This window comes from Cherax quadricarinatus, chromosome 29 (assembly GCF_038502225.1).
Source record: "Cherax quadricarinatus isolate ZL_2023a chromosome 29, ASM3850222v1, whole genome shotgun sequence".
In the NCBI taxonomy this organism is placed as follows: domain Eukaryota; kingdom Metazoa; phylum Arthropoda; class Malacostraca; order Decapoda; family Parastacidae; genus Cherax; species Cherax quadricarinatus.
Window position 1 is genome coordinate 17,518,976 of NC_091320.1, and position 288,358 is coordinate 17,807,333.

Below are 288,358 nucleotides of genomic sequence, written 5' to 3' on the forward strand. Positions count from 1 at the left end.
GTGATTTTCGTGTGCAAGTTCGGTACTAGTCCCTCTAGGATTTTCCAGGTGTATATAATCATGTATCTCTCCCTCCTGCGTTCCAGGGAATACAGGTTTAGAAACCTCAAGCGCTCCCAGTAATTGAGGTGTTTTTTCTCCGTTATGCGCGCCGTGAAAGTTCTCTGTACATTTTCTAGGTCGGCAATTTCACCTGCCTTGAAAGGTGCTGTTAGAGTGCAGCAATATTCCAGCCTAGATAGAACAAGTGACCTGAAGAGTGTCATCATGGGCTTGGCCTCCCTAGTTTTGAAGGTTCTCATTATCCATCCTGTCATTTTTCTAGCAGATGCGATTGATACAATGTTATGGTCCATGAAGGTGAGATCCTCCGACATAATCACTCCCAGGTCTTTGACGTTGGTGTTTCGCTCTATTTTGTGGCCAGAATTTGTTTTGTACTCTGATGAAGATTTAATTTCCTCATGTTTACCATATCTGAGTAATTGAAATTTCTCATCGTTGAACTTCATATTGTTTTCTGCAGCCCACTGAAAGATTTGGTTGATGTCCGCCTGGAGCCTTGCAGTGTCTGCAATGGAAGACACTGTCATGCAGATTCGGGTGTCATCTGCAAAGGAAGACACGGTGCTGTGGCTGACATCCTTGTCTATGTCGGATATGAGGATGAGGAACAAGATGGGAGCTAGTACTGTGCCTTGTGGAACAGAGCTTTTCACCGTAGCTGCCTCGGACTTTACTCTGTTGACGACTACTCTCTGTGTTCTGTTAGTGAGGAAATTATAGATCCATCGACCGACTTTTCCTGTTATTCCTTTAGCGCGCATTTTGTGCGCTATTACGCCATGGTCACACTTGTCGAAGGCTTTTGCAAAGTCTGTATATATTACATCTGCATTCTTTTTGTCTTCTAGTGCATTTAGGACCTTGTCGTAGTGATCCAGTAGTTGAGACAGACAGGAGCGACCTGTTCTAAACCCATGTTGCCCTGGGTTGTGTAACTGATGGGTTTCTAGATGGGTAGTGATCTTGCTTCTTAGGACCCTTTCAAAGATTTTTATGATATGGGATGTTAGTGCTATTGGTCTGTAGTTCTTTGCTGTTGCTTTACTGCCCCCTTTGTGGAGTGGGGCTATGTCTGTTGTTTTTAGTAACTGAGGGACGACCCCCGTGTCCATGCTCCCTCTCCATAGGATGGAAAAGGCTCGTGATAGGGGCTTCTTGCAGTTCTTGATGAACACAGAGTTCCATGAGTCTGGCCCTGGGGCAGAGTGCATGGGCATGTCATTTATCGCCTGTTCGAAGTCATTTGGCGTCAGGATAACATCGGATAGGCTTGTGTTAATCAAATTTTGTGGCTCTCTCATAAAAAATTCATTTTGATCTTCGACTCTCAGTCTGGTTAGCGGCTTGCTAAAAACTGAGTCATATTGGGACTTGAGTAGCTCACTCATTTCCTTGTTGTCATCTGTGTAGGACCCATCTTGTTTAAGTAGGGGCCCAATACTGGACGTTGTTCTCGATTTTAATTTGGCATAGGAGAAGAAATACTTTGGGTTTCTTTCGATTTCATTTATGGCTTTTAGTTCTTCCAGCGATTCCTGACTCCTAAAGGATTCTTTTAGCTTAAGTTCGATGCTTGCTATTTCTCTGACCAGTGTCTCCCTGCGCATTTCAGATATATTGACCTCTTTTAGCCGCTCTGTTATTCTTTTCCGTCGCCTGTAAAGGGAGCGCCTGTCTCTTTCTATTTTACATCTACTCCTTCTTTTTCTTAGAGGAATAAGCCTTGTGCATACATCGAGTGCCACCGAGTTAATCTGTTCTAGGCATAAGTTTGGGTCTGTGTTGCTTAGTATATCTTCCCAGCTTATATCGGTTAGGACTTGGTTTACTTGGTCCCACTTTATGTTTTTGTTATTGAAGTTGAATTTGGTGAATGCTCCCTCGTGACTAGTCTCATTTTGTCGGTCTGGGGCTCCACGCATACATGTCTGAACCTCAATTATGTTGTGATCTGAGTATATTGTTTTTGATATGGTGACATTTCTTATCAGATCATCATTGTTAGTGAAGATGAGGTCTAGTGTATTCTCCAGTCTAGTAGGCTCTATTATTTGCTGGTTTAAATTGAATTTTGTGCAGAGATTTAAAAGCTCGTGTGAGTGTGAGTTTTCATCAGAGCTGCCTCCTGGTGTTATTACTGCAACAATATTATTTGCTATATTCCTCCATTTTAGGTGCCTTAAGTTGAAATCCCCCAGGAGCAAGATGTTGGGTGCAGGAGCTGGAAGATTTTCCAGACAGTGGTCAATTTTTAACAGCTGTTCCTGGAATTGCTGGGATGTTGCATCCGGAGGCTTGTAGACTACCACAATGACTAGGTTTTGGTTCTCGACCTTTACTGCTAAAACTTCCACTACATCATTTGAGGCATTAAGCAGTTCTGTGCAAACAAGTGACTCTGCAATGTACAGGCCAACCCCCCCCTTTTGCCTGTTCACTCTGTCACATCTGTATAGGTTGTAACCTGGGATCCATATTTCGTTGTCCAAGTGATCCTTTATGTGGGTCTCAGTGAAAGCCGCGAACATTGCCTTTGCCTCTGCAAGCAGTCCACGGATGAAAGGTATTTTGTTGTTTGTTGCTGGCTTTAGACCCTGTATATTTGCAAAGAAGAATGTTATCGGACTGGTGGTATTGTTGGTACTGGGGGGGGGGATTTTTTTTCCGGCATTAGTATCTGTATCTGTTGGTTTGGAGTGGAGGCCATCGACTGTGGTTCCACTCCAGGAATGACTGGATTTGGTGTACGATTTCTGCCATTTCCTGCCAGTTTTTTTTTCTTCCTGGCACTAAAAAACCTCTCCCTCTTGAGTGGCTGTGGCTACCCAGGTTTTCCCATGGCCTGGATGTTTTGTATCTTTTTGTCCCCTTTAGATGGTATGCCTGGCAATTTAAGTTATAGCACAGTCTTTCCTGTACTGAAGAGGTACACATTTCAGGGTGAAAAAGCTTACAGGAAGGGAGTTTGCATTTTCCTGTTGTCATATGGGCATGACATTTTCTAGGGTGGTCATAGTTGCATGTCCCATCTGTTTTTCCAGATTTCCCATGCCAGCAGATACCAAGTGCATAGTATGTGCACAGGCTTGGTTTCCGTTTGCCTTGGGTTTCTGTGACTGTATTCCCTGTTGGTGCATGTTTCCCTGTCTTACTCCTATCCTCCCTAGCACCAACAATGGAGCTCCCACCAGTTGTTTTTGGTAATTTATCCTCACTATTGCTATTGGAGTCCTCTTGTTTGCTATTTCCTGCGGTATTTCTAGTTTGCAATATTGGTTTTATCTTATCTTTGACTACACTTGTTTCCCTACTATGGCTCCTGTCCTGTATGAGGTCATTTATATGTAGTCCTTCCTGCGTATAATTCCCGACTACCTGGACAAAATCTCCAGCTTCACCATTACTGTCTCCCAGGACAGTATCTCCAGCTTCACCATTTCTGTCTCCCAGGACAGCACCTCCAGCTTCACCATTACTGTCTCCCAGGACAGCACTATCAGCCCCACATTTACTGACTACCAGGACATCACCTCCAGCCTTACAGTTTGTGACTACATGGCCAGTATCAAGGGCAGTACCATTCAGCCCAGACTTTTTATGTTCCCATCTGTTGTAGAAAGCTTCCAGGTTTTCTATGAAAGCAGCTTTGATGTTATCCTCTTTTATTACCCTTGTGATTTTAGTCCACAGATTTTCCTCATTTGGGCATACCCAAAAACACTTCTCTGTTTTAATACTGCTTGTAGCTAGTTCTGGGATATCTGCACAAGGAGCGTGACACCAATTTCCACAAAAATGACAATTTATCCATGTGGAAGCCCGTTTGTTTGACTGACCACAGACTACACACAGCTTCATAATGATTTGAATGGTTGATATAGTACAATAGTTTCATTGCTGGCTACTTGTTAAGGTAGGGTAAGTCAAGCTCCCGCTATTCCCGCCTTTTTTCCCCCTCCCCGAAAGTGATAGTTTGCTTGCCAGCTACTTGTTAAGGTAAGGCAAGTCTAGCTCCTGCTATTCCCTCCTTTTTTTCCCCCACCCCAAAAGTGATAGTTTGATTACTGGCTGCTTGTTAAGGTAGGGTCAGTCTAGCTCCCGCTATCCCTTCCCCTCCTTCTTCCCCCCCGGAAGGTGACGTGTGGGGCTCCAGTCCAAACAGTAATCACTAGACTCACAGCTCCCAGCACTACTGTAAGTACATGCCTGCCTTGTATTCTAGTGGATTGGTTGAAAGCTTCACTTTTGACCAATAATAAACTTAGTCCTTTCAGTCTTGCTCTAAGTTGACTGTTGTAATAATCACCACATCTTTAAGGTATTGTACTTATCTTTCCAGCTTGGATGACAGAGAGGGTCACCTGCCAATCAATGAGTAGAATTGATGGAGATGGACTAACGTCCTGAGACTTCCCCTTTTTGGATTTAATTCCCTGTGCACCTGTATGAAATTGCAGGACGTAACCCCTCATCATTGCAGCGGTAAAGAACCTGCTTTCCTGTCATCAGGATAGAATACTCACGGCTATACTGTGAAGAACGAACCGGTGGGTTGTAACCAACACCTGCAACCCCCCCCCTCATCATCAGCAACTGCTACGATTTCAACAACACTCAGTGTCACCAACACCAGACACCCCTATGTCATGTGGGTTTTCGATATGTGGATGGGTAAAAATACTCACGTAGGCTGGTAGTACGTATAATATATAACGGGAAGTATGGAAAGCGCCAACAGCCGATCTGTCCCTCTCTGCTGCCTAACTACGACCAACTCAAAGTGCCTACGGGTGACGGGAGTTTGAAATCCTGCTATGGTCAGCAGCAATATGAATACAGTCAATGATTCACTCAGACAGTTGGTAGTGAGTCATCTACTGGTACACTGGTTACTGGTAACTGGTTACTAGGAACTGGTACTACTACTGAGAGCTCAGCGACACTAACGTATGTCGTCCCAACATACAGCTACTACAAACTAGACACGGCCAGTGTACGGCTTGGGCTGATTCTGTACAATGTCAAAGTACACAACAATTGAACATTATAACATACATAAGTAGAATATTGGAATGGAAGCTAATGTAACTGAAACTGTAATGAAACTGTAATGCAATACAAGGTATAATATAGCACAACTCATCGAATGAAACTCAATGTTGGGATTACACAATAGAAGTGATAAAAAAAAATTTGATCGATCGATCTGTATTCATATGATCTACGGATTCTGAGGAAGGAATATATACAAAGAAAGAAGTGTTTAACAGAAAGGCAGATTCGGTGCACTCGAATCTAGACTGTTAACTCTCAGAATTTGGAGAGAACGTGAACACACAAAAAAAAATTCTTGAATACTGATAAGTTGATACTGTAATTATTCATCTATACAGGTTATTTACATTTAACCCCAACTCTGCTAGGATGAGATTGATATATGCAGAATGGGTGTCATCTCTGGGAGGGGAGGATCAAACTCTGTTGCACTGGCTAACTCATGCTGTATTTGAGGCAAATCTGAATTGGAAGTAACAAATGATACTTGAGGATTTCTCAATACCTGTCGTATACATAGGGAATAACGACATTCAGGTTGATCGTCTGACTGAGTATCAGAGGTAGAGAGTACAGGATCAGGAGGATTGTCAGAGTCTGTCACATTAGTCTGGGTTGGAGCATCATTATCATCACATACTAACTTCGTATGATCTAAATGCGATTCTTTATACTGACCAGTACTAATTTCTCTAACCTTATACTTATTACCAGTGATATGTTCAACTACTCGATAAGGACCAACAAACTTTTGATCAAGCTTATTCATTGCAGACGTTTTGTTAAAGTTAGTCAGCATAACTCTCGAACCTACTTTGATTTTGGATGGCTTTGTTTGAGTGTTTGCGACTCTTGTAAATTCTGCTGTTGATTTATGAAGTGTTTCACGGATTCTTCTAAAAACACTTTGAGCTAAGCTGGTACGAGTTGCTATGAAATCAACAGGGTTGTAATTTGGTTTCGGATTAGAATATAGCAACTCATAAGGCAAACGTTTATCTACACCATACAATGCATAATGTGGAGTGTCACCTATAGAAACATTGTAAGCAGAATTTATAGCACACTGCAAACAGGTATAACTTCATCCCAAGTTTCACTGTTGGGATTGATAGTGGCTCTCAAGACATCAAGTACTTTCTTATTGGTACGTTCCACTAACCCATTGCTGGCAGGATGATGAGGAACAATGGTGGATTTAGAGATCTTGTACAAGGTACACAAATTTTCAAGAATCTCATTACAGAATTCACCTCCATTATCTGTTACTAGGGACTTAGGGGTGGTATGCCTGCAGATAATGCGTTCTTTAAATGCTTTAGCTACTGTCTCGGCAGTCTTATCTGCAATAGGAACTAACTCACAATATCTGGTGAACTGGTCTACCATAACACATAGATGTTTGTTGCCCTGGAGAGAACATTGGAAATTAGTTAACAGATCTAGCGCAACTCTTTCCCACGGTTTGCTAGTGGTTGGATACACTTGGATTGGATTAGAACCATTAGGATTACCTTTATGTTGCATGCAGACACTACATTTCTTAACATACTCAGAAATATCAGCTGCCATACGAGGCCAAAAGTATTTCAATCTGGCTTGTTTTACTGAACGATCCATACCAGGGTGCGCAACACCTGGTACATCGTGAACTAGCTGTAAGGCTACATTCACTAGTGACTGTGGAATTACTAACTGGTAAACTCTTCTGCTAGGAGTACCCAACTTGGCTGTTCGATACAGTAATTCTTGGTTCATGACAAAGTCACTGATGGGTGCTGGTGGCTTCACAGTCAGAATAAGATCTTCCTGGAGAAGGAATCGAATCACACCAGACCACATGGGATCTGTTCGTTGAGCATTCTTTACATCTCAGCACTAAATGGAGGGTCTGCAGTTACTATACTAACATGTCACGATAAGGCATCTGCGACTACATTTGACTTGCCAGGTAAGTGTTCAAAGGTGGGATTGAACTCTTGGTTAGTCAAGGTCCATCTGGCTAACCTTCCAGTAGGTTGTTTGTTCTGGAATAAAGGTATCAGTGGAGCATGGTCTGTCAAGACATGAACAGAGTACTGATAAATAATGTCTCGGAAGTGCTTTAAATACCATACTATTGCTAAAGCTTCTTGCTCAGTTACTGTATAATTATGTTCAGCCTTCGTAAGGACTCGGCTAGCAAATGCAACTGCGTTGTACTTGCCATCAGTCTTCTGAGCTAGTATGGCACCTATGCCAATAGAACTAGCATCAGTAGTCAGGCAGAAGGGCTTAGAAAAATCTGGAAATTTCAAAATTGGAGCAGATGTTAGTTTTTCTTTTAGAGTTTGGAATGTTCTTTCTTGATGGAAGGTCCAAACAAAAGGAACATCTTTCTTAAGCAACTCAGAGGAGCAGCTATGGAAGAAAAATTGGCAATGAAAGATCTATAAAAACCTGCTAAGCCCAGAAAGGATCTTACGGCATTAGCAGTTTTGGGTGTTGGAAAATTTAGTACTGCAGTTACTTTACTTTGGTCAGTCGTAACCCCTCTAGGAGTGACTACGTGATCAAGAAACTTAATTTCTGATCTGAAAACTTGACATTTAGACAGTTTGATCTTTAAATTGGCTTCTTCAAGCTTACCAAGTACTACATCAAGTCTTTTCAAGTGTGTATCCACGTCTTTAGACATGACGATTACGTCATCTTAGTACACCATAAGTGCATTACCTATGAGACCTCTAAAGATATTAGTCATGAGCCTTGAGAACGTGATAGGGGAGGATTGTAATCCAAACGCCATACGGAGGAAGTGATAATGACCTGTAGGAGTGGAGAATGCAGTTAGCTCTTGGCTGTCCTCGTGAAGAGGGACTTGCCAAAACCCTTGTAACAAGTCCAGGGTTGAAAAGACTTTGTTATCTCCGATGTTACGTAAAAGATCACCCAGTACAGAAAGTCGGAAGCGATCTGGGATAGTTTTCGCATTTAACTTCCTAAAGTCAATCACTGGGCCCCAAGTACCATCCTTCTTAGGTAATAGGATCAAGGGTGCATTCCAAGGTGAATTGCTAGGTGCAATAACTCCATCATCAAGCATTTGATTGATCAATTCTTCTGCGACAGCAACTTGTGAATGAGGCATTCTGTACGCAGGTATATAGATAGGTCTAGTACCAGGTTCAAGTGGAATACGATGGGACAATAAGTTCGTTATACCCATCTTCTCACCTGGTAAGGCAATGGCTTTACGACGTTTGTTCAACAGAGTCAACAAACGCTTGACTTCATCTGGGAAGTCAGTGGGAGCTATGTCTTTCTCCTCAACTGGTGGAACAGATTGATCCAGTGAAGTGGATGAGGTCTCCCCGGTAGAAATAGCACCGACCCACTGGTCAGGTGACAACTCATCCTCTACCTGAACAGGGTAAGGATAGTGAACAAGGTCAACAAGATTGGTATTTGCTCTGAGACGAACACTGTGACCAGAAGTGTTAGCTAGGAAGAAATAGATCTTACTGTCTCTTACAACATGTAAGGATGGTTCAACAAATAGACCTTTTACTTTGCAGGAATCACTGTCAACTAGGACGTTATCACCATCTGGAACACTAGGAACAACAACAGACACTCTAGTGAGGGTTTTGAATTAGGAATCCCACAGGGAGGTGTGCTCAGTCCCACTCTATTCAATATTCTACTTAATGTCTTACTTAATGCTATGCCTAGCCAGCACCATCATTATATGATTAGTTTTGCTGATGATATAATGATCATGTACTAGCCTCGTGTCAGGACCTGGGGTTGATTATCTTTAATGATAAAACAAAGATACTCAACAGGCGTCCTCCTCGACAGAGAGGCACAGTTCATCAGATCCAGTTGCATGATGGGTCTCTTCTAGAATATGTAACCAGATACAGGTATCTAGGCTTTGAGGTCTCACTACTTGGGCCTGTTGTAACGAGACTTTGTCGCCAATACAAAGAAAGGCTGAGAGCACTTAGAGTTGTGGCAGGTTTTCATCCCAGGTATGGTGCTAATGTTAAAATTGTGAAAATGATGTATCTTGCTTATATTAGATCATTGGTTGATTATGCGGCGCCACTACTTGCACTCGTGTCTGACTGGAATCTTGATGGAGGGCTGGAAAAACTGCAGAACGAAGCAATGAGGATCATCCTAGGATGCCCCCGTACTGCCAAAATTTTAAATATGAGGAAAGAACTTGATATTCCAAGCATCAGATATCGTGTTACTGAAATAAATATCCTCACTGGGGTCAATATGCTTACGTGCTCTCTACTTATTAAGTATAAATTGTGTGCTTGTGTCAGAAGCCAGACACAGGTATGGTAAGATTGTGTACAGTGGAGTCAGAGTGCACATGCTGTGGATTCCATCTCACATTGGTCTTCAGATGCATGATAGAACTGATAAATTGGCTAAGCTGTTTGTTTTCAAAGAGGGTAGATTGCAATCTTGGGTTGTCAGTTAGCAGTTTGAGAATAATATGAAAAGAACTTCAACTGATCTTTATTAACTTAAGACTCAGGGAAATTGACACCAGTGAGTCCATCTATCATCATTCCATCATGCAGGAGGAGCCACATGTCTATGGTGCATCCAACAAAATAAGCCAACTCTTGGATGTCACTACTGCTTAGTTTAATATGTTTATTATGCACCCCATACCCATCCTGTGGGCGGTAGTCAAAAGATTACAGAGGTACATAATTGGTCCAGGGACTGGGCCTCAATGTCACTAGTGCCCGGCTCCGGCTGGGTTACAAGTATCTTTGGCAGGTTAAATCACCACCACCAGATGTAGACCAAACGAAATGTAAACTTTGCCAGATGGACTATTGTCACACCTTGCGTCATTATGCACTGGAGTGCGATCAGATTAATGAATTTAGAGACAACTCACTCAGAAATGTTCAAGGAATGGCAAAGTATTTTATCGACGGTGATATATTGCAGACCATTCTGGAGAAATACCCTGACTTTGCTCATTATAAATAAGCATTACCACGTTTGTTAGTTTGTGTGTGTGTGTGCGTGTCTGTGTCTGTACGTGCGTCCTCCTGTGTGTGTGCGCGAGGGCTCGTGTGTGTGTGTATATGTTTGTAGGATCGTGTGCGTATGTGTCCGCGGGCGCGCGCTCGTGTGGGTGTATGATCAATTTAATATTTGTATTTATAACTCATTACAATTGTGACCAGGTGTGGATGTGTCAGTGGCTCATTACTTTGTAATTTGTTCATGTCTGTAATCATTGTAACTTGGAAGGTCCTGGAGGGATTGGTACCAAACCTGCACACGAAATCACTCCCTACGCAAGAAAAAGACTCAGCAGGAGATGCAACATTCCCCCGATGAAAAGCAGGGGCGCCACAAGTACACTGAGAGAACACAATAAGTGCCGAGGCCCAAGACTGTTCCATTGCCTCCTAGAATACATAAGGGGGATTACCAATATACCCCTGGCTGTCTTCAAGAAGGCACTGGACAGGCACATAAAGTCAGTACCTGACCAACCGGGCTGTGGTCATAGGTCAGCTTGCGTGCGGCCAGCAGTAACAGCCTGGTTGATCAGACCCTGGTCTACCAAGAGGCCTGGTCTCAGACCGAACTGCGGGGGCGTTGACCTCCGAAACCCTCTCCAGGTAAACTCCATTATTATTATAATAAAAAAGAAACGCTAAACCAAAAGGGCTATACAGCAGGTAAACTCCAGGTATGTATAGAAGTGTAAATGATTCATTACCTTTGTAACTTGCCATGATTGTTACCAGATCTACCTGGAGTTCATTACCTTTGTAACTAGTTCAGCTAACATAACTTTGGGGTCCAGTCCCTGGACCCATTATATATCTCTCTAATCTTTTGACTACCGCCCACAGGATGGGTATGGGGTGAATAATAAGCATATTAAACTTAAACTGCATGACGCCCCTCCTTTAACGTGTCCAGTGGGCAGAGGCGTCGTAAGGGGGAAGGGCGGGCCGCCCCGGGTGACACCATTTAAGGGGTGACACCATAGAGTCTCTAAAGGTGACACTAATGCACAAAACAGTGCTGCACCAACATAAGAGAAGAATCCTTCGTTTCTATATAGCCTATTATATATTAACAAAGAACAAATAAGCCTATATAGGGAAAATCATTGATTTTGATGATGTGATAGATGAATTTGCATAACTGAAGGCAAGGAAATGTAAGATCAGATTCACTGAGATGTTACCTGTACTCAAGGTCAAATCGGAACTAGTGTTTCTCTGATATTGCAATGTTTTTCTTTATTTTTCCAGTTTTTTTTGTTATTGCATTGTTGACGATGAATAAATGTAGGATCTATTGCTGTACTCAAAGTGGTATTTGAGTTTGTTTCCTCAATATTACTACGATTATATATTTTATCATTAATAAAGTTGAGAAGTATTCTCCTGTTCAGTTTATGGCTCTTAAACGTTCTCATTGTTAAACATTAGTCACTGGTCATGCAGTAGTGACATAACTAGAGTTTACCAACCCATCCCCCCACCCTTGAATTTCATGGGGGTGACACCAAAGATGCTGCCCCGGGTGACACCAGAGATTCCGCCCTGGGTGACACCAATTCTAGCGACGCCTCTGCCAGTGGGCAAAGTAAGATGACAAGCGTCCCGGAGAGAACGGGAGAAATTTGTCACTAATACTCAGGCAAGTGAACTAGCCAAAATGAATATTGGTGGTAGCTTACTCTGCTGGATAATAGGATACCTGTCAAATAGAGTATCCTCTGTCCTTTACCAAGGCTTCAGAAGTGATTCTAAAGAAATGTCTTTAGGTACACCGCAGGGAGGAGTTCTTAGTCCCATGCTATTTAATATTCTGATTAATGCTCTCCTAAATGCTTTACCTGCCTCACCTAAACATATAGCTATAAGCTATGCTGATGATATCATGATCCATACAACAGGGCATAAGAAGATGAATACCATTCTTAATGAGGTTCAAGCAATTTGTAGTCGACTAGGTCTCATAATATCTTCCTCTAAAACAAAGATATTAACAAGCAAACGACATCCCACACCCATCTATTTGCAGGGTGAAATCATAAGCTACGTTAAAACTTACAGATATCTTGGTGCAGATGTACCCTTTAACAAATCCACTATACCACAACTAAACAAGAAATGCAAAGCTAGGCTAAATGCTCTCAAAGCTGTTGCTGGCTACAACCCCAACTATGGTGCTAATGTGAGAATCGTAAGAATGATGTACATAGCCTATGTTAGGTCCTTAATTGATTATGCTGCTCCCATGTTGATATTAGCTAGAGAAAGTTCTCTCCGACCCTTGGAGTTAATGCAAAATGAAGCTCTCAGGATTATTCTTGGCTGTCCCAGATCTACAAAAGTTCTTAACATGAGGAAGGAGCTTGGTATTTCTAGTATCAGTGATAGGATTATTGAGATTAGCACTGTACTCGGTATTAGAATGTTGAGAAACGAACCAGACACTGTCACAACGAACCTTACCAAGTGTCTAGAGGTAAATACACACAGATCTAAATGGATTGTGAAAACGTGCAATTACATCAAGTTTTATAACCTGCATGAACTGTATCACTGTAGGCAACATGAGCATTTCACCCCTCCGTGGAAGATGTGTTCATTTAATATCACATACCTACAAGTCCCTCCCAAGAAGCTCATTGCTAGTAATCCCTTCCTTAAATCTCTTGTTAGAGCAACTGCTCAAGAAGAAATTTCTCACCTAGCTGGTAGTAATAAGTTATCACAAGCTATATACACTGATGGATCTAAACAGGAATCTTCTGGCAGGGCTGCATCTGCTCTTGTTGCCACCTCCCTTGTTAAAAACGATAATAAATTTGTTGAGTTAGGCATAAGAATTAACAACTGGGCGTCTACACTGCAAACTGAATTGTTTGCAATCCTAATGGCGCTAAAGCTAACCTATGACACTGAGCTTGACTCTATCATCATTACTGATTCTATGTCATCATTGAAAGCTCTTGACTCATATAATGACTCCAACAACATGCTCATTGGAGAAGCCAGGTATAGATACTCAAAAATTAGGGACAAAGGAATTAATGTACAATTGCTATGGATCCCATCATACATTGGATTACTCCTTCATGATAAAGTTGATATGTTAGCCAAGAAGAGTACCCAGAAGGAGAATGTAGAATATAACTTTGGTATAACTGTGTCTAGCATTAGGAATAATATTAGGAGAGAAGTAAATAATGAAAATGATTGTTATAGGAATGCAGTTAGAAGCCTGAGTAGATCTATAACCCACTATGATAACATGAACGTAGATAAGTATGTTTATGGAGCAATTTGCAATGTGAACAGACTGACTGATGTTGTAGTGGCCAGGCTTAGGCTTGGTTACAAGTACTTCTGGCAGTTTGGGAGACACACAGATGATGATCAAACTAAATGTAAATTATGTGATCAGGCATATGGTCACTGTCTTGAACACTATGTGCTTAATTGTCCACTTATTGAGGAATACAGAGACAGACAGTATAATAACCTATGTGACATGTCAAGATGTCTTATTAATGAAAATAAGATACCAGATATACTAAGCAAATTTCCTAAATTTGCTTGTAACAGATAAGTGAACTATAGATATGTAGATATAAATCCATATGTATTCCTGTTAACCCTTTGGGGCCTAGTTCCTGGGCCTTTTGTGTATCCATATGCTCTTGCGCTACCGTCCACAGGATGGATATGGGGTGCACAATAAACTAGCCACTTCGGTGGCAAAATCTAATCAAATCTAAAGAGAGAGAGAGAGAGAGGAGGGGGGGGGGTCGTCCACACTCGATGAAGGCTTGTGTAGAAGTCCGTAAGTTCAGTTCCTCCTCCACTTCTTGTTGGGTTTGTAAGGGCGACTGACAGTATCGAGCCAAGCTTCTCCATGTTCGGAGAAATGTATTGTCAAAAATTGGGCCGTGAAAGACAAGGGAACAGGAATCCTTCTGTAAATGGTAACATGTGAATGTGATAATGTCATACCGTATGAGTATAATAATGACATACAATCGTAATGAGTTATTTGTGCAGACATAAATTAGATTACACACACACTCGCTAAAAAGCTTTAATGCTTTATTTACAGTGAACAAAATCAGGATATTTTTCCAGAGTGGTCTATAATATACCATTGTGGATAAAATATTTTAACATATCTTGAACATTTCTGAGTGAGTTGTCTCTAAATTAATTAATTTTATCGCACTCCAGTGGATAATGACGCAAGGTGTGACAATAGTCCATCTGGCAAAGTTTACATTTCGTTTGGTCTACATCTGATAGTGGTGATTTAACCTGCCAAAGATACTTGTAACCCAGCCGGAGCCGGGTGGTAGTGACATCTAAGAGTCTGTTTATTTTGTTGGATGCAGCTTAAACATGTGGCTCCTCCTGCATGATGAAATTATGATAGATGGGCTGACTGGTGTCAGTCTCCCTGAGTCTTAAGCCAATAAAGTTCAATTAAAGTTCTTTTCATATTATTGTTCTTAAACTGCTAACTGACAAGCCAAGATTGTAATCTACTCTCTTTGAACTTAGCCAAATCATTCTTAAAGGAATATGCCTTGAGCAGACCTCGAGTACCACAGAATCAATTTTTTCTAGACATAGGTTTGGATCCATGTTGCTTGGATATCTTCTCAGTTTATTTCATTGAAGACATGGTTGACTTGGTCCCACCGAATGTTTTTGTTACTGAAGTTGAATTTGGTGAAGGCTCCCTCGTGACTGATCACATTTTGTTGGTCTGGGGCCCCGCGCATACATGTCTGTATCTCTGTTATATTGTGATGTGAGTATATTGTTTTTGATATGGTAATATTTCGTATCAAATCATCATTGTTAGTGAAAATGAAGTCCAGTGTTTTCTCCAGTCTTGTTGATTCTATTATTTGCTGGTTTAAGGTGAATTTGGTGCAGAGATTTAATAGCTGGTGTGTGTGCGAATTTTCATCTGAGCTACCTCCTGGTGTCATCTCTGCTACAACATTATTTGCTACATGCCTCCATTTTAGGTGTCATTGGTCGATTTACAAAAGCTGTTCCTGGAATTGTTGGGAAGTTGCATTCGGAGGCTTGTATACAACTAAGATGACAAGGTTTTAGTTCTCGATCTTTACTGCCAAAACATCAACAACATTATTTGAGGTGTTTAGTATTTCCGAGCATATCAGTAACTCTGTGACGTACAGGTTAACCTCCCCCCCCACCATTTTTCCTGTTCACTCTGTCGCATCTGAATACCTGAAAAGGGTTCCGGGGGTCAACGCCCCCGCGGCCAGGTCTGTGACCAGGCCTCATGGTGGACCAGGGCCTGATCAACCAGGCTGTTACTGCTGGTCGCATGCAACCCGACATACGAACCACAGCCCGGCTGCTCAGGTACAGACTTTAGGTGCCTGTCCAGTGCCTTCTTGAAGACAGCCAGGGGTCTATTGGTAATCCCCTTTATATATGCTGGGCCCCTGACACTTATTGCGTTGTCTCTTATCGTGCTAGTGACACCCCTGCTTTTCTTTGGGGGGATGTTGAATCGTCTGCTGAGTCTTTTCCTTTCATAGGGAGTGATTTTCGTGTGAAAGTTTGGTACTAATCCCTCTAGGATTTTCCAAGTGTATATAATGTATCTCTCCCACCTGCGTTCCACGGAGTACTGGTTGAGGAACTTCAAGCATTCCCAGTAATTGTGGTGTTTTATCGCAGTTATGTGTGTCGTGAAGGTTCTCTGTACATTTTCTAGGTCAGTAATTTCACCTGCCTTGAAAGGTGCTGTTAGTGTGCAGCAATATTCCAGCCTAGATAGAACAAGTGACCTGAAAAGTGTTATCATGGGCTTGGCATCCCTAGTTTTGAAGGTTCTCATTATCCATCCTGTCATTTTTCTAGCAGATGCGATTGATACAATGTTATGGTCCTTGAAGGTGAGATCCTCTGACATGATCAATCCCAGGTCTTTTACGTTAGTTTTTCGCTTCATTGTGTGGTTGGAATTTGTTTTGTAGGTTATAACTCGGGACACATATTTAGTTGTCAAAGTGATCCTTTATGTGATTCTCTGTGAAAGCCACGAACAGTGCATTTGATTCTGTAAACAGTCCGCGGATGTAAGGTAATTTGTTGTTCATTGCTGGCTTTAGACCCTGTTTATTTGCAAAGATGAATGTCGTCATATTGATGGTATGTGGGGGATACTTTTTTTCCGGGCACTAATATCTGCCTGACTGTGACTCTGCTCCAGAAGTGATATGAGTTGGTGTACGATTTCTGTCATTTCCTACCAGCTTTTTTCCTTCCTGGCACTAAAAAACCTCTCTCTCTGGAGTGGTTGTGGCTACCCAGGTTTTCCCTTGGTCTGGATGTTCTGTATCTTCATGTCTCCTTTAGGTGGTGTGCCTGACAATGTATGTTATAACATTGTCTTTCCTTAACTGAAGAGTGACACATTTCAGGGTGGAAAAACTTACAGCAAGAAGAGTTACATTCTCCTGTTGTCATGTGGGCATGGCATTTTCTGGGGTGGTCAAAGTTGCACGCCCCACCTGTTTTTTTTTTTCAGACATTCCGTGCCAACAGATACCTATGTCATAGAATTTGCATAAGTTTGATTTTTGTTTGCCGAGGTTTTTCTTGGCTGCATTCCCTACATGTGCAGGCAGTCTATTCCACTCTTTTTATTGTTGTATAGAAAAATGTCTTTGAAGCCTGACCACTAACTCTAGGTACTGCAAAGTTGTTCTCCCTTCCCCTAGTTCTATAATTGCTTTGGTTCCCGGCTTTAACAAAATTGGCAGTAAGATATTGGGGACACTGGTTATGAGCAATTTTATAAATGCGTAATAGCGCACAAAATGCGCGCTAAAGGAATAACAGGAAAAGTTGGTCGATGGATCTATAATTTCCTCACTAACAGAACACAGAGAGTAGTCGTCAACAGAGTAAAGTCCGAGGCAGCTACGGTGAAAAGCTCTGTTCCACAAGGCACAGTACTAGCTCCCATCTTGTTCCTCATCCTCATATCCGACATAGACAAGGATGTCAGCCACAGCACCGTGTCTTCCTTTGCAGATGACACCCGAATCTGCATGACAGTGTCTTCCATTGCAGACACTGCAAGGCTCCAGGCGGACATCAACCAAATCTTTCAGTGGGCTGCAGAAAACAATATGAAGTTCAACGATGAGAAATTTCAATTACTCAGATATGGTAAACATGAGGAAATTAAATCTTCATCAGAGTACAAAACAAATTCTGGCCACAAAATAGAGCGAAACACCAACGTCAAAGACCTGGGAGTGATTATGTCGGAGGATCTCACCTTCAAGGACCATAACATTGTATCAATCGCATCTGCTAGAAAAATGACAGGATGGATAATGAGAACCTTCAAAACTAGGGAGGCCAAGCCCATGATGACACTCTTCAGGTCACTTGTTCTATCTAGGCTGGAATATTGCTGCACTCTAACAGCACCTTTCAAGGCAGGTGAAATTGCCGACCTAGAAAATGTACAGAGAACTTTCACGGCGCGCATAACGGAGATAAAACACCTCAATTACTGGGAGCGCTTGAGGTTTCTAAACCTGTATTCCCTGGAACGCAGGAGGGAGAGATACATGATTATATACACCTGGAAAATCCTAGAGGGACTAGTACCGAACTTGCACACGAAAATCACTCACTACGAAAGCAAAAGACTTGGCAGACGATGCACCATCCCCCCAATGAAAAGCAGGGGTGTCACTAGCACGTTAAGAGACCATACAATAAGTGTCAGGGGACCGAGACTGTTCAACTGCCTCCCAGCACACATAAGGGGGATTACCAACAGACCCCTGGCAGTCTTCAAGCTGGCACTGGACAAGCACCTAAAGTCAGTTCCTGATCAGCCGGGCTATCCTTAGTTGTTTACTCTGTCTTCAACACTCAGCATATCCAGGTGTAAATTATTCTGGTCTACATGCTGTCTTGGACTCTGGGTGATTTGTAATGGTAACAGTCTAATAGAAATGGCTGCAGATTAAGACAAAAATATTATCGTTTGTTACTGCAATGAAGCAAAGGATATAAAACCCACTGTCAAGAATTCAAGGAGTTTACAAGAAGCTGATAGAAAAATCAGTCTCCATGCACTTCACACAACTTAAAGAGGAGCTCAGTCCCTGATACTCTTTACATTCACAAATGACAAAAGATACTTCTTTTGTTTTAAAAGAGGCTCAGGAAAAAAATGGAACCTCAGGAAAAAAAATTGAGCTGAAATGTATTCTCTTTCTGGAGATGATATTACAGTTTCATTTTCTGGTAAATCTAAGACCTGGAACATGTTCGTAGGAGCTGATGACCAAGTCTTGGAAGATCTTGCATCACAGGACAAACAGAAACAACTGAAGAACAACGTACCAAGTCCTTGAAGAATATATCCTCCCCTTCCTTGGATCAAGTCTGATTGTCTCCCTTTCCTCAGGTGGTGTGTGACCCCCTACAGTTTTTGTGCTCCCACCAGTATAATTAATAATAATAATAATAATAATAATAATAATAATTAGCAATAACTACTACTATTGTTGCTACTAATAATGTGTTGTTTTGATCACCGTTTAATTACATATGAAGTATTCATTAAAACGCTAATGCAAGATGTCTTTGATTCACTCTTATATACAAATCATATTTAACACACTGTATAAAGTTTATTAAATAGTAAACCTAAATACGAGTGTGGGAAAATTTTAAATTTTCCTCAATGCAGCAGGAGTAAATATGAATAACATAATAATTGTGTATTAAAATGTGACGTTGATTTGATCCTTCAAGAAATTTTGTGTGAAGAAGTGTGTGCAGCGGCCGCAGAATTATACAGGGCAGGAGGACGCCATGGTGAAATATTCTGGAGCACTGGTTAAGATAAGATAAGATAAGATTTCGTTCGGATTTTTAACCCCGGAGGGTTAGCCACCCAGGATAACCCAAGAAAGTCAGTGCGTCATCGAGGACTGTCTAACTTATTTCCATTGGGGTCCTTAATCTTGTCCCCAGGATGCGACCCACACCAGTCGACTAACACCCAGGTACCTATTTGCTGCTAGGTGAACAAGACAACAGGTGTAAGGAAACGTGTCAAATGTTTCCACCCGCCGGGAATCGAACCCGGGCCCTCCGTGTGTGAAGCAGGAGCTTTAGCCACCAGACCACCGGGCCACTGTGATTTTTGTGTAATGTAATCAGGCGTTATCGAGGTCAAATTGGTGTATATTGGCCTCAGTCCGTAATTTAGAAATTGGTGACACATTCCCCTTTGAAGAATTAGGATAAATAGTGTGAAAAACCCTTAAGTCGGCAAGAAGGATGGAAAAATAGAGGACTCCGATTCTTCCCAGCAGCACAACTTAGCTAAGTGACGCTTACCATAATGTACAGTAGTTCTGCATTGGCCATCGTAAATTCTAGCTGTTAGGGTAACGTTAGGGTGTGTACCACAAATAATAATTGTGATCCAGTAATTAAATGGTAAGTACTCAGGTTAAATTCTCCTTTCTCTCTGTTTATATAATATACATATATTTTCAGTAAAATGCTGTATAATCAACAGATCCTCCTCTCTCCTTTCAAGTCACAAACCATCATACAGTCCACTCACTATCTTTTAATTTACCAATATTATTGGAATTAATTTTCATGTTGTAATATTTGATAGACCCGACTTTGTTTATGGGTGGGAAAGAGTGTGTGTGTGGATCTCGGAGGAGAGGCATGGTGCAGTCTAGTGTTTCTAGAATCCCACCTAGCTCTGAGGTACAACTAACATTGGTAAGTACGACAAATTGTTGCTTAGTTGTCCCCCCTCCTCAAATTATATGGATGAAATATTTCAGGAATGTACCTGGGAACCTCATCCCCATAATTTCCCACAACGAGGACAAGGGGAGGTTGGTCCTAGGTCAGAGGCAGCAGTGACAGAAGAGTACTCACTTTACATGTATAAAAGGCTTGTAAAATTTTCTTAATGTGGTATAGAAACTCCCTGTTTTCATTACTTTTGACTTAAGGATGAATTGTGTGTAGCAAAAGATGCACACGATTAATAAATAGAATTCTTTTACCATAAAAATTATAAACAGCTTTTTTTCTTTTTTGTCTCATTAAATGTTTGCCGGATGTGAGAGGAACATAAAAAGTCATCATTTGCTGTTACGTTTATTTATTTATATTGGGATGGCGTATATAAAAAATGTGAGTAAATCAAAATTGAGCTTGTCTGACCTCCTGCTTAGACTACATGCTTTTCTTGTGTCGTTATGCTTTCCTGTAATTAGTTCTTTAACACTTATAGAATCTCATCTTCAGCTGCTCTTTAGCACAAACAAGAAACCAGCAACTTTACGTCATATGCAACACATGGTCGCTTCAGCGAGAATAATAATAATAAATTATAATTTGAGATTTGTTATTCTCGAGATCCTGTTCTTTAGAGAAATTCATGAGCGCTCACACACCAAGTCATAATACAACAACAACAGTGAAGAAATAATAAATATATTCTAGACAAACAGTATGACCATCTGGCTCATAAGCTCTAGGAAAGAGATATTTTAGCAACTGAGACTTGACAGCATGAACAGATTCTTGACCCTTAACTTGTTGAACAATTTCTGCCCAGCAGCAAGAGGCTCAGTCAGTCTAAAAGTCTGTGGAAATTCGTTGAAACATACTGAATCTGATGTGAAGGTTAACAAACACAGCAGCAAGATACCTGGGTTAAGCTTAACTTTATATGTTCAAAATAAATTCTTGCCAGGCTAGGGAGCCGCTGCAACTCCTACAAGTAGGTACTAGTGGGTTCCCAAGTTAAGAGCAAAATACCAGTCTTTCTGCGCGATTCAGTACTGACAGAATTTTTATAGCAAGTAGTTAGGCAAACCCACAAACAGACAATTGAAAAAATTAATTCGAGGGAAATTAAAGGCGTGGATAAGGACCAAGATACTCTGTTTATCAAAATATTTTCTGACTGCATAGATTTTTCGAATATGAAAATCGTAAAATTTAATAATTTGGTTAACGTGTTCAACAAATCACAATGAAGAATCCTTTTAGACACCCGGATCCTTCATTGATCCCACAGACTGCAAACTAACAATACTACTGTCAAAGGCACCAGAATGTCTAAGCTGTACGTCCCTGAGATTTTCCTCTCTGTCTTACTTTCATTCGCTTTCAATTTTCTGTGGGTCATTCTAGTCTGAATATTCAACAAAAGAGAACTAAAGCAGAGTTTTGCATCTTCCTCATGTAGAACTCAGGTGTAGACTTGTTTATCGCCAACATAAAAATGATAATCAACCCCATGGGCATTCAACTTGAACAGAGCCCTGAGGAACACCATGGGGAAAAGAAGACCACTCAGATGTAGAATCATGGCCCACTGCTTGATATAACCGGCCAGAAATATACGATCTGAGAAGCGACAGTAGAGTATCCCGAAGGCCATAACCGGAAAGATCACTTACCAATAATCCAGATCAGTGGTATCAAATGTAGTGGAGAGGTTCAACAAACATAACAACGATGCGATTCCTAAACAAGTGTTCAGTATTAAATCATTATAAACTTTACCCAAAGCCATCTCAGTTGAATGTGATTAACAATATTATTTTTTAAAGAGATGGACCGGGAAGCCAGTGGAAGGTTTCGGTCAGATGACCAAAAGCTCCAGCGGCGGGTCATCATATGACTAAGACCTGAGTCAAGAAACACTTGTCCTGTTTCCTGACGAATCTTACCTAACCCAACCGTCTCAGTTAAACACTCTATTCGCAGACTGAACATACAGGAAAACACTACTCCGCTCCAGAAAAGGAAACAATTGATAAAAAATATTGCATTCAATCAATTTGGAAAGGAAAATAAGATTACAAACAAGGCGATAGTCTGACATGTTTTCTGAATCAATGGAAGATTCTTGAGGAGCGGGTGAAACACAGCCTCTGGCTGTGGAAAACATGCACTTTGAAAAAAACAATTGATGAATACAGTTATACAAGGAAGAGAACTTTCTTACGATCTTTGAAACTTTTACTGGATTTATTGCACAATCTGTGTTATTACAACCGGTGTTGTACGCCCCCCCCCATTCTCACCAACAGCAGGCATGCTAGTGGCTTTCTTTGTGCTTACCAATATGACATGTAAATCACACATTGTATACTAAACAAAGAAACAAAAATTTGTATTAGTATTTGTAAAGTGATGAAAGGTGAAGTGTGGTACATGACGACCAGGAACACTGACAGAGAACTGTAGCCGCTGGAGGTGAATCAAAGTCCAGACGAATATTAGTTAACCATCACCATGGAGAAGTGTTACCTGATCTGATGTTGATTAGAAGAAATGGAATAAATTACCGATACCATAAATAAAGACATGAATGCAGTATAATGCCATCTTTTATTGAGAAAATTTCGCCCACGCAGTGAGCTTTCTCAAGTTACGATTTGAAAAAGTCCAGAGTAGACGAAACTCTGTCAGTAAAGGATTGTCTTACACTGCATATGTGTCATTATAGATGTTATCTTGACTGGCTAACATGACCTTGACTGATTTGACTCTCTCAATACTCTTGCCAAAATGCAGTAAACAGTGATAGCAATGAAACTCAAACTCTCTAGGGTCAGGTCAACGAGGTCAGGTTTTAGCTGTTCAGGTTAACGGTGGACAGGTAACACATTTTACTGACAGCTAACTCATATCTTTGCCATTTCAGCTGTGTTGACTTAGTGACATCCTCAGTGTCTCATCAGGTTGGGTTCCGCACGATGGCTGTTTTCCAACTGGTTCTCGCAATATTTAATATAGATTTTCCATATACTTATACACAAGTTAGCCACAGGTGGTTCTTACAACAGAAGATGCAACACCCTCCAGGTTCAACACCATTACGATTTCGTGAGTCACCCTCAAGGTTGGTTGTTGCAACATCTGCAACACCTTCCCTAGTGGTCCCTACAACAGATGCAATAATTCTAGCAAGAAATACAGGTGTGATACCACACTTATTAATGAATGTACAATATTCAAAACTTTCTATACTAATAATTTTTGTTATTACTCTCACTGACAGCTGACACACAAGATATGGCGTAATGGTACTTGGCTAAATAAGAGTTTTTATCTTATATTTTCAAGTCAGTGTGAAATTATCAAGATAATTTATAATGTGGTGCATTATAACAAGAATACAATGTACATCATTTACATTAACAGTTTCAAGTTACACCATTTAATACTCTCCACACAGTGAACATCTTTTAATACTGATGACTTACTCACAGTTTATTAGTCTGTCAGACCTGGCTAGCAGACATTATTACCTTCAACCCAGTGTATGATCAACCATCCTGAGTGAGAGACTGTAACTATAAACATATTGCAGTAACCTCGTGAAATGTTAAGTACAGTATTTGTTAATATGAGCTGGGGTGATGGCCCCCGGGTCCCGGTCCCCGGCCCCAGGCACCAGGCCTCTAGGTCCAGGCCTTCGGGCACTGACCCCCGGGCCCCGGGCCCGCGGCCCCCGGCCTCCAGCCCTCGGGCACCGGCCTCACACACTCACCATAATACCTGCACAATGTTCACTTAAATCATTTCTTAGTAAACTAAAAACATACACATGTTTTGATATCTTTCACTAGGTGACACTAGCATAGTTGGCTTTGAATATGAGTATATTTATAAACTAAATTTGTGAATAAATTATGGATTATCATGATGATGAAGTTGTATTGTTGTTACATGTCATCATGTTAGCTTGAGTGTGAGGAAGGTGATTCATATAAACAGCTTTCCTCCCCTTCCTCGGATCAAACCCAGTTATCTTGCTTTTCCCCTGGAGCTGTCTTGCCCAAGGGGGCTTAGAGCTTCCCATGATTATAATAGTAATCATCTTAAATGAGCAAGGTAGTGAGTGTACTATTAACATTTGTAGTAAATCATCCACAAATTTTGTCATTCCTCGCTTTGCATTATACAAGTCGACCATCACTAATCTGGCATCAGTGGGACATCATTTACCTGTACCGTTGGCATGGTGAACCACAGGAAGCTGTAACACCTCTGAAAGCCCTGGGACATAAACTTTCACCGATGATACTAGCTGAAATTAGTGCCGGATTATTGATGGAACCAGATTAGTGATTGCCTGATCAGTGATGACTGACCTGTACTATAATAATAATAATAATAATAATAATAATAATAATAAAGAACTTGAAATGTAAAAAAAAAAATAATTAAAAATGCAGATATATGAATGTCATAGCAAACGTAATATAATAAAGAAGCCTACTGACATACGTACGTCATTAATAAACATGGAACGTCAGACTGTTGATAATCAGCATGTACATAAATGCTAAGAAAATATTGAAATTATTGAAAAGTTTTAGTGTAAAGCAAAGCCTACATATGATTTAAAAAAAAAGCTATTGACAATATACATAAAGATTATATATACTGTATTATATTTTTTATTACAAGCTTACATGGTACTTAGTAATTAGCAGCTTCAACCAAATAATTGGTTATTTTTTGCAGACTGATGATACATAAATCAATATAATTTTCACTACGATAAGGAAGAAAGCCTAGAATATACATAATTTTTTTTATAAATGTTTAACCGTATAAGACATTTTTTACTGTAGCGGTAACAGTAGTCAGTCCAAGACTACTGTAACAGTATTAACAGTAGTCAGTCCAAGACTACTGTAACAGTATTAACAGTAGTCAGTCCAAGACTACTGTAACAGTATTAACAGTAGTCAGTCCAAGACTACTGTAACAGTATTAACAGTAGTCAGTCCAAGACTACTGTAACAGTATTAACAGTAGTCAGTCCAAGACTACTGTAACAGTATTAACAGTAGTCAGTCCAAGACTACTGTAACAGTATTAACAGTAGTCAGTCCAAGACAACTGTAACAGTATTAACAGTAGTCAGTCCAAGACTACTGTAACAGTATTAACAGTAGTCAGTCCAAGACTACTGTAACAGTATTAACAGTAGTCAGTCCAAGACTACTGTAACAGTATTAACAGTAGTCAGTCCAAGACTAATGTAACAGTATTAACAGTAGTCAGTCCAAGACTACTGTAACAGTATTAACAGTAGTCAGTCCAAGACTACTGTAACAGTATTAACAGTAGTCAGTCCAAGACAACTGTAACAGTATTAACAGTAGTCAGTCCAAGACTACTGTAACAGTATTAACAGTAGTCAGTCCAAGACTACTGTAACAGTATTAACAGTAGTCAGTCCAAGACTACTGTAACAGTATTAACAGTAGTCAGTCCAAGACTACTGTAACAGTATTAACAGTAGTCAGTCCAAGACTACTGTAACAGTATTAACAGTAGTCAGTCCAAGACTACTATAACAGTATTAACAGTAGTCAGTCCAAGACTACTATAACAGTATTAACAGTAGTCAGTCCAAGACTACTATAACAGTATTAACAGTAGTCAGTCCAAGACTACTATAACAGTATTAACAGTAGTCAGTCCAAGACTACTGTAACAGTATTAACAGTAGTCAGTCCAAGACTACTGTAACAGTATTAACAGTAGTCAGTCCAAGACTACTGTAACAGTATTAACAGTAGTCAGTCCAAGACAACTATAACAGTATTAACAGTAGTCAGTCCAAGACTACTGTAACGGTATTAACAGTAGTCAGTCCAAGACTACTATAACAGTATTAACAGTAGTCAGTCCAAGACTACTATAACAGTATTAACAGTAGTCAGTCCAAGACTACTGTAACAGTATTAACAGTAGTCAGTCCAAGACTACTGTAACAGTATTAACAGTAGTCAGTCCAAGACTACTGTAACAGTATTAACAGTAGTCAGTCCAAGACTACTATAACAGTATTAACAGTAGTCAGTCCAAGACTACTGTAACGGTATTAACAGTAGTCAGTCCAAGACTACTATAACAGTATTAACAGTAGTCAGTCCAAGACTACTATAACAATATTAACAGTAGTCAGTCCAAGACTACTATAACAGTATTAACAGTAGTCAGTCCAAGACTACTATAACAGTATTAACAGTAGTCAGTCCAAGACTACTGTAACAGTATTAACAGTAGTCAGTCCAAGACTACTGTAACAGTATTAACAGTAGTCAGTCCAAGACTACTATAACAGTATTAACAGTAGTCAGTCCAAGACTACTATAACAGTATTAACAGTAGTCAGTCCAAGACTTCTATAACAGTATTAACAGTAGTCAGTCCAAGACTACTATAACAGTATTAACAGTAGTCAGTCCAAGACTACTGTAACAGTATTAACAGTAGTCAGTCCAAGACTTCTGTAACAGTATTAACAGTAGTCAGTCCAAGACTACTGTAACAGTATTAACAGTAGTCAGTCCAAGACTACTGTAACAGTATTAACAGTAGTCAGTCCAAGACTACTGTAACAGTATTAACAGTAGTCAGTCCAAGACTACTATAACAGTATTAACAGTGTATTAACAGTAGTCAGTCCAAGACTACTGTAACAGTATTAACAGTAGTCAGTCCAAGACTACTGTAACAGTATTAACAGTAGTCAGTCCAAGACTACTGTAACAGTATTAACAGTAGTCAGTCCAAGACTACTGTAACAGTATTAACAGTCCAAGACTACTATAACAGTAACAGTATTAACAGTAGTCAGTAGTCAGTCAAGACTACTATAACAGTATTAACAGTAGTCAGTCCAAGACTACTATAACAGTATTAACAGTAGTCAGTCCAAGACTACTGTAACAGTATTAACAGTAGTCAGTCCAAGACTACTATAACAGTATTAACAGTAGTCAGTCCAAGAATACTGTAACAGTATTAACAGTAGTCAGTCCAAGACTACTGTAACAGTATTAACAGTAGTCACTCCAAGACTACTGTAACAGTATTAACAGTAGTCAGTCCAAGACTACTATAACAGTATTAACAGTAGTCAGTCCAAGACTACCATAACAGTATTAACAGTAGTCAGTCCAAGACTACCGTAACAGTATTAACAGTAGTCAGTCCAAGACTACCGTAACAGTATTAACAGTAGTCAGTCCAAGACTACCGTAACAGTATTAACAGTAGTCAGTCCAAGACTACTGTAACAGTATTAACAGTAGTCAGTCCAAGACTACTGTAACAGTATTAACAGTAGTCAGTCCAAGACTACCGTAACAGTATTAACAGTAGTCAGTCCAAGACTACAGTAACAGTATTAACAGTAGTCAGTCCAAGACTACTGTAACAGTATTAACAGTAGTCAGTCCAAGACAACTGTAACAGTATTAACTAGTCAGTTCAAGACTACTATAACAGTATTAACAGTAGTCAGTCCAAGACTACTGTAACAGTATTAAGAGTAGTCAGTCCAAGACTATTGTAACAGTATTAACAGTAGTCAGTCCATGACTACTGTAACAGTATTAACAGTAGTCAGTCCAAGACTACTGTAACAGTATTAACAGTAGTCAGTCCAAGACTACTGTAACAGTATTAACAGTAGTCAGTCCAAGACTACTGTAACAGTATTAACTAGTCAGTTCAAGACTACTATTACAGTATTAACAGTAGTCAGTCCAAGACTACTGTAACAGTATTAACAGTAGTCAGTCCAAGACTACTGTAACAGTATTAACAGTAGTCAGTCCAAGACTACTGTAACAGTATTAACAGTAGTCAGTCCAAAACTACTGTAACAGTACTAACTGTAGTCAGTCCAAGACTACTATAACAGTATTAACAGTAGTCAGTCCAAGACTACTGTAACAGTATTAACAGTAGTCAGTCCAAGACTACTGTAACAGTATTAACAGTATTCAGTCCAAGACTACTGTAACAGTATTAACAGTAGTCAGTCCAAGACTACTGTAACAGTATTAACAGTAGTCAGTCCAAGACTACTGTAACAGTATTAACTGTAGTCAGTCCAAGACTACTATAACAGTATTAACAGTAGTCAGTCCAAGACTACTGTAACAGTATTAACTGTAGTCAGTCCAAGACTACTGTAACAGTATTAACAGTAGTCAGTCCAAGACTACTATAACAGTATTAACAGTAGTCAGTCCAAGACTACTATAACAGTATTAACAGTAGTCAGTCCAAGACTACTATAACAGTATTAACAGTAGTCAGTCCAAGACTACTATAACAGTATTAACAGTAGCCACTCCAAGACTGCTAATACAGTATTAACAGTAGTCATTCCAAGACTAATACCACATTATTAACAGTGGTCAGTCCAAGACTACTACCACAGTATTAACAGTGGTCAGTCTAAGGCTACTACCACAGTATTAACAGTAGTCAGTCTAAGGCTAATACCACAGTATTAACAGTGGTCAGTCTAAGGCTAATACCACAGTATTAACAGTGGTCAGTCTAAGGCTACTACCACAGTATTAACAGTGGTCAGTCTAAGGCTACTGCCACAGTATTAACAGTGGTCAGTCTAAGGCTAATACCACAGTATTAACAGTGGTCAGTCTAAGGCTAATACCACAGTATTAACAGTGGTCAGTCTAAGGCTACTACCACAGTATTAACAGTGGTCAGTCTAAGGCTACTACCACAGTATTAACAGTGGTCAGTCTAAGGCTACTACCACAGTATTAACAGTGGTCAGTCTAAGGCTAATACCACAGTATTAACAGTGGTCAGTCTAAGGCTACTACCACAGTATTAACAGTGGTCAGTCTAAGGCTACTACCACAGTATTAACAGTAGTCAGTCTAAGGCTAATACCACAGTATTAACAGTAGTCAGTCTAAGGCTAATACCACAGTATTAACAGTAGTCAGTCTAAGGCTACTACCACAGTATTAACAGTGGTCAGTCTAAGGCTACTACCACAGTATTAACAGTAGTCAGTCTAAGGCTAATACCACAGTATTAACAGTGGTCAGTCTAAGGCTAATACCACAGTATTAACAGTGATCAGTCTAAGGCTAATACCACAGTATTAACAGTGGTCAGTCTAAGGCTAATACCACAGTATTAACAGTGGTCAGTCTAAGGCTAATACCACAGTATTAACAGTAGTCAGTCTAAGGCTAATACCACAGTATTAACAGTGGTCAGTCTAAGGCTAATACCACAGTATTAACAGTGGTCAGTCTAAGGCTACTACCACAGTATTAACAGTAGTCAGTCTAAGGCTAATACCACAGTATTAACAGTAGTCAGTCTAAGGCTAATACCACAGTATTAACAGTAGTCAGTCTAAGGCTACTACCACAGTATTAACAGTGGTCAGTCTAAGGCTACTACCACAGTATTAACAGTAGTCAGTCTAAGGCTAATACCACAGTATTAACAGTGGTCAGTCTAAGGCTAATACCACAGTATTAACAGTGATCAGTCTAAGGCTAATACCACAGTATTAACAGTGGTCAGTCTAAGGCTAATACCACAGTATTAACAGTGGTCAGTCTAAGGCTAATACCACAGTATTAACAGTAGTCAGTCTAAGGCTAATACCACAGTATTAACAGTGGTCAGTCTAAGGCTAATACCACAGTATTAACAGTGGTCAGTCTAAGGCTAATACCACAGTATTAACAGTGGTCAGTCTAAGGCTAATACCACAGTATTAACAGTAGTCAGTCTAAGGCTACTACCACAGTATTAACAGTGGTCAGTCTAAGGCTACTACCACAGTATTAACAGTAGTCAGTCTAAGGCTACTACCACAGTATTAACAGTAGTCAGTCTAAGGCTACTACCACAGTATTAACAGTGGTCAGTCTAAGGCTACTACCACAGTATTAACAGTAGTCAGTCTAAGGCTAATACCACAGTATTAACAGTGGTCAGTCTAAGGCTAATACCACAGTATTAACAGTGATCAGTCTAAGGCTAATACCACAGTATTAACAGTGGTCAGTCTAAGGCTAATACCACAGTATTAACAGTGGTCAGTCTAAGGCTAATACCACAGTATTAACAGTAGTCAGTCTAAGGCTAATACCACAGTATTAACAGTGGTCAGTCTAAGGCTAATACCACAGTATTAACAGTGGTCAGTCTAAGGCTAATACCACAGTATTAACAGTGGTCAGTCTAAGGCTAATACCACAGTATTAACAGTAGTCAGTCTAAGGCTACTACCACAGTATTAACAGTGGTCAGTCTAAGGCTACTACCACAGTATTAACAGTAGTCAGTCTAAGGCTACTACCACAGTATTAACAGTGGTCAGTCTAAGGCTAATACCACAGTATTAACAGTGGTCAGTCTAAGGCTACTACCACAGTATTAACAGTGGTCAGTCTAAGGCTACTACCACAGTATTAACAGTGGTCAGTCTAAGGCTAATACCACAGTATTAACAGTGGTCAGTCTAAGGCTAATACCACAGTATTAACAGTGGTCAGTCTAAGGCTACTACCACAGTATTAACAGTGGTCAGTCTAAGGCTACTACCACAGTATTAACAGTGGTCAGTCTAAGGCTACTACCACAGTATTAACAGTGGTCAGTCTAAGGCTAATACCACAGTATTAACAGTGGTCAGCCCAAGGCTACTACCACAGTATTAACAGTGGTCAGTCTAAGGCTACTACCACAGTATTAACAGTAGTCAGTCTAAGGCTAATACCACAGTATTAACAGTAGTCAGTCTAAGGCTAATACCACAGTATTAACAGTAGTCAGTCTAAGGCTACTACCACAGTATTAACAGTGGTCAGTCTAAGGCTACTACCACAGTATTAACAGTGGTCAGTCTAAGGCTACTACCACAGTATTAACAGTGGTCAGTCTAAGGCTACTACCACAGTATTAACAGTGGTCAGTCTAAGGCTACTACCACAGTATTAACAGTGGTCAGTCTAAGGCTACTACCACAGTATTAACAGTGGTCAGTCTAAGGCTACTACCACAGTATTAACAGTGGTCAGTCTAAGGCTACTACCACAGTATTAACAGTGGTCAGTCTAAGGCTACTACCACAGTATTAACAGTGGTCAGTCTAAGGCTACTACCACAGCCAATACATTCATTTTTTCCGCCATAATTAACATAATTTATGTATATTCTACTTGTTAATTAAGCTGTAATATGATTTGCTTATATAAGTCATCAGTTGCAAGGAAAATAATGTTACTTGTATGAGTTACAGCAATCATTCTCTTATTAAGACAATGCTTGTGGAACTTATTGTCATGGTAACACTAGCTTGAGCCAAACGACTTTTGTTATATTGTTTTTACTATTGTATCATGGATATAAATGTAATATACATTAAGACTAACGAAGGTTGAGTCTATTAATATATAACTTGATTAACTTTTAAAGGAGTGGACTGGTAAGCCAGTGGAAAGCCTCCATCGGATGACCAAAAGCTGCAGTGAAGGATCATCACATGACTAAGGCGTGTGTTTGGAAGCTCCAGTAACAAGTTATCACATTAAGACCTGTGTTTGGAAGCTCCAGTAACAAGTTATCACATTAAGACCTGTGTCTGGAAGTTCCAGTAACAAGTCATCACATTAAGACCTGTGTCTGGAAGTTCCAGTAACAAGTCATCACATTAAGACCTGTGTCTGGAAGTTCCAGTAACAAGTCATCACATTAAGACCTGTGTCTGGAAGTTCCAGTAACAAGTCATCACATTAAGACCTGTGTCTGGAAGTTCCAGTAACAAGTCATCACATTAAGACCTGTGTCTGGAAGTTCCAGTAACAAGTCATCACATTAAGACCTGTGTCTGGAAGTTCCAGTAACAAGTCATCACATTAAGACCTGTGTCTGGAAGTTCCAGTAACAAGTCATCACATTAAGACCTGTGTCTGGAAGTTCCAGTAACAAGTCATCACATTAAGAACTGTGTCTGGAAGCTCCAGTAACAAGCCATCACATTAAGACCTGTGTCTGGAAGTTCCAGTAACAAGTCATCACATTAAGACCTGTGTCTGGAAGTTCCAGTAACAAGTCATCACATTAAGACCTGTGTCTGGAAGTTCCAGTAACAAGTCATCACATGAAGACCTGTGTCTGGAAGTTCCAGTAACAAGTCATCACATGACCAAGACTTGAGTCAAGAAACCTGTCTTTTTTCCTAACAAATTTATCTAACTTAACCTCAAATAAGACTCTCCTGCCCGGAGTGTATTGCAATACTTTCGTATTTTCCGTGTATGACTACACCTGTATTATTCACTCTATATACTGTATCATCCTGGACAATAAATTTTTTAGTTTGTATGATTTTACACTTGAGAGTATAGTAAACATATATATTTAAATATTAAACAGTAAAGTACAGTATTACAAAGATTAAAACTTACTTTATTCACAAATAACTTTACGTAACATTATGAGGTGAATCACATGTTGCTACAGATCATCAAAGTCCATAATATTTGTTCAGATTCATATTGTTTAACCTTTAAATATTTATATCAGAAACAGTTATTAACAACCATTACGAGGACGCTTGTACTCACCTAGTTGTGGTTGCAGGGGTCGATTCATAGCTCCTGGCCCCCCTCTTCACTGGCCGCTCTCCCTGCACTCTTAGCTTTATCATACCTCTGCTAAAAGCTATGAATGATGATGTTTCCACTGGACGTCAGATATTAATTGCAATAAATGAGAGTGTAGTCCTGGTCACTCGAGGTGAAATTGATTTTCTAAACAGAATTGGATAGTCTTACTGAACAAACACCTGTAATATAAATTCAAAATAATGCGATCCTAGATAGGTGACAGACATTTATAGCACCACATGTGCATGGTTGAAAATGTAACGTCATGCAGGCCTCTACGTCCATGGTATCAAGGTGCAACTTTAGATCTTACTATAACCAACTATATCATAGAATACAAAATACAAAGAAGTAATAAATTAAGAAATAAAATACGAAAGGGTAAATGAGGGTGTAATATGAGGAGACTGGACAGTAACATTGATGGTATACAAGAGTTATACATAATTGGTACTTTGTAAAATGTCTGTAAGTCCTAAGTGGAAGTCATAATTAAACATACATATGTATTATTTTCTCGTATTAATGTTATTTTATTAAACTGGTTTGGTTGTTGTTTTTCTTCAGCCTGTACCTGATAGGCACTTTAGGTCATGTAATTGATATTCTGGTCAGAAACCGCAGTTTTAATTTTTCACTGAGAATCTTTACTGAAATCTTATAAACTGTATATATATATATATATATATATATATATATATATATATATATATATATATATATATATATATATATATATATATATATATATATATATATATATATATATATATATATATATATATATATATAATATATATATATATATATATATATATATATATATATATATATATATATATATATATATATATATATATATATATATATATACCTATATATATATACATCGGTGAAGGGATCAGTGTTGCTGTTCATTGAGGTGATGGTTGAGTGGTTCATCCAGGAGGGTGAGGATGTCACCTACAGACTGTAGGTAAAACAGAGGTACTTGTTTCTGTTTGATGGGGTCCTGTGTGGTGGTGAGTTGCCTGGCCTCCTGCAGGGTAGTGGCTCCACTCAGCACCAGCAGCGTCCACATCCCACATTCGTTACCCAGGAGGATATCAGTGTGTAACCTGGTCAGAGGAAACTGAGTCAGATACTTGAATCTGCCACAAATAGGTGAAAAGGGATCAACAACTTAGCCTAGACAGTTCAATATCTTTATTATGCACACCATACTAATGGTGTGGGTGGTAGTCACCCCCATGGTGTGGGTTATAGTCACCCCATACCCATGGTGTGGGTGGTAGTCACCCCCATGGTGTGGGTGGTAATCATATCATACCCATTGTGTGGGTTGTAGTCACCCCATACCCATACAAAAAGAATGCAGATGTAATATACACAGACTTTGCAAAAGCCTTCGACAAGTGTGACCATGGCGTAATAGCGCACAAAATGCGTGCTGAAGGAATAACGGGAAAAGTTGGTAGATGGATCTATAATTTCCTCACAAACAACACAAAGAGTAGTAGTCAACAGAGTCAAGTCTGAGGCGGCTACGGTGAAAAGCTCTGTTCCACAAGGCACAGTACTCGCTCCCATCTTGTTTCTCATCCTCATATCTGACATAGACAAGGATGTCAGCCACAGCACCGTGTCTTCCCTTGCAGATGACACCCGAATCTGCATGACAGTGTCTTCCATTGCAGACACTGCAAGGCTCCAGGCGGACATCAACCAAATCTTTCGATGGACTGCAGAAAACAGTATGAAGTTCAACGATGAGAAATTTCAATTACTCCGATATGGTAAACATGAGGAAATTAAAACTTCATCAGAGTACAAAACAAATTCCAGCAACAAAATAGAGCGAAAAACTAACGTCAAAGACCTGGGAGTGATCATGTCGGAGGATCTCACCTTCAAGAACCATAGCATTGTATCAATCGCATCTGCTAGAAAAATGACAGGATGGGTAATGAGAACCTTCAAAACTAGGGATGCCAAGTCCATGATGACACTCTTCAGGTCACTTGTTCTATCTAGGCTGGAATATTGCTGTACACTAAAAGCACCTTTCAAGGCAGGTGAAATTGCTGACCTAGAAAATGCACAGAGAACCTTCACGGCGCGCATAACGGAGATAAAACACCTCAATTACTGCGAGCGCTTGAAGTTCCTGAAACTGTACTCCCTGGAACGCAGTTAGTGTAATATCTTTATTATGCACCCCATACCCATCCTGTGGGCGGTAGTCACCACATACCCATCCTGTGGGCGGTAGTCACCACATACCCATCCTGTGGGCGGTAATCAAAAGATTACAAAGGTACATAATGGGTCCAGGGACTGGACCCCAAAGTTATGATAGCTGAACTAGTTACAAAGGTAATGAACTCCAGGTAGATCTGGTCACAATCATGGCAAGTTACAGAGGTAATGAATCAGCCTCACTCCTATACATGGTTACAGTCATGAACAAATTACAAAGTAATGAACCACTGATACGTCCACACCTGGTCACAGTTGTAACGAGTTATAAATACAAATATTAAGAGGGTCATACACCCACATTAGCGCGAGCGTACACTCATACACGAGGGCGCAGGCACAGACACATGCACACAAGCGTACAAATATATGCATACACACAAGCCCGCACGCACACGGGGGCGTTGACCCCCGAAACTCTCTCCAGGTAAACTCCAGGTGTGGGTGGTAGTCACACCGTACCCATGGTGTGGTTGGTAGTCACCCCATACCCATGGTGTGAGTGGTAGTCACACCATACCTATGGTGTGGGTGGTAGTCACCCCATACCTATGGTGTGAGTGGTAGTCACACCATACCTATGGTGTGGGTGGTAGTCAAAAGATTGCAGAGGTACTTAATGGGTCCAGGGACTGGGTCACAAAATTCTGATAGCAGAACAACTTACAGTGGTAATGAACAAGTTACAGTGGTAATGAACAAGTTACAGTGGTAATGAACAAGTTACAGTAGTAATGAACAAGTTACAGTAGTAATAAACAGGTTACAGTGGTAATGAACAAATTACAGCCGTAATGAACAAGTTACATTAGTAATCAACAAGGTACAGTGGTAATGAACAAGTTACAGGGGTAATGAACAACTTACATTGGTAATGAACAAGTTACAGCGGTAATAAACAAGTTACAGTGGTAATGAACAAGTTACACTGGTAATGAACAAGTTACAGTGGTAATGAATAAGTTACAGTGGTAATGATCAAGTTACAGTGGTAATGAATAAGTTACAGTGGTAATGATCAAGTTACAGTGGTAATCAACAAGTTACAGTGGTAATGAATAAGTTACAGTGGTAATGATCAAGTTACAGTGGTAATGAACAATTTACAGTAGAAATGAACAAGTTACAGTGGTAATGAACAAGTTTCAGTAGTAATGAACAAGTTACAGCAGTAATGAACAAGTTACAGTGGTAATGAACAAGTTACAGTAGTAATGAACAAGTTACAGTAGTAATGAACAAGTTACAGTGGTAATGAACAAGTTACAGTAGTAATGAACAAGTTACAGCAGTAATGAACAAGTTACAGTAGTAATGAGCAAGTTACAGTGGTAATGAACAAGTTACAGTGGTAATGAACAAGTTACAGTAGTAATGAACAAGTTACAGCAGTAATGAACAAGTTACAGTAGTAATGAGCAAGTTACAGTAGTAATGAACAAGTTACAGTGGTAATGAACAAGTTACAGTAGTAATGAACAAGTTACAGCAGTAATGAACAAGTTACAGTAGTAATGAGCAAGTTACAGTGGTAATGAACAAGTTACAGTAGTAATGAACAAGTTACAGTAGTAATGAACAAATTACAGTGGTAATGAACAAGTTACATTAGTAATGAACAAGTTACAGCAGTAATGAACAAGTTACAGTGGTAATGAACAAGTTACAGTAGTAATGAACAACTTACAGTAGTAATGAACAAGTTACAGCAGTAATGAACATGTTACAGTGGTATTGAACAAGTTACAGCAGTGATGAACAAGTTACAGTAGTAATGAACAAGTTACAGCAGTAATGAACAAGTTACAGTGGTAATGAACAAGTTACAGTGGTAATGAACAAGTTACAGCAGTAATGAACAAGTTACAGTGGTAATGAACAAGTTACAGCAGTAATGAACAAGTTACAGTAGCAATGAACAAGTTACAGCAGTAATGAACAAGTTACAGTAGTAATGAGCAAGTTACAGTGGTAATGAACAAGTTACAGCAGTAATGAACAAGTTACAGTAGTAATGAACATATTACAGTGGTAATGAACAAGTTACAGTGGTAATGAACAAGCTACAGTAGTAATGAACAAGTTACAGCAGTAATGAACAAGTTACAGTAGTAATGAGCAAGTTACAGTGGTAATGAACAAGTTACAGTGGTATTGAACAAGTTACAGTAGTAATGAGCAAGTTACAGTGGTAATGAACAAGTTACAGCAGTAATGAACAAGTTACAGCAGTAATGAGCAAGTTACAGTGGTAATGAACAAGTTACAGCAGTAATGAACAAGTTACAGCAGTAATGAGCAAGTTACAGTGGTAATGAACAAGTTACAGTAGTAATGAACAAGTTACAGTAGTAATAAACAAGTTACAGTAGTAATGAGCAAGTTACAGTGGTAATGAACAAGTTACAGCAGTAATGAACAAGTTACAGCAGTAATGAGCAAGTTACAGTGGTAATGAACAAGTTACAGTGGTAATGAACAAGTTACAGCAGTAATGAACAAGTTACAGTAGTAATGAGCAAGTTACAGTGGTAATGAACAAGATACAGCAGTAATGAACAAGTTACAGTAGTAATGAACAAGTTACAGTGGTAATGAACAAGTTACATTAGTAATGAACAAGTTACAGCAGTATTGAACAAGTTACAGTGGTAATGAACAAGTTACAGTAGTAATGAGCAAGTTACAGTGGTAATGAACAAGTTACAGCAGTAATGAACAAGTTACAGCAGTAATGAGCAAGTTACAGTGGTAATGAACACGTTACAGCAGTAATGAACAAGTTACAGCAGTAATGAGCAAGTTACAGTGGTAATGAACAAGTTACAGTAGTAATGAACAAGTTACAGTAGTAATGAACAAGTTACAGTAGTAATGAGCAAGTTACAGTGGTAATGAACAAGTTACAGCAGTAATGAACAAGTTACAGCAGTAATGAGCAAGTTACAGTGGTAATGAACAAGTTACAGTGGTAATGAACAAGTTACAGTAGTAATGAACATGTTACAGTGGTAATGAACTAGTTACAGTGGTAATGAACAAGCTACAGTAGTAATGAACAAGTTACAGCAGTAATGAACAAGTTACAGTAGTAATGAGCTAGTTACAGTGGTAATGAACAAGTTACAGTGGTAATGAACAAGTTACAGTAGTAATGAGCAAGTTACAGTGGTAATGAACAAGTTACAGTGGTAATGAACAAGTTACATTAGTAATGAGCAAGTTACAGTGGTAATGAACAAGTTACAGCAGTAATGAACAAGTTACAGCAGTAATGAGCAAGTTACAGTGGTAATGAACAAGTTACAGCAGTAATGAACAAGTTTCAGCAGTAATGAGCAAGTTACAGTGGTAATGAACAAGTTACAGTAGTAATGAACAAGTTACAGTAGTAATGAACAAGTTATAGTAGTAATAAGCAAGTTACAGTGGTAATGAACAAGTTACAGTGGTAATGAACAAGTTACATTAGTAATGAACAAGTTACAGCAGTATTGAACAAGTTACAGTGGTAATGAACAAGTTACAGTAGTAATGAGCAAGTTACAGTGGTAATGAACAAGTTACAGCAGTAATGAGCAAGTTACAGCAGTAATGAGCAAGTTACAGTGGTAATGAACAAGTTACAGCAGTAATGAACAAGTTACAGCAGTAATGAGCAAGTTACAGTGGTAATGAACAAGTAACAGTAGTAATGAACAAGTTACAGTAGTAATGAACAAGTTACAGCAGTAATGAACAAGTTACAGCAGTAATGAACAAGTTACAGTAGTAATGAACAACTTACAGTAGTAATGAACAAGTTACAGCAGTAATGAACATGTTACAGTGGTAATGAACAAGTTACAGCAGTAATGAACAAGTTACAGCAGTAATGAGCAAGTTACAGTGGTAATGAACAAGTTACAGCAGTAATGAACAAGTTTCAGCAGTAATGAGCAAGTTACAGTGGTAATGAACAAGTTACAGTAGTAATGAACAAGTTACAGTAGTAATGAACAAGTTATAGTAGTAATAAGCAAGTTACAGTGGTAATGAACAAGTTACAGTGGTAATGAACAAGTTACATTAGTAATGAACAAGTTACAGCAGTATTGAACAAGTTACAGTGGTAATGAACAAGTTACAGTAGTAATGAGCAAGTTACAGTGGTAATGAACAAGTTACAGCAGTAATGAGCAAGTTACAGCAGTAATGAGCAAGTTACAGTGGTAATGAACAAGTTACAGCAGTAATGAACAAGTTACAGCAGTAATGAGCAAGTTACAGTGGTAATGAACAAGTAACAGTAGTAATGAACAAGTTACAGTAGTAATGAACAAGTTACAGCAGTAATGAACAAGTTACAGCAGTAATGAACAAGTTACAGTAGTAATGAACAACTTACAGTAGTAATGAACAAGTTACAGCAGTAATGAACATGTTACAGTGGTAATGAACAAGTTACAGCAGTGATGAACAAGTTACAGTAGTAATGAACAAGTTGCAGCAGTAATGAACAAGTTACAGTGGTAATGAACAAGTTACAGTGGTAATGAACAAGTTACAGCAGTAATGAACAAGTTACAGCAGTATTGAACAAGTTACAGTGGTAATGAACAAGTTACAGCAATAATGAACAAGTTACAGTAGTAATGAACAAGTTACAGTGGTAATGAACAAGTTACAGCAGTAATGAACAAGTTACAGTAGTAATGAGCAAGTTACAGTGGTAATGAACAAGTTACAGCAGTAATGAACAAGTTACAGTAGTAATGAACAAGTTACAGTGGTAATGAACAAGTTACATTAGTAATGAACAAGTTGCAGCAGTATTGAACAAGTTACAGTGGTAATGAACAAGTTACAGTAGTAATGAGCAAGTTACAGTGGTAATGAACAAGTTACAGCAGTAATGAACAAGTTACAGCAGTAATGAGCAAGTTACAGTGGTAATGAACAAGTTACAGTAGTAATGAACAAGTTACAGTAGTAATGAACAAGTTACAGTAGTAATGAGCAAGTTACAGTGGTAATGAACAAGTTACAGCAGTAATGAACAAGTTACAGCAGTAATGAGCAAGTTACAGTGGTAATGAACAAGTTACAGTGGTAATGAACAAGTTACAGCAGTAATGAACAAGATACAGCAGTAATGAGCAAGTTACAGTGGTAATGAACAAGTTACAGTGGTAATGAACAAGTTACAGCAGTAATGAACAACTTACAGCAGTAATGAGCAAGTTACAGTGGTAATGAATAAGTTACAGTGATAATGAACAAGTTACAGCAGTAATGAACAAGTTACAGTGGTAATGAACAATTTACAGTGGTAATGAACAAGTTACAGCAGTAATGAACAAGTTACAGCAGTAATGAGCAAGTTACAGTGGTAATGAACAAGTTACAGTAGTAATGAACAAGTTACAGTAGTAATGAACAAGTTACAGTAGTAATGAGCAAGTTACAGTGGTAATGAACAAGTTACAGTAGTAATGAACAAGTTACAGTAGTAATGAACAAGTTACAGCAGTAATGAGCAAGTTACAGTGGTAATGAACAAGTTACAGTGGTAGTGAACAAGTTACAGCAGTAATGAACAAGTTACAGCAGTAATGAACAAGTTACAGCAGTAATGAACAAGTTACAGCAGTAATGAACAAGTTACAGCAGTAATGAACAAGTTACAGCAGTAATGAGCAAGTTACAGTGGTAATGAACAAGTTACAGTAGTAATGAACAAGTTACAGTAGTAATGAACAAGTTACAGTAGTAATGAACAAGTTACAGCAGTAATGAACAAGTTACAGTAGTAATGAACAAGTTACAGCAGTAATGAGCAAGTTACAGTGGTAATGAACAAGTTACAGTGGTAATGAACAAGTTACAGCAGTAATGAACAAGTTACAGCAGTAATGAACAAGTTACAGCAGTAATGAACAAGTTACAGTAGTAATCAACAAGTTACAGTAGTAATGAACAAGTTACAGTAGTAATGAACAAGTTACAGTAGTAATGAACAAGTTACAGCAGTAATGAGCAAGTTACAGTGGTAATGAACAAGTTACAGTGGTAATGAACAAGTTACAGCAGTAATGAACAAGTTACAGCAGTAATGAACAAGTTACAGTGGTAATGAACAAGTTACAGCAGTAATGAACAAGTTACAGTGGTAATGAACAAGTTACAGCAGTAATGAACAAGTTACAGTGGTAATGAACAAGTTACAGCAGTAATGAACAAGTTACAGCAGTAATGAACAAGTTACAGTAGTAATGAACAAGTTACAGTAGTAATGAACAAGTTACAGCAGTAATGAACAAGTTACAGCAGTAATGAACAAGTTACAGTGGTACTGAACTATTTACATGTATATATCAGGTTACAGTCGTAATCAGTTATTTATGCAAAACATGAATTAAGCCAAAAAAATATTATATGTGGTTTTGAATTACATATATTGCCTTATATTTTAGCAATATATGGTTGAATTTAATCAAGTTTAAGAGTTTATACTTTATTTACAGTGAACAAAGTTAAGGTATTTTTGGAGAATGGTTGATAATTTACCACTGTGGGTAAAATACTTTGACATTTCTTGTACATTTCTGAGTAAGTTGTTTTTGAAATTATTAGTCGTATTACTGTAATTGTAATACTGTAATTTTTATAAAATAATCTCAAACTGCAATTATTCATGATAAAACTTCTCTACTAGACCTATTAATGTCATATAGCATTAGTTTAATATGTTTATTATGCACCTCATACCCATCCTGTGGGCTGTAGTCACCACATACCCATCCTGTGGGCTGTAGTCACCACATACCCATCCTGTGGGCTGTAGTCACCACATGCCCATCCTGTGGGCGGTAGTCACCACATACCCATCCTGTGGGCGGTAGTCAAAAGATTACAAAGGTACATAATGGGTCCAGTGACTGGGCCCCAAAGTTATGATAGCTGAACTAGTTACAAAGGTAATGAACTCCAGGTAGATCTGGTCACAATCATGGCAAGTTACAGAGGTAATGAATCAGCTTCACTCCTATACATGGTTACAGTCATGAACAAATTACAAAGTAATGAACCACTGATACGTCCACACCTGGTCACAATTATAATGAGTTATAAATACAAATATTAAGTGGGTCATACACCCACACTAGCGCGCGCGCGCACACATACACATGCACGAGGGCGCACGCACAGACACATGCACACGAGTGTTCAAATATATGTATACACACAAGCACGCACACACTAACACACACACACACACACACACACACACACACACACACACACACACACACACACACACACACACAAAGACAAAGACAGGATGTTCCAGGGAGGGGACACAGAAACAAGAGGCCACAATTGGAAGTTGAAGACACAAATGAGTCAGAGAGATAGTAGGAAGTATTTCTTCAGTCATAGAGTTGTAAGGCAGTGGAATAGCCTAGAAAATGACGTAGTGGAGGCAGGAACCATACACAGTTTTAAGACGAGGTTTGATAAAGCTCATGGAGCGGGGAGAGAGAAGGCCTAGTAGCAACCGGTGAAGAGGCGGGGCCAGGAGCTAGGACTCGACCCCTGCAACCACAAATAGGTGAGTACAACTAGGTGAGTACACACACACACACACACACACACGCACGCACACACGCACACACACACGTGGTAATGCAATAATTACAGCTAGCAAAGTCAGGGTATTTCTCCAGAATGGTCTGCAATATACCACTGTGGATAAAATACTTTGCCATTTCTTGAACACTTCTGAGTGAGTTGTTTCTAAATTCATTAATTTTATCACACTCCAGTACACAATGACGCAGAGTGAGACAATAGCCCATCTGGCAAAGTTTACATTTCGCTTGGTCTACATCTGGTGGTGGTGATTTAACCTGCCAAAGATACTTGTAACCCAGCCGGAGCCGGGCAGTAGTGACATCCAAGAGTCTGCTTATTTTGTTGGATGCACCATAGACATGTGGCTCCTCCTGCATGATAGAATGATGATAGATGGACTCACTGGTGTCAATCTCCCTGAGTCTTAAGTTAATAAAATTCAGTTGAAGTTCTTTTCGTATTATTGTTCTCAAACTACTACCTGACAAGCCAAGATTGTAATCTACTCCCTCTTTGAAAGCATACAGCTTAGCCAATTTATCAGTTCTATCATGCATCTGAAGACCAATGTGAGATGGAATCCACAGCATGTGCACACTGTTCCTGATCAGCCGGGCTGTGGCTCGTACGTTGGTTTGCGTGCAGCCAGCAGCAACAGCCTGGTTGATCAGGCTCTGATCCACCAGGAGGCCTGGTCACAGACCGGGCCGCGGGGGCGTTGACCCCCGGAACTCTCTCCAGGTAAACGCCAGGTAAACTGACTTCACTGTCCACAATCTTACCATACCTGTACATTGCAGAGTCACTTGTTTGCACAGAACTGCTTAATGCCTCAAATGATGTAGTGGAAGTTTTAGCAGTAAAGGTCGAGAACCAAAACCTAGTCATTGTGGTAGTCTACAAGCCTCCGGATGCAACATCCCAGCAATTCCAGGAACAGCTGTTAAAAACTGACCACTGTCTGGAAAATCTTCCAGCTCCTGCACCCAACATCTTGCTCCTGGGGGATTTCAACTTAAGGCACCTAAAATGGAGGAATATAGGAAATAATATTGTTGCAGTAATAACACCAGGAGGCAGCTCTGATGAAAACTCACACTCACACGAGCTTTTAAATCTCTGCACAAAATTCAATTTAAACCAGCAAATAATAGAGCCTACTAGACTGGAGAATACACTAGACCTCATCTTCACTAACAATGATGATCTGATAAGAAATGTCACCATATCAAAAACAATATACTCAGATCACAACATAATTGAGGTTCAGACATGTATGCGTGGAGCCCCGACCGACATAATGAGACTAGTCACGAGGGAGCATTCACCAAATTCAACCTCAATAACAAAAACATAAAGTGGGACCAAGTAAACCAAGTCCCAACCGATATAAGCTGGGAAGATATACTAAGTAACACAGACCCCCAACTTATGCCTAGAACAGATTAACTCGGTGGCACTCGATGTATGCACAAGGCTTATTCCTCTAAGAAAAAGGAGGAGTAGATGTAAAATAGAAAGAGACAGGCGCTCCCTTTACAGGCGACGGAAAAGAATAACAGAGCGGCTAAAAGAGGTCAATATATCTGAAATGCGTAGGGAGACACTGGTCAGAGAAATAGCAAGCATCGAACTTAAGCTAAAAGAATCCTTTAGGAGTCAGGAGTCGCGGGAAGAACTAAAAGCCATAAATGAAATCGAAAGAAACCCAAAGTATTTCTTCTCCTATGCCAAATCAAAATCGAGAACAACGTCCAGTATTGGGCCCCTTCTTAAACAAGATGGGTCCTTCACAGATGACAGCAAGGAAATGAGTGAGCTACTCAAGTCCCAATATGACTCAGTTTTTAGCAAGCCGCTAACCAGACTGAGAGTCGAAGATCAAAATGAATTTTTTATGAGAGAGCCACAAAATTTGATTAACACAAGCCTATCCGATGTTATCCTGACGCCAAATGACTTCGAACAGGCGATAAATGACATGCCCATGCACTCTGCCCCAGGGCCAGACTCATGGAACTCTGTGTTCATCAAGAACTGCAAGAAGCCCCTATCACGAGCCTTTTCCATCCTATGGAGAGGGAGCATGGACACGGGGGTCGTCCCACAGTTACTAAAAACAACAGACATAGCCCCACTCCACAAAGGGGGCAGTAAAGCAACAGCAAAGAACTACAGACAAATAGCACTAACATCCCATATCATAAAAATCTTTGAAAGGGTCCTAAGAAGCAAGATCACCACCCATCTAGAAACCCATCAGTTACACAACCCAGGGCAACATGGGTTTAGAACTGGTCGCTCCTGTCTGTCTCAACTATTGGATCACTACGACAAGATCCTAAATGCACTAGAAGACAAAAAGAATGCAGATGTAATATATACAGACTTTGCAAAAGCCTTCGACAAGTGTGACCATGGCGTAATAGCGCACAAAATGCGTGCTAAAGGAATAACAGGAAAAGTCGGTCGATGGATCTATAATTTCCTCACTAACAGAACACAGAGAGTAGTCGTCAACAGAGTAAAGTCCGAGGCAGCTACGGTGAAAAGCTCTGTTCCACAAGGCACAGTACTCGCTCCCATCTTGTTCCTCATCCTCATATCCGACATAGACAAGGATGTCAGCCACAGCACCGTGTCTTCCTTTGCAGATGACACCCGAATCTGCATGACAGTGTCTTCCATTGCAGACACTGCAAGACTCCAGGCGGACATCAACCAAATCTTTCAGTGGGCTGCAGAAAACAATATGAAGTTCAACGATGAGAAATTTCAATTACTCAGATATGGTAAACATGAGGAAATTAAATCTTCATCAGGGTACAAAACAAATTCTGGCCACAAAATAGAGCGAAACACCAACGTCAAAGACCTGGGAGTGATCATGTCGGAGGATCTCACCTTCAAGGACCATAACATTGTATCAATCGCATCTGCTAGAAAAATGACAGGATGGATAATGAGAACCTTCAAAACTAGGGAGGCCAAGCCCATGATGACACTCTTCAGGTCACTTGTTCTATCTAGGCTGGAATATTGCTGCACACTAACAGCATCTTTCAAGGCAGGTGAAATTGCCGACCTAGAAAATGTACAGAGAACTTTCACGGCGCGCATAACGGAGATAAAACACCTCAATTACTGGGAGCGCTTGAGGTTCCTAAACCTGTATTCCCTGGAACGCAGGAGGGAGAGATACATGATTATGTACACCTGGAAAATCCTAGAGAGACTAGTACCGAACTTGCACACGAAAATCACTCACTACGAAAGCAAAAGACTTGGCAGACGATGCACCATCCCCCCAATGAAAAGCAGGGGTGTCACTAGCACGTTAAGAGACCATACAATAAGTGTCAGGGGCCCGAGACTGTTCAACTGCCTCCCAGCACACATAAGGGGGATTACCAACAGACCCCTGGCAGTCTTCAAGCTGGCACTGGACAAGCACCTAAAGTCAGTTCCTGATCAGCCGGGCTGTGGCTCGTACGTTGGTTTGCGTGCAGCCAGCAGCAACAGCCTGGTTGATCAGGCTCTGATCCACCAGGAGGCCTGGTCACAGACCGGGCCTCGGGGGCGTTGACCCCCGGAACTCTCTCCATGTAAACTCCAGGTAAACCTGTGTCTGGCTTCTGACAAAAGCATGCCACAATTTATGCTTAATGAGTTGAGAGCATTTATGGATGACAGAGAATCAGTTACAATTAAACTGTCAATCTTTGATACATAGATGCATTTCAGTGCAAGGAGTATGGCAAACAGTTCTGTCTGAAGGGTAGAGGCCCAATTATTGATGCGTGCTCCAATTTCTTTAAGAGAGCCATCACTCTGTACGACAACAGCAGCACTACCAGCTGCACCAGTGGATTGGTGAACAGAACCATCAGTGTAAATAATTTGCGAGAGTGTGTGCTGTGTGACTAAGTTATCAATACAGCTTAAGGCATTATGTTTGGCTTCAAGGCGAAGTTTTGGTTGTGATTTAAGAAGTAGTTTGAGGGGAAATGGATGAATGGTAGTTTGGAATAGGATTATATTCCATGGAGCGAAGTGCCGCTGTTGCCTTACTTGACATAGATCATGTATCTGATTCATGCGGAGGTCGGTTCCAGTTTTTTCGATCCATCTGGAGGAGTGTTCACCAGTGCTGAGGAATGTTTTGAGGGCTTCTGTGCAGGGGTTTGAATGGGCTTGCCTGAACATATTAACCCCAATTAGGATATTTCTTTCAGTAACACGATCTCTGATGCTTGGAATATCAAGTTCTTTTTGCATATTTAAAATTTTGGCAGTACGAGGGCATCCTAAAATGATCCTTATTGCTTCGTTCTGCAGTTTTTCCAGCCCTCCAAGCTTCCAGTCAGACACAAGAGCAAGTAGTGGCGTAGCATAATCAACCAATGATCTAATATAAGCAAGATACATCATTTTCACAATTTTAACATTAGCACCATACCTGGGGTGAAACCCAGCCACAACTCTAAGTGCACTTAGTCTTTCTTTGTATTGGCGACAAAGTCTTGTTACAACAGGTACAAGTAGTGAGACCTCAAAGTCTAGGTACCTGTATCTGCTTACATATTCTAGAAGAGACCCATCATGCAATTGGATCTGACGAACTGTGCCTCTCTGTCGAGGAGGACGCCTATTGAGTATCTTTGTTTTATCATTAGAGATTATCAACCCCAGGTCCTGACACGAGGCTAGTACATGATTAAGAATGTTTTGGGTGTTGGAGAATCCGGTGGTGTGAATCATTATATCATCAGCAAAGCTAATCACATAATGATGGGGCTGACTAGGCATAGCATTAAGTAATGCATTAATTAGAATATTGAACAGTGTGGGACTGAGCACACCTCCCTGTGGGGTTCCTAATTCAAAGTCTTTAGTTACATTTCTATGTCCCTGGAACAACACAGACGATTTTCTGTTGGACAGGTAACCTTTAATCCAGCGGAGAAGCCATCCTCCAACATCCATTCTGGCAAGTTCACTAATGATTACATGTCGGTTGGCTACATCGAAAGCGGATTTAAGGTCAAGGAACGTAGTGTATGAGCTGTCAGTGTGCAGAGTGAGAAAGGTGGCTATGCAATGATGCACACTTCTTCCATGCATGAAACCATGTAACCGGGGAGACAAAAATTGTTTGATTCTGTACATGAGACGATTAAGAATCATTCTCTCAAATGTTTTACACAAGCAGCTAGTAAGAGATATAGGGCGAAATGCATTTTGTTGATAGGGCTTAGGAATTGGAATGATGAGGCTGTTGGTCCAAGATTGAGGGAGCTCCCCAGTTACATAGCTCATGTTATATAATTCAAGTAATGGATTACCTGGTACTCGACACAGCAATCTGAGTATGTTGTAAGTAATACCATCCTCACCAGGCGACGTGGAGTTGCCCTTAGTTAGTGCTGCATCAAGTTCATAATTAGTGAAAGGAATGTTGCAGTCATCTTCCTTGCTGAGCATAAAGCAAACAAGTCTCTCCCTTGCATCATATTTGTCATTTAATTTTGCCTGTGTGGTACTGGGAAGATTGTCATAGCTAGATGTAGCAGCCCAAGCACTGACTAACTCATTCGCCCTATGCAAGGGATGAGGGTGCGCGATCTGCCCAGTTCTGTTACCCTTAATTCTATTTATGTCCCTCCATGCCCGGCTAAGTGGGGTGTGAGCATTAAGACCGTTGACAAATTTTTCCCAGTCTGTTTGCCGCAGCTCTGTCGTACGCTCTCTGGCAGCAGCAAGGGCAGTTTGGAAGAGCCTCAGCATTCCAGGGGTACGATGTTTTCTATAGGCTAGGCCTAGTCTGCGAGCAGTACGTTTCAGTGTACGAAGTTTAGAATCATTGTAATAAGTATGGTTTTTGAAGGAGGAATGATTATTATGGAAGTTTGTTGGGTTTAGAGTACCAAGAGGTTTCAGTGGCGGCTCTAAGTAGTTCTGAATAATGCTCACAAGGTCATTGTTAAAGGTCTCTACAGAGGAACACTCATAGGAATTATACCAGTCAGTCAAATGTGCAACAAAGTCATCATGCTGATCAGTGGGAACATTAAAACGTTTCCGTTTGAATATCCCACCAGGAAGGGTAGTATTACCAATATCTAGTGAGGTTAGCCTTGGGAAATGATCAGACGCTATATCTGTTACAATGGAAGACTCACAGCTGGCAGAAGTAATGTTGAAGCCCAGGCACAGATCAAGGACGCCTCCATAGATATGTGTGGGTTCAAGGTCACCTACAATTTGCACATTATCATGACTGTTTAAGAGTGACAACAGTTGATTGCCATTACGATTACCAAACTGTGATTTTCCAATGCTTTTGTGTCTCGCATTGTAATCGCCAATAATAAGAGAAGGTTCAGAATGAGCACAAGTTGGGAGCTCCAAGTAATTAAACTTATCAGCAGGAGCGTACAAGTTAAATATGTTGAGAGCAGAGTTCCCTATATAAATCCTAACACCGTGATATTGTAGCCCCCTCTGTTTTCTTATGTGCAAGAAGTTGATGGGGAAGTGATTTTTTTAATATATAGAACACAAGAGTTAGTAGATTTGAGGTTATATGCAGCAAATGATGGTAATTTAGGGGGTTGGGATTTTTCAGGGACTCTGCACTCTTGTAGACACACAACATCAATGGGTTCAGTGGCTACTTTATGATGAAGGTCAGGAAGTCTTTTTCTAAGTGATGCAATATTCCAGCTTAATATAGAAAGTTTATACGAGTTTTGATCCATTATAGTAGTCCTGGGATCTTGTTGAGTTTCTCAGCATAATGAAAAAATTGTTCATATAAATGGCAGACCTTATCAATGTCAACAGTGTTACCCTTGTCCATGAGTTTGTTAAGTGCACTTCCAGTTGTAAGGCCTCGTGGAAGTCTTTGTCTACTCAGAGCACGGCTCTGTTCATGTGTGAATGTATGATAGGTGACACCACCACTCACATTACACGCAATACTATAACTGTCATCACCAACACCACTACCAACATTGTGTTCATTACATTTATCAACAGTATTGTATTCAACATTAATGTCAAAGTGGTTAACCTCATCACACTCTGCACCACCGCTTATATTACGCTCATCACTGTTACTAACATTATAGACACAACCGCCCTCATCACACTCTTCACCACCACTTACATTACGGTCATCACTATTATTAATGTCATTGACACCATAGCCTTCATTATGATGCTCACTATAGCTATCAACACAAGTATTATATTCGTCATTACTGTAATTAAGAACACCACCACCACCTTGTTCAGCAGCCTTACACTTGCTGTCACAAATTTTGACAATCTTGTTATTGGTACACTCTACACATATTTCCTTGTGTTGTTCAAGTTGTTTCAGGAGAAATTGTTGTATTTCCAGTACCCTTATGCGCGACATCTGGTTGTATACCACAGGAGCAAGACTTGGAACATCTGGAGACGTGAAGTCCCGGTCAGCTGAGCTCCTTGACTGACTGTCAGCTGACTCAGCTAGGCTGGTATTGACAGCCGACGTGATGGAGGTCTGTTGACGTGCTCTCCAGGTGAGGTGCTCAACCCCATTGTCTGAGGGCAGGCATGAGCCGGTATTCAGACCCGAGGTACCTGGTAGTCCTGGGGGGCCATAATGAGGGGTACAGGGTGAAGTGCGGTTGGCTTCGATGCGGGAAGCCCTCACACTGTAGTCAGCATGAGCTGCTGTGACTCCTGAGGTATTACAATTGATACATTGTTTAGCAACAGTCTGTTGCTGTTTGATCTTATCATAACACCGTTCAGAAGGATGAGTATTGGCACACACTGCACACCAGTGTGACTTAGATGGGCATTTCCTGGCAATGTGGCCCCAGCGTTGACACTTATAACATCGACGTTGAGGAGGTCTGTACAATGCAATGTAATAGCGTCTGCTGAGGGCTGCACGGGAGTGAATATACCGTGGCAGAGTTCCCTGGCCAGTCCACTCAGCTAATATCAGACCGTTGGAAAGTCGACGAGGGCTTGCAACTTGCTCTGACGCCAGATATTGAGGATTCAAGTGCTTGTTGACGTTGTATATGACAATAAGCACTTTAGGTGCCCTTGGTGGGGCAGCTTGGAGTTTGATGTTGGCATATTCGTGAGTGAGAAGTTTGTCTATAAATGCTGAATCATTAGGCACAAAGACGTAGTTATCCTCATCGTGGACAAACTTGATCGTTTTCTCATGATTGTCTACACTAGCTTCGAAAAACCAGTTACACTTGGTCTCTTGATTAGTGTTGTTAGGGAAATCTAACCTGACAGCTTTGGGAGGGTGTGCGCCCACTGTATTGCTTGCAGCAAGCTTCCTCTGGAAGCCTCGTTCTTTTTTCCGAGCCTGTTTACTAAAATATGTTTCAAATCTGCCTTCACCATCATCTACGTCAACACCATCAGCTATACTCATAGCTGACAGGAGTTTCACACTGGCGATGGGTTAAAGGATACCAGTGAATAGAAGGAACAAGGAAGGGATATTCACCTCGCTAGACAGGCAACATAGGTGTAGTGGCCTGCGGGTCGCAGTGCGATTTTCAAGGTCATTCACGGGGCCACAGTCGTCTCGAGAGTTACCAATACTGCACTACTCGTTAATTACTCCAAACCCGCAGCACTTAACACAGTTAGCACACATGTCTAGGAATGACATACAAATTTTCACTCTGTGGACAAACAAATCAGCACAAACTTACTATGTTTATAGATGAACCTGTGGCATGTTACAGTTAAAAAGCCGTCTCCAAAGGAGTTACCAGGTACTGCAATGCTCGTTAAATTGTTCTTAACCACTCTTGTTGTGTTCCAACTATGCAGCATTCCTCCCAGAAACACTCAGTGCATAGAAGAATAACAGGTCATCTTCCTCAGTTAGAGATATAACACATTTTGTATAAGAGGCACAGTCTGATTCATCTGGCAGGCCTAAGGTCTGGATCACCAACTCACGCAGGATGGGAGATTCGTCCGTATTTCTCAGGTAGGCAGAGATGACTAGCTGTGCGGAACTCATATATTTGAGTACCAGCAGAGCAGCAAAATACACCTCTACACTGCACGTTGATAAAGGCGAACGGCTGAGTTTAAAGGCGGAGAGTTGGGGGATACAGGGGAACAGCAGGTGTAACTGAGCACGCACATTCGCCTCTCTTCATATAGTCAATATGGGCGAAAGTCTCAGGCAGGAGAAGCAGTGCCTCACTCAAGGTCACTGGCTGAGGCAGACTTCTCAAGAGTTACCAAACACTGCAATACTAATACAAATAGTTACTCACTCCAAACCTGCAGAACTTCTAGCACATGTGTCTTGGAATGAAAGACGAATTTTCAGTGTGTGCACACCTGGGTTACCAACTCACGTAGGACTGCACACTCGTCGTTATTCCTCAGGTTGGTAAAGGGATGAGTTGTGCACATTTTCAGAGGCACGAGTAGCAGTGGACTAGCAAAATTCACCTCTACACTGTATGTTGTTAGAGGCGAAAGGCTGAGGTAAAATGAAAGACAGAGGGGAAGCAGAGGCCTGTGAGGGCCTTTTCAAAAACGGAAAACTATTTCCAGTGTTTCACTAGGTATATCCCTAGTCACAACTCGCACATAAGAGTTCTCACAACACTGAAGCTGTCTTCCAACAGTATGAGTTTTAATGATGACTTATCAGTCAGGAGAAATGGGTAGGCCTGCAAATTAGTAGGTCCAGATCCCCCCAGCACACGTCTACTCCCCTCAACCACTCAGCCGAGACTGTCTACATCTGGTGGTGGTAATTTAACCTACCGTAGATACTTGTAACCCAGCCGGAGCCGGGCGGTAGTGACATCCAAGAGTCTGCTTATCTTGTTGGATGCACCATAGACATGTGGCTTCTCCTGCATGATGGAATGATGATAGATTGACTGACTTGTGTCAATCTCCCTAAGTCTTAAGTCAATAAAGTTCAATTGAAGTTCTTTTCGTATTATTGTTCTCAAACTGCTAACTGACAACCCAAGATTGTAATCTACCCCCTCTTTGAAAGTATACAGCTTAGCCAATTTATCAGTTCTATCATGCATCTGAAGACCAATGTGAGATGGAATCCACAGCATGTGCACTCTGACTCCACTGTCCACAGTCTTACCATACCTATGTCTGGCTTCTGACAAGCATGCCACAATTTATACTTAATGAGTTGAGAGCATTTATGGATGACAGAGAATCAGTTACAATTAAAGTGTCAACCTTAGATACATGGAAGGAGTATGGCAAACAGTTCTGTTTGAAGGGTAGAGGCCCAGTTATTGATGCGTGCTCCAATTTCTTTATGAGAGCCATCACTCTGTATGACAACAGCAGCACTACCAGCTGCACCAGTGGACTGGTGAACAAAACCATCAACGTAAATAATTTGTGAGAGTGTTCTGTGTGACTAAGTTATCAATACATCTTAAGGCATCATGTTTAGCTTCATGACGAAGCTTTGGTTGTCATTTAAGAAGAGGTTTGGGGGGAAATGGAGGAATGGTAGTTTGGAATGGGGTAATATCCCATGGAGCGGAGAAGTGTCTCTGTTGCCTAACTTGACATAGATCATGTAGCTGGTTCATGCGGAGGTCGGTTCCAGTTTTTTTGATCCATCTGGAAGGATGTTCGCCAGTGCTGAGGAAAGTTTGGAGGGCTTCTGTGCAGGGGTTTGAATGGGCTAACCTAAGCATATTGACCCCAATAAGGATATTTCTTTCAGTAACACGATCTCTAATGCTTGGAATATTAAGTTCTTTCCGCATATTTAAAATTTTGGCAGTACGGGGGTATCCTAGGATGATCCTCATTGCTTCGTTTTGCAGTTTTTCCAGGCTCGGTGGCCTGGTGGCTAAAGCTCCCGCTTCACACACGGAGGGCCCGGGTTCGATTCCCGGCGGGTGGAAACATTTCGACACGTTTCCTTACACCTGTTGTCCTGTTCACCTAGCAGCAAATAGGTACCTGGGTGTTAATCGACTGGTGTGGGTCGCATCCTGGGGGACAAGATTAAGGACCCCAATGGAAATAAGTTAGACAGTCCTCGATGACGCACTGACTTTCTTGGGTTATCCTGGGTGGCTAACCTTCCGGGGTTAAAAATCCGAACGAAATCTTATCTTATCTTATCTTATCCAGTCAGACACAAGAGCAAGTAGTGGCGCCGCATAATCAACCAATGATCTAATATAAGCAAGATACATCATTTTCACAATTTTAACATTAGCACCATACCTGGGGTGAAAACCTGCCACAACTCTAAGTGCTCTCAGTCTTTCTTTGTATTGGCGACAAAGTCTCGTTACAACAGGTCCAAGTAGTGGAACTTCAAAGCCTAGATACCTGTATCTGGTTTCATATTCTAGAAGAGACCCATCATGCAACTGGATCTGACGAACTGTGCCTCTCTGTCGAGGAGGACGCCTGTTGAGTATCTTTGTTTTATCCCCTGAGATTATTAACCCCAGGTCCTGACACGAGGCTAGTACATGATTAAGAATGTTTTGGGTGTTGGAGAATCCGGTGGTGTGAATCATTATATCATTAGCAAAACTAATCATATAATGATGGGGCTGGCTAGGCATAGCATTAAGTAATGCATTATTCAGAATATTGAAAAGGGTGGTACTAAGCACACCTCCCTGTGGGGTTCCTAATTCAAAATCATTAGTTACACTTCTATGTCCCTGGAACAACACAGACGGCTTTCTGTTGGACAGGTAACCTATTAATACTCTACTAGACCTATTAATGTCATATATCATTACCTATTAGTACTCTACTAGACCTATAAATGCCATATAGCACTACCTATTAGCACTCTACTAGACCTATAAATGCCATATAGCACTACCTATTAGCACTCTACTAGACCTATTAATGCTATATAGCATTACCTATTAGTACTCAAGTCTCTGTACTCACTGTAACTCACCTAATGACCATTTAAACTGTTATAGCCTAATTAATCTTAAGTTAATTTTAAGTTTGCCCAAAATGCTCTGCATACAAGACGATTTTGGCATGTACACTCAATCTATTATGTTCCTTTGTACAACTATGTATCATGCCAAAATAAAATTATTATTATTATTACTATTATTATTATTATTATTATAATGAGGCAAGGTATGACACACTTATGCAACATATGGGAATCTTTATTGAAGAAACGTTTCGCCACACAGTGGCTTCATCAGTCCTTTACAGTGCAGGAAGGTATAAGGAGAGGAGGAGTTTGAGGTAATCAGTCCCTCAGCCTGGAGTCGATGTGTTCAGTCCATCAATCTTATAGAAAGTACAGCATAGGGCCGAAGACGTGGCTTATATATATACTGTAGTCATGTGAGGCGATGCAGGAGGAGGCTGGGTCATAGTGGTACCATCCACTAGTCTAAGTAGGTCTTCGTCCAAAGGTTGGACAGGTTTGAAGAATTCTTTGTATCAAGATCCCATGATGACGCAGTGTCTGACAGATGTGACAGATCACATCATGGGATCTTGATACAAAAAAATTCTTCAAAGCTTGTCCAATCTTTGGACGAAGACCTACTTAGACTAGTGGATGGTACCACTATGACCCAGCCTCCTTCTGCTTCGCCTCACCTGACTACAGTATATAATCCACGTCTACGGCCCTATGCTGTACTTTCTACAAGCTTGATGGACTGACACATAGACTTCAAACTCCTCCCCTCTTTATACCTTCATGCTTTGTATAAGACTGATGAAGTTGTCAGCATAGTTGCTGATCTTCCTTTACATGTGTTTTATATAGAAGATCCTTAGGCCCAGTGACTGTATGGCGTCATGGGATGCGCATGAGTTAGTGGGACCCGCTACCTCGCTCTCACTCCAGGCTTAGACATACAAGCAGGCAGTAACACGGCAGGCTGGGCCCTTCTCTTACCACAGTCTGACAATACATATCGTTACCATCCAACAACTGTGTTTACCTTCAACCATCATATCTCCTCCCGAAGCCCCACGACAAAGTCACTGTTTACCTGGAGTTTACCTGGAGAGAGTTCCGGGGGTCAACGCCCCCGCGGCCCGGTCTGTGACCAGGCCTCCTGGTGGATCAGAGCCTGATCAACCAGGCTGTTGCTGCTGGCTGCACGCAAACCAACGTACGAGCCACAGCCCGGCTGATCAGGAACTGACTTTAGGTGCTTGTCCAGTGCCAGCTTGAAGACTGCCATGTGGCGAAACGTTTCTTTAATAAAGATTCCCATATATTGCATAAATGTCTCAATTCTTCAACTTGTCGGTTTTCAAAACCATTCATCACAAGGTATGACAGTTGTTCATCTGGCTGACTCAGCCATAACAACGCTCTTATTAAGTCTTCAGGAAATAACCTATCTGTTTATTGCTAACAAAGTATAGAAAATTTTGAGTGTGTATGGAGACCTTGCATCAGTTAGGTGGCTGAAACATTATTATCAACATTTTAAGCTAGACGCTGACCACTGTTGAGTTTCTGACATTGTATCCATATATTGTTATATACTCAAACAGTGATATATGTAATAACTGTAACATTTTAACTGTGTATTGTGCCTAATTGAGTCTAACAAAGACCCATTATGACCTCTGTAATTTTACCCCGGTGGCCTGGTGGCTAAAGCTCTCGCTTCACACACGGAGAGGCCGGGTTCGATTCCCAACGGGGTGGAAACATTTCGACGTGTTTCCTTACACCTGTTGTCCTGTTCACCTAGCAGCAAATAGGTACCTGGGTGTTAGTCGACTGGTGTGGGTCGCATCCTGGGGGACAAGATTAAGGACCACAATGGAAATAAGTTAGACAGTCCTCGATGACGCACTGACTTTCTTGGGTTATCCTGGGTGGCTAACCCTCCGGGGTTAAAAATCCGAACGAAATCTTATCTCTTAGCTTACCATTATGACCTCTGTAATATTACCATTATGACCAGCCTGGAGTATACCTGGAGAGGGTTTCGGGGGTCAACGCCCCCGCGGCTCGGTCTGAGACCAAGCCTCGTGGTGGATCAGGGTCTGATCAACCAGGCTGTTGCTGCTGGTCGCACGCAAACTGACGTACGAGCCACAGCCTGGCTGGTCAGGTACTGACTTTAGGTGCTTGTCCAGTATCTTCTTGAAGACAGCCAGGGGACCTCTGTAACATTATCATTATAACCTCTGTAATATTGCCATCATTACCTCTGTAATATTACCATCATTACCTCTGTAATATTACCATCATTACCTCTGTAATATTACCATCATTACCTCTGTAATATTACCATCATTACCTCTGTAATATTACCATCATTACCTCTGTAATATTACCATCATTACCTCTGTAATATTACCATCATTACCTCTGTAATATAACCATCATTACCTCTGTAATATAACCATCATTACCTCTGTAATATAACCATCATTACCTCTGTAATATAACCATCATTACCTCTGTAATATAACCATCATTACCTCTGTAATATAACCATCATTACCTCTGTAATATAACCATCATTACCTCTGTAATATAACCATCATTACCTCTGTAATATAACCATCATTACCTCTGTAATATAACCATCATTACCTCTGTAATATTACCATTATTACCTCTGTAATATAACCATCATTACCTCTGTAATATTACCATCATTACCTCTGTAATATTACCATCATTACCTCTGTAATATAACCATCATTACCTCTGTAATATAACCATCATTACCTCTGTAATATTACCATCATTACCTCTGTAATATAACCATCATTACCTCTGTAATATTACCATCATTACCTCTGTAATATAACCATCATTACCTCTGTAATATTACCATCATTACCTCTGTAATATTACCATCATTACCTCTGTAATATTACCATCATTACCTCTGTAATATTACCATCATTACCTCTGTAATATTACCATCATTACCTCTGTAATATTACCATCATTACCTCTGTAATATTACCACCATTACCTCTGTAATATTATCATCATTACCTCTGTAATATTACCATCATTACCTCTGTAATATTACCATCATTACCTCTGTAATATAACCATCATTACCTCTGCAATATAACCATCATTACCACTGTAATATAACCATCATTACCTCTGCAATATAACCATCATTACCACTGTAATATAACCATCATTACCTCTGCAATATAACCATCATTATCACTGTAATATAACCATCATTACCTCTGCAATATAACCATCATTACCACTGTAATATAACCATCATTACTTCTGCAATATAACCATCATTACCACTGTAATATAACCATCATTACCTCTGTAATTCCGTCTTGCTACACTGTCATGCACAGGTCGGGCTGAGGAAGCGCAGTAAATTAACTAGTCAGACGACGCAATTTAATTGAAAAGTTTGTGGAAGTCGCCTGACACCTGCTGCTCTATTTCACCTAGTAGTAAGTAGGTACTTGAGAGTTTAACAATTGTTGTTGGTGGCATCCTGGTGGAGAACATAAACAAGGAAACCCAGTGGAAATAAGCCACACTAATTAGCTACTTTGGGTGATCCTGGGTTACTAACCCTTGGAGGTTAATAATGTTAATGATGCTGATGGACAGTGTACTGGTAATGTTGATGGAAAGTGTACTGGTAATGTTGATGTAAAGTGTACTGGTAATGTTGATGGACAGTGTACTGGTAATGTTGATGTAAAGTGTACTGGTAATGTTGATGTAAAGTGTACTGGTAATGTTGATGGACAGTGTACTGGTAATGTTGATGTAAAGTGTACTGGTAATGTTGATGGACAGTGTACTGGTAATGTTGATGTAAAGTGTACTGGTAATGTTGATGGACAGTGTACTGGTAATGTTGATGTAAAGTGTACTGGTAATGTTGATGGACAGTGTACTGGTAATGTTGATGGACAGTGTACTGGTAATGTTGATGTAAAGTGTACTGGTAATGTTGATGTAAAGTGTACTGGTAATGTTGATGGACAGTGTACTGGTAATGTTGATGGACAGTGTACTGGTAATGTTGATGTAAAATGTACTGGTAATGTTGATGGACAGTGTACTGGTAATGTTGATGTAAAGTGTACTGGTAATGTTGATGTAAAGTGTACTGGTAATGTTGATGGAAAGTGTACTGGCAATGTTGATGTAAAGTGTACTGGTAATGTTGATGGAAAGTGTACTGGTAATGTTGATGTAAAGTGTACTGGTAATGTTGATGTAAAGTGTACTGGTAATGTTGATGTAAAGTGTACTGGTAATGTTGATGGAAAGTGTACTGGCAATGTTGATGTAAAGTGTACTGGTAATGTTGATGGAAAGTGTACTGGTAATGTTGATGGAAAGTGTACTGGCAATGTTTATGTAAAGTGTACTGGTATTGTTGATGGAAAGTGTACTGGTAATGTTGATGTAAAGTGTACTGGTAATGTTGATGGAAAGTGTACTGGTAATGTTGATGGAAAGTGTACTGGTAATGTTGATGGAAAGTGTACTGGTAATGTTGATGGAAAGTGTACTGGCAATGTTTATGTAAAGTGTACTGGTATTGTTGATGGAAAGTGTACTGGTAATGTTGATGTAAAGTGTACTGGTAATGTTGATGGAAAGTGTACTGGTAATGTTGATGTAAAGTGTACTGGTAATGTTGATGGAAAGTGTACTGGCAATGTTGATGTAAAGTGTACTGGTAATGTTGATGGAAAGTGTACTGGTAATGTTGATGGAAAGTGTACTGGTAATGTTGATGGAAAGTGTACTGGTAATGTTGATGGAAAGTGTACTGGCAATGTTTATGTAAAGTGTACTGGTATTGTTGATGGAAAGTGTACTGGTAATGTTGATGTAAAGTGTACTGGTAATGTTGATGGAAAGTGTACTGGTAATGTTGATGGAAAGTGTACTGGTAATGTTGATGGAAAGTGTACTGGTAATGTTGATGGAAAGTGTACTGGTAATGTTGATGGAAAGTGTACTGGTAATGTTGATGGAAAGTGTACTGGTAATGTTGATGGAAAGTGTACTTGTAATGTTGATGGAAAGTGTACTGGTAATGTTGATGGAAAGTGTACTGGTAATGTTGATGGAAAGTGTACTGGTAATGTTGATGGAAAGTGTACTGGTAATGTTGATGGAAAGTGTACTGGTAATGTTGATGGAAACTGTACTGGTAATGTTGATGGAAAGTGTACTAGTAATGTTGATGTAAAGTGTACTGGTAATGTTGATGGAAAGTGTACTGGTAATGTTGATGGAAAGTGTACTGGTAATGTTGATGGAAACTGTACTGGTAATGTTGATGGAAAGTGTACTGGTAATGTTGATGGAAAGTGTACTGGTAATGTTGATGGAAACTGTACTGGTAATGTTGATGGAAAGTGTACTGGTAATGTTTATGGAAACTGTACTAGTAATGTTGATGTAAAGTGTACTGGTAATGTTGATGGAAAGTGTACTGGTAATGTTGATGGAAAGTGTACTGGTAATGTTGATGTAAATAAGGGTAAAGATTACATCTACGGTAGAAGACATCAGCGAGGACAAGTTTATAAATGATTCAGAGAACCCACAAGTTGATAAATCAGACACATGTGCAACACTTGGCTATCTTTACTGTGGAAATGTTTCTCAACACAGTGGCTTCTTCAGTCCAATACAAAGAAGAATGGTTGAAGATCGGAAGGAATTTGAAGTAATCAGTTCCTCAGCCTGGAGTCGATGTAATCTACGACTGCTTCACCTCACCTATCTGCAGTATATAAGCCGCCTCTTCACGCATATGCTGTATTCATTTCAAGATTGTTGGACTGATTACATCGACTCCAGGCTCAGAGACATTACCTCGAACTCCTGATCTTCAACCATTCTTCTTTGTACTGGACTGATGAAGCCACTGCGTGCCGAGGACAACAAGGAGAGAGGCGTGTGGGGTGTCTCAGGTACTCACGTATCACCTATGATGAGTGTTTTCTCTGGCTGGACACCGTAGCGAGCCTGCAACATGTAAAACATGTTGAGGGAAGGTTTGCCCATTACACGGGGAGGCCGCTGTGTCGCGTTCTCTATAGTCTTGACCAGAATGCCAGCAGCTGGAACCATGATCTCTAGATTATTAAAAGTATCAGGTACATGAGTATTTTATAGACTTGAAGATATCAACACGATCATGGAGAAGATTATCAGGAGGAGAGTGGTGGAACACCTGGAATGGAACAAGATTATAAATGAAAACCAGCATGGGTTCATGGAAGGCAAATTCTGTGTCACAACCCTTCTGGAGTTTTATGACAAGGTAACAGAAGTAAGACACGAGAGAGAGGGGTGGGTTGATTGCATTTTCCTAGACTGCAGGAAGGCCTTTGACACAGTTCCCCACAAGAGATTAGTACAGAAGCTCGAGGATCAGGCGCATATAACAGGGAGGGCACTGCAATGGATCAGGGAATACCTGACAGGGAGGCAACAACGAGTCATGGTACGTGAAGAGGTATCACAGTGGACGCCTGTGACAAGCGGGGTCCCACAGAGGTCAGTTCTAGGACCAGTGCTATTTTTGATATATGCGAACGACATGATGGAAGGAATAAACTCTGAAGTGTCCCTATTCGCAGATGATGTGAAGCTGACGAGAAGAATTAAATCGGATGAGGATGAGGCAGGACTGCAAAGAGACCTGGACAGGCTGGACATGTGGTCCAGAAACTGGCTTCTCGAATTCAACCCTGCCAAATGCAAAGTCATGAAGATTGGGGAGGGGCAAAGAAGACCGCAGACAGAGTATAGGCTAGGTGGACAAAGACTGCAGACCTCACTCAGGGAGAAAGACCTTGGGGTGACTATAACACCGAGCACGTCACCGGGGGCACACATCAACCAAATAACTGCTGCAGCATATGGGCGCCTGGCAAACCTGAGAATAGCGTTCTGATACCTTAATAAGAATCGTTCAAGACACTGTACACTGTGTATGTTAGTCCCATACTGGAGTATGCAGCACCAGTCTGGAACCCACACCTGGTCAAGCACGTCAAGAAGTTAGAGAAAGTACAAAGGTTTGCAACAAGACTAGTCCCAGAGCTCAGGGGAATGTCGTACGAGGAAAGGTTGAGGGAAATCGGACTGACGACACTGGAGGACAGAAGGGTCAGGGGAGACATGATAACGACATACAAGGTACTGCGGGGAATAGACAAGGTGGACAGAGATATTATGTTCCAGAGAGGGGACACAGAAACAAGGGGTCACAACTGGAAGCTGAAGACTCAGACGAGTCACAGAGACGTTAGGAAGTATTTCTTCAGTCATAGAGTCGTCAGGAAGTGGAATAGCCTAGCAAGAGAAGTAGTGGAGGCAGGAACCATACGTAGTTTTAAGAAGAGGTATGACAAAGCTTAGGAAGCAGAGAGGGAGAGGACCTAGTAGCGATCAGTGAAGAGGCGGGGCCAGGAGCTGAGTCTCGACCCCTGCAACCACAATTAGGTGAGTAGGTGAGTACACACACACACACACACACACACACACACACACACACACACACACACACTCACACACACACACACACACACACGTAACTGCTGCAGCATATGGGCGCCTAGCAAACCTCAGAACAGCATTCCGACATCTTAATAAGGAATCGTTCAGGACCCTGTACACCGTATACGTTAGGCCCATATTGGAGTATGCGGCACCAGTTTGGAACCCACACCTAGCCAAGCACGTAAAGAAACTAGAGAAAGTGCAAAGGTTTGCAACAAGACTAGTCCCAGAGCTAAGAGGTATGTCCTACGAGGAGAGGTTAAGGGAAATCAACCTGACGACACTGGAGGACAGGAGAGATAGGGGGGACATGATAACGACATACAAAATACTGAGAGGAATTGACAAGGTGGACAAAAACAGGATGTTCCAGAGATTGGACACAGTAACAAGGGGACACAGTTGGAAGCTAAAGACACAGATGAATCACAGGGATGTTAGGAAGTATTTCTTCAGCCACAGAGTAGTCAGTAAGTGGAATAGTTTGGGAAGCGATGTAGTGGAGGCAGGATCCATACATAGCTTTAAGCAGAGGTACGATAAAGCTCACGGCTCAGGGAGAGTGACCTAGTAGCGATCAGTGAAGAGGCGGGGCCAGGAGCTCGGACTCGACCCCCGCAACCTCAACTAGGTGAGTACAACTAGGTGAGTACGTGGTAATGCTTTATTTACAGTGAACAGTCAGGGTATTTCTCCAGAATGGTCTGTAATATACCACTGTGGATAAAATACTTTGACATATCTTGAACATTTCTGAGTGAGTTGTCTCTAAATTCATTAATTTTATCGCACTCCAGTACATAATGACGCAGGGTGTGACAATAGTCTACATCTGGTGGTGGTGATTTAACCTGCCAAAGATAGTTGTAACCCAGCCGGAGCCGGGAGGCATTGACATCCAAGAGTCGGCTTATTTTGTTGGGGTCGTCCCTCAGTTACTAAAAACAACAGACATAGCCCCACTCCACAAAGGGGGCAGTAAAGCAACAGCAAAGAACTACAGACCAATAGCACTAACATCCCATATCATAAAAATCTTTGAAAGGGTCCTAAGAAGCAAGATCACCACCCATCTAGAAACCCATCAGTTACACAACCCAGGGCAACATGGGTTTAGAACAGGTCGCTCCTGTCTGTCTCAACTACTGGATCACTACGACAAGGTCCTAAATGCACTAGAAGACAAAAAGAATGCAGATGTAATATATACAGACTTTGCAAAAGCCTTCGACAAGTGTGACCATGGCGTAATAGCGCACAAAATGCGCGCTAAAGGAATAACAGGAAAAGTCGGTCGATGGATCTATAATTTCCTCACTAACAGAACACAGAGAGTAGTCGTCAACAGAGTAAAGTCCGAGGCAGCTACGGTGAAAAGCTCTGTTCCACAAGGCACAGTACTAGCTCCCATCTTGTTCCTCATCCTCATATCCGACATAGACAAGGATGTCAGCCACAGCACCGTGTCTTCCTTTGCAGATGACACCCGAATCTGCATGACAGTGTCTTCCATTGCAGACACTGCAAGGCTCCAGGCGGACATCAACCAAATCTTTCAGTGGGCTGCAGAAAACAATATGAAGTTCAACGATGAGAAATTTCAATTACTCAGATATGGTAAACATGAGGAAATTAAATCTTCATCAGAGTACAAAACAAATTCTGGCCACAAAATAGAGCGAAACACCAACGTCAAAGACCTGGGAGTGATTATGTCGGAGGATCTCACTTTCAAGGACCATAACATTGTATCAATCGCATCTGCTAGAAAAATGACAGGATGGATAATGAGAACCTTCAAAACTAGGGAGGCAAAGCCCATGATGACACTCTTCAGGTCACTTGTTCTATCTAGGCTGGAATATTGCTGCACTCTAACAGCACCTTTCAAGGCAGGTGAAATTGCCGACCTAGAAAATGTACAGAGAACTTTCACGGCGCGCATAACGGAGATAAAACACCTCAATTACTGGGAGCGCTTGAGGTTTCTAAACCTGTATTCCCTGGAACGCAGGAGGGAGAGATACATGATTATATACACCTGGAAAATCCTAGAGGAACTAGTACCGAACTTGCACACGAAAATCACTCACTACGAAAGCAAAAGACTTGGCAGACGATGCACCATCCCCCCAATGAAATGCAGGGGTGTCACTAGCACGTTAAGAGACCATACAATAAGTGTCAGGGGCCCGAGACTGTTCAACTGCCTCCCAGCACACATAAGGGGGATTACCAACAGACCCCTGGCAGTCTTCAAGCTGGCACTGGACAAGCACCTAAAGTCAGTTCCTGATCAGCCGGGCTGTGGCTCGTACGTTGGTTTGCGTGCAGCCAGCAGCAACAGCCTGGTTGATCAGGCGCTGATCCACCAGGAGGCCTGGTCACAGACCGGGCCGCGGGGGCATTGACCCCCGAAACTCTCTCCAGGTAAACTCCAGGTAATAGATATGTGGCTCCTCCTGTAGGATAGAATGATGATAGATGGGCTGACTGGTGTCAATCTCCCTAAGTCTTAAGTCAATAAAATTCAGTTGAAATTCTTTTCGTATTATTGTTCTCAAACTGCTAACTGACAACCCAAGATTGTAATCTACTCTTAGCCAGTTTATCAGTTCTATCATGCATCTGAAGACCAATGTGAGATGGAATCCACAGCATGTGCACTCTGACTCCACTGTCCACAATGTGTGGTATGATAAGGTTGTTTGACAAAATATTAAATAAAAATATTTATAACGCGGGGGCGTTGACCCCCGAAACCCTCTCCAGGTATACATTAAATGATGATAGTCTACTTGGAGAGCATATCTCAAAGTCAACATACTTGGGACTGGATATTCAACACGATAAATTTAAATTAATTTTTGGACCTGTATCATGCGTGGACACAAGTATCTTCGCTCTTCTACGTCTACTGGACAATACTTTTCTGCCGGTTAACTGCTCAGTACTGCGCTAACTTCTTAACTAATTCACCTCACCGTCAACACAAGGCTTTTCTTTACTTTAGTTGACAGATATTTTGTGTCAATACAGCACACGTTCCTACACCTGAGTTAAGACAATGAAACTGCTATGGAAAAATCAGTTGAAGTTCTTTTCGTATTATTCTTCTCAAACTGCTAACTGACAACCCAAGATTGTAATCTACTCTTAGCCAGTTTATCAGTTCTGTCATGCATCTGAAGAATCAGAACCCCTGCCGATAGCATGTGGAGTTCCCCAAGGTAGTATTCTGGGTCCCTTATTTTTTTCATGCTATGTCAATGACATGCCTATCAGTGTCAAGTGCAAACTCTTACTGTATGCAGATGACAGTGCTCTGTTAGTGTCAGGTAAAGACCCACAAGATATAGCTAATGTTTTAACACTGGAATTGGAGTCCTGCAGCAAATGGTTAGTAGAAAACAAACTATCATTACACCTCGGGAAAACTGAAGCCATTCTCTTTGGCACGAAACATGAACTGAGAAGGGTAAATAATTTTAATGTCCAGTGTAATGGGGAGCCCATCACTTTGATTTCATCAGTAAAATATCTGGGAATCCCCTTTGACCCATGCATGTCAGGAGAATTGATAGGGAACAGTGTAGTACAGAAAGCGAATGCCAGACTGAAGTTCCTGTATAGACTAGCACAGTGTCTACCTACTGAGGCTCGCAGGACCCTATGTCTAGCCCTTATACAATGCCATATGGATTACGCTTACTCTTCATGGTACTCTGCCTTGACAAAAAAACTGAAAGATAGACTGCAAATCACCCATAACAAAATCGTAAGATTCATCCTGGGGCTGGGACCAAGAGAACATGTAGGCCAGAATGAATTACAGCAGTTGGATATGCTGAATGTTGAAGACAGAGTAAAACAACTGAAGCTAAATCATGTTTATAAAATTGCTCACAGTGTCCAGAATATCTTGCTGTCAATTTTGTCAAGGTTGGGAACCAAAGCAATCATAGTACTAGGGGGAGAGAGCACAACTTTGCAGTACCCACAGTCATTGGCCAGGCTTCAAACACCTTTTATTGTACAGCAATAAAGGAATGGAACAGACTGCCCGCACATGTCAAAGCCAGTCATAGCATGAACCAGTTCAAGAAGAGTGCCAAAAGGTGTCTGATGAATGTAGCTACAGAAAGGGAGGGGAATGATTTTCTATGTTGTAGCTAACATACGTGTAAATTTTATCTTATTCCTAGTAATGACCCTCGTACTGTAGATAGTCTTAATGACCCTCGTGTAGTAGATAGTCTTTTTAGTATGATAATAAGATGTTATCTTCATTATAGAATAATAAGAAAATATTATAACCTTTATATTATAATAATAAGGTAAAAGGACCCCAATGGAAATAAGTCACTCTGTCTGACTTTTTTGGATTATCCCAGGTTCTCTACACATATGCTGCTATGTATGATAATTCTATGTAACTGTATTTGTGTATACCTGAATAAACTTACTTACTTACTTAATGTGAGATGGAATCCAGAGCATATGAACTCTGACTCCGCTGTCCACAATCTTACCATACCTGTGCCTGGCTTCTGACACAAGCATGTCACAATTTATACTTAATGAGTTGAGAGCATTTATAGATGACAGAGAATCACTTACAATTTAAGTGTCAACCTTAGATATATGAACGCATTTGAGTGCAAGGAGTATGGCAAACAGTTCTGTTTGAAGGGTAGAGGCCCAGTTATTGATGCATGCTCCAATTTCTTTATGAGAGCCATCACTCTGTACGACAACAGCAGCACTACCAGCTGCATCAGTGGATTGGTGAATAGAACCATCAACGTAAATAATTTGTGAAAGAGTGTTCTGTGTGACTAAGTTATCAGTACAGCTTAAGGCATCATGTTTGGCTTCAAGACGAAGCTTTGGTTGTGATTTAAGAAGAATTTGGTTGGAAACGTGGTGACGTGTACTTAGCTCAATGGTGACGTGTACTTAGCTCAGTGGTGACGTATACTAAGCTCAGTGGTGACGTGTACTTAGCAGTGGTGACGTGTACTTAGCTCAGTGGTGACGTGTACTTAGCTCAGTGAGGACGTTTGTGTGCTCTCCTTGGGCTGAACCAAGATGCCCTCCACCGAGTAACTTTACCAGCAGCTTAAGGAAGAATTGAGGGTAGCGAAGTTGGAGATACGACGATTGACTGAGGAAAACAAGAGAATTCGTAGTAGTCCTCCAGTTTTGAGTCCTCAGGTCAAGAAGGGAACCTGGACAGTGGATGGACAGCATGGAACGAAGTTGACGATCAAAAAGAATGGAAAGGCAGAAACGATGAAGAAGAGACTGCTGTGGAAACTGTTGTGGAAACATCTAATGCATACTCCGTGCTTCCTGACGAACGTGAGTCGACTACAGGGAACGTCACGACGAACAACACCAAGGAAGGTATGAATATTGTTGTTGTTGAGGATAGCCAGGTTAGATACATGGATAGGGCCTTCTGCTTGAAGGACAGGAGTAGGAGACAGAGGGTTTGCTTTCCTGGGGCTGGGATGGAGGACATTGTTAGCCGGCTTGACAACATCATGAACGGTATCAATCCTATTATTTGCCTCAGTGGTGGAGCCAATGATGTAGACAAGCGTAGAAGTGAGGATTTAGTTAGAAAGTTCAGGACAGCTATAGACATAATTAGGAAGAAGGGGGGCATCCTGTTATATGTGGCATTTTGCCAAGAATGGGTGTTGGAAATGAATGGTTGTCCAGAGCAATTGGTATTAATTGTTGGCTGGATAAACACTGTAAGGATAATGCAGTACCATTCATTGACAACTGGGACAACTTCTATGGCCAAAATGACATGTATGCCAGGGATGGGGTTCACTTATCCAAGGAAGGTGTGGGGTTTCTTGCTAGCTCAGTTGAGGAGGGTTGTTAGGACTTTAAACTAGGATTAGTTAGAGGTATGAGTTTAGAAATGATAAATAATGAGTATGGATATATTGACTTATGCTCTGATATTAAGAATCTTAATAGTAACTGTCATGGAGTAACTCTGGGTAATGATAATTCCAGAAATTGTGTAAAAACAAAGATGAATAGGAAAAATGTGCAGAAGAAAAAATATATGATAGTATTTTATTCTAACAGTCGAAGTGCAAGAAATAAGATTAATGAACTACGTTTGGTAGCATGTGCTGGGAACTTTGATGTCATTGCATTAACTGAGACGTGGTATGATTTAAAGAGTCGGGATGTGATTGCTGAGTGCAATATTCAAGGGTTTAAGTTGTTCCATGTGGATAGATGTAATGGGAAGGGGGAGGAGTTGCATTATATGTTCGAGAAAATATTAACTGTTGCATAAAAACAGGTATAAAAATAGATGGAACAGTAACAGAATCTGTTTGGGTAGAGTTTGTAGAAGGTCAAGAAAAACTGATTCTAGGTGTAATATACCGACCTCCTGGCTTGGATCACGATAGAGGGAGACTTCTTTGGGACGAAATTGTTAGGGCTTCTAGACACAATAACATAGTGATAGTAGGGGATTTTAACTTTAGTCAAATTTAGACAACTTTTTCAAGTGAGAATTGTTAGATCTGAGAGGGACGTGACCTCTCAGTGGCTACATTCTCACTACTACTACTCTGCACCTCTCCTTCTGACAGTATTTAAGTCTCAACACTGTCGCTTGATCTTCCTCTTTCACTAGTGGAACACAGTCGAAGTCTGTTCATTGATCATCGACGATCTTGCCTCTCTCAGATTACCCCGTGTTGGGAGAGACTTCGCTTAGAGTGGTGCATCATCAGGATTGGTGTGTCGGTGGTTGCCTACCCAAGTACAGGAAGCCTGTTGCTGCCTGAAGTCTCTACGCCAGTCTTGCCGCCGCTCAGGATATACAGTGCTCCATCAAGCTACAGTTCACCTCCTCAGTGTCCTGCGCCAGGCAAGTACGTGTGTCTACTTACACGTACTTGCCTAGCTGAGTACTCTCAATGATTTCTTTGACGTTGGTGTTTCCGATTGTTTTGTACATGAAGATTTAATTTCCGCCATATCTGAGTAATTGAAATTTCTGTTAACTTTATTGTTTTCATGAAAGATTTGGTTGATGTCTGCCTTACGTAATTAGATTCGGGTGTCAGATGCGGATATAAGGATGAGGAACTTGTGGAACAGAGCTTTTCACCGAAGCTGCCTCGGACTTTACTCTGTTGACGACTACTCTCTGTGTTCTGTTAGTGAGGAAATTATAGATCCATCGACCGACTTTTCCTGTTATTCCTTTAGCACGCATTTTGTGCGCTATTACGCCATGGTCACACTTGTCGAAGGCTTTTGCAAAGTCTGTATATATTACAGACTTTGCAAAAGCCTTCGACAAGTGTGACCATGGCGTAATAGCGCACAAAATGCGTGCTAAAGGAATAACAGGAAAAGTCGGTCGATGGATCTATAATTTCCTCACTAACAGAACACAGAGAGTAGTCGTCAACAGAGTAAAGTCCGAGGCAGCTACGGTGAAAAGCTCTGTTCCACAAGGCACAGTACTCGCTCCCATCTTGTTCCTCATCCTTATATCCGACATAGACAAGGATGTCAGCCACAGCACCGTGTCTTCCTTTGCAGATGACACCCGAATCTGCATGACAGTGTCTTCCATTGCACGTACTTGCCTAGCTGAGTACTCTCAATTTTTAGCCGATTGTCACCGCCACAACTGTTATTTCATCTTTACGTAATTAGAAGATGCCTTCATTGCCTTCCACCTCCCACCCCTCTTCCACTCTCCCTCTACCACCCACACCTGCCTCTGCCTCTTCTAAATCCAATTCTTTCTCGCTAAACCTCAAATTCTCTAATCCTGATGCGACTATCTGTCCTGAAAATTTATTACATCAGATCACTGGTGCACCTCAACAAAAAGTCTTTAAAACCAACTCAGGCTTCAAACTCCTTCTTGACAAACATTCCTATGAAACGTACACCTCAACCGAAACCAGACAAAAACTTCTCAACGCCGGCTTCACCATTATTTGGACCCCTGAGCACTGTGCCAAAAGCACAGTCATTGCTAAACACGTAGACTACTCTCTCCTGACAGCCTATGATACAGACAAAGACTTAATAAAAGACATCAGTACTAAGAACAAAGTCGCCGTTGACGATATTTACAGACCCGAAAACTCTATCATTCTCAAAATACGCTGTTCTACTCCTGCTGACGCCTCTACACTCTTCAGTCAAGGAATCCTTGCCAAGACCATCCGCATTCCTCCAAACACTCTCTTCACTCCGAACTTCCACCCAAATGCTACAGATTCGGCCACTGCAAAAACACATGTACATCTACACAAGTCTGCTCCAGATGTTCAGCAACTGGCCATTTCTGGAATACTTGCAACCTCCCCCTTAAATGTTCTAACTGCGGTGGGTCACACACTGCAGTTGCAAATTCCTGCCCCTCTAGAAAAGACATTCTCTTCTCTCTCAGAGCAAGCCAATCTCCCTCCCTTCCCAACCCCATCCCTGTACCTCCCTCCCTTAACATACCGCCCTCCTCCACCCCAATGCCTGGGCCTCCCAAAGCACTTGGTCTACCTCTTCTACCCTACACACAAACACCAACACACAGACTACAAACACCTCTCCATCTATGCCTACACCCACACTAGACTACAAAACTAACTGTCAACTCGCCACTGCTGCGATGGTAATCTCTCAAGCTTACCAATCAGACTACTCACATGTTCTTAACCTAATCTTGTCTGCTAACAATCTTCCCTCCCTAATCATCCCTCCTTCTTGCTTCTCTTCTAAACCCCCTACAACCTCTAACTCCTCCCTCTCTCCCACCCCTCCACTTCCTACACCCACCAGCTCTCCTCCTCCCCTACCCCTTTTCACTACTTCTACCCCTCCCACCAACACCCCTGCTGCTGCTGCTACGACCACCCGCCCCCCCACCTCCTTACCCACCTTCTCATCTCCAACCAAAGCTTCCACTTCCTCATCCCTTACCATAGCTTCCACTTCCTCATCCCTTACCAAAGCTTCCACTTCCACATCCCTTACCAAAGCTTCCACTTCCTCTGCATCTACCTTCGCCAACTCCTCCACTACATCCAAAACTTCATCCAGGTCCAACTCCACCTCCTCCAGACAAAATCCACTCAAACCTAAACCTGCCCCAACTTCTGACAGACAGACAAAAGAACATAAAAACAGATCCATCTCTTCCTCCCCCTCCAGGAAACAGATCCGTAACACCTACAAACACACATCCACTGATGGCACCACTATCATGGGCTTTAATCCTGAGTTTTCTTTGGTATTGCGGTGTTGGCTGCTTGTGTAATGGTGTCCTGGATGAGATCAAGTTGAGTATCGATGTCAGAGGTGGGTTTGTTGTTGTAGTCATAGGTGAGGTTAAATCATGTTTAAAGTGATTCAGTTCAACGTACATTCTTACTTGAAGCATAGAGGCCAGATATTGTTTTGCTAAACAGTACCTGCCTCAAAGCCCCTCAACGTATCCGCCATTATGGTTATACTGCACTACAGTCTCCCTATGATCCCCACGATGGGGTTGCCATCCTTGTCAAATCCAACATAAAACACGAATTTCTCCCAATCCCTTTTATTTACCAACACTGTCTTGCAGTCAGAATACACACCCACCTTGGCCCCTTTATCTTTTTCACCACCTATTCTCGCCCAAGCACTATTCTCAACATACTCGACCTTTCCTTACTCTTCATCTACACTAACATACCTACTAGTTGACATGAATGCCAAACACACCGCCTTTCATCACACCAGTAACAACCAACTTGGTCACCAATTACTCAACTTCACAAACCATAAACACCTAATTCATCTCGGCCCAGACTTCAACACCTTCTATAACCACACAGGCCAAGGCAAACCAGACATCATTCTGGCAAACCGAGCCAGCTCTCTATTTCAACACTACATCTCACCTGGCCCTATTACAGGCTCTGATCACATCCCAGTCATCTCACACATCTCCTCCAACCCTATCCTCATCCCAGCCACACCTTCCTTCTACAAGAACGCTGACTGGGATGCTTTCAAACAACACATAGACAATACTAACCTCACCTATGACTAAAACAACAAACTCAACTCTGACATCGATACTCAACTTGATCTCATCCAGGACACCATTACACAAGCAGCCAACATCGCAATACCAAAGAAAACTCACACCACTCGTTATTCCTTCAAACCCTCATTCAGAAAAAGAAGACTAATTATCTGCTACCACAACCGATTCCTCTACAACACACATAGATTTAATCAAGTCCGATTAGATCTCATTTACCTTAGAAACAACAATCTACACAGCCTAGACCAAGACCACAACAATCACTGGTCACAACTCAAACAACAAGCGGACAAACAGCGTATTAAAAACACTAAAGCCTTCTGGAACTTTATCAAAAAAATCAGAGGCACAACTCCCACCAACAAATTCAAACACATCACCCACAACAACACACACATCTCAGACCCGCAGGCTGCTACTAACATCTTCAAACACATCTGGGAGAACATCTTCCATCCTCACCCACCTCACCCTAACGTTATTCAACACATTCAGAACATAGAACACTGGAACACTGCACACACACACAAGAAACAACACCAGATAGCCACAGCCATCTGGACTCTCTTACCTCCTCCCAAGAACTTGACACTCCTTTCACGATGAGATTAAGACACATGTGCAACATCTGGGTATCTTTATTGTAGACGTTTCGCCATCCAGTGGCTTTATCAATACAAATTCTAGGACATAACTTGAAGACAGTAGAACTATGTACAGAAGATGAGGTAATCAGTCCCTCAACCTAGGAGTAGGTGCAAAGAGCACCATAGTCGTGGAGATTCTGAAGCAGAAGAAAGGAGCCTGGCGCTTATATAGTAACGTCAGGTGTAGCAGACGAGGGCATATTCACTGGTAGGTGGGATTCCCCAGAGGAAGTAGGTCCTTCCCAAAGAGATGGGTTAGTAGTAGTAGTAGTTGTCGTAGTCGTGAAGGTTATGTACATGTCCTCAGAATTAAGATTCCATGATGTTGCAGTGTCTCAACCTAGGAGTAGGTGCAAAGAGCACCTTTGCACCTACTCCTAGGTTGAGGGACTGATTACCTCATCTTCTGTACATAGTTCTACTGTCTTCAAGTTATGTCCTAGAATTTGTATTGATAAAGCCACTGGATGGCGAAACGTCTACAATAAAGATACCCAGATGTTGCACATGTGTCTTAATCTCATCTTGTCGGTATTATGTACCATTCGTACACAACTCCTTTCACCAACACAGACATTAAAACTCTCCTCAAACATCTTCCTCCCAAGGCTCCTGGTGCCTCTGGCCTAAACCATATTATCCTAAAACACCTTTCTGACTCTATCATTACTGCCTACACAAACCTCCTCAATGCCTCCCTTGCCTCTGGATACTTCCCTTCCCTCTTCAAAGCTGCTACTGGTATTCTCCTTCCTAAACCCCAAAAAGACTCACTCTGATCCTAGAAACTATCGCCCTATCAGCCTCCTCGAAACTTTAGGAAAACTCTTTGAAAAACTCATCAACCATCGCCTTCGCAGATACCTGGAACACAATTCTCTACTTCATGATGGCCAGTTTGGCTTCAGAACACACAGATCCACACAGGATGCCATTAACATCATTCTCAACTACATCCACATAAACACAAAACAAAGAAACAGGACAGCCCTGGTTGCAAAAGACGTTGAAAAAGCTTTTGACACTGTCTGGCATGAAGGGCTCAAGTACAAACTCTGCATTAACTTTAACCTGTCTCTCACTACTCGTAAACTCCTCTGCAACTTCCATACGGCCGTACCATGAGAATCAAATTCCAAGGCTGTTACTCTGACTACTTCACACTAAATGCCGGAGTACCCCAGGGATCTGTCCTCTCCCCTACCCTCTACATTTTATACACTAACGACATTCCAACACCTGTATACCACGGAAATATAAACACATATGCAGTATAATGTGATCCTTTGTTGACAACGTTTCGCCCACACAGTGGGCTTTTTCAAGTCACAAACAGATCTACCTAGGGTGGAAGGTACGCGAGTATTTATAGTCAGGTTCAGAATGCTGAGGTCAGGTGGAGAATGCTGCATCTGATGATGTACCGAGTGGGGTTATAGAGTCTAAAATCTTGGTTAGCTTGGAAGGGAGATTGGATAAGTTTGTGAGCAGTCCTTCTGCAGTGTTCTTCCATTCCTATGCTCTTATGTGGGATAGCGATGAAGAAGTTTCTTGGCAAGTGGTTCAGGTATGTTATAGAAGCCACTATTCTGGTTGAAGTTGTCGGATATAGACATAAGTGATGATTCCAGGATTCTTCGGTATTGAGTGTTGTCTTCTGTGGCGATAAGTCTTGAGTTTCTGTAGTTTATCAAGTGATTGTGTGAATTACGGTGTTGTACACAGGCATTCCTTGTATCGTCAGACCTGCTTGCATATTGGTGTTCTCAAATACGTGTTTGGAGGTCCCTTGATGTTTCGCCCACGTATAATTTGTTGCAGTCATTACAAGAGATTAAGTATACCCCTGCAGAGGGTGGAAGCTTGTCCTGTCTATTACTGGTAATGTCCTTGATGGTCGTGGTTGTGGAGGTAGATACTTGGAATGAGGTATTGGAAAAGATGTTGGAAACGTGTTTGGCAATGGAGTTGGTGGGGAGGACTATGTATCTCTTCTCGGCAGTGTCTTCTCTGGGTGTGTTGAAGATGTTCAATGCCCGTCGTCTGCAGTCTCTGATGAAGTGACGAGGATAGTGGAATTCAGAAAATACTTGTTCAATTATAGTGCATTCTTCCTCAAGAAACTCATTGCTGCAGATTCTGAGTGCACGCGGGGTGAGAAGCTCCTTGATGCTTGTGTTTACCTGGAGAGAGTTCCGGGGGTCAACGTCCCCGCGGCCCGGTCTGTGACCAGGCCTCCTGGTGGATCAGAGCCTGATCAACCAGGCTGTTACTGCTGGCTGCACGCAATCCAACGTACGAGCCACAGCCCGGCTGGTCAGGTACCGACTTTAGGTGCTTGTCCAGTGCCAGCTTGAAGACTGCCATGGGTCTATTGGTAATCCCCCTTATGTATGTTGGGAGGCAGTTGAACAGTCTCGGGCCCCTGACACTTATTGTATTGTCTTGCTAGTGACACCCCTGCTTTTCACTGGGGGGATGTTGCATCGTCTGTCAAGTCTTTTGCTTTCGTTGTGAGTGATTTTCATGTGCAAGTTCAGTACTAACCCCTCTAGGATTTTCCAGGTGTATATAATTATGTATCTCTCCTGCCTGCATTCCAGGGAATACAGGTACAGGAACTTTAAGCGCTCCCAGTAACTGAGGTGTTTTATCTCCGTTATGTACGCCAGGAAGGTTCTCTGTACATTTTCTAGGTCAGCAATTTCACCTGCCTTGAAAGGTGCTGTTAGTGTACAGCAATACTCCAGCCTAGATAGAACAAGCGACCTGAAGAGTGTCATCATGGGCTTGGCATACCTAGTTTTGAAGGTTCTCATTATCCATCCTGTCATTTTTCTAGAAGCTGCGATTGATAATGTTATGGTCCTTGAAGATGAGATCCTCCGACATGATCACTCCCAGGTCTTTGACGTTGGTTTCTCGCTCTATTTTGTGGCCGGAATTTGTTTTGTACTCTGATGAAGTTTTAATTTCCTCGTGTTTACCATATCGGACTAATTGAAATTTCTCATCGTTGAACTTCATATTATTTTATGCAGCCCATTGAAAGATTTGGTTGATATCCGCCTGGAGCCTTGCAGTGTCTGCAATGGAAGACACTGTCATGCAGATTCGGGTGTCATCTGCAAAGGAAGACACGGTGCTGTGGCTGACATCCTTGTCTATGTCAGATATGAGGATGAGAAACAAGATGGGAGCGAGTACTGTGCCTTGTGGAACAGAGCTTTTCACCCTAACCGCCTCAGACTTTACTCTGTTGACTACTACTCTTTGTGTTCTGTTTGTGAGGAAATTATAGATCCATCTCCCAACTTTTCCTGTTATTCCTTTAGCACGCATTTTGTGCGCTATTACGCCATGGTCACATTTGCCGAAGGCTTTTGCAAAGTCTGTATATATTACATCTGCATTCTTTTTGTCTTCTAGTGCATCTAGGACCTTGTCGTAGTGATCCAATAGCTGAGACAGACAGGAGCGACCTGCTCGAAACCCATGTTGCCCTGGGTTGTGTAATTGATGGGTTTCTAGATGGGTGGCGATCTTGCTTCTTAGGACCCTTTCAAAGGTTATAAATCTTAACGTAATTGCACGTTTTCACAATCCATTGAGATCTGTGTGTATTTACTTCTAGACACTTAGTAAGATTCATTCTTACAGTGTTTGGTTCATTTCATAACATTCTAATACCGAGTACAGTGCTAATCTCAATTATCCTATCACTGATACTAGAAATACCAAGCTCCTTCCTCATATTAAGAACCTTTGTAGATTTGGAACAGCCAAGAATAATTCTGAGAGCTTCATTTTGCATTAACTCCAAGGGTCGGAGAGAACTTTCTCCAGCTAATATCAACATGGGAGCAGCATAATCAGTTAAGGGCCTAACATAGGCTATGTACATCATTCTCACGATTCTCACATTAGCACCATAGTTGGGATTGTAGCCAGCACAGCTTAGAGAGCATTTAGCCTATCTTTGCATTTCTTACTTAGTTTTGGTGTAGTGGAATTGTTAAAGGGTACATCTACACCAAGATATCTGTAAGTTTTAACGTAGCTAATGATTTCACCCTGCAAATAGATGGGTGGGGGATGTCGTTTGCTTGTTAATATCTTTGTTTTAGAAAAAGATATTATGAGGCCTAGTCGATTACAAATTGCTTGAACTTTATTAAGAATGGTACTCATCTTCTCATGCCCTATTGTATGGATCATAATGTCATCAGCACAGCTTATAGCTATATGTTTAGGTGAGGCAGGTAGAGCATTTAGGAGAGCATTAATCAGAATATTAAATAGCATGGGACTGAGAACTCCTCCCTGCGGTGTACCTAGGGACATTTCTTTAGACTGACTTCTAAAGCCTTGGTAAAGAGCAAAGAATTCAAGAGCAAGTAGTAGCGCAGCATAATCAATTAATGATCTAATATAAGCAAGATATACCATTTTCACAATTTTAACATTAGCTCCATACCTGGGATGAAAACCTGCCACAACTCTAAGTGCTCTCAGCCTTTCTTTGTATTAGCGACAAAGTCTCGTTACAACAGGTCCAAGTAGTGGGACCTCAAAGCCTATATACCTGTATCTGGTTACATATTCTAGAAGAGACCCATCATGCAACTGGATCTGGCGAACTGTGCCTCTCTGTCGAGGAGGACGCCTATTGAGTATCTTTGTTTTATCAGTAGAAATTATCAACCCCAGGCCCTGGTACGAGGCTAGTACATGGTTAAGGATGTTTTGGGTGATGGAGAATCCGGTGGTGTGAATCATTATATCATCAGCAAAATTAAAATTAATCATATAATGATGGGGCTGGTTAGGCACAGAATTAAATCAAGCATTAATTAGAATATTGAATAGAGTGGGACCGAGCACGCCTCCCTGTGGGGTTCCTAATTCAAAATCTTCAGTTACACTTCTATGTCCCTGGAACAACACAGAATACTTTCTGTTGGACAGGTAACCTTTAATCCAGCGGAGAAGCCATCCTCCAACATCCATTCTGACAAGTTCACAAATGATTACATATCGGTTGGCTACATCAAAAGCAGATTTAAGGTCAAGGAAGGTAGTGTATGAGCTGTCAGTGTGCAGGGTGAGAAAGGTGGTTATGCAAAGATACACACTCCTTCCATGCATGTAACCATGCAACATGGGAGACAAAAAGTGCTTAATTCTGTGCATGAGACGATTAAGAATCATCCTTTCGAATGTTTTATACAAGCAACTAATAAGAGATGTTGGGCGAAATGAGTTTTGTTGATTGGGCTTTGGAATGGGAATAACGAGGCTTCCTTGTGGGACTCCTACTGTGATTGGTTGGGTGGAGGAGTTTGCATCATTTGCATACACATATTGAGTTCTGTTACTAAGGTATGACTTTAGGTAGTTGAGGCAGTGGCTTCTGATACCATAGTACGTTAATTTGAAGTACAGCAGTTCATGGTCGACTGTATCGAAAGCTTTACGTAAATCAATGAAAATGCCCAGTGGGACTTCTTTCTTTTCAAGTGTGGTATATATTAGTTCTAGCATGTGTATGATAGCGTCATTTGTATTTTTATTATTTCTGAATCCAAATTTACAAGGGTTTAATATGTTGTGTGAAACGAGGTAGGAATAGATCCGTCTATGAATTAATTTTTCAAAGATTTTAGAGAGCAGTGGTAAGTTAGATATTGGTCTATAGTTATTCAAGTCAGCTTATGGATCGGAGTGACCCTCGCTATTTTGAGGATTGTTGGGAAGGTAGATGATTCAACGGATTTGTTAAAGGGCCCAGTCCCTGGACCCATTACGTACCTCTGTAATCTGTAAATACCTTTGTAACTTGTCATGATTGTGACCAGACTTACCTGGAGTTCATTACCTTTGTAAATTGTGAGTTCATTACCTTTGTAAATTGTGAGTTCATTACCTTTGTAAATTGTGAGTTCATTACCTCTGTAACTTGCTCAGCTGTCAAAACTTTGGAGTCCAGTCCCTGGACCAATTATGTACCTCTGTAATCTTTTGACTACCGCCCACAGGATGGGTATGGGGTGCATAATAAACATATTAAACTAAAAATAATTGGTGACAATACTTGAGAAGCTTTTTTGTACATAAAAGCAGGAAAGTTGTTTATGTCTCCTGCCTTGTTTTTAAGGGTGTTTATGATGAGCATAACTTCAGTGGGATTGGTTGGCGCTAGGAATAGCGTATTTGGGTAGGTACCTATGAGGTAGTCTGATGGACGGGCGTTTGTGCTTGGTATTTTGTTTGCTAGATTTTTTCCTATGGTGGAGAAGAAAACATTAAGTCTGTTTGCTGTTTCGGTTGGAGTGAGTTGGGGTTCATCTGATTTTGTTAGTTTGATTGCTTTGTTTTTGGATAACTTTTTAGTTCCAAGAATTTCAGATAGAGTTTTCCAGGTTTTTTCATGTCAATTTTGATGTTATGTAATCTATTTTCATAATACAATTTTTTTGACCTTCTTATCAGGCTGGTAAGTGCTGACGAGTAATTTCTCGACTGTTCTCTAGTTATTTGACCCATTCTATACTGTTTTTCATATTTGTGTTTTGTGTTAATGGATTTGAGGATGCTTGGTGTTAGCCAGGGATTATTCAGTCTCTTTGCTGTGATCTGTTTAGTTTTTCTGGGGCAATGTCTGTTGTAGAGGCACTGGGCTTTTTTTTTAGAAAATTATTTATACATTCATTCATATCTGTATATGTTTTAGGCTCATTTTGCCAATCGATGTTATTCATAGCTGCTATAAAGTTGTTAACTGCTGTCTCGTTATGTAGTTTGAAGGTTACTTTAGTAATGTCTTGTGGTAGTTTGCCCAGATTAGTTATAAGAAAGGTTGGGTCGTGGTCTGCAGAGGGCACGGTGCTCTTTGTCTGTGAATGTATGGCAGGTGATACTATCCCAGTTGATAATAGGAGACACACTGTCATTCTCTTCATCCTCACTGTCATCCTCACCATCAGTGTAGATTAACAAGTCCTCATCAACAACATCAGCAGAATCTTCTCCAATCTCATCAGAGCTCTCAGTACTTTCCTCTATCTACTGATTCTCTTCTCTAATTTTTCTAATCATTGAGACAGCTTTGTCTCTCATGATCATGTCTTCATCAGCGCACATACCAAGAAGCAGCTGATCTGTGTGAGCAAAGATGGAATTTCTTTGGATAGTCTTCTTTATTATCTTCTTTTCTTCACTGTTCAAATGTCTCATAAACTGCAATGACTAGAAGACGTTCTTTTGACCGTGTGTGACATAAGGTGCAGCTTGATGTGGAACCATATTGGAGCTCTGAACTTTAAAATCACAATGCCACCTTGTCATTCAGAACAGGGAAATCAGTGAAAATGACTGACTGGAAAGCAACAACTGGCAGCTCAGACAGAGGATCCTTGATTTATTTGCCAATGGGACCTCTCCAATGCTCAGGACCACTTGGCTTACCGTCACACTCCTTTATTTTGCAGCCTACATCTTGACAGGAGGCAGCAGGACAGAAACAACTACATATATGAAACAACTCGTTCATTTCTTCCTGAAATGTAGCTTTTTTTGGAGACATTTTTGTTCTTAAGTTCTATTTCTCTAATGTACAATTTCCCCAATCTTTCCTCAATAGTTTTCTGGCTGAGAATAGGAAAGTTTTTCTGTCTCCAATTGATTTCTGCCATAGTTCAGAACAATCCTTAGCTGTTATCTTGATAATCACTGTAACATCAGTAAACTTTCCTTCATCACATTTATATCACCAGCAGTTCCTTAACATATCGCCTTTGGACGGAAATTTGTTCACTGGAAGAACACTGGCATTACCAAACAATGTATGTTCTGTGGATTTCCTTGTTGACACAGTAGCCATCTCAATAGTAAAGTATGTAAGTAATCAGAGTATTTGTGCTGCAGAGTACATAAATACAGTACATAAAACAGTGTGCTGCACTTCTCAGTAATAGAGACATATTCCAAAATTTCAATCGCAAATGCTGTAAGCTGAACCTCAACCAATCAACTTCATATCTGACATTGAATCTGAGATGTATATAAGGAACAATGCCTGAAGAGTGCAGCTTTGACCAAAATTTCAATGCTCCCTGCTCTACATCCACAGTTTCCGTCCTCCCAGCACTAATACTGCCACACCAGCAGGTTGCCATAATATTCAGGCCTGCCTACCACACCCACAGCCGTCACCAACCCCTCCCACCTCCCAGAACACAGTCCTAGAAAGGAAGCTGAAGGTATGGTACACCAACGCAGGTGGAATTAACAAATAAGAGTGAGGAGTTGCAGGAAAGAATCACTGAGGCATCCCCGGACATCAACAGCAGTCAAAGAGACAAAGCTCACGGAGGTAATAACAGACGCGATCTTCACGTCTGGTTATCAGAGCCTGAGGAAAGACAGGAGGGGGGAGCATAAGGGGATGACTAGCCAGCGGGATAGAGGATGACTACATAGTAGGAGCATTGCATACTGGGGGCCCAAAAATGATAGTAGCAATGATATACAACCCACCACTAAACAGCAGGAGGACAAGACAGGAATCTGACAAGAGCAACAAGTGATGGTGGACACATTAGCTGACACTGCCAGACAGGACAACATGAGCAGGGCAAAGTAACTCATCATAGGGGATGTCAACCATAAGGAGACTGGGAGAACCTGAAGCCACATGGGGGACCAGAGACATACACACAGACACAGACACATACACACACAGACACACACACACAGACACACACACACACACACACAGACACACACACACACACACACACACACACACACACACACACACACACACACACACACACACACACACACACACACACACACACGTTCAAATCCCGCCCGTGGTATGGTTTGTTTGCAATCGTGTCATTACGATTTCGTGAGTCATATTTCATTTTGTTTATTATTAAATTATTGTAAACTTAACTAAAATATATTTAGTTGGTGTAGGCTAAATTAAATTGCGCTTGTTATAATAAGGTTAGGTAAGTTTTCTGAGGTTCTTTTGGTACAAAATTATTAATTTTTACATTAACATAAATGAAAAAATATATCTTTAAACGTATAAGTGAAAATTTTAGAATGGTCGTAATTTTAAATGAGTTCTTGCTAATTGACCAGTTTTACCTATTCGGCAGGAGAGAGACACGCGCACACGCGCACACACACACACACACACACACACACACACACACACACACACACACACACACACACACACACACACACACACACACACACATACACTTGTATATGCGTATGCACGTACGCATATACAACAGGCCTAGTGTCTAATCGACATGTGCCTTTTACAAAATGGTAATTAACACACACACACACACACACACACACACACACACACACACACACACACACACTCACACACACACACACTTCACTCGATCGAAGACCAGGCAGAACTACAATGGGATCTGGACAGGCTGCAGACCTGGTCCAGCAATTGGCTCCTGGAGTTCAATCCCACCAAGTGCAAATTCATGAAGATTGGGGAAGGGCAAAGAAGACCGCAGACGGAGTACAGTCTAGGGGGGCCAGAGACTACAAACCTCACTCAAGGAAAAAGATCTTGGGGTGAGTATAACACCAGGCACATCTCCTGAGGCGCACATCAACCAAATAACGGCTGCAGCATATGGGTGCCTAGCAAACCTCAGAACAGCATTCCGACATCTTAATAAGGAATCGTTCAGGACCCTGTACACCGTGTACGTTAGGCCCATATTGGAGTATGAGGCACCAGTTTGGAACCCACACCTAGCCAAGCATGTAAAGAAACTAGAGAAAGTGCAAAGGTTTGCAACAAGACTAGTCCCAGAGCTAAGAGGTATGTCCTTGGAGGAAAGGTTAAGGGAAATCAACCTGACGACACTGGAGGACAGGAGAGATAGGGGGGACATGATAGCGACATACAAAATACTGAGAGGAATTGACAAGGTGGACAAAGACAGGATGTTCCAGAGATTGGACACAGTAACAAGGGGACACAGTTGGAAGTTGAAGACACAGATGAATCACAGGGATGTTAGGAAGTATTTCTTCACCCACAGAGTAGTCAGGAAGTGGAATAGTTTGGGAAGCGATGTAGTGGAGGCAGGATCCATACATAGCTTTAAGCAGAGGTATGATAAAGCTCACGGTTCACGGAGAGTGACCTAGTAGCGATCAGTGAAGAGGCGGGGCCAGGAGCTCGGACTCGACCCCTGCAACCTCAACTAGGTGAGTACAACTAGGTGAGTACAGACACACACACACAAACACACACACAGACACACAGACAGACACACACACACACACACACACACACACACACACACATGCACGTATATACAACAGGCCTAGTGTCTAATCGACATGTGCCTAGGACAAAATGGTAACTAACACACACACACACACACACACACACACACACACACACACACACACACACACACACACACACACACACACACACACACACACACTATGTAACAGCAAAATGCAAGGAGGCAGAGGAGAGGTTTGTTCCCAAGGGAAACAGAAATAATGGGAAGACCAGAACGAATCATTGGCTCACCCATAAGTGTAGGAAGGCAAAAACTAAGTGTACTAGAGAATGTAAAGAGTACAGAAGACAAAGGACCCAGGAAAATAAAAAGCTTAACCGAAGAGCCAGAAACGAATATGCACAGATAAGAAGGGAGACTCAGCGACAATATGAAAATGACATAGCATCGAAAGTCAAGTCTGACCCGAAGCTGTTGTATAGCCACATCAGGAGGAAAACAACAGCCAAGGACCAGATAATCAGGCTGAGGAAGAAAGGTGTGGAGTTCACCAGAAACGAACAAGAGGTATGTGAGAAGCTCGACATGAGATTTAAAGAAATATTTACAATGGAGACAGGAAGGACTTCAGGAAATCAGAATAGGGACTATAAAATACACACAATTGAGGAGAAGGTGAAGAAACTGCTATGTGAACTTGTTACCTCAAAGGCGGTGGGACCAGACAATATCTCTCCATGGGTCCTTAGAGAGGAAGCAGACATGCTGTGTGTGCCACTAACAAAAATCTTCAACACATCCATTGAAACTGGGCACCTGAGATATGGAAGATGGCAAATGTAGTCCCAATTTTTAAGAAAGAAGACAGACAAGAGGCATTAAACTACAGACCTGTGTCACTGATGTGTGTAGTGTGCAAAGTCATGGAGATCATCAGGAGAGTGGTGGAGCACCTACAAAGACACAAGCTTATAAACGCCAACCAGCACGGTTTCAGGGAAGGAAAATCCTGTGTCATAAACCTTCTGGAGTTTTATGACAAGGTAACAGAAGTAAAACACGAGAGAGACGGGTGGATAAACTGCATTTTCTTGGACTGCAAGTAGGCCTTCGACACAGTTCCTTACAAGAGGTTACTGCAAAAACAAAGGATCAGGCATGCGTAACAGGAAAGACACGGCAATGGACCAGAGAATATCTGACAGGAAGGCAACAATGAGTCATTGTACGTGATGAGGTGTCAGAGTGGGCACCTATGACGAGCGGTGTTCCACAGGGGTCAGTCCTAGGACCTGTGCTGTTTTTGGTATATGTGAATGACATAACGGAGGGGATAGACACAGAAAGGTCCCTGTTTGCAGATGATGTGAAGTTAATGAGGAGAATTAAATCGGTTGAGGATCAGGCAGGACTAGAAAGAGACCTGGACAGGCTACAAGCCTGGTCCAGCAAGTGGATCCTTGAATTTAACCCCACCAAATGCAAAGTAATGAAGGTCGGGGAAGAGAAAAGAAGACCGCGGGCAGAGTATAGTCTAGGTGGCCAAAGACTGCAAACCTCATTCAAGGAAAAAAATCTTGTGGTGAGTATAATACCGAGTACATCTCCTGAAGCGCACATCAATCAGATAACTGCTGCAACGTACGGGCGTCTGGCAGACCTAAGAATAGCGTTCCTATACCTCAGTAAGGAATCGTTCAAGACTCTGTACACCATATACGTCAGGCCCATATGCAGCACCAGTTTGGAGTCCACACCTGGTCAAGCACATCAAGAAATTAAAGAAAGTGCAAAGGTTTGCAACAAGACTAGTCCTAGAACTAAGGGGATTGTCCTACGAAGAAAAGTTAAGGGAAATCGGCCTGACGACATTGGAGGACAGGAGGGTCAGGTAAGACACGATAATGATATATAAAATACTGCGAGGAATTGACAAGGTGGAAAATGACAGGATGTTCCAGAGATGGGACACAAAAACAAGGGGTCACAACTGGAAGTTGAAGACTCTGATGAGTCAAAGGGATGTTAGGAAGTATTTCTTCAGTCACAGAGTTGTCAGGGAGTGGAATAGCCTAGAAAGTGACATAGTGGGGGCGGGAACCATACATACTTTTAAGACGAGGTTTGATAAAGCTCATGGAGCAGGGAGAGAGAGGACCTAGTAACAATCAGTGAAGAGACGGGGCCAGGAGCTATGACTCGACCCCTGCAACCACAAATAGGTGAGTACAAATAGATGAGTACATACACACCAAAAGTGATGGTAGCAGTAATGTACAACCCACCACTAAACCAGAGGAGGCCAAGACAGGAATGTGATGAGAGTAACAGAATGATGATGGACACACTAGCTGACATTGTCAGAAGGGCCAACATGAGCAGGGCAAAATTACTTATCATGGGAGATTTCAACCATAAGGAAACTGATTGGGAGAATCTGGAGCCACATGGGGGACCAGAGACATGGAGAGCCAAGATGCTGGAGGTAGTACTAGAAAACTTCATCTATCAAGTTAAGGACACAACCAGAGAGAGAGAGATGATGAACTAGCAAGGCTGGACATCGTATTCACCTCGAGCAGTTCAGATATAGAAGATATCACACACGATAGGCCCCTAGGCGCTAGTGACCACGTGGTCTTGAGGTTTGAATACACAGAGTTAACACTGGAGAGTTAAGCAGCACGAGGAGGAGGAGGAGAGAAGCCAAACTTCCAAAAACGGGGACCACACAAGTATGAGGCAATTCCTTCATGAAGTGCAGTAAGTAAGCGAGCTAGAGGGAAAGACAGTAAATGAAATGTTGGAACAAGTGGCCACAAAATGCAGGGAGGCAGTAGAGAAGTTCGTACCAAAGGGCAACAGAAGCAACAGGAAGACCAGAGTGAGCCCATGGTTTACCAAAAGGTGAGGAGAGGCCAAAGCCAAGTGTGCTAGTGTATGGAAAAAATATAGAAGGCAAAGGACCCAGGAAAACAGGAAGTTGAGTCAAAGAGCCAGAAATGAATATGCATGGATAAGGAGAGAAGCTCAGCATCAGTTCAAGAATGACATAGCATCAAAAGCCAAATCTGACCCAAAGTTATTATACAGCCAAATAAGGAGGAAAACAACAGTCAAGATTCAGGTAACCAGGTTGAGGAAGGAAAGAAGGAGGCTCGCAGTGAACGATCAGGAAGAATGTGAAGAGCTCAGCTCAAGATTGAGGGAGGTATTCACAGTGGAGACAGAGAGGATTCCAGAAAACCGAGATGGTAGGCACCAGAAAGTGCTGGACACACTGCACACAACCGAGGATGAGGTGAAGAAACTGCTAGGGGAACTAAATACCTCCTTGGGTCCTGAGAGAGGGAGCAGACACATTGTGTGTGCCACTAACAACAATTTTCAACAAATCTATCAAAACAGGGCAGTTGCCTGAGGTGTGGAAGACAGCAAATGTAGTCCCGATTGTTATGAAAGAAGACAGGCTACATTAAATTACAGACCAGTTTTGCTGACATGTATTGCATGTAAAGTTATGGAGAAGATTATCAGGAAAAGAGTGGAAGTTGAAAGCTCAGATGAGTCACAGGGATGTTAGAATGTATTTCTTCAACCATAGAGTTGTCAGGAAGTGGAACAATCTGGAGAGTGATGCAGTGGAGGCAGGTTCCATACATAGCTTGAAGAACAGATATGATAAAGCTCATGGAGCAAGAAGAGAGTGGACCTAGTAGCGACCAGTGAAGAGGCGGGGCCAGGAGTTATGAATCGACCCTTGCAACCACAATTAGGTGATTACACAAACACACACACACACACACACACACACACACACACACACACACACACACACACACACACACACACACACACACACACACACAGAGAAAGTGCAAAGGTTTGCAACAAGACTAGTCCCAGAGCTAAGAGGTATGTCCTACGAGGAGAGGTTAAGGGAAATCAACCTGACGACACTGGAGGACAGGAGAGATAGGGGGGACATGATAACGACATACAAAATACTGAGGGGAATTGACAAGGTGGACAAAGACAGGATGTTCCAGAGTTTGGACACAGTAACAAGGGGACACAGTTGGAAGCTAAAGAGACAGATGAATCACAGGGATGTTAGGAAGTATTTCTTCAGCCACAGAGTAGTCAGTAAGTGGAATAGTTTGGGAAGCGATGTAGTGGAGGCAGGATCCATACATAGCTTTAAGCAGAGGTATGATAAAGCTCACGGCTCGGGGAGAGTGACCTAGTAGCGATCAGTGAAGAGGCGGGGCCAGGAGCTCGGACTCGACCCCCGCAACCTCAACTAGGTGAGTACAACTAGGTGAGTACACACACACACACACACACTCACTCACACACACACACACACACACACACACACACACACACACACACACACACACACACACTCACTCACTCACTCACACACACACACACACACAAGAAACGACCGAGAGGTATGTCAGGAGCTCAACACAAGATTTAAAGAGGTATTTACAGTGGAAACCAGTAGGACTCCAAGAAATCAGAACAGGGGGGCACACCAGCAAGTGCTGGATGAGGTACATATAACCAAGGAGGAGGTGAAGAAGCTGCTATGCGAACTTGACACCTCAAAGGCGGTGGGACCAGACAACATCTCTCCATGGGTCCTTAAAGAGGGAGCAGAGATATTGTGTGAGCCATTAACAAAGATCTTCAACACATCATTTGAAACTGGGCAACTCCCTGAGGTATGGAAAATGGCAAATGTAGTCCCAATTTTTAAAAAGGGAGACAGACATGAGGCACTAAACTACAGACCTGTATCACTAACGTGTATAGTATGCAAGGTCATGGAGAAGATCATGAGGAGGAGAGTGGTGGGGCACCTGGAAAGAAACAAGTGTATAATTGACAACCAGCACGGTTTCAGGGAAGGAAAATCCTGTGTCACAAACCTACTAGAGTTTTATGACAAGGTGACAGAAGTAAGACAAGAGAGAGAGGGGTGGATCAACTGCGTATTTTTGGACTGCAAGAAGGCTTTCGACACAGTTCCTCACAAGAGGTTACTGCAAAAGCTAGAGGATCAGGCACACATAACAGGAAAGGATCAGAGAATATCTGACAGGGAGGCAACAACGAGTCATGGTACGCGACGAGGTGTCAGAGTGGGCGCCTGTGACAAGCGGGGTTCCACAGGGGTCAGTCCTAGGACCTGTGCTATTCTTGGTATACGTGAACGACATAACGGAAGGGATAGACTCAGAAGTGTCCTTGTTTGCAGACGATGTGAAGTTAATGAGAAGAATCGAATCGGACGAGGATCAGGCAGGACTACAAAGAGATCTGGACAGGCTACAAGCCTGGTCCAGCAACTGGCTCCTTGAATTTAACCCTGCCAAATGCAAAGTCATGAAGATTGGGGAAGGGCAAAGAAGACCGCAGACACAATATAGTTTAGATGGCCAAAGACTGCAAACCTCACTCAAGGAAAAAGATCTGGGGGTGAGTATAACACCGAGCATATCTCCTGAGGCGCACATCAGTCAGATAACTGCTGCAGCATACGGGCGCCTGGCAAACCTACGGATAGCGTTCCGATACCTCAGTAAGGATTCGTTTAAGACTCTGTACACCATCTACGTCAGGCCCATACTGGAGTATGCAGCACCAGTTTGGAATCCACACCTAGTCAAGCACGTCAAGAAATTAGAGAAAGTGCAAAGGTTTGCAACAAGACTAGTCCCAGAGCTACGGGGATTGTCCTATGAAGAAAGGTTGAGGGAAATCGGCCTGACGACACTGGAGGCCAGGAGGGTCAGGGGAGACATGATAACGACATATAAAATACTGCGCGGAATAGACGAGGTGGACAAAGACGGGATGTTCCAGAGATGGGACACAGACACAAGAGGTCACAATTGGAAGTTGAAGACTCAGATGAATCAAAGGGATGTTAGGAAGTATTTCTTCAGTCATAGAGTAGTCAGGCCATGGAATAGCCTAGAAAGTGATGTGGTGGAGGCAGGAACCATACATAGTTTTAAGGCGAGGTATGATAGAGCTCATGGGGCAGGGAGAGAGAGGACCTAGTAGCAATCAGCGAAGAGGCGGGGCCAGGAGCTATGACTCGACCCCTGCAACCACAAATAGGTGAGTACAAATAGGTGAGTACACACACACACACACACACACTCACTCACTCACACACACACACAAACACACACACCCTTGCAGTAGCAAGGGACAGCTGGTCAGGAAAGACAGTTCACTGAGAATAGAAGTTTCAGATATGACAGGGACTGAAGGCAAGAACATGTCAATGGAAAGAAATAAAATGCCTCAGAGGAAGCAGATGGAGACTCAGTGGGAGGAGGAAAGGGCGAGGTCAGTTTTTGTGTACGGGCTCCAAGAAGCCAAGGGGGCCAACTTTGAAGAAATAAAACTGGAGGAGAAAAAAATGATTGAAGGCATCATGAAAGCAACAGAGAATGGAAAAGGTACAGGAGGCATAGGACCCAGGAAAACAAGGAGATTAGTAGAAGAGCCAGAAACGAGTATGCACAGATAAGGAGGGAGGCCCAGCGACAGTATGAAAACGACATAGCATCGAAAGTCAAATCTGACCCGAAACTGCTGTATAGCCACATTAGGAGGAAGACAACAGTCAAGGACCAGGTGATAAGGCTGAGGAAAGAAGGTGGAGAACTCACAAGAAACGATCAAGAGGTATGCGAGGAGCTCAACACGAGATTTAAGGAAGTATTTACAGTAGAGACAGGAAGGACTCTGGGGGAACAGACCAGATGGGGACACCAGCAAGGAATACACCAACAAGTGTTGGACGACATACATACAGATGAGGAGGAGGTGAAGAAACTGCTAAGGGACATCGATACCTCAAAGGCAATGGGACCGGACAACATCTCCCCGTGGGTCCTTAGAGAGGGAGCAGATATGTTGTGCGTGCCACTTACCACAATCTTCAACACATCCCTGGAAACTGGGCAACTACCTGAGGTATGGAAGACGGCAAATGTAGTTCCCATTTTTAAAAAAGGAGACAGAAAAGAGGCACTAAACTAAAGACCTGTGTCATTGACGTGTATAGTACGCAAAATTATGGAGAAGATTATCAGGAGGAGAGTGGTGGAGCACCTGGAACGGAACAGGAGTATAAATGCCAACCAGCACGGATTCACGGAAGGCAAATCCTGTGTCACAAACCTTTTGGAGTTTTATGATAAAATAACAGAAGTAAGACAAGAGAGAGAGGGGTGGGTTGATTGCATCTTCTTGGACTGCAAGAAGGCCTTTGACACAGTTCCTCACAAGAGATTAGTGCAGAAGCTAGAGCATCAGGCGCATATAACAGGAAGGGCACTGCAATGGATCAGAGAATACCTGACAGGGAGGCAACAACGAGTCATGGTACGTAATGATGTATCACAGTGGGCACCTGTGACGAGCGGGGTCCCACAGGGGTCGGTCCTAGGACCAGTGCTATTTTTGGTATATGTGAACGACATGACGGAAGGGTTAGACTCAGAAGTGTCCCTGTTTGCAGATGATGTGAAGTTAATGAGGAGAATTAAATCTGATGAGGACCAGGCAGGACTTCAAAGAGACCTGGACAGACTGGACACCTGGTCCAGCAAATGGCTTCTCGAATTTAATCCTGCCAAATGCAAAGTCATGAAGATAGGGGAAGGGCACAGAAGACCACAGACAGAGTATAGGCTAGGTGGCCAAAGACTGCAAACCTCACTCAAGGAGAAAGATCTTGGGGTGAGTATAACACCGAGCATGTCTCCGGAAGCACACATCAATCAGATAACTGCTGCAGCATATGGGCGCCTGGCAAACCTGAGAACAGCATTCCGATACCTTAGTAAGGAATCATTCAAGACACTGTACACCGTGTATGTCAGGCCCATACTGGAGTATGCAGCACCTGTTTGGAACCCGCACTTGATAAAGCACGTCAAGAAACTAGAGAAAGTACAAAGGTTTGCGACAAGGTTAGTTCCAGAGCTAAGGGGAATGTCCTATGAAGAAAGATTAAGGGAAATCGGCCTGACGACACTGGAGGACAGGAGGGTCAGGGGAGACATGATAACGACATATAAAATACTGCGTGGAATAGACAAGGTGGACAAAGACAGGATGTTCCAGGGAGGGGACACAGAAACAAGAGGCCACAATTGGAAGTTGAAGACACAAATGAGTCAGAGAGATATTAGGAAGTATTTCTTCAGTCATAGAGTTGTAAGGCAGTGGAAAAGCCTAGAAAATGACGTAGTGGAGGCAGGAACCATACACAGTTTTAAGACGAGGTTTGATAAAGCTCATGGAGCGGGGAGAGAGAGGGCCCAGTAGCAACCGGTGAAGAGGCGGGGCCAGGAGCTAAGACTCGACCCCTGCAACCACAAATAGGTGAGTACAAATAGGTGAGTACACACACACACACACACACACACACACACACACACACACACTCACACATACACACACACACACACACACACACACACACACACACTTGTGGAACGCAAGGTGATACAGTACGACCTCTGGAATGAAAGATAATACGACTTTGGAATGCAAGATCATCTTGAACCTCTGGAAGATATATCGTAGATCATCTCAACTTATCACTTGGGAAACATACCACGTGGGTCCGTGGGTGCAGACGTGGGCACACAAGGCTCCGAGAATCCTAGTGTTTTTAAGGGTGCAGTGACTGCTAACAGTAATCAGTGGAAGTGACATCGTCAGTGAGCAATAATACGAGTGATAACTAAAGTTATTAGTTAGAAAAAGTCGTGAGAAAGCCTGAAATTATCCATTATCCAAAATTATCCAAACGTTTTGGTCTACTAGGCAGCGGTAGGCCTGAAGCAGTGACGTCACGACAAGTTGTGTGCCATTATACTTATAAAGTGAAGTGTATATAATGTGAACGAGGGATGTATGAGCACATGTGGTTATAATCATCACGGATGAAGGATCTCCAAAATAGGGATTTAGGCTAGTACGACGACTACGTCATCAACATCTGGCAACTTGGCACGACCGTTGCCAGTGCAAGTATCACCTATATTGTGGTTTGCATGTCGCAGGCTTGGCTTGGCTTGGCCTTGCATCGCTGTTAGATACTGGTCACTCACTCCTGCAAGCTATTATAGTAGTTATTAGTAGTAAGAACACTTAGGAAGCTAGGAAGTCCTCTCTAAACGTGAACAAGGAATAGGATAATAACAGCAATAATTGATACTTAAATCCAGAAAGGACAATAAGCGAAGAGTGTAGCGTTTCTAGGAAAGACAAAACAGAGAGGTATAACAGATCTACCCCCCCCTAACCATCCCTCCCTAACACACACACACACAAGGGCAGACACTTATTGAAGCTTTAGACCCTAGTAGCAATTATCGTTTTTTTTAACCCAGAATTATTGGTATGTATTAACAGTATCTCCCCGCATACCTCCCCCATACACACACATACACACACACATACACACACACACATACACACACATACACACACACACAGTACACACAGGGACGTTAGGAAGTATTTCTTCAGTCATAGAGTTGTCAGCAAGTGGAATAGCCTAGCAAATGAAGTAGTGGAGGCAGGAACCATACATAGTTTTAAGAAGAGGTATGACAAAGCTCAGGAAGCAGAGAGAGAGAGGATCCAGTAGCGATCAGTGAAGAGGCGGGGCCAGGAGCTGAGTCTCGACCCCTGCAACCACAATTAGGTGAGTACAATTAGGTGAGTACACACACACATATATACACATACACACACACACACACATACACATACACATACACACATACACACACATACACACACATACACACACACACTCTCTCACACACACACACACACACACACACACACACACACACACACACACACACACACACACACACACACACACACACACACACACTGTAAGTATGTGCCGGTCAAGCCCCAGGAGGTTGGGGGTCAGGTCACAAGAAGTTGTGGGCAGCAAAGGACCACTGAGACTACATTACAACGCACAAGCCACCTACCTTTCAGTACATAATAAACCCACACATAATTCCACACAAAATTACACACACACATATCCAGACTCACACATACACTCCCCCCCCATCACCACCGACATCTCACTTCTTCCCCTGATCCCTCCCCTCCCCCGTTCACCCTCCCCCTCTCCACCCCTCCCCACCCTTCTCCCACATAGCCACAGTTCCTCCACTACTTCCCCCCACACTCTGACATACACACTACTAACCTAACATACAGAACTAATAGATTTCCCACTCTGAGGCAATCAGGATAAAACAAAAATGGGTTGTCAGAGAGCAACAAGAAAAACCAAGGGACAGGAGGAGGAAGCTGCAAAGGAAGATTGGGCAGCAGAGCTCATAAAAAGAGATCATGAATGGGAAAAGAAACTAGAAGAACTTAGCATGAGAATGGAAGAGAAGATAGATATGGAAAGCAGGAAGTGGGAGGTGCATGTCAAAGCAGCAGAAGCTAGGATACAGAGTTTAGAAGAGGAACTGAAAAATCTGAAACAGCCTAAAGAACTAAAGAACATTTTGGGATTGACAACAGAGATAGCTACCTCAGCCACAAATAAGGGGACTGTAGGGAAAGAAGGGGCACAACTGCATGGGGAAGCTCTATCAGAGGAGACTGTAGTAAATGAAAGAGCTAAGCTTTATGTGGAGGCCCTAACAGACAACAACAGAGCCCAAGGAAAGCCGAGAAGGGAAAATGACAGGCCACTGAGCCCAAGTACATTAGCCAGTGAAACTGAAGAAAGGAAAGCTGCAGTGCAGGAAACCAAATTAAATGAGGGGATACACAGGGATACGCAGTGGGAGAATGAAAGGGTGAGGTCAGTCTTTGTGTATGGGCTCCAGGAAGTTGAAGGGGAAACATATGAAGCAAGAAAACAAGGGAAAAAAAAAGCAATTGAAAGCATCATGAAAGCTATAGGAGAAGACGACATGACCCAGCTGGAAAATTTTCGGAGAATAGGGGGGTTTGTAAAAAAAAGAACCCAGCCAGTGAAAGTGACCTTCAAGGCAGAAGCGACTCGGACCAGGATCCTGCAGGAGAAAGCACGATTAAGGGACATGCCGGCATACAGGAAGGTGTATCTTGACCGCGACAGAACACAAGAAGAAAGGCAGAAACTGAGAGAGATGGTACAAAGGCGAAAGGAGGAAAGAGAGGGGATGGAGAAGACAGACAGGAGATCCCAGACCCAGGAAGAACATCAAATACAACCTCCCTCACAACTTCCTATAGAAGCCTCCCAACCAGGTCAACCCCAGTGCAACCAAACACTCTAAATCAAAACACCCATGCCACATCCAATGCCCCCACCCACTACATTACAAACTCCACCCCCACAGCAACAACCCATAGATCCTTACCAGGTCTCCCACTTCCCCAACCCCAATATACCTCCCAGACCACAGTCTTAGAAAAGAAGTTGAAGGTGTGGTATACAAATGCAGATGGAATAACAAACAAGTATGAGGAGTGGCACGAAAGAATCAAAGAGACATCCCCAGACATAATAGCACTCACAGAAACAAAACTCACCAGAATAATAACAGATTCAATCTTTCCATCCAGATACCAAATCCTCAGGAAAGACAGAGGGAGGAGAGGGGGAGGAGGAGTTGCACTGCTCATTAAAAACCAGTGGGATTTTGAGAAAATGGAAGGAATGGATGGCATGGGCGAAAGGGACTACTTAGTTTAGGAACAATCCAGTCTGAGGGACATAAGGTGTTAATTGCACTAATGTACAACCCACCACAGAACTGCAGGAGGCCAAGAGAAGAATATGAGGAGAGCAACAGAGCAATGATCGACACACTAGCCGAGGTGGCCAGGAGAGCACACATGGGGGGAGCAAAGTTACTAGTTATGGGTGATTTCAATCACAAGGAGATTGACTGGGAAAACCTGGAGCCCCATGGGGGTCCCGAAACATGGAGAGCCAAGATGATGGATGTGGTACTGGAAAGCCTCATGCATCAACATGTTAGAGACACTACCAGAGAGAGAGGAGAGGATGAACCAGCAAGGCTGGACCTTGTATTCACCATGAGTAGTTCGGACATCGAGGGTATCATGTATGAAAGGCCCCTGGGAGCTAGTGATCATGTGGTTCTGTGCTTCGACTACATAGTTGAGCTCCAAGTGGAGAGAGTAGCAGGAATAGGCTGGGAAAAACCAAACTACAAAAGGGGGAACTACTCAGGCATGAGGAACTTCCTTCAAGACATTCAGTGGGAGAGGGAACTGACAGGAAAACCAGTACAAGAAATGATGGACTATGTAGCAACAAAATTCAAGGAGGCAGAGGAGAGGTTTGTTCCCAAGGGAAACAGAAATAATGGGAAGAACAGAACGAGTCCTTGGTTCACCCAAAGGTGTAGGGAGGCAAAAACTAGGTGTACTAGAGAATGGAAAAGGTACAGAAGACAGAGAACTCAGGAAAATAAAGAAATCAGCCGAAGAGCCAGAAACGAATATGCACAGATAAGAAGGGAGGCTCAGAGACAATATGAAAATGACATAGCATCAAAAGTAAAGACTGACCCGAAGCTGTTGTACAGCCACATCAGGAGGAAAACAACAGTCAAGGACCAGGTAATCAGACTGAGGAAGGGTGATGGGGAATTCACAAGAAACGACCAAGAGGTATGTCAGGAGCTCAACACAAGATTTAAAGAGTTATTTACAGTGGAAAGCAGTAGGACTCCAGGAAATCAAAACAGGGGGGCACACCAGCACGTGCTGGATGAGGTACATATAACCAAGGAGGAGGTGAAGAAGCTGCTATGCGAACTTGACACCTCAAAGGCGGTGGGACCAGACAACATCTCTCCATGGGTCCTTAAAGAGGGAGCAGAGTTATTGTGTGAGCCATTAACACAGATCTTCAACACATCATTTGAAACTGGGCAACTCCCTGAGGTATGGAAAATGGCAAATGTAGTCCCAATTTTTAAAAAGGGAGACAGACATGAGGCACTAAACTACAGACCTGTATCACTAACGTGTATAGTATGCAAGGTAATGGAGAAGATCATCAGGAGGAGAGTGGTGGGGCACCTGGAAAGAAACAAGTGTATAATTGACAACCAGCACGGTTTCAGGGAAGGTAAATCCTGTGTCACAAACCTACTAGAGTTTTATGACAAGGTGAGAGAAGTAAGACAAGAGAGAGAGGGGTGGATCGACTGCATATTTTTGGACTGCAAGAAGGCCTTCGACATAGTTCCTCACAAGAGGTTACTGCAAAAGCTAGAGGATCAGGCACACATAACAGGAAAGGCACTGCAATGGATCAGAGAATACCTGACAGGGAGGCAACAACGAGTCATGGTACGCGACGAGGTGTCAGAGTGGGCGCCTGTGACAAGCGGGGTACCACAGGGGTCAGTCCTAGGACCTGTGCTGTTCTTGGTATATGTGAACGACATAACGGAAGAGATAGACTCAGAAGTGTCCTTGTTTGCAGATGATGCGAAGTTAATGAGAAGAATCAAATCGGATGAGGATCAGGCAGGACTACAAAGAGACCTGGACAGGCTACAAGCCTGGTCCAGCAACTGGCTCCTTGAATTTAACCCTGCCAAATGCAAAGTCATGAAGATCGGGGAAGGGCAAAGAAGACCGCGGACACAATATAGTTTAGATGGCCAAAGACTGCAAACCTCACTCAAGGAAAACGATCTGGGGGTGAGCATAACACCGAGCATATCTCCTGAGGCGCACATCAATCAGATAACTGCTGCAGCATACGGGCGCCTGGCAAACCTACGGATAGCGTTCCGATACCTCAGTAAGGATTCGTTTAAGACTGTATACCATTTACTTCAGGCCCATACTGGAGTATGCAGCACCAGTTTAGAATCCACACCTAGTCAAGCACGTCAAGAAATTAGAGAAAGTGCAAAGGTTTACAACAAGACTAGTCCCAGAGCTACGGGGATTGTCCTACGAAGAAAGGCTGAGGGAAATCGGCCTGACGACACTGGAGGACAGGAGGGTCAGGGGAGACATGATAACGACATATAAAATACTGCACGGAATAGACAAGGTGGACAAAGATGGGATGTTCCAGAGAAGGAACACAGACACAAGAGGTCACAATTGGAAGTTGAAGACTCAGATGAATCAAAGGGATGTTAGTTTAGTTTAATATGTTTATTATGCACCCCATACCCATCCTGTGGGCGGTAGTCAAAAGATTACAGAGGTACATAATTGGTCCAGGGACTGGACTCCAAAGTTTTGATAGCTGAGCAAGTTACAGAGGTAATGAACTCACAATTTACAAAGGTAATGAACTCACAATTTACAAAGGTAATGAACTCACAATTTACAAAGGTAATGAACTCCAGGTAAGTCTGGTCACAATCATGACAAGTTACAAAGGTATTTACAGATTACAGAGGTACGTAATGGGTCCAGGGACTGGGCCCCCAAAGTTTTGATAGCTGAACTAGGTACAAAGGTAATGAGCTCACAAGTTACAAAGGTAATGAATTCTGTAGAATGGTTACTTACGTTTATACTTTGGCTACAATCATGAACAAATTATAGAGTAATGAGCAGTTCACACGAAGTTGAAGACTCAGATGAATCAAAGGGATGTTAGGAAGTATTTCTTCAGTCATAGAGTAGTCAGGCCGTGGAATAGCCTAGAAAGTGACGTAGTGGAAGCGGGAACCACACATAGTTTTAAGGCGAGGTATGATAAAGCTCATGGAGCAGGGAGAGGACCTAGTAACGTTCAGTGAAGAGGCGGGGCCAGGAGCTGTGACTCGACCCCTGCAACCACAAATAGGTGAGTACACACACACACTCACTCACTCACACACACACACACACACTCACACACACACACTCACTCACTCACTCACACACACACACACACACACACACACACACACACACACACACACACACACACACAGACACACACACACACACACACACACACACACACACACACACACACACACACACACACCTGGAAAGAAACAAATGTATAATTGACAACCAGCACGGTTTCAGGGAAGGAAAATCCTGTGTCACAAACCTACTAGAGTTTTATGACAAGGTGACAAAAGTAAGACAAGAGAGAGAGGGGTGGATCGACTGCGTATTTTTGGACTGCAAGAAGGCCTTCGACACAGTTCCTCACAAGAGGTTACTGCAAAAGCTAGAGGACCAGGCACACATAACAGGAAAGGCACTGCAATGGATCAGAGAATATCTGACAGGGAGGCAACAACGAGTCATGGTACGCGACGAGGTGTCAGAGTGGGCGCCTGTGACAAGCGGGGTTCCACAGGGGTCAGTCCTAGGACCTGTGCTATTCTTGGTATACGTGAACGACATAACGGAAGGGATAGACTCAGAAGTGTCCTTGTTTGCAGATGATGTGAAGTTAATGAGAAGAATCAAATCGGACGAGGATCAGGCAGGACTACAAAGAGACCTGGACAGGCTACAAGCCTGGTCCAACAACTGGCTCCTTGAATTTAACCCTGCCAAATGCAAAGTCATGAAGATTGGGGAAGGGCAAAGAAGACCGCAGACACAATATAGTTTAGATGGCCAAAGACTGCAAACCTCACTCAAGGAAAAAGATCTGGGGGTGAGTATAACACCGAGCATATCTCCTGAGGCGCACATCAATCAGATAACTGCTGCAGCATACGGGCGCCTGGCAAACCTACGGATAGCGTTCCGATACCTCAGTAAGGATTCGTTTAAGACTCTGTATACCATCTACGTCAGGCCCATACTGGAGTATGCAGCACCAGTTTAGAATCCACACCTAGTCAAGCACGTCAAGAAATTAGAGAAAGTGCAAAGGTTTGCAACAAGACTAGTCCCAGAGCTACGGGGATTGTCCTATGAAGAAAGGTTGAGGGAAATCGGCCTGACGACACTTTAGGCCAGGAGGGTCAGGGGAGACATGATAACGACATATAAAATACTGCGCGGAATAGACGAGGTGGACAAAGACGGGATGTTCCAGACATGGGACACAGACACAAGAGGTCACAATTGGAAGTTGAAGACTCAGATGAATCAAAGGGATGCTAGGAAGTATTTCTTCAGTCATAAAGTAGTCAGGCCATGGAATAGCCTAGAAAGTGATGTGGTGGAGGCAGGAACCATACATAGTTTTAAGGCGAGGTATGATAGAGCTCATGGGGCAGGGAGAGAGAGGACCTAGTAGCAATCAGCGAAGAGGCGGGGCCAGGAGCTGTGACTCGACCCCTGCAACCACAAATAGGTGAGTACACTCACACACACACACTCACTCACTCACACACACACACACACACACACACACACACACACACACACACACACACACACACACACACTCACACACACACACACACACACGCACGTGCTCATATACAACAGGCCTAGTGTCTAATCGACATGTGCCTAGGACAAAATGGTAACTAACACACACACACACGCACACACACACACACACACACACACACACACACACACACACACACACACACACACACACACACACACACACACACACACACAAACACACACACACACACACACACAGGAGGGGACAGGCCAAACTATAAAAGGGGAGACTACACAGGTATGAGAAACTTCCTGCAGGAGGTTCAGTGGGACAGAGAAATGGTAGGAAAATCAGTAAACGAGATGATGGAATATGTGGCAACAAAGTGCAAGGAGGCAGAGGAAAGTTTTGTTCCCAAGGGAAACGGAAATAATAGGAAGACCAAAACGAGTCCTTGGTTTACCCGAAGGTGTAGGGAGGCAAAAACTAAGTGCAACAGAGAATGGAAAAGGTACAGGAGGCATAGGACCCAGGAAAACAAGGAGATTAGTAGAAGAGCCAGAAACGAGTGTGCACAGATAAGGAGGGAGGCCCAGCGACAGTATGAAAACGACATAGCATGGAAAGTCAAATCTGACCCGAAACTGCTGTATAGCCACATTAGGAGGAAGACAACAGTCAAGGACCAGGTGATAAGGCTGAGGAAAGAAGGTGGAGAACTCACAAGAAACGATCAAGAGGTATGTGAGGAGCTCAACACGAGATTTAAGGAAGTATTTACAGTAGAGACAGGAAGGACTCTGGGGGGACAGACCAGATGGGGACACCAGCAAGGAATACACCAACAAGTGTTGGACGACATACATACAGATGAGGAGGAGGTGAAGAAACTGCTAAGGGACATCGATACCTCAAAGGCAATGGGACCAGACAACATCTCCCCGTGGGTCCTTAGAGAGGGAGCAGATATGTTGTGCGTGCCACTTACCACAATCTTCAACACATCCCTGGAAACTGGGCAACTACCTGAGGTATGGAAGACGGCACATGTAGTTCCCATTATTAAAAAAGGAGACAGAAAAGAGGCACTAAACTATAGACCTGTGTCATTGACGTGTATAGTATGCAAAATTATGGAGAAGATTATCAGGAGGAGAGTGGTGGAGCACCTGGAACGGAACAGGAGTATAAATGCCAACCAGCACGGATTCACGGAAGGCAAATCCTGTGTCACAAACCTTCTGGAGTTTTATGATAAAATAACAGAAGTAAGACAAGAGAGAGAGGGGTGGGTTGATTGCATCTTCTTGGACTGCAAGAAGGCCTTTGACACAGTTCCTCACAAGAGATTAGTGCAGAAGCTAGAGCATCAGGCGCATATAACAGGAAGGGCACTGCAATGGATCAGAGAATACCTGACAGGGAGGCAACAACGAGTCATGGTACATAATGATGTATCACAGTGGGCACCTGTGACGAGCGGGGTCCCACAGGGGTCGGTCCTAGGACCAGTGCTATTTTTGGTATATGTGAACGACATGACGGAAGGGTTAGACTCAGAAGTGTCCCTGTTTGCAGATGATGTGAAGTTAATGAGGAGAATTAAATCTGACGAGGACCAGGCAGGACTTCAAAGAGACCTGGACAGACTGGACACCTGGTCCAGCAAATGGCTTCTCGAATTTAATCCTGCCAAATGCAAAGTCATGAAGATAGGGGAAGGGCACAGAAGACCACAGACAGAGTATAGGCTAGGTGGCCAAAGACTGCAAACCTCACTCAAGGAGAAAGATCTTGGGGTGAGTATAACACCGAGCATGTCTCCGGAAGCACACATCAATCAGATAACTGCTGCAGCATATGGGCGCCTGGCAAACCTGAGAACAGCATTCCGATACCTTAGTAAGGAATCATTCAAGACACTGTACACCGTGTATGTCAGGCCCATACTGGAGTATGCAGCACCTGTTTGGAACCCGCACTTGATAAAGCACGTCAAGAAACTAGAGAAAGTACAAAGGTTTGCCACAAGGTTAGTTCCAGAGCTAAGAGGAATGTCCTATGAAGAAAGATTAAGGGAAATCGGCCTGACCACACTGGAGGACGGGAGGGTCAGGGGAGACATGATAACGACATATAAAATACTGCCTGGAATAGACAAGGTGGACAAAGACAGGATGTTCCAGGGAGGGGACAAAGAAACAAGAGGCCACAATTGGAAGTTGAAGACACAAATGAGTCAGAGAGATAGTAGGAAGTATTTCTTCAGTCATAGAGTTGTAAGGCAGTGGAATAGCCTAGAAAATGACGTAGTGGAGGCAGGAACCATACACAGTTTTAAGACGAGGTTTGATAAAGCTCATGGAGCGGGGAGAGAGAGGGCCTAGTAGCAACCGGTGAAGAGGCGGGGCCAGGAGCTGGGACTCGACCCCTGCAACCACAAATAGGTGAGTACAAATAGGTGAGTACACACACTCACACACACACACTCACTCACACACTCACACACACACACACTCACTCACACACACACACACACACACACACACACACACACACACACACACACACACACACACACACACACACACTCACTCACTCACTCACACACTCACTCACACACACACACACACACACACACACACACACACACACACACACACACACACACACACACACACACACACACACACACACACACACACACACACACTCACGTACTCATATACAACAGGCCTTGTGTCTAATAGACATGTGCCTAGGACAAAATGGTAACTAACACACAAACATACACACACACACACACACACACACACACACACACACACACACACACACACACACACACACACACGCCAATAGGTGAGTACATACACACACACACACATTCTAAGATGCGTGACTAGATAGTGAGTCAGCAGCCTCACCTGGTAGGTGGTACCTAGTGCCAGTCACCTTGTACTTCTCGTCCAAGTTGGTGGCCAGGAACAAACAGTCAGGGTCAGCCAGGTAGCTGGTTGCACGTACCAGCTTGTCGTAGTTAAATTCACGGTCGAAGCCCACCACTACAGCACCCACATTGGGGTCCAGACCCAGGGTGCTGCTGTGAGCCATGGCGTTGTAGATGGAGCCTTCGATTCTCTCAGGCTAAGATAATGAAAGACTGACAGTAAGAAAGATCATTACACTGCTGAAAGTTGGGAGATGAAAAATCATTATATTGGTGAAAGTTGAGTGAAAAGATCATTATACAGGTGAAAGATGAGTGATCATCTCTGCAAAGGTGTGAAAAGTTTTTCCACTTCTTGTCTTTCCACTTCCCTCCCTTGTTGTGTCTCCACTTCCCTCCCTTGTTGTGTCTCCACGTCCCTCCTGTTGTGTCTCCACTTCCCTCCCTTGTTGTGTCTCCACGTCCCTCCTGTTGTGTCTCCACTTCCCTCCCTTGTTGTGTCTCCACTTCCCTCCCTTGTTGTGTCTCCACGTCCCTCCTGTTGTGTCTCCACTTCCCTCCCTTGTTGTGTCTCCACTTCCCTCCCTTGTTGTGTCTCCACTTCCCTCCCTTGTTGTGTCTCCACTCCCCTCCCTTGTTGTGTCTCCACTTCCCTCCCTTGTTGTGTCTCCACTTCCCTCCCTTGTTGTGTCTCCACTTCCCTCCCTTGTTGTGTCTCCACTTCCCTCCCTTGTTGTGTCTCCACTTCCCTCCCTTGTTGTGTCTCCACTTCCCTCCCTTGTTGTGTCTCCACTTCCCTCCCTTGTTGTGTCTCCACTTCCCTCCCTTGTTGTCTCCACTTCCCTCCCTTGTTGTGTCTCCACTTCCCTCCCTTGTTGTGTCTCCACTTCCCTCCCTTGTTGTGTCTCCACTTCCCTCCCTTGTTGTGTCTCCACTTCCCTCCCTTGTTGTGTCTCCACTTCCCTCCCTTGTTGTGTCTCCACTTCCCTCCCTTGTTGTGTCTCCACTTCCCTCCCTTGTTGTGTCTCCACTTCCCTCCCTTGTTGTGTCTCCACTTCCCTCCCTTGTTGTGTCTCCACTTCCCTCCCTTGTTGTGTCTCCACTTCCCTCCCTTGTTGTGTCTCCACTTCCCTCCCTTGTTTTGTCTCCACTTCCCTCCTGTTGTGTCTCCACTTCCCTCCCTTGTTGTGTCTCCACTTCCCTCCCTTGTTGTGTCTCCACTTCCTTCCCTTGTTGTGTCTCCACTTCCCTCCCTTGTTGTGTCTCCACGTCCCTCCTGTTGTGTCTCCACTTCCCTCCCTTGTTGTGTCTCCACTTCCCTCCCTTGTTGTGTCTCCACTTCCCTCCCTTGTTGTGTCTCCACGTCCCTCCTGTTGTGTCTCCACTTCCCTCCCTTGTTGTGTCTCCACGTCCCTCCTGTTGTGTCCACTTCCCACCTGTTGTGTCTCCACTTCCCTCCCTTGTTGTGTCTCCACGTCCCTCCTGTTGTGTCTCCACGTCCCTCCTGTTGTGTCTCCACGTCCCTCCTGTTGTGTCTCCACGTCCCACCTGTTGTGTCTCCACTTCCCTCCCTTGTTGTGTCTCCACGTCCCTCCTGTTGTGTCTCCACTTCCCTCCTGTTGTGTCTCCACGTCCCTCCTGTTGTGTCTCCACTTCCCTCCTGTTGTGTCTCCCCGTCCCTCCTGTTGTGTCTCCACTTCCCTCCCTTGTTGTGTCTCCACTTCCCTCCCTTGTTGTGTCTCCACTTCCCTCCCTTGTTGTGTCTTTACTTCCCTCCCTTGTTGTGTCTCCACGTTCCTCCCTTGTTGTGTCTCCACGTTCCTCCCTTGTTGTGTTTCCACTTCCCTCCCTTGTTGTCCCCACGTTCCTCCCTTGTTGTGTCTCCACGTTCCTCCCTTGTTGTGTCTCCACGTTCCTCCCTTGTTGTGTCTCCACGTTCCTCCCTTGTTGTGTCTCCACGTTCCTCCCTTGTTGTGTCTCCATGTTCCTCCCTTGTTGTGTCTCCAAAGTTCCTCCCTTGTTGTGTCTCCACGTTCCTCCCTTGTTGTGTCTCCACTTCCCTCCCTTGTTGTGTCTCCACGTTCCTCCCTTGTTGTGTCTCCACGTTCCTCCCTTGTTGTGTCTCCACGTTCCTCCCTTGTTGTGTCTCCACGTTCCTCCCTTGTTGTGTCTCCACGTTCCTCCCTTGTTGTGTCTCCACGTTCCTCCCTTGTTGTGTCTCCACTTCCCTCCCTTGTTGTGTCTCCACTTCCCTCCCTTGTTGTGTCTCCGCGTTCCTCCCTTGTTGTGTACCTGGAAATTTATTACTCCTAGAGCCCCTTGGCAGGGGGGGCTGGATGAAAGACTGATAGGCACAGTGAAGAGGTGTCTCCGTAAAGTACTACACCGGAAGAGAATTAATTTGGAAAAAATTCCGTGCAGTGTTAGTGGAGGCGGAGAATTGGATAAATAATCGGCCTCTCTCGTACATGAGTGATACACCTCATGCAGATGTATTAACACCTTCTCACCTAATATGTGGAAGGAAATTGGAAGCTGCCCCTGTCTATAGGAATAATCCTGAAGAAAGTGATGAAGATTACAATGATGCGGCAGTGTTGTGTGATAAATTTAAAATGTTAAATAAAGTAATTGATCATTGGTCTAATGTGTGGCGTAAAGAATATCTTCTTACACTACGTGAACACTTTTACGGTGCGACAGAGGCAGTAAATCGACAGAACATTCAACCAGGTGACATTGTGTTAATTGACACTGAACAACATCGAACATTGTGGCCTCTGGGCAAAGTATTGACATTGTACCCAGATGCACAAGGTGTTGTCCAGAATGTCAAAGTGTTGTGTCGTGGCCAGGAAAGTTCACGCACAATTAATAAATTGATTCCCTTGGAATTAAATGGTATTCAATCAAACGTAAATGAAAATCTAAGGTAAAGTGACACGAGTGATATTGAAGATAACGCTGACCAAGTGATGCAGGAAGAGGAAATTGTAGTAAGACCTACTAGGAGAACAGCCACTCAAGCCAGAACCGGCTGGAATCGTCTCCTAGAGGAAGGAGTAATTTGAGTCATTTAGCAACGAACTCCGCCCGGGCGCATTGTGTGGAAAATGCTGTATATATTTATGGAAATACAGTATTTTATATGTAAATTGATGGTTTATATTGTATTTAATAAAAATTATATTATAAAAAATGGGAAGCTCGGTGCCTGCACAGACGAGCAGGGTAGAGTGGCCATGTTTTTTGAATGAACCTAGAAAACGTTAGTGAAAATAAGGTGTATAATTTTCGTCGCTCTAGAGGTTATATTGGGCTTACACCTCTCAAATAGGAGCCGAAATTGTTGGATGTGCATTTCTGCATAATTTGAGCATTAAATCGATGTACAGGACAGCTCCAGGAACCTCAGATAAGCTATCTAAATTATGTTTGTAATTCTGGCCAGTATTATCATCATAAATTTAGTTAGAGGGAGGTTTTTGAGTATTATACACAGTAATCTCCAGACTAATTGGTGAGTGTTATGATTATAAAATTCTCCTTCTGTTATATAAATGTGTATATATAATCATTTATTAATTTTAATATACAGTCCACAAAAATTATAATAATTTTACCAGAATTCCTGGTGTGTATGTACATTTCATTTGCAATTAATACAGGTCTAGAGCAACTTTTGGAGAGATGGTAGGCATCGAAGGGGGACGTTTTTGCGACCATGTGTCCTAAAAATTCCTACTTGTCTCTGTAACTTTGATAAATAATAATTATCTTTTTTACCATTTACTTGTATGTATGTAATGAGATTCATCCAGGTAAATGTAATTTTCCATACTTACCATCATGTAAAACAATTACAGGCTTTTGTTTTACACTCACTTGGCAGGACGGTAGTACCTCCCTGGGTGGTTGCTGTCTACCATCCTACTACCTTTAATATATATATATATATATATATATATATATATATATATATATATATATATATATATATATATATATATATATATATATATATATATATAATTGTTGGGTCTATGTTCATTACTGTCAAGGTTGAAGACCAGCTGTGACTTACCCCAACACCGATGCACTGGATTCCCACTTTCTGTATCTCCTGGGCTAGTCCCGGGCTGCCCACCAAGTACACCTTCTTGGTGAAGTTGATCTCTTTCAGGTACTGAGCCACGATGTATGGAGCACTGAGGATGTGGTCCTGCACACACACACACACACACACACACACACACACACACACACACACACACACATTAATTAAAGAAATTTTCAGAGTATTTGATTAATTTCATTTTATTACATTATATTATTACCTACATGACGGTTATGGGAATTATAATAATAATAATAATAATAATAATAATAATAATAATAATAATAATAATAATAATAATAATAATAATAATTATTATTATTATTATTATTATTATTATTATAATAATAATAATAATAATAATAATAATAATAATAATAATAATAATAATAATAATCTTTATTTCTACAAGGACATGATACAACTTACACAGACTATACCTGACATTATTAACGACATACTATATACAAAGCCTTTTGTTTTGCAGAGCATTTACGGCAAATTAGGTTAGTTTTGTCCCCAGGATGCAACCAGATGACTAACACTAAGGTAACTGTTTACTGCTAAGTGAACATGGACAACAAGTGTCTTAAACACGCCCAAATGTTTCCACCAGTACCGGGGATCGAACTGAGTGCTCTACTAGCCGAGCTACGGGATGGTTAATGGGACTCAAAGCCTATTGATTACACCGAAAATAGATATTAAGGTAAACTTTGAGTTTAAGTAAATAAATAGGTACTCTGAAAGACATACATCACAGGGAGTATATCTATGAGAAATAAAAGAGAGGTTCATAATACAGCAGTGGTTAGTGGCATGGTACACAAACCAACAGTAATAATATTGCCAGAACCGTGAGAGCCATGTCATGCAGAAACACAGGATAAGTCATAAGGAACGACTGTCAGTCAGTACACACGAGAATGTAGAGTGACTGGTAGGATGAGACAGTTAAGTCACTGAAACACTTATATATATATATATATATATATATATATATATATATATATATATATATATATATATATATATATATATATATATATATATATATGGATGTAAATGAAATCACGAAACAAGTGATTTTTAATCATTTACCAAACTGCAGCAGGCCAGGGCTCGACCTTACGAGATCTTGTCCCGCCTCAAGAGACAACACAACATGTGCATCACCTTACCACTGAGCCAGCGATCCTTCAAAGATCATGCATCTAGCCAAGCTAGATGTTTCTCGTGATCCGAGGACACTCGTGGCAGTGGTAAGGTGATGCACATGTGTTGTTTCTTAGGATGGGACAAGATGTAGTAGGGTCGAGCCCTGGCCTGCCACAGTTTGGTAAATGATTAAAAGGCACTTGTTTCATGATGTCACACACACACACACACACTCACACACACACACACACAGTCATAAGTATTACTCATCTATTGTGGTTGCATGTTGGCTCTGGATTCTGGTCTTGGATCACTGTTAGATACTGGTCACTCACTCCTACAAGCTATTACCAGAATTAGAGTAGAAATAGCATAGATAAAGTGAAGACAGTGTTGAGGAGAGTGTGAGGAGGACAGCAGACTAGCGAGGGGTAACGTAGTATTACTACCAGTAGTTATTAGCAGTATGAATACTTAGGAAGCTAGGAAGTCCTCTCTCAATGTGAGCAAAAAATAGGATAATAACCAGCAGTAATTGATACTTAAATCCAGAAAGGGCAATAAGTGGAGAGAGTAGCATTACTAGGAAAGACAACTGGGACTAAATTTGAGCCTACACGACAGAGAGGCATAACAGATCTTTCAACCACAACAACCCCTCCCCTACCCCCCTAACCATCTCTCCCTCACACACACACACACACACAAGGGTAGACACTCATAGAAGCTTTAGACCCTAGTAGCAATTTCTGCTTTTTATAACTCAGAATTACTGGTATGTATTAGCAGTATCTCCCCCTCAGACCTCCCCCATACACACATATACACACATACACACACACACACACCTGCACTAGGCAAACACACACACACACACACACCTGCACTAGGCAAATACACACACACACACACACACCCGTAAGGACCCCATTATCAAGCTGTCACTCTACCCTCAGCCTTCTTTCCCCTCCCTCCCCTTCTAATCCCATCACACACACACACCTCCCCCGCTTCTAAGGGTCGCTCATCCTTCTCTCCCCCTCCCCCCCTTGATCCCATCCCTCTCTCTCCCACACATGCACACATACACAAGCACACATACACAAGCACATATACACTTGACACAAACACATACTCCCCCTTCCCCTAACCACCTCTCCCCCTCCCCCTAGCCACCTACCCCTCCCCCAAACTATCTAACCCCTCCCCCAAACCATCTAACCCCCTTCCCCCAACCACCTCTCCCCTCCAATAACCATCCTCCCCCTCCCCCATAACCATCCATCCCCACTCCCCCTAACCATCTATTCCCCTCCCCCTAACCATCTCTCCCTCTTCCTTCTGTGGAGCAATGGGGCAACCTAGAACTAGGGTGAGAACAAAGGGCCTGAAGGACGAATCTGGGAGGGAGGACTGGGAGGCAGAGCTCAAAAAAAGGGAGGAAGACTGGGGAAGGAGGCTAGATGAGCTTACAAGGAAGATGGAGGAGAGGTTAGCAGCAGAATCCAGAAGATGGGAGCAACATGCCACAGTAGCAGAAGCCAAGATACAGAGATTAGAAGAGGAGCTGAGACATCTGAAACAGCCTAGAGACAAAGATATTACAGAAGTAGCATCAGCAATGTCTACATCAGACACAGACAACGGGTCTGAAGGGAGCATGGAAGCTAAACTGTATGCAGAGGTCCTGTCAAACCCACCTGGGGCCAAAACAAAGACAAGGAGCACACTAGGACAGAATGAGAAGTTGGAAGACATTGAAGGAACTAGGACATGTGCATGGACCTTACCAGACACTTGTGGGGGCCAGGAACAGGTGAGCAGGAAGGACAAACCAATGAGCATAGGGGCCACAGCTAGGGAAGAGACTGAAGGAAAGAACACTCCACGGGAAGGAACTAAAACACCTCAGAGGATGCAATGGGAGTCACAGTGGGAGGTAGAAAGGGAGAGATCAGTTTTTGTCTATGGGCTAGATGAAGCTAAAGGGGAAGCTTATGAGGAAAGAATGCAGGAGGAGAAAAAAGTGATTGAAGGTATCATGAAGGTGATAGGCGAGGGAGACATGACCCAGGTGGCAAATTTTCTGAGAATCGGGTGGTTCACAAAGAAAAGAAATCGGCCTCTCAAAGTAATTTTCAAGGCAGAATCAACCCAAATCATGATCCTGCATGGCTGAGAGGCAAACAGGAGTTCATGAGTGTGTACCTCGATCGAGACAGAATACAGGAGGAAAGGATGATACTGAAAGAGAGAGTTCAAAAACGAAAGGAGGAATGGGAGGAAATGAAAAAGGAGAGCAGAATAACCCAGGAACAGGTGGAAGGACAAGGACACCCCCCAGAAACACCTGCAGAAGGACTCCAACCACTACACCCCAAGGCAACTGAACAATCCAAACCAACCATCACCCACCGATCCCTCTGTTCCCACCCCCCGCACCACAAACCCTTCCCCTACAGCAACCCCCTATGGGAGCTCTTCCTCCACCTCCACTGCAACCTCCCACAGGCCCTCACCAGGGCTCCTGCTCTCCCAACCCCAGTATTCCCCCAGGACCACAGTTACAGTATTAGAACAGAAGTTGAAGGTTTGGTACACAAATGCTGATGGATTAACGAATAAATATGAGGAATGGCAAGAAAGAATCAATGAGAAGTCCCCAGACATCACAGCAGTTACAGAAACAAAACTCACAGAGACAATAACAGATGCCATCTTCCCACCAGGATACCAGATCATGAGGAAAGATAGAAGGGGCAGAGGGGAAGGAGGGGTTGCTCTGCTCGTAAAAAAACGATGGAAATTCGAGAAAATGGGAGGCATAGACGAGACAGGAGAAAGGGACTACAGAGTAGGTATACTTCAGTCTGGGGAGCACAAGGTGGTCATTGCAGTGATGTATAATCCACCACAGAACTGCAGGAGGCCAAGAGAGGAATATGAAGAGAGCAACAGAGCAATGGTGGACACACTTGCTGAAGTGGCAAGAAGAGCTCACTCCAGCAGAGCAAAGTTGCTGGTTATGGGGGATTTCAACCACAGGGAGATTGACTGGGAAAACCTGAAGCCACATGGGGGTCCTGAAACATGGAGAGCCAAGATGTTAGATGTGGTGCTGGAAAACCTCATGCACCAACATGTTAAGGACACTACCAGAGTGAGAGGGGAGGATGAACCAGCAAGATTGGACCTTGTGTTCACCCTGGGCAGTTCAGACATTGAGGACATCACATATGAGAGTCCCCAAGGAGCTAGTGACCACGTGGTTCTGTGCTTTGAATACATAGTAGAGTTGCAAGTGGAGAGAGTAACAGGAGTTGAATGGGAAAAGCCTTACTATAAAAGAGGGGACTACATAGGGTTGAGGAACTTCCTGCAGGAGGTTCCGTGGGACAGAGAACTGGCAGGAAAGCCAGTAAATGAAATGATGGAATATGTAACAACAAAATGCAAGGAGGCAGTGGAAAGGTTTATTCCCAAGGGCAACAGAAACAATGGGAAGACCAGAACGAGCCCCTGGTTTACCCGACGGTGTAAGGAGGCAAAAACAAAGTGCAATAGAGAATGGAAAAAGTACAGAAGGCAGGGAAAACATGAAAATAGGGAGATCAGTCACAGAGCCAGGAACGAGTATGCACTGGTAAGGAGGGAGGCCCAGCAACAGTATGAAAATAACATAGCATCAAAAATCAAGACTGACCCGAAACTGTTGTATAGCCACATCAGGAGGAAGACAACAGTCAAAGACCAGGTGATCAGACTGAGGACAGAAGGTGGAGAACTAAACAAGAAATGATCAGGAGGTATGTGAGGAGCTAAACAGGAGATTTAAGGAAGTTTTTACAGTAGAGACAGGAAGGGCTTTGGGAAGACAGCACAGAAGGGAACATCAAGAGGGAATATACCAACAAGTGTTGGATGACATACGAACAACCGAGGAGGAGGTGCAGAAGCTGCTAAGTGACCTTGATACCTCAAAGGCGATGGGACCAGACAACATCTCCCCATGGGTCCTTAGAGAAGGAGCAGAGATGCTGTGTGTGCCCCTAACCACAATCTTCAACACATCCCTTGAAACTGGGCAACTACCTGAGAAATGGAAGACAGCAAATGTAGTCCCCATATTTAAGAAAGGAAACAGAAATGAGGCACTAAACTACAGACCTGTGTCTCTGACATGTATTGTGTGCAAAGTCATGGAGAAGATTATCAGGAGGAGAGTGGTGGAACACCTGGAACGGAGCAAGATTATAAATGAAAACCAGCATGGGTTCATGGAAGGCAAATCCTGTGTCACAAACCTTCTGGAGTTTTATGACAAGGTAACAGAAGTAAGACACGAGAGAGAGGGGTGGGTTGATTGCGTTTTCCTAGACTGCAGGAAGGCCTTTGACACAGTTCCCCACAAGAGATTAATGCAGAAGCTGGAGGATCAGGCGAATGTAACAGGGAGGGCACTGCAATGGATCAGGGAATACCTGACAGGGAGGCAACAACGAGTCATGGTACGTGAAGAGGTATCACAGTGGACGCCTGTGACGAGCGGGGTCCCACAGGGGTCAGTTCTAGGACCAGTGCTATTTATGATATATGCAAACGACATGATGGAAGGAATAAACTCTGAAGTGTCCCTATTTGCAGATGATGTGAAGCTGATGAGAAGAATTAAATCGGATGAGGATGAGGCAGGACTGCAAAGAGACCTGGACAGGCTGGACATGTGGTCCAGAAACTGGCTTCTCGAATTCAACCCTGCCAAATGCAAAGTCATGAGGATTGGGGAGGAGCAAAGAAGACCGCAGACAGAGTATAGGCTAGGTGGACAAAGACTACAGACCTCACTCAGGGAGAAAGATCTTGGGGTGACCATAACACCGAGCACGTCACCGGGGGCACACATCAACCAAATAACTGCTGCAGCATATGGGCGCCTGGCAAACCTGAGAATAGTGTTCCGATACCTTAATAAGGAATCGTTCAAGACACTGTACACTGTGTATGTTAGGCCCATACTGGAGCATGCAGCACCAGTCTGAAACCCACCTGGTCAAGCACGTCAAGAAGTTAGAGAAAGTACAAAGGTTTGCAACAAGGCTAGTCCCAGAGCTCAGGGGAATGTCGTACGAGGAATGGTTGAGGGAAATTGGACTGACGACACTGGAGGACAGAAGGGTCAGGGGAGACATGATAGCGACATACAAGATACTGCGGGGAATAGACAAGGTGGACAGAGATAGGATGTTCCAGAGAGGGGACACAGAAACAAGGAGTCACAACTGGAAGCTGAAGACTCAGACGAGTCACAGGGACGTTAGGAAGTATTTCTTCAGTCATAGAGTCGTCAGGAAGTGGAATAGCCTAGCAGGTGAAGTAGTGGAGGCAGGAGCCATACATAGTTTTAAGAAGAGGTATGAGAAAGCTCAGGAAGCGGAGAGGGAGAGGACCTAGTAGCGATCAGTGAAGAGGCGGGGCCAAGAGCTGAGTCTCGACCCCTGCAACCACAATTAGGTGAGTAGGTGAGTACACACACACACACACACACACACACACACACACACACACACACACACACACACATCTATATATATATATATATATATATATATAGATATATATATATATATATATATATATATATATATGCAAAACAACCACTCTGAAAGAATAGAGAAATTCCAAGCGCTTTCGTGACTACTCACATTATCAAGGAACTGATAATGTGAGTAGTCACGAAAGCGCTTGGAATTTCTCTATTCTTTCAGAGTGGTTGTTTTGCATATTCTGAAATCACCTGTTTACTGTGATCTTATTGCATATATATATATATATATATATATATATATATATATATATATATATATATATATATATATATATATATATATATATATATATAAACTAAAAGAGGAGGCAGTTAGGGAAAGATATAAACAGCTATTGGAGGATAGATGGGCTAATGAGAGCATAGGCAATGGGGTCGAAGAGGTATGGGGTAGGTTTAAAAATGTAGTGTTAGAGTGTTCAGCAGAAGTTTGTGGTTACAGGAAAGTGGGTGCGGGAGGGAAGAGGAGCGATTGGTGGAATGATGATGTAAAGAGAGTAGTAAGGGAGAAAAAGCTAGCATATGAGAAGTTTTTACAAAGTAGAAGTGATGAAAGGAGGGAAGAGTATATGGAGAAAAAGAGAGAGGTTAAGAGAGTGGTGAAGCAATGTAAAAAGAGAGCAAATGAGAGAGTGGGTGAGATGTTATCAACAAATTTTGTTGAAAATAAGAAAAGCTTTTGGAGTGAGATTAACAAGTTAAGGAAGCCTAGAGAACAAATGGATTTGTCAGTTAAAAATAGGAGAGGAGAGTTATTACATGGAGAGTTAGAGATATTGGGAAGATGGAGGGAATATTTTGAGGAATTGTTAAATGTTGATGAAGATAGGGAAGCTGTGATTTCGTGTATAGGGCAAGGAGGAATAACATCTTGTAGGAGTGAGGAAGAGCCAGTTGTGAGTGTGGGGGAAGTTCGTGAGGCAGTAGGTAAAATGAAAGGGGGTAAGGCAGCCGGGATTGATGGGATAAAGATAGAAATGTTAAAAGCAGGTGGGGATATAGTTTTGGAGTGGTTGGTGCAATTATTTAATAAATGTATGGAAGTGGGTAAGGTACCTAGGGATTGGCAGAGAGCATGCATAGTTCCTTTGTATAAAGGCAAAGGGGACAAAAGAGAGTGCAAAAATTATAGGGGGATAAGTCTGTTGAGTGTACCTGGTAAAGTGAATGGTAGAGTTATTATTGAAAGAATTAAAAGTAAGACGGAGAATAGGATAGCAGATGAACAAGGAGGCTTTAGGAAAGGTAGGGGGGTGTGTGGACCAGGTGTTTACAGTGAACAGTATTTAGATAAGGCTAAAGAGGTCTTTGTGGCATTTATGGATTTGGAAAAGGCGTATGACAGGGTGGATAGGGGGGCAATGTGGCAGATGTTGCAGGTGTATGGTGTAGGAGGTAGGTTACTGAAAGCAGTGAAGAGTTTTTACGAGGATAGTAAGGCTCAAGTTAGAGTATGTAGGAAAGAGGGAAATTATTTCCCAGTAAAATAGGCCTTACACAAGGATGTGTGATGTCACCATGGTTGTTTAATATATTTATAGATGGGGTTGTATGAGAAGTAAATGCGAGGGTCTTGACAAGAGGCGTGGAGTTAAAAGATAAACAATCACACATAAAGTGGGAGTTGTCACAGTTGCACTTTGCTGATGACACTGTGCTCTTGGGAGATTCTGAAGAGAAGTTGCAGAGATTGGTGGATGAATTTGGTAGGGTGTGCAAAAGAAGAAAATTAAAAGTGAATACAAGAAAGAGTAAGGTTATGAGGATAACAAAAGATTAGGTGATGAAAGATTGGATATCAGATTGGAGGGAGAGAGTATGGAGGAGGTGAATGTATTCAGATATTTGGGAGTGGACGTGTCAGCGGATGGGTCTATGAAGGATGAGGTGAATCATAGAATTGATGAGGGGAAAAGGGTGAGTGGTGCACTTAGGAGTCTGTGGAGACAAAGAACTTTGTCCTTGGAGGCAAAGAGGGGAATGTATGAGAGTATAGTTTTACCAACGCTCTTATATGGGTGTGAAGCATGGGTGATGAATATTGCAGCGAGGAGAAGGCTGGAGGCAGTGGAGATGTCATGTCTGAGGGCAATGTGTGGTGTGAATATAATGCAGAGAATTCGTAGTTTGGAAGTTAGGAGGAGGTGCGGGATTACCAAAACTGTTGTCCAGAGGGCTGAGGAAGGGTTGTTGAGGTGGTTCGGACATGTAGAGAGAATGGAGCGAAACAGAATGACTTCAAGAGTGTATCAGTCTGTAGTGGAAGGAAGGCGGGGTAGGGGTCGGCCTAGGAAAGGTTGGAGGGAGGGGGTAAAGGAGGTTTTGTGTGCGAGGGGCTTGGACTTCCAGCAGGCGTGCGTGAGCGTGTTTGATAGGAGTGAATGGAGACGAATGGTTTTTAATACTTGACGTGCTGTTGGAGTGTGAGCAAAGTAACATTTATGAAGGGGTTCAGGGAAACCGGCAGGCCGGACTTGAGTCCTGGAGATGGGAAGTACAGTGCCTGCACTCTGAAGGAGGGGTGTTAATGTTGCAGTTTAAAAACTGTAGTGTAACGCACCCTTCTGGCAAGACAGTGATGGAGTGAATGATGGTGAAAGTTTTTCTTTTTCGGGCCAACCTGCCTTGGTGGGAATCGGCCAGTGTTTACCTGGAGTTTACCTGGAGAGAGTTCCGGGGGTCAACGCCCCCGCGGCCCGGTCTGTGACCAGGCCTCCTGGTGGATCAGAGCCTGATCAACCAGGCTGTTGCTGCTAGCTGCACGCCAACTAACGTACGAGCCACAGCCCGGCTGATCAGGAACTGACTTTAGGTGCTTGTCCAGTGCCAGCTTGAAGACTGCCAGGGGTCTGTTGGTAATCCCCCTTATGTGTGCTGGGAGGCAGTTGAACAGTCTCGGGCCCCTGACACTTATTGTATGGTCTCTTAACGTGCTAGTGACACCCCTGCTTTTCATTGGGGGGATGGTGCATCGTCTGCCAAGTCTTTTGCTTTCGTAGTGAGTGATTTTCGTGTGCAAGTTCGGTACTAGTCCCTCTAGGATTTTCCAGGTGTATATAATCATGTATCTCTCCCTCCTGCGTTCCAGGGAATACAGGTTTAGGAACCTCAAGCGCTCCCAATAATTGAGGTGTTTTATCTCCGTTATGCGCGCCGTGAAAGTTCTCTGTACATTTTCTAGGTCGGCAATTTCACCTGCCTTGAAAGGTGCTGTTAGTGTGCAGCAATATTCCAGCCTAGATAGAGCAAGTGACCTGAAGAGTGTCATCATGAGCTTGGCCTCCCTAGTTTTGAAGGTTCTCATTATCCATCCTGTCATTTTTCTAGCAGATGCGATTGATACAATGTTATGGTCCTTGAAGGTGAGATCCTCCGACATAATCACTCCCAGGTCTTTGACGTTGGTGTTTCGCTCTATTTTGTGGCCAGAATTTGTTTTGTACCCTGATGAAGATTTAATTTCCTCATGTTTACCATATCTGAGTAAAAAATAAAATAAAATACACACACACACACACACACACATATATATATATATATATATATATATATATATATATATATATATATATATATATATATATATATATATATATATATATATATATATATATATATATATATATATGTATATATATATATATATATATATATATATATATATATATATATATATATATATATATATATATATATATATATATATATATATATTACACCGGCCGTTTCCCATCGAGGTACGGTGATCCTAAAAAGAAGAAACACTTTCATCATTATTCACTCCATCACTGTGTTGCTAGGGGGATGCCAACACTATGGTTAAGAACTGCAACATATCTCCACCCCTCCTTCAGAGTGGACACTGTACTTCTCACCTCCAGGAGTCATGTCCGGCTAACAGGTTTCCCTGAATCGCTTTATAAATGTTATTTTGCTCACACTCCAACAGCACATCATGTTACAAAAAACATTTGTCTCCAGTCACTCCTCTCTAACACGCTCACGCATGCCTGCTGGAAGTATAAGTCCCTCACACACAAAACCACCTTTATCCTCACCTCCTAATCTCCAAGCTACGGATGTTCTGCACATTGCCCTTAGACATGACATCTCCATTTCCTCCTTCAACTTGTTGCAACATTCACCACCTATGCTGCACACCCATAAAAGAGTGTTGGTACCACTATACTTTCACACATTTCCCTCTTTGCTTCCATGAAAGCAGGGTGGCTCATGGCCTGGTTGGCAAAGCTCTCACTTCACACGCTGAGGATCAGGGCTCGATTCCCGGCAAGGGTAGAAACATTGGGCGTGTTTTCTAACACCGGTTGTCCATGTTCTCCCATCAATAAAATGGGTACCTGGGTATTAGTCGACTGGTGTGGGTCGCATCCTGGGACAAACTTGGCCTAATTTGCCCGAAATGCTCTGCATAACAAAGGGCTTTCTGTATAGAAGTATGTCACTGATGTCAGTTATGCCTGTACACCTTGTACATGCACTTGTAGAAAATAAAGATATTTTTATTATGGATAACATCTCCATAGACTCATCAGTGCACCACTCACCTTCTTCCCCTTCTCGTCAATTCTATGATTCACCTCGTCTTTCATAGACCCATCTACTGACAAGTCCACTCTCAAATATCTGAATACGTTCACTTTCTCCATACTCCCTCAAATCTGATATCCAATAATTCATTACCTAAATACATTGTTATCCTCATAACCTTGCTCTTTCCTATGTTCACTTTCAAATTCCTTCTTTCATATATGCTTCCAAACTCATCCACCAGCCTCTGCAACTTCTCTTCAGGATCTCCCAAAAACACAGTGTCATCAGCAAAGAGCAACTGTGACAACTCCTGCTTTATGTTAGATTCTTTATCTCTTATTTCCACACCTCTTGCCAACACCCGAGCATTCACTTCTCTTACAACCCCATTTATAAATATATTGAACAACCATGGTGACATCACGCATCCCTGTCTAAGGCCTACTTTTACTGGAAAATTATATCCCTCTCTCCTACCTGAGCCTCACTATTCTTGCAAAAACTCTTACTGTTTTCAGTAACGTACCACCTATTCCATACACTTGCAACATCTGTGCACATATTTCTCCCCTGTCCACCCTATCATATATATATGTCTTTTCCAAATCCATAAATGCCACAAAACTCTCTTCACCCTTATCTAAATACTGTTCATCTATATGTTTCACTGTAAACACTTTGTCTACACACCCCCTACCCGTCGTAAAGCCTCCTTGTTCATCTGCTATCCTGCTCTCCGTCGTACTCTTAATTCTTTCAATAATAACTCTGTCATACACTTTACAAGGTATACTTTTTACACTCTCTTTTGTCCCCTTTGTCTTTATACAAAGGAACTATATATTATCTCTGCCAGTTCCCACGTATCTTTCTCTCTTTCATATTATTTATTAAATATAAGCACCAACCACTCCAAACTATATCTCCACCTGCTTTTAACATTTCTGTTTTGATCCCATCAATCTCAGCTGCTTTATCCCATTGCATTCTACCCACAGCCTCATCCAGAAAGAGGTGCACTGATACTGGTGAAGGGATCTTGATCCAAGAAATTGGTACTACCATCCCCCTTCCTTAGATCAAGTCTAATTACCTCCCATTCCACAGGTGTTGTATAAGCCTTACAGGTTTAGCTCTTTCCCATCAATAATTCCATAAAATTCATCTCACCCGATCAACGTTGAAGCGGAGGGAGCGACACTTGTCGTAGTAGCTGTCTTGTGTCTTGGTGGAGTTGTTGGTTATGAGGAAAACATTCTTACCCATGGCCTGCAGTCTGCCTACCAACTCGGGGGCCCGGGGCATCACATCCATACCCTCAGCACCCTGCCACAGAACACCTGAAAGATATGTAAACATGAAGATAACAGACACACGACAGTAGTAACTGAAAGCTTCGGGCAGATCTAGGGTCAGATGCTCAGCAGGACTTTTCATACTGCTATTCTTCAAAAGGTTTGCTGTTTACAAGAGATGCTCTGAAGGAATGTTTTCAGTTACTGCTTTAATGTCTTTATTACCTACAACTCGTTGGTATTCTAGTGCCATATGTACATCAACACTTTCTTCAACTAGCACATGTGTCATGTGGGTTTTCGATAACGTGGATGGGTAAAAATACTCACATAGGCTGGTAGTACGTATAATATATAACGGGAAGTATGGGAAGCGCCAACAGCCGACCTGCCTCTCTCTGCTCCCTATCTTCGACTGACCCACAAGTGCCTACAGGGTGAGGGGTGTTTGAAATCCTGCTATGGTCAGCAGCAATATGAATAATCAGTCAGTGATTCATGCAGACGGTTGGTAGTGAGTCATCTACTGGTACACTGGTTACTGGTAACTGGTTACTAGGAACTGGTACTACTACTGAGAGCTCGGCGACGCTAACGTATGTCGTCCCGACATACAACTAATACAAACTAGAGATGACAGGTGTACGGCTTGGGCTGATTCTATACAATGTCAAAGTACACAACAATTGAACATTATAACATACATAAGTAGAATATTGGAATGGAAGCTTATGTAATTGAAACTGTAATAAAACTGTAATGCAATACAAGGTATAATATAGCACAACTCATCGAATGAAACTCAATGTTGGGATTACACAATAGAAGTGCTAGGGTGAGATTGACATATGCAGAATGGGTGTCATCTCTGGGAGGATCAAACTCTGTTGCACTGGCTAACTCATGCTGTATTTGAGGCAAATCTGAATTGGTAGTTACAAATGATACTTGAGGATTTCTCAATACCTGTCGTGTATGTAGGGAATAACGACATTCAGGTTGATCGTCTGACTGAGTATCAGAGGTAGAGAGTACAGGATCAGGACGATTGTCAGAGTCTGTCACATTAGTCTGGGTTGGAACATCATTATCATCACATACTAACTTCATATGATCTAAATGCAATTCTTTATACTGACCAGTACTAATTTCTCTAACCTTATACTTATTACCAGTGATATGTTCAACTACTCGATAAGGACCAACAAACTTTTGATCAAGCTTTGGCATTGCAGACGTTTTGTTAAAGTTAGTCAGCATAACTCTCAAACCTACTTTGATTTCGGACGGCTTTGCTCGAGTGTTAGCGACTCTTGTAAATTCTGCTGTTGATTTATGAAGTGTTTCACGGATTCTTCTAAAAACAGTTTGAGCTAAGCTGGTACGAGTTGCTATGAAATCATCAGGGTTGTAATTTGGTTTCGGATTAGAATATAACAACTCATAAGGCAAACGTTTATCTACACCGTACAATGCATAAAGTGGAGTGTCACCTATGGAAACATTGTAAGCAGAATTTATAGCACACTGCACATCAGGTATAACTTCATCCCAAGTTTCACTGTTGTGACTGATAGTGGCTCTCAAGACATCAAGTACTTTTTTATTGGTTCGTTCCGCTTACCCATTGCTGGCAGGATGATGAGGAACAATGGTGGATTTAGAGATCTTGTACAAGGTACACAAATTTTCAAGAATCTCATTACAGAATTCACCTCCATTATCTGTTACTAGGGACTTAGGGGTGGTATGCCTGCAGATAATGCATTCTTTAAACGCTTTAGCTACTGTCTCGGCAGTCTTATCTGCAATACGAACTAACTCACAATATCTGGTGAAATGGTCTACCATAACACATAGATGTTTGTTGCCCTGGAGGGAACATTGGAAATTAGTTAACAAATCTAGCGCAACTCTTTCCCATGGTTCGCTAGTAGTTGGATACACTTGGATTGGATTAGGGCCATTAGCATTACCTTTATGATGCATGCAGACACTACATTTCTTAACATACTCAGAAATATCAGTTGCCATACGAGGCCAAAAGTATTTCAATCTGGCTTGTTTTACTGAACGATCCATACCAGGGTGTGCAACACCTGGTACATCGTGAACTAGCTGTAAGGCTACATTCACTAGTGACTGTGGAATTACTAACTGGTATACTCTTCTGCTAGGAGTACCCAACTCAGCTGTTCGATACAGTAATTCTTGGTTCATGACAAAGTCACTGATGGGTGCTGGTGGCTTCACAGTCAGAATAAGATCTTCCTGGAGCAGGAATCGAATCACACCAGACCACATGGAATCTGCTCGTTGAGCATTCTTTACATCTTCAGCACTAAATGGAGGGTCTGCAGTTACTATACTAACATGTCGTGATAAAGCATCTGTGACTACATTTGACTTGCCAGGTAAGTGTTCAAAGGTGGGATTGAACTCTTGGATAGTCAAGGTCCATCTGGCTAACCTTCCAGTAGGTTGTTTGTTCTGAAATAAAGGTATCAGTGGAGCGTGGTCTGTCAAGACATGAACAGAGTACTGATAAATAATGTCTCAGAAGTGCTTTAAAGACCATACTATTGCTAAAGCTTCTTGCTCAGTTACTGTATAATTACGTTCAGCCTTCGTAAGGACTCGGCTAGCAAATGCAACTGTGTTGTACTTGCCATCGGTCTTCTGAGCTAGTACAGCACCTATGCCAATAGAACTAGCATCAGTTGTCAGACAGAAGGGCTTAGAAAAATCTGGAAATTTTAAAATTGGAGCAGATGTTAGCTTTTCTTTTAGAGTTTGGAATGCTCTTTCTTGACGGAAGATTCAAACGAAAGGAGCATCTTTCTTAAGCAACTCAGTTAGAGGAGCAGCTATGGAAGAAAAATTGGCAATGAAAGATCTATAAAAACCTGCTAAGCCCCCAAAGGATCTTATGGCATCAGCAGTTTTGGGAGTTGGAAAATTTAGTACTGCAGTTACTTTACTTTGGTCAGTCGTAACCCCTCTAGGAGTGACTACGTGACCAGGAAACTTAATTTCTGATCTGAAAAATTGACATTTAGATAGTTTGATCTTTAAATTGGCTTCTTCAAGCTTACCAAGTACTGCATCAAGTCTTTTCAAGTGTGTATCCACGTCTTTAGACATGACGATTACGTCATCTAAGTACACCATAAGTGCATTACCTATGAGACCTCTAAAGATATTAGTCATGAGCCTTGAGAAAATGATACGGGAGGATCATAATCCAAACGCCATATGGAGGAAGTGATAATGACCTGTAGGAGTGGAGAATGCAGTTAGCTCTTGGCTGTCCTCGTGAAGAGGGACTTGCCAAAACCCTTGTAACAAATCCAGGGTTGAAAAGACTTCGTTATCTCCAATGTTACGTAAAAGATCACCCAATACAGGGAGTGGGAAGCGATCTGGAATAGTTTTCGCATTTAACTTCCTAAAGTCAATCACTGGGCGCCAAGTACCATCCTTTTTAGGTACTAGGATCAATGGCGCATTCCAAGGTGAATTGCTAGGTGCAATAACTCCATCATCAAGCATTTGATTGATCAATTCTTCTGTGACAGCAACTTGTGAATGAGGCATTCTGTACGCAGGTATATAGATAGGTCTAATACCAGGTTCATGTGGAATACGATGGGACAATAAGTTCGTTATACCCATCTTCTCACCTGGTAAGGCAATGGCTTTACGACGTTTGTTCAACAGAGTCAACAAATGCTTGACTTCATCTGGGAAGTCAGTGGGAGCTATGTCTTTCTCCTCAACTGGTGGAACTGATTGATCCAGTGAAGTGGATGAGGTCTCCCCGGTAGAAATAGCACCGACCCACTGGTCAGGTGACTACTCATCCTCTACCTGAACAGGGTAAGGATAGTGAACAAGGTCAACAAGATTGGTATTTGCTCTGAGACGAACACTGTGACCAGAAGTGTTAGCTAGGAAGAAATGGATCTTACTATCTCTTACAACATGTAAGGATGGCTCAACAAATAGACCTTTTACTTTGCAAGAATCACTGTCAACTAGAACATTATCACCATCTGGAACACTAGAAACAACAACAGACACTCTAGTGAGGGCACTAGTAGCAACAGAAACGTCTTTCTGCAGACGGCATGTGACATCAACAAGAGATGGCATTACTAGTTGCAGGTAATCGTTTTCCGACAAGGCGTCCCCTGTGGAGAAACTACTACTTGAACTAGCAGACATTGCAGGGATAGGCTCAGCACTCAAGGTAGTCAGAGCGTCCTCGGACACTTGAGGTAACTGGACACTATCTTGCAAGTCTGAAGTTGCAGGAACACAGACAGGAGTAACAGGATCATCAGTGCCTGACCGCTTGGGTACGCTACTGGAAAATGCACTGGCCTGTAAGGACTTAATCCGAACGTCGTACTCTGCGGCAGTATGGCAGATCTCGGATCCAAGCTGGTAACCCCAAAATGGTACGATCAAGTCATCAATTTGGGCATGCCATCGATAAGGGTCGAGCACAGTGCGTAAGTCTCGCATGGAAGCAAATCCCAGTAGAAGGTCACCAGGGAAAGTAATCTGGTCGACAACAAGGAAGGAAGCAGTGAAGTCTCTACCTTGGATAGAAAAAGTGAGGGAAGTCCGACCTCGGACACGCAGGTGAGAACCAGCTACTCCACTAAGGGAGGACACATGAGTCGGTTCTACGAGAAGGACATGTCGTAACTGCTTATCCCTAAACAAACTAGACCTGATAATATTGACTTCCGCACCAGAGTCCATGAACAAATGAACGGGCTCATTATGAACAGATGCTTGCACTATAGGGCCTATGGTTGCATTGGAAGTTATGTGCAAACAAAATGGTGGATTGTCATCAGAAAAGATTTGTTCCACTTCATCCCCAAAATCATCTACGTCAGAGACGTGTGAAGCAACACCAACAGCAGGATTGTCATTCTCGAGACTGCTTAAGGCTTCAAAGGAATTGTGAACGGGGATGGTGTACTCATTATCACCTACTGTCACCATGGGACGGTTTGACTGGGGCGCTCGAATACCCCCGAATTGGAAGAATGAGCCTGGTTCTGGTTAGTTTGAGAACCACGACGTCTGTTTCCTCTACGGGTTCTGCGGTTAAGATCTGAATGGTACTCATCATCAGTTGGATCACCTTTGTAACTTGTCATGATTGTGACCAGACTTACCTGGAGTTCATTACCTTTGTAAATTGTGAGTTCATTACCTTTGTAAATTGTGAGTTCATTACCTTTGTAAATTGTGAGCTCATTACCTTTGTAAATTGTGAGTTCATTGCCTCTGTAACTTGCTCAGCTATCAAAACTTTGGAGTCCAGTCCCTGGACCAATTATGTACCTCTGTAATCTTTTGACTACCGCCCACAGGATGGGTATGGGGTGCATAATAAACATATTAAACTAACTAACTTAGGGTGACTATCAGGACAATTAATTGCAATATGGCCACGGAAACCACAGTTGTAACAAGTCCGCTGACTATGGTTACTGAATGTACTATGAATACTACGAGGTTTATAATGACTCTGTACACTGGTCCTTGGTGATAGCTGAGATGGTTGACGACCACGATTTGTCGCTGTGGCGCAAACAAGAGGTGGTGCAGACTGAGGCATAGGTGTGAAATTACTTTTGATACATGGGAAAGTACCCTGGGGGCACAAGGAACGTACATGATTTAGGGCTGTAAGTGGTTCCATCGTCACAGTTGGAGGATTAGCCTCATAAGCACACACGGAAGCAGGCGGCATTAGTTCTTTAATTGCTCCAAAAGCTGCTATTTTAGCCATCGACGTTGTGGATGGTTTCTCCTCGTCAGGGACAAAAGCTGAGGACTGGACAGCATTGATAAATGATGATAAAAGTTTGTCTAATCTAACAGCAAATGCACTCAACGATTCAATAGTCATGGGTGTAGCATTCACAAGTTCCCGACGAACGACATATGGATCAGCTGTTTTTACTGGTACAATGAAAAAACGAATCAGTTCCTCATATTGTGACCATTGTCTCGCATTTCAAGGAGATTGTAGTGATACTGGTCCTGTGGGGAGCAGCAGCAGGATAATACTGCACCACCTCTAGGGGCCCTTAACAACAACAACAGTTTGGCGTGCGTCATGGGCACCAACATATGGTGTGTGATTCTCTCCTACTTTATCCATTTATCACCGATGCAGATTACATGGTGAGTTTAAATATGTGGCCTGTAGTTATAACTTTTCTCTTGACATATGCAAGACATCACCATCCCTGTAGAAGCCATTATTAGATGTACTAGTCATTATATTTTGTTGTTGCAGAAGTACTATGAAGATTCTATGTTCAATAAAGCCTAGAGATAAGGCCTGTGTTTCTATCACAACAGAGATCAACAACGTGAACAGCAGCAGGGGACCGATGAAGAGCTTCTTTCGCAAGTCTGATAAGACTTTCCTCTGAAGGAGGACTGTCAACTAGAGCATTAACACGAGAACGAATGGCAGTAAACCATGCTTCAAGACTATGTACATGGCCATTGAATAAAGGTAATGCATCAAGGGAATCACGAGTAAAACTATAGTGTCTCAGTGTCTGGGTCGGTCTGTCAGTCCATAAGGAACTGTGAGGACTGATGACAGGAGCAGCAGTAGCCTGAGAGGTCTGAGTGTCGACATTCACTAAAGTATCACTTGACGGTATGTGAGACATAATGGCAAAGAAGTTGCACGAGAACAAATAAGGCAAAAATAATGAATAATAAAAATGACACAAAATGCTAAAATTAAAATAACAGAGATGCAACTAATTCTGCAGAAGTAATAAAAAAAAATGTCTAAGATACACTGCAAGAGGAAGGACAATTCAACTGGGCAAGATAAAAAAAATGTATTGAAATTTACAAGTAAAAATATTACTGGAGATTGAATTAAATGCAAAATGAGCTGTCTGTACTCTTGCCAAAATGAAATTAACTAATAAAACTGTAAATCAATGTAAAAAGTATAAAATAAAATCACTAAATTGTATACAACGAGAGATAACTGGGAAATTTAAATATTTTCTAAGAGTGCATAAACAAAATTAAAATATAATGCAAAGACAACATGAGGAAAAAATAAATTAATAAAATGAAAAACAAGACTCAAACAATAATGAACTGAGAATAATAATACATAAAAATATCACTGAAAGAAAATAATTCACTGCAGAACAAGTGCAACAAAATAATTCACTGCAGAACAAGTGCAACAAAATAATTCACTGCAGAACAAGTGCAACAAAATAATTCACTGCAGAACAAGTGCAACAAAATAATTCACTGCAGAACAAGTGCAACAAAATAATTCACTGCAGAACAAGTGCAACAAAATAATTCACTGCAGAACAAGTGCAACAAAATAATTCACTGCAGAACAAGTGTGACAAAATAATTCACTGCAGAACAAGTGCGACAAAATAATTCACTGCAGAACAAGTGCAACAAAATAATTCACTGCAGAACAAGTGCAACAAAATAATTCACTGCAGAACAAGTGCAACAAAATAATTCACTGCAGAACAAGTGCAACAAAATAATTCACTGCAGAACAAGTGCAACAAAATAATTCACTGCAGAACAAGTGCAACAAAATAATTCACTGCAGAACAAGTGTGACAAAATAATTCACTGCAGAACAAGTGCGACAAAATAATTCACTGCAGAACAAGTGCAACAAAATAATTCACTGCAGAACAAGTGCGACAAAATAATTCACTGCAGAACAAGTGCGACAAAATAATTCACTGCAGAACAAGTGCAACAAAATAATTCACTGCAGAACAAGTGCAACAAAATAATTCACTGCAGAACAAGTGTGACAAAATAATTCACTGCAGAACAAGTGCAACAAAATAATTCACTGCAGAACAAGTGCAACAAAATAATTCACTGCAGAACAAGTGCAACAAAATAATTCACTGCAGAACAAGTGTGACAAAATAATTCACTGCAGAACAAGTGCAACAAAATAATTCACTGCAGAACAAGTGCAACAAAATAATTCACTGCAGAACAAGTGCAACAAAATAATTCACTGCAGAACAAGTGCAACAAAATAATTCACTGCAGAACAAGTGCAACAAAATAATTCACTGCAGAACAAGTGCAACAAAATAATTCACTGCAGAACAAGTGCAACAAGTGGCAGGGCACACAACACTTACAAGTGGCGGGGCACACAACACTTACAAGTGGCGGGGCACACAACACTTACAAGTGGCGGGGCACACAACACTTACAAGTGGCGGGGCACACAACACTTACAAGTGGCGGGGCACACAACACTTACAAGTGGCGGGGCACACAACACTTACCAGTGGCGGGGCACACAACACTTACAAGTGGCGGGGCACACAACACTTACAAGTGGCGGGGCACACAACACTTACAAGTGGCGGGGCACACAACACTTACAAGTGGCGGGGCACACAACACTTACAAGTGGCGGGGCACACAACACTTACAAGTGGCGGGGCACACAACACTTACAAGTGGCGGGGCACACAACACTTACAAGTGGCGGGGCACACAACACTTACAAGTGGCGGGGCACACAACACTTACAAGTGGCGGGGCACACAACACTTACAAGTGGCGGGGCACACAACACTTACAAGTGGCGGGGCACACAACACTTACAAGTGGCGGGGCACACAACACTTACAAGTGGCGGGGCACACAACACTTACAAGTGGCGGGGCACACAACACTTACAAGTGGCGGGGCACACAACACTTACAAGTGGCGGGGCACACAACACTTACAAGTGGCGGGGCACACAACACTTACAAGTGGCGGGGCACACAACACTTACAAGTGGCGGGGCACACAACACTTACAAGTGGCGGGGCACACAACACTTACAAGTGGCGGGGCACACAACACTTACAAGTGGCGGGGCACACAACACTTACAAGTGGCGGGGCACACAACACTTACAAGTGGCGGGGCACACAACACTTACAAGTGGCGGGGCACACAACACTTACAAGTGGCGGGGCACACAACACTTACAAGTGGCGGGGCACACAACACTTACAAGTGGCGGGGCACACAACACTTACAAGTGGCGGGGCACACAACACTTACAAGTGGCGGGGCACACAACACTTACAAGTGGCGGGGCACACAACACTTACAAGTGGCGGGGCACACAACACTTACAAGTGGCGGGGCACACAACACTTACAAGTGGCGGGGCACACAACACTTACAAGTGGCGGGGCACACAACACTTACAAGTGGCGGGGCACACAACACTTACAAGTGGCGGGGCACACAACACTTACAAGTGGCGGGGCACACAACACTTACAAGTGGCGGGGCACACAACACTTACAAGTGGCGGGGCACACAACACTTACAAGTGGCGGGGCACACAACACTTACAAGTGGCGGGGCACACAACACTTACAAGTGGCGGGGCACACAACACTTACAAGTGGCGGGGCACACAACACTTACAAGTGGCGGGGCACACAACACTTACAAGTGGCGGGGCACACAACACTTACAAGTGGCGGGGCACACAACACTTACAAGTGGCGGGGCACACAACACTTACAAGTGGCGGGGCACACAACACTTACAAGTGGCGGGGCACACAACACTTACAAGTGGCGGGGCACACAACACTTACAAGTGGCGGGGCACACAACACTTACAAGTGGTGGGGCACACAACACTTACAAGTGGCGGGGCACACAACACTTACAAGTGGTTACAAGGGGCACACAACACTTACAAGTGGCGGGGCACACAACACTTACAAGGGGTGGCGGGGCACACAACACTTACAAGTGGTGGGGCACACAACACTTACAAGTGGCGGGGCACACAACACTTACAAGTGGTGGGGCACACAACACTTACAAGTGGCGGGGCACACAACACTTACAAGTGGTGGGGCACACAACACTTACAAGTGGTGGGGCACACAACACTTACAAGTGGCGGGGCACACAACACTTACAAGTGGCGGGGCACACAACACTTACAAGTGGCGGGGCACACAACACTTACAAGTGGTGGGGCACACAACACTTACAAGTGGCGGGGCACACAACACTTATTTCCACACAACACTTACAAGTGGCGGGGCACACAACACTTACAAGTGGTGGGGCACACAACACTTACAAGGGATCGGAGCACACAACACTTACAAGTGGCGGGGCACACAACACTTACAAGTGGTGGGGCACACAACACTTACAAGTGGCGGGGCACACAACACTTACAAGTGGCGGGGCACACAACACTTACAAGTGGCGGGGCACACAACACTTACAAGTGGTGGGGCACACAACACTTACAAGTGGCGGGGCACACAACACTTACAAGTGGCGGGGCACACAACACTTACAAGTGGCGGGGCACACAACACTTACAAGTGGCGGGGCACACAACACTTACAAGTGGCGGGGCACACAACACTTACAAGTGGCGGGGCACACAACACTTACAAGTGGTGGGGCACACAACACTTACAAGTGGCGGGGCACACAACACTTACAAGTGGCGGGGCACACAACACTTACAAGTGGCGGGGCACACAACACTTACAAGTGGCGGGGCACACAACACTTACAAGTGGCGGGGCACACAACACTTACAAGTGGCGGGGCACACAACACTTACAAGTGGCGGGGCACACAACACTTACAAGTGGCGGGGCACACAACACTTACAAGTGGCGGGGCACACAACACTTACAAGTGGCGGGGCACACAACACTTACAAGTGGCGGGGCACACAACACTTACAAGTGGCGGGGCACACAACACTTACAAGTGGCGGGGCACACAACACTTACAAGTGGCGGGGCACACAACACTTACAAGTGGCGGGGCACACAACACTTACAAGTGGCGGGGCACACAACACTTACAAGTGGCGGGGCACACAACACTTACAAGTGGCGGGGCACACAACACTTACAAGTGGCGGGGCACACAACACTTACAAGTGGCGGGGCACACAACACTTACAAGTGGCGGGGCACACAACACTTACAAGTGGTGGGGCACACAACACTTACAAGTGGCGGGGCACACAACACTTACAAGTGGCAGGGCACACAACACTTACAAGTGGTGGGGCACACAACACTTACAAGTGGCGGGGCACACAACACTTACAAGTGGTGGGGCACACAACACTTACAAGTGGCGGGGCACACAACACTTACAAGTGGCGGGGCACACAACACTTACAAGTGGCGGGGCACACAACACTTACAAGTGGCGGGGCACACAACACTTACAAGTGGCGGGGCACACAACACTTACAAGTGGCGGGGCACACAACACTTACAAGTGGCGGGGCACACAACACTTACAAGTGGCGGGGCACACAACACTTACAAGTGGCGGGGCACACAACACTTACAAGTGGCGGGGCACACAACACTTACAAGTGGCGGGGCACACAACACTTACAAGTGGCGGGGCACACAACACTTACAAGTGGCGGGGCACACAACACTTACAAGTGGCGGGGCACACAACACTTACAAGTGGCGGGGCACACAACACTTACAAGTGGCGGGGCACACAACACTTACAAGTGGCGGGGCACACAACACTTACAAGTGGCGGGGCACACACCACTTACAAGTGGCGGGGCACACAACACTTACAAGTGGCGGGGCACACAACACTTACAAGTGGCGGGGCACACAACACTTACAAGTGGCGGGGCACACAACACTTACAAGTGGCGGGGCACACAACACTTACAAGTGGCGGGGCACACAACACTTACAAGTGGCGGGGCACACAACACTTACAAGTGGCGGGGCACACAACACTTACAAGTGGCGGGGCACACAACACTTACAAGTGGCGGGGCACACAACACTTACAAGTGGCGGGGCACACAACACTTACAAGTGGCAGGGCACACAACACTTACAAGTGGCGGGGCACACAACACTTACAAGTGGCGGGGCACACAACACTTACAAGTGGCGGGGCACACAACACTTACAAGTGGCGGGGCACACAACACTTACAAGTGGCGGGGCACACAACACTTACAAGTGGCGGGGCACACAACACTTACAAGTGGCGGGGCACACAACACTTACAAGTGGCGGGGCACACAACACTTACAAGTGGCGGGGCACACAACACTTACAAGTGGCGGGGCACACAACACTTACAAGTGGCGGGGCACACAACACTTACAAGTGGCGGGGCACACAACACTTACAAGTGGCGGGGCACACAACACTTACAAGTGGCGGGGCACACAACACTTACAAGTGGCGGGGCACACAACACTTACAAGTGGCGGGGCACACAACACTTACAAGTGGCGGGGCACACAACACTTACAAGTGGCGGGGCACACAACACTTACAAGTGGCGGGGCACACAACACTTACAAGTGGCGGGGCACACAACACTTACAAGTGGTGGGGCACACAACACTTACAAGTGGCGGGGCACACAACACTTACAAGTGGCGGGGCACACAACACTTACAAGTGGCGGGGCACACAACACTTACAAGTGGCGGGGCACACAACACTTACAAGTGGCGGGGCACACAACACTTACAAGTGGCGGGGCACACAACACTTACAAGTGGCGGGGCACACAACACTTACAAGTGGCGGGGCACACAACACTTACAAGTGGCGGGGCACACAACACTTACAAGTGGCGGGGCACACAACACTTACAAGTGGCGGGGCACACAACACTTACAAGTGGCGGGGCACACAACACTTACAAGTGGCGGGGCACACAACACTTACAAGTGGCGGGGCACACAACACTTACAAGTGGCGGGGCACACAACACTTACAAGTGGCGGGGCACACAACACTTACAAGTGGCGGGGCACACAACACTTACAAGTGGCGGGGCACACAACACTTACAAGTGGCGGGGCACACAACACTTACAAGTGGCGGGGCACACAACACTTACAAGTGGCGGGGCACACAACACTTACAAGTGGCGGGGCACACAACACTTACAAGTGGCGGGGCACACAACACTTACAAGTGGCGGGGCACACAACACTTACAAGTGGCGGGGCACACAACACTTACAAGTGGCGGGGCACACAACACTTACAAGTGGCGGGGCACACAACACTTACAAGTGGCGGGGCACACAACACTTACAAGTGGCGGGGCACACAACACTTACAAGTGGCAGGGGCACAAAACACTTACAAGTGGCGGGGCACACAACACTTACAAGTGGCGGGGCACACAACACTTACAAGTGGCAGGGCACACAACACTTACAAGTGGCGGGGCACACAACACTTACAAGTGGCGGGGCACACAACACTTACAAGTGGCGGGGCACACAACACTTACAAGTGGCGGGGCACACAACACTTACAAGTGGCGGGGCACACAACACTTACAAGTGGCGGGGCACACAACACTTACAAGTGGCGGGGCACACAACACTTACAAGTGGCGGGGCACACAACACTTACAAGTGGCGGGGCACACAACACTTACAAGTGGCGGGGCACACAACACTTACAAGTGGCGGGGCACACAACATATTCACTTATTCATTTTTTTTTTTAGTATATTCTTACAACAAAATCTTGCTGTGATTGATACGACAAAAATTGCTGGCAAAAATAATGGTACACAAGTCTGCGAAAAAATTAAAGGAATGAGACACTGCTGGCATACGAAAAAATAAAGTACACATAGAAATAAACGGATAATTTGGTATACTACAAATACTGGAGAATACAATGCTGAAAGAATACAAGATGAAAATGAATTACTTACTTCACACGGAGTGACTGACTGGTACACTACACAATAATACTTACTACAGACAGAGAGTAGCATAAAAAAAAACACAGATAAAAAGTATGAGATGAGCGATAACACTGAAAAATATTGCAAAAATAATGAGTCAAAGAAACACTGAGTCTACACTGAAAACACAAGGCTTAGAGTACACAAGAAATTCACTATAAATGTCTCACACACGCAAATGTCTTTAAATGCAAGAAAAATGTCTCTAAACAGAAAATTATCACTGAAGTCTGGAGTAGTAGACGGGATGACGAGTAATGAGGAGAAGGTTGTCCTGTGCGGGTGATGACGCCTCCTACACTCACACTGTTCTCGTAGAAATGCGCTTTCTAGGTGAACTCACATAACTGGCTTTATCGTTGGCGCCAGCTACAATCTCTTGACCAATTATGTGAGCCAAAACAGTACTAGGACCCGGTACAAGGGTGGAAAAAAGCCACAGGTAGATGAGTGAAGAGTGGGTGAGTGAGTGAAGGGAGCGTGACTCACTCACTTGCTCACTGGCGTGCACTGCCACTCACTACTCACGAAGGTGGCTTGATAAGCCACTCTATACCACAGGGATGGTGAAGACCACTCTTAGCATCCAACTGGCATCCAACTGGGAGCACAAAGCGATATATGAAACAATACTTCAGAGGAACTTGCGTGGCTTACTTCTCTCTCTCAGCTGGGTTAGAAGCTGGGTTGGCTGACTGGCTTAACCCACGAGAATGGCTGACTGGAAGATGTGTAACGATGCACACAGCATGAAGGAGCAGGTGGATGACAGGAGACAGGCTGGATGGTAGGCTGAGGCAGGCTGACTAGTGTTCACTTCCACAGTCTGGCTTATACTGGCTTAATTGCAAAATCCGGGTCAACCCCTCGGAGATCGAAGCAATTAGCACACGAACTAAGCCAGGAAGCTTGAAAAGCGGCTGCCACAGACCTCCAGGCTGGAGTACACAGGGTGGAGAGTGAGTGAGGGTAAGCGGCTAGCTGGAGGTGGCACGGTTCACCTCTGACCTGCCGTCAACCCACAAACATTCTTCTAACGTCTGAAATACCCTTAAATCCACGCCCACACCGCTGTCACCAATTGTCATGTGGGTTTTCGATAACGTGGATGTGTAAAAATACTCACGTAGGCTGGTAGTATGTATAATATATAACGGGAAGTATGGGAAGCGCCAACAGCTGACCTGCCTCTCTCTGCTCCCTATCTTCGACTGACCCACAAGTGCCTACAGGGTGAGGGGTGTTTGAAATCCTGCTATGGTCAGCAGCAGTATGAATAATCAGTCAGTGATTCATGCAGACGGTTGGTAGTGAGTCATCTACTGGTACACTGGTTACTGGTAACTGGTTACTAGGAACTGGTACTACTACTGAGACAAACAGCCCGGCTGGTCAGGTATTGACTTTAGGTGCCTGTCCAGCGCCTTCTTGAAGACAGTCAGGGATCTAATGGCAATCATCCTCATGTATGCTGGGAGGCAGTTGAACAGTCTTGGTCCCCTGACATGTACTGTATTGTCTCTTAGCATACTCGGGGTGCCCCTACTTTTCATTTGGGGGATGTTGCATCTCCTGCCGAGTCTTTTGCTTTCGTAGGGAGTGATTTTCGTGTGCAAATTTGGGACTAGCCCCTCTAGGATTTTTCAAGTGTATATTAAAATGTATCTTTCTCGCCTGCATTCAAGGGAATGCAAATCAAGGGACTTCAACCAATCCCAGTAATTTAGGTGCTTCATCATACTTATGTGTGCAGTGAAAGTTCTCGGTACATTCTGCAGGTCTTCAATTTTGCCTGCCTTGAAAGGGGCCGTTAATGGGCAGCAATATTCCAGCCTAGAGATATAAGACATGTCCATGTATTACCTTATACATGCCCATGTCTTATCTAATACATGCCCATGTCTTACCTTATACATGCCCATGTCTTACCTTATATATGTCCATGCCTTACCTAACACATGTGTATGTCTTACCTAACACATGTGCATGTCTTGCCTAACACATGTGTATGTCTTACCTAACACATAATACATGTGGGAAGCAGGTCAAAATTCACGAAGCTCTAACCACTGAGGCTAGCAAACTAAGCTTGCTTCATGATACAAGGACTTACATGGCCGTGGTGAGCTCAGAGCTAATTTTCATTCTACTCCTGTGCAAACCGGGTATCAATAATAAGGTTTCGGAGGCAATGTTACTTTATTTGTTTAAGTTGCCCAGGCCCGGAGGGCCATGCAAGGGAGAGATTAGATTAGATTTTGCCACCGAAGTGGCTAGTTTATTGTGCGCTCCATATCCATCCTGTGGACGGTAGCGCAAGAGCATATGGATACACAAAAGGTCTGGGAACTAGGCCCCAAAAGGGCTAACAGGTGTACATATAGATTTATATCTACATATCTACAGTTTATGTATCTGTTACAAGCAGATTCAGGAAATTTGCTTGTAACAGATTTGCTTGTTACCTTATTTTCATTAATAAGATATCTTGATATATCACATAGGTTATTATACTGTCTGTCTCTGTATTCCTCAATAAGTGGACAATTAAGCACATAGTGTTCAAGACAGTGACCATATGCCTGATCACATAATTTGCATTTAGTTTCATCATCATCTGTGTGTCTCCCAAACTGCCAGATTGCAAGTTGCTCCATAAATATACTTATCTATGTTCATGTTATCATAGTGGGTTACAGAATTACTCAGGCTTCTAACTGCATTCCTATAACAGTCATATTCATTATTTACTTCTCTCCTAATATTATTCCTAATGCTAGACACAGTTATACCAAAGTTATATTCTACATTCTCCTTCTGGGTACTCTTCTTGGCTAACATATCAACTTTATCATGAAGGAGTAATCCAATGTGTGATGGGATCCATAGCAATTGTACATTAATTCCTTTGTCCTGGATTTTTGAGTATCTGTACCTGGCTTCTCCAATGAGGATGTTGTTGGAGTCATTATATGAGTTAAGAGCCTTCAATGATGACATAGAATCAGTAATGATGATAGTCAAGCTCAGTGTCATAAGTTAACTTTAGTGCCACTAAGTTTGCAAACAATTCAATTTGCAATGTAGACGCCCAGTTGTTAATTCTTATGCCTAGTTCAACAAATTTATTATCGTTCTTAACTAGGGAGGTGGCAACAAGAGCAGATGCAGCCCTGCCAGAAGACTCCTGTTTAGATCCATCAGTGTATATAACTTGTGATAACTTACTATCACGTAGGCGAGAAATTTCTTGAGCAGTTGCTTAACAAGTGATTTAAGGAAGGGATTACTAGCAATGAGCTTCTTGGGAGGGACTTGCAGGTATGTGATATTAAATGAACACATCTTCCATGGAGGGGTGAAATGCTTTTGTTGTCTACAGTGATACAGTTCATGCAAGTTATAAAACTTAATGTAATGTAATTTCACAATCCATTTAGATCTGTGTGTATTTATTTCTAAACATTGAGTAAGATTCATTGTGACAGTGTCTAGTTCATTTCTTAACATTCTAATACCGAGTACAGTGTTAATCTCAACAATCCTATCACTGATACTAGAAATACCAAGCTCCTTCCTCATATTAAGAACCTTTGTAGATTTGGGACAGCCAAGGATGATTCTGAGAGCTTCATTTTGCATTAACTCCAAGGGTCGGAGAGAACTTTCTCTAGCTAGTATCAACATGGGAGCAGCATAATCAATTAAGGACTTAACATAGGCTATGTACATCATTCTCACGATTCTCACAATAAGCACCATAGCTGGGATTGTAGCCAGTAACAGCTCTGAGAGCATTTAGCCTATCTTTGTATTTCTTATTTAGTTGTGGTATAGTGGATTTGTCAAAGGGTACATTTACATCTACATCTCTAAGTTTTAACGTAGCTAATGTTTTCACCCTGCAAATAGATGGGTGGGGGATGTCGTTTTCTTGTTAATATCTTTGTTTTAGAGGAAGATATTATGAGGCCTAGTCGATTGCAAATTCATTGAACTTCATTAAGAATGGTACTCATTTTCTCATGCCCTGTTGTATGGATCATGATGTCATCAGCATAGCTTATAACTATATGTTAAGGTGAGGCAGGTAGAGCATTTAGGAGAGCATTAATCAGAATATTAAAGAAAGTAAGTTAATTCAGGTATACACAAATACAGTTACATAGAATTATCTTACATAGCAGCATATGTGTAGAGAACCTGGGATAACCCAAAAAAGTCAGACAGAGTGACTTATTTCCATTGGGGTCCTTTAATGCGGACATTTCTCTAGATTCGCTTCTAAAGCTTTGGTAGCGGACAGAGGATACTATATTCGACAGGTATCCTATTATCCAGGAGAGAAGGCTACCACCAATATTCATTTTGGCTAGTTCGTGTACTTTGATACCATGATACTGCATGTTTACTCAACTCTGCAGGACAAGAAGTGAATGTGGCAAGTTCTTTCTGACATATATCACACAACACTTGGTTGACCTTAAGTTATAAGCTGCATATCCAGGCAGCTCTGGTAGAGGTGCTCCATCTTTCAGTTTACATTCCTGAAAACAGATGACATCAATATTCTAAGTTGCACTTATATGATGTAAGTCAGGTAACCGCTTCCTGATGGAAGCAATGTCCCATGAAAAGATTTGTAATCTATCCATTGTAGTGAGTTATTACAATCTCTTGCTCATAAGGTAGTAAGACTATTATGCTTTGGCTACAGTATGCAGACACTTATGAGCAAATAGCATAGTTTGTACGTGTTTATTTTCAGAACCTTTTACTTTAAGGATTTTTTCGGCATCTTGGCAGCCAGTTCCCAGGCAAGTCTTGAAGCCAAGAGTCATGGGCTTCTTTCTTACAAACTTCTTGAAAATGAACAGAGATTGCTGCACTTTTGACATCAACGTACTCAAGAGCACCATCCTGACTACATATATTTATTAAACTTGTCAGCATCTGTTCAAGATGCACAATTTTTTTCTGGAAGTTTGTTAAAATTTGAGGAAGGTCAGGCGAATCCAATGCCTCTCCAGAGAAAGGCACTTCTGAGTTAGTTCTTTCTTTAACACCTATCACCTTAACAGGTACAATGATTAAATTAGTGTTCTCTGATGGTGCCTGTGGCATGACTGCCTCATCTCCAGCTTCGAGGGGGGTTACATGTGTGGTGTCCATCTGACTGTTGTAGATGTGTGTATTAGAAGAGTGACATGCTCATCCCCATATTCAGGTGTAGGCGTAGGTTTGGATAGTGGCAGATCAGTAGTTCCACATGTGCTAGCAGGGATGGCTAGGTCCTCCACAACTGGTGTGTGTGATGGCATTCTGGTATCACCAGAATCCTTTTCAGGGAGGTTGGGCTCTTCCACACTTTGCAGAGGTTCAGTCTCAGATCTGGCTGTGGTAGACTGGATGGCCTCATCCTCAGTTGCCATTAAAGGACTGTTACCAGGTTTACGTCGAAGGTTGTTTGGGTTCCGACTGCATTCCTTGTGGGAAACTGTAACCCCAGCTTCTTTACGGTTAATACACTTAAATTTTTGGCTGTCAAGGTATACTGTGCGTTCTCTAGCGGAATGTTTCCCAGCACACTTATCACACCAAGACTGTAGTATTCCACAGTCTACTGCAACATGGCCACAGTGCTGGCATTTATAACACCTACGTTGAGGGGGTAGGTACACTTCAATGGGTAGGAAACGTAGGCCAGGCACCCAGATATTTCGGGGGAGGGGCAAAGGGCCTACCCAACTGGCAATAATTTGGGATCTTCCTTTAAGTCTTTTAGGCTGGGAGAGAGTGACGGAGTAAACCTTGAACTGAGTCACGTCGGCTGCCAGAGTGAGACATGGTGCGGGCTGAGATTGGCAGGCCTAAGGTACTCTGACTTTTTTGGGTTATCTTAGGTTCTCTACACATATACTGCTATGTATGATAATCTATGTAACTGTATTTGTGTATACCTGAATAAACTTACTTACTTACTTACTTACTTACTTAGCTGCCTCTGGCAGCTGGCATGACTCAGTTAACAAGGTTTACTCCATCACTCTCTCCCGGGCATGGCACGGAGGGCCTGGGCAACTTATTAAACACACTGCCTGCGTACAAGACCCCAAATAAAGTAACGTTGCCTCCAAAGTTAGATAAATACATGAGTAGGTGTGAGTTGGACCTAACTAGCTTGTGCTGCTGGATCTGGTGCCGTGCTTCATCCTTGAGTGGAGGTGACCAGACTGGGTGGTTCATTGGTCTAATTCGGGGGAGGGGGGTCATTGGGCTAATCCGTTGGGACACATGGACCTGCTCCGCATGGGTCAGTAGGCCTGTTGCAGTGTTCCTTCTTTCTTATGTTCTTAAATAAAGTAACGTTGCCTCCAAAGCCTTATTATTGATCCGTGGCTTACACAGGACACAAATCAATTGCGATAAATGGTGGCAAGAGGTGGTCACAGCGTGTGCTTGCCCGGAGAGTGGAAAGAAGCATAAAGATGTTGACTACATCATTACCTTGTACAAGAAGCATCCATCTCTCTACCAGTTGTCCTGAAGTCGTGTCTGCAAGTTTCATCATTCAGACACAGGATCAGCAGGATCCAGGCCAAAATTTGCTGAATTTTCCTCGAGAAATCTTCGTGGCGTCACCTGGGTCTTCATAGTGTCCCACGCTGTTCTTTAGTCACGTGAATATCAAATGGTATACAATACCGACAGGTTGGTAGGTAAGACACATATGCAACAGTTAGGCAACTTTATTCCGAAACGTTTCGCCTACACAGTAGGCTTCTTCAGTCGATTACAGAAAGTAGGCAGGAAAAGTAGAGATGTGAAGACGATGAAGTCGTAGATTTGAGGTTGTCAGTCCCTCAGCCTGGAGAAGTTCAGTTCCATAGTCAGGAACTATCTGAAGATCAAGCGATAGTGCGGAGACTTAAATACTGTCGGAAGGAGAGGTGCAGAGTAGTAGTAGTGGTGGTGGTGAGGATGCTGCCACTGAGAGGTCACGTCCCTCTCAGATCAAACAATTCTCATCTTGTACCAAGATGCCATTGTGTTGCAGTGTCTGACAGGGTGAATATCAAATGGTCACGTGTTCATCGTCACCTGTATGGTTCTGCTGTTGTTGTTCAGCTTGGCAGGGCTATTTCAGCAAGTCAGAGGTGAGTTGTGTGGTGTTGTGCATCCTGTGTTGTTGTTTCTCCACGTGTTTGTGAGTGGGGGTTCCCCCTTCAAGGGAGGTTCCTTGACGTTAGTGAGGGGCTCTTGATCTAGGGAATCGGATCTGTGCTTCAGTTCTCAGAATTAAGCCTGAATACCTTCCATCTCCCATCCCTACAGGCACTGTACAATCCTACGAGTTTAGTGCTTCCCCGTGATTATAAAAAAAATAATAGTGAGTGTGGGAGCGAGGAACGATGGAGTCCCCGACTCACCCACTGTGCTCTCACTACCACCGTACTATACTGTGCTCTCACTACCACCATACTCCACTGTGCTCTCACTACCACCATACTCCACTGTGCTCTCACTACCACCGTACTATACTGTGCTCTCACTACCACCATACTCCACTGTGCTCTCACTACCACCATACTCCACTGTGCTCTCACTACCACCGTACTATACTGTGCTCTCACTAAAACCATACTCCACTGTGCTCTCACTACCACCATACTCCACTGTGCTCTCACTACCACCATACTATACTGTGCTCTCACTACCACCATACTATACTGTGCTCTCACTACCACCATACTATACTGTGCTCTCACTACCACCATACTATACTGTGCTCTCACTAAAACCATACTCCACTGTGCTCTCACTACCACCATACTCCACTGTGCTCTCACTACCACCATACTATACTGTGCTCTCACTACCACCATACTATACTGTGCTCTCACTACCACCATACTATACTGTGCTCTCACTACCACCATACTATACTGTGCTCTCACTAAAACCATACTCCACTGTGCTCTCACTACCACCATACTCCACTGTGCTCTCACTACCACCATACTATACTGTGCTCTCACTACCACCATACTATACTGTGCTCTCACTACCACCATACTATACTGTGCTCTCACTACCACCATACTATACTGTGCTCTCACTACCACCATACTATACTGTGCTCTCACTACCACCATACTATACTGTGCTCTCACTACCACCATACTATACTGTGCTCTCACTACCACCATACTATACTGTGCTCTCACTACCACCATACTATACTGTGCTCTCACTACCACCATACTATACTGTGCACTCACTACCACCATACTCCACTGTGCTCTCACTACCACCATACTATACTGTGCTCTCACTACCACCATACTATACTGTGCTCTCACTACCACCATACTATACTGTGCTCTCACTACCACCATACTATACTGTGCTCTCACTACCACCATACTATACTGTGCTCTCACTACCACCACACTCCACTGTGCTCTCACTACAACCATACTCCACTGTGCTCTCACTACCACCATACTCCACTGTGCTCTCACTACCACCATACACCACTGTGCTCTCACTACCACCATACTCCACTGTGCTCTCACTACCACCACACTCCACTGTGCTCTCACTACCACCATACTCCACTGTGCTCTCACTACCACCATACTCCACTGTGCTCTCACTACCACCATACTCCACTGTGCTCTCACTACCACCATACTCCACTGTGCTCTCACTACCACCATACTCCACTGTGCTCTCACTACCACCATACTCCACTGTGCTCTCACTACCACCACACTCCACTGTGCTCTCACTACCACCACACTCCACTGTGCTCTCACTACCACCACACTCCACTGTGCTCTCACTACCACCACACTCCACTGTGCTCTCACTACCACCATACTCCACTGTGCTCTCACTACCACCACACTCCACTGTGCTCTCACTACCACCACACTCCACTGTGCTCTCACTACCACCATACTCCACTGTGCTCTCACTACCACCACACTCCACTGTGCTCTCACTACCACCATACTCCACTGTGCTCTCACTACCACCACACTCCACTGTGCTCTCACTACCACCATACTATACTGTGCTCTCACTACCACCATACTATACTGTGCTCTCACTACCACCATACTATACTGTGCTCTCACTACCACCACACTCCACTGTGCTCTCACTACCACCATACTATACTGTGCTCTCACTACCACCACACTCCACTGTGCTCTCACTACCACCATACTATACTGTGCTCTCACTACCACCATACTATACTGTGCTCTCAACACCACCATACTATACTGTGCTCTCACTACCACCACACTCCACTGTGCTCTCACTACCACCATACTATACTGTGCTCTCACTACCACCATACTATACTGTGCTCTCACTACCACTATACTCCACTGTGCTCTCACTACCACCACACTCCACTGTGCTCTCACTACCACCATACTATACTGTGCTCTCACTACCACCGTACTATACTGTGCTCTCACTACCACCATACTATACTGTGCTCTCACTACCACCATACTATACTGTGCTCTCACTACCACCATACTATACTGTGCTCTCACTACCACCATACTATACTGTGCTCTCACTACCACCATACTATACTGTGCTCTCACTACCACCGTACTATACTGTGCTCTCACTACCACCATACTATACTGTGCTCTCACTACCACCATACTATACTGTGCTCTCACTACCACCATACTATACTGTGCTCTCACTACCACCATACTCCACTGTGCTCTCACTACCACCACACTCCACTGTGCTCTCACTACCACCACACTCCACTGTGCTCTCACTACCACCATACTCCACTGTGCTCTCACTACCACCACACTCCACTGTGCTCTCACTACCACCACACTCCACTGTGCTCTCACTACCACCATACTATACTGTGCTCTCACTACCACCATACTATACTGTGCTCTCACTACCACTATACTCCACTGTGCTCTCACTACCACCATACTATACTGTGCTCTCACTACCACCATACTATACTGTGCTTTCACTACCACCACACTCCACTGTGCTCTCACTACCACCACACTCCACTGTGCTCTCACTACCACCATACTATACTGTGCTCTCACTACCACCATACTCCACTGTGCTCTCACTACCACCACACTCCACTGTGCTCTCACTACCACCATACTACACTGTGCTCTCACTACCACCATACTATACTGTGCTCTCACTACCACCATACTATACTGTGCTCTCACTATCACCACACTCCACTGTGCTCTCACTACCACCACATTCCACTGTGCTCTCACTACCACCATACTCCACTGTGCTCTCACTACCACCATACTAATACTATACTGTGCTTTCACTACCACCATACTATACTGTGCTCTCACTACCACCATACTATACTGTGCTCTCACTACCACCATACTATACTGTGCTCTCACTACCACCATACTATACTGTGCTCTCACTACCACCATACTATACTGTGCTCTCACTACCACCATACTATACTGTGCTCTCACTACCACCATACTATACTGTGCTCTCACTACCACCACACTCCACTGTGCTCTCACTACCACCATACTATACTGCGCTCTCACTACCACCATACTATACTGTGCTCTCACTACCACTATACTATACTGTGCTCTCACTACCACCATACTATACTGTGCTCTCACTACCACCATACTATACTGTGCTCTCACTACCACCATACTATACTGTGCTCTCACTACCACTATACTATACTGTGCTCTCACTACCACCGTACTATACTGTGCTCTCACTACCACCACACTCCACTGTGCTCTCACTACCACCATACTATACTGTGCTCTCACTACCACTATACTATACTGTGCTCTCACTACCACCATACTATACTGTGCTCTCACTACCACCACACTCCACTGTGCTCTCACTACCACCATACTATACTGTGCTCTCACTACCACTATACTATACTGTGCTCTCACTACCACCATACTATACTGTGCTCTCACTACCACCATACTATACTGTGCTCTCACTACCACCATACTATACTGTGCTCTCACTACCACTATACTATACTGTGCTCTCACTACCACCGTACTATACTGTGCTCTCACTACCACCATACTATACTGTGCTCTCACTACCACCATACTATACTGTGCTCTCACTACCACCATACTATACTGTGCTCTCACTACCACTATACTATACTGTGCTCTCACTACCACCACACTCCACTGTGCTCTCACTACCACCATACTATACTGTGCTCTCACTACCACCACACTCCACTGTGCTCTCACTACCACCATACTATACTGTGCTCTCACTACCACCATACTATACTGTGCTCTCACTACCACCATACTATACTGTGCTCTCACTACCACCACACTCCACTGTGCTCTCACTACCACCATACTATACTGTGCTCTCACTACCACCACACTCCACTGTGCTCTCACTACCACCATACTATACTGTGCTCTCACTACCACCATACTATACTGTGCTCTCACTACCACCACACTCCACTGTGCTATCACTACCACCATACTATACTGTGCTCTCACTACCACCATACTATACTGTGCTCTCACTACCACCATACTATACTGTGCTCTCACTACCACCATACTATACTGTGCTCTCACTACCACCATACTATACTGTGCTCTCACTACCACCATACTATACTGTGCTCTCACTACCACCATACTATACTGTGCTCTCACTACCACCACACTCCACTGTGCTCTCACTACCACCATACTCCACTGTGCTCTCACTACCACCATACTCCACTGTGCTCTCACTACCACCACACTCCACTGTGCTCTCACTACCACCATACTCCACTGTGCTCTCACTACCACCACACTCCACTGTGCTCTCACTACCACCACACTCCACTGTGCTCTCACTACCACCATACTCCACTGTGCTCTCACTACCACCATACTCCACTGTGCTCTCACTACCACCACACTCCACTGTGCTCTCACTACCACCATACTCCACTGTGCTCTCACTACCACCATACTCCACTGTGCTCTCACTACCACCACACTCCACTGTGCTCTCACTACCACCACACTCCACTGTGCTCTCACTACCACCATACTCCACTGTGCTCTCACTACCACCATACTATACTGTGCTCTCAACACCACCATACTATACTGTGCTCTCACTACCACCACACTCCACTGTGCTCTCACTACCACCATACTATACTGTGCTCTCACTACCACCATACTATACTGTGCTCTCACTACCACCATACTATACTGTGCTCTCACTACCACCATACTATACTGTGCTCTCACTACCACCGTACTATACTGTGCTCTCACTACCACCATACTATACTGTGCTCTCACTACCACCATACTATACTGTGCTCTCACTACCACCATACTATACTGTGCTCTCACTACCACCATACTATACTGTGCTCTCACTACCACTATACTCCACTGTGCTCTCACTACCACCACACTCCACTGTGCTCTCACTACCACCACACTCCACTGTGCTCTCACTACCACCATACTATACTGTGCTCTCACTACCACCATACTATACTGTGCTCTCACTACCACCATACTATACTGTGCTCTCACTACCACCATACTATACTGTGCTCTCACTACCACCACACTCCACTGTGCTCTCACTACCACCATACTATACTGTGCTCTCACTACCACCACACTCCACTGTGCTCTCACTACCACCATACTCCACTGTGCTCTCACTACCACCACACTCCACTGTGCTCTCACTACCACCATACTCCACTGTGCTCTCACTACCACCACACTCCACTGTGCTCTCACTACCACCACACTCCACTGTGCTCTCACGACCACCATACACCACTGTGCTCTCACTACCACCATACTCCACTGTGCTCTCACTACCACCACACTCCACTGTGCTCTCACTACCACCACACTCCACTGTGCTCTCACTACCACCATACTCCACTGTGCTCTCACTACCACCACACTCCACTGTGCTCTCACTACCACCACACTCCACTGTGCTCTCACTACCACCACACTCCACTGTGCTCTCACTACCACCATACTCCACTGTGCTCTCACTACCACCACACTCCACTGTGCTCTCACTACCACCACACTCCACTGTGCTCTCACTACCACCATACTCCACTGTGCTCTCACTACCACCATACTCCACTGTGCTCTCACTACCACCACACTCCACTGTGCTCTCACTACCACCATACTCCACTGTGCTCTCACTACCACCATACTCCACTGTGCTCTCACTACCACCACACTCCACTGTGCTCTCACTACCACCACACTCCACTGTGCTCTCACTACCACCATACTCCACTGTGCTCTCACTACCACCATACTATACTGTGCTCTCAACACCACCATACTATACTGTGCTCTCACTACCACCACACTCCACTGTGCTCTCACTACCACCATACTATACTGTGCTCTCACTACCACCATACTATACTGTGCTCTCACTACCACCATACTATACTGTGCTCTCACTACCACCATACTATACTGTGCTCTCACTACCACTATACTCCACTGTGCTCTCACTACCACAACACTCCACTATGCTCTCACTACCATCATACTCCACTGTGCTCTCACTACCACCATACTATACTGTGCTCTCACTACCACCATACTATACTGTGCTCTCACTACCACCATACTATACTGTGCTCTCACTACCACCACACTCCACTGTGCTCTCACTACCACCATAGTATACTGTGCTCTCACTACCACCACACTCCACTGTGCTCTCACTACCACCATACTATACTGTGCTCTCACTACCACCATACTATACTGTGCTCTCACTACCACCACACTCCACTGTGCTCTCACTACCACCATACTATACTGTGCTCTCACTACCACCATACTATACTGTGCTCTCACTACCACCATACTATACTGTGCTCTCACTACCACCACACTCCACTGTGCTCTCACTACCACCATACTATACTGTGCTCTCACTACCACCATACTATACTGTGCTCTCACTACCACCGTACTATACTGTGCTCTCACTACCACCATACTATACTGTGCTCTCACTACCACCATACTATACTGTGCTCTCACTACCACCATACTATACTGTGCTCTCACTACCACCATACTATACTGTGCTCTCACTACCACCATACTATACTGTGCTCTCACTACCACCATACTATACTGTGCTCTCACTACCACCATACTATACTGTGCTCTCACTACCACCATACTATACTGTGCTCTCACTACCACTATACTCCACTGTGCTCTCACTACCACCACACTCCACTGTGCTCTCACTACCACCATTCTCCACTGTGCTCTCACTACCACCATACTATACTGTGCTCTCACTACCACTATACTCCACTGTGCTCTCACTACCACCACACTCCACTGTGCTCTCACTACCACCACACTCCACTGTGCTCTCACTACCACCATTCTCCACTGTGCTCTCACTACCACCATACTATACTGTGCTCTCACTACCACCATACTATACTGTGCTCTCACTACCACCATACTATACTGTGCTCTCACTATCACCACACTCCACTGTGCTCTCACTACCACCACATTCCACTGTGCTCTCACTACCACCATACTCCACTGTGCTCTCACTACCACCATACTATACTGTGCTTTCACTACCACCATACTATACTGTGCTCTCACTACCACCACACTCCACTGTGCTCTCACTACCACCATACTATACTGTGCTCTCACTACCACCATACTATACTGTGCTCTCACTACCACCATACTATACTGTGCTCTCACTACCACCACACTCCACTGTGTTCTCACTACCACCATACTATACTGTGCTCTCACTACCACCATACTATACTGTGCTCTCACTACCACCATACTATACTGTGCTCTCACTACCACCACACTCCACTGTGTTCTCACTACCACCATACTATACTGTGCTCTCACTACCACCATACTATACTGTGCTCTCACTACCACCATACTATACTGTGCTCTCACTACCACCATACTATACTGTGCTCTCACTACCACCATACTATACTGTGCTCTCACTACCACCACACTCCACTGTGCTCTCACTACCACCACACTCCACTGTGCTCTCACTACCACCATACTCCTCTGTGCTCTCACTACCACCACACTCCACTGTGCTCTCACTACCACCACACTACACTGTGCTCTCACTACCACCATACTCCTCTGTGCTCTCACTACCACCACACTCCACTGTGCTCTCACTACCACCACACTCCACTGTGCTCTCACTACCACCATACTCCACTGTGCTCTCACTACCACCACACTCCACTGTGCTCTCACTACCACCATACTCCTCTGTGCTCTCACTACCACCACACTCCACTGTGCTCTCACTACCACCACACTCCACTGTGCTCTCACTACCACCACACTCCACTGTGCTCTCACTACCACCACACTACACTGTGCTCTCACTACCGCCATACTCCACTGTGCTCTCACTACCACCATGCTCCACTGTGCTCTCGCTACCACCACACTCCACTGTGCTCTCACTACCACCACACTCCACTGTGCTCTCACTACCACCATACACCACTGTGCTCTCGCTACCACCACACTCCACTGTGCTCTCACTACCACTATACTCCACTGTGCTCTCGCTACCACCACACTCCACTGTGCTCTCACTACCACCACATTTCACTGTGCTCTCACTTCCCCTCTGCTGTTTTTATGTGAATTCATTGTGAATTCTCGCCAGAGCTGTGTATCCGAGTGCCCAAGGTCACTCGAAGCCACGTGGATCACTAAGCCACATGTGGATAAGGCCACGTGGGTTACCAAGCCAAATGTTTAAGTCACTTGTCAGTTGCCGACGTCACCTCATAAAATCACCCCACGACATCACCCCCTGACGTCACCTTGCAACCCGACGTCACCCAGGACACCTGCCCAATGTCACCTCTCAACATCACCCACAATGTCTACCTGATGTCACCTCATGATGTCACCATGCTGCCTGATGTCACCGTTGCCTGACGTCACTCCAGGACATCGCTTGGCGATGTCAACCAGGATGTCTGTCCGACGTCACAAAGCGATGTTACCCACGACATCACCTGGATACCTCGTTATGCCACCCCACGACATCCCTCACGACTTCATACTTGGTATCACTACATGATGTCACATCAACAGTGTTATAGTTTCACAGTGAGCAATCTGATGCAGTATTGACGAGAACGATTGAGATATGTCATGTGTTAATTCCTCTCAGTCAGTATTCTCGTGTTTGTGAATGCCTTAGTGTCGAGTTTTTGCATAGAAAAACATCATTTGCTAGTGCAAGCTATGTTGTATCCAAATGTGCAGTGTAGGTGTACAGTTTTCCATGTGTCCCAATGTGTGGTCTGAGCCCAATCATAATCAGTCCAAGTGTCAGATTATGAGCCTCTGAGCCCCCATGTACAGAAATCTCTTATGCTCGCCATTTGTAGATGCCTGAGTTATACCTGCTACAACTCCCCGTTGAGACTTGTTTGGCTCACTTCCTGACTGTCAGAGTGCAGTTAGGTGTAGAGAACCAGTCTGAGGATGCTCGGTCTGACCTCTGCTATGACTCCAACTGTCGAAAGGATGACATCATCAGGCAGCAGTAGCCCTGTCAACAGGCGACTATCTGACTCGTGTCACAGCTTCAGTGAGCAGCCTGCACAAAGTATGATGTCACTTTGACTGCTAGCCCACTCACTCCAGTTACGGTTTATGCTATGCTACTACGACTCCCAGATGTTTTGTGAGTCATAATAGAGTCGTCTCTGCTATGACTCACTCCACTCTCACCAACAGTGACAGCCCCAACAACAGTACCAGTCGAAAAATGTCCTCCAGAGTCGCTTGCTAGAAGAAGTCCTGCCCAGTTGCCGAGTACTGACAATGCCTCACTCAAGGGCACCAGCAGGTTGTGCCCCAAGTTAAGTGAACCTTGTAGTGACTACTCCATGATGACTGCTTCACCGTTCCAGAAATCGTACACTATTACGTCATAGCTCAGCTGCAGCAATATCTCCTGTATTGCAGTATCTGTCCAGACACAGGAAGGCATGCAGTGATGCCCACTGAGGCTCACTGCTTTGGACCACAATATTTAGCTCACCCCCCTTTTTTTCTTCCCTCTCTGTAGGAAGGTTTTTTCTCCTTGTGTTGAGCACCCTGAAAGGGACACAATGTATATAATGTATATTTGATGTATATTATCTTTCATATAATTTTATATTGCTGATATTTTCATTAATAGCTAAAATGAAAATATCTTGCTTTATATTATTATTTGACTTAGCTATGTTAGATAGGATGTAACATTTTCACTTCACTGTGCTCACTGTTTGAGAGTTGTGGTTGGCTGTCTGCATTGATAAATTGCTTAGTTAACTATCAGCTCGCTTGTTTACCTGCCAGTGTCTCTGCAGTACTAGGGGTGAGTCACGTGATATCACCTGATGTGAGGCCTGTAGTAAAGAAATCGCTCTCTCTATAGCTGGTCATCGCTTGACAAGCACGGCTCTCTCCATCTGCTACTGGTCCAAGGAGCATGGCTCTATCCATCTGCTCCTAGTGCTGGAAGCATCCCTCTCATCTCTGTTTGTTCATTATTGTATGTGAGTCTAGTCAAACATACATTCAACTTCAATAACAAAAACATAAAGTGGGAACCAAGTCTGTATAGACATCTGTCTATTGGTACTTAAACCCAGATGTTTGGTAGAGCATGATTTCGATGGTGAGTCGAAACATACATCTTGTAACTCTGTTACTCTGTTCACAGAGCATTGTTTAGACCTAGTGATTTTTGACATTTTGCTGAGGTTCTGTATCATACCGGCACTCTAGGTCAACCCAGGTCCCAAGCTAAAGCTTCTGACCTATTTTGTGTGGCATCTACACACTGTTGTGGTCGGGGATTTGGTAATGCTGGTGCTAGATTCAGTATTAAGGGAGTTTTATGACTATCATGAAAGATTTGCTGATGGTCCCCAGTTATGGTTGTTATTTTGTCTCCTTGTTCCTGACTCAGTGCTGCTGCTTGGTCCATTATTATTTTTCGGCGAATCATTCGTCACATTGTTCAAGCAATTTGTTGTGATTGCTTAAACAGTCAGTCACTGTTTAAGTCTAAGTCGAATCTAGTCCTATTGAGACATAACGAACAACTTTGAGTGCATACAGTGCCTCGTAGTCTGGTGGCTAAAGCTCTCGCTTCACACGGTGAGGGTCCGGGTTCGATTCCCGGCGAAGTGGTGGAAACATTGGATGTGTTTCCTTACACCAGCTGTCTATGTTCATCCATCAATAAAATGGGTACCTGGGTGTCAGTCAACCGGTGTGGGTCGCATCCTGGGACAAAACTGACCTAATTTGCCCGAAATGCTCTGCATAACAAGCAACTTTCTATAGTAGTATGTCACTGATGTCAGCTAGGACTGTATACCTTGTAAATGTAATTGTAGTAAAAAAATATATTATTATTATTATTATTATTATTATTATTATTATTATTATTATTATTATTACACACACATCCTCACACACACAAGCTTGTATATGCTAATATTATTTTTATAATTAATAACAACGTACCAGACGGTCATACTGATATGACATGTACTTTCAGCACTATACTACTATATGTACAATTTAACTTTGTACTACAAGAGAAGTGTAGGAACTTACATCCTAAATTATATCAAATTCATTTATTTTGGTTTTGTTCACCTAGACAACTTTGTTAATAAACTTCTCAATTTTTATTTTGTTAGTATCCTGGAGTTTACCTGGAGAGGGTTTCGGGGGTCAGCGCCCCCGTGGCTCGGTCTGAGACCAGACCTCATGGTGGATCAGGGTCTGATCAACCAGGCTGTTACTGCTGGCTGCACGCAAGCTGACGTATGAACCACAGCCCGGCTGGTCAGGTACTGACTTTAGGTTCCTGTCCAGTGCTTTCTTGAAGACAGCCAGGAGTCTATTGGTAATCCCCCTTATGTATGCTGGGAAGTGATTGATAGACCAGAATACTTTCTGACAAACTGTTACAATACCAGAAACAGGCTAGAGGGCGATCAATAAGTTGACCTAGTATTATCTGGAGATATTTTTTTTTATTAACACATCGGTCGCCCGGTGGCCTGGTGGCTAAAGCTCCCGCTTCACACACGGAGGGCCCGGGTTCGATTCCCGGCGGGTGGAAACATTTCGACACGTTTCCTTACACCTGTTGTCCTGTTCACCTAGCAGCAAATAGGTACCTGGGTGTTAGTCGACTAGTGTGGGTCGCATCCTGAGGGACAAGATTAAGGACCCCAATGGAAATAAGTTAGACAGTCCTCGATGACGCACTGACTTTCTTGGGTTATCCTGGGTGGCTAACCCTCCCGGGTTAAAAATCCGAACGAAATCTTATCTTATCTCTTGTCGATTCCCACCAAGTCAGGGTGGCACGAAAAAGAAAAACTTTCATCATCATTCACTCCGTCAGGGGCCTTGCTTCTGCTTCAGAATCTCTACGACTACGGTGCTCTTTGCACCAACTCCAAGGTTGAGGAACTGATTACCTCATCTTCTGTACATTGTTCTGTTCAAGTTAAGTTCTGGAATTTGTATTGATAAAACCACTGGATGGCGAAACGTTGCCAGAAGGGTGCTTTACACTACAGTTATAAAACTGCAACATTAACATCCCTCCTTCAGAGTGCAGGCACTGTACTTCCCATCTCCAGGACTCAAGTCCGGCCTGCCAGTTTCCCTGAACCCCTTCATAAATGTTACCTTGCTCACACTCCAACAGCACGTCAAGTATTAAAAACCATTTGCTCCCATTCACTCCTATCAAATACGCTCATGCATGCTTGCTGGAAGTCCAAGCCCCTCGCACACAAAACCTTTACCCTCCCCCTCCAATCCGTCCTAGGCCGACCCCTACCCCTCCTTTCCTCCACTACAGATTTATGCACTCGAAGTCATTCTGTTTAGTTCCATTCTCTCTACATGTCCGAACCACCTCAACAACCCTTCCTCAGCCCTCTGGTTAATAGTTTTAGTAATCTCACACCTTCTCCTAATTTCCGAACTACGAATTCTCTGCATTATATTCACACCACACATTGCTCTCAGACATGTCATCTCCACTGCCTCCAGCCTTCTCCTCGTGGCAACATTCATCACCCATGCTTCACACCCATACAAGAGTGTTAGTACAACTATACTCTCATACATTTCTCTTTTTGCATCCACGGACAAAGTTCTTTGTCTCCAGAGACTCCTAAGTGCACCACTCGCCCTTTTCCCCTCATCAATTCTGTGATTCACCTCATCCTTCATAGACCCATCTGCTGACACGTCCACTCCTCAATATCTGAATACATTCACCTCCTCCATACTCTCTCCCTCCAATCTGATATCCGGTCTTTCATCTGGAGATGTCTATACTTTATAGATATCACATTTTGTAACACCATGTCCACATGTATATGTTTTTATTCTGTGTTCTGTGCCCTGTTCCTGAAGAGAGAGAGAGAGAGAGAGAGAGAGAGAGAGATTTTCAGTCAGTCATGGTCGAGGATGACCATGGGAGGCCAAGGGATGTATGCCCAGTTGGGTTCATATTTTGTGGCACTATGGTGCTGACACCTAGTGGCATAGGCCTACCAATCTCAGCCAGCACCATGCTTACCCTGTCTCACTCTGGCAGCTGACATGACAGTTAAAACGTTTACTCCGTCACTTTCTCCCGGGCATTGCCCTCCAGGCCAGGGCAACTTAAACACACTGCCTGTTTATGAGACCCCAATAAATTAACATTGCCTCCGAAGCCTTATTATTGGTCCCCGGCTTGCACAGGATACAAATCAATAGTAATAAATGAGGGTGTTAAACTACTGTTATGGGACTATGGGACCCAACACATATTGATGTATTTAAGTAACAGTTACTCTGGAATACTTAATTATATTGAATTGATGGGGACACAGCACTAAATGGTCCTAAAGGCAGATCACTCTTAGGGGCTGAGAGGCAGTTGGTAGAATTGTGGTAACTAGAGAGTTGTGCTTGGCAACAGTCTTTGTTTGTTTTGGTAGGTGTAGGAGGAGCTTAGCTAGGCCCCTCCCTCTCTCTCACTCTCTCCTTGTGGCTTCAAGCTGGTGGACCTCTTGGTCTTTTCCTTTTACTTCTGGGCATTATGTGTGCCCCAGAGATAATGTTTCAGGTCCTCTAGTAAACAGTACCAGTCCTACACCAAATGGTAAAAATATCTTCAAGAGTTATGCCTGTTACTACTGTAACAAAACTGGACACACAGAAGTTTTGATGGTTAAGACGGCGAGATCAGGAAAGGTAGGAACCATCCCAGGGGACCCTAACTGCAGAGACACACCCAGTTGCCTGCATTAGGTCTTCAAAGCAAGGTGAGGAGGAACCTTTGGACCTAGACCCCAGGATGCAGATATTTTCTTGTAAGTCCACAGTTGCCTTACATAAGGATGTGGGTAGGGTTGAGAACATACTGTCCTTGAGAGATGGATGTAGCACCTACTCCTTGCTATGTGCTGGAGTGCTGCCAGTGTCTAAGGATACCTATACTGGGGTAGATATATTATTGAAGGGTATTACAGGCTCACCCATAAGAACACCTGTACACAAATTATAGGTAGAAGCTGCATACTAAGTTGGCTATCTCCCTGTAGGTATTTCAGACGAAATTCCCTTCGAAGGGGTTAACCTCTTATTGGGGAATAACGTTATGGGTCTGTTAGACAGTGAGGAACCACTAGTGTGGGGGGAACCAGACCACAAAGTTTGGGAGAAGAAGGCTAAGGAAACCCTGCCAGACCTTTTCCCTGTTGGTGCCATCACAAGAAGTATGTCTCGTGACCAGGCTACCAAGGGTAATCCTGATATTTCTCATGAGGATGGTGAGGACTTAGGTTTGGAAACCCTATTTTCCAATGTTGAACCACAATCAACTGAAGAAAAGGATACCACAACCCGAGTCGAGCCTAATCAGTGCAGGGATCAGGGAAGTAATGTGAGGGAGACTGGGCCTACTATGATGCAGTTAACTGCTGCACAAGGGTGTGATGACACTCTTAAGTCGATCAGAGCCTCAGCTGTGACTGAGGAGGAATCCTTACATTTAAGTAAATGCTTCTATTCAGGAAAGGTATACTAATGAAGAAGGTGCCTTCGGTTGCAGTACCAGTAGAAGGAGAGCCAAGTTTTTGTCACCAGGTCATGGTGCCTGAGCCTTAGCTCATGACACACCTCTAGGTGGCCAGGTATTGCTAAAACAGTATCTAGGGTTTCCAGGCACTTCTTTGGGCCTCGGCTGTGGGAGACGGTAGGAAATTATATAAAGGCCTGTCATGTCTTCAATTTATAGGAAAACCTAATCGAAGCATTAAACCTGTTCCTCTTCAGCCTATTTCAGCACCAGGTGAACCCTTCAGCAAGCTGGTAGTGGATGTAGTTGGCCTGCTCCCAAGGACCAGAATGGGAAATAATTATTTACTAACGATTATTTGCTCCCACTACCAGGTATCCAGAAGCAATCCTTCTATACAAGAAGGTGGTCTTAAGGGCTTTGATGAAGTTCTTTTCCCATGTTGGCTTTCCTCGGGAGGTACAAACAAATCAAGGGTCTAACTTTACCTCAAAATTATTTAGAAATGTGTTAAAGGAGTTAGATGTACAGTCTAAATTTTCAACTGCCTATCACCCTCAGACTCAGGGAGTAGTTGAGAGATTTCATCAAACTCTTAAGACAATGGTGCAAGCTTATTGTATGAATAGCATTAGTGATTCGGATGAGGGGATCCCCTTTCTCATGTTTGCTGTGCAGGAAAGCACCCAAGAATCTCTCAGTTTCAGCCCCTTTGAGCTAGTCTATGGTCATCCAGTGAGGGGGGCCACTGACTATTCTCAAGAGGCATTGGCTGGGCGGTGCAAATGAGGCTTTCCCGCCGGAAGATGTTCTCTTTTTCAGAAAACCACTGGACCAGGCGAGACAGATGGCAGCAGACAACCTCAAGGCTAATCAGAGGGCCATGAAGCAGCGGTACGACCGAAGGGCAGCTTCTCGCTCCCTCAGTGTTTGAGAGGAAGTGTTAGCTTTGGAGCCAGTTCTGGGACATGCCTTGGCTGCACGATTTGATGGACCCTTTGTCATCACAGGCAGGTCTGGGCCCAATTATGTAATTAAGATGCCTGCCGTCGCAAATCAGAAAGGATCGTGCATATTAACAGGTTCAAAAAATACCATTCTAGGGCGGGAGTTGCAGCCATCCAAGTTGAGTGTGATGATACTGAAAAACTTCCTGTAACAACATAAGTAAGGCTGTGCAATTCAGCCATCTTGCAAAATCCCTTGGGACACATGAAGGGATTCAGTGTACAGGGAGCCTGTGACTTGGCTCAGTTACTCCAAAAATTTCCAGATTTGTGAGTAAATTGCCTCCCCATGATGTGGATGTCGGGGAAGCTGCTCCAATAAAGCATGTTCCTTACCTCATGAACCCAATGAAACAACTTCACATGGAGGAAGAAGTGAAATTCCTCCAAAACCAGTTTGTAGTGCCTAGCGAAAGTCAGTGGGCATCTCCATGCCTGATGGTTCCCAAACCTGATGGATCTATGTGTATATGCACTGACTATCGCAGAGTAAATGAAGTAACAAAGGCTGACTATTACCCTTTGCCACGTATGGATGATGTGATTGATGCTGTGGGAGGGGCAAAGTTTGTGAGCAAACTGGATTTACTTAATGGTTATTATCAGATACCCCCTCACCCAGCGAGCAAAGGAAATTTCAGCCTTCGTCACTCCAGATGGGTTATTTCAATATAATGTACTTCCCTTTGGGTTAAAAACTGCTCCTGCCACCTACTATGGTCGTATAAATAAGGTCATAAGGGGGTTGGATGGTGTACAGGCCTACTTAGATGATATTGTTGTGTTCAGTAACCAGTGGGAAACTTGGTAAGATTACAAAAGTTGTTTGAACGTCTAGCTCAAGCCAAACTAACCATCAATCTGAGCAAAAGTGAGTTTGGCCAAGCCAGTGTACAATTCTTAGAATATGTAGTTGGTCAGGGGAAAGTTGCCCCAATTAATGCTAGGGTGGAGGCCATTGTAAATTTTCCTTGACCACAGAACTGGAAAGCAGTGATGAGGTTCCTGGGCATGGCAGGTTATTACAGATGCTTCGCCCCAACCTCTCCCAGGTAACGTCACCACTGACAACTTTGACCAGTCCCAAAGTTCAGTTCAACTTGGACAGCAAGTGTGACAGGGCTTTTGAAAATGTGAACATGTTATTAGGGAATGTTCCTATCTTGAAAAGTTCTGAGTTTGAATGCCCCTTCTCTCTACAAGTGGATGCTAGTGATGTAGGGGTAGGTGCAGTGTTGTTGCAGGGTGATGAGAGAGATAGCCTCAGCCAGTTTGTTACCACTCAGCCAAATTAAAAAAGCATCAACGTGGTTTTGCAACCGTGGAGAAGGAGGCTTTGGCCTTGGTGATGGCCGTGCAGAAATTTGAAGTTTATATCAGTGCTTCCCCACATTCTGTAGTAGTAGTGCATAGTGGCCATAATCCTCTGAGGTTTTTGCAGAGAATGAGAAACCATAATCAAAGACTTTTAAGATGGGCTTTGTTCCTACAGCCTTTTAATTTGGAAGTTAAATATATAACAGGCACAGAGAATGTGGTTGCTGATGCTCTCTCTAGATGTTTCATGTAGATGCATGGTGCGTGCTTTGTACATAGTGTTTGTCGTGTGCTGATCTTGTTGTTTTTGCAGTGGTGAACTCTCGGCGAGCCTGAGTACTCCCTACCAGCCATCCGACTGTGAAGGAGACGAGTCGGAGCCAAAAGTGTGACGAGGGTCAATGTATATTTGTGAGTTGAGGCAGAGGTTGACAACCTTCAATAACATGAGATGTTCAGGAAGGTATGTGGTATATTGTGTCTTGGTATGCTTTATGTACAAAACGGCCCTAAGGATTTGCCTTTGTGATCCCTTGGACCCCTCCATGTTCTGTGTCAGCCTCCTCTTCATAAGGCTGGAAGATGGGCTTCAGTACCTGACCAGGTTAAGGATCGTGAGTGTTGACTGTAAGTCTCACTGTTTGGTTCGGCCACCAAGTGAGAGGCACCTTGACATGTTTTTTGAAGTTTCCTGCCTGGTGTATGCCTGACTGCTCTGGGTTTGATTCTACTCTCGTCTCCTGATCAGGAAGATGCCATCCTGGAGTACCAATGCTTGCTGTATTACCACAGTGGAGGCACAGGACTGTCGGTGCAGGCTTTCACAGTGGGCATTGCGTGCAGTTCTTGCATTGCAATGTGTGTTACGTTTTAAAAGCCACACCTTTCAGTATGTGGGTACAGCTAAAATGCTTTTCTGAAAACCTCTGCAATCTGCTTCAATATTGTTCCTTTCAGGGTTTTATATGGTATGGGGTGGAAGTGTATGTGTAATCTGGGAAGGTTAAGTGGAGCCACAAATATTTGTAGATTGTCATGTAGTATGTCACCTTGTTGTAAATAACATTAAAGTGAAGAGTAATTATGGTGCTGGGAGATATGTAACATTTCTAGTAGTCTTGCTAACCACCTTCAGGCTAAAGCAAAATATACATTTTTTTTACTAGCCATATCCTGAGGGACATGGCTAGCTTTCGTGAGACTTCGTCTGGAGGTGGGGGTGTTATGGAACTATGGGACCCAACAAATACTGATGTATTTAAGTAACAGCTACCCTGGAATACCTAATTATATTGAACTGATGGGGACACAGCACTAAATGGTCCTAAGGGCAGATCACTCTTAGGGGCTGAGAGGCAGCTGGGTCAAGCCTGTTTTTCTCAATATAATAGTTTGTACTATAGACACACACACATTTAAATAAGTAGTTTATAAAGTTGTATTTCTTTTTGTAAAGGTAAAATAAGGAGTGGTAGAATTGTGGTAACTAGAGAGTTGTGCTTGGCAACAGTCTTTTGTTTGTTTTGGTAGGTGTAGGAGGAGCTTAGCTAGGCCCCTCCCTCTCTCTCACTCTCCCCTTGTGGCTTCAAGCTGGTGGACCTCTTGGTCTTTTCCTTTTACTTCTGGGCATTATGTGTGCCCCAGAGGTGAGTTTATACCTTAAGATGTAGCCATCATACTCAGGGTGACTAAAGTGTGTCAAAACACTGGTTAGTCCAGAGGTTAGACAAGAGGAAAGAAGGGTTAATTGTTGAGATGCACCATGTGGACTGTCCTAGGGAAGCAGCTAAGTGGTGTGCAGGCTTATGTTTTGAATAGGATAGTGCTAAAATCGTATATTCCGTATATATCTACCTGAATATATCTATTTTTTTAATAATCGTTTAAATAACCTGTGAAGAGGGCTGGAGAAAAGATTTCAGAGACACTGAGGATGATCAGTCATGAATGCAAGTATTACCTTAGACTTCTAAGGCCTTTATGTAAAAGCTACCCCACACTAGAACATGTAGTGAGAACCTTACTATTAAAGTAATAAGGGACAACAACATAAGAACTATTATTATCTTCTGCTTTATTTCACAATAAACATTTAATGGGCTATAAGAAAAATGCCAGAGTGAAAATAGGAAATAAAACTTGAGCGCATTCATGTGCTTACACACACTTCTTCAGATGTTTATGTCAGCACATAAAAGTGCTCAGGTTTAATTTCCTATTTTCATTGTGAATTTTTTTTCATATTTACAGTCATGTGTTTTATTGTGATTTCTTCCTTTACGGTATATTTCTAAGGCACCAGTTTTTTATTTACCATAAATTGAAAATGTTTACTCTTAGTAAGCACAGAAATGTGTTTACTAAGGTCGAGCTCTGGCTCTTAATGCCGTGTTTTATGTTCATGTGATCAGTATTACTGACTTATGGTAAGTAAGTTTATTTAGGTACAGGTACACACATGTGCAATTATCATACATAGTAACACATGCTTAACAATTCACAAATGAGTGAAATTATATACAAACATTATCTTTCAGTCCACACTAGGATTCGAACCTGCATGCATTGCATCAAAGTGCACAGTACTTAAGCCACTCAGCCAGACCCCACACCTTGCTGAGATCTGGCTGAGATGCTTAAGCACTGTGTCCTTTGATATAGAGTGTGTAGGTTCGAATCCTCCTGTGGACTGAGAGATAGTGATAGTAATGTATGTATAAATTGATCACTTGATAACCTAAACAAGTCAAAGTGACTTATTTTCACTTGAGCAAACACTATGGTATATTTACTGTTAATTCAGGCGCCTTCTTCAACCAATACTAGTATATGAACTCTAGAACTTGTATACATAATTTATGGAGGTAGCGTAGGTAGCAATGATACTGCCGTGGCCTAGTTTGGCTTTAATTGGATAAGAATGAGTACACAACGGGCAAAGTGAGGGAATGACCGATAGCCAGTCCGTGGAGGGAAGCACTTGTACCTCTCGAGTCAGTCGGCCGTGAAGTGAGTGGGGGCCGGGCGACCCGCTGACCTGGGTAGGCCTGGAGTTTACCTGGAGAGAGTTCCGGGGGTCTACGCCCCCGCGGCCCGGTCTGTGACCAGGCCTCCTGGTGGATCAGAGCCTGATCAACCAGGCTGTTGCTACTGGCTGCACACAAACCAACGTATGAGCCACAGCCCGGCTGGTCAGGAACCGACTTTAGGTGCTTGTCCAGTGCCAGCTTGAAGACTGCCAGGGGTCTGTTGGTAATCCCCCTTATGTATGCTGGGAGGCAGTTGAACAGTCTCGGGCCCCTGACACTTATCGTATGGTCTCTTAACGTGCTAGTGACACCCCTGCTTCTCATTGGGGGGATGTTGCATCGTCTGCCAAGTCTTTTGCTTTCGTAGTGAGTGATTTTCGTGTGCAAGTTCGGTACTAGTCCCTCTAGGATTTTCCAGGTGTATATAATCATGTATCTCTCCCGCCTGCGTTCCAGGAAATACAGTTTTAGGAACCTCAAGCGCTCCCAGTAATTGAGGTGTTTTATCTCCGTTATGCGTGCCATGAAGGTTCTCTGTGCATTTTCTAGGTCAGCAATTTCACCTGCCTTGAAAGGTGCTGTTAGTGTGCAGCAATATTCCAGCCTAGATAGAACAAGTGACCTGAAGAGTGTCATCATGGGCTTGGCCTCCCTAGTTTTGAATGTTCTCATTATCCATCCTGTCATTTTTCTAGCAGATGCGAAGGTCCTTGAAGGTGAGATCCTCCGACATGACCACTCCCAGGTCTTTGACGTTGGTGTTTCACTCTATTTTGTGGCCAGAATTTGTTTTGTACTCTGATGAAGGTTTAATTTCCTCGTGTTTACCATATCTGAGTAATTGAAATTTCTCATCGTTGAACTTCATATTGTTTTCTGCAGCCCACTGAAAGATTCGGTTGATGTCCGCCTGGAGCCTTGCAGTGTCTGCAATGGAAGACACTGTCATGCAGATTCGGGTGTCATCTGCAAAGGAAGACACGGTGCTGTGGCTGACATCCTTGTCTATGTCGGATATGAGGATGAGGAACAAGATGGGAGCGAGTACTGTGCCTTGTGGAACAGAGCTTTTCACCATAGCTGCCTCGGACTTTACTCTGTTGACGACTACTCTCTGTGTTCTGTTAGTGAGGAAATTATAGATCCATCGACCGACATTTCCTGTTATTCCTTTAGCATGCATTTTGTGCGCTATTACGCCATGGTCACACTTGTCGAAGGCTTTTGCAAAGTCTGTATATATTACATCTGCATTCTTTTTATCTTCTAGTGCATTTAGGACCTTGTCGTAGTGATCCAATAGTTGAGACAGACAGGAGCGACCTGTTCTAAACCCATGTTGCCCTGGGTTGTGTAACTGATGGGTTTCTAGATGGGTGGTGATCTTGCTTCTTAGGACACTTTCAAAGATTTTTATGATATGGGATGTTAGTGCTATCGGTCTGTAGTTCTTTGCTGTTGCTTTACTGCCCCCTTTATGGAGTGAGGCTATGTCTGTTGTTTTTAGTAACTGTGGGACGACCCCCGTGTCCATGCTCCCTCTCCATAGGATGGAAAAGGCTCGTGATAGGGGCTTCTTGCAGTTCTTGATGAACACGGAGTTCCATGAGTCTGGCCCTGAGGCAGAGTGCATGGGCATGTCATTTATCGCCTGTTCGAAGTCATATGGCGTCAGGATAACATCGGATAGGCTTGTGTTAACCAAATTTTGTGGCTCTCTCATAAAAAATTCATTTTGATCTTCGACTCTCAGTCTGGTTAGCGGCTTGCTAAAAACTGAGTCATATTGGGACTTGAGTAACTCACTCATTTCCTTGCTGTCATCTGTGTAGGACCCATCTTGTTTAAGTAGGGGCCCAATACTGGACGTTGTTCTCGACTTTGATTTGGCATAGGAGAAGAAATACTTTGGGTTTCTTTCGATTTCATTTATGGCTTTTAGTTCTTCCCGCGATTCCTGACTCCTATAAGATTCCTTTAGCTTCAGTTCGATGCTTGCTATTTCTCTGACCAGTGCCTCCCTACGCATTACAGATATATTGACCTCTTTTAGCCGCTCTGTTATTCTTTTCCGTCGCCTGTAAAGGGAGCGCCTGTCTCTTTCTATTTTACATCTACTCCTCCTTTTTCTTAGAGGAATAAGCCTTGTGCATACATCGAGTGCCACCAAGTTAATCTGTTCTAGGCATAAGTTGGGGTCTGTGTTGCTAAGTCATTTGGCGTCAGGAAAACATCGGATAGGCTTGTGTTAACCAAATTTTGTGGCTCTCTCATAAAAAATTTATTTTGATCTTCGACTCTCAGTCTGGTTAGCGGCTTGCTAAAAACTGAGTCATATTGGGACTTGAGTAGCTCACTCATTTCCTTGCTGTCATCTGTGTAGGACCCATCTTGTTTAAGTAGTGGCCCAATACTGGACGTTGTTCTCGACTTTGATTTGGCATAGGAGAAGAAATACTTTGGTTTTTTTTTCGATTTCATTTATGGTTTTTAGTTCTTCCCGCGATTCCTGACTCCTATAAGATTCCTTTAGCTTGAGTTCGATGCTTGCTATTTCTCTGACCAGTGTCTCCCTATGCATTTCAGATATATTGACCTCTTTTAGCCGCTCTGTTATTCTTTTCCATCGCCTGTAAAGGGAGCGCCTGTCTCTTTCTATTTTACATCTACTCCTCCTTTAGGCCTAGAGAGGGCAGCACTGGAGTGCCGCAGAATATGAAACTAGCAGACAGAAATGGCTGTCAACATTTGCTCAGCCACGCACCTCGCGTCGTCCCAACGCGACAATACTGGTGGGCCCGTAGGTGTGGAGGAATTACTTACACTAGCTATCCCAGGGAGGGACTGGCTTTCGCTCACTTGTAAATCAAAAATGAACATAAAATGCAACAGGCAAAAAAAAAAACCTCTCCCATCCTGGAGGAAGAGAAAACTGGCTTGCCCGTGCAGCTTCATCGAGGAGAGAGCCCGGAGACGTCAGCACTGGAACTAAAATCTTCTATACACATCAGAGTGCTGCGGAATATGAAACTAGCAGACAGAAATGGCTGTCGACAGTGTGTGTATGTGTGTACTCACCTATTTGTACTCATCTATTTGTGGTAACAGGGGTCGAGTCATAGCTCCTGGCCCCGCCTCTTCGCTGATTGCTACTAGGTCCTCTCTCTCCCTGCCCCATGAGCTTTATCATACCTCGCCTTAAAACTATGTATGGTTCCCGCTTCCAATACGTCACTTTCTAGGCTATTCCACGGCCTGACTACTCTATGACTGAAGAAATACTTCCTAACATTCCTTTGATTCATCCGAGTCTTCAACTTCCAATTGTGACCTCTTGTGTCTGTGTTCCTTCTCTGGAACATCCCATCTTTGTCCACCTTGTCTATTCTGCACAGTATTTTATATGTCATTATCATGTCTCCCCTGACCCTCCTGTCCTCCAGTGTCGTCAGGCCGATTTCCCTCAACCTTTCTTCGTAGGACAATCCCCGTAGCTCTGGGACTAGTCTTGTTGCAAACCTTTGCACTTTCTCTAATTTCTTGACGTGCTTGACTAGGTGTGGATTCCAAACTGGTGCTGCATACTCCAGTATGGGCCTGACGTAAATGGTATACAGAGTCTTGAACGAATCCTTACTGAGGTATCGGAAAGCTATCCGTAGGTTTGCCAGGTGCCCGTATGCTTCAGCAGTTATCTGATTGATGTGTGCCTCAGGAGATATGCTCGGTGTTATACTAACCCCCAGATCTTTTTCCTTGAGTGAGGTTTGCAGTCTTTGGCCATCTAAACTATATTGTGTCTGCGGTCTTCTTTGCCCTTCACCAATCTTCATGACTTTGCATTTGGCAGGGTTAATTCAAGGAGCCAGTTGCTGGACCAGGCTTGTAACCTGTCCAGGTCTCTTTGTAGTCCTGCCTGATCCTCATCCAATTTGATTCTTCTCATTAACTTCACATCATCTGCAAACAAGGACACTTCTGAGTCTATCCCTTCCGTTATGTCATTCACATATACCAAGAACAGCACAGGTCCTAGGACTGACCCCTGTGGAACCCCGCTTGTCACAGGCGCCCACTCTGACACCTCGTCACATACCATGACTCGTTGTTGCCTCCCTGTCAGGTATGCTCTGATCCATTGCAGTGCCTTTCCTGTTATGTGTGCCTGATCCTTTAGCTTTTGCAGTAACCTCTTGTGAGGAACTGTGTCGAAGGCCTTCTTGCAGTCCAAAAAAATGCAGTTGATCCACCCTTCTCTCTCTTGTATTATTTCTGTCACCTTGTCATAAAACTCCAGTAGGTTTGTGACACAGGATTTTCCTTCCCTGAAACCATGCTGGTTGTCAATTAAACACTTGTTTCTTTCCAGGTACTCCACCACTCTCCTCCTGATGATCTTCTTCATGACCTTGCATACTATACACATTAGTGATACAGGTCTGTAGTTTAGTGCCTCTTGTCTGTCTCCCTTTTTAAAAATTGGGACTACATTTGCCATCTTCCATACCTCAGGGAGTTGCCCAGTTTCAATTGATGTGTTGAAGATCTTTGTTAATGGTACACACAGTGTCTCTGCTCCCTCTTTAAGGACCCACGGAGAGATGTCTGGTCCCACTGCCTTTGAGGTGTCAAGTTCGCATAGCAGCTTCTTCACCTCCTCCTTGGTTATATGTACCTCATCCACCACTTGCTGGTGTGCCCCCCTGTTCTGATTTCCTGGAGTCCTACTGCTTTCCACTGTAAATACCTCTTTAAATCTTGTGTTGAGCTCCTGACATACCTCTCGGTCATTTCTTGTGAATTCCCCATCACCCTTCCTCAGTCTGATTACTTGGTCCTTGACTGTTGTTTTCCTCCTGATGTGGCTATACAACAGCTTCGGGTCAGACTTGACTTTCGATGCTATGTCATTTTCATATTGTCACTGAGCCTCCCTTCTTATCTGTGCATATTCGTTTCTGGCTCTTTGGCTAATCTCTTTATTTTCCTGAGTTCTCTGTCTTCTGTACCTTTTCCATTGTCTAGTACACCTAGTTTTTGCCTCCCTACACCTTTGGGTGAACCAAGGACTCGTTCTGTTTTTCCCATTATTTCTGTTTCCCTTGGGAACAAACCTCTCCTCTGCCTCCTTGCATTTTGTTGCCACATAGTCCATCATTTCTTGTACTGGTTTTCCTGTCAGTTCCCTCTCCCACTGAATGTCTTGCAGGAAGTTCCTCATGCCTGAGTAGTACCCCCTTTTGTAGTTTGGTTTTTCCCAACCTATTCCTGCTACTCTCTCCACTTGAAGCTCAACTATGTAGTCGAAGCACAGAGCCACATGATCACTAGCTCCCAGGGGCCTTTCATACATGACATCCTCGATGTCCGAACTACTCAAGGTGAATACAACGTCCAGTCTTGCTGGTTCATCCTTCCGCTCTCTCTCTGGTAGTGTCTCTAACATGTTGATGCATGAGGTTTTCCAGTACCACATCCATCATCTTGGCTCTCCATGTTTCGGGACCCCCATGGGGCTCCAGGTTTTCCCAGTCAATCTCCTTGTGATTGAAATCACCCATAACTAGTAACTTTGCTACCCCCATGTGTGCTCTCCTAGCCACCTCGGCTAGTGTGTCGACCATTGCTCTGTTGCTCTCATCGTATTCTTCTCTTGGCCTCCTGCAGTTCTGTGGTGGGTTGTACATTACTGCAATTATCACCTTATGTCCCTCAGACTGGATTGTTCCTACTAAGTAGTCCCTTTCGCCAGTGCCATTCATTCCTTCCATTTTCTCAAAACTCCACTGGTTTTTAATGAGCAGTGCAACTCCTCCTCCCCCTCTCCTCCCTCTGTCTTTCCTGAGGATTTGATATCCAGATGGAAAGATTGAATCTGTTATTATTCTGGTGAGTTTTGTTTCTGTGAGTGCTATTATGTCTGGGGATGTCTCTTTGATTCTTTCATGCCACTCCTCATACTAATTTGTTATTCCATCTGCATTTGTATACCACACCTTCAACTTCTTTTCTAAGACTGTGGTCTGGGAGGTATATTGGGGTTGGGGAAGTGGGAGACCTGATAAGGAACTATGGGTGGTTGCTGTGGGGGTAGAGTGTGCGTGTGTGTGTGTACTCACCTAGTTGTACTCACCTAGTTGTGGTTGCAGGGGTTAATTCACAGTTCCTGGCCCTGCTGTTTCAATGGCCACTACTAGGTCATTTTTCCCACTCCATGAGCTTTATCATACCTCTGTCATGTGGGGGGTTCAAGACATGGATTGGGTAGTAACACTCATGTAGGTTGTAAGTACGTATATTAGATGGAAGATATGGGAAGCACCAAGCCTGACTGGCATCTCTCCTGTCTGTCCTTCAACTGACTCACAGTGCCTAGAGGGTGAGCGGCATGCAAATCATGCTAGGTCAGCTGTAACAGTGAATAACGGTCAGTGATTCACGCAAAAGCAGAGGATCAGTAACGGTCGGTGTAAGAGTCATTACTACTGACACTAGTAACTGGTTACTGGTAAGTGGTACTACTAAGATAACTGGTACTACTGAGAACTCAGCGACGCTAACATATGGCATCCCGACATACAGCTAATACAACTAGAGATGACAGGTGTATGGCTTGGGCTGATTCTATACAATGTCAAAGTACACAACAATTGAACATTAGAACACACATAAGGAGAATATTGGGATGGAAGCTAACATAATTTACTGTAATGGAACATATTGTAATGGAACTTGTTGTAATGGAACTTGTTGTAATGCATTACAAGGTATAATATATCACAAGGCATAGAATGAGGCTCAATATTGGGATTACACAATATAAGTGATAAAAAAAATTATCGATCGATCTGTATTCATGTAATCTATGGGTTCTGAGGAAGGAATATATACAAAGAAAAAAGTGTGTAACAGAAAGACAGACTTGGTGCACTCAAATCTAGACTGCTAAATCTCAGAATTTGGAGAGAACATGAACACACACAAAAAAATTCTTGAATATTAATAAATTGCTATTGTAGCAGACAACAGAGATACAATGTAAACTATATTATTCATCTATACAGGTTATATACATTTAACCCCAACTCTGCTAGGGTGAGATTTACATATGCAGAATGGGTATCATCTCTGGGAGGATCAAACTCTGTTGCACTAGCTAACTCATGCCGTGGTTGAGGCAGCTCTGAATTGGTAGCTACAAATGATACTTGCAGATTTCTCAATACCTGTTGTGTACATAGGGAATAACAACATTCAGGTTGATCGTCTGACTGAGTATTAGAGGTAGAAGGTACAGAGACAGGAGGATTGTCAGAGTCTGTCACATTAGTCTGGGTTGCAACTTCATTATTATCACATACTAACTTCATATGATCTAAATGCGATTCTTTATGCTGACCAGTACTAGTGTCTCTAACCTTATACTTATTGCCATTGATTTGTTCAACTATTTGATAAGGACCAACAAACTTCTGATCAAGCTTAGGCATTGCAGACGTTTTGTTAAAGTTAGTCAGCATAACTCTCAAACCTACTGTAATTTTGGACGGCTTTTCTCGAGTGTTAGCGACTCTTGTAAATTCTGCTGTTGATTTATGAAGTGTTTCATGGATTCTTCTAAAAACAGTTTGAGCTAAGCTGGTACGAGTTGCTATGAAATCATCAGGGTTGTAATTTGGTTTCAGGTTAGAATATAACTCATAAGGCAAACGCTTATCTACACCGTACAATGTATAATGTGGAGTGTCACCTATGGAAACATTGTAAGCAGAATTTATGACACACTGAGCATCAGGCATAACTTCATCCCAAGTTTCACTGTTGGGACTGATAGTGGCTCTCAAGACATCAAGTACTTTCTTATTGGTTCGTTCCGCTAACCCATTGCTGGCAGGATGATGAGGAACAATGGTGGATTTAGAGATCTTGTACAAGGTACACAACTTTTCAAGAATCTCATTACAGAATTCACCTCCATTATCTGTTACTAGGTACTTATGGGTGGTATGCCTGCAAATGATGCATTCTTTAAACACTTTAGCTGCTGTCTCGGCAGTCTTATCAGCAATAGGCACTAACTCACAATATCTGGTGAAATGATCTACCATAATACACAGATGTTTGTTGCCATGGAGGGAACATTGGAAATTAATTAACAGATCTAGTGCAAATCTTTCCCACGGTTCGCTAGTAGTTGGATACACCTGGATTGGGTTAGTACCATTAACATTACCTTTATGCTGCATGCAGACACTACATTTCTTAGCATACTCAGAAATATCAGTTGCCATACGAGGCCAAAAGTATTTCAACCTGGCTTGTTTTACTGAACGATCCATACCAGGGTGTGCAACACCTGGTACATCGTGAACTAGCTGTAAGGCTACATTCACTAGTGACTGTGGAATTACTAACTGGTACACCCTTCTGCTAGGAGTACCCAACTCGGCTGTTCGATACAGTAATTCTTGGTTCATGACAAAGTCATTGATGGGTGCTGGTGGCTTCACAGTCAGAATAAGATCTTCCTGGAGCAGGAATCGAATCACACCAGACCACAAGGGATCTGAGCATTCTTTACATCCTCTGCAGTAAATGGAGGGTCTGCAGTTACTATACTAACTTGTGATAAAGCATCTGCGACTACATTTGACTTGCCAGGTAAGTGTTCATAGGTAGGATTGAACTCTTGGATAGTCAAGGACCATCTGGCTAACCTTCCAGTAGGTTGTTTGTTCTGGAATAAACATGGTCTGTCAAGACATGAAGAGTACTGATAAATAATGTCTCGGAAGTGCTTTAAAGACCATACTATTGCTAAAGCTTCTTGCTCAGTTACTGTATAATTACATTCAGCCTTCATAAGGACTCAGCTAGCAAATGTAACTGCCTTGTACTTGCCATCAGTCTTCTGAGCTAGTATTGCACCTATGCCAATTGAACCAGCATCAGTTGTCAGATAGAAGGGCTTAGAAAAATCTGGAAATTTCAAAACTGGAGCAGATGTTAGTTTTTCTTTTAGAGTTTGGAATGCTCTTTCTTGACGGAAGGTCCAAACGAAAGGAGCATCTTTCTTAAGGAGCTAGTGTGGAAGAGCTGCTATTGAAGAAAAACTGGCAATGAAAGTTCTATAAAAACCTGCTAAGCCCACAAAGGATTTACAGCATCAGCAGTTTTGGGAGTTGGAAAATTTAGTACTGCAGTTACTTTACTTTGGTCAGTCGTAACCCCTCTAGGAGTGACTATGTGACCAAGAAAATTGATTTCTGATCTGAAAAATTGACATTTAGACAGTTTTATCTTTAAATTGGCTTCTTTAAGCTTACCAAGTACTATATCAAGTCTTTTCAAGTGTGTATCCACGTCTTCAGACATAACGATTACATCAACTAAGTACACTATAAGTGCATTACCTATGAGCCCTCTGAAGATATTAGTCATGAGCCTTGAGAATGAGATAGGGGAAGATCTTAACCCGAAGGCCATATGGAGGAAGTGATAATGACCTGTAGGAGTAGAGAATGTGGTTAGCTCTTGGCTGTCCTCGTGAAGAGGGACTTGCCAAAACCCTTGTAACAAGTCCAGGGTTGAAAAGACTGTTATCACCGATGTTACGTAAAAGATCACCAAGTACAGGAAGTGGGAAGTGATCTGGAATAGTTTTCGCATTTAACTTCCTAAAGTCAATCACTGGGCGCCAAGTACCGTCCTTCTTAGGTACTAGAATCAAAGGTGCATTCCAGAGTGAATTGCTAGGTGCAATAACCCCATTATCAAGCACATGACTCATCAGTTCTTCTGCGACAGCAACTTGTGAATGAGGCATTATCTATGCAGGTATATAAATAGGTCTGATGCCAAGTTCAAGTGGGATACAATTGGACAATAATTTCGTTATATCCATCGTCTCACCTGGTAAGGCAATGGCTTTACAATGTTTGTTCAACAGAGTCAACAAACGCTTGACCTCGTCTGGGAAGTCAGTGGAAGCTAAGTCTTTCTCCTCTACTGGTGGAATGGATTGATCCAGTAAAAGGGAATGAGGTCTCCCCGGTAGAAATAGCACCGACCCACTGGTCAGGTGACAACTCATCCTCTACCTGAACAGGGTAAGGATAGTGAACAAGGTCAACAAGATTGGTATTTGCTCTGAGATGAGCACTGTGACCAGAAGTGTTAGCAAGGAAGACCTGTGTCTCTCCTGTCTGTCTTTCAACTGACTCACAGTGCCATTACCTTTGAAACTTGTCATGATTTTGACCAGCTCTACCTGGAGCTCATTACCTTTGTAAATTCTCATGATTAATGTGTTTATGATTCATTACCTTTGCAATTATTCATGAGTGTGACCAGCTCTACCTGGAGCTCATTACCTTTGTAACTTGGTCATGATTATGACCAGATCTAGTTCATTACCTTTGTAACTTGCTCAGCTATCAAAACTTTGGAGTCCAGTCCCTGGATCAATTATGTACCTCTGTAATCTTTTGACTACCGCCCACAGGATGGGTATGGGGTGCATAATAAACATATTAAACTAATTAAACTAACTAGAGGGTGAGCGGCATACAAATCATGCTAGGTCAGCTGTAACAGTGAATAACGGTCAGTGATTCATGCAGGAGCAGAGGATCGGTAACGGTCGATGTATGAGTCATTACTACTGACACTAGTAATTGGTTACTGGTAACTGGGACTACTGAGATAACTGGTACTATTGAGACCACTTCTTAAAGCTATGTATGGATCCTGCCTCCATTACATCACTTCCCAGACTATTCCACTTCCTGACAACTCTGTAAGTGAAGAAATACTTCCTAACATCCCTGTGATTCATCTGAGTCTTCATCTTCCAACTGTGACCCCGTATTGCTTTGTCCCATCTCTGGAACATCCTGTCTCTGTCCACCTTGTTGATTCCTCTCACTATTTTTATATGTTGTTATCATGTTCCCCTATCTCTCCTGTCTTTCAGAGTCGTCAGGTCGATTTCCCTTAACCTCTCCTCGTAAGACATACCCCTTAGCTCCGGGACTAGTCTTGTTGCAAACCTTTGCACTTTCTCTAGTTTCCTTACATGCTTGGCTAGGTGTCTGCTCCAAACTGGTGCTTCATATTGGAATATGGGCCTAATGTACACAGTGTACAAGGTCCCGAATGATTCCTTATTAAGACGTTGGAATGCTGTTCTTAGGTTTGCTAGGCGCCTGTATGCTGCAGCAGTTATTCGGTTGATGTGCTCCACAGGAGATGTACCCGGTGTTATACTCACCCCAAGATCCTTTTCCTTGAGTGATGTTTGTACTCCATTTGTGGTCTTCTTTGGCCTTCCCCAATCATCATGAGTTTGCACTTGATAGGATTGAACTCCAGGAGTCAGTTGCTGGACCAGGCCTGCAGCCTGTGCAGATCCCTTTGTAGTTCTGCCTGGTCCTTGTCCAATTGAATTCTTCTCATCAACTTTAAATCGTCTGCAAACAGGGACATTTCTGAGTCTATACCTTCAGTCATGTCGTTCGCAAATACCAGAAACAGCACCGGTCCTAGGACTGACCCCTGTGGCACCCCACTCGTTATAGGTGCCCACTCAGACATCTCCCCACATACCATGACTCGCTGTTGTCTTCCTGACAGATATTCACTGATCCATTGTAGTGCATTCCTTGTTATCCCTGCCTGATCCACAAGCTTTTGCACTAATCTCTTGTGTTGAACTGTGTCAAACGCCTTCTTACAGTCCAAGAAAATGCAATCTACTCACCTCTCTCTCTCTCTCTCTCTCTTGTCTTACTGCTGTCACCCAGTCGTAGAACTCCAGTAGGTTTGTGACACAGGATTTCCCATCCCTGGAACATGCTCATTTCTTTCTAGGTGCTTCTCCTGATAATCTTCTCCATGACCTTGCATCCTACACACATCAGTGACACTGGTCTGCAGTTTAGTGCTTCGTATCTGTCTCCTTTTTTAAAAATTGGGACTACATTTGCTGTCTTCCATACCTCAGGTAGTCGCCCTATTTCGATAGATGTGTTGAAGGTTGTTATTAGTGGTACACATAGCACCTCTGTTCCCTCTCTCAGGACCCATGGAAAGATGTTATCTGACCCCATCGCCTTTGAGGTATCTAGCTCGCTTAGCAGTCTTTACACTTCTTCCTCGGTTGTATGCATTGTGTCCAGCACTTGGTGGTGTACCCCACCTCTCCGTCTCTCTGGAGTCCCTTCTGTCTCCTCTGTGAACACTTCTTTGAATCTCATGTTGAGTTCCTCACATACTTCGCGGTCGTTTCTTGTTGTCTCTCCTCCTTCCTTCCTCAGCCTGATTACCTGGTCCTTGACTGTTGTTTTCCTCCTGATGTGGCTGTTTACCTGGAGTTTACCTGGAGAGAGTTCCGGGGGTCAACGCCCCCGCGACCCGGTCTGTGACCAGGCCTCATGGTGGATCAGGGCCTGATCAACCAGGCTGTTACTGCTGGCTGCACGCAATCCAACGTACGAGCCACAGCCCGGCTGGTCAGGTACCAACTTTAGGTGCTTGTTCAGTGCCTGCTTGAAGACAGCCAGGGGTCTATTGGTAATCCCCCTTATGTGCAACAGCTTTGGGTCAGATTTGGCTTTCGCTGCTATGTCATTCTCGTATTGCCTTTGGGTCTCCCTTCTTACCTGCGCATATTCATTTCTGGCTCTGTGACTGCTCTCCTTATTTTCCTGGGTCCTTTGCCTTCTATTCTTCTCATTCTCTAGCACACTTGGTTTTGGCCTCCCTGCACCTATGGGTACACCACTGGCTCGTCCTGGCTTTATCGTTATTTCTATTACCCTTGGGTACAAACCTCTCCTCAGCTTTCTTGCATATTGTTGTCACTTATTCCATCATTTCGTTTACTGACTTCCCTGCCAGTTCTGTGTTCCAATGAACCCCGTGTAGGAAATTCTTCATGCCTGCATTGTCCCTTTCTTGTAGTTTGGCTTCCTGCGTACGGCCCTTCCTGCTTCTCTCTCCACTTATAACTCTACTATGTATTCGAAGGTCAGTGTGTGTGTGTGTGTGTGTGTGTGTGTGTGTGTGTGTGTGTGTGTGTGTGTGTGTGTCTGTGTACATACGGGTTAGTGAACGTGAGTGTATGTCCCAGCCTATATGTGTCTGCAGGGAGTTGATTCTTAGCTCCTGACCCCCGCTCCTCAGCTTGTCAGTGTACGGTGTGTTATTATGATGGCTGGTGCCCCTATGTATTCTCAACCGTGACTGGTGTTTGTCTTGGCATCTGCTGTACAATAACATATGCTTTTGTATCTGTCCTGACTAGCACTAGACTTCTAGACTAATTTACGTCTAGTAACACTTAGTACTGTTGTTATTATTACTATGTATCACTGAAGAGGTACCTTAGTACTGTTATTATTATGTATCACTGAAGAGGTACCTTAGTACTGCTATTATTATGTATGACTGAAGAGGTACCTTAGTACTGTTATTGTCAAGTATCACTGAAGAGGTACCTTAGTACTGCTATTATTATCATGTATCACTGAAGAGGTACCTTAGTACTGCTATTATTATCATGTATCACTGAAGAGGTACCTTAGTACTGTTATTATTATGTATCACTGAAGAGGTACCTTTGTACTGCTATTATTATCATATATCACTGAAGAGGTACCTTAGTACTGCTATTATTATCATGTATCACTGAAGAGGTACCTTAGTACTGTTATTGTCAAGTATCACTGAAGAGGTACCTTAGTACTGTTATTGTCAAGTATCACTGAAGAGGTACCTTAGTACTGTTATTGTCAAGTATCACTGAAGAGGTACCTTAGTACTGTTATTGTCAAGTATCACTGAAGAGGTACCTTAGTACTGCTATTATCATGTATCACTGAAGAGGTACCTTAGTACTGTTATTGTCAAGTATCACTGAAGAGGTACCTTAGTACTGTTATTATTATGTATCACTGAAGAGGTACCTTAGTACTGTTATTATCATGTATCACTGAAGAGGTACCTTAGTACTGTTATTATCATGTATCACTGAAGAGGTACCTTAGTACTGTTATTATCATGTATCACTGAAGAGGTACCTTAGTACTGTTATTATTATGTATCACTGAAGAGGTACCTTAGTACTGTTATTATCATGTATCACTGAAGAGGTACCTTAGTACTGTTATTATCATGTATCACTGAAGAGGTACCTTAGTACTGTTATTATCATGTATCACTGAAGAGGTACCTTAGTACTGTTATTGTCATGTATCACTGAAGAGGTACCTTAGTACTGTTATTATCATGTATCACTGAAGAGGTACCTTAGTACTGTTATTATCATGTATCACTGAAGAGGTACCTTAGTACTGTTATTATCATGTATCACTGAAGAGGTACCTTAGTACTGCTATTATTATGTATCACTGAAGAGGTACCTTAGTACTGTTATTATCATGTATCACTGAAGAGGTACCTTAGTACTGTTATTATCATGTATCACTGAAGAGGTACCTTAGTACTGTTATTATCATGTATCACTGAAGAGGTACCTTAGTACTGTTATTATCATGTATCACTGAAGAGGTACCTTAGTACTGTTATTGTCAAGTATCACTGAAAGTAGTTGACTTTTTCCCCTGAAATACTGGGTTTCATGCTATAATCTTGGATTGCCTTTATTACGAATTTTTTAACTGTTTGATTACAAGGGATATCACAATAAGATTTACAATGAGAGGCAATTATTACTACAGAAAAAGCGTCCTTCCTCCAAAATTTGCACCAGTCAACTATAGTGATAATATAGCATTTATTGTGGTGGAGACGGAGAAAAAAAAAAAAAAAAAAATAGAAAAGCCAGATACAGCGATTGATAAACAAGGAGGTGACCGTTCGTCATTGTAGGAGCTGCCAGATATCACCGGCTCTTCAACACGCAAGTTATACTTTTGTATCAGTCAAATCACATATTACTCGGGTAGATAATTTCCAGTAGATCCTTCATGTGTTAGCTCAAATCACCGACCAGTATGTTTTAATAAGTGACCCACTGATCAGAGCAGATCGACTGGTCCGGACCCTTGACTGGTCCGAACCCTTGACTGGTCCGAACCCGGGACTGGTTTCAAACAGTTTCGTTGGACAATAAAGCAGACTGTAAACGGATGGGGTTGTAGGCGCCCTTATAAACAAACATTAAAAATCAGGAACGTGACGGTAAGCTGTCCAATATACAAAAAGAGTTAGAAACAGAAATACAAATAGCTAGAGCTTCATTTAAGGTTATTAATATAATATTCAAGAGGTTGCTAGTAGAATTGCAGTAAATCAACCATTCAAATCATTATGAAGCTGTGTGTAGTCTGTGGTCAGTCAAACAAACGGGCTTCCACATGGATAAATTGTCATTTTTGTGGAAATTGGTGTCACGCCCCTTGTGCAGATATCCCAGAACTAGCTACAAGCAGTATTAAAACAGAGAAGTGTTTCTGGGTATGCCCAAATGAGGAAAATCTGTGGACAAAAATCACAAGGGTATTAAAAGAGGACAACATCAAAGCTGCTTTCATAGAAAACCTGGAAGCTTTCTACAACAGATGGGAACATAAAAAGTCTGGGCTGAATGGTACTGCCCTTGATACTGGCCATGTAGTCACAAACTGTAAGGCTGGAGGTGATGTCCTGGGAGACAGTAATAGTAAAGCTGGAGGTGCTGTCCTGGGAGACAGTAATGGTGAAGCTGGAGGTGCTGTCCTGGGAGACAGTAATGGTGAAGCTGGAGGTGCTGTCCTGGGAGACAGAAATGGTGAAGCTGGAGATACTGTCCTGGGAGACAGAAATGGTGAAGCTGGAGATACTGTCCTGGGAGACAGTAATGGTGAAGCTGGAGATTTTGTCCAGGTAGTCGGGAATTATACGCAGGAAGGAATATATATAAATGACCTCATAGGGGACAGGAGCCATAGTAGGGAAACAAGTGTAGTCAAAGATAAGATAAAACCAATATTGCAAACTAGAAATACCGCAGGAAATAGCAAACAAGAGGACTCCAATAGCAATAGTGAGGATAAATTACCAAAAACAACTGGTGGGAGCTCCATTGTTGGTGCTAGGGAGGATAGAAGTAAGACAGGGAAACATGCACCAACAGGGAATACAGTCACAGAAACCCAAGGCAAGCGGAAACCAAGCCTGTGCACATACTATGCACTTGGTATCTGCTGGCATGGGAAATCTGGAAAAACAGATGGGACGTGCAACTATGACCACCCTAGAAAATGCCATGCCCATATGACAACAGGAAAATGCAAACTCCCTTCCTGTAAGCTTTTTCACCCTGAAATGTGTACCTCTTCAGTACAGGAAAGACTGTGCTATAACTTAAATTGCCAGGCATACCATCTAAAGGGGACAAAAAGATACAAAACATCCAGGCCATGGGAAAACCTGGGTAGCCACAGCCACTCAAGAGGGAGAGGTTTTTTAGTGCCAGGAAGGAAAAAAAACTGGCAGGAAATGGCAGAAATCGTACACCAAATCCAGTCATTCCTGGAGTGGAACCACAGTCGATGGCCTCCACTCCAAACCAACAGATACAGATACTAATGCCGGAAAAAAAATCCCCCCCCCAGTACCAACAATACCACCAGTCCAATAACATTCTTCTTTGCAAATATACAGGGTCTAAAGCCAGCAACAAACAACAAAATACCTTTCATCCGTGGACTGCTTGCAGAGGCAAAGGCAATGTTCGCGGCTTTCACTGAGACACACATAAAGGATCACTTGGACAATGAAATATGGATCCCAGGTTACAACCTATACAGATGTGACAGAGTGAACAGGCAAAAGGGGGGGGTTGGCCTGTACATTGCAGAGTCACTTGTTTGCACAGAACTGCTTAATGCCTCAAATGACGTAGTGGAAGTTTTAGCAGTAAAGGTCGAGAACCAAAACCTAGTCATTGTGGTAGTCTACAAGCCTCCGGATGCAACATCCCAGCAATTCCAGGAACAGCTGTTAAAAATTGACCACTGTCTGGAAAATCTTCCAGCTCCTGCACCCAACATCTTGCTCCTGGGGGATTTCAACTTAAGGCACCTAAAATGGAGGAATATAGCAAATAATATTGTTGCAGAAATAACACCAGGAGGCAGCTCTGATGAAAACTCACACTCACACGAGCTTTTAAATCTCTGCACAAAATTCAATTTAAACCAGCAAATAATAGAGCCTACTAGACTGGAGAATACACTAGACCTCATATTCACTAACAATGATGATCTGATAAGAAATGTCACCATATCAAAAACAATATACTCAGATCACAACATAATTGAGGTTCAGACATGTATGCGAGGAGCCCCAGACCGACAAAATGAGACTAGTCACGAGGGAGCATTCACCAAATTCAACTTCAATAACAAAAACATAAAGTGGGACCAAGTAAACCAAGTTCTAACCGATATAAGCTGGGAAGATATACTAAGCAACACAGACCCAAACTTATGCCTAGAACAGATTAACTCGGTGGCACTCGATGTATGCACAAGGCTTATTCCTCTAAGAAAAAGGAGGAGTAGATGTAAAATAGAAAGAGACAGGCGCTCCCTTTACAGGCGACGGAAAAGAATAACAGAGCGGCTAAAAGAGGTCAATATATCTGAAATGCGCAGGGAGACACTGGTCAGAGAAATAGCAAGCATCGAACTTAAGCTAAAAGAATCCTTTAGGAGTCAGGAATCGCGGGAAGAACTAAAAGCTATAAATGAAATCGAAAGAAACCCAAAGTATTTCTTCTCCTATGCCAAATCAAAATCGAGAACAACGCCCAGTATTGGGCCCCTACTTAAACAAGATGGGTCCTACACAGATGACAGCAAGGAAATGAGTGAGCTACTCAAGTCCCAATATGACTCAGTTTTTAGCAAGCCACTAACCAGATTGAGAGTCGAAGATCAAAATGAATTTTTTATGAGAGAGCCACAAAATTTGATTAACACAAGCCTATCCGATGTTATCCTGACGCCAAATGACTTCGAACAGGCGATAAATGACATGCCCATGCACTCTGCCCCAGGGCCAGACTCATGGAACTCTGTGTTCATCAAGAACAGCAAGAAGCCCCTATCACGAGCCTTTTCCATCCTATGGAGAGGGAGCATGGACACGGGGGTCGTCCCTCAGTTACTAAAAACAACAGACATAGCCCCACTCCACAAAGGGGGCAGTAAAGCAACAGCAAAGAACTACAGACCAATAGCACTAACATCCCATATCATAAAAATCTTTGAAAGGGTCCTAAGAAGCAAGATCACCACCCATCTAGAAACCCATCAGTTACACAACCCAGGGCAACATGGATTTAGAACAGGTCGCTCCTGTCTGTCTCAACTACTGGATCACTACGACAAGGTCCTAAATGCACTAGAAGACAAAAAGAATGCAGATGTAATATATACAGACTTTGCAAAAGCCTTCGACAAGTGTGACCATGGCGTAATAGCGCACAAAATGCGCGCTAAAGGAATAACAGGAAAAGTCGGTCGATGGATCTATAATTTCCTCACTAACAGAACACAGAGAGTAGTCGTCAACAGAGTAAAGTCCGAGGCAGCTACGGTGAAAAGCTCTGTTCCACAAGGCACAGTACTAGCTCCCATCTTGTTCCTCATCCTCATATCCGACATAGACAAGGATGTCAGCCACAGCACCGTGTCTTCCTTTGCAGATGACACCCGAATCTGCATGACAGTGTCTTCCATTGCAGACACTGCAAGGCTCCAGGCGGACATCAACCAAATCTTTCAGTGGGCTGCAGAAAACAATATGAAGTTCAACGATGAGAAATTTCAATTACTCAGATATGGTAAACATGAGGAAATTAAATCTTCATCAGAGTACAAAACAAATTCTGGCCACAAAATAGAGCGAAACACCAACGTCAAAGACCTGGGAGTGATTATGTCGGAGGATCTCACCTTCAAGGACCATAACATTGTATCAATCGCATCTGCTAGAAAAATGACAGGATGGATAATGAGAACCTTCAAAACTAGGGAGGCCAAGCCCATGATGACACTCTTCAGGTCACTTGTTCTATCTAGGCTGGAATATTGCTGCACTCTAACAGCACCTTTCAAGGCAGGTGAAATTGCCGACCTAGAAAATGTACAGAGAACTTTCACGGCGCGCATAACGGAGATAAAACACCTCAATTACTGGGAGCGCTTGAGGTTTCTAAACCTGTATTCCCTGGAACGCAGGAGGGAGAGATACATGATTATATACACCTGGAAAATCCTAGAGGGACTAGTACCGAACTTGCACACGAAAATCACTCACTACGAAAGCAAAAGACTTGGCAGACGATGCACCATCCCCCCAATGAAAAGCAGGGGTGTCACTAGCACGTTAAGAGACCATACAATAAGTGTCAGGGGCCCGAGACTGTTCAACTGCCTCCCAGCACACATAAGGGGGATTACCAACAGACCCCTGGCAGTCTTCAAGCTGGCACTGGACAAGCACCTAAAGTCAGTTCCTGATCAGCCGGGCTGTGGCTCGTACGTTGGTTTGCGTGCAGCCAGCAGCAACAGCCTGGTTGATCAGGCGCTGATCCACCAGGAGGCCTGGTCACAGACCGGGCCGCAGGGGCGTTGACCCCCGAAACTCTCTCCAGGTAAACTCTCTCCAGGCTGTATGCAGGTCGTAGCAACGCTGCTCATGCTTGCCATTCACTATATTTTTTACCTTTAAACATATCAGACTGAAACTCTTAATGTTAGTAAAGGCATATATAAAAGATTTCCACTAAGGTGAAATAAAAATTATGAACAAGTTACTTAAAAACAGATTTTTTCTCTATGTATAATAGAACAGAATGCAGATGCATCAATCGCATCTGCTAGAAAAATGACAGGATGGATAATGAGAATCTTCAAAACTAGGGATGCCAAGCCCATGATGACACTCTTCAGGTCACTTGTTCTATCTAGGCTGGAATATTGCTGCACACTAACACCACCTTTCAAGGCAGGTGAAATTGCTGACCTAGAAAATGTACAGAGAACCTTCACGGCACAAATAACTGAGATAAAATACCTCAATTACTGGGAACTCTTGAAGTTCCTCAACCTGTACCCCCTAGAACGCAGGTGGGAGAGATGCATGATTATATACATTTGGAAAGTCCTAGAGGGATTACTACCAAACTTGTACACGAAAATCACACCCTATGAAAGCAAAAGACTCGGGAGACAATGCAATATCCCCCATTGAAAAGCAGGGGTGTCACTAACACGATAAGAGACAAGACAATAAGTGTCAGGGGCCCGTGACTGTTCAGCTGCCTCCCAGTATACATAAGGGGGATTACCAATAGACCCCTGACTGTCTTCAAGAAGGCTCTGGACAGGCACCTAAAGTCAGTACTTGACCAGCCGAGCTGTGGTTCGTACGATGGTTTACGTGCGTCTAACAGTAACAGCCTGGTTGATCAGGCCCTGATCCACCATAAGGACTGGTCACAGACCGGGCCGCGGGGGCGTTGACCCCAGCGGCCCGGTACGATATACTCCAGGTATAGTGTTTTCAGGAATACATACCAGTGTTGTGCTTAATTATCAAGTAATAGGCCAGACCGAGGTATTTACAACTTATTTTCAAATTAATGATTATTTTAATGTTCTACATTGTACGAACATACATGACATTTGTATGATAGTCCAAACCCACGTCTTGAATATACCTGGAGAGGGTTTCGGGGGTCAACGTCCCCGCGGCCCGGTCTGCGACCAGGCCTCGTGGTGGATCAGGGTCTGATCAACAAGGCTGTTACTGCTGGCCGCTTGTAAACTGACGAATGAACCACAGCCCGGCTGGTCAGGTACTGACTTTAGGTACCTGTCCAGTGCCTTCTTGAAGACAGCCAGGGGTCTATCGGTAATCCCCCTTATGTATGCTGGGAGGCAACTGAACAGTTTTGGGCCCTGGAGACGTATTGTGTTGTCTCTCAGTGTACTCGTGGCGCCCCTGCTTTTCACTGGGAGAATGTTGCAGCTACTGCTGAGTCTTTTGCTTTCATAGGGAGTGATTTTCGTGTGCAAGTTTGGTACTAATCCCTTTATGATTTTCCAATTGTATATTATCATGTATCTCTCTCGCCTGCGCTCCAGGGAATATACATTAAGGGTCTTCAACCGTTCCCAGTATTTCAGGTGCCTTATCGTACTGATGTGTGCCGCGAAAGTTCTTTGTACACTCTCTAGGTCAGCAATGTCGCCAGCCTTGAAGGGAGTCGTTAGTGTAAAACAGCATTCCTGACTAGAGAGAACAAGCGATTTGAAGAGAATCATCATGGGCTTGGCATCCCTAGTTTTGAAGGTTCTCATTGTCCATCCTATCATTTTCCTAGCAGATGCGGTAGATACATTGTTGTGGTTTTTGAAGACGAGATTCTCTGACATTATCACTCCCAGGTCCTTCACATGACTTTTTCACTCTATTGTATGGTTAGAATTTGTCGTATACCCTGATACTGTTTTAATTTTCAAAATATTCCATATCTGAGTAGTTGAAATTTCTCTTCATTGAACTTTATATTGCCTTGAGTGACCCATTTGAAGATTTGGTTTATGTCCACTTGGAGCCTGGCGGTGTCTTCAATGGAGGTCACTGTAATGGCAATCCGGGTGTCATCCGCAAAGGAAGACACGGAGCTATGACTTACATCTCTGTCTATGTCAGAAATGAGAATGAGGAATAGAATGGGAGCGAGTACTATGTTTATGGAACAGAGCTTTTCACCGTAGCTGCCTCAGACTTTACTCTGTTTACTATTAATCTCTTTGTTCTATTTGTCAGGAAGTTATAGATCCATCTACCAATTTTTCCTGTTAATCCTTTATCAAGCATTTTGTACTCTGTTACACCATGGTCACACTTGTCGACGGCTTTTGCAAAGTCTGTGTATTCTACATCTGCATTTTGTTTATCCTATTCAGCATCCAGGACCTTGTCATAGTGGTCAAGTAGCTGGGACAGGTAAGAGTGACCTGCTCTAAACCCGTGTTGTCCTGGGTTCTGTAACTGATGGGTATCTAGGTGGTTGGCGATCTTGCTTCTTAGAACCCTTTCAGAATTTTTTATGATATGGGATGTTAGTGTTATCGGTCTGTAGTTGTTTGCAATTGCTTTACTGCCACCTTTGTGGAGTGGGGCTATGTTGTTTTTAGTGAGTGTGGGATGACCCCTGTGTCCATGCTCTCTCTCCATAGCGTGCTGCAGGCACGTGACAGGAGCTTCTTGTAGTTCTTGATGAACACCGAGTTCCATGAGTCAGAGCCTGGAGCAGAGTGGGGCCCCAGGATAAATAAAATAAAATAAAATAAAATAGATGTTAATTTCCTTGCGAAGCTTACAATGTGTGGTTTACATATTTTAAAATGTAGATTGCAAGGATTGTAAGGTTGTCACAGAGTCGCTCATTTGCACAGAACTACTAAACACCTCAAATGATGTAGTTGAAGTTTTGGCGGTAAAGACTGAAAACCAAAACCTTGTCATTGTGGTTGTATACAAGCCTCCAGATGCAACTTCCCAGCAGTTCCAGGAGTAGCTTGGGAAAATTGACCACTGTCTGGAAAATCTCCCAACTCCTGCCCTAAACATCTCACTGCTAGAAGATTTCAACCTGAGACACCTAAAATCGAAGAGTATAGCAAACAATGTTTTAGCAGAGATCACCCCAGGAGGCAGCTCAGATGAAAATTCACACACACACGAACTATTAAATCTCTGCACCAAATTCACCTTAAACCAGCAAATAGTAGAGCTTACAAGACTAGAAAATACGCTGGACCTCATCTTCACCAACAATGACGATCTGATACGTAATATAACAGTATCAAAGACAATACACTCAGATCACAACATAACAGAGGTACAGACATGTATGCACAGGGCTCCTGACCAGCAAAATGTGAGCAGTCATGAAGGTTTCTTCACGAAATTCAATTTCAATGGCAAAAACATACAATGGGATCAAGTAAACCATGTCCTAAATGAAACAAGCTGGGAAGATATCCTAAACAACACTGATCCGAACATTTGCCTTGAAAAAATTAATTCTGTGGTTCTTGAGATCTGCTCAAGACACATTTCATTAAGAAAAAGAAAGAGAAGATGTAAACTAGAAAGAGACTTTCCCTATACAGACGAAGGCGAAGTCACAGAGCTGCTGAGTGGGGTCAATATATCTGAAATACGAAGGGAGGCACTAGTCAATGAAATTGCAAATATCGAACTTAAGCTGAAGGAATCTTACAGGAGACAAGAATCACAGGAAGAACTAAAAGTCATAAAGGAAATTGAAAAAAAAAATACTTCTTCTCTTATGCCAAATCTAAGGGGAAAACAACATCCAGTATTGGGCCCCTGCTTAGGCGGGATGGGACATACACAGACGACAGCTAAGAAATGAGTGAGATACTAAAGTCCCAATACGACTCAGTGTTCAGCGAGCCGCTGCCCAGACTAAGGGTCGACAATCCAAATGAATTCTTTATGAACGAAACCCAAAATTTAGTCATCTCCAAAATGACATGCCCATGCACTCTGCCCCAGGCCCAGACTCGTGGAACTCCGTGTTCATCAAGAATTGCAATAAGCCCATGTCGCGTGCCTTCAGCATTTTATGGAGAGGCAGCATGGACACATGGGTCATCCCACACACACTAACAACAACAGACATAGTCCCACTCCACAAAGGTGGCAGTAAAGCAATTGCAAAGAACTACAGACCAATAGCACTAACATCCTATATCATAAAAATCTTTGAGAGGGTTCTAAGAAGCAAGATCGCCAACCACCTAGATACCCATCAGTTACACGACCTAGGGCAACACGGGTTTAGAACAGGTCGCTCCTGCCTGTCCCAGCTACTGGACCACTATAACAAAGTCCTGGATGCTGTAGAGGATAAACAAAATACCGATGTAGTATATACAGACTTTGCAAGTTTTCAACAAGTGTGACCATGGTGTAATAGCACACAAAATGCGTGATAAAGGAATAACGGGAAAAGTTGGTAGATGGATCTACTATTACAAAGATTAATAGTAAACAGAGTAAAGTCTGAGGCAGCCATGGTAAAACGCTCTGTTCCACAAGGCACAGTACTCGCTCTCATTCTATTCCTCATCCTCATTTCTGATGTAGACAGAGATGTAAGCCATAGCTCCGTGACTTCCTTTGCGGATGACACCCGGATTATCATGGCAGTGACCTCCATCGAAGACACTGCAAGACTCCAAGCGGACATCAACCAAATCTTCGAATGGGTCACTCAAAACAATATGAAGTTCAACGAGGAGAAATTTCAACTACTCAGATATGGGAAACTTGACGAAATTTGGGGGGATTACCAATAGACCCCTGGTTGTCTTCAAGTAGGCACTGGACAAGCACCTAAAGTCGGTACCTGACCAGCCGGGCTGTGGCTCGTACGTTGGATTGCGTGCAGCCAGCAGTAACAGCCTGGTTGATTAGGCTCTGATCCACCATGAGGTCTGGTCACAGACCGGGCCTCGGGGGCGTTGACTCCCGGAACTCTCTCCAGGTAAACTCCAGGTATACGACAAATTCTAACCATACAATAGAGTGGAAAAGTAATGTGAAGGACCTGGGAGTGATAATGTCAGAGGATCTCACCTTCAAAGACTACAACAATGTGTATACCTCATCCGCTAGGAAAATGATAGGATGGATAATGAGAACCTTCAAAACTAGGGACGCCAAGCCCATGATGATTCTCTTGAAATCGCATATGCTCTCTAGGCTGGAATACTGCTGTACACTAACGGCCGCCGTCAAGGCTGGCGACATTGCAGACCTGGAGAGTGTACAAAGAACTTTCACGGCACACATAAGTACGACAAGGCACCTAAACTACTGAGAACGGTTGAAGGTCCTTGATCTGTATTTCCTGGAACGCAGGCGAGAGAGAGACATGATAATATACACTTGGAAGGTCCTGGAAGGATTGGTACCAAACCTGCACACGAAAATCACTCCCTATGAAACTAAAAGACTCGGCAGGAGATGCAACATTCCCCAGATGAAAAGCAGGGGCGCCACGAGTACACTGAAAGACAACACAATAAGTGTCCGGGGTCCAAGACTGTTCCATTGCCTCTCAGCATACTTAAGGGGGATTACCAATAGACCCCTGGCTGTCTTGAAGAAGGCACTGGACAGGCACCTAAAGTCAGTACCTAACCAACCAGGCTGTGGTTTGTACGTCAGCTTGCGTGCGGCCAGCAGTAACAGCCTGGTTGATCAGACCCTGATCCACCACGAGGCCTGGTCTCAGACCGGGCCGCGGGGGCGTTGACCCCCGAAACCCTCTCCAGGTAAACTCCAGGTAGCATGCCTAAGCATTTCGGGCAGACTAATCCTAATTCTTACATGGTATTACTTACAACATACTCAGAATGTAATACCGAGTACCAGGTAATCCTTCACTAAAATTATACAACATGAACTATGTAACTGGGGAGTTTCCTTAATCTTGGACCAACAACTTCATCATTCCCATTCCAAAGTCCAATAAATTCGTTTAATATGTTTATTATGCACCCCATACCCATGTGGCGGCAGTCAAAAGATTACAGAGGTTCATAATGGGTCCAGGGACTGAACCCCAAAGTTATGATAGCTGAACTAGTTACAAAGGTAATGAACTAGATCTGGTCACAATCATGACCAAAACTCATTTCGTCCAATATCTCCTACTGGCTGCTTGTGTAAATCATTTGAAAGGATGATTCTAAATTGTTTCATGCACAGACAACAATTTTTTTCTTCCACAATCACTAAAAATAGCAGACATAGGTGTGTGTAGTTTGATCCAAGGAATGGAAAAGTACCTCCAATTTCTTGGATTAAGAGACCTTAACCGGTATAAAGGCTGCACAGTGTTTCTGGTGTCATATAACGCTGGAACAGTGTTTTTAGTATCATATATCTTAAGGGTGATCCGAGGGTCAACGGCCCGAGGCCTGGTCCATGACCAGGCCTTGAGGTGGCTCAAACCCGATCAACCAGGCTGTTACTGCTGGCAGCATGCAAACCAACGTATGAGCCACAATCCGGCTGGTGAGGTACTGACTTCAGGTGTCTGTCCAGCCCTTAAAGACAGCCAGGGGTCTATTGGTAATCCCCCTTATGTATGTTGGGAGGAAGTTTAACAGTCTTAGGCCCCCGAACAGTATTTCTAGTGTCATATAGTGTTGGAACAGGGTTTCTAGTATCATATAGTACTGGAACATGTTTCTAGATTCACACAGTGTTGGAACAGTGTGGAACAATGTTTCTTGTTCCATATAATGTTGGAACAGTGTTTCTAGTGTCATGTAGTGTTCTTAGAAGCAAGATCACCAACCACCTGAGCACCCAACAATTTCACAACCCAGGGCAACATGGGTTTAGAGCTGGTCACTACTGCCTCTTACAACTACTGGACCACTGTGACATGATTTTGGATTCATTGAAGGACAAACAAAATGCAGATGTAATATACACAGACTTTGCGAAAGCCTTCGACAAGTGTGATCATGGTGCAATAGCACACAAAATGCGTCATAAAGGAATAACAGGAAAAGCGGGTAGATGGATGTAACACTTCCTAACAAATAAAACACAAAGAGTAATAGTGAACAGAGTAAAGTCAGAGGCGGCTACCGTGTAAAGCTCTGTGCCACAAGGCACAGTACTCGCTCTCATGCTTTTCCTCATCTTCATATCTGACATAGACCAAGATGTAGGTCACAGCACTGTGTCCTCCTGTAGTGATACTGGTCCTGTGGGGAGCAGCAGCAGGATAATACTGCACCACCTCTCGGGGCCCTTAACAACAACAACAGTTTGGTGTGTGTCATGGGCGCCAACACATGGTGTGTGATTCTCTCCTACTATATCCATTTATCAGTGATGCAGATTACATGGTGAGTTTAAATATGTGGCCTGTAGTTATAACTTTTCTCTTGACATATGCAAGACATCACCATCCCTGTAGAAGCCATTATTAGATGTACTAGTCATTATATTTTGTTGTTGCAGAAGTACTATGAAGATTCTATGTTCAATAAAGCCTAGAGATAAGGCCTGTGTTTCTATCACAACAATTTATTGAACATAGAATCCTGGGCTACCTGGTGGTGATCCTGAGCTAGACTACATCACAACATGGAGCGTTTACTGAAACCTGAGAGGCTAGACTGTGACCCCAGCTTATCAACGGCTGCTCAGGAATGAAAGCACTGGTTTAAGACTTTCGAAAACTTCTTGGGAGCCCTTCCTAAAGAAGATCTAGATAAACTAAGTCTGCTCATCAATTTTGTGTCACCTAAGATATATGAGGCTATTTCTGAGTGTAATACCTACGAAGATGCTATCAAAACCCTCAAGTCTCAGTATATTAAACCTACAAATGAAATCTTTGCACGCTATCGCCTTGCAACTCGCCACCAGCAGATTGATGAGTCCTTAGAGGAATACTTTCAAGCACTGAAAATTTTAGGTAAGGACTGTCACTTCCAAGCAGTGACAGCTGCTCAGTATTGTGAAGAGTCCATCAGGGATGCGTTTATCAGTGGCCTGCAATCACCAATAATAAGGCAGCGTTTATTGGAGAATAAAACTCTCGACGTAGCCGCTGCCTTTGACCAGGCAAGGGCTCTAGATTCAGCCCAGAAGAATTCTGAAGTATACAGTACCACTCAGCCTTCTCGAGTGGTAAGTGCTGCAATTCCTGACCAAGACTCTTGCAATGAAGTTACTGTGGAACCTGCCTCAGTGACAGCAGCAGCAGGTACGGTGTGTTTCTTTTGTGGTTTTCAAGACATCCACGTCCAAAGTGTCCTGCTCGTGAAGCAATGTGCCATAAATGCCACAAGAAAGGTCACTTTGCTAAAGTATGTCGTGCTAATGCATCAACAAGAGCTAGTGCCTCCACACATTCCAGTGATCATGCGACTCTAGCAACAGTGACTTCTGCGGCTACTCCAAATTCACTGTCAAAGGCAGTTGTGAAAGTATTCATCAAAGGAACAGAAGTAGATGGTCTTATTGATAGTGGCAGCTCAGAGAGCTTCATCAACCTTGACTTAGTTAAACGCCACTCCTTGACTGTACATCACTCATCAGGTACCGTTTCCATGGCATCAACATCTCTCTCTATTCAGACCTTAGGGTTTTGTAAGGTAAATCTCAGAGTTAATGGAAAGGATTATCAAGATGTACATTTAGCTATTCTGCCACAACTGTGCTCTGATGTTATCCTTGGTCAGGACTTTCAGAAGCTGCATGATAGTGTCACCTTAACATATGGAGGTGAACTGCCTCCTCTTGTTGTCTGTGGACTTAGCACTTTAAGGGTAGACCCACCAAAGCTGTTTGCAAATCTTACCGCGGATTGCCATCCTATATCAGCTAAGTCACGCCGCTATTCTTATGAGGATCGGATGTTCATTGAGAAAGAAACTCAGAGGCTGCTGAAGGAGGGTATTATAGAACCGAGTGATTCCCCTTGGCGTGCACAGGTTGTTGTTGTTAAAGATGGTTATAGGAAACGGAGACTGGCTATCGATTACTCTGAGACAATCAACAAATTTACACTTCTTGATGGGTACCCTCTACCTCAAATTGACGATACATAAGAACATAAGAAAGGAGGAACACTGCAGCAGGCCTGTTGGCCCATACTTGGCAGGTCCTTTACAATTCATCCCACTAACAAACATTTGACCAACCCAATTTTCAATGCTAACCAAGAAATAAGCTCTGATGTGCAAGTCTCACTCAAATCCAACCCATCCCACTCATGTATTTATCCAACCTAAATTTGAAACTACCCAAAGTCCTAGCCTCAATAACCCAACTAGGTAGACTGTTCCACTCATCTACTACCCTATTTCCAAACCAATACTTTCCTATGTCCTTTCTAAATCTAAACTTATCTAATTTAAATCCATTACTGCGGGTTCTCTCTTGGAGAGATATCCTCAAGACCTTGTTAATATCCCCTTTATTAATACCTATCTTCCACTTATACACTTCGATCAGGTCTCCCCTCATTCTTCGTCTAACAAGTGAATGTAACTTAAGAGTCTTCAATCTTTCTTCATAAGGAAGATTTCTAATGCTATGTATTAATTTAGTCATCCTACGCTGAATGTTTTCTAACGAATTTATGTCCATTCTGTAATATGGAGACCAGAATTGAGCTGCATAATCTAGGTGAGGCCTTACTAATGATGTATAAAGCTGCAGTATGACCTCTGGACTTCTGTTGCTTACACTTCTTGATATAAATCCCAGTAATCTATTTGCCTTATTACGTACGCTTAGGCATTGCTGTCTTGGTTTAAGGTTGCTGCTTACCATAACCCCCAAGTCCTTTTCGCAATCTGTATGGTTAAGTTCTACATTATTTAACTTATAAGTGCTAGGGTTATGGACACTCCCGAGCTTCAGAACCTTGCATTTATCTACATTGAACTGCATCTGCCACGGAGTAGAGTTTGTCTAAATCCTCCTGAAGTTCCATAACATCTACGTTTGAATCAATTATCCTACCTATCTTCGTGTCATCGGCGAATTTGCTCATATCACTAGTAATTCCTTCATCAAGATCATTGATATATATTATAAACAACAACGGGCCCAAGACTGATCCCTGTGGAACGCCACTTGTTACTGATCCCCACTCGGATTTAACCCCATTTATGGACACTCTCTGCTTCCTATCTGTGAGCCATGATTCGATCCACGAGAGCACCCTTCCCCCAATGCCATGAGCTGCTACTTTCTTCAACAGTCTTTGGTGCGGAACTCTATCAAATGCCTTACTAAAATCTAAGTAAACAATATCAAATTCTTTATCGTGGTCAACAACCTCAAAAGCTTTACTGAAGAAAGTTAATAAATTAGTTAGACAAGACCGGCCTCTTGTGAATCCATGCTGAGTATCATTAATCAAGCTATGCTTATCGAGATGGCTTCTTATAATCTCAGCTATAATTGACTCTAGTAATTTGCCTACAATTGAGGTCAGGCTTATTGGGCGGTAATTTGACGGTAACGACTTGTCCCCTGTTTTAAAAATAGGAATTACATTAGCCATCTTCCACATATCAGACACTACACCTGTTTGAAGAGATAAATTAAAAATATTAGTTAATGGTTCACAGACTTCCATTTTGCATTCCTTTAGAACCCTTGAAAAAACCTCATCAGGACCCGGTGACTTATTTTGCTTCAGTCTGTCTATCTGCTTCACAACCATTTCACTAGTGACAGTGATGTTACATAATTTATCTTCTTCTGATCCACTATAAAAATTAATTACCGGAATATTATTAGTGTCTTCCTGTGTAAAAACCGAGAGAAAATAATTATTTAAAATCGAGCACATTTCATTCTCTTTATCAGTAAGATGCCCATAGTTATTTTTAAGGGGACCTATCTTATCTCTGACTTTTGTTCTATAGACCTGGAAAAAACTTTTTGGGTTAGTTTTAGAATCCCTAGCAACTTTAATTTCATAGTCCCTTTTAGCTTTTCTTATCCCCTTTTTAATGTCCCTCTTAATGTCAATATACTGATTCATAAGATAACCCTCGCCTCTTTTGATACGCCTATAAATTCCTTTCTTATGCCCTAGTAGATCTTTCAGCCTATTATTCATCCATTTTGGGTCATTTCTATTTGATCTAATTTCCTTATAAGGGATAAACGTTCTTTGAGCAGCATGTATTGTGTTCAGAAAACTGTCATATTGATAGCTCTCTTCGTTACCCCAGTCAACAGATGATAAGTGTTCTCTAAGCCCATCGTAATCTGCTCAGTACTATGTGTTTAGCACAATTGATCTACAGAGTGCCTATCATCAAGTCCCTATAAGGAATGAAGATAAACCATACACAGCGTTTCAGGCTAGTGATGGCCTGTATCAGTTTACCAGAGTCCCTTTTGGAGTCACCAATGGGGTAGCCTGCTTCCAACGAATTATGGATTCACTCATTCAGGAAGAGCAACTCATGGGAACTTACGCGTATTTAGATAATGTTACCATTTGTGGCAAGACCCAGGAGGAACATGATGCAAACCTTGATAAGTTTTTGGAAGCCGCCAAGAAGAAAAATATCAGTTACAATGAGGAAAAGTGCACTTTTTCAACTAAAAGGCTTAGCATCCTAGGTTATGTAGTGGAAGGAGGTTCAATATTCCCAGACCCTGAACGACTACGACCTCTACGGGAACTTCCAATGCCTCAAGACAAAAAGTCACTCCGAAGAACTCTTGGTCTCTTTGCTTATTACTCACAATGGATCTACAACTATTCAAGTAAAGTCCGCCCATTGAGTGCTACCACATTTCCTGTGACAAAGGAAGCAGAAGCCGCTTTCCATACTCTCAAACAGGACATTGAAAACTCAGTAGTTCAAGCCATTGATGAGTCCCTACCATTCGAAGTGGAAACGGATGCATCTGACATTGCCATTGCTGCAGTCTTATCTCAGGCAGGACGACCAGTAGCCTTCTTTTCGAGAACTTTTCAAGGATCAGAGAAATGTTATGCTGCTGTAGAAAAGGAAGCCCAGGCCATCATAGAAGCAGTTCGCCACTGGAGGCATTATTTAACTGGTAGACATTTCACCATAAGGACTGACCAACGGTCTGTGATGTATATGTTCGACAAGAAGCACAAAAGTAGGATAAAGAATGACAAGATATTACGCTGGAGGATGGAACTATCGTGTTATGACTTTGATATTCTGTACCGACCGGGTCAAGAGAACATCTCACCTGATGCATTCTCTAGGTCCCACTGTGGAGCAGCATGTCATGATTTGCAATCACTCTCAGCTCTCCACAAGGCTTTGTGTCACCCAGGAGTTACACGCCTGTACCATTTTGTCAAATCAAAGAACATGCCCTACTCAGTGGAAGATGTGCGACAAGTGATCAGAGCATGCAGAGTATGTGCAGAGTGCAAGCCAAACTTTCATCAGCCAGAGAAGACTCATCTCATAAAATCCACCCAGCCTTTCGAAAGATTGAATATAGATTTCAAAGGACCTCTACCAAGCACAAATCAGAATAGGTATTTCCTTAACATAGTAGATGAATATTCAAGGTTTCCCTTTGTATTCCCCTGTGCAAATATGGCTGCTTCAACTGTTATTAGTTGTCTTTCACAGTTGTTCTCTATTTTTGGTATGCCAGCTTATATCCATTCAGACAGGGGATCCTCGTTCATGAGTAACGAACTTCAGGAGTTTTTGGCTAGCAAAGGTATTGCCTGCAGCAGAACAACAAGCTACAACCCTCAAGGCAATGGTCAAGTGGAGCGGTTCAATGGTACTATATGGAAGGCAGTTACAATGACATTGAAGTCGCGCAATCTACCTGTTCAACACTGGCAAACTGTCCTACCTGATGCTCTTCACTCTATTAGATCACTGCTGTGCACAGCTACTAATGCAACCCCTCATGAAAGACTCCTCAACTATTCACGTCGTTCCTCTACGGGAGCCTCCGTGCCCACTTGGTTATGTCATCCTGGACCCGTTCTCCTGAAGAGTCACCGTAGAATGAACAAGACGGATCCTTTAGTGGAAGAGGTAGAGCTCCTGCAAGCTAATCCACATTACGCCCACATTCGCTACCAAAATGGTGAAGAGACTACAGTATCTACAAGACATTTAGCCCCAGTTGAAATCCCTATTAGTGTGGAATCTCAAGATACACCAATAGATGTGAAAGATGCTTCGTTTTCTCCTGGAAAGCCCCTTGAGACTACCCCTATGGAAATAGAGGATTCTGCTCCAGCAGTTAATCAAACCCCGCTGGAAAATATCGAACCTGGTGAAGAGGCTCAAGGGCTACGAAGGTCGGGACGTGTACGTCGCCCACCTAACAGTTTGGGAGATTACTGTCTCTGATATTTTAGAAGGGGGAGATTGTAGTGATACTGCTCCTGTGGGGAGCAGCAGCAGGATAATACTGCACCACCTCTTGGGGCCCTTAACAACAACAACAGTTTGGTGTGTGTCATGGGCGCCAACACATGGTGTGTGATTCTCTCCTACTATATCCATTTATCAGTGATGCAGATTACATGGTGAGTTTAAATATGTGGCCTGTAGTTATAACTTTTCTCTTGACATATGCAAGACATCACCATCCCTGTAGAAGCCATTATTAGATGTACTAGTCATTATATTTTGTTGTTGCAGAAGTACTATGAAGATTCTATGTTCAATAAAGCCTAGAGATAAGGCCTGTGTTTCTATCACAACACCTCCTTTGCTGATGATACCAGAATTTGCACGACAGTGTCATCCATTGATGAGGACACTGCAAACCTCCAAACGGACATTAACCAAATCTTTAAATGGGCCTCATAAAACCATATGAAACTCAATGAAGACAACTTTCAGTTACTCCGCTATGGAAAGCTCGAGGAAATAAAAACTGCATCGAAGTATAAAACAAATTCCAACCACACAATAAAGCGAAAACTAATGTGAAGGACATGGGAGTGATAATGTCAGAGACTCTCACAGTCAAAAATCACAACAACGTATCTATCGCAACTGCTAGGAAAATGATAGGATGGATAATGAGAACCTTCAAAACTAGGGATGTCAAGCCAATGCTGATTTTCTTCAAATTACTCGTTCTCTCTAGACTGGAATATTGCTGTATAGTAGCGGCCCCTTTCAAGGCAGGCGAAATTCCAGACCTGGAGAATTCACAGAGCACTCTCAATGCACGTATAAGTACAATTAAGCACCTAAATTGCTGGGAATGGTTGAAGTCCCTTGACCTGTACTCCTTGGAACGTAAGCGAGAAAGGTACATCATAATTTACACTAGGAATATTATGATCACTCCCTACGAAAATAAAAGACTCGGCAGGAGATGCAACATCCTCCCAATGAAAAGCAGGGGCGCTTTAAGTACGCTAAGAGACAACACAATAAGTGTTAGGGGCCTGAGACTGTTCAACTGCCTCCAAGCACACATAAAGAGGGATTACCAGTAGCTATCTTCAAGAAGCCAGGATGCGGTTCGTATGTTGGTTGCATGCAGCCAGCAGTAACAGCCTGGTTGATCAGGCCCTGATCCACCGCGAGGCCTGGTCATGGACCCGGCCCCGGGGGCGTTAGCACCCAGAACACACCCCAAGTATACTCCAGGTATACATTGTTGGAACAGTGTTTATTGTGTCTTAAAGTATTGTTACAGTATTTCTAGTGTCATATAGTGTCATATAGTGTCATATAGTGTTAGAAAAGTGTTCCTTGTGTCATAACCAATTTATGTAAATTGTCCCATGACACAAGTAAGATCACATGCCAGCTACATGACAAGTCATCATTTAGATGGATATGGGGTGCACAAAAAACTAGCCACCGAAGTGGCTAGTTTATTGTGCACCCCATATCCATCCTGTGGACGGTAGCTCGAGAGCATATGGATACACAAAAGGCCTAGGAACTAGGCCCCAAAGGGTTAACAGGAATACATATGGATTTATATCTACATATCTATAGTTCACTTATCTGTTACAAGCAAATTTAGGAAATTTACTTTGTATATCTGGTATCTTATTTTCATTAATAAGATATCTTGACATGTCACATAGGTTATTATACTGTCTGTCTCTGTATTCCTCAATAAGTGGACAATTAAGCACATAGTGTTCAAGAGAGTGACCATATGCCTGATCACATAATTTGCATTTAGTTTGATCATCATCTGTGTGTCTCCCAAACTGCCAGAAGTACTTGTAACCAAGCCTAAGCCTGTTTGTATCTAACAATGTGCATAAATTGAGACTTCACTTTAATCTCTGTTATATACATTAAATTATTCTTAGTTGGTGTTCATGTGACATGCTGCTTTAATAACCCTCGTACGGTCGACTGGTTTGAAACTTATGTTGACCAACCAGTCCAAGAGCTTTTTAGCACTATTTTACACTTCAGCCGTTTTCCATTATGAATGAGTGATCCCCTTCAAAAAAAAAAAATATTCACCATCACATAATCAATATTTGTCTTGCCTGAAGTGTGAAGGCGTCATATTTCAAATGGTCCTGGGAACTGTGACATGTCCATCCTTCCTTCAGGGTGCATGAAGGTCCTTTACTTCCCACCTCCAGTATTCAAGTCCGGCTAATCACTTTTCGCTGAGTTCCTCATAAATGTTATCTTGCCCACACTCCAAAACCACATTACATGCCCAATACCACTCGTCTCCACTCACCCTGACCTAAAATGCTCACATAAGCCTGCTGGCTGCTCAAGCACCTTCCACTTAAAACGTTCCTTCATAACCTCCCTCCAATCCTTCTTGGCACAACCCCAAGTCCTCTGTCCTTAATCATTCTAGACTGCTTTATCTTCTCTAAATGCCCACAACACCTGAACAAATCCTCGTCAGTCCTCTGAATAATATCTATCGTAACTCACACTATCTTCTAATTTTTGTGCTTCGAATTCCTTGCATAATATGCACACCACATATTGTTCTCAAACATAACATCTCCACTACCTCCAGCCTCTCTTTTCTACAACGTTTAACACCCATGTTTCACACCTTTATAAAAGGGTTGGTACCACTGCTCAGCCCTCTTTTTATTTTGCCGGAGTAGGGGTCGGCCTAGGAAAGGTTGGAGGGAGGGGGTAAAGGAGGTTTTGTGTGTGAAGGGCTTGGACTTCCAGCAAGCGTGCGTAAGCATGTTAGACATGAGCAAATGGAGACAAATGGTTTTTATGACTTGACGTGCTATTGGAGTGTGAGCAAGGTAACATTTATGAAGGGATTCAGGGAAACCGGCAGGCCGGACTTGAGTCCTGGAGATGAGAAGTACAGTGTCTACACTCTGAAGGAGAGATGTTAATGTTTCGGTTTTATAACTGTAGTGTAAGCACCCTTCTAGCAAGACAGTGATGGAGTGAATGATGATGAAAGTTTTTTTTTTTTTCGGGCCACCCTGCCTTGGTGGGAAACGGCCGATGTATCAATAAAAAAAATAAAAAAAAAGATCAACTTTCTTCAGTCCATAACCACTTCAACACCAACTTTCTTCCTTCATCTATTATATAGTTCACATCGCCTTTTATAGATCCGTTCATACTCTCTCCCTCCAGTTTCATAACAATTTTTCTTTGCCTAAACGTTTTATTATTCTCATTACCTTGTAAATGTATACGATTTTACATAGCGTTCCAAGCTCCTCCACCAGTCTTAGCAACTACTTTTTAGAATCTTCCAGGAGAACTGTCATCAGCAAAAGCAACTGTGACAATTCTCACTTTAGCATCAGTCATCATCTCTTAATTTCACACTTCTCCCCAACAATACCCTAGCGTTCACTTCTTTTACACCCACATCTATATACACTTCATGTTAAACAACCATGGTGACATCACACATTCTTCGTCTGAGGTTTACTTATTTTTTTCCTCCCTTTTAGCCGTAAATGGTATATACAATTTTCAATTTAGCTGCTCATGGACGGCTCGCCATATTTACCTTTAATCACTGTATGATATTGGTCAGTGAAGCTCCATGGTTACTGTTTGCCATACTCCTTGCACTCAAATGCGTCCATGTTTCCAAGGTTGACACTTTAATTGTAGGTTCCATGGACCCGCATCTGTTATGATCCTACAACTGAGGACAGAACCTTCCACGGCCTGGACCAGATATAAGCCAATCTCTGTTATACTTATTCCAAACGTTTCACGCAAAATGTTGTAGGATCCTGGACACATAATACCACGCCAGGTGATAATGACAGCACCTAAGTTGACCTTTTCTGGAACAGTGGGCTGCGACTCTGATGATTGCAACACCAGTACAGACTCGCAGCTCACCGCTTTACCTGTCCCGTGTACAGCTTCTGAGCAACATCCACCTTCACATCCAATATGAAGATGTCCTCTATCGGATCATACTGCTGGACAATAGTCGCCTTTTTCTGATACATACCCAATCCTGAACCTCACTATCTGTTCAAAGTAGTTCAATTGCTAGCGCACTCAGCTCACACAGTAAGGTCTGGAGTTCGAATCTCCGGTACGGCTGGAAAACATTAGGGACGTGTTTCCATAGGACACCTGCTGTCCATGTTCACCCATCAGTATAAAATAGGTACCTGGGTGTTAGTCGACTGGTGTGGGTCGCATCCTGGGACAAAACTGACCTAATTTGCCCGAAATGCTCTGCATAAGAAGCGGCTTTCTATGTAGTAGCATGTCACTGATGTCAGCTACGACTGTATACCTTGTTCATGTACTTATAGAAATAAAGATGTTATAATTAATTTATTTATTTAATATTTGCAACTTCTGCCATACTGCTTCCCGTCCTACCCCATCATGTCTTTTTCTAAATGTATAAGTACGACAAACAGCCCCTTTAAGTATTGTTCACATACATGCTATATTATAAACACTTTCTCTACACATTCCTTACCCATCCTTGATCCTCCCTCTTCCTTTGTAGTCTTACTGTGTTCCTCGCCCACTTGTGATAGTAATATTTTTTAATAATTATATCATACAGTGTATCTGGTAGGGGGTCATATCGCGTCTGAGGGGTGGGAGGCACATCAGGTTTGATCCAAATAAGTGGAGTATAGATTCAGTTCCCTGGGTCAGATTTAAGATACTCTGGTGCAGAAAGTGTTACTCACCATCACAGTCGAGGAGTACTGTGTCTATCTCACCCAGCAGCTGCTGCAGTGAGTCTCGGTCCATGGACATGGGAAGTGAGTCCATATTGGCGCTGAGTTAGTGGCGAACAGAGATGAGTAGCGATGAGACAGTGAAATGTAGGGATGTGTGAGGTGTGACACACGTGTGCCCCCGGCCGAGCCACCTCCCTAAATAACTCGTGAATAAGCTGCCAGCGCCCCCACGTCAAGGGCCCACACGGGTTTATCACACCGCTCCTTCACTACCCACAAACTCATTTTAATCACAATTTAATTAATTTAACAATTTAGAAATAAATGATCCTCGTATGAGGTTTTAATGTAAAAATTATTATAACATTTCAGGAAATATAATTAATTTTAACCTGTAAGCCTCATACACTTTTATTATCAGCAGTAGTAGTAGTATCAAGAGTCCTTACCTCCAGTATCAGGAGCCCTCACCTCCAGTATCAGGAGCCCTCACCTCCAGTATCTAGAGCCTTCACCCCAGTTTCAAGAGCCTCCACTCCAATATAAACATAACTCACCACAGCTTCAAGACCCATCACCACAGTATCAAGGGCACTCCAAATCAAGATCCTTCACCCCATCATCAAAAGCCTTCATCCCTCAGTATCAAGAGATCTCATCCTATCAAGAGCACTCATCCCAGCATCAAGAGCTCATCCTTCGGTATCAAAGATCCTTCACCCAAGTATCAAGAGCACTCACTCATAATCAAGAGTGCTCACCAAAGTGTCAAGAGCCCCCACCCCTCCAGAATAAAGATACACTCACCTCAGCATCAGAGCTCATCACCCCAGCATAAAAAACTCACCCGCAGCATCAAGAGCCCTCCACCATCAAGAGAAACTCATCCCATTATGAAGAGCCCATCACCCTAGCATCAAGAACTCCTCGCCGCATCACGAGCCACTTACAATCAGCATCAAGAACCTCTCACCCTTAGAATCAAGAGACCCTCAATGAGGCATCAAAAACATTCTCCCTAGAATCAAGAGCCCTCATCCCAGCATCAAGTACCCCTTACTCCTAGAATCAAGAATCCTCACCCCAGCATCAAGAGCCACTCACCACAACATCAAGAACCCCTCATACCCATCAAGAACGTTTCACACCTCAGTACCAAGAGCCCCTCCCAGCATGAAAAGCCTTCAAGGCAACATCAAGCGTCCATCGCCCCAGAATCAAGAACCCATCCCTTAGCGTCAAGAACCCTCACTAATACATGAGCCCCTCTAATCAGCATCAAGAGCCTCTTACCCCATCAAAATTCCCTTACCTACAGCATCAAGAACTCCCCACCCAAGCATCAAGAGACCCTCATCTCAGTATTAAGAGCTCACCCCAGCATCAAGAGCCCCACACCTCCAGCATAAAGACCTCTCACCCCAGCATTAAGAACCCTTTACCCAGCATCAAGTTCCTTACCCACAGCATCGAGAACTCCTCACCCCAGTATCAAGAACATCTAACCTTCAGCATCACGAACCTCTCACCTCAACATTAAAAACCCCTACCCCCCGTATCAAGAGCCCATACCACACCAAGCATTCAGAACCCGTCACCCCTAGAATTAAGAGCTTCTCACCCCAGCATCAAGAGCTTCTCACCCCAGCATCAAGAGCTTCTCACCCCAGCATCAAGAGCTTCTCACCCCAGCATCAAGAGCTTCTCACCCCAGCATCAAGAGCTTCTCACCCAAGCATCTGGAGTTTACCTGGAGAGAGTTCCGGGGGTCAACGCCCCCGCAGCCCGGTCTGTGACCAGGCCTCCTGGTGGATCAGAGCCTGATCAACCAGGCTGTTACTGCTGGCTGCACGCAATCCAACGTACGAGCCACAAGATGCTTCACACCCCAGCATCCATAAGCTTCCCACCCCAGCATCAAGAGTTTCTCACCCCAGCATTAAGGAGCTTCTCACCCCAGAATCAAGAGTTTCTCACCCCAGCATCAAGAGCTTCTCACCCCAGCATCAGGAGCTTCTCACCCCAGCATCAAGAGTTTCTCACCCCAGCATCAAGAGCTTCTCACCCCAGCATCAAGAGCTTCTTACAAAAGCATCAAGAGTTTCTCACTCCAGCATCAAGAGTTTCTCACCCCAGAATCAAGAGTTTCTCACCCCAGCATCAAGAGTTTCTCACCCCAGCATCAAGAGCTTCTCACCCCAGAATCAAGAGTTTTTCACCCCAGCATCAAGATGTTTCTCACCCCAGCATCAAGAAGCTTCTCACCCCAGCATCAAAAGCTTCTCACCCCAGCATCAAGAGCTTCTCACGCCCATATGACAACAGGAAAATGCAAACTCACTTCCTGTAAGCTTTTTCACCCTGAAATGTGTCCCTCTTCAATACAGGAAAGACTGTGCTATAACTTAAATTGCCAGGCACACCATCTAAAGGGGACAAAAAGATACAAAACATCCAGGCCATGGGAGAACCTGGGTAGCCACAGCCACTCAAGAGGGAGAGGTTTTTTAGTGCCAGGAAGGAAAAAAAACTGGCAGGAAATGGCAGAAATCGTACGCCAAATCCAGTCATTTCTGGAGTGGAACCACAGTCGATGGCCTCCACTCCAAACCAACAGATACAGATACTAGTGCCGGAAAAAAGTCTCCCCCAGTACCACCAGTACGATGACATTCTTCTTTGCAAATATACAGGGTCTAAAACCAACAACGAACAACAAAATACCTTTCATCCGTGGACTGCTTGCAGAGGCAAAGGCAATGTTCGCGGCTTTCACTGAGACCCACATAAAGGATCACTTGGACAACGAAATATGGATCCCAGGTCACAACCTATACAGATGTGACAGAGTGAACAGGCAACGGGGGGGGAAAAGCCGTATATCACAGAGTCACTTATTTACACAGAACTGCTTAATGCCTCAAATGATGTAGTGGAAGTTTTAGCAGTAAAGATCGAGAACCAAAACTTTGTCATTGTGGTAGTCTACAAGCCTCCGGTTGCAACGTCCCAGCAATTCCAGGAACAACTGTTAAAAATTGACCACTGTCTGGAAAATCTTCCAGCTCCTGCCCCCAATATCTTGCTCCTGGGGGATTTCAACTTGAGGCACCTAAAATGGAGGAATATAGCAAATAATGTTGTTGCAGTGATAACACCAGGAGGCAGCTCTGACAAGAGCTCACACACACACGAGCTTTTAAATCTCTGCACAAAATTCAACTTAAACCAGCAAATAATAGAGCCTACTAGACTGGAGAATACACTAGACCTCATCTTCAAAAACAATGATGATCTGATACGAAATGTCACCACATCAAAAACAATATACTCAGATCACAACATAATCGAGGCTCAGACATGTATGCGCGGAGCCCCAGACCGACAAAATGAGATTAGTCACGAGGAAACCTTCACCAAATTCAACTTGAATAACAAGAACATAAAGTGGGACCAAGTAAACCAAGTCCTAAACGATATAAGCTGGGATAGAAAGACTAAGCAAAACAGACCCCAACTTATGCCAAGAACAGATTAACTCTGTGGCACTCGATGTTTGCTCAAGGCTTATTCCTCTAAGAAAAAGGAGTAGATGTAAAATAGAAAGAGACAGGCGCTCCCTTTACAGGCGACGGAAAAGAATAACAGAGCGGCTAAAAGAGACCAATATATCTGAAATGCGTAGGGAGACACTGGTCAGAGAAATAGCAAATATCGAACTTAAGCTAAAGAAATCTTATAGGAGTCAGGAATCGCGGGAAGAACTAAAAGCCATAAATGAAATCGAAAAAACTCAAAGTATTTCTTATGCCAAATCAAAGTCAAGAACAACATGCAGTATTAAGCCCCTACTTAAACAAGATGAATGACATGCCCATGCACTCTGCCCCAGGGCCAGACTCACTGAACTCCGTGTTCATCAAGAACTGCTTTTACCATCCTATGGAGAGGGAGCATGGACACGGGGGTCGTCCCACAGTTACTAAAAACAACAGACATAGCCCCACTCCACAAAGGGGGCAGTAAAGCAATAGCAAAGAACTACAGACCGATAGCACTAACATCCCATATCATAAAAATCTTTGAAAGGGCCCTAAGAAGCATGATCGCCACCCATCTAGATACCCATCAATTACACAACTCAGGGCAACATGGGTTTAGAGCAGGTCGCTCCTGTGTGTCTCAGCTACTGGATCACTACGACAAGGTCCTAAATGCACTAGAAGACTAAAGATAAGATAAGATTTCGTTCGGATTTTTAACCCCGGAGGGTTAGCCACCCAGGATAACCCAAGAAAGTCAGTGCGTCATCGAGGACTGTCTAACTTATTTCCATTGGGGTCCTTAATTTTGTCCCCCAGGATGCGACCCACACCAGTCGACTAACACCCAGGTACCTATTTGCTGCTAGGTGAACAGGACAACAGGTGTAAGGAAACGTGTCGAAATGTTTCCACCCGCCGGGAATCGAACCCGGGCCCTCCGTGTGTGAAGCGGGAGCTTTAGCCACCAGGCCATATGTAATATACACAGACTTTCCAAAAGCTTTCGACAAGTGTGACCATGGCGTAATAGCGCACAAAATGCGTTCTAAAGGAATAACAGGAAAAGTTGGCAGATGGATCTATAATTTCCTCACAAACAGAACACAAAGAGTAGTAGTCAACAGAGTAAAGTCCGAGGCAGCTACGGTGAAAAGCTCTGTTCCGCAAGGCACAGTACTCGCTCCGTTCTTGTTTCTCTTCCTCGTAACTTACATATTCAAGGATGTCAGCCACAGCACCGTGTCTTCCTTTGCAGATGACACCCGAATCTTGCAGACACTGCAAGGCTCCAGGCGGACATCAACCAAATCTTTCAATGGGCTGCAGAAAACAATATGAAGGTCAACGATGAGAAATTTCAATTACTCCGATATGGTAAACATGAGGAAATTAAAACTTCATCAGAGTACAAAACAAATTCCTTCCACAAAATAGAGCGAAAAACCAAAGTCAAAGACCTGGGAGTGATCATGTCGGAGGATCTCACCTTCAAGGACCATAACATTATATCAATCGCATCTGCTAGAAAAATGACAGGATGGATAATGAGAACCTTCAAAACTAGGGATGCCAAGCCCATGATGACACTCTTCAGGTCGCTTGTTCTATCTAGGCTGGAAATATTCCTGCACACTAACAGCACCTTTCAAGGCAGGTGAAATTGCTGACCTAGAAAATGTGCAGAGAACCTTCACGGCATAACGGAGATAAAACACCTCAATTACTGGGAGCACTTGAAGTTCCTGAACCTGTACTCCCTGGAACACAGGCGGGAGAGATACATGATTATATACACCTGGAAAATCCTAGAGGGATTAGTACCGAATTTGCACACGAAAATCACTCACAACGAAAGCAAAAGACTCGGCAGACGATGCAACATCCCCCCAATGAAAAGCAGGGGTGTCACTACCACGTTAAGAGACAATACAATAAGTGTCAGGGGCCCGAGACTGTTCAACTGCCTCCCAGCATACATAAGGGGGAATACCAATAGACCCCTGGCTGTCTTCAAGCAGGCACTGGACAAGCACCTAAAGTCGGTACCTGACCAGCCGGGCTATGGCTAGTATGTTGGATTGCGTACAGCCAGCAGTAACAGTCTGGTTGATCAGGCTCTGATCCACCATGAGGCCTGGTCACAGACCAGGCCGCGGGGGCGTTGACCCCCGGAACTCTCTCCAGGTAAACACCAGCATCAAGGAGCTTCTCACCCCAGCATCTAGAAGCTTCTCACCTCTGGATCAAAAGCTTCTCACCCCAGGATCAAGAGCTTCTCACCCCAGCATCCAGAAGCTTCTCACCCCAGCATCAAGAGTTTCTCACCCCAGCATCAAGAGCTTCTCAACTTAGCATAAACAGTTTCTCACCCCAGCATCAAGGAGCTTCTCACCCCAGCATCCAGAAGCGTCTCACCCCAGCGTGATGGAGCTTCTCACCCCAGCATCAAGATGTTTCTCACCTCAGCATCAAGAGCTTCTCACCCCAGCATCAAGAGCTTCTCAATCCAGCATCAAGAGCTTCTCAATCCAGCATCAAGACCTTCTCACCCCAGCATCAAGATATTTTTCACCCCAGCATCAAGAGCCTCACCCCGGCGTCAATAGCTTCTCACCCCAACATCAAGAGCTTCTCAATCCATCATCAAGAGCTTCTCAATCCAGCATCAAGACCTTCTCACCCCAGCATCAAGATATTTCTCACCCCAGCATCAAGAGCTTCTCACCCCAGCATCAAGATGTTTCTCACCTCAGCATCAAGAGCTTCTCACCCCAGCATCAAGAGTTTCTCACACCAGCATCAAGAGCTTCTCAACTTAGCATCAAGAGTTTCTCACCCCAGCATCAAGAGCTTCTAACCCCAGCATCAAGAAGCTTCTCACCCCAGCATCAAGAGCTTCTCACCCCAGCATCAAGAGCTTCTCACCTCAGCATCAAGATCTTCTCACCCGACCATCAAGAGTTTCTCAACCCAGCATCAAGAGTTCCTCACCCCAGCATCAAGAGCCTCACCCCGGCGTCAATAGCTTCTCACCCCAGCATCAAGAGCTTCTCAATCCAGCATCAAGAGCTTCTCACCCCAGTATCAAGATATTTCTCATCCCAGCATCAAGAGCCTCACCCCAGCATCAAGAGCTTCCCACCCCAGCCTCAAGAGCTTCTCAGCCCAGCATCAAGAGCTCAATCCAGCATCAAGAGCTTCTCACCCCAGCATCAAGATATTTCTCAGCCCAGCATCAAGAGCTTCACCCTGACGTCAAGAGCTTCTCAGCCCAGCATCAAGAGCTTCTCACCCCCAGCATCAAGAGCTTCTCACCCCAGCATCAAGATATTTCTCAGCCCAGCATCAAGAGCTTCACCCTGGCGTCAAGAGCTTCTCACCCCCAGCATCAAGAGCTTCTCACCCCCAGCATCAAGAGCTTCTCACCCCACCATCAAGAGCTTCACACCCCTGCATCAAGAGCTTCACACCCCAGCATCCAAAAGCTTCTCTCCCCAGCAGAGCTTAGTATCAAAGCTTAGTATCAAGGCAGCAACAAGGCTGCTCCTATATCTTGCCGTCCCCTGGGCCTGTCCGAACTCCAGTGATGGCCAAATTGCAAGTACTGCTGCAACAACATGCAAGGAACCTATAGTGACAAAAACTAACGGTGACGAAAACGAAATGGACTAAATATGACCAAAAGAGGGACCGGCATTCAAGTACCAGACCTTCTGCCAGACGTGATTCAGACATGATACGTTTTCCACTACATTGAAATAACTGACCTCCATATCAACTGCACCAGTGTTCAACGGGAAGACAACATGGGAGAAAACCTAACAACAAAACTCCAAGGAAATGACAGGTCTGTAGGACTTTTTTCCCTCAGTGCCAAAGGAGGGAAAGAATTGAGCATTTAAACATGGCTGACCGGCATCCAAACACTAGCTACTGCCAGACGTACAACTAGCGAAGTGAAGTTCTCATCTATTCTGATGTTCATCTGTACTGACTGTAGCATCATATCACCTGTACCAGTGTTAACGAGAGGGAAACACAGGAGATCGTCAAATCTACAATGCAAAACTCCAAGGAAACAATCATATAGGATGGTTATCTCTCAGTGCCAATCGTGGGAAAGAAGTGAATAGTTAATCAGCCAAGGTTAGTGTTTTATTAGCTGACTTATATTCAGCTGACCAGTGTACAGTGAGAGAATCATAGCAGAAAACGCCAAAACTATCTATAAAACTCAAGGAAAGTCAGGTTGTAGTGACGTTTTCTTCCCTCAGTGCTTTTAAAAATGACTGAGTCAGCAGACCAGGTCAGGCAGTCAACAACACCACACAACCCCCGATAAATGGAATTGAGGGGGATTTGGACGGATAAAACCATTGATTAAACCTTTCTGGTCTACCAGAATGGAAAGGAGTTAGAAGTGTAATAGGTGAAGACGGACTGTGAAGTGAGGCGTGAAAGGGTGTGTGAAATAAGGGGATAAGTGAAAGTGGTTTGTGAAGTTAAGGGATAAGTGAGCAGTGAAGAGGGTTTTGAAGTAGAAAATTTACAAGTAATTCAGTGGTAATTGCTAAAGCAGATACTAGGGTGTGCTAGGTGACTGGAAAAGAGAAATAAATATTGTTGTATATGAGTAAAAGAGTGAAGAGTTAAAAATGGCAGGCATTAGGGGAGTACAGGCTGCCATAATTATATTTATCTTTCTTCTTCAATTCCATGAAGAAGAAAATCAGTCATGGAGGCTGGAAAAGGTGAATGGAGTAACAGCGCCCTGGACAGTAAAAGCCCAACAGTTGCCATCCTACCAGAAAAGTAAATGTAACTATTGCCGCAAGGTATGGCAACACCGCATACCCAAACAAAAACAGTGGCACACAGCTCTTATTGTAGCACTCTTAAGTGGTGATGTCCAAATTAATCCAGGACCTCAAACTATTGTGCAGAGGCAAAACAGACAGATAAATGATGGCGATAATGATGGTCTAGTATATAGGAATGATAACCTTAACTCCAAATGTAATGCATACATAGGTCAATGTGAGACAATACAGCCATTCTTATTATCTCAAACACCACCAAACAGGTGCATACACTGTACTAAAGTACGCAAGAAGAACAGAAAAGGCACTGTAGTGATACTGCTCCTGTGGGGAGCAGCAGCAGGATAATACTGCACCACCTCTCGGGGCCCTTAACAACAACAACAGTTTGGTGTGTGTCATGGGCGCCAACACATGGTGTGTGATTCTCTTCTCTTCTATTCCTATATTAGTGATGCAGATTACATGGTGAGTTTAAATATGTGGCCTGTAGTTATAACTTTTCTCTTGACATATGCAAGACATCACCATCCCTGTAGAAGCCGTTATTAGATGTACTAGTCATTATATTTTGTTGTTGCAGAAGTACTATGAAGATTTTATGTTCAATAAAGCCTAGAGATAAGGCTTGTGTTTCTATTACAACAATTTATTGAACATAGAATCCTGGGCTACCTGGTGGTGATCCTGCGCTAGACTACATCACAACATTGAGCGTTTACTGAAACCTGAGAGGCTAGACTGTGACCCCAGCTTATCAACGGCTGCTCAGGAATGGAAGCACTGGTTTAAGACTTTCGAAAACTTCTTGGGAGCCCTTCCTAAAAAAGATCTAGATAAACTAAGTCTGCTTATCAATTTTCTGTCACCTAAGATGCTATCAAAACCCTCAAGTCTCAGTATATTAAACCTACAAATGAAATCTTTGCACGCTATCGCCTTGCAACTCGCCGCTAGCAGACTGATGAATCCTTAGAGGAATACTTTCAAGCACTGAAAATTTTAGGTAAGGACTGTCACTTCCAAGCAGTGACAGCTGCTCAGTATTGTGAAGAGTCCATCAGGGATGCTTTTATCAGTGGCCTGCAATCACCAATAATAAGGCAGCGTTTATTGGAGAATAAAACTCTCGACTTAGCCGCTGCCTTTGACCAGGCAAGAGCTCTAGATTTAGCCCAGAAGAATTCTGAAGTATACAGTACCACTCAGCCTTCTCGAGTGGTAAGTGCTGCAATTCCTGACCAAGACTCTTGCAATGAAGTTACTGTGGAACCTGCCTCAGTGACAGCAGCAGCAGGTACGGTGTGTTTCTTTTGTGGTTTTTCAAGACATCCACGTCCAAAGTGTCCTGCTCGTGAAGCAATGTGCCGTAAATGCCACAAGAAAGGTCACTTTGCTAAAGTATGTCGTGCTAATGCATCAACAAGAGCTAGTGCCTCCACACATTCCAGTGATCATGCGACACTAGCAACAGTGACTTCTGCGGCTACTCCAAATTCACTGTCAAAGGCAGTTGTGAAAGTATTCATCAAAGGAACAGAAGTAGATGGTCTTATTGATAGTGGCAGCTCAGAGAGTTTCATCAATCTTGACTTAGTTAAACGCCACTCCTTGACTGTACATCACTCATCAGGTACCGTTTCCATGGCATCAACATCTCTCTCTATTCAGACCTTAGGGTTTTGTAAGGTAAATCTCAGAGTTAATGGAAAGGATTATCAGGATTATCAAGCTATTCTGCCACAACTGTGCTCTGATGTTATCCTTGGTCAGGACTTTCAGAAGCTGCATGGTAGTGTCACCTTAACATATGGAGGTGAACTGCCTCCTCTTGTTGTCTGTGGACTTAGCACTTTAAGGGTAGACCCACCAAAGCTGTTCGCAAATCTTACCGCGGATTGCCATCCTATATCAGCTAAGTCACGCCGCTATTCTTATGAGGATCGGATGTTCATTGAGAAAGAAACTCAGAGGCTGCTGAAGGAGGGTATTATAGAACCGAGTAATTCCCTTTGGCGTGCACAGGTTGTTGTTGTTAAAGATGATTATAGGAAACGGAGACTGGCTATCGATTACTCTGAGACAATCAACAAATTTACACTTCTTGATGGGTACCTTCTACCTCGAATTGATGATACAGTGAACAAAATTGCTCAGTACTATGTGTTTAGCACAATTGATCTACAGAGTGCCTATCATCAAGTCCCTATAAGGAATAAAGATAAACCATACACAGCATTTCAGGCTAGTGATGGCCTGTATCAGTTTACCAGAGTCCCTTTTGGAGTCACCAATGGGGTAGCCTGCTTCCAACGAATTATGGATTCACTCATTCAGGAAGAGCAACTCATGGGAACTTACGCGTATTTAGATAATGTTACCATTTGTGGCAAGACCCAGGAGGAACATGATGCAAACCTTGATAAGTTTTTGGAAGCCGCAAAGAAGAAAAATATCAGTTACAATGAGGAAAAGTGCACTTTTTCAACTAAAAGGCTTAGCATCCTAGGTTATGTAGTGGAAGGAGGTTCAATATTCCCAGACCCTGAACGACTACGACCTCTACGGGAACTTCCAATGCCTCAAGACAAAAAGTCACTCCGAAGAACTCTTGGTCTCTTTGCTTATTACTCACAATGGATCTACAACTATTCAAGTAAAGTCCGCCCATCGAGTGCTACCACATTTCCTGTGACAAAGGAAGCAGAAGCCGCTTTCCATGCTCTCAAACAGGACATTGAAAACTCAGTAGTTCAAGCCATTGATGAGTCCCTACCATTTGAAGTGGAAACGGATGCATCTGACATTGTCATTGCTGCAGTCTTATCTCAGGCAGGATGACCAGTAGCCTTCTTTTCGAGAACTTTTCAAGGATCAGAGAAATGTTATGCTGCTGTAGAAAAGGAAGCCCAGGCCATCATAGAAGCAGTTCGCCACTGGAGGTATTATTTAACTGGTAGACATTTCACCATAAGGACTGACCAACGGTCCGTGATGTATATGTTCGACAAGAAGCACAAAAGTAGGATAAAGAATGACAAGATATTACGCTGGAGGATGGAACTATCGTGTTATGACTTTGATATTCTGTACCGACCGGGTCAAGAGAACATCTCACCTGATGCATTCTCTAGGTCCCACTGTGGAGCAGCATGTCATGATTTGCAATCACTCTCAGTGCTCCACAAGGCTTTGTGTCACCCAGGAGTTACACGCCTGTACCATTTTGTCAAATCAAAGAACATGCCCTACTCAGTGGAAGATGTGCGACAAGTGATCAGAGCATGCAGAGTATGTGCAGAGTGCAAGCCAAACTTTCATCAGCCAGAGAAGACTCATCTCATAAAATCCACCCAGCCTTTCGAGAGACTGAATATAGATTTCAAAGGACCTCTACCAAGCACAAATCAGAATAGGTATTTCCTTAATATAGTAGATGAATACTCAAGGTTTCCCTTTGTATTCCCCTGTGCAAATATGACTGCTTCAACTGTTATTAGTTGTCTTTCACAGTTGTTCTCTATTTTTGGTATGCCAGCTTATATCCATTCAGACAGGGGATCCTCGTTCATGAGTAACGAACTTCAGGAGTTTTTGTCTAGCAAAGGTATTGCCTGCAGCAGAACAACAAGCTACAACCCTCAAGGCAATGGTCAAGTGGAGCGGTTCAATGGTACTATATGGAAGGCAGTTACAATGACATTGAAGTCGCGCAATCTACCTGTTGAACACTGGCAAACTGTCCTACCTGATGCTCTTCACTCTATTAGATCATTGCTGTGCACAGCTACTAATGCAACCCCTCATGAAAGACTCCTCAACTATTCACGTCGTTCCTCTACGGGAGCCTCCATGCCCACTTGGTTATGTCATCCTGGACCCGTTCTCCTGAAGAGTCACCATAGGATGAACAAGACAGATCCTTTAGTGGAAGAGGTAGAGCTCCAGCAAGCTAATCCACATTACGCCCACATTCGCTACCAAAATGGTGAAGAGACTACAGTATCTACAAGACATTTAGCCCCAGTTGAAATCCCCATTAGTGTGGAATCTCAAGATACACCAATAGATGTGAAAGATGCTTCGTTTTCTCCTGGAAAGCCCCTTGAGACTACCCCTACGGAAATAGAGGATTTTGCTCCAGCAGTTAGTCAAACCCTGCTGGAAAATATTGAACCTGGTGAAGAGGCTCAAGGGCTACGAAGGTCGGGACGTGTACGTCGCCCACCTAACAGTTTGGGAGATTACTGTCTCTGATATTTTAGAAGGGGGAGATTGTAGTGATACTGCTCCTGTGGGGAGCAGCAGCAGGATAATACTGCACCACCTCTCGGGGCCCTTAACAACAACAACAGTTTGGTGTGTGTCATGGGCGCCAACACATGGTGTGTGATTCTCTTCTCTTCTATCCCTATATTAGTGATGCAGATTACATGGTGAGTTTAAATATGTGGCCTGTAGTTATAACTTTTCTCTTGACATATGCAAGACATCACCATCCCTGTAGAAGCCGTTATTAGATGTACTAGTCATTATATTTTGTTGTTGCAGACGTACTATGAAGATTCTATGTTCAATAAAGCCTAGAGATAAGGCCTGTGTTTCTATTACAACAGGCACCTTACGTAAAATGTGTAAGGGGTGGGTGCATAATGGATGAATGTACAATTATAGTAACGGTGCCAGAATTCATTTTGTGTGTAACAAATGCACTTTGGCACAGTTACCCTTTAGCAACTATGACATTGATTTACCTAATTTTAATACAAATGACCCATTGCCATATATTGATGATTATAATTGTTTTATGAAAACAGGCCTTCACTTTATTTATGTCAACGCAAAATCACTTTTGTAGTGGGGCTTAATTGGAGATGTGATGGTTGGAGTAAAACACACTTGTTGGATGGTAACACTATATTAGCAGAGTATGAAGGGGGAGAGCCCAACCTGCTGTATCTTGCCTGGCGTAGACCTATGTGGGAACTGAAAAGGATCCCAGGCGCGAAGGGCTCACAACAGCATCACATGAAGTCACACATGCTAGTCACTGAGCCTACTGATCAGGAAGCCTAAATATATACATGGATACGATCTACAATATACAACACAAGTATACGTATAAGGGGATTCAGTAGCTATACTGACACTTTTTCCAAAATTGGCAGAGATTAGGATTCTAGCTAACAGAACTAGGGCGGCAGTTTTATCCATCTCTGAATCCTGGTTGGATGATACGGTGACTGACGACGAGGTCAAAATAGAAGGTTACAATATAAAACGCTTAGATAGGAACAGAAAGGATGGTGGAGTATGTGCCTACATAAGAAATGACTTAGTTTACAACCCAAGACCTGATTTAAATATCAATTAACTGGAGATTCTATAGTTTGAAGTGCTGCTTCCCTAGACTAAACCCATCTTAGTAGGAACTAGTTACCGCCCTCCCACCCATGACCAGTTCTTAGAAGACTTTTCCAGAGTATTGTCCGGACTTGAAAACAATTGCGAGACAATAATATTGAGCGATTTCAATATCTGTTTTCAGCAGCAAAATAACGGGCTATGCAAAAGGTATAAGCAAATTCTAGGTTTAAATAGTTACACTCAACTAATTAATACACCAACCCGGATCACACAGTTCTCAGCCACCCTAATTGACCACATACTTTGTAACCGCGCTGAGAACATTTGTCAGTCAGGCGTCATTACCACAGATCTTAGTGATCATTTCATCATTTACTGCACCAGGAAAATCACTAGGGATAGGATAGGCCTACACAGGACAATAAAAATGAGGTCAACTAGAAACTACAGTAAAGAAACACTGGTAAATAGGCTACACAATTGTGACTAGACAGAGATAACAAGTTGCACGGACGTAAACGATGCCTGGGAAAAATTCAAAACAATGTTCACTACCATCCTTGATAATATTGCACCAGTTAAAGAGGTTAGGATTAAACGAAGAGATATTAGATAATACGAAATTCAGAGATCAGCTGCTAAAAAGATTTAAAGCAAACAGACAGGATATTGCAGCACTAAATGAATTCCAAAGAGTGAGGAACAGAGACTTAAAAAAGGAGCAAAGGCAAAGCACTATTGCTCAAAAATTGAAGAGTATAAGCATAACCCCAGAAAGCTCTGGCAACAACTAAAACAGTTGGGGTATAGCCATAAGCCAGTAGATAGGTCTAACATAGTACTCACTATCGATAACGAGGTATGCCACGAAACATCTAAGGTGGCAAATTGTTTTAATTCCTACTACACATCTGTTGCATCAACACTAGTAAGTAAACTACCAGCTGCATCAAATACCTTTAACACAGACTCTGATAAGTTTCAAACATACTGTACCAATAAAGGGGTAACCCCAAACAGTTGTCAACTAGTAAGTGTATCGCATGACTTTATTCAAAAAGAACTAAGCAGGTTAAACCCAACTAAGAGCACTGGCCCGGATAACATCCCGTCTAAGTTCTTAAAAGATGGTGCTTCTGAATTGTCAATCCCTATTGCTCACATAATAAATTTGTCCATCACCACTAATACAGTACCGGAGGTGTTCAAGGAGGCCAGAGTTACTCCTCTCTTCAAGAAAAATAGTAGGTCTGATGTAAGCAACTGTAGGCCTGTTAGTATACTCAGTATAATATGCAAAATTCTAGAGATGGCGGTATACTGTCAAGTAGTTAAGTACCTTAATGACAACAACATTCTCCATAACTATCAATCAGGCTTTAGATCTTACTCAACCGACACCTCCCTAATTAATCTGATGGATTACCTGAGAAATGAAATGTCAATGGGGAACCTTATAGGAATGGTAACCTTAGACCTGCAAAAGGCCTACGATACTGTCAACCACAATATATTATGTAAGAAACTTCAAGCTATCGGTATAGGTTCTGTAGACTGGTTTAAGTCCTACCTTAGCAACAGGAGACAAATTGTTAAAAATAACAAAACGGAATCAGAACCCCTGTCGATAGCATGTGGAGTTCCCCAAGGTAGTATTCTGGGTCCCTTATTATTTTTATGCTATGTCAATGACATGCCTATCAGTGTCAAGTGCAAACTCCTACTGTATGTAAATGACAGTGCTCTGTTAGTGTCAGGTAAAGACCCACAAGATATTGCTAATGTTTTAACACTGGAACTGGAGTCCTGCAGCAAATGGTTAGTAGACAACAAACTATCATTACACCTCGGAAAAACTGAAGCCATTCTCTTTGGCACGAAACATAAACTGAGAAGGGTAAATAATTTTAATGTCCAGTGTAATGGGGAGCCCATCACTTTGGTTTCATCAGTAAAATATCTGGGAATCCCCTTTGACCCATGCATGTCAGGAGAATTGATAGGGAACAGTGTAGTAAAGAAAGCGAATGCCAAACTGAGGTTCCTCTATAGACAAACACAGTGTCGACCCACTGAGGCTCGCAGGACTATGTCTAGCCCTTATACAGTGTCATATGCTTGCTCTTCATGGTACTCTGCCTTGACAAAAAAAAAATGAAAGATAGACTGCAAATCACCCAGAACAAAATTGTAAGATTCATCCTGGGTCTGGGTCCAAGAGAGCATGTAGGCCAGGATGAATTACAGCAGTTGGATAAGCTGAATATTGAAGACAGTAAAACAACTGAAGCTAAATCATGTTTAGAAAATTGCTCACAAATAGTGTCCAGAATATCTTGCTGTCAATTTTGTCAAGGTTGGGAACCAAAGCAATCATAGTACTAGGGGGAGAGAGCACAACTTTGTAATACCGACAGTCAGTGGCCAGGCTTCAAACACCTTTCATTGTACAGCAATAAAGGAATGGAACAGACTGCCCGCACATGTCAAAGCCAGTCATAGCATGAACCAGTTCAAGAAGACTGCCAAAAGGTGTCTGATGAATGTAGATACAGAAGGGGAGAATGATTTTTTTTATTTTTAGCTAACACGCGTGTAATTTTACCTTACATTACCTTCATTATATTCTATAATGAAGATGTTATATTCATTATAGAATAAGAAGAAATTATTATAACCTTCATATTATAATAAGGTAAAAGGTCCCCAATGGAAATAAGTCACTCTGTCTGACTATTTTGGGTTATCCCAGGTTCTCTACACATATGCTGCTATGTATGATAATTCTATGTAACTGTATTTGTGTATACCTGAATAAACTTACTAGCATGACGGAGTTTCTCACCCCAGCATCAAGATGTTTCTCAACTCAGCATCAAGAGCTTCTCACCATAGTATCAAGAGCTTCTCACCATAGTATCAAGAGCTTCTCACCATAGTATCAAGAGTTTCTCACCCCCGCATCAAGATGTTTCTCAACTCAGCATCAAGAGCTTCTCACCATAGTATCAAGAGTTTCTCACCCCAGCATCAAAAGCTTCTCACCCCAGCATCAAGATATTTCTCACCCTAGCATCAAGAGCTCACCCCAGCATCAAGAGCTTCTCACCCCAGCATGAAGATATTTCTCATCCCAGCATCAAGAGCTTCTACCCCAGCATCAAGAGCTTCTCACCTCAGCATCAAGAGCTTCTCACTCCAACATCAAGAGCTTCTCAACCCAGCATCAAGAGTTTCTCACCCCAGCATCAATATATTTCTAACTCCAGCATTAAGATATTTCTCACCCCAGTATGAAGAAACTTCTCACTCCAGCATCAAGAACTTCTCACCCCTGCATCAAGATATTTCTCACCCCTGCATCAAGAGCTTCTCACCCCAGCATCAAGAACTTCTCACCCCGGCATCAAGATATTTCTCACCCCTGCATCAAGAGCTTCTCACCCCAGCATCAAGAACTTCTCACTCCAGCATCAAGAACTTCTCACCCCGGCATCAAGATATTTCTCACCCCTGCATCAAGAGCTTCTCACCCCAGCATCAAGAGCTTCTCACCCTAGCATCAAGAGCTTCTCACCCCAGCATCAAGAGCTTCTCACCCTAGCATCAAGAGCTTCTCACCCCAGCATCAAGAGCTTCTCACCTTAGCATCAAAAGCTTCTCACCCCAGCATCAAGACCTTCTCACCCCTGCATCAAGAGTTTCTCACCCCAGCATCAAGAGCTTCTCAGCCAAGCATCAAGAGCTTCTCCCCCCAGCATCAAGAGCTTCTCACCCCAGCATCAAGAGCTTCTCACCCCAGCATCAAGAGCTCACCTTAGCATCAAGAGCTTCTCACCCCGGCATTAAGATATTTCTCACCCCAGCATCAAGATATTTATCACCCCTGCATCAAGAGTTTCTCAACCCAGCATCAAGAGCTTCTCACCATAGCATCAAGAGCTTCTCACCCTAGCATCAAGAGCTTCTCACCCCCAGCATCAAGGCTTCTCACCCTAGCATCAAGAGCCTCTCACCCCAGCATCAAAAGCTTCTCACTGCAACATCAAGAGCTTCTCACCCTGGCATCAAGATATTTCTCACCCCTGCATCAAGAGCTTCTCTGTAGACAGCCTGTACTGTCTGCACAGACAGCCTATGCTGTCTGCCAGCTTAGTTCATATTTTGCGGCACTCAGGTGCTGCCCTCTAGGCCTGCAAAGGTCAGTGGGACACTGGTCCCACTCGCTCACTCACTCAGCAGCCTTGAATCAGTCAACAGTCCTACTAGCTCTCTCCCTCGTGGGCATTGCCCTCCTGGGCCATGGGCACAAACACACAAGCCTGTGTACCCACCACAACTTTGCAAATAAAGTAAAGAAGCCTCCGAAGATGTCTTTAATTGAACCCCGCTCCGCTGCAGCATCACCAGGCCCGGGGGCCTGGTGGCTAAAGCTCCCGCTTCACACACGGAGGGCCCGGGTTCGATTCCCGGCGGGTGGAAACATTTTGACACGTTTCCTTACACCTGTTGTCCTGTTCACCTAGCAGCAAATAGGTACCTGGGTGTTAGTCGACTGGTGTGGGTCGCATCCTGGGGGACAAGATTGAGGACCCCAATGGAAATAAGTTAGACAGTCCTCGATGACGCACTGACTTTCTTGGGTTATCCTGGGTGGCTAACCCTCCAGGGTTAAAAATCCGAACGAAATCTTATCTTATCTTATCTTACCAAATAATTCTATAAAACAATGGTGGGAAGCGGTGGTCACAGCAAGTTGTGTTTGCCTGGAGAGAGGAAATAGAATGAAGTCATCTTCACTTTATCACCCTATACAAGAAGCATCCGTCTCTCAACGAGTTATCCTGATGTCGTGTCTGCACGTTTCAGCATCCAGACACAGGTACAAGCTGGTTCTAGCCGAAATTTGCCGAATTTCTTCGAGAATTGTAATTGGCGTTCCAGGGACCCCATGCTACAGCATCCCACGCAGTTTCTCAAGTCACGTGTTGAGCGTCACTTGTATGTTCTGTTGTTCAGTTCAGCACAGCTATTTCAGCAAGCCAGAGGTGAGTTTTGTGGTGATTTCTGCGTCCAGTGTGCGTGTCTCCATGCTTGTGGGAGATGAGGAAGTGGCCATTCTTTGCTTCACCCACGGTCTCTCTTGCCACCACACTACCATACACCACTATGTACTCACTCCCCCTGCTGTGTTTTTTGCTGTTTTCTGTGTGAATTCATTGCCAGACCTGTGTATCCGAGTGCCCGAGGCCACTCAAAGCTATGTGGATCACCAAGCCATGTAGATCAGCAAGCCACGTGGATCAGCAAGCCATGTGGATCAGCAAGCCACATGGATCAGCAAGCCATGTGGATCAGCAAGCCACATGGATCAGCAAGCCATGTGGATCAGCATGCCACATAGATCATGACACCATGTGGATCCCAACGCCACATGGGGTGTGGACGAAGCCACATGAAGCTATGTTGTACCACATGTACCGCAGGTGTGTGTAAAGTTGTCCATGTGTACAGTGTGGTCTTGAGCCCATACAACTGAGTAGCACCACTTTGTTGCCTGTCACCCAGTGTGACCAGCGAGTTTGACAGCTGATATTAGTCAGCCCTAAGCGTATGAGCCCCTTGTACAGAAAGCTCTTATGCTCATCGCTCATAGATGTTCTGCAGAATCGTACCTGCTACAATTCCCATCAAGATTTGTTTCACTTCACCTCCAGACCTTCAGAGTGCAGTTATATACAGAGAAACAAGTCTGGGGACGCTTAGACTAACCTCTGCTATAACTCCAACTGCCGAGAGAAGACACTCGTCAAGCCGCAGTTTAAGCTCTGTCAGCAGGCGCTGTGTCAGCCTCGTGTCACAAGCTTCAGTGAGCAGCCTGCACAAAGAAGATGTCACTTTGACTGCTAGCTCACTCACTGCAGTTTGGTGTATGATGTTACGACTCCCAGATGTTTCGCCCAGTCGTCTCTGCCATGATTCGCTCCACAACTCACTCCATGCTCGCCGGCAGTGACAACCCAGCAACAGTACCAGTCAAGAAGTGTCCTCCTGAGTCGCTTGCCAGAAGTCCTGCCCAGCTGCCGAGTACTGACGATGCCTCACTCGAGGGCACCAGCAGGCTGTGCCCCAGGTTGAGTGAAAGCCTGCAGTGACTCCTACGATGACTGCTTCACCGTTCTAGAGGAGACCGTACACTGTTACGTCACAGCTCAGCCACAGCAATGTCTCCTGTGTTGCAGTATCTGTCCAGACGCAGAAAGGCGTGCAGTGATGCCCCTCGATGCTCACTGCCTTTGACCATGATGTTTAACACACCCCACATGTTTTTTTCTTCCTTCCCTGTAGGAAGTTTTTTTTTTTCATGTCCATATGTATATACATGTTTTTATTTTGTGTTCTGTGCCCTGTTCCTACGAGAAAGAGACCAAGTTTTTTTTTACCACCAGACATGGTCGGGACGACCATGTGGTAGGTGGCCGAGCGTATGTAGACAGCCTGTACTGTCTGCACAGACAGCCTCTGCTGTCTGCCAGCTTAGTTCATATTTCCCAGCACTCAGGTGCTGCCCTCTAGGCCTACAAAGGTCAGTGGGATGCTGGTCCCACTCGCTCACTCACTCAGCGGCCTTGAAACAGTCGACAGTCCTACTAGCTCTCTCCCTCGTGGGCATGGCCCTCTGGGCCATGGGCACAAACACACAAGCCTGTATACCCACCATGACTTTGCAAATAAAGTAAAGAAGCCTCCAAAGACGTTTATAAATGAACTCCACCCGCTACCAGAATCACCAAATAATTCTATAAAACATCTCACCCCAGCATCAAGAGCTTCTCACCCCAGCATCAAGAGCTTCTCACCCCGGCATCAAGATATTTCTCACCCCAGCATCAAGAGCTTCTCACCCCAGCATCAAGAGCTTCTCACCCCAGCATCAAGAGCTTCTCACCCCAGCATCAAGAGCTTCTCACCTCATCAAATCTCCTGTCTTACAATATGTTACAATGTTTCCAGAGTTATGTTAAATAAGGCTGTTTCTGGAGTCAGCACCTCTGCTGTACATAGCATACCTTGATGGTGTTCCGAGAGTCAACGCCCCCGCGGCCCAGTCCATGACGAGGCCTCGTGGTGGATCAGGGCCTGATCAACCAGGCATTTACTGCTGGCCACACATAAACCGACATGCATACCACAGACTGGCTGATCAGGAACTGAGTTCAGGTGCCTGTCCAGCGCCTTCTTGAAGACGGGGTCTATGGGTAATCCTCCTTATGTATGCTGGCAGGCAGTTGAACAGTCTTGGGCCTCTGACACTTATTGTGTTGTCTGTCAGTATACTCATGGCGCCCCTGCTTTCCATTGAGGGAATGTGCATCTAGTGCTGAGTCTTTTGTTTTCATATAGGGTGATTTCAGTGTGCAGATTTGGGACTAGTCCCTCCAGGATTTGCCAAGTGAATATTATCAAGTATCTTTCTCACCTGCATTTCACGGAGTACAGGTCAAGGGACTTCAGGTATTCCCAGTAATTTAGGTGTTTTATAATACTTATATATGCCATGAAAGTTCTCTGTATATTCTCAAGGTCTACAATTCCATCTTCACTGAAAGGGGCCGTTAGTGTACAGTAATATTACAGACGAGAGAAAACAATTGATTTCAAGAGTCATCATGGGGTTGGCGCCCCTAGTTGTGAAGATTCTCATCATCCATCCATAAATGGCAGATGTACTACATACTTTGTTGTGATCTTTGAAACTAGTGTTAATATAGTACATTCTGGTGTTAATATAGTACATTCTGGTGTTAATATAGTACATTCTGGTGTTAATACAGTACATTCTGGTGTTAATATAGTACATTCTGGTGTTAATATAGTACATTCTGGTGTTAATATAGTACATTCTGGAGTTAATATAGTACACCCTGGTGTAAATATAGTACATTCTAATGTTAATATAGTACACCCTGGTGTTAATATAGTACACCCTGGTGTTAATATAGTACATTCTGGTGTTAATATAGTACAATCTGGTGTTAATATAGTACACCCTGGTGTTAATATAGTACAATCTGGTGTTAATATAGTACAATCTGGTGTTAATATACTACATTCTGGTGTTAATATAGTACAATCTGGTGTTAATATAGCACATTCTGGTGTTAATATAGTACACCCTGGTGTTAATATAGTACATTCTGGTGTTAATATAGCACATTCTGGTGTTAATATAGTACACCCTGGTGTTAATATAGTACAATCTGGTGTTAATATAGTACATTCTGGTGTTAATATAGTACAATCTGGTGTTAATATAGTACAATCTGGTGTTAATATAGTACACCCTGGTGTTAGTATAGTACATTCTGGTGTTAGTATAGTACATTCTGGTGTTAATATAGTACATTCTGGTGTTAATATAGTACATTCTGGTGTTAATATAGTACATTCTGGTGTTAATATAGTACACCCTGGTGTTAATATTGTACAATCTGGTGTTAATATAGTACATTCTGGTGTTAATATAGTACATTCTGGTGTTAGTATAGTGCATTGTGGTGTTAATATAGTACAATCTGGTGTTAATATAGTACACCCTGGTGTTAATATAGTGCATTCTCGTGTTAGTATAGTGCATTGTGGTGTTAATATAGTACAATCTGGTGTTAATATAGTACACCCTGGTGTTAATATAGTACATTCTGGTGTTATTATAGTACATTGTGGTGTTAATATAGTACACTGTGGTGTTAATATAGTACATTCTGGTGTTAATATAGCACATTCTGGTGTTAATATAGCACATTCTGGTATTAATATAGCACATTCTGGTGTTAATAGAGTACACCCTGGTGTTAATATAGTACATTCTGGTGTTAACATAGCACATTCTGGTGTTAATATAGCACATTCTGGTGTTAATATAGCACATTCTGGTGTTAATATAGTACACCCTGGTGTTAATATAGCATATTCTGGTGTTAATATAGTACATTCTGGTGTTAATATAGTACACCCTGGTGTTAATATAGTACATTCTGGTGTTAATATAGTACATTGTGGTGGTAATATAGTACATTGTGGTGTTAATATAGTACATTCTGGTGTTAATATAGTACATTCTGGTGTTAATGTAGTACATTCTGGTGCTATTATAGTACATTCTGGTGTTAATATAGTACATTGTGGTGTTAATATAGTACATTGTGGTGTTAATGTAGTACATTCTGGTGCTAATATAGTACATTCTGGTGTTAATATAGTACATTCTGGTGTTAATGTAGTACATTCTGGTGCTAATATAGTACATTCTGGTGTTAATATAGTACATTGTGGTGTTAATATAGTACATTGTGGTGTTAATGTAGTACATTCTGGTGCTAATATAGTACATTCTGGTGTTAATATAGTACATTGTGGTGTTAATATATTACATTGTGGTGTTAATATAGTACACCCTGGTGTTAATATAGTACACCCTGGTGTTAATATAGTATATTCTGGTGTTAATATAGTACATTGTGGTGTTAATATAGTACATTGTGGTGTTAATATAGTGTCAGCATAGTTGCTGATCCCTGTGTTGTATAGCATATCAGTATCATCCATGTGCTTTAGATAGGAGATCCCTAGACCTGTGACTGTTTGTGTGACGTCATGGGATACAGCTTGAGTGTGAGGGGAGCTAGCTACCTCGGTTTCAGTCGGCGTTTGACTCAGGCTAGGAGAAGGCCGAGGCTGGGCTCCATCTCCCATCATCACAGTCTGACAATATATCGTTACCATCCAACAAGTGTGTCTACCTTCAACCCTCGATATCTCCTTTTAAGAACCCCTATGATAAATGGTGGCAACGGAGGGCCTGTAATCCTAATGATTACAGCGATTTCTGGAGATAAATTTCCACTGGTCCTGCGGACATCTTGTGAGTAGGCCTGCCGAGCAGGGTACGCTTGACCTACCTCAAGCCAGCTACCCTCACAAGCTTCTACCAACCACTACAATAATCATTGGTTGGTCTCTTTGTATTGGTGTTTGTCTGCTTATTTGCATCACTCCTGAGGGATTGGCCCGGGTTTGCAAAGTAAATCAGCTTCCAGTCTGTGGTGGGGGAATCAGAAGAACCGAGTCCAGCCTGGCCTACTCCATCCAGTTCTTTTGCCTGCCAAGCCAGCTTCCACCCCTGCTGTGCTCATTGTGGGAGGTTGTCAGGCTGTTCTGTGTGAAGGGTTGAGGTGGGCCAGCTAGCAACTAACCTAGGTGTCTTACCCCAGTACTCAAGCAAGCCACGTGAGTAGTTTTCATCGCTTGTGATTCAAGCTCCAAGCCATTCTGAGTGCTCTTTTTCATCCCTGTGGTGTTGTGGTATTTCGTGGGTGTATTTTAAGCCAGCCGGCTTAGAATTATCTTTGCAGCAGTGTGGTTGTCCTAAGTGAAGCTTACGCCATTCAACCCATAGGCCCACTCACCACGTGTGTCTCACCACCCCCGGTCTTAGCCCTGCTAAGCCCACCCACCCACCCACCCACCCACTCACCACGCGGCCTCAGACGCCTCACTCAGCCATTAACCCACTCACCCAACCTCTACCAGTGTTTTGGTACACTACGAGGGGTTATAGCACAATATTTTAAGGACCACATAGGGGGTCAAGAGCTAGAGTGTGTTTTGCGCCATCATTGAAAGCCTCCTGTGTGTGTCTATCGTCGATTTAAGTGCAATTCTACGATCAAGTGTGCTGAGGAGCAGTGAGTCAGCAACCAGTCTCCTCTACTCTCCACTACCATCAACCTTATTCTTCACCAAGTCGTTACAGCGATAATATTTTTTCATAGAGACATTTGCGAGTGTTGAGACATTTTTTTTGTGTTCCAGTGATTTTCTTAGTGACATTCAGTGACTCTCGATCAGACTCAGTGTTTGTTTGCAATAATCTTTTTATCTCCTTAATTCAGTGTTAATTTTCGTGCATTATCTTACATCTGTTGTGTTGTGTGTCTTTTTATACACTTGAAGTAAGTACTTAGTGTTTTTCCTTTGTTGTGTGTGCAACATATGAGCAGTATAGAACTTGTGTTTCCACTTCAGAATCACCTAGTGTTCTCAGTATTCCAGTGAAGTATTTCAGTAATTTTTCACCTTATATTCTACATCACAACTCAGTGTTGTCTCAGTTATATATAATTTTTTCATCCCAGCATTTGTGTATTCTTTTTTTTTTTGTTCTCTGTGTGTTGAACATTTTTTTTTGTGTTCATATTCTTTCATTTAGCCAGTGTCTAATTTGTCTTATTTCCACAGACAATAGTGCCATTGTTTTGTGCAAGCAAGATAATTATTATCTTATCAAAGTTTTCACACATCAAGTTTCATTGCAAGAAAATTCTAGTATTGTGTTTATGTTGATGTGTTGTGTTCTGCATCACTGTAAGTGTTCAAACTTTTTTGTTCTGTGTTTTAGCACCTATTATTTTTCATGTTTCATTGAACAAATTCACTCTTAGTGCAATTTTTAAGTTCTTCTTTTAGAGTAAATTGTTCTTTTGCTTGTTAAGTGTTGCTTGAGTGCAGTTAAGAGTCAAAGTGTTCCCCCAGTTCATTCCTTGATATATTTCTTTTCTTGTGTGTGTAATAATTTTTTTATTATTGCACATTGACTCATTTTGCAATAATTCTTGTGCAAATATTGTGTTGCCATTTAAGTTTTTCTTACAGAAATTTTATGCAGTGTTGTGCAGTACTTTTTGATTAGCAATTGTTATTTGCAATATTGCTACAGTTTAATTCAGTGCAGTTTCATATGCTCTGTTCTGTGCATAATATTTTATTCTTTCTGTGCCATTTTATTTTATTTCAGTGAATTGTGTCCCAGTTTGTTTTATTTTTGCACAATTATTATTATTATTACAATCAAGGGGGAAGCGCTAAACCCGGAGGATTATACAGCGCCTGGGGGGGATGTGGAAGGCATTCAGGCTTAATTTGGGGAACTGGAGCACAGATCCAATTCCCTAAATCAAGAGCCCCTCACCAACATCAAGGAACCTTCCTTGAGGGGTATTTTTGCACAAGCTTTATTGAGTCCATTTTATCATTTTATTGTGTATTTCCCTGTTGCATTGAGAGTAAAGACAACTCACTGTGCCATTCATTCAATTTAAAGTAAAAGTTGAGCAAATTAGATTTGAGTAAAGTACAAGTTCTCTTGATTTTCAAAGTGTTCTTTGTTCAGATAAGCATTTTCTCTGTGACTGTGAGTTTCTTTGCTCACTGTGTGACCTGTCAATTTTTAATTACTTATGCAGAATAGTTTAGTATTTTCTTCCCATTTAAGTTCACTGTGTTGTGTGTTCCTCAGTTACGTTTTCTTTTGTTTCTCTAAATTCTTGTTTTACATTTTGCAAACATGTCTCAAGTTTTCTCAAGCGATGCCTCAGCACATGCTGCTAGTACAACCATTAATGCGTCAGCCCAAAATTCGAGTAACTCCTTATCAAACAATAGATACAATCAGACTTCTAGCCTGCGTAATTTTAGTCATGATCCCTATGATGCTATGCCATTGTTCAATGGTAACCCAGACAACCTAGAAGGTTGGTTTTCCACTGTTCGAGCCAGAGCTGATGCTTCAGTTGATGGTCTTCCATCTGAGAGTTGTTTAATCAGTATCAGAAAGGAGAGTCTAGCCCGTTCTCCAGCCGCCTCGCATGTGTTCAACTTGGTTCGTGTGAAGGACTTTCAGGATCTGGCTGGGTGGGAGGATTGTGAACAGTTGGTTCGTGACTGTCTTGAACCGGTGCGAAAGGCCGATCCGTTTGTCGTTCTCAAAGAATTGGTTTGCGCAGCTCCGGGACCGGAGGAGTCATTGGATGAGTTTGCCCTTCGTCTTAACAACCTAATGTCCTCATTCGTTAAAGCAGGTCAAAATTCCAAGTACCTTAAAGATAACGATAAACCAGCCTTTGATGGGTTTGCCAAATTAGCCGCATTTGGAGTTATTAAACAACTAATGCCACCGACATCTATGTATGTGTACAATTCAAGTCCGCTAGATGCTACTATGGGACCGCTCGCAGCTCTCATCCATGTATGAAATTTGTGTCCCGAGGGAACCTTCCCTTATCGTAAGTCTACACCAACCACTTTGTCCACTCCTGTACTTCCTCTAGTTTGTGCTACTACCAAAACTCCCAACCTTAATCACTCGCGTCCATCATCCAAAGCTAGTGTTAAGAGTCATCATTCCCGTAGCACCCGTAGTATGTGCAGTACCCACAGTCAAAGAACTTGCTACAATTGTGGTTACCGTGGCCATATTGCTATTAATTGTCATGATAGTCACCCTAAGAAGCGTCGTACTGATGATGAGTACCAGTCAGATCTTCCCTACTGTACTTATCATAGAATTCATGGACATGACACATCTGAGTGCAATGCTCTCTACAACCTGCAGTACTCTAGATCTTTCCGTGGCCATTCCAACCACAGAGCAAGGAGAGGAAACATACGTCGTGGTTCACAAACTAACCAGAACCAGGCTCATTCTTCCAATTCAGGGGAATCTGAGTGCCCAAGTCTACTCGTCCAGTCGTGACAGTAGGTGATAATGAGTACACCATCCCAGTTCAAAATTCCTATGAAGCCTTAGCCAGCCTTGAGAGTGACAACCCTGCTGTTGATGCTGCTTCACACATCTCTGACATAGAGGAATTTGGGGATGAAGTAGAAAATGCCTTCTCCGATGACAACCCACCTTTCTGTTTGCACATAACTCCTAACGAAATGATCGGTCCTTTAGTACAAGCTTCTGTCCATAATGCGCCCATTCATGTGTTCATGGACTCTGGTGCGCAAGTTAATATCATCAGGTCTAGCTTGTTTAAAGAGAAGCAGTTACGACGTGTCAAACTCGTTGAGCCAACTACTGTGACCTCCCTTAGTGGAGTAGCTGGTTCCCTTCTGCAAGTCCGAGGCCAGACTTCACTCACCTTTACTATCCAAGGCAGAGACTTTACTGCTGCTTTTCTTGTTGTCGACCAGATTACCTTCCCTGGTGACCTAATACTGAGATTTGCTTCCATGCGAGACTTACGCATTGTGCTCGACCCATACCGATGGCAAGCCCAAATTGACGACTTGATCGTTCCATTTTGGGGTTACCAGCTTGGATCAGAAATCTGCCATACTGCTGCAGAGTATGATGTACGGATTAAGTCCTTACAAGCCAATGCATTCTCCAGTAGCGTACCCAAGCGGTCAGGCACTAGTAACTCTGTCACTCCCATCTGTGTTCCACCTACACCTTCAGACTTGCAAGATAGTGTTCTGTTGCCTCAAGTGTCCGGGGACACTTGGACTGCCTTGAGTGCACAGCCTATCCCTGCAATGACTGCTAGTTTGAGTAGTAGTTTCTCCACAGGGGGATGCCTTGTCAGAAAATGATTACATAAAACTAGTAATGCCATCTCTTGTTGATGTCACATGCCGTCTGCAGAAAGATGTCTCTGTTGCGGCTAGTGCTCTCACTAGAGTGTCTGTTGTTGTTCCTAATGTTCCTGATGGTGATAACATCCTAGTTGACAGTGATTCCTGCAAGGTCAAGGGTTTATTTGTTGAACCTTCCTTACACGTTGTAAGAGACAGTAAGATCCATTTATTCCTTGCTAACACTTTGGGTCACAGTGTTCGTCTCAGAGCTAACACCAATCTCGTTGACCTAGTTCACTATCCTTACCCTGTTCAAGTACAGGATGATGTGTCACCTGACCAGTAGGTCGGTGCTATTTCAACAGTGGAGACCTCATCTGCTCCACTGGATCAATCCATCCCACCAGTTGAGGAGAAAGACTTAGCTCCAACTGACTTCCCAGATGAAGTCAAGCGTTTGTTGTCTTTGTTGAACAAACGTCGTAACGCCATTGCCTTACCAGGTGAGAAGATGGGTATAATGAACTTATTGTCCCATCGTACTTCACTTGAACCTGGTACTAGGCCTATCTATATACCTGCGTACAGAATGCCTCATTCCCAAGTTGCTGTCGCAGAAGAACTGATCAATCAGATGCTCAATGATGGAGTTATTGAACATAGCAATTCACCCTGGAATGCGCTCTTGATCCTAGTGCCTAAGAAGGACGGCACTTGGCTCCCGGTGATTGACTTTAGGAAGTTAAATGCGAAAACTATTCCAGATCACTTCCCACTTCCTGGACTAGGTGATCTTTTATGCAATATTGGAGATAACAAAGTCTTCTCGACCCTGGACTTGTTACAAGGGTTTTGGCAAGTCCCTCTTCAAGAGGACAGCCAAGAGTTAACTGCATTCTCCACTCCCACAGGTCATTATCACTTCCTTTGAATGGCTTTTGGATTACGATCTTCTCCTATCACGTTCTCTAGACTTATGACCAATATCTTTAGAGGTCTTATAGGTAAAGCACTTATGGTGTACTTAGACGACGTAATCGTCATGTCCGAAGATGTGGATACACACCTGAAAAGACTTGATATAGTACTTGGTAAGCTTGAAGAAGCCAATTTAAAGATCAAACTGTCTAAATGTCAATTTTTCAGATCAGAAATTAAGTTTCTTGGTCACATAGTCACTCCTAGAGTGGTTACGACTGATCAAAGTAAAGTAACGGCAGTACTAAATTTTCCAACTCCCAAAACTGCTGATGCTGTAAGATCCTTTGTGGGTCTAGCAGGTTTCTACAGATCTTTCATTGCAATTTTTTCTTCAATAGCAGCTCCGCTAACTGAATTGCTTAAGAAAGATGCTCCTTTCGTTTGGACCTTCCGTCAAGAAAGAGCATTCCAAACACTAAAAGAAAAGCTAACGTCCGCTCCTATTTTGAAATTCCCAAATTTTTCTAAGCCCTTCTATCTGACAACTGATGCTAGTTCAATTGGCATAGGTGCCGTACTAGCTCAGAAGACTGATGGCAAGTACAACACAGTTGCATTTGCTAGCCGAGTCCTTACGAAGGCTGAACGTAATTATACAGTAATGGAGCAAGAAGCTTTAGCAATAGTATGGTCTTTAAAGCACTTCTGAGACATTTACCAGTACCCTGTTCATGTCTTGACAGACCATGCACCACTGATACCTTTATTCCAGAACAAACAGCCTACTGGAAGGTTAGCCAGATGGACCTTGACTATCCAAGAGTTCAATCCCACTTTTGAACATTTACCTGGCAAGTCAAATGTAGTCGCAGATGCTTTATCGCGACACGTTAGTGTAGTTACTGCAGATCCTCCATTTACTGTCGAGGATGTCAATAATGCCCAGAGAACAGATCTCATGTGGTCTGGTGTGATTCGATTCCTGCTCCAGGGAGATCTTATTCTTACTGTGAAGCCACCAGCACCCATTAGTGACTTTGTAATGAGCCAAGAATTACTGTATCGAACAGCCGAGTTGGGTACTCCAAGTAGAAGAGTGTACCAGTTAGTAATTCCACAGTCATTAGTGAACATAGCTCTACAGCTAGTTCATGGAGGTCCGGAGCTGGGTGGTACGGTTACAGTCATGTTCAGTTACAATACAGTTGCAGTATACACATGCCCCCAGTGACCATGACTTCCTTTATGGACATAAATTCGTTAGAAAACATTCAGCGTAGGATGACTAAATTAATACATAGCATTAGAAATCTTCCTTATGAAGAAAGATTGAAGACTCTTAAGTTACATTCACTTGTTAGACGAAGAATGAGGGGAGACCTGATTGAAGTGTATAAGTGGAAGATAGGTATTAATAAAGGGGATATTAACAAGGTCTTGAGGATATCTCTCCAAGAGAGAACCCGCAGTAATGGATTTAAATTAGATAAGTTTAGATTTAGAAAGGACATAGGAAAGTATTGGTTTGGAAATAGGGTAGTTGATGAGTGGAACAGTCTACCTAGTTGAGTTATTGAGGCTAGGACTTTGGGTAGTTTCAAATTTAGGTTGGATAAGCACATGAGTGGGAGGGGTTGGATTTGAGAGGGACTTGCACATCGGAGCTTGTTTCTTGGGTGGCATTGAAAATTGGGTTGGTCAAATATTTGTTAGTGGGATGAATTGTAAAGGACCTGTCTAGTATGGGCCAACAGGCCTGCTGCAGTGTTCCTCCTTTCTTATGTTCTTATGATGCACCAGGTGTTGCACACCCTGGTATGGATCGTTCTGTGAAACAAGCCAGAATGAAATACTTTTGGCCACTTATGGCAACTGACATTTCAGAGTATGTTAAGAAATGTAGTGTTTGTATGCAACATAAAGGAAATGTCAATGGTCCTAATTCAATCCAAGTGTACCCAACCACTAGCGAACCGTGGGAAAGAGTTGCCCTTGACTTGTTAACCAATTTTAAATGTTCCCTCCAAGGCAACAAACATCTGTGTGTTATGGTAGACCATTTCACCAGATATTGTGAGTTAGTTCCTATTGCAGATAAGACTGCAGAGACAGTAGCTAAAGCGTTTAAAGAACGCATTATCTGCAGGCATACCACCCCTAAGTCCTTAGTAACAGATAATGGAGGTGAATTCTGTAATGAGATTCTTGAAAAATTGTGTACTTTGTACAAGATCTCTAAATCCACCATTGTTCCTCATCATCCTGCCAGCAATGGGTTAGCCGAACGAACCAATAAGAAAGTACTTGATGTCCTGAGAGCCACTATCAACCCCAATAGTGATTATTATTATAATCAAGGGGGAAGCGCTAAACCCGGAGGATTATACAGCACCCCAATAGTGAAACTTGGGATGAAGTCTTACCAGATGTTCAATGTGCCATAAATTCTGCTTACAATGCTTCCATAGGTGATACTCCACATTATGCATTGTATGGTGTAGACAAGCGTTTACCCTAAGAGTTGTTATATTCCACTCCGAAACCCAATTACAACCCTGATGATTTCGTAGCAGCTCGTACCAGCATGGCTCAAAGTGTTTTTAGAAGAATCCGTGAAACACTTCATAAATCAACAGCAGAATTTACTAGAGTAACTAATAGCCGTGCTAAGCCATCAAAAGTCAAAGTAGGTTCAAGAGTAATGCTGACAAATTTCAACAAAACATCCGCAATGCCTAAGCTTGATCAAAAATTTGTTGGCCCTTATCGAGTTGTAGAACATATCTCTGGTAATAAGTATAAGGTTAGAGAAATTAGTACTGGTAAGTACAAAGAATCGCATTTAGATCATATGAAATTAGTATGCGATGTTGATGATATTGCTACCCAGACTAATGTGACAGATGCTGAAAATCCTCTTGACTCTGTACCCTCTACCTCAGATACTCAGTCAGATAATCAACCTGAATGTCGTTACTCCTTGCGTACTCGACAAGTAATGAGAAACCCACAAGTATCTTTTGTAGATACTCGTTCAAGTCTCCCTCAGTCAAGGCATGTGTTAGCCATTGCAGAGGAATTCGATCCTCCCATAGATGATAACCATTCTGCATATGTAAACCTCACCCTCGCAGAATTGGGTTTAAATGTACATAGTCTGTATAACTAGATGTCCGAGATGAAGTAAATTGTCAACTGTTTGTTATTAACTGATTAGTTTTTCAGATTTTTTTTTTTTTTTTTCGTATTCATGTTCCCTCCGTATTCTGAGAATTTGACAGTAATGATCTGAGTGCGCACCAGATGCCTTGCTGTTAATTTCACCTTGTATAAATATTTATTCTTCCTCAGAATCCGTAGAGTGCATGAATACAGATCGATCGATCAATTCCATCCATATTGTAAAATGATTTGTTCTTATAGTTTGTAATGCATTACGTTAAAAATCATTATGTTAAAAGTGATTACGTTAACACCCAGTACGTATTATTATTATAATCAAAAAGAAGCGCTAAGCCACAAGGGCTATACAGCAACCCAGTACGTAAAATTCATTTTGTTAACATCCATTATGACACCATCCATTAGTTCTAAGTTATATATGAATTTGTTATTGTATAGAATCAGCCCAGAACCACCTGCCTGTTCAGCCTATAGATAGTATTATTATTATTATAATCAAGGGGGAAGCACTAAACCCGGAGGATTATACAGCGCCTGGAGGGGGTAGTAGTGTATGTCGAGACGACATACGTAACATGACCGAGCTGTCAGCATAGTTGCTGATCCCTGTGTTGTATAGCATATCAGTATCATCCATGTGCTTTAGATAGGAGATCCCTAGGCCTGTGACTGTTTGTGTGACGTCACGGGATACAGCTTGAGTGTGAGGCGAGCTAGCTACCTCGGTCTCAGTCGGCATTTGACACAGGCTAGGAGAAGGCAGAGGCTGGGCTCCATCTCCCATCATCACAGTCTGACAATATATCGTTACCATCCAACAAGTGTGTCTACCTTCAACCCTCGATATCTCCTTTTAAGAACCCCTACGATAATAGTACATTGTGGTGTTAATATAGTACTCCCTGGTGTTAATATAGTACACCCTGGTGTTAATATAGTACACCCTGGTGTTAATATAGTACACCCTGGTGTTAATATAGTACAATCTGGTGTTAAGTTAGTACACCCTGGTGTTAATATAGTACACCCTGGTGTTAATATAGTACACCCTGGTGTTAATATAGTACATTCTGGTGTTAGTATAGTACACCCTGGTGTTAATATAGTACATTCTGGTGCTAATATCTGTTGCAAACCCTGAATGGGTTGCAATGATTATTATGTATATATATAATTATCTTTTCATATAATTTTATACTGCTCATATTTGCGATAATAGCTAAATCGTGAATATATGGCTTTATAATATTATTTGACTTAGTTATGTTGTTAGGTAGGATGTAACATATGTGCTCAGTTCAAGTCTTGATTGTCTAACTACTGTAATTATCGCTTGTGGCTCGTTAGACTGCCGGCTTCTGTTTCTGAGCTGCAGCTGTCCACGGAGCTATCACGTGATCGAGAGGGGGTTGTCCTCACCTCGCCTGAAGTATTCAGTCTGGTCTAGACTCGCTGGGTGGTTGGACAGATTGTCAGTATCATTATTCTTGTTAGTTCTGTAGAACTCTGTTCACAAAACATTGTATAGACTTAGTGATTTTCGACGTTGTATTGAGGTTGTGTGTCGCATAGACACTCTGAGTAACTCAGGTCCTGAGCTGTAGCTTCTGACCTAACTTGTACTGGTATCTGTGTATTATCACAGTCGGGGATTTTCTTATGCTGAACTTAGATTCAGTAGTATGGGAGTTTTGTGACTTTTGTGGAGGATCTGCAGATGGTCCCTACTTAGTGTCTTCATATTATCTCCTTGTTCCTGATTCTGTGTCGAAGTTGCTTGCTATATTGCTATTGGGCTTAGCATTTTTTTCATTGTTCAAGCAGACTGTTCTGATTGCCAGTTGGTTAAGAAGTTAGTTTATTTGAGGACTTTGTCAGTCACTTGTTTAAGTCTAGTCGAGTCTTGAGACATAGCGAACTACTTAGAGCACTTACACACATACTTACAAACTTGCACATACTTGTAATGTATTATTAAATGTTAATGTACCAGACAGTACTTAAGAATTATAAATGTGATATGTGCTTTCAGCACAATACTATTGTATACGAGAAAAGTGATATTATTTTAATTACTGTGATTAATTTAATTTAATTTGATATATGCCTAGACAACTTAATAAATTTATTAAATTTTAATTTCTCTAGTTAGTAGCCTACCAGTTGTAATCCTGAAGCACTACTGAATCATACTGAATTCTAATGGATAATTGGACAAGGATACTGACTACTTGTTACGAAAACCCAGTAACAGGCTGGATGCTAGAAGGGCAGTCCTTTCTAGTATTCACTGGAGATCTCTAAGCTTTTAGAATCACGTTTTTTGTAACAAATGGGGGCTGTCCGGGATGCTCTTGATCCAAGGTGTTGGAGAAATTGTCCAGTTTGACATACTAGTAACTCTATGATCAAACACTTTGAGTACTTTCCTAATCTGAAGACTTTGAGTTTAGTCTTGTACAACATACTAGGTGGATGTATATACTTGACTGAGTTTCTTGATCCAAGGAGATGGAAATACTGTTTATGAGTTCTAGCTCTAAGACAACCAACACTAAAATTCCTATCAGGATTATAGTTTCCAATAATCACTCTCTCGTAGTACAACTTATTTTCATGATGTATGCCAAAGTGAAACAAATAATTGATACTCTGACTTTGTCTGAGTTGAGTACATTAAAACTTCAGACGTGTTGGCAAGTAGTCAAGTATCTCGGTGTGACGTATAACAGGAATTACACCGCAGAAACTGTCAGAGCATTAATTAAAGATATATTGTTTCCTGCTCATACAGAGATGTCTGATTATGATTCAGATTCAGAAAGCCTAGTGTCACAATTAGGAAGTATGACTCTATTTGATGATGTAGAAGAAAGAGCAACTAAGGCAGAAGTGAGCCTAGTGTAGCTCAGTTCTCGCTCACTCCTTCCCTCACTGACACAATAGTACAGAGCATAGCTGGTAGTATGACTCAGCCTAATACTAGTACTGTGTATGCTACACCTGTATCTGCTTATCGTAGACCAGATCTAGACTCTCAAGAGACGGCTGGACGAGGTGCCCGACCAAAGGAATGTCCAGGCCACGTTAGATTCCTTACTCCTCCATTACCCACTGGTCCTATCTCTCAGGAACAGTTTGAGAGGTTTGAACGCCTCATTATGTTGCAGACTGCACAAACAGAGGCACAGAGGAAATTGAACGAAGAAGATTTCCAGAGAGAAAATGTTCGTCTTGGAAGACAACAGACTTATAGATCACAAGACACATTTAATGTGCAGAAAGCTGCCTCTATAGTTCCTAAGTTTTTTGAGAGTGACTTAGACACCTATTTTGATGTGTTTGAGAACCAGGCACATGCTATGAACTGGCCACGTAAGCACTGGACTACCTTGTTGCACACAGCTTTGACAGGAAGAGCTCAAACTTGTACTGCTGCTTTACCATTTGCCAAGTACATTAGTTATGACGCTGTCAAACAAACTATTCTAGAGACATATAACATATTACCCATCCCATAAGTAATCAACGTGCATTTCGTACGTTACAACGACGAGAAGATCAAACTTGTGTAGAGTTTGCTCGTGAGAAAAAAGTTGCATTTGAGAGGTGGTGTAGGTCTGCCAAGTGTAACAACTACGACAGCCTTGTTCAGTTGTTACTACATGAAGAGTTTAACAACTGTATGTCTGCTGACATACAAGAATATCTGATCGATCATACTACCTTGGATATTCTGGAAACTGCAGCATTAGCAGACAATTACGAGATTTCTCACAACAGTACCAACAATACCACCAGTCCGATAACATTCTTCTTTGCAAATATACAGGGTCTAAAGCCAGCAACAAACAACAAAATACCTTTCATCCGTGGACTGCTTGCAGAGGCAAAGGCAATGTTCGCGGCTTTCACTGAGACCCACATAAAGGATCACTTGGACAACGAAATATGGATCCCAGGTTACAACCTATACAGATGTGACAGAGTGAACAGGCAAAAGGGGGGGGGGGGGGGTTGGCCTGTACATTGCAGAGTCACTTGTTTGCACAGAACTGCTAAATGCCTCAAATGATGTAGTGGAAGTTTTAGCAGTAAAGGTCAAGAACCAAAACCTAGTCATTGTGGTAGTCTACAAGCCTCCGGATGCAACATCCCAGCAATTCCAGGAACAGCTGTTAAAAATTGACCACTGTCTGGAAAACCTTCCAGCTCCTGCACCCAACATCTTGCTCCTGGGGGATTTCAACTTAAGGCACCTAAAATGGAGGAATATAGCAAATAATATTGTTGCAGTAATAACACCAGGAGGCAGCTCTGATGAAAACTCACACTCACACGAGCTTTTAAATCTCTGCACAAAATTCAATTTAAACCAGCAAATAATAGAGCCTACTAGACTGGAGAATACACTAGACCTCATCTTCACTAACAATGATGATCTGATAAGAAATGTCACCATATCAAAAACAATATACTCAGATCACAACATAATTGAGGTTCAGTCATGTATGCGCGGAGCCCCAGACCGACATAATGAGATTAGGCACGAGGGAGCATTCACCAAATTCAACTTCAATAAAAAAAACATAAAGTGGGACCAAGTAAACCAAGTCCTAACCGATATAAGCTGGGAAGATATACTAAGCAACACAGACCCCAACTTGTGCCTAGAACAGATTAACTCGGTGGCACTCGATGTATGCACAAGGCTTATTCCTCTAAGAAAAAGGAGGAGTAGATGTAAAACAGAAAGAGACAGGCGCTCCCTTTACAGGCGACAGAAAAGAATAACAGAGCGGCTAAAAGAGGTCAATATATCTGAAATGCGTAGGGAGACACTGGTCAGAGAAATAGCAAGAATCGAACTTAAGCTAAAAGAATCCTTTAGGAGTCAGGAATCGCGGGAAGAACTAAAAGCCATAAATGAAATTGAAAGAAACCCAAAGTATTTCTTCTCCTATGCCAAATCAAAATAGAGAACAACGTCCAGTATTGGGCCCCTACTTAAACAAGATGGGTCCTACACAGATGACAGCAAGGAAATGAGTGAGCTACTCAAGTCCCAATATGACTCAGTTTTTAGCAAGCCACTAACCAGACTGAGAGTCGAAGATCAAAATGAATTTTTTATGAGACAGCCACAAAATTTGATTAACACAAGCCTATCCGATGTTATCCTGACGCCAAATGACTTCGAACAGGCGATAAATGACATGCCCATGCACTCTGCCCCAGGGCCAGACTCATGGAACTGTGTTCATCAAGAACTGCAAGAAGCCCCTATCACGAGCCTTTTCCATCCAATGGAGAGGGAGCATGGACACGGGGGTCGTCCCACAGTTACTAAAAACAACAGACATAGCCCCACTCCACAAAGGGGGCAGTAAAGCAACAGCAAAGAACTACAGACCAATAGCACTAACATCCCATATCATAAAAATCTTTGAAAGGGTCCTAAGAAGCAAGATCACCACCCATCTAGAAACCCATCAGCTACACAACCCAGGGCAACATGGGTTTAGAACAGGTCGCTCCTGTCTGTCTCAACTATTGGATCACTACAACAAGGTCCTAAATGCACTAGAAGACAAAAAGAATGCAGATGTAATATATACAGACTTTGCAAAAGCCTTCGACAAGTGTGACCATGGCGTAATAGCGCACAAAATGTGTACTAAAGGAATAACAGGAAAAGTCGGTCGATGGATCTACAATTTCCTCACTAACAGAACACAGAGAGTAGTCGTCAACAGAGTAAAGTCCGAGGCAGCTACGGTGAAAAGCTCTGTTCCACAAGGCACAGTACTCGCTCCCATCTTGTTCCTCATCCTCATATCCGACATAGACAAGGATGTCAGCCACAGCACCGTGTCTTCCTTTGCAGATGACACCCGAATCTGCATGACAGTGTCTTCCATTGCAGACACTGCAAAGCTCCAGGCGGACATCAACCAAATCTTTCAGTGGGCTGCAGAAAACAATATGAAGTTCAACGATGAGAAATTTCAATTACTCAGATATGGTAAACATGAGGAAATTAAATCTTCATCAGAGTACAAAACAAATTCTGGCCACAAAATAGAGCGAAACACCAACGTCAAAGACCTGGGAGTGATCATGTCGGAGGATCTCACCTTCAAGGACCATAACATTGTATCAATTGCATCTGCTAGAAAAATGACGGGATGGATAATGAGAACCTTCAAAACTAGGGAGGCCAAGCCCATGATGACACTCTTCAGGTCACTTGTTCTATCTAGGCTGGAATATTGCTGCACACTAACAGCACCTTTCAAGGCAGGTGAAATTGCCGACCTAGGAAATGTACAGAGAACTTTCACGGCGCGCATAACGGAGATAAAACACCTCAATTATTGGGAACGCTTGAGGTTCCTAAACCTGTATTCCCTGGAACGCAGGAGGGAGAGATACATGATTATATACACCTGGAAAATCCTAGAGGGACTAGTACCGAACTTGTACACGAAAATCACTCACTACGAAAGCAAAAGACTTGGCAGACGATGCACCATCCCCCCAATGAAAAGCAGGGGTGTCACTAGCACGTTAAGAGACCATACAATAAGTGTCAGGGGCCCGAGACTGTTCAACTGCCTCCCAGCACACATAAGGGGGATTACCAACAGACCCCTGGCAGTCTTCAAGCTGGCACTGGACAAGCACCTAAAGTCAGTTCCGGATCAGCCGGGCTGTGGCTCGTACGTTGGTTTGCGTGCAGCCAGCAGCAACAGCCTGGTTGATCAGGCTCTGATCCACCAGGAGGCCTGGTCACAGACCGGGCCGCGGGGGCGTTGACCCCCGGAACTCTCTCCAGGTAAACTCCAGGTACTAAAACACAAAGAAACAAGGTAACTAAAGATTGTCCTAGAAGTTGGCAACCTAAATCAGCTGCTCATTGCCGGCCTGATGTACTTGCTCCTGTAACTTCTTGTACCTTTACCAGGAAAACTCACAATCCTGAATCTGTCTCTGTGGCTAGACAGAAATCGGATATCGAGAAGAAGAAAGTTAAATGTACCTATTGTAACAGAAAACATGCTAGAGATTATTGCTATAAGTTAGAAAGAGATACGAGAAGCAGTCGTGCGGCTGGTGCCCCCACTCAAGTCATATCCTCTTCCAAGCAACAAAGGCACCAAAATCCTAATAATACCTCTGGTCCTACTGTTTCAGATAATATTACTCAGAACAGATGACTAGCGTCAGAAAGTGTATCTGACGAAAAGATTCGTTCAGTGATGAGTCCTTACTTTTTGAGAGGCAAATACTGACCACAGTATTTGCCAATACTGTGGTCAGAAAGATAGGAAGTAGAGGTAAAGTGAAGAATTTAGTCCATTGTGCAGTCTGAAACTGAGCGTGGAAAGGTAGTGAAGGACGTGTCGATCTTTTCTGAGAAGAACGAGAAGGTGGAGAAGTATCATCAGCAGGTAATTGTCATTGGCGTTTAGGCGTGGGACCAGAGTTGGTCCGACGTGGAACGGGCCGGCGATTCGAAAATTGCCGCACCGTAGAGGGAGAGGCCGGAAGCATAGTCAGAGAAGAGTGAAGGTTAGATAAATCGAAGGAGTCAGTCGAGGCCTCAGTACCTGAAGCGGGTGAGGAAACAACACCGGCGAGAGGTACAGAGGCATGAGGAGTGTCCGAAGAGTGGTCCAAAGACGAGGCGGGGTCAGAACGGGGTGCGGTATCAAGAAGGGGCCCAGGGGTAGCAGGTTCATGGACTAGGGCTGCCATGGTTAGGTTACTTCCTTCTTTTTGTTTTTAAGAAAAAAAAGAAAGAAGAAAAGAAAATAAAAATAAAAAAAAAAATAAAAAAAGGGGGGACCGGGGAGGGATAGTTCCTAGGAGGAATGAAAGGGCCTGAAATCTCCCTCCGTGCCCAAGAGGACCTCAGCACCGCAAGTAGCGCAAATGCAGCATGGAACCCGTGCCATACCCTACCCATCATGCCAGTAAACCGGCAATCCGGGATAGCAACCTCACATCTGCCGAGCTACCTCGGTGGACAAAAGAGAGGGCGGCCGGAAATCCACCACAAAGCATACCTCCTTCGGCCACCACCCCCGGAATCCGAAAGGTGGCTTCCAGAGATACACCCGTCGCCCGAGAGACACCCAAAGCCACCCTCCGGGATACGGGAGAGGGATCAGGACATCCCCAGGCAATCCAGATTCCACGGCAAACTACGCCACCGCCAAGAACCTCAACGGAATGGGATGGACCCCGGTACCCTTTCCCCTACCTAGGAACTAGCATGCCTGTGGGAAAAAAAAAAAAAAGTAAGGGCAAAAGGGAGGGGTGGGGAGGAGGAGGAGGAAAGGAAAAAGGGGAGGATGGGATAGGGAACGGGGGATTGGGGGGTAATTAGGTTCGGTCTGAGGAAGTAGACCGACAGGTCTAATTCCTTTGACCAAGAGCCTCTTCACCACGCCAAGGAGCCCCCCTTGAAGAGGTCGGAGGCCTAAGGAGTGGGCCTGGGCCAAAATATTATACCTCCAAGTTGTGTCATATCCCTTCTCAAGGTCAAAAAATATGGCAATAACTGAGTGATTATTCGCAAAGGCATTACGAACATACGTATCCAAGCATAGTAAGGGGTCTATGGTAGAACAACCCTTACGAAAGCCATATTGACTAGCGGAGAGACTGTTGTGTGTCTCTAAATACCACATTAAACGTCGATTTACGAGACGTTCTATCACTTTGCAAACTGCACTAGTAAGAGCGATGGGACGATAGTGGGAGGCATCATGTCCTGTAGTACCTGGTTTGCGGAAAGGGAGAACAATGGCAGATTTCCACAGCTGGGGAAGAACTCCTTGTGCCCAAATAAGATTGAAGAGGTGTAAGAGGACTACAAGGGCTGACTGATGTAAATGTTGTAGCATACGAATATGAATGTCGTCAGGCCCAGCTGCCGATGATCGGCAAGCTGAGAGCGTTGCCTCCAGTTCTTGAAGTGTAAAAGGCACATTATACTGTTCTTCTCTGAGAGAAGAAAAGTCCAAGGGTACTAACTCTCTGGCAGACTTTGAGGAAAGAAACGAGGGGCATAGATGGAGCCCACAGGAAATACGGACCAGATGTGTGCCAAGTTCAATGGCAACGTCGAGAGGGTTTGCTACATCAACAACAATGACCCATAGAACAGGAGCCGGGTCAAGAGAGTATTTACCACTCAATTTCCTCACTTTTTTCCAGACTGCACTCATAGAAGAAGCAGAGGTGATGGTGGAAACATAGTCTCGCCAGCAAGTGCGTTTAGCGTCACGGATGACACGGCGAGCGATCGCACGCTTCTGCTTGAAATCAAGAAGTCTCACAGCGGTTCTATTGTACCGGTACCTGCCCCATGCAGAGCGTTTCAAACGTACTGCACGAGCACAAGCAGGAGACCACCAAGGCACGCACTTCTGAGAATGCCTGCCTGAGGTTTGGGTTATAGAATGAGAAGCTGCGGTATAAATTGACGTCGAGAAGAGGTGTAGGAGCTCATCAATGGAGGATGAAGAAGGAACCTCACTAAAAGCAGTGAGTTGCGAGTAAAGATCCCAATTTGCCTGATCAAATTGCCAGCGAGGGCTACAGAAAGGTGGTGAATAGGAAGGAGAAGTAAGAATGATTGGAAAATGATCGCTGTCATTTAAGTCCGGTAGAACAGACCAGGTGAAGTCAAGTGCAGTGGAGGAAGAGCAGACAGATAGATCGATGCAAGAGAGAGTATGAGTACGAGGATCAAAATGGGTGGGAGTACCCATATTTAAAACATGGAGGGGGTGAGAGGCGAGAAAAGCCTCCAACTGGATGCCACGTGAGTCACAATGAGACCCCCCCAGAGGAAATGGTGGGCGTTAAAATCACCAAGTAACAGAAGTGGTGGTGGTAAGGATGAAACAAGAAAGGTTAAGTCTGGGATAGAAAATGCTCGAGAAGGAGAGAGATATAAAGAACATATTGTAAACCACTTATTCAAGTGGATACGGGCTGCAGTGTAATGCAGCGAGGTATGGACAAATAGTTGACAGTACGGAATATCATTACGTAGAAGAAGGGCACTTTCATTAAAGGTCCCATCTGAGAAAGGATCCGAAGAATACAATAAATTATAGCCTGAGATAGGTTGGAAAACAGCCGAGTGTAATTTTGGTTCTTGTAAGCAAGCACCAACAGGGGAAAACCTGGAAAGCAACATCTGAAGCTCACCCCGATTACCTCTGAGGCCGCAGATATTCCACTGTAAATAGGCCATGATTAGCGATGAAGAAAATACCAGGAATCCGTAGGGAAAGGCACCTACGGACTAGAGGGGTTAGAAAAGTCAACGTGTGGTGGCATTGGAAGACGTTCAAGCAGCGAAGGAAAGGAGCATTGCGAAGAATGGGATTGTGAAGATGGAGGAGAGGGAAGAGAAGGAACAGGAAGTGAATCAGTGTCCATTGAAGGTTTAGTCTCTGCAATATATTCTGAAATGGCTTCAAGCGTTTCTGAATTCAAAGATGTATGGGAGACCATATTGGAGATAGAAGGGGGAGGGTGAGTAAAGATTGGGACAGTAATGGACTGTACCAAAGTAGAGGGGGAGGAAAGAGTGTAAGGGACTGGAGATGAAGTGTGGGGGGGGGACAGAAGAGACAGAAACCTGGGAGGTGGCAGAAGAGGGAGAAACTTGGGAGGGGACGGGGGTGGAAGGCATAGTATGAGGAGGAGGGTGAATCTCCACACTTGTAATAGAGCCAGAGAGAGGGGAAGAACTAGGCCCAGAGACTGGAAAGGTAAAGTGTGGAGGTGGAAGAAGGGAAGGAAGGGGCAAAGAAGATTTGAGCAATGTGGATTTTTTGGACTTCTGAGAAGTAGAGGGGCGATTGGTATTAGGTGTCGTATGAGGTCTTGTCGATACTGGGGCTTGTGAGGAAGGACGCGAAGATGTAAGAACAGACTGAGTTGTAGTCGGGACGTCAGAGCCAAGGACAGCAAAAGGATTAGATGCCGGAGTGGCTCTGGGAGGGGTAACAACAGAGGAGGCTGCAGAAGATGGGACCCCAGAAGTGGGGGGATGTTTTGAAACACGAGAATAAGAAACACGGGGTAGTCTCCCTTGGAGGCGGAGATGAGTAACTGCCATAGCATAAGGGAGACCTTCTGCCTCTTTGAAGCAACGGATTTCACGTTCATTTAAGTAGACCTGGCAACGGCGGGAGTACGAAGGGTGAGCTTCATTACAATTAAGGCAAGATGGAGGTTGACTGCAAGATGTATTAGAATGGTCGTCGGCACCACAGACTGAGCATTCGGCCATAGATCTGCAATATTTCGCTGGGTGACCAAAACGCCAGCAATTTCTACACTGTTGCGGTGTAGGTATCACCTTTCGAACTTGTAACCAATGTCCCGCGACATATACAGAGGATGGGAGTTCTCGGCTGTCAAAAGTTAAACGAGCCACATTGCAAGGGTAACGTCTCCGCCCACGGGCAGGAAGGACATAAGTGTCTACTTTGAGGATTGGGAGATCCTGGAGTTCCAGCTGTTCAAGAATGTCATTGCCACATGACTGGAAATTCTGTTGGACTATGGTATGGGGCAGAATGACAGTACCACTGCAAGAATTCAGAGAAAGATGTTTTTCAATAGTGATAGGAGTAGTATCAATATTCGAAAGGAGAGAAAGATCATGAGCTTGGGTAGCATTCTGGACAGTGACGATGCATGTACCGCTCTTGAGAGCATGAAATGAAATATCTCTACCAACATGACGCAGGAGCGCTTTGCCAATACAGTGGACCCCCGCATAACGATATTATTTCAATCCAGAAGTCTGTTTGGGTGCCGTTATAGACCGAATTTGTTCCCATAAGAAATATTGTGAATTAGATTAGTCCATTTCAGACCCCTAAAAATATACCTACAAAAGCACTTACAAAAATAAACTTACATAATTGGTCGAGTTGGGAGCTGATTGTTATCCGGGGGTCCACTGTACTATGGTCAGAAAGGTAGGCAGAAGAAGTCGGTCTTAAAGTAAAGAATTTAGTCCATTGTGTGGTCCGAAACTGAGCGTGGAGAGGGAGTGCATGACGTGTCGGTCTTTTCCGAGTAGAATGGGAAGGTAACAAAGGAGCATCATCAGGAGATTGACGTTAGTGTTTAGGAGTAGGACCGGAGTTGGTCCGGTGTGAAATGTGCGGGCGATTCGAAAATTGCCGTACCATAGAGGGAGAAGCCGGAAGCATAGTCAAAGGAGAGCGGAGTTCAGACAAATCGAAGGAGTCAGTCGAAGCCCCGGTACCTGAAGCAGGTGAGGAAACAGCACCAGCAAGAGGTACAGGGGCATCAGGAGTGTCCGAAGAGTGGTCTAAAAACAAGGCAGGGTCAGAATGGGGTGCGGTATCAAGAAGGGGCCCGGGGGTAGTGGGCTCATGGATTGGGTTCTCCATGGTTAGGTTACTCCTTTGCTTTTTGTTTTTAAGAAAAAAAAGAAAGAAGGAGAGAAAATAAAAATAAAAAAAAGAATAAAAAAAGGGGGGAGCGGGGAGGAATAGTTCCCAGGAGGAAGGAAAGGGCCGGAAATCTCCCTCCGCGCCCAAGAGGACCTCAGCACCGCTAGTAGCGCAGATGCAGCATGGAACCCGTGCCATACCCTACCCTTCATGCCAGTAAACCAGCAATCCGGGATAGCAACCTCACATCTGCCGAGCTATTTCGGTGGACAAGAGAGGGCGGCTGGATATCCGCCACAAAGCATACCTCCTTCGGCCACCACCCCCAGAATCCGAAAGGTGGCTTCCAGAGATACACCCGTTGCCCGAAAGACACCCAAAGCTACTCCGGGGTACCGGAGAGGGATCGGGACATCCCCAGGCGATCCAGATTCCATGGCAAACTACGCCACCGCCAAGAACCTCGACGGAATGGGATGGACCCCGGTATCCTTTCCCCTACCTAGGAACTAGCACGCCTGTGGGAGAAATCCCAAAGGCCAAAAAGAGGAAGGGCAAAAGGGAGGGGTGGGGAGGAGGAGGAGGAAAGGAAAAAGGGGAGGATGGGATAGGGAGGGGGGGATTGGGGGGTAATTAGGTTAGGTCTGAGGAAGGAGACCGACAGGTCTGATTCCTCAGACCAAGAGCCTCTTCACCACAGCAAGGAGCCCCCCTTGAAGAGGACCATCTTGTACAGAGATTTTGATGAACTTTTTGCAGTTACAGTGTTTGACAGGAGAAACTCTGTTGATTCCCTCCTCACATCTCTTGCTCCTCCCTCGACCCAGTAGCGAGTGATCTAACTGAAGAAATAGTCACTTGCCAACCCCTTGGCTATGTTGGATCATCTGACCACAAAGGCTGTCTTTATAACACTGAGGATTCCAACAGAACGAGGTGAAGAATCTATACACACAACGTGGCTGTGGGAAAGAGGAAACTTGCTGGCCCTTTACTCTGAGCTCACCTTCTCTGATTGGAATGCTTTTCTCCAAGTGTCTCTTAACCAAATGAATGCTTTCATTGAATGCATCCTTAATCTCCAACAAAAACATCCCTCACCAGGGTCATTCCATGTCAAGTGGACCAGGGCTCCCCACCTCACCATCACAGATTTTTGATGGAACTTGGTGTGCTGGATCCACCATGTCCCAAACAACTGTGGTAAAGTTTTAGATCTGTCAATGAAATGGTTGGTGAGATAGAACCCTTTGTTTGACACCATACTGCAACCATGCACTATAACCCTATGAAATTTCGGTAATTTCGACAAAATAATTTCTCATTCTTTCTACCAAAATAAATGAAACTTTGCTATCTTACACAACTTCTTACACTTAATCCAATGGAACTATTATGGATTTACAATTTTTGAAACTGACATACTGATTGAACCTTAAAGTGGGGCAAATAAATCAATGCGCCAGTAAAATGTCAAAGTTTAGCCTTCTCTGGCTAGTGTATTAATAAAGATATTGCCATGAAATTTCATTTACTATTTTGTGACAAAACCTTGTTTACAATGAATGTTTTGTTCCTTTTAAATTTACATTCAAATTTTTGCATTTTTTTCTAAAAAGTAGAAAATAGGGTATTTTCCATGGGCTTTTTGAAAAAAAAAATGCATCTATTAGAAAGGGCATGTTTTAAACCATCTAAAAAAGTTGCTTCAGTTTTTCATCACACCCATATAATGCCCCAAAAAATAAGGGTCAGAGTTCAACAGGCTACTGTATGCTAATGTCATACATTATGTGCCAATAAATGAAGTTCTTATATTATTATTATTATTATAATCAAAAAGAAGCGCTAAGCCACAAGGACTATACAGCGCTGCAGGGCAGGAAGGAAGCGAGGGCATCAGGTGGCAAAAGGGAGATGGATGAGCAACAGGTTACGGATAACAGCGGGGCAGTGGATGGTGAAAGGGTAAAGGGCAGCAAGAGACTGAACCAGAAAGGGCTGAGGGGAGTGCAAAAAGTATCATCAGAGTTTGTGGAGTAAATCAGTCGTTGTCAAGAAGTCAATGAGAGAGTCAGGATTAAAGGAGGGTCCATCAGCAAGAAGGGAAGGTAAAGAGAGAGTAGGAGAACGAAGACGACGTTGGAGGTAAATTCTGCGTGCTCGCTGATAGAGAGGGCAGTCTAACAGAATGTGGCTAATCGATACTGGAACTTGACACTGCTCACAGAGAGGAACAGGGTGCCTCTCCATGAGATACCCATGAGTAAGACGAGTGTGGCCAATGCGAAGGCGGGAGAGAGTGGTCTCCCAACCTCGGCACTGATGACAAGAAGACGGCCAGTAACCTATGCTCGGTTTAATAGAATGAAGTTTGTTACCGAGCAGAGTTGACCAACGTTGTTGCCAACGGGTGCGAAGGTGGGTAGCTATTGCAGCAAAATAGTCCAGAAATGGAACACCTCGATAGGAAATTGGTAGGTCATATACTGCTGACCGCGCAGCAGTGTCTGCCTGTTCATTGCCCTGTACGTCGACATGACCAGGGACCCAACAAAAAACAATATCTTTATGTTTGGTAGAGATACGGCGTAGCCAAAGTTGGATACGGAGAACTAGGGGATGAGATGTATCAAATTTTCGTATAGCCTGTAGAGCACTAAGGGAGTCTGAGACTACTACAAATGATGACACAGGCATAGATGCGATACGAATAAGTGCTGCAAGAATGGCATACAGTTCAGCAGTAAAAATGCTAGCTGAAGATAGTAAATGCCCTCGTACGACGCTGTCCGGAAACACTGCTGCGAATCCGACGCCGTCTGAAGACTTAGAGCCATCTGTGTACACAGCGGTGGCATGAGAATGAGAGTGGAAGTGATCAAGAAAAAGAGAGCGGGAAGCCACCGTAGGCAGTTGAGCTTTCGAGCAAGGGAGTGAGAAAGAACAGACCCGAACAGCTGGAACTTCCCAGGGGGGTAGGGAAAAGTGAGATGCTACATGAACATATAAAGGTGGTAACTGAAGGGAAGACAAGAGTGAAAGTAGGCGAAGAGAAAAGGGACGGAGCAAACAGGGGCGGCGAACGAATAAAGAATGTCTACTAATATCGGTGACCATTCTATAAATGGAAGGATTGTGTAGATCGTGAGAGCGTACATAGTAACGAAGGCAATGGGCATCACGGCGATCAGACAAGGATGGAACATTTGCTTCTGTATAGAGGCTCTCAACAGGGGAAGAGCGAAAAGCACCAAGGCACAAACGTAAGCCTTGGTGATGGATAGAGTTAAGGCTAGAGAGAGTAGCAGGAGAGGCCGCGGAATAAATCTGGTCACCATAATCGAGTTTCGATAAAACGAGGGCTGAATGTAGGCGAAGCAGAGTTCGACGATCAGCTCCCCAGGAAAGATGAGCAAGGGTTTTAAGAAGGTTTAGCCGGCTGTGACAAGTTGCCTTCAGAGAGGTAATGTGAGGTTTCCAGGTTAACCGACGGTCAAAGAGAAGGCCTAGAAACCTGACTGTATCACGTTCGGGGATACGGGAGCCATAGAGATACAAAGGATGATCGGAGATAACAGAGCGTCTAGTGAAAGTAATTTGGTGAGTTTTGGTACTTGAAAATTTAAACCCATGTGTGGTGGCCCAAGTGGAAACACGGTCGACCGCATGCTGGAGAGAAACTGCAATAAGGTGACAGTCAGCGCCTGCACAAGCAATAGCGAAGTCATCAACATAGAGTGATGACCAAATATTGGGTGGAAGAACAGAGGCCAAATCATTTATAGCAAGGAGAAAAAGTGTTGTGCTTAGAACACATCCCTGAGGGACACCTTCAGCTTGGACGAAGTCCGGGGAAAGAACATTATTGACTCGAACACGGAAATGTCTGTCAGTTAAAAAGTTCTTAAGGAAGGATGGTAGATTGCCTCGGAGGCCTAAGGAATGGGCCTGGGCCAAAATATTATACCTCCAAGTTGTGTCATATGCCTTCTCAAGGTCAAAAAATATGGCAATAACTGAGTGATTATTCGCAAAGGCATTACGAACATACGTATCCAAGCGTAGTAAGGGGTCTATGGTAGAACGACCCTTACGAAAGCCATATTGACTAGCGGAGAGACTGTTGTGAGTCTCTAAATACCACATTAAACGTCGATTTACGAGGCGTTCCATCACTTTGCAAACTGCACTTGTAAGAGCGATGGGGCGATAGTGGGAGGCATCATGTCCTGTAGTACCCGGTTTGCGGAAAGGGAGAACAATGGCAGATTTCCACAGCTGGGGAAGAACTCCTTGTGCCCAAATAAGATTGAAGAGGTGTAAGAGGACTACAAGGGCTGACCGATGTAAATGTTGTAACATACGAATATGAATGTCATCAGGCCCAGCTGCCGATGATCGGCAAGCTGAGAGCGTTGCCTCCAGTTCTTGAAGTGTAAAAGGCACATTATACTGTTCTTCTCCGAGAGAAGAAAAGTCCAAGGGTACTAACTCTCTGGCAGACTTTGAGGAAAGAAACGAGGGGCATAGATGGAGCCCTCGGGAAATACGGACCAGATGTGTGCCAAGTTCAATGGCAACGTCGAGAGGGTTTGCTATATCAACACCAGTGACCCGTAGAACAGGAGCCGGGTCAGGAGAGTATTTACCACTCAATTTCCTCACTTTTTTCCAGACTGCACTCATAGAAGAAGCAGAGGTGATGGTGGAAACATAGTCTCGCCAACAAGTGCGTTTAGCTTCACGGATGACACGGCGAGCGATCGCACGCTTCTGCTTAAAATCAACAAGTCTCTCAGCGGTTCTATTGTACCGGTACCTGCCCCATGCAGCACGTTTCAAACGTACTGCACGAGCACAAGCAGGAGACCACCAAGGCACGCACTTCTGAGAATGCCTGCCTGAGGTTTGGGGTATAGAATGAGAAGCTGCGGTATAAACTGATGTCGAGAAGATGTGTAGGAGCTCATCAATGGAGGATGAAGAAGGAACCTCACTAAAAGCAGTGAGGTGTGAGTAAAGATCCCAATTTGCCCGATCAAATTGCCAGCGAGGGCTACGGGAAGGTGGTGAATAGGAAGGAGAAGTAAGAATGATCGGAAAATGATCGCTGTCATGTAAGTCTGGTAGAACAGACCAGGTGAAGTCTAGTGCAGTGGAGGAAGAGCAGACTGATAGATCGATGCAAGAGAGAGTATGAGTACGAGGATCAAAATGGGTGGGAGTACCCGTATTTAAAACATGGAGGGGGTGAGAGGCAAGAAAAGCCTCCAACTGAATGCCACGTGAGTCACAATGAGACCCCCCCCAGAGGAAATGGTGGGCATTAAAATCACCAAGTAACAGAAGTGGTGGTGGTAAGGATGAAACAAGAAAGGCAAAGTCTGGGATAGAAAATGCTCGAGAAGGAGAGAGATATAAAGAACATATTGTAAACCACTTATTCAAGTGGATACGGGCTGCAGTGTAATGCAGCGAGGTATGGACAAATAGTTGACAGTACGGAATATCATTGCGTAGAAGAAGGGCACTTTCATTAAAGGTCCCATCTGAGAAAGGATCCGAAGAATACAATAAATTATAGCCTGAGATAGGTTGGAAAACAGCCGAGTGTAATTTTGGTTCTTGTAAGCAAGCACCAACAGGGGAAAACCTGGAAAGCAACATCTGAAGCTCACCCCGATTACCCCTGAGGCCGCGGATATTCCACTGTAAATAGGCCATGATTGGCGATGAAGAAAATATCAGGAATCTGTAGGTAAAGGCACCTACGGACTAGAGGGGTTAGAAAAGTCAACGTGTGGTGGCATTGGAAGATGTTCAAGTAGCGAAGGAACGGAGCGTTGCGAAGAATGGGGTTGTGAAGATGGAGGAGAGGGAAGAGAAGGAACAGGAAGTGAATCAGTGTCCATTGAAGGTTTAGTCTCTGCAATATATTCTGAAATGGCTTCAAGTGTTTCTGAATTCAAAGATGTATGGGAAACCATATTGGAGATAGGAGGAGGAGGGTGAGTAAAGATTGGGACAGTAATGGACTGTACCAAAGTAGAGGGGGAGGGAAAAGTGTAAGGGACTGGAGATGAAGTGTGGGGGGGGACAGAAGAGGTAGAAACCTGGGAGGTGACAGAAGAGGGAGAAACTTGGGAGGGGACGGGGGTGGAAGGCATAGTACGAGGAGGAGGGTGAATCTCCACACTTGTAATAGAGCCAGAGAGAGGGGAAGAACTAGGTACAGAGACTGGAAAGGTAACGTGTGGAGGTGGAAGAAGGGAAGGAAGGGGCAAAGAAGATTTGAGCAATGTGGATTTTTTGGACTTCTGAGTAGAGGGGCGATTGGTATTAGGTGTCGTACGAGGTCTTGTCGATACTGGGGCTTGTGAGGAAGGACGCGAAGATGTGAGAACAGACTGAGTTGTAGTCGGGACGTCAGAGCCAAGGACAGCAAAAGGATTAGATGCCGTAATGGCTATGGGAGGGGTAACAACAGAGGAGGCTGCAGAAGATGGGACCCCAGAAGTGGGGGGATGTTTGGAAACACGAGAATAAGAAACACGGGGTAGTCTCCCTTGGAGGCGGAGATGAGTAACTGCCATAGCATAAGGGAGACCTTCTGCCTCTTTGAGGCAACGGATTTCACGTTCATTTAAGTAGACCTGGCAACGGCGGGAGTACGAAGGGTGAGCTTCATTACAATTAAGGCAAGATGGAGGTTGACTGCAAGATGTATTAGAATGGTTGTCGGCACCACAGACTGGGCATTCGGCCATAGATCTGCAATATTTCGCTGGGTGACCAAAACGCCAGCAATTTCTACATTGTTGCGGTGTAGGTATCACCTTTCGAACTTGTAACCGATGTCCCGCGACATATACAGAGGACGGGAGTTCTCGGCTGTCAAAAGTTAAACGAGCCACATTGCAAGGGTAACGTCTCCGCCCCCGGGCAGGAAGGACATAAGTGTCTACTTTGAGGATTGGGAGATCCTGGAGTTCCAGCTGTTCAAAAATGTCATTGCCACATGACTGGAAATTCTGTTGGACTATGGTATGGGGCAGAATGACAGTACCACTACAAGAATTGAGAGAAAGATGTTTTTCAATAGTGATAGGAGTAGTATCGATATTCGAAAGGAGAGAAAGATCATGAGCTTGGGTAGCATTCTGGACAGTGACGATGCGCGTACCGCTCTTGAGAGCGTGAAATGAAATATCTCTGCCAACATGACGCAGGAGCGCTTTGGCAATACTATGGTCAGAAAGGTAGGCAGAAGAAGAAGTTGGTCTTAAAGTAAAGAATTTAGTCCATTGTGTGGTCCGAAACTGAGCGTGGAGAGGGAGTGCTTGACGTGTCGGTCGTTTCCGAGTAGAATGGGAAGGTAACGACGGAGCATCATCAGGAGATTGACGTTGGCGTTTAGGAGTAGGACCGGAGTTGGTCCGGCATGAAATGGGTGGGCGATTTGAAAATTGCCGTACCGTAGAGGGAGAAGCCGGAAGCATAGTCAAAGGAGAGCGGAGTTCAGACAAATCGAAGGAGTCAGTCGAAGCCCCGGTACCTGAAGCGGGTGAGGAAACAGCACCAGCAAGAGGTACAGGGGCATCAGGAGTGTCCGAAGAGTGGTCTAAACACAAGGCAGGGTCAGAATGGGGTGCGGTATCAAGAAGGGGCCCGGGGGTAGTGGTTTCATGGACTAGGGCTGCCATGGTTAGGTTACTCCTTTGCTTTTTGTTTTTAAGAAAAAAAAAGAAAGAAGAAAAGAAAATAAAAACAAAAAAAAGAATAAAAAAAGGGGGGAGCGGGGAGGAATAGTTCCCAGGAGGAATGAAAGGGCCGGAAATCTCCCTCCGCGCCCAAGAGGACTCGACACCGCTAGTAGCGCAGATGCAGCATGGAACCCGTGCCATACCCTACCCTTCATGCCAGTAAACCAGCAATCCGGGATAGCAACCTCACATCTGCCGAGCTACCTCGGTGGACAAAAGAGAGGGCGGCCGGATATCCGCCACAAAGCATACCTCCTTCAGCCACCACCCCCGGAATCCGAAAGGTGGCTTCCAGAGATACACCCGTCGCCCAAAAGACACCCAAAGCTACTCCGGGATACCGGAGAGGGATCGGGACATCCCTAGGCAATCCAGATTCCACGGCAAACTACGCCACCGCCAAGAAACCTCAACGGAATGGGATCGACCCCGGTGTCCTTTCCCCTACCTAGGAACTAGCGCGCCTGTGGGAGAAATCACGAAGGCTAAAAAGAGGAAGGGCAAAAGGGAGGGGTGAGGAGGAGGAGGAGGAATGGAAAAAGGGGAGGATGGGGAGGATGGGATAGGGGAGGGGAGAATGGGGGGTAATTAGGTTCGGTCTGAGGAAGAAGACCGACAGGGCTAATTCCTCAGACCAAGAGCCTCTTCACCACGCCAAGGAGCCCCCCTTGAAGAGGTGAAGTTCTTATAACATGTGTCATTATTCATCATCTTTAGGTAAATTAATTATATAGACAATTTGATATTATTATTATGATTATTATTATAATCATGGGGGAGCACTAAACCCATAGGATTATACAGCACATGGGGGGGGGGGGGGAATGGGAGGCATTCAGGCTCAATTCAGGGAACTGGAGCACAGATCCAATTCCCTAGATCAAGAGCCCCTCACCAGCATTAAGGAACCTCCCTTGAGGGGGGGACAATTTGATAGCAAATTTCTAGTACAGAAACTATAGAATCTGCCAGTAACGGTGGTCCCACAACATGTATCCTTGAAACAGAAAAACCATCATCAGCATGTCACGACTTTTTTTTTTTTATTGCAAGAAAGTTGGATTTAAATTGGTACAAGACTTATCCACAGATGACAAAGCGCTACTTATTCGACGTTCAGAGGTAAATCTTATTGATGATCAAATTTGTTTGCATCATGAAGCAATACACCTCGAAAAATATGAAACAATGCAAAAGACATGATGTAATCCATTTGGAAAGCAAAATCATCATACAGGACTTTTGAGGGTCAATGTTGAAATGGTTGACAAATTGAACTGTGATTTATTTTATTATCACACTGGCCGATTCCCACCAAGGCAGGGTGGCCCGAAAAAGAAAAACTTTCACCATCATTCACTCCATCACTGTCTTGCCAGAAGGGTGCTTTACACTACAGTTTTTAAACTGCATCATTAACACCCCTCCTTCAGAGTGCAGGCACTGTACTTCCCATCTCCAGGACTCAAGTCCGGCCTGCCGGTTTCCCTGAACCCCTTCATAAATGTTACTTTGCTCACAACAGCAAAATCAAACCAGTTCAGAAAATTTTTTCTAAATGTAAAGCTGATGCTCAAATAGCAGACACTTTAATTGCCTTGTCCTCATCTTTGGATGATTTTGATATGGACAAGTCTGCCACAATTAATAAAAACTAGTCTGCCTTAGGTGAATCACCCTTGAAATTTTTGAAAGTGAGCAGTAGATAAAGTAGGCTATACAAGAGAAAAATTGAACAAGTGCACAATGTGATAATGCACAAAATGACTGCTGCTGCCGGCTTGGGAACCTAGACTAAGAAGCCCCATTATTGGCTTGGGAACCAAACAGATATCCCAGCAAGACTTTGGAACCTTAACAAAGAAACCCACCAGTGGCTGAGATTGCATGGCTATTGGGAGTGACCTCTGTGGTGATAGGGTTGCTGGTTTAATTGCTACCATGGACCAAAACAATTAAATACTTCTATGCTTTACTTGTATTATAAAAAAAAAGAAGTGCTAAACCTACAGGGTAGGGGACAGTGCAGGATTATATAGCAACAAGGGTGGAGTGAACAACAGAGGGAGAGTTAGAAAAAACTGAGTAGTGCTAAAGGAAGGATCATTAAAGATTGTGCAGTAAATCAGGTGCTGTCAAAAAAGTCAACGAAGGAGTCTGAATCAAAGGTGAGTACGTCATCAAGGAGGGAAGATAAAATAAGAGCGTTAGAGCGGTGACAACATTGAGGGTAAATTCTGCAAGCTCACTGATAGACTGGACAGTCCAACAGAATATGGCAAACTGAAACTGGAACCTGATAATTCTCACGAAGTGGAAGAGGGCACCTCTCCATAAGATACCCATGAATAAGATGTGTGTCCGATGTGAAGACAGGAGAGCGTAGTCTCCCAACCTCAGCATTGATGACAAGAAGATGGCCAGAAACCTAAACCTGGTTTGATAATATGTAATTTGTTATGTATCATATCAGACCAACATTGTTGCCAACAGTTATGGAGGTGGTCAGAAATTACAGGAAAACACACTGTGAATCGAACACCTCTATATGAAACTAGGAGGTCATGTACTGCTGACCATGCAGCAGTGTCTTGCCTGTTCATTGCCCTGTACATCAACATGACCGGGGACCCAACAGAAAACAATACCTTTGTTTTTGCTAGAGATGCGGTATAACCAAAGTTGCATACAAAAACCAGGGGATGAGGTGAATCAATTTTTTTTATAGCCTGCAAAGCACTAAGAGTGTCTGAAACTACCACAAACAGTGATACAGGTATAGATGCAATACATGTAATTGCTACGAGAACTGCATACAATTCAGCTGTAAAAATGCTAGCCAAGTCTAATAAAAGCTGTCTGGAAACACTGCTGCAAACCAAACACCATCAGAAGATTTAGAACCATCAGTGTACACCATGATGGCATGAGAATGAAACCGAAAGTGATTAAGAAAGAGAGAGAAGCAACTGTAGGTATCTGGGCTTTCGTGCATAGCAGTGGGAAGAACATATACGAACTGTCGGAACCTCTCAAGGGGGAAGGGAAAAGTTAAATGCTACTTGAACATATAAAGGGGGCAACTGAAGAGAAGACAAGAGTGAATGTAGCTGAAGGGAAAAGGGACAGAGTAAACAGGGGCAATGAACAAACAATGAACCTCTACTAGCATCCATTACTATCCTATACATGGAAGGATTGCGAAGGTCATGAGAGCGAACAAAATAGCAGAGGCAATGAGCATCACGGCAAGCGTTCAAAGATACTGATTATTATAATCAAAAAGGGCTAAACCCACAAAGTGTGCTGAAAAAAATGATCACATGACATGTCCAGCTTAAAAAGTTAACCATATTGCAGATTTTCACAGGGCATTGAAGGTACAGTAACCTGTTGAATTTTGACCCTTATTTTTTTTGGACATTTGCTAGTAGGTTGGTAGACAGCAACCACCCAAGGAGGTACTACCGTCCTGCCAAGTGAGTGTAAAATGAAAGCCTTTAATTGTTTTACATGATGGTAGGATTGCTGGTGTCTTTTGTCTGTCTCATAAATATGCAAGATTACAGGTACGTCTTGCTACTTCTACTTACAATTAGGTCACACTACACATACATGTACACGTTTATTTATACACACTCATCTGAGTTTTCTTTGATTTTATCTTAATAGTTCTTGTTCTTATTACTTTTCCTTTTATATACATGGGGAAGTGGAAGAAGAATCTTTCCTCCATAAGCCATGCGTGTTGTAAAAGTCAACTAAAATGCCAGGAACAATGGGCTAGTAACCCCTTTTCCTGTAATAATTACTAAAAAGAATAAAAAGAAAATTGTCAAAGTGGGATGTCTGAATGTGCGTGGATGTTGTGCAGTTGATAAGAAAGAGATGATTGTGGATGTTATGAATGAGAAGCTGGATGTCCTGGCTTTAAGTGAAACAAAGCTGAAGGGGGTGGGAAAGTTTCAGTGGAGAGGAATAAATGGGATTAGGTCAGGGGTTTCAAATAGAGTTAGAGCTAAAGAAGGAGTAGCAATAATGTTGAAGGATAAGCTATGGCAGGAAAAGAGGGACTATAAATGTATTAATTCAAGGATTATGTGGAGTAAAATAGAGGTTGGATGTGAAAAGTGGGTTATAGTCAGCATATATGCACCTGGAGAAGATAGAAGTGTTCAGGAGAGAGAGAGATTTTGGAAAATGTTGAGTGAATGCGTGGGGAGTTTTGAACCAAGTGTGAGAGTACTTGTGGTTGGAGATTTCAATGTTAAAGTGGGTAAAAATGTTGTGGAGGGAGTAGTAGGTGAATTTGGGATGCCAGGGGTAAATGAAAATGGGGAGCCTTTAATTGAGCTATGTGTAGAAAGAGGTATGGTAATAAGTAATACATATTTTATGAAAAAGAGGATAAATAAATATACAAGATATGATATAACATGTAATGAAAGTAGTTTATTAGACTATGTATTGGTGGATAAAAGGTTGATGGGTAGGCTCCAGGATGTATGCGTCATGGAGGGGCAACTGATATATCGGATCATTATTTAGTTGTAGCTACAGTTAGAGTAAGAGGTAGATGAGGCAAGAGGAAAATGACAACAAGTAAGAGGGAGGTGAAAGTGTATAAATTAAGGGAGGAGGAAGTTCGGGTGAGACATAAGCAACTATTGGCAGAAAGGTGGGATAGTGCAAGTATGAGTAGTGGGGGGGTTGAAGAAGGTTGGAATAATTTTAAAAATGCAGTATTAGAATGTGGGGCAGAAGCTTGTGGTTATAGGAGGGTGGGTGCAGGAGGAAAGAGGAGTGATTGGTGGAATGATGAAGCAAAGGGTGTGATAAAAGAGAAAAAGGTAGCTTACGAGAGGTTTTAACAAAGCAAGTGTGTTATACGAAGAGTAGAGTAAAAGAAAGGTGAAGAGAGAGTAGTGAGAGTGCAAAAGGAGAGCAGATGATAGAGTGGGAGAGGCACTGTCAAGAAATTTTAATGAAAATAAGAAAAAATTTTGGAGCGAGTTAAACAAGTTAAGAAAGCCTAGGGAACGAATGGATTTGTAAGTTAAAAACAGAGTAGGGGAGTTAGTAGATGGGGAGACGGAGGTATTGGGTAGATGGCGAGAATATTTTGAGGAACTTTTAACCCTTTCAGGGTCGGCAGGCCCTCTCCCAAACCTGTTCTCAGGGTCGGTAAAAATTCGAGAAAAAAATTATTTTTTCTTATGAAAAGTTTTTTTTTTCTGAATTTTATAGGCTAAACAAAATTTTTTTACCATCAATACTTACTGAGATATGGAGGCATGAAGTTGACAGAAAATGACCGGCATACGGTAACATCGCCGAATGCCGGTCACCCGGTATTATTTTTTTAGGTACTATTTTCTATTATTTTTTAATTTTTTTTTCCAAGTAACTTTTATGGCCTGTGAGACCAATATGAGTACTATTTTGTATTTCTTTTTCTATACTACACAATAACTGCATAAACACTGTTGTCAGTATTTTGTTTATAAAACATATTTACACACACGAACAATGCAAAATGTTGTTTATTACTATTTTCCCATATTTTATATACATATATACAGTCACAGGACATGTTTTTAGAAGTTGTGCAGCCTGTGGAAGTCTTTGAAACATGGTGTCATGCACAGTGGTGTTTTACACTCCTCACACATAAAACGAGTGTCTCTGCGTCGTTGTGGGCGTTTTTGTATGTGCACAGACGTAAAACCTCTTCTGAGCCTTTCATAGGATTACAGTACATGGTCGTGGAATGGTGTCAAAGAGTTCTATCTCAGCAACAATTGACAGATCTAAAACTTTACCAAACTTATTTTGAGACATGTAAGATTCAGCACACCAAGTTTCACCAAAATTCAGGATGGTGAGGTAAGGCACTTTTCAAAAACAGACCACTTGACATAGAAGGACCCACCAGCCTTTCTTCTGCTGTCCTTGTAGAGCAGCTGCTACTGCTAAGTACAAGGCTTGGAGAAGGTATAAGAGGCATCACACTACAGGTCTCCCTCAACATTCGCGTTTTCCACTTTCATGGGCTTCAAACATTCGCGAATTCCCAGCCTCCCAATCATATTTAAAATGTGTCATTACATATGTTAGGAATTGTGGCAGTGGCAGAGTTTGTTTGGAGATAGGACATGACATGTATTCTAGAATGAATAAAATATGCCATTATGTCATGAGTGTTGTTGGTGATGTATAAGGGCCACAGAGCATAAGCCTTACATAGTGGTGGTGGAGGGAGGTGGCAGTAGAGACGGCGGTGTTGTCAGTTGCCCTATACAACTCCAACATCATTGGAGGAGTTAGGTTCGTGCTGTCCTTTTTCTATCGATTAATCGCTTAACTGACTTGCTACACTGTTAATGCTACACTATCATTAGCTGGCGCTATAGCCTTCATCAATTTGTGCTGCTTTAGTATCGTACACATCAGTCACTGAAGGCGGCACATTCTCCCCTCTCTCTTCCTCCTCCATTTTGGTACTCTGCTATGATTTCTTTCTTGAATTCTATAGTTTCTTCACCTTTACCAAAGGGCTGGCACTAATACAATATTTTACGACGTTTTCACGTGTTTTATGACTTCATGGTTCAATAGGTTAAGGAAGCAGTATTATATTATATTTCCCTACAATATATTGGGGCACCAAACATTCACTATTTTTCAACATTTGCTAGGCTCTGGATCCCCTAACCCTCGCGAATGTTGAGGGAGACCTGTATCGATAAGAGGAACCTGCACAGGCAAGCCAGTAGGCAAATGGGAAAAGTACAAAAGTGGACCATCTCTAGATGGTAGGCTAACAAAAAGGAAGCTGGCATCAGGGAGAATGGGCTCCACAACCTGATGGTTCTTGAAGGACTGACAAGGTTATTCACCTGACAAAATTATTCTGCTTCTAAATTGACAGGATAGGACCACCTCTAATTGCAGTCAGGAGAAAGCCGACCTCTTTGTGGCCAGGATGCAAGTTCCTGATCCAGCAGCAAAGGATCTCTTGGCTAGCTGCAAGAACTGTCAGAGTTGTCAGTGGTGACGATAAGGCAAGATGAAGTCTATTGTCTCCTTAAATTGTTGGGCATAAAAAAAAAATACTGTGGGCCCAGGTAAGTCAAGCCCAAGACTGCCAAGTAGATGTGCAGACCAGCTAGCAGCACCTCTAACTCGCACCTATCAGCGCTGCAAAACAGTGTAAATGTCCTTTTGTTGAAAGAGGCAAATGTAGTCCCTGTTCACAAAATGAGCAGAGCAGAAATCATCAGCTACAAGCCAATGTCACTCCTGGCAATCACTGGCAAAATTCTTGAGACAACCTCATGGCAGATGACAGTTTTTCAACTACCACTCACTTCTCTGTGATTGCCAATATGGCTTCAGAAAAGGTCACTTAGCTGCTGATCTGCTGTTAAGCCTCTCCATTATGTAGCACCTGTCTTTGGAAGAATCCAAGGTCAGCTGTTTAGTAGCACTGGACATTGCTGGGGCTTTCGACCTAGTATGGCACCAGGAACTCTTAGCAAAACTAACTGCAAGTACTAGGAGTTGCTGGCTCTGCCCTATGCCTCCTCAGCAGTTACCTCTTAAAGTAAACCTCTAAGAGTAGTTCTCAATGGAATAGAGTCAACAAGACACCCTATTGGAGAAAGTGTTCCACAGGAAAGTGTGCTTGGGCCCTTGTTATGGAATGTCTACTTCAATAACCTTCATCTCATCCCAGAATACCATGCATATGCAGGTGACTGTACTCTTGACTTACTTATCCAAGAGAGGAAATTGCCAGCAGCTCAAAGTTATATTATCCACCAGCTTACAGCTATAGCAGCCTGCAAAAAATGATGGCAGGTAACATTTGCTCCTGAGAAAGCACAAATGATGATGATCTCCATGCAGCATGATGATAATGCTGGAGCAGTGGTAAGAACGAGTGAGTGTGTGTTGGTACCTGGGGGATGAGGCCGATATCCTTGGGGTGAAATTCAACTCCAAACTAAACATGAAGAACCACGTTGGAAACCTTGCAAAAAAGGCGGCCAGGAAGCTCATTTTGACATATCTCATATCTACTTGACAGCCGAGGTGCAAGATTCTGTACGAAGCATACGTATGCTCACACCTTGAGTATGCTCCACTTTCTTAGATTGCCTGCCTGCCTCCCTCTTCCTCCTCCCCTCCCCTCTCCCAAACTCGTATGACTTTACAGAATAGACAACAGAGAATGATGGCTCATCTCTTGCCTGGACCCAGCCTGGATGCATCTGTCATGTCAGCAGAGCCTTTGACATAGGAAGGATGTGGGTGGCCTTACTGTTATGCACAAGGCCATCAGTGTCAAGGTACCACACCTGGCTCCACCCCGAGGACAGTGAGATGTGAGCTTCTACACAAGATGGGCAGCAAACATTACTTCATCTAAGATCATTTCCAGGATGACTCGAGTCTGGAACATGTTCGTACAGCATAAAGACATCAAATTAGTCAGCTGACCAATAAAAATCACTGGCCCACAGACGGCTTCAACTTCATCCTGTTCCATATCTGTATATGTCTTAATAAAAAGGCTTACAAATGAGCTGATATAGGTAACAGATCCTAGCTTGTAAATAAAGTTAGGAACCCTAAACCTAACCAGTGTAAAAAAAATGGGGGGAGAGATAGGGAGGGAGGAGACAGAGGAAGGGGGAAGAGGGGAGAGGGGGGAAGACTATAGTCCAAGCATGTTGTTGCAATCAGGAATTTCAGCTTCAGAAAGCCTATAGCTAGAAAGCTTGAGGAAGGATAAGAGATAATTCCTCGGATTCAAAGTCTCCTTCACTGCAAAAAGAAACCTTCCCTTGAAGGGTAAACAATTTTAATAAAATTAAATTCTGATCAGTCTTGACCTTGTAAGGATAATTGTCTCAAGATGCATACGAATAATCTTTATTTAGAGCCACTTAACAAAAGTTACAGACCATTTTCAGTAACAGTATAGATTGAACATTTTAAAATCTTTCGAGATAAATATAAAATTCTTTCAAGGTTACAAAAGTGCTTGAAAGATTTTGAGGACTTGTGGAACCTTAAGTAAGTGCCACTTGGGTTTTTTTTTTTTTTTTTTCTAGTTTCAGGCTTTTTCTACAAAACTATCCCTCTGGGTTTATTTAAAAGTTTGTCCTAGGTTTAATTAAGAATGAAAGTCACAAAACAAATTAATGGTACCAATAAAATATGGGGCAAGAAAAGGATCAAAGATCCATTGTGCTTATGGGGAATGTTTTAAACCCCTACTAAAAACTAGAGACAAATAATTTAACATAAATGTGGCAAAGCAAAGCCAAAACCAATGGGCATTACATATATTACATGAAGCTTGCTTCCCAATACAAGTCTTAAAAACAACAGCAGTCGTCTCTCAAAAATACATCCCATGCTGCTTGATCTAATTGCAGTGTTTTATTAATGGATCTTAATGAAGCATTTTTTCCCCAGTTAATTACAAACCAGAAAAAATTAAGCAGCAACAAGAGCAAAGTTGTTATAAAAAGAGAAGTCATTCCTCTTTTGATCAGCATGAGAAATATTGAAAAGTTTACAACAAATTCTTGGTTACCAAGTTATTTTCATTTTGGAGTATGGTTTATTAAGAGCATGGCATCCATTACAATGCTGTAAGTCTACATTAATTTCATACATATACTGCCTGAAGAAGAGATGAAATCAAAACCCTCTAGTAACAGAGGAATAAATTAATATATTTGCAATTTAGTGAGAAGATAAGGCAGCACATAATTAACAGCATTTTAATTGCTGTTAACAAAATATGAATACAGATAGTATTAAAATATTAAGCCCTGACCATCCCATGAAGGAACAGATAAAACTGAAGCACAAATACCTAATTTAAAATATATATCAACATGGGTAATTATAAGAAACGCCAGACAGTATTTACATAGATAATTATTTAAGCATTTAACGAAACAGCAAAACAGTACTGCTAAATTTTGTAGATTATTTACCTAAAACAAAAAGAGGACTTGTGGCTTCAGTAGTAAAAGAATAAAATGAGAGTTTAGGTGAGCCGGTTACCATTTCTTCTTGTGTTCATCCATGCTGACACCTCCAGGACCCAGAGAAATAAGCATCAACAGACCTCCAATAACAGACAACGTCTGGAAAACAATAAGATACATCAGCTTAAGTCTCTCTCTCTCTTAACTCTGTTGTTTACTACCAATCAGATACTTTATGATTGTCAAATAACTGGCTAATTTGCATTTCACATTCCCAGAATTGTGCAGCATTTTCTTAATGTATTGGCTATTATAACTCACTGTTTTTTAATATGAGAAAATTTATAAACACACGGGTCATATAGTGGCTAGGTACTGGGAGGAATTCAGGTTCAACCCAAGGAAGGGGATGCCAAGCCCAACTTCTTGGATAAAAAGCCCGCTCATCTTGAGCCAGAGTCATAACTGCACAAAATTGGCATCAGAATTAAACTTTTTAGATATGCCTACACATAAATACCATCTCTTTCTTATACATAATTCTATAAACTTAAGTATTCTTACCCTGAACATTGATTAATGCTTGCAATTGCTATATATTAAAATATAATGATCAGGAGCAGACAAGTGTTTTGAACCTTTCACTTTAACCCTCTCAGGGTTGAGAGGCCCTCTCCTAAACTCTTTCTCAGTCAAAAATTTTTTGGAAAAAAAAAAAAAAAAAAAAAAAAAAAAAAAAAAAAAAAAAAAAAAAAATCTTATGAAATGATAGAGAATCTTTTCCCAATCACAATGACACCAAAAGTATGAAATTTGATGGAAAACTTATGGAATTACGCTCTCGCGAAGCTAGCGGTCTCAACAATGTTTACACATTGGCGATTTTGCCCACTTTGAGCCCTATTCTTGGCCAATTCCAGTGTACTAGTCGACAAAAATCTTACTTATTTCGCTAGAACTCCATTTTATCTATCGAATGAGTACAAGAAACCACCCATTCACGAATTTCAACTATCCAATAAAGTGGTTAGAAATTGGCAATTTTGCCAATTTCACACAAATTTCAGAAGATGCCAATTTCCAAATAGGGTCCAGAATAAACAAGACAGACATTCCTGGCACTAAAATAACAAGTTCTCTGTTAGTCACATTCCCAGGCCCCTCTTACATTTCTTTTGCTTTCCTCTTGGAATTTTTATTCTCACAAAAAATGGAAGATTTACTGTTATGCAGACTACTGCATTAGTGTAGAAATGGTATAAATAATATTGGTGCACTTGTGAAAGAATATTAGACTCGCCAGTTGGTGTGTATTGGACGCCTAGCATGATTTGTTTACTTTTGAACTTTGGTAAAAATCGAACATTTCTGCTACTTTGAGCTCAATTTCAAGGTACTTTTCATTGTGAAACCAATCTAAATCATCTCAATTACTGTAATATGTCTTCCATTTTATAAAATAAGACTAAGAAAACTAGAATGCAACCATAAATACCATACGAAAATACAGTGCAAATTCGCTGTTTTAATCCAAAACCACTGTCAAAGTTTTTTTTTTCTCATTATACACTGTGCTGCAGGATTTTTTTTATACTGTGCACACTGACCACAGATCCAATCTTTCATATGTAGGCCTGCCAGCTTTCTCTCGCTAGATTTGAAGGCGCTAGAATTTAGGCGTTCTAGTACATCAATAACCCTGGTGCATAAGCCGTATTAGTACGTCCGAAACCATTAATTTCAGTGAATATCAATATAAAATTTCATGACTAGAGTTAATAAAGGTTACTTGAAACTTATTCAAACAGAAGACTAATGTTTTGTTGGTCTTATTCTGGAGGTTCCTAGTACAAATGTAGAGAAATTTTTTTTTATAAAATAGTTTCAAAATAGGGAGCAAGGGGCTAGTAACTCCTTCTCCTGTATATATTACTAAATGTAAAAGGAGAAACTTTCATTTTTCCTTTTGAGCCACCCTGCCTCGGTGGGATACGGCCGGTGTGTTGAAAGAAGAAAAGTTTCAAAATAGGAGGAGGTTGGTAGACAGCAGCCACCCAGGGAAGTACTACTGTCCTGCCAAATAAGTGTAAGACAGAAACCGGTATTTGTGTCTTTCGGTCTCAAACACACAAGATAACAGGTATATCTTGCTACTTTTACTTACAATTAGGTTACACATGTATGTGCACGTTTATGTATGTGCACGTTTATGTATACACACTCATCTGAATTTTCTTTGGTTATTCATAATAGTTCTCGTTCTTATTATTTTCTTTTCATATCCATGGGGTAGCAGAATAAGAACCTTTGCTCCGTAAGCCATGAGTGTTGTAAAAGTCAACTAAAATGCCAGGAGCAAGGGGCTATTAATCTCTTTTCCCATACAGCTTACTTAAAATAAAAAAGAAGAAAACCTTTAAGTTGGGATGTGTGAATGTTCATGGATGTAGTGAGGATGACAAGAAAGATTCTCTATAAGGATTACAATGCTGAGTTTACAGAATTTGGTTATTGTGTGGTTTACATGTGGTAAAATAATAATTACAGAGTGTACCACTAGAACACCTAGCATGGCTAGGCATTTCGGGCAGACTTAGATTAAATCTTAAGTTTAAAATATTACAAAATTATGAGGTAAGTTGGTATTATGGCTAAGTGACTAAATACTAGTTTGTGAGTTTAGCAATGTGAATGCTTTTGTTTTGGCACAATACATAGTTTCAGTATTGGAGTATCACAGGCCAACTTATGACTAGTTAAGATTCATTATTTTAAGATTGAGATTAATATTTCTGTTTATGGTCAAATGGGTGAGCGAGTGTAAGTGTGAACCACCAGGTGGTATTCGTGTAATTAGTTGACAGGGTGTATCAGGGAGATAAGATGTTTTCTGATGGTAGTTTTGAAGGTGATGAATGTGTCTGCAGTTCTAGAGTTTTCAGGTAGGGTGTTCCAGATTTTAGGGCCTTTGACATACATTGAATTTTTGTAAAGCTTTAGTCGGACACGGGAAATGTCAGAGATGTTTGTGTCCGGTGTTATGCCTGTGGGTTCTGTCACAACTATCAAGAAAGCGTTTTAGGTCAAGGTTAATATTGGAATTTAAGGTCCTGTAGATGTAGATTGCACAGTAGTAAGTGTGGATGTACTGAACAGGGAGTAAGTTTAGATCTATGAAGAGTGGGGAGGTGTGTTGCCAGGGATGGGATTTAGTGATTATTCTTACTGCGGCTTTTTGTTATGTTATTATTGGCTTTAGGCGTGTTGCTGCAGTTGAACCCCAAGCACAGATAGCATAGGTGAGGTATGGATATATAAGTGAATGGTATAGTGTGAGAAGGGCAGTTTCCAGCACGTAGTATCGTATCTTGGAGAGGATCCCAACCGTTTTGAGTACTTTTTTGGTTATGTGTTGGATATGGGTGCTGAAATTCATGTTGTTGTCGAGGTATAGGCCTAGGAATTTGCCCTCATTATGTCTGGCAATTAGAGTGTTGTCGATCTTAATGTTAATTTGCGCATCTCCTGCTCTGCTACCAAACATAATGTAGTAGGTTTTGTCAGTGTTAAGCATAAGTTTATTGGCTGTCATCCAAGCTGATATTTTGATCAGCTCCTCGTTAACAATAGTGTTGAGGGTGGCAAGATTAGGGCGAGAGATGACATAAGTCGTGTCGTCAGCAAAGAGAATGGGGTTCAGGTGTTGAGATACGTTTGGAAGATCATTGATGTATATGAGGAAGAGCAGGGGACCAAGGACACTTCCCTGTGGAACTCCAGTATCAAGTGGCCGTGTTGTTGATGCTGTGTCTTTAATGGTGACATACTGATACCTATTAGTAAGGTAAGATTTGAAATATGCAAGCGCATGGCCTCTTATACCATAATGGTCAAGTTTGTGGAGTAGGATGCTGTGGTCTACTGTGTCAAAAGCTTTTCTTAGGTCAATAAAAATTCCTAGTGGATATTCTTTATTTTCCAATGCTGTGTAAAGCAGATCTAGCATTTTTATGATTGCATCGTTATTGCTTTTATTTTTCCTGAATCCAAATTGGCAGGGGTCGAGTATGTTTTGTGCCGTTATAAATGAATATAGTCTCCTGTGCACGAGTTTCTCAAAGATTCTGGATAGCAATGGCCTACAGTTGTTTAAATCTGTAGGGTCACCACCTTTATGTACTGGTGTAACCCTTGCCGTCTTGAGTAGTTTCGGGAAGGTGCTAGTTTCTAGTGACTTGTTAAGAAGTAATGAGATAGCATTTGAGAGGACATGGGCCGTGGACTGTGAAGGTTATGAATGAAAAGCTGAATGTCATGGCTCTAACTGAAACAAAGCTGAAGGGGGTAGGAGTTTCAGGGGAGAGAAATAAATGGGATTAGATAAGTGTTTCTAATAGAGTTAGAGCTAAGGAAGGAGTAGCAATAATGTTGAAGGATAAGTTATGGCAGGAAAAGAGGGAATATAAATGTATAAATTCAAGGATTATGTGGAGTAAAATAAGGGTGGGATGAAAAAAGTGGGTTATAGTTAAGTGTTTATGCACCTGGAGAAGAGAGAAGTGTAGAGAGATTTTTGGGAGATGCTGAGTGAGTGAATGGGAAGTTTTGAACCAAGTGAGAGAGTACTTGTGGTTGGGGACCTAAATGCTAAAGTGGGTAAAACTGTTGTGGAGAGTAGTAGTAGCTAAGTTTGGGGTGCCAGGGGAAAATGAAAATGGGGAGCTTTTAATTTGAATTATGTATAGAAAGAGGTTTGATAATAAGTAATACATATTTTAAGGAAGAGGATAAATAAGTACACCAGATATGATATAGCATGTAATGAAAGTAGTTTGTTAGATCATGTAGTGGTGGATAAAAGGTTGATGGGTAGACTTCAGATGAGCCTATTTATAGAGGGGCAGCAGATATATCAGATCATTATTTAATTGTAGCTACAGTTAGAGTAAGAGGTAAATGGGAAAAAGGAAAAAACAGCAACAGCAAGTAAGAGGTGAAAGTTTATAAACCAAGTTAGGGTTATTATTGAAAGTTAGGGCGAGATATAAGCAACTATTGGGAGAAAGGTGGGCTAATGAAAGTATAGCTAGTATGGGGGTTGAAGAGGGGTGGGATAGTTTTAAAAAGGCCATGTTAGAATGCAGAGCAGAAGTTTGTAGTTAGAGGAAGGTGGGTGCAGGAAGAAAGAAGTAATTGGTGGAATGAGGTAAAGGGTTTGATAAAACAGAAAAAGGTTGGGTATGAGAGACTTTTAGAGAAGAAGTGATATAAAAAGGGTGGAGTATATAGAGTAAAAGAGGTGAAAAGAGTGGTGAGGGAGTGCACAAGTGTAAATGACAGAGTGGGTGAGGTGCTGTCAACAAATTTTGCCGAGAAAAAAAATTTTGGAGCGAGATAAATAGGTCCTTGTCCTTGGAGGCAAAGAGGGGAATGTATGAGAGTATAGTTTTACCAACGCTCTTATATGGGTGTGAAGCATGGGTGATGAATGTTGCAGCAAGGAGAAGGCTGGAGGCAGTGGAGATGTCATGTCTGAGAGCAATGTGTGGTGTGAATATAATGCAGAGAATTCGTAGTTTGGAAGTTAGGAGGAGGTGCGGGATTACCAAAACTGTTGTCCAGAGGGCTGAGGAAGGGTTGTTGAGGTGGTTCGGACATGTGGAGAGAATGGAGCGAAACAGAATAACTTCAAGAGTGTATCAGTCTGTAGTGGAAGGAAGGCGGGGTAGGGGTCGGCCTAGGAAAGGTTGGAGGGAGGGGGTAAAGGAGGTTTTGTGTGCGAGGGGCTTGGACTTCCAGCAGGCATGCGTGAGCGTGTTTGATAGGAGTGAATGGAGACAAATGGTTTTTAATACTTGACGTGCTGTTGGAGTGTGAGCAAAGTAACATTTATGAAGGGGTTCAGGGAAACCGGCAGGCCGGACTTGAGTCCTGGAGATGGGAAGTACAGTGCCTGCACTCTGAAGGAGGGGTGTTAATGTTGCAGTTTAAAAACTGTAGTGTAAAGCACCCTTCTGGCAAGACAGTGACGGAGTGAATGATGGTGAAAGTTTTTCTTTTTCGGGCCACCCTGCCTTGGTGGGAATCGGCCAGTGTGATAATAAATAAAAAAATAAATAGGTTAAAGCCTAGGGAATGAATTGATTCAACAGTTAAAAACAGAACAGCAAAGTTAGTATATATAGAGTTAGAGGTATTGTGAAGATGGCAGGAATTTTTTGAGGAACTATTAAATGTTGAAGAGAGGGAGGCAGTAATTTCATGCACTGGCCAGGGAAGTACAACATCTTTTAGGAGTGAAGAACTGATGCAAGTGTGGGGGAAGGTGCACAAGGCATTAGGTAGAATGAAAGGAGAAGGGGGGAGGGGGAGGGGGAGGGGGAGGGATGGAAGCAGCTGGAACTGATGGGATCATGACAAATATTAAAAGCAGGGGATGATACAGTGGAGTGGTTGGTACTTTTGTTCAATAAATATTTGAAAGAGGGGAAGGTACCTAGAGACTGGTAGAGAGCGTGTATAATTGCTTTATATAAGGGAAAGGGGGACAAGAGATATTGTAAAAAATTATAGGGGAGCAAGTTTACCAAGTTCTCCATGGGAAAGAAGAGCAGAATTCTTCCTCTATAAGCCATGCTTGTCATAAGAGGCAACTAAAATGCTGGGAGCAAGGTGCTAGTAACCCCTTCTCCTGTATAAATTACTAAATTTAAGAAGAGAAACTTTCATTTTTCTTTTTTGGGCCACCCTGCTTTGTTGGGATGCAGCCAGTTTGTTGAATGAAAGAAGTTTACCAAGCATGCCAGGTAAAGTGTATGGTAGGGTTATTATTGAAAGAATTAAGAGGTAAGACAGAGCAGGATTGCGGATAAACTAGGAGACTTTAGAATGGGTAGGGGATGTGTAGATCAAGTATTTACATTGAAGCATATAGGTGAAGAATATTTAGATAAAGGTAGGGATGTTTTCATTGCATTTATGGATTTAGAAAAGGCATATGATAGGGTGGATAGGAGAACAATGTGGCAGATGTTGCAAGTGTATGGAATAGGTAGCAAGTTACTAATGCAGTGAAGAGTTTCTAGGAGGATTGTGAGGCTCAAGTTAGGGTGTGTAGGAGAGAGGGAGATTACTTCCCAGTAAAAGAAGGCCTAAGACAGGGATGTGTAATGTCAACATGGTTGTTTAACATTTATAGATGGAGTTGTAAAAGAAATCAATGCTAGGGTGTTAGGAAAAGGGGTGGGATTAAATTATGGAGAATCAAATACATAACTGGAGTTGTTACAGTTACTTTTTGCTGATGACATTGTGCTTTTGAGAGATTCTAAAGCGAAGTTGCAAAGGTTAGTGGATAAGTTTGGGAGGGTGTGTAAAGACAGAAGATAGCTCAAAGTGAACATAGATGAGAGTAAGGTGATGAAGGTATCATTGGAGAGAGTGAGTAAGGAGGATGTTAATGTGTTCAGATATTTGGGAGTAGATCTGTCAGCAGATAGGTTTATGAAGGACATTGTTAACCATAGAATTTATAAAGGAAAAAAAAGTGAGTGGTGCATTGAGGTATCTGTGAAGACAAAAAATGTTATCTATGGAAGCAAGGAAGAGGAATGTAAGAGAATACAGTGGACCCCCAGTATTCGATGGCATCGGTATCCAATAAATCCGGTATTCGATGCATTTTAACGCAAAAATTTTGCCTCGGTATCCAATCAAAAACCCGGTATTCGATGCGATTCGTACGAGACGTGTCCACGTGTGGCCTGAACTGCCCTGTGTGTGCCAGTGTTTACAAGCCAGGCAGTGTGCGCGCATCTAAGGATACATTCGGTACATTCCATATTATCACTGTTTTTGGTGTTTGTTTCTGCAAAATAAGTCACCATGGGCCCCAAGAAAGCTTTAGTGCCAACCCTGTGGTAAAAAGGGCGAGAATTAGTATGGAAATTAAAAAAGATTTTGAAGGGTTTGGGGCTAACCCTGAGAAGCCTATGCCAGTTGTGGAATCCATTGTGCCTACTTCAAAAATTAAGGAAATGTGTGCAAAGTGGGTTGAACTGCAAACTTTTATGGATGACAATCACCCTAACACAGCTATTGCAAGCCGTGCTGGTGACTATTACAATAGCAATGTTGTGGCCCATTTTAGACAAATCTTAAAGGAATGGGAGGTACAGAGCTCTATGGACAGATTTGTTGTGCGACAGAGGTCCAGTGACTCAAGCTGGTCCTAGTGGCATTAAAAGAAGAAGGGAAGTAACCCCAGAAAAGGACTTGCTACCTCAAGTCCTAATGGAAGGGGATTCCCCTTCTAAACAGTAACAACTTCGACACTCTCCCCTCCTCCCATCCCATCAATCATCACCAGATCTTCATTAAAGGTAAGTGTCAATTATTCTATTGTTATTGTAATTATTCTATTGCATTAAACTTAATATTTCATGTGGTAAATTTTTTTTCATACTTATGGGTGTCTTGCACGGATTAATTTTATTTCCATTATTTCTTATGGGGAAAATTGATTCGCTTTTCGACATTTTCAGTATTCGATGATTATTATTATTATAATCAAAAAGAAGCGCTAAGCCACAAGGGCTATACAGCGCTGCAGGGTAGGGAAGGAAGCAAGGGAATTGGATGGCAGAAGGGAGGGGGGATGATCAGCAGGTTACAGAAAACAGCGGGGCAGGGGATAGTACGGGGGTAGAGGGTAGCAAGAGATACAAGTAGAAAGGGCTGAAAGTATCAGAATTTGTGAAGTAAGTCAGTCGTTGTCAAAAAGTCAATGAGAGAGTCCGGATGAAAGGTGGGTCCATCAGCGAGAAGGGAAGGTAAAGAGAGAGCAGCGGGGCGAAGACGACGACAGAGGTAAATTCTGCGTGCTCGTTGATAAAGTGGGCAGTCCAACAGAATGTGGCTGACTGATAATGGAGCTTGGCAATTCTCACAGAGAGGAGCAAGACGCCTCTCCATGAGATATCCATGAGTAAGACGAGTATGGCCAATGCGAAGACGGGAGAGAGTAGTCTCCCAACCTCGACACTGGTGATAAGAAGACGGCCAGTAACCTATACTCGGTTTAATAGACTGAAGTTTGTTGCCGAGCATAGTAGACCAACGTTGTTGCCAACGGGTGTGAAGGTGGGAAGATATTACAGCAAAATAGTCCGTACATGGAATACCTCTATAAGAAACTGGTAGGTCATGTACTGCTGACCGCGCAGCAGTGTCTGCCTGTTCATTGCCCTGTACGTCAACATGACCAGGGACCCAACAAAAAACAATATCTTTATGCTTAGTAAAGATGCGGCGTAGCCAAAGTTGGATACGGAGGACTAAGGGGTGAGGTGTATCAAATTTTTGTATAGCCTGTAAAGCACTAAGGGAGTCTGAGACAACCACAAATGATGACACAGGCATAGATGCAATACGGATAAGTGCTGTAAGGATGGCATATAATTCAGCAGTAAAAATACTAGCTGAAGATAGTAAATGCCCTTGTACGACGCTGTCCGGAAACACTGCTGCGAATCCTACGCCGTCAGAAGACTTAGAGCCATCTGTGTACACAGCAATGGCATGAGAATGAGAGTGAAAGTGGTCAAGAAAAAGAGAGCGGGAAGCGACCGTAGACAGTTGGGCTTTCGAGCAAGGGAGGGAGAAAGAACAGACTCGAACAGCTGGAACTTCCCAGGGGGGTAGGGAAAAGTGAGATGCTACATGTACATAGAAAGGTGGTAGTTGAAGAGAAGACAAGAGCGAATGAAGGCGAAGAGAGAAGGGACGGAGTAAGCAGGGGCGGCGAACAAATAAAGAATGTCTACTAATATCAGTGACCATTCTATAAATGGAAGGATTGCGGAGATCATGAGAGCGTACATAGTAGCGCAGGCAATGGGCATCACGGCGATCGGATAAGGATGGAACGTTCGCTTCTGCATAGAGGCTTTCGACAGGGGAAGAGCGAAAAGCACCAAGGCATAAACGTAATCCTTGGTGATGAATGGGGTTAAGGCTAGAGAGAGTAGCAGGAGATGCCGCTGAATAGATCTGGTCACCATAATCAAGTTTCGATAAAATAAGGGTGGAATGTAGGTGAAGGAGGGTTCGACGATCAGCTCCCCACGAAAGATGAGCAAGGGTTTTAAGAAGGTTCAGCCGGCTGTGACAAGTTGCCTTCAGAGAGGTAATGTGAGGTTTCCAGGATAACCTACGATCAAAGAGGAGGCCCAGAAACTTGACTGTATCACGTTCAGGGATACGTGAGCCATAGAGGTACAAAGGATGATCAGAGATGACAGAGCGTCTAGTGAAAGTGATTTGGTGGGTTTTAGTGCTGGAAAATTTAAACCCATGTGTGGTGGCCCAATTGGAAACACGGTCGACTGCATGCTGGAGAGAAACTGTAAGGAGGTGACAGTCAGCGCCTGCACAGGCAATAGCGAAGTCATCAACATAGAGTGATGACCAAATATTTGATGGAAGACTAGAGGCCAAATCATTAATAGCAAGGAGAAAAAGTGTTGTGCTCAGAACACATCCCTGGGGGACACCTTCAGCTTGGACAAAGTCCGGGGAGAGCACATTATTAACCCGAACACGGAAATGCCTGTCAGTTAAAAAGTTCTTAAGGAAGGATGGTAGATTGCCTCGAAGGCCTAAGGAGTGGACTTGGGCTAAAATATTATACCTCCAAGTTGTGTCATATGCCTTCTCAAGGTCAAAAAATATGGCAATAACTGAGTGGTTATTCGCAAAGGCATTACGAACATACGTATCCAAGCGCAGTAAGGGGTCTATGGTAGAACGTCCCTTACGAAAGCCATATTGACGAGTGGAGAGACTGTTGTGTGTCTCTAAATACCACACTAAACGTCTATTTACTAGACGTTCCATTACTTTGCAAACTGCACTGGTAAGAGCAATGGGACGATAGTGGGAGGTTTCATGTCCCGTAGTGCCTGGTTTGCGGAAAGGGAGAACAATGGCGGATTTCCACAGCTGTGGAAGAACTCCTTGTGACCAAATAAGATTGTAAAGGCGTAATAGGACTGCAAGGGCTGACTGATGTAAATGTTGTAGCATACGAATATGAATGTCGTCGGGCCCAGCTGCCGATGATCGACAAGCTGAGAGTGTTGCCTCCAGTTCTTGAAGTGTAAAAGGCACATTATACTGTTCTTCTCTGAGAGAAGAAAAGTCCAAGGGTGCTAACTCTCTGGCAGACTTTGAGGAAAGAAATGAGGGGCATAGATGGAGTCCCTGAGAAATACGGACCAGATGATTGCCAATTTCATTGGCAACATCTAGTGGGTTTGCTATATCAACACCGGCAACTCGCAGAACAGGAGCCGGGTCAGGAGAATATTTACCACTCAGTTTTCGTACTTTTTTCCAGACTGCACTCATAGAGGAAGCAGAGGTGATGGTGGAGACATAATCTCGCCAGCAAGTGCGTTTAGCGTCACGGATGACACGGCGAGCGATCGCACGCTTCTGTTTAAAGTCAAGGAGTCGCTCTGTGGTTCTATTGTACCGGTACCTGCCCCATGCAGCGCGTTTCAAACGTACTGCACGAGCACAAGCAGGAGACCACCAAGGCACGCATTTCTGAGAATGCCTGCCCGAAGTTTGGGGTATAGAATGAGAAGCTGCGGTGAAAACGGAGGACGAGAAGAGGTGTAAAAGCTCATCGATGGAGGACGAAGAAGGAACCTCTTTAAAAACAGTCAGGTGTGAGTAAAGGTTCCAATTTGCCCGATTAAATTGCCAGCGTGGGGTGCGAAGAGGTGGCGAATATGAAGGGGAAGAAAGAATGATTGGGAAATGATCACTGTCATGTAAGTCCGGGAGAACAGACCAAGTAAAGTCTAATGCGGCGGAGGAAGAGCAAACTGAGAGATCGATGCAAGAGAGAGTATGAGTCCGAGGATCAAAATGGGTGTGAGTACCTGTATTTAAAACATGGAGGGGGTGGGTGGCAAGAAAAGCCTCTAACTGAATTCCACGGGAATCACAGTGAGACCCTCCCCAGAGGAAATGGTGGGCATTAAAATCACCAAGTAACAGAATCGGTGGCGGTAATGACGAAACAAGGAAGGCAAAATCCGGAATAGATAATGCCCGAGAAGGAGAGAGATATAAAGAACAGAGCGTATACCACCTATGTAAGTGGATACGGGCTGCTGTGTAATGCAGCGAAGTATGAATAAATAGTTGATGGTACGGAATATCAGTGCGGAGAAGAAGGGCACTTTCATTAAAGGTCCCATCAGGAAAAGGATCTGAAGAATACAACAAATTATAGCCTGAGATGTGAGAAATAACAGCAGAGTGTAATTTTGGTTCCTGTAAGCAAACACCAACAGGGGCAAACTGGGAGAGTAACATCTGAAGCTCACCCCGATTACCCCTGAGGCCGCGTATATTCCACTGTAAAAAGGCCATGATTGGCAATGATAAAGATACTTGAAATCCGCAGGTAAGGGTTCCTACGGACTAGAAGGGTTAGAAAAGTCCACATGCGGAGGCAGTGGAAAATGTTCAAGCAGCGAAGGAACGGTGCGCTGTGAAGAAAGGAGTTGCGCAGATGGAGCAGAGGAGAGAGAAAGAGCGGAAGGTGGATCAGTGTCCATTGATGGTTTGGTCTCTGCAATATATTCAGAGATTGCTTCAAGTGTTTCGGAATTCAGAGATGTCGTATGGGAGACAATATTGGGAATGGTAGGGGGAGGATGAGTAAAGATTGGAACTGTATTGGACTGTACCAAGGTAGGGGGGGGCGAAAGGGTGGAGGGAACTGGAGAAGCGTGGCAGGGGACAGAAGAGACAGGAACCTGGGAGGTGGCAGAAGAGGAAGAAACTTGGGAGGGAACAGGGGAGGAAGGTACATTACGAGGAGGAGGGTGAACCTCTGCACTTGTAACCGAGCCAGTGAGAGGGGAAGAACTAGGGACAGAGACAGGGAGGGTAAAATGAGGAGGTGGAAGATGGGTAGGAGGTGTTACCGGACCTTTTTTTGACTTTTGAGAAGTAGAGGGACGATTGGGAAGAGGTGTCGTACGAGGTCTCGTCGATACTGAGGCTTGTAAGAGAGAACTCGAAGAAGCGAGATTAGACTGAGGCGTTGAAGTAGGGACGTCTGAGCCGAGGACAGCAAAAGGATTAGATACAGGAGTGATTATGGGAGAGGTAACCACAGAGGTGGGTGTAGAAGATGGGATACCAGAAGTGGGGGGACGTTTTGAAACACGGGAATAAGAAACACGTGGGAGTCTCCCTTGGAGGCGGAGATGAGAAACTGCCATGGCATAAGGGAGACCTTCTGTCTCTTTGAGGTAACGGATTTCCCGCTCGTTTAAATAGACCTGACAACGGCGAGAGTACGAAGGGTGAGCCTCATGACAGTTAAGGCAAGAGGGAGATCGATTGCAAGACGTATTAGAATGGTCATCGGCACCACAGACTGGGCATTCGGCGATAGATCTGCAATATTTCGCTGGATGGCCAAATCGCCAGCAATTTCTACACTGTTGTGGTGTAGGGATCACCTTTCGAACTTGTAACCGATGTCCTGCTATATAAACGGAGGATGGGAGTTCTCGGCTGTCAAAAGTTAAACGAGCCACATTGCTAGGGTATCGTCTCCGCCCACGGGCAGGAAGAACGTAAGTGTCTACCTTGAGGATTGGGAGATCTTGGAGTTCCAGCTGTTCGAGAATGTCGGTGCCACATGTCTGGAAATTTTGTTGAACTATGGTATGGGGCAGAATAACGGTACCACTACAAGAATTGAGGGAATGATGTTTTTCAAGGGTGACAGGAACAGTATCTATATGGGAAAGACGAGAGAGCTCACGAGCCTGGGTAGCATTCTGTACGGTAATGATGCGCGTACCACTCTTAAGAGCATGAAAAGAAATATCTTTACCAACATGGCGTAGGAGTGCCTTGCCAATACTATGGTCAGAAAGATAGGCAGTAGAGGAAGTTGGTCGTAAAGTGAAGAATTTAGTCCACTGTTCAGTCTGAAACTGAGCGTGGAAAGGTAGTGAAGGACGTGTCAATCGTTTCTGAGAAGAACGAGAAGGTGAAGGTGGAGAAGTATCATCAGCAGGTAATTGTCGTTGACGTTTAGGCGTGGGACCAGAGTTGGTCCGACGTGGAACGGGTCGGCGATTTGAAAATTGCCGCACCGTAGAGGGAGAGGCCGGAAGCATAGTCAGAGGAGAGCGAAGGTCTGATAAATCGAAGGAGTCAGTCGAGGCCTCAGTACCTGAAGCGGGTGAGGAAACAGCACCGGCAATAGGTACAGAGGCATGAGGAATGTCTGAAGAGTGGTCCAAAGACGAGGCGGGGTCAGAACGGGGTGCGGTATCAAGAAGGGGCCCGGGGGTACTAGGTTCATGGACTAGGGCTGCCATGGTTAGGTTACTTCTTTCTTTTTGTTTTTAAGAAAAAAAAAGAAAGAAGAAAAGAAAATAAAAACAAAAAAAAGAAAAAAAAAAGGGGGGACCGGGGAGGGATAGTTCCTAGGAGGAATGAAAGGGCCAGAAATCTCCCTCCGCGCCCAAGAGGACTCGACACCGCTAGTAGCGCAGATGCAGCATGGAACCCGTGCCATACCCTACCCTTCATGCCAGTAAACCAGCAATCTGGGATAGCAACCTCACATCTGCCGAGCTACCTCGGTGGACAAAAGAGAGGGCGGCCGGATATCCGCCACAAAGCATACCTCCTTCAGCCACCACCCCCGGAATCCGAAAGGTGGCTTCCAGAGATACACCCGTCGCCCAAAAGACACCCAAAGCTACTCCGGGATACCGGAGAGGGATCGGGACATCCCTAGGCAATCCAGATTCCACGGCAAACTACGCCACCGCCAAGAAACCTCAACGGAATGGGATGGACCCCGGTGTCCTTTCCCCTACCTAGGAACTAGCGCGCCTGTGGGAGAAATCACGAAGGCTAAAAAGAGGAAGGGCAAAAGGGAGGGGTGAGGAGGAGGAGGAGGAATGGAAAAAGGGGAGGATGGGGAGGATGGGATAGGGGAGGGGAGAATGGGGGGTAATTAGGTTCGGTCTGAGGAAGAAGACCGACAGGGCTAATTCCTCAGACCAAGAGCCTCTTCACCACGCCAAGGAGCCCCCCTTGAAGAGGAGTATTCGATGAGCTCTCAGGAACGGATTAATATCGAATACCGGGGGTCCACTGTATAATGGTACCAACACTCTTATATGGGTGTGAAGCATGGGTTGTGAATGCTGCAGTGAGGAGGAGGCTGGAGGCAGTGGAGATGTTGTGTCTAAGGGCAATGTGTTGTGTAAATATTATACAGAGAATTTGTAGTGTGGAAATTAGGACGTGTGGAGTTATAAAAAAGAAGTGTTATTTAGAGGGCTGAAGAGGGGTTATTGAGGTTGTCAGGACATTTAGAGAGGATGGAGCAAAATGGAATGACTTGGAGGTGTGTATAAATTGGTAGTGGACTGGAGGAGGGTCAGGGGTCATCCTAGGAAAGGATAGAGGGAGGGGGTTAAAAGAGGTAGTGTGTGCAAGGGGCCTGGATATGTAGAAGGCACGTGTGAGTGTTAAATAAGAGTGAATGGAGAAGAGTGGTTTTTGGGACCTGATGAGTTGAAGTGTGAGCAGGGTAATACTTTGTGAAGGGATTCAGGGAAACCAGGTAGCTGGACTTAATTCCTGGAGGTGGGAAGTACAATGCCTGCACTTTAAAGGAGGGGTTTGGGATATTGGCTGTTTACCTGGAGTTTACCTGGAGAGAGTTCCGGGGGTCAACACCCCCGCGGCCCGGTCTGTGACCAGGCCTCCTGGTGGATCAGAGCCTGATCAACCAGGCTGTTGCTGCTGGCTGCACGCAAACCAACGTACGAGCCACAGCCTGGCTGATCCGGAACTGACTTTAGGTGCTTGTCCAGTGCCAGCTTGAAGACTGCCAGGGGTCTGTTGGTAATCCCCCTTATGTGTGCTGGGAGGCAGTTGAACAGTCTTGGGCCCCTGACACTTATTGTATGGTCTCTTAACGTGCTAGTGACACCCCTGCTTTTCATTGGGGGGATGGTGCATCGTCTGCCAAGTCTTTTGCTTTCGTAGCGAGTGATTTTCGTGTGCAAGTTCGATACTAGTCCCTCTAGGATTTTCCAGGTGTATATAATCATGTATCTCTCCCTCCTGCATTCCAGGGAATACAGGTTTAGGAACCTCAAGCGCTCCCAATAATTGAGGCGTTTTATCTCCGTTATGCACGCCGTGAAAGTTCTCTGTACATTTTCTAGGTCGGCAATTTCACCTGCCTTGAAAGGTGCTGTTATTGTGCAGCAATATTCCAGCCTAGATAGAACAAGTGACCTGAAGAGTGTCATCATGGGCTTGGCCTCCCTAGTTTTGAAGGTTCTCATTATCCATCCTGTCATTTTTCTAGCAGATGCGATTGATACAATGTTATGGTCCTTGAAGGTGAGATCCTCCGACATGATCACTCCCTAAATGTTTGGAGCGACATCTAAAATATTATATCTGGGCACCCCTGCAAAGACAGTGATTATGTGTGAATGATAAGAACATAAGAAAGAAGGAACACTGCAGCAGGCCTACTGACCCATGCAGAGCAGGTCCATCCCCCCCCCCCCCCAGGATTAGCCCAATGACCCACCCAGTCTGGTCACCTAAACTCAAGGATGGAGCACTGCACCAGACCCAGCAGCACAAGCTAGTCAGGTCCAACTCACACCCACCCACACCCACTCATGTATTTATCTAACCTATTTTTAAAACTACACAACGTTTTAGCCTGAATAACTGTACTTGGGAGTTTGTTCCACTCATCCACAACTCTATTACCAAACTAATGCTTTCCTATATCCTTCCTGAATCTGAATTTTTCCAACTTGAATCCACTGCTGCGAGTCCTGTCTTGGCTGGAAATTTTCAGCATGCTATTTACATCCCCTTTGTTTATTCCTGCTTTCCATTTATACACCTCGATCATATCCCCCCTAATTCTACGCCTTTCGAGAGAGTGCAGATTCAGGGTCCTCAGGCTATCCTCATAGGGAAGATTTCTGATACATGGGATCATCTTTGTCATCCTCCTCTGTACGTTATCCAGAGCATTTATATCCATTCTGTAATACGGTGACCAGAACTGAGCAGCATAGTCTAAATGAGGCCTAACCAAGGATATATAGAATTGAAGAACACCTGAGGACTTCTATTATTTATACTTCTAGTTATGAAGCCAAAAATTCTGTTAGCTTTATTGCGAACACTAATGCACTGTTTTCTTGGTTTTAGATTACTGCTAACCAGAACTCCTAAATCCTTTTTGCAATCAGTAGTATTAAGATCTACATTATTTAGTTTATATGTGGCATGGTTACTTAACTCTCCAACATTTAGAACTTGTCATTTGTCAATATTAAACTGCATCTGCCACTTCTCCAACCATTGCATCAGTCTATTCAAATCCTCCTGGAGTGTTCTAGTGTCCTCATTAGAATGAATTGGATGGCCTATTTTGGTGTCATCAGCAAATTTGCTTATGTCGCTATTTATTCCCTCATCTATGTCGTTTATGTAAATTGTGAACAACAACGGGCCCAACACTGACCCCTGAGGAACACCGCTTGTGGCATGCCCCCATTCTATTTTCTCCCCATTTATGCAAACTCTCTGCTGTCTATTTGTCACCCATGCCTCTACCCAGGAAAAAATTTCTCCTCCTATTCCGTGTGCCTTAAGTTTCCTCAATAGCCTCTGGTGTGGAACTCTATCGAAAGCCTTACTGAAGTCCATATACACATCATATTCATTACCATGATCTACCTTCTCAAACACCTTAGTGAAAAAATTTAGTAAATTCGTAAGACAGGAATGCCCCTTTGTAAAACTGTGTTGAGATTTATTAATCTGTGCCTGTCAAGATGGCTACGAATTGCTTCGGCAATTATTGATTCCATAAATTTTCCCACTATGGAGGCAAGGCTTATTGGTCTATAGTTTGAAGCCAAGGACCTGTCACCTGCCTTGTAAATAGGAATTACATTTGCCATTTTCCACTTATCAGGCACTATGCCAGTTTGTAGTGATATGTTAAAAAGATTAGCCGAAGGTATGCTAAGTTCCTCTTTACATTCTTTTAACACCCTTGCAAACAGTTCATCAAGGCCTGGCGATTTGTTTGGTTTTAGTTTCTCTATTGGTCTGAGGACCATGTCACTAGTTACCGCAATCGTACATAGTTTATTATGAAGATTGAGACACTTATGCAGCATATGGGAATCTTTATTCAGGAAACGTTTCGCCACACAGTGGCTTCATCAGTCCAATACAAAGAGGAAGGCGTAAGGAGAGGAGGAGAATGAGGTAATCAGTCCCTCAACCTGGAGTCGATGTGTTCAGTCCATCAATCTTGTAGAATGTGATTGATGGACTGAACACATCGACTCCAGGTTGAGGGACTGATTACCTCATTCTCCTCCTCTCCTTACGCCTTCCTCTTTGTATTGGACTGATGAAGCCACTGTGTGGCGAAACGTTTCCTGAATAAAGATTCCCATATGCTGCATAAGTGTCTCAATCTTCAACTTGTCGGTTTTTCAAACCATTCATCACATAGTTTATTATCATCCTGTTCTACATAATCTATTATTTCAGGAATATCGCTAGTATTTTCCTGGGTGAAAACTGAGAGGAAGCAGGTATTTAGAATTTCACACATATCCTTATCACTGTCAGTGATCTGACCAGAGTTACTCTTAAGTGGGCCAATCTTGTCCCTAATCTTACTTCTGTATACCTGAAACAATCCTTTTGGGTTAGTCTTTGAATCGGTGAAAGTTTTTCTTTTTTGGGTCACCCTGACTTGGTGGGAGATGGCCACGTGTAGTAATAATAAAAATAATAATAATAATAATAATACTGCTTTCCTAAATGCTAAAGTCGCAATCTGCAGAATGTTAAGAATATACTATTTAAACACTGTGGGGCATACACTTTATACATACGAAGGATTTTTTTTACGAGCTCTCTTTCTGTCCCACTCTCATTACTCTCGACCTACTCTAGCCTTCTAACATTATTTTTATAAAAATATTACAAAACTTTTTCCAGAAATCAAATTTTACTTTTAACCCTTTGAGGGTCAACAGGCCCTCTCCGAAACTCATTCTCAGGGTCGGCCAAATTTCAAAAAAAAAAAAAAAAAATTATTTTTTCTTATGAAAAAATAGTTTTTTTTTTCTAAACATTATAGGCTAAACAAAAAAATTTTAACGTCAATACTTACCGAGATATGGAGGCGTGAAATTTGCCAAAATTGAACAACATATGGTAACATCGCCGACTGCCATCACCCGGTATTTTTCTATTTACTTTTTTATGTACTATTTTCAATTATTTTTCAATTTTTCTTTTTCTGAGTAACTTTTATGGCCTCTGAGGCCAACATGATCAGTATTTTGTAAGTTATTTCTTTTTCAATACTACACAATAAGGGCATAAACACTGTTGTCATTATTTTGTTTACAGAAAATATTTACACAAACAAACGATATGAAATGTTGTTTATTACTATTTTTCTATATTTTATATACACATATACAGTCACGGGGAATGTTTCTAGAAGTTCTGAAGCCTGTGGAACTCTTTGAAACATGGTGTCATGCACAGTGGAGTTTTACACTCCTCACACATAAAACGAGTGTCTCTGCGTTGTTGTGTGCGTTTTTTTGTATGTGCACAGACGTAACACCTCTTCTGAGCCTTTTTCTTCAAAGCAGTAGCAGGCAGTTTTACCAGGAAGTGATCACCATGCTTCAGACGAGCAGGTAGTTGTTGAAAATTTGGTGGGCGGTCAATTGCAGGTGCTGTTCCTTGGTACTTGAATACTATTTGTCTGATGACAGAAACAGAATTCGCCGTACTGTGGTTTGTTTCTGGTGCTCATCTTATACATATTATAAGCATTGAGCATGGAAATGTCCAGAAGATGGAAAAACAGTTTGATGTACCACTTATAACTCTTGCGAACACAATCAGCAAACCCAATCTGCATGTCACATTTGTCCACTGAATGCATGTTGAAGGTGTAATCAATCACAGCTGCAAGTTTTAGAATGGGTTCATTTCTCTCTCTATGCTGCCTGCCACTGTCTGCCATTTCATTAGGGTGAATTGATGACAACAGTGTGACATCTTGTTTGTCATGCCACCGAAATGCCATGATGTCATTGGCAGCAAACGCCTGCACCTCACCTCTACGAGTGCCAGCGTCAAACCTGGGCATATGTTTCCGATTTGCACGCACTGTGCCACACACATCTGTCATGTTCACTCGCAAAAAATCACTGAGTGAGGGGCTTGTGTACCAGTTATCTGTATATAATATATGCCCCTTACCAAGGTATGGTTCTATCATTGTTCGAACCACATCACCTGAGATGCCCAATAACCTCCTGGTATTTTGCAATGTATAACTTCCAGTGTACACAATAATATCCAATACCAGACCACTGTAACAATCACAAAGCACAAACAACTTTATACCAAAGCATTTCCTCTTGCTTGGTATGTACTGCTTGAAAGAGAATCTTCCTTTGAACAGAATCAAAGACTCGTCAATTACAAGCTTCCTGAAGGGATAAAAATGCGTACTGAATTTCTGTTTCAGATACACAAACACATTCCTAATCTTATATAACCTGTCAGTTCTGTCAGGCCTGGTTATCTGAGAAGTGAAGCATACGTAACATTAGCACAAATCGATTCACTGGCATTATATCACTGAAACCTGGTGTTGCAATCAGGGGGTCTGTTGACCAGCATGATTTCACTTTGTGCTTATACACATGTGGCATAAGCATTATTGTGGCAAAGAAAAGATACATCTCAGCCACAGTTGCCTCCTTCCACTGGTGTAGACGTGATTTTGGTGAAAGTAATGTGTTTCCCATGGTGTACTCGTAGTATGTGTTGCTTTCCATGACAATACTTTTCATCAGTGGTTCGTCAAAGAATAACTCGAAACATTCCAGTTCAGTGGCATTGTTCCCAAGTGCACAAGATGGCCGTATTCCACTTTGGCTGTCATCAAACTGGTGGGGATTTGGAACAAAATTGACAGCTTCCTGCCAATCCCAGGTGCGGTCTGCTGGTGGGTACTGGACAATGACAGGTGGCTGTGGTTGTGGAGGTTGTGGTTGTGGAGGCTGGTGTGGTGGGTGAGTGGGGGATGGTGGCCTTTGTTCTAGATCAGCTGAGGCAGCGGCGTGGGTGGCAGCGTGGGTGGCAGCATGGCCCACTGCTGGTGCCTCACCGCCGGCACCACTACCACCACGCACATTTTCCATCCCAATTGCAACAGTATCTTCATCATTTTCACTGTGTTCCTGTTGTACAGCCACGGGATGTACTCCGAGATACACTGCTTCCCCTTGGTATAACATATGGCACACTACCAGAGCGCATATATCGTCGTATATACTGACGCTTCACTGGGGAATACTGCACTTCACTATCACTACTGGAACTAGTTTGAAGAGCTTGTAGTTCATATTCACTATCACTATCATCACCCATGCTCTCATCTGAGTCTGGGATTTGGGAAAATAGAAGTTTCCTCTTGGGTTCTGGAACAACTGAACGTGAACAAGAGGCCCCAGCACCAGAGGTGGAAGGCTGAGGGTCGTCTGGGTTTTCCTCACTATTACCGATATTATGGTCATTAGTTTCGGTCAAAACCTCACTAAAACCACGAAACTCATCTTCACTGGCACTTCCATCACTATTAGAACTGTCACTGGGGAACAAAAGTGCCCCAATTCGCCGAGGAGTGAGGATCTTCTTACCGCGAGGCATGGTGGACATTGTTTACTAAGAGGGCATTCCCACAATGCACCACTGGGTCCCAGATTTTTTTCTACCGCGCACACCGACCATGCAAACCCATTCTCTCCCACCTAGGCCTACCAGCCTTTTCGCGCGAGATTTGAGGCCGCTAGAATTTATGCGTACTAGTATGTCAAAAACCCCTACGCGTAAGACGTACTAGTACGACCAAAACCCTCAAAGGGTTAATAATAACAATAACAAAACAATAACAATAACAACAACAATAATAATAATAATAATAATAATAATAATAATAACAACAACAACAGAGAAAAAAGTTAGCTTATGAGAGGTTTTTACAAAGCAGAAGTGTTATAAGAAGAGCAGAGTATATGGAGAGTAAAAGAAAGGTGAAGAGAGTGGTGAGAGTGCAAAAGGAGGGCAGATGATAGAGTGGGAGAGGCACTGTCAAGAAATTTTAATGAAAATAAGAAAAAATTTTGGAGTGAGTTAAACAAGTTAAGGAAGCCTAGAGAACGAATGGATTTGTCAGTTAAAAACAGAGTAGGGGAGTTAGTAGATGGGGAGATGGAGGTTTTGGGTAGATGGCGAGAATATTTTGAGGAACTTTTAAATGTCGACGAAGAAAGGAAGGCGGTAATTTCATGCACTGGCCAGGGAGGTATACCATCTTTTAGGAGTGAAGAAGAACAGGATGCAAGTGTGGGGGAGGTGCACGAGGCATTACATAGAATGAAAGGGGGGAAAGCAGCTGGAACTGATGGGATCGTGACAGAAATGTTAAAAGCAGGGGGGGGGGGGATATAGTGTTGGAGTGGTTGGTATTTTTGTTTAATAAATGTTTCATGTGAAAGAGGGGAAGGTACCTAGGGATTGGCGGACAGCATGTATAGTCCCTTTTTATAAAGGGAAGCGGGACAAGAGAGATTGTAAAAATTATAGAGGAATAAGTTTACCGAGTATACCAGGAAAAGTGTACGGTAGGGTTATAATTGAAAGAATTAGAGGCAAGACAGAATGAAGGATTGCATATGAGCAGGAAGGTTTTAGAGTGGGTAGGGGATGTGTAGATCAAGTGTTTACATTGAAGCATATATGTGAACAGTATTTAGAAAAATGTAGGGAAGTTTTTATTGCATTTATGGATTTAGAAAAGGCATATGATAGAGTGGATAGAGGAGCAATGTGGCAGATGTTGCAAGTATATGGAATAGGTGGTAAGTTACTAAATGCTGCAAAGAGTTTTTATAAGGATACTGAGGCTCAGGTTAAGGTGTATAGAAGAGAGGGAGACTACTTCCCAGTAAAAGTAGGTCTTAGACAGGGATGTGTAATGTCACCATGGTCGTTTAATATATTTATAGATGGGGTTGTAAAAGTAGTAAATGCTAGGGTGTTCGGGAGAGGGGTGGGATTAAATTATGGGGAATCAAATGCAGAATGGGAACTGGCACAGTTGCTTTTTGCTGATACTGTGCTTATGGGAGATTCTAAAGAAAAACTGCAAAGGTTAGTGGACAAGTTTGGGAGTGTGTGTAAAGGTAGAAAGTTGAAAGTGAACATAGAGAAGAGTAAGGTGATGAGGGTATCAAATAATTTAGATAAAGAAAAATTGGATATCAAACTGGGAAGGAGGAGTATGGAAGAAGTGAATGTTTTCAGATACTTGGGAGTTGACGTGTCGGCGGATGGATTTATGAAGGATGAGGTTAATCATAGAATTGATGAGGGAAAAAAGGTGAGTGGTGCATTGAGGTATATGTTGAGTCAAAAAACGTTATCTATGGAGGCAAAGAAGGGAATGTATGAAAGTATAGTAGTACCAACACTCTTATATGGGTGTGAAGCTTGGGTGGTAAATGCAGCAGCGAGGAGACGGTTGGAGGCAGTGGAGATGTCCTGTCTAAGGGCAATGTGTGGTGTAAATATTATGCAGAAAATTCGGAATGTGGAAATTAGGAAAAGGTGTGGAGTTAATAAAAGTATTAGTCAGAGGGCAGAAGAGGGGTTGTTGAGTTGGTTTGGTCATTTAGAGAGAATGGATCAAAGTAGAATGACATGGAAAGCATATAAATCTATAAGGGAAGGAAGGCGGGGTAGGGGTCGTCCTCGAAAGGGTTGGAGAGAGAGGGTAAAGGAGGTTTTGTGGGCAAGAGGCTTGGACATCCAGCAAGCGTGCGTGAGCGTGTTAGATAGGAGTGAATGGAGACGAATGGTACTTGGGACCTGACGATCTGTCGGAGTGTGAGCAGGGTAATATTTAGTGAAGGGACTCAGGGAAACCGGTTATTTTCATATAGTCGGACTTGAGTCCTGGAAATGGGAAGTACAATGCCTGCACTTTAAAGGAGGGGTTTGGGATATTGGCAGTTTGGAGGGATATGTTGTGTATCTTTACATGTGTATGCTTCTAAACTGTTGTATTCTGAGCACCTCTGCAAAAACAGTGATAATGTGCGAGTGTGGTGAAAGTGTTGAATGATGATGAAAGTATTTTCTTTTTGGGGATTCTCTTTCTTTTTTGGGTCACCCTGCCTCAGTGGGAGACGGCCAACTTGAAAAAAAAAAAAAAAAAAAAATTTATATATATATTTATATACAGTGGACCCCCAGTTAACGAACTTTTTTAATTCCAGTAGTATGTTCAGGTGCCAGTACTGACCGAATTTTTTCCCATAAGGAATATTGTGAAGTAGATTAGTCCATTTCAGACCCCCAAACATACACGTACAAACGCACTTACATAAATACACTTACATAATTGGTCGCATTTGGAGGTGATCGTTAAGCGGGGGTCCACTGTGTGTGTGTGTGTGTGTGTGTAATAATATATATATATATATATATATATATATATATATATATATATATATATATATATATATATATATATATATATATATATATATATATATATATATATATATATATATATATATATATATATATTATTTTTTTTTTCCAACAAGTCGGTCGTCTCCCACCGAGGCAGGGTGACCCAAAAAAGAAAGAAAATCCCCAAAAAGAAAATACTTTCATCATCATTCAACACTTTCACCACACTCACACATTATCACTGCTTTTGCAGAGGTGCTCAGAATACAACAGCTTAGAAGCATATACGTATAAAGATACACAACATATCCCTCCAAACTGCCAATATCCCAAACCCCTCCTTTAAAGTGCAGGCACTGTACCTCCCATTTCCAGGACTCAAGTCCGACTATATGAAAATAACCGGTTTCCCTGAATCCCTTCACTAAGTATTACCCTGCTCACACTCCAACAGATCGTCAGGTCCCAAGTATCATTTGTCTCCATTCACTCCTTTCTAACACGCTCATGCACGCTTGCTGGAAGTCCAAGCCCCTCGCCCACAAAACCTCCTTTACCCCCTCTTTCCAACCCTTTCGAGGACGACCCCTACCCCTCTTTCCTTCCCCTATAGATTTATATGCTTTCCATGTCATTCTACTTTGATCCATTCTCTCTAAATGACCAAACCACCTCAACAACCCCTCTTCTGCCCTCTGACTAATGCTTTTATTAACTCCACACCTTCTCCTAATTTCCACACTCCGATTTTCTGCATAATATTTACACCACACATTGCCCTTAGACAGGACATCTCCACTGCCTCCAACCGTCTCCTCGCTGCTGCATTTACCACCCAAGCTTCACATCCATATAAGAGTGTTGGTACTACTATACTTTCATACATTCCCTTCTTTGCCTCCATAGATAACGTTTTTTGACTCCACATATACCTCAACGCACCACTCACCTTTTTTCCCTCATCAATTCTATGATTAACCTCATCCTTCATAAATCCATCCGCCGACACGTCAACTCCCAAGTATCTGAAAACATTCACTTCTTCCATACTCCTCCTTCCCAGTTTGATATCCAATTTTTCCTTATCTAAATTATTTGATACCCTCATCACCTTACTCTTTTCTATGTTCACTTTCAACTTTCTACCTTTACACACACTCTCAAACTCATCCACTAACCTTTGCAATTTTTCTTTAGAATCTCCCATAAGCACAGTATCATCAGCAAAAAGTAACTGTCAATTCCCATTTTGAATTTGATTCCCCATAATTTAATCCCACCCCTCTCCCGAACACCCTAGCATTTACTTCTTTTACAATCCCATCTATAAATATATTAAACAACCATGGTGACATTACACATCCCTGTCTAAGACCTACTTTTACCGGGAAGTATTCTCCCTCTCTTCTACACACCCTAACCTGAGCCTCACTATCCTCATAAAAGCTCTTTACAGCATTTAGTAACTTACCACCTATTCCATATACTTGCAACATCTGCCACATTGCTCCTCTATCCACTCTATCATATGCCTTTTCTAAATCCATAAATGCAATAAAAACTTCCCTACCTTTATCTAAATACTGTTCACATATATGCTTCAATGTAAACACTTGATCTACACATCCCCTACCCACTCTGAAGCCTCCCTGCTCGTCCGCAATTCTACATTCTGACTTACCTCTAATTCTTTCAATTATAACCCTACCGTATACTTTTCCTGGTATACTCAGTAAACTTATTCCTCTATAATTTTTACAATCTCTTTTGTCCCCTTTCCCTTTATATAAAGGGACTATACATGCTCTCCGCCAATCCCTAGGTACCTTCCCCTCTTTCATACATTTATTAAACAAAAGTACCAACCACTCCAACACTATATCCCCCCCTGCTTTTAACATTTCTGTCATGATCCGATCAGTTCCAGCTGCTTTACCCCCTTTCATTCTACGTAATGCCTCACGTACCTCCACCACACTTACATTCTGCTCTTCTTCACTCCTAAAAGATGGTATACCTCCCTGGCCAGTGCATGAAATTACCGCCTCCCTTTCTTCCTTAACATTTAAAAGTTCCTCAAAATATTCTTGCCATCTACCTAATACCTCCCTCTCCCCATCTACTAACTCCCCTACTCTGTTTTTAACTGAAAAATCCATACTTTCCCTAGGCTTTCTTAACTTGTTTAACTCACTCCAAAATTTTTTCTTATTTTCATTAAAATTTCTTGACAGTGCCTCTCCCACTCTTTCATCTGCTCTCCTTTTGCACTCTCTCACCACTCTCTTCACCTTTCTTTTACTCTCCATATACTCTGCTCTTCTTATAACACTTCTGCTTTGTAAAAACCTCTCGTAAGCTACCTTTTTCTCTTTTATCACACCCTTTACTTCATCATTCCACCAATCACTCCTCTTTCCTCCTGCCCCCACCCTCCTATAACCACAAACTTCTGCTCCACATTCTAATACTGCATTTTTAAAACTATTCCAACCCTCTTCAACCCCCCCACTACTCATCTTTGCACTAGCCCACCTTTCTGCCAATAGTCGCTTATATCTCGCCCGAACTTCCTCCTCCCTTAGTTTATACACTTTCACCTCCCTCTT

General features: G+C 43.2%; 2 protein-coding genes across 3 annotated transcripts in view; both read right to left on the minus strand.

Annotated features, from left to right (window-relative positions):
- Nucleotides 1-33,592: 33,592 nt before the first annotated feature.
- On the minus strand, nucleotides 33,593-198,746 carry LOC128690372 (glycerol-3-phosphate phosphatase). The gene is made up of 6 exons (XM_070089631.1): nucleotides 198,545-198,746; nucleotides 119,178-119,347; nucleotides 106,658-106,795; nucleotides 102,551-102,770; nucleotides 60,580-60,721; nucleotides 33,593-33,840 (listed from the first exon to the last, which is right to left on the minus strand). The coding sequence occupies exons 1-6, from the start codon at nucleotides 198,627-198,629 to the stop codon at nucleotides 33,624-33,626; spliced, it is 972 nt and encodes a 323-aa protein (XP_069945732.1). The 5' UTR covers nucleotides 198,630-198,746; the 3' UTR covers nucleotides 33,593-33,623.
- Nucleotides 198,747-259,955: 61,209 nt separating this feature from the next.
- Surf4 (Surfeit locus protein 4) overlaps nucleotides 259,956-288,358 on the minus strand; it is a 142,233-nt gene continuing 113,830 nt past the window's right edge. For both annotated transcript variants that reach the window (XM_070089633.1, XM_070089632.1), the window contains exon 5: nucleotides 259,956-261,203. In XM_070089633.1, the coding sequence (XP_069945734.1) occupies nucleotides 261,117-261,203 (87 nt within the window). In that variant the 3' untranslated portion in view covers nucleotides 259,956-261,116. The remainder of the gene's footprint in view (nucleotides 261,204-288,358) is intronic.

Bases quoted from the DNA above. Each gene is read 5' to 3' on its own strand.
- LOC128690372 (XM_070089631.1), bottom strand. From the start codon at position 198,629: ATGGACTCACTTCCCATGTCCATGGACCGAGACTCACTGCAGCAGCTG. The intron at 119,348-198,544 runs GTGAGTAACACT...CATATCTTTCAG, and splicing joins AGTACTCCTCGACTGTGATG to GTGTTCTGTGGCAGGGTGCT. The intron at 60,722-102,550 runs GTGAGGCTGCTG...TCATGGTTCCAG, and splicing joins CACTAGGTACCACCTACCAG to CTGCTGGCATTCTGGTCAAG.